The 255,109-nt window shown below is 45.0% G+C and overlaps 9 protein-coding genes and 1 pseudogene across 23 annotated transcripts; 5 read left to right on the forward strand and 5 right to left on the reverse strand.

The window, feature by feature from the left end:
• Positions 1-5,079: 5,079 nt before the first annotated feature.
• Positions 5,080-33,962, reverse strand: LOC133378910 (zinc finger protein 197-like). Its single transcript, XM_061613524.1, has 11 exons — positions 33,585-33,962; positions 29,796-30,219; positions 29,395-29,476; positions 28,992-29,071; positions 27,086-27,212; positions 22,382-24,102; positions 12,197-12,676; positions 10,336-10,417; positions 9,983-10,059; positions 9,424-9,550; positions 5,080-7,641 (listed from the first exon to the last, which is right to left on the reverse strand). The coding sequence occupies exons 2-11, from the start codon at positions 30,210-30,212 to the stop codon at positions 5,495-5,497; spliced, it is 5,340 nt and encodes a 1,779-aa protein (XP_061469508.1). The 5' UTR covers positions 30,213-30,219; positions 33,585-33,962; the 3' UTR covers positions 5,080-5,494.
• A 13,652-nt stretch (positions 33,963-47,614) lies between these two features.
• LOC133381363 (zinc finger protein 260-like) lies at positions 47,615-55,886 on the reverse strand. Of its 3 annotated transcripts, none has more exons than XM_061620392.1 (6): positions 55,802-55,886; positions 53,330-53,741; positions 53,011-53,092; positions 52,609-52,688; positions 52,219-52,345; positions 47,615-50,213 (listed from the first exon to the last, which is right to left on the reverse strand). In XM_061620392.1, the coding sequence occupies exons 2-6, from the start codon at positions 53,732-53,734 to the stop codon at positions 48,571-48,573; spliced, it is 2,337 nt and encodes a 778-aa protein (XP_061476376.1). In that variant the 5' UTR covers positions 53,735-53,741; positions 55,802-55,886; the 3' UTR covers positions 47,615-48,570. The 3 variants fall into 3 exon arrangements, with proteins under 3 accessions (XP_061476376.1, XP_061476377.1, XP_061476378.1); XM_061620393.1 differs by lacking the exon at positions 55,802-55,886 and adding an exon at positions 55,699-55,795; XM_061620394.1 differs by lacking the exon at positions 55,802-55,886 and adding an exon at positions 55,112-55,678.
• A 3,074-nt stretch (positions 55,887-58,960) lies between these two features.
• Positions 58,961-76,695, reverse strand: LOC133378911 (zinc finger protein with KRAB and SCAN domains 7-like). The gene is made up of 10 exons (XM_061613525.1): positions 76,049-76,695; positions 75,627-75,708; positions 75,224-75,306; positions 74,832-74,958; positions 72,225-73,109; positions 69,413-69,569; positions 64,835-65,147; positions 64,315-64,396; positions 61,677-61,799; positions 58,961-61,458 (listed from the first exon to the last, which is right to left on the reverse strand). The coding sequence occupies exons 1-10, from the start codon at positions 76,478-76,480 to the stop codon at positions 60,422-60,424; spliced, it is 3,321 nt and encodes a 1,106-aa protein (XP_061469509.1). The 5' UTR covers positions 76,481-76,695; the 3' UTR covers positions 58,961-60,421.
• Positions 76,696-79,304: 2,609 nt separating this feature from the next.
• KIAA1586 (KIAA1586 ortholog) lies at positions 79,305-95,290 on the forward strand. 9 transcript variants are annotated; one of them, XM_061620370.1, is made up of 8 exons: positions 79,305-79,402; positions 81,390-81,442; positions 83,892-84,315; positions 84,650-84,731; positions 85,052-85,131; positions 85,385-85,511; positions 88,328-88,470; positions 91,074-95,284. In XM_061620370.1, exons 3-8 carry the CDS (start codon positions 83,899-83,901, stop codon positions 93,228-93,230), a joined length of 3,006 nt encoding a protein of 1,001 aa, XP_061476354.1. In that variant the 5' UTR covers positions 79,305-79,402; positions 81,390-81,442; positions 83,892-83,898; the 3' UTR covers positions 93,231-95,284. The 9 variants fall into 9 exon arrangements, with proteins under 9 accessions (XP_061476354.1, XP_061476356.1, XP_061476355.1 ...); XM_061620373.1 differs by lacking the exon at positions 79,305-79,402 and adding an exon at positions 79,767-79,931 and having other exon boundaries at positions 91,074-95,285; XM_061620372.1 differs by lacking the exon at positions 88,328-88,470 and having other exon boundaries at positions 85,425-85,511; positions 91,074-95,287.
• A 1,192-nt stretch (positions 95,291-96,482) lies between these two features.
• Positions 96,483-119,516, forward strand: LOC133378912 (zinc finger protein 729-like). The gene is made up of 13 exons (XM_061613526.1): positions 96,483-96,633; positions 98,007-98,430; positions 98,769-98,850; positions 99,171-99,250; positions 99,504-99,630; positions 101,539-103,259; positions 104,288-104,318; positions 111,026-111,149; positions 114,415-114,838; positions 115,168-115,249; positions 115,559-115,641; positions 115,905-116,031; positions 117,819-119,516. The coding sequence occupies exons 1-13, from the start codon at positions 96,506-96,508 to the stop codon at positions 119,195-119,197; spliced, it is 4,812 nt and encodes a 1,603-aa protein (XP_061469510.1). The 5' UTR covers positions 96,483-96,505; the 3' UTR covers positions 119,198-119,516.
• A 7,178-nt stretch (positions 119,517-126,694) lies between these two features.
• LOC133381368 (zinc finger protein 883-like) lies at positions 126,695-143,737 on the forward strand. Of its 5 annotated transcripts, XM_061620408.1 has the most exons (8): positions 131,427-131,614; positions 132,370-132,672; positions 137,482-137,771; positions 138,200-138,599; positions 138,946-139,027; positions 139,347-139,426; positions 139,820-139,946; positions 141,828-143,737. In XM_061620408.1, the coding sequence occupies exons 3-8, from the start codon at positions 137,758-137,760 to the stop codon at positions 143,372-143,374; spliced, it is 2,250 nt and encodes a 749-aa protein (XP_061476392.1). In that variant the 5' UTR covers positions 131,427-131,614; positions 132,370-132,672; positions 137,482-137,757; the 3' UTR covers positions 143,375-143,737. The 5 variants fall into 5 exon arrangements, with proteins under 5 accessions (XP_061476395.1, XP_061476392.1, XP_061476394.1 ...); XM_061620407.1 differs by lacking the exons at positions 131,427-131,614; positions 132,370-132,672 and adding an exon at positions 136,244-136,370; XM_061620411.1 differs by lacking the exons at positions 131,427-131,614; positions 132,370-132,672; positions 137,482-137,771 and adding an exon at positions 126,695-126,853.
• A 5,069-nt stretch (positions 143,738-148,806) lies between these two features.
• On the forward strand, positions 148,807-159,423 carry LOC133381371 (zinc finger protein ZFP2-like). The gene is made up of 7 exons (XM_061620419.1): positions 148,807-148,883; positions 153,029-153,124; positions 156,065-156,464; positions 156,822-156,903; positions 157,223-157,302; positions 157,535-157,661; positions 157,766-159,423. The coding sequence occupies exons 2-7, from the start codon at positions 153,075-153,077 to the stop codon at positions 159,058-159,060; spliced, it is 2,034 nt and encodes a 677-aa protein (XP_061476403.1). The 5' UTR covers positions 148,807-148,883; positions 153,029-153,074; the 3' UTR covers positions 159,061-159,423.
• A 30,653-nt stretch (positions 159,424-190,076) lies between these two features.
• On the forward strand, positions 190,077-232,883 carry LOC133378913 (zinc finger protein 420-like). Its single transcript, XM_061613527.1, has 10 exons — positions 190,077-190,216; positions 190,504-190,763; positions 193,367-193,766; positions 194,108-194,189; positions 194,511-194,593; positions 194,847-194,973; positions 196,852-198,161; positions 198,231-198,351; positions 230,705-231,659; positions 232,856-232,883. Exons 2-10 carry the CDS (start codon positions 190,696-190,698, stop codon positions 232,881-232,883), a joined length of 3,174 nt encoding a protein of 1,057 aa, XP_061469511.1. The 5' UTR covers positions 190,077-190,216; positions 190,504-190,695.
• Positions 208,295-221,207, reverse strand: LOC133382432 (zinc finger protein 665-like). Its single transcript, XM_061622164.1, has 3 exons — positions 221,094-221,207; positions 217,704-217,812; positions 208,295-211,658 (listed from the first exon to the last, which is right to left on the reverse strand). Exons 2-3 carry the CDS (start codon positions 217,789-217,791, stop codon positions 209,953-209,955), a joined length of 1,794 nt encoding a protein of 597 aa, XP_061478148.1. The 5' UTR covers positions 217,792-217,812; positions 221,094-221,207; the 3' UTR covers positions 208,295-209,952.
• LOC133382589 (5S ribosomal RNA) lies at positions 220,592-220,704 on the reverse strand (annotated as a pseudogene).
• Positions 232,884-255,109: the final 22,226 nt, after the last annotated feature.

Consider the following 255,109-nt stretch of genomic DNA (forward strand, 5'->3'; position numbering starts at 1 on the left):
AAGGAGTTGCATGGTCAATTAAAAACATAGAGCACACCTAGAATTTTGCTAGAATATACTTCACCTACCACTGTTTTATCTTGTGCTGAGACACTCCTCATGTCCATTGGAGACTGTTCTGTAGACTAGTCAGTGCCATTAGTCCACAAGTGTTTTTGGAGTTTTTTTAGGGTAAATTATGCAGATTGTCGCTGTACTTCACATATTCACAGGAACAGAAGCAAAAGAAAATAATTTATTGTAGGAAACTTCACTAAAATTGCACAGTAAACCAACCCTATTTAAAGTGACTATCTGAACTATATCAGCTGTCTTAATATTGTTGCTTTCTCCCTGCTAAAAAATCAGCACGCACATGTCTTGTTTGTTATTTGGGCTGATTGCAGGTGTTGCCACAACTCACCATATGCTCAGAGGCACGTTACCAAATTCTTCCAAGCTACACAGGAAGTGGATTGGACTGTGAAAGACCAACCCAAATTGTGTTTGTATTTTTACCAATTTGTAGGGCAGTACAATATCTCAGACAGGAGGTCAGGTCTCCTGCTCCCCTGGTGCATTCACTGTAGCTGCCCAAGTTTGATAGAAATTATCTGTTGGCTATAGATACATTCTCAAACCGTAAGGTGTTTTTTTTTTTTTTTGCCTATTAGTGTATTATAACATTTGTTTATGGTTGATGTATTCTAGACACACACACCCCAGTTGTTACCTTGATAACCTTCAGCACCTCCAAGCCTCCAGTTTCAGCCATAAGACCCAGAAAGAGAAACTCATTCACACTCACACATCCCCTACATCTTATCATTACATAGACCACACTGTCATCAATGGCCTTGGGTAACTTAGCTGGTTCCATAGTACAAACAAGCAATGTAACACACCGTGTGCTTTGTTTTGCAAACAAGATGTAGAAAGTTGTAAAATTCCTGGCTTTATCTCAAACACTGTATTTATGACATTTTCAATACTAAGAGCATTTCTTATATATATATATATATTTAAAGACACAATTAGAAATGTGAATGCAATATAGTACATGCACAGCAGTGCAGAAGCATATAGAAATATCCCAGTAGCAGTATCAATAATAAATGGCATGAATATATGTGCATGGAGGTGTTCAGACATTGATACATAAAAGGAAGAAATATACAGCAAATATACCTTAATGCGTCAGTAACTGCCACTGGTGAAACACGGGAGAATAATCGGGAAGCAGGAATCATGACCCATCTTGCAAAAATGAGAACAGTTAAGAGAATGAAATCCCCACAGAAGAATGGAGATCCAGCAGAACTCAGGGAAAAGGAATTTCTCAAGCCTCAAATCATTTTAGGCACTCCCATCACTGAGCGGGTTCAGGGGTGCCAGCACATGCCTCTGCTTTCTTCTCAGTAGAGTGAGGACCACTGGAGACGACGGTGTCTTTGGGATACATGGTTTTAATTACACTTACGTACAGGCTCGGTAGATGGAAGGACTCACAGCATTCCCACCAGATCCTGCTCCCCATTAGGTTCCAAGGGGCCTTCAAAGTCAAAGCTTTGGACTCTACACAGAGAGCAAGTCAAGCCTCCCTCTCCCATCTCCAGCTCAAGGCAAGTCTGGTCCTTGGCCTATTGTTCTCCAATACTCAGGATGCCATTTCCTCCAGCCAGATGAGGAGGAAAGCCTGCCTTCTTCTGGAAGCATGACCAGGTAGTAATTTCTGTGGCAGCACACCCCTGGGCCAATTCTTTTTGTCATGGAAGTAAACGGTTAACAGACTTGGCTGGAGCCATTAATGAAGGGCCTGGAATCGAAGCTCTGTGAGGTGGGGGTCTCCTAACAGCTCTCATCAACCTGAACAAACTACAGTTCCCAGGATTCTTGGGGGGAAACCATGAGTGCTAAAGTGCTATATGAGTGCATCAAATGTATGCTGCGGGTGTGTCCCACGTTTGCAGGAAGTCAGAAGCGAGCACGCACTACTTTAATTTTATTTTTTGCTTAGCTCCAGGTTTTTCCTTGTTCCAAGGCCTTGTTCACCTTCTCTTTGAGAGAAGGGATATCTTGCCTTGAACTTGTCCCTTCTTGAATGTTGAAGGTTTTTGTCACAATTTCCCTCTAAACCAGTCCTCTAGGGATAAACTCTATCTCATCTGCAGTCCTGATATATACAATGTTCTTATTATATTTCTGCTTATTTCCAGGGGAGCTTCAAAGTTCAGTTTTATTATCTCTCTCTCTCTCTCTCTCTCTCTCACACACACACACACACACACACCAGAGTTTCAAAGAACTGGAAAAAGATTCAAAATTGACAACTACCCAAGCCTGTTGTACAGCACACCACACTGGCTGTTATGTGCCACAGCTTTCTCTGCATTTAGCAGGGCTGTGGAGTCAGAGTCATGGAAGCGGAAGCAATTCTGGGTGGAGTGGGAGTTGGAGAGTAGAAAAATAGAGGAGTTGGAGTCGGACAATAGAAAAATAGAGGAGTCAGAGTCGAACCGACTCCACAGCCCTGTGAAGCAGTTCTTTCACAGAGCAAACGTATGGGAGCTGTTCCTTCTAAAATCTTCCACAATATTACACAGGTTCACAGCTGGACCACTTGATCTGTTTGTTTAAGATACAAAGAAAATCCCAAAATCATCCCATTCCACAGTTGCTGTCCTCTTCCTATTTTTAATTGTTTCTCCACTATTGCTAACACTTTTATTTTTAAACACTTGCCTTTACCTGGACTGATTTCCTGTTTAGATTTGTCTGAACCTTGTACGAGACTAACCCCTACTAACATGCATCCAAAACCACCAGGGTCTGTCCCCTGGAATTCCATTCTGGATTGGGGGCCTTTTCCACTTTTAAACTAAAAGACCATGTACTTAGGACAGCTTTGGTAAGCGTTAGCCTCATGGGTTCTGTTTGACCACCAGTATTAGCCCAGTGGGGCACTTGTACAAGCATTTATACGGATGCTTCTTGGATGAGAAGTGAGCTGCATCTTCTTACTGATGCTAATATTTGTGTGCTGCTTTTCCAAGTTGAGCTCAAAAGATCTCACAATAATAGCAAACATGTACACATAAAAACAAATTAAAAAGTTCACAATAAAAGCATAATTACAACAAGTGGATTGAAACAATATTAACAAAGAAAAACCACAAAATATAAATGAGTCACGGACTTCCGGGAAGGGTGACTTAGCCTGTGCCTGCTTTTGAGACGGGCTCCTGCCTCAAAAGAAGCTTATTCAGATATATCAGTCAGTTTTTTCTTTTTTTTTGACTGATTAAACTTCTCCCGGGTAGGGAGAAACGAAGAGATTAACCTCAAAGCCTATTTTTGTTGGGACGACCAGATCTCATTAATTTATGGGACGAGGTCCAGCCGACGAAGGTGGGACGGATTTTCAACAGCAAGCTCTATCTGTTAAAGCGAACGTTCATCTTATCTTCTAAGAGAGAACGCATTAACAGGCAAGCACCCTTCTTTCTATATTTTTCTTTTACTTGACTTAAATTGTTGCTGTTTAAAAGAGATTTGCCAGATTGATCGGTTTTTGACATCTCACTGGGGAGCCGTAACTTCTCTCTGCTACGCACTAATTAATAGCTTATCTCTGTTTTTGTTGCAAAAAGCTGTCCTGGATTTGCATTCTAAAGATACACACAGAAGAGGGATTTCTATTCCAGATTTTTATTTTGAAAAATATTATACTGTTTTGAGACTACTCTCTTTTTGGTCTATTTTATTTTGACGAATCTGTTTCTTGACGATTGCCATTAATTGTTTCGATCCTGGGAACTGCATTTTGTTTACTTAACTATTGGAGAGATAAGGCTGTCTGCTCTGTTTATACTGTGATGTCACCAAGTCTGGAGTATTAACCCAATTGTTGCTGAAATAAGAAGTGGTTTTCCTATATTTTTCTTTTAAAATGGCAATTAAGAAAGTGGCTGAGAATCTGGAAATAACTATGTTTCAGAAAATAATGGATGAGATTGAGATAACGAAAATTGAATTGAGTAAAATGAAGCAGGAGATTAAAGATATAAGGGTCCCTGTGAGAGAGGTGACCCTGGAAGGGGTCCCTGTGAGAGAGGAGACCCCGGAGATTGGAACAGGGGTCCCTGTGAGAGAGGAGACCCTGGAGACTGGAATAGGGGTCCCTGTGAGAGAGAGGAGATCCCGGAGATTGGAACAAACGTGGAACAGGAACAAGATTTGGAGTCTATGGACTTTAGAAATAAAATCTATTGTTTGGAACTCAATGTTATCTCTGAAGAAATTAATGAAGATTCTAGAGATAAAGTTATCAATGGCATGGATTATCTTCTGGACTGGAATGATGTGATGGAGCCCAATATAGAGAAAATCTATGGAATTAACTGCAGCCATGTGACAATGGAAAAACTTTTAAGAGATGACCCAGTGTATTTTGAAAAAAAGAACAGAGATATGATTTTACAGCAGTATTTCAGCAACCTATTCAGAATGGATGGCAAGAAAATATTTGGGATAGAGGTAATTCCCATCAGACTCTTACTATATGACTATGGCTTTGACAGCAAGATTATTATGGAATACTGATAATGGAAGATTGGATATTGAAATTACTGGACTTAACAAGACTACTGAAGATGGAAGATGGAAAATGGAACTAATAGAGATAATAGAACAATGGCTACTGAAATTACTGAACCTAACAGATTCTGATGTGATGGATTAATTGAAATGTTTATTTTGACTATGGTTATGACAATAAGATTATCATAATTAGTAATGAGATGGATTAATCGATATGCTTATCTGGAAAAAAAAATTGATAGATATATTTCTTAAAGAATTGAAATCTCTCTTTGACTTTTTGTGGAAAGAATAAAGTAATGTTTATGAGATTTGATGATTAAGTAAGATAACTACTGGAGGAAAGTGATTTTATAATATGACTTAAGAGACAGGATTGCTATATATTATAGACTTATAACTGATTTGATCTTTGACAAATGGGAAGTCAATATTTTACTCTTTATTTTTTATTTTTGTTTTTGTTTTTTTTTTTTCTTTTTTTCTTTTTGTCTAACTATTTTTGATTTTGTTTTTTGTCTTTGAATGTTTTATGATTTTGTCTTGTATGTTTTATGAAAATTTGAATAAAAATTATTGAAAAATATAAATGAGTCACATTGGATATACATTAGGAGCACAAATAAAAGCCTAGGAAGGGCCTGCTGAATCAGGCGAACCAGAAGCCCCTGGGAAGCACGCAAGGAGGCCCTGAGTGCAAGAGCACTCTCCCCTTCTGAGGTTTCCAGTAATTGGTAGTCATATCAATATCATGTGAAGAAACAGAACAACCATTGATCAAGTCACCCTGTCTCTCAACTAGAACATCCCCTCCCATCTTTCACCTGGAAGACAAGTTTTCCTAACGTGACACATTAATACGGTTTTCCCACTTTGTGAATCACATTTCTGTTTCTTCTGAAGCTCTCTCAACAATTCAAGTATTATTTAACAATTTCTCTCTTGTGTGAATTCTCTGATGGGAAATGAAAGTTTTCTTGTAGCTCAAGCCCTTTCCACATTCTAAGCATTTGTATGGTTTCTCATGTGCATGAATTCCTTGATGGGAAGTGAGTTCTGAGCTCCAACAGAAGCTCTTTTCACATTCCAAACATTTATATGGTTTCTCCACGGTGTGAATTCTTTTGTGGGATGAAAGGTTAGAACTGGCTCTGAAGCCCATTCCACATTCTAAGCATTTATATGGCTTCTCCCCTGTATGAAGTCTTTCATGCAAAGCGAGAGATGTCTTCTGGATGAAGCTCTTTCCACATTCTAAGCATTTGTATGGTTTATCCCCTGTATGAAGCCTTTGATGATTAGTGAGACGTATCTTCTGACTGAGGCTCTTTCCACACTCCAAGCATTTATAAGGTTTCTCCCCAGTATGAACTCTTTGATGCAAAGTGAGAGATGTCTTGTGAATGAAGCTCTTTTCACACTCCAAACACTTATATGCTCTCTCCCCTGAATGAATTATTTGATGTTTAGTGAGAGATGTCTTGTAGCTGAAGCTCTTTCCACACTCCAAGCATATATATGGTTTGTCTCCAGTATGAGTTGTTTGATGATTAGCAAGAGATGTCTTTTGACTGAAGGTCTTTCCGCATTCCAAGCATGTATATGGTTTCTCCCCTGTATGAAGTCTTTGATGATTAGTGAGACATTTTTTCTGAGTGAAGCTCTTTCCACACTCCAGGCATTTATATGGTTTCTCCCCTGTATGAAGTCTTTGATGATTAGTGAGATTTATCTTCCGACTGAAGCTCTTTCCACATTCCAAGCATTTAAATGGTTTCTCCCCTGTATGAAGTTTTTGATGCAAAGTGAGAGATGTCTTGTGAATGAAGCTCTTTTCACACTCCAAGCACTTATATGGTTTCTCCCCGGTGTGATTTTCTTTATGGACAATAAGTTTAGAATTGGAAGGAAAGCCCTTTCCGCATTCCATGCATTTATATGGAGTCTCCCCAGTATGAGTTATTTGATGATTAGTGACAGATGCCTTGCGAATGAAGCTCTTTCCACATTCCAAGCATTTATATGGCTTCTCTCCTCTATGAAGTCTTTGATGAAATGTGAGAGATGACTTGTGACTGTAGCTCTTTTCACACTCCAAACATTTGTATGGTTTCTCCCCAGTGTGAATTCTTTTGTGGGAAGAAAGGTGAGAACTGGCTCGGAAGCCCATTCCACATTCTAAGCATTTATATGGCTTCTCCCCTGTATGAAGTCTTTCATGATTAGTGAGACGTATCTTCCGACTAAAGCTCTTTCCACACTCCAGGCATTCATATGGTTTCTTCCCTGTATGAAGTCTTTGATGCAAAGTGAGAGATGTCTTCTGGATGAAGCTCTTTCCACACTCCAAACATTTATATGGCTTCTCCCCTGTATGAAGTCTTTGATGATTAGTGAGACATATCTTCTGCCTGAAGCTCTTTCCACACTCCAAGCATTTATATGGTTTCTCCCCTGTATGAAGTCTTCGATGCAATGTGAGATATGTCTTGTGACTGAAACTCTTTCCACACTCCAAACATTTACATGGTTTCTGTCCTGTATGAATGCTTTGATGATAAGTGAGAGTCATCTTATGCCTGAAGCTTTTTCCGCACTCCAAATATTTAAATGGTTTCTCCCCTGTATGAATTCTTTGATGATTAGCGAGACTCATCTTCTGACTGAAGCTCTTTCCACACTCCAAACATTTACATGGTTTTTTCCCAGTATGAATTCTTGAGTGGATAGTAAGTTTATAACTGGAAGCAAAGTTCTTTCCACATTCCAAGCATTCGTACAGTTTCTCCCCTTTGTGGTTTTTGCTGTGGGCTTTGCAATTTATTTTAAGATTGAGGCTTTTCCAACAACCAAAAGAATTACTACTTTTGTTTCTTTCATCTGTTTTTTCTCGGACTGAAATCTCATGGCAGTCACTGCCCTGGGAAGCAGAGGATTCACTCCTCCTCTTCTCTTCGGCTTCAGTTTTCCTTCCCTGCTCTTCCGTCTTCTTAGATTGATCTTTTTCAGATATCTCTTTCCCGCCTAGTTCTCTCTTATGTTTGACTTCCCATTCGTCACCATCTGCAAGAAAGAGAGAAGCTAGTAAGACACTGAGGAAAAAGTGTCGGCACAAATCATTAAACAACTTCAACATTTATGATAAAGGATGAACTGAAAAGGCTTTAGATGGGTTTAACATGCGGTCTGGCATTCACCGATGACTGGACTGGTATAGATTGCTGGATTTGGACCATGGATATCTGGGTTCAGCTCCCACTCAGAGGTCAACCTCATTGGGTAATCTTGGGCCAATCATCCTCTCTCATCCTAGCCTACAAGGCTGTATGGTCAGTACCCCACAGCTGAAGGACCACGGAAAGAGCCCTGCTAGGCGTGGCAGCTTGGACAGATGCTGCCAGTGACAGCAGACAATCCTGGACCAGTTAGGCAAAGAGTTCCGCAGAGCTGTTAAGTCAGGTTTCTGGGATTCTAAGATGGCTCTCTGTGCATTTGTATTCATTGCAATTCTTAATGTTTCCTTGTGCTGATTGAAATATTGTTGTTTTGATTATGTCGTGGTTTTAACATTTTGCACTGATGTCTACCCATTTTATTTTTGCTCCTTGTGAAGTTTTGTTCAGTGGAGATTAGGGATATAAATCTTCTAAATTAATAAAAATGGATATATCCTACTTGTCTGAAAGAAGAGAGTTTGAAGTGCTGAAATTTAGGATATCTGAAGAAATGCTGCATGTGTGGGTATGGATAAAGGCGTGCACACACACACACACATCCACAGAAACAGAGATAAATTGCAGGAAGTACGTTCTGTATTGGCCAAATCCCTGTTCTGCAAGGGCTCCTCTCCCCCACTCCTCAATATGATAGGCTGCAAAACCTAGAGCTAGCCTGGAAGGAAGGAACATAAAGTATTGAAATGTGCAGATGTAGGGAGGGCTGTTCTTACTGGTCAACTCCCTTCTCCTATAACAAGGTAGCCAGAGTGGCACTCTCCAGAGCTTCCTGGACTCCCATTTCCATCAGCCCCATTCATCATGGACAATGGTCATGGATGACAGGAGCAATCTCTGGAGGGCACCATGTTGGCTACCACCATCCTGTAATGGTCCTTCCCCCCCAAAAAAGAACAATGTGCTGTCACCCTCCATTCCAGGTCTAGGAAAAAGGATAAATTAAGACGGAAACTTTGGGCTTCTCATTCCAAAACCCAAAATGTCAAATCTTAAATCTTGTGAGATATCTTATAAACCAAAATGGAGCTTAGCTATGCCGTGTTAGCATCTGGGGAAACATTTGAGTGAGAAATTTCAGAAAATTTTCTTTAAAAGGAAACGTGAAGCAAAATATCAAAGCATAAAAGAAATATTTTGTGTGAAGGAAAGGAGAAAAATGAAAAGCAGGTTCTGAAAGAGCATCTTTGAACTCCTGGGCAGATGTTTTCAGGATGGCGAAAGCCTCACATATTTGTGGAAATCTGAGACCAGTAAAAGCCAGCCTCTTTTTTGAGATTAATGGTTGTTGGGCCCAATCACACAATCCACGCCACCTCACATGTCAGTCACCTTGTTGGCCAGCCAGAAAATGACCAAGAGGCTAGTTCCACCTCCACAACAGCTTGAGACATGCCTCACAAATAAACTGACCAGTTTAAACCAGTTGGCCCATTGGTTAGAAGGGCATAACTGGCAGATGAGTGTTCAGAGAGATAATAGTAGATAACTGTCCATTCAAGGTAAGCGCAGAGCGGTAAGAATCCCAGATGAAGTAGGTGGTACTACATCAGAATATTTGGGTTCATTACATGAAGCAAAACAGATAGTACACTCCAACAGGGAGCCTTACCAAGACAGGCCAGAGTCCCACAATTCTCCTCCATGACTTCTTTGTGCAGAACTCTCTGGTCAGGATCCAGCAGGGCCCACTCCTCTTCTGTGAAATACACAGCCACGTCCTCAAAGACCACTGGACCCTAAACAGAAATAAATTACCTCCTCTTAGATAGCATGAAGATGATCTACAACTTCAATGCAAAAGTCAGTTAAGGTGAGATGGCTGGTCACATTTTTGGGGAAGAGCTGTAGGAGAGCATCAGCCTTCCATGCAGAGGTCCTGGGTTCAATCCCCAGCATCTCCAGGTAGGGCTGGGAGAGGCTGTCTTCCTGAAATCCTGGACAGCTGCTGCCACTCATTATAGACAATACTGAGCTAGACATAGCAATGGTTGGCCTCAGTATAGTCAGCTTCCTATGTTGTATTCTCAGGACTGATACCTTCTTAAATGACATTCACAGCTTTTGTTGTGGGGAGAAAAAGAGAGATTCACTGAGGCCCAGGGAAGGGAGCAGGGGACAGAGACACCCAGGCTGCCCCCAGCCTCTCCCCTATTGAATCTTCCCCCTACCCAATCTGGCGCGACTGCAGCAGCTTCCCCTCCACCACAAAGAGGTTTGGTAGGTCTTGCTGACATCATTCCATCACCTGTGAGAAACAAAATGTGCATGGAAGCCATTACTATATGCTTGTCTCAGCGGTTAAATGGGTCTTATCTGCTGAGTGAGTTTCACTTCTGTGATAACACATCTATCCCCACTTGAGATCTTGGCCACAAATCAAAGTGCTGGTTCCCATGTACGAAATCGTGATGTGATGTAAATAAGAGAATGTTTTCAGCTGTGGAAAAGACTGGAGACAAGATGAAAGGATTCCAAATCAACAGAGAGAGACCAAATGGTTATAAATCCCATCCATCCTTACCCAGCGGTCTCTGTCTGATGTCCGATGGGGTCCTCTCTGCCTCAGGGAAATCAGTTCCAATTTCTGCAAACAGACCCTTTTCCTGAAACAGCAATAATAATAAATAATAAATTTTATTTTTCAGCCGCCTATCTGTCCAGGTTAGGGACACTCTAGGCGACGAACAACAGAATAAAGCAATACATATACATCAACATAATCAAATTTTAAGCGAAAGAAACCATCCGTTAATTCAATTGTAACATAAGTTAATCTGTCCCAATCTTGTAGGCCTGCCTGAACAGCCAGGTCTTCAAGGCTCGGCGATAGCTGGACAGGGAGGGAGCATGTCTGAGATCGAAAGGGAGAGAGTTCCAGAGGGTGGGGGCCACAACAGAGAATGCCGTCTCTCTGGTCCATACCAGCCTAGCTGTTCTCACCGGTGGGACCGAGAGAAGGTCTTGCGAGGCTGATCTCGTCAGGTGGCACAATCGGTGATTCTGGAGGCGTTCCTTCAGATATACTGGGCCGAAACCGTATAGGGTTTTAAAGGTCAACACCAACACCTTGAATTGGGCCCGGTAGACAACTGGTAGCCAGTGAAGATCTAATAACACTGGGGTGATATGATCCCAGCGACAGCTATGCGTAATCAAGCGTGCCGCCGCGTTCTGTACCAGCTGTAATTTCCGGACCGTTTTCAAGGGTAACCCCATGTAGAGCGCATTGCAGTAGTCTAAGCGAGAGGAGACCAGGGCATGTATCACCTGAGGGAGCAGGTGAACAGGAAGATAGGGACGCAGTCTCCGTATCAGATGTAATTGATACCAAGCTGCCCGGCTCACTGCTGTAATCTGAGCCTCCATGGACAGCTGGGAGTCAAGTATGACCCCAAGACTGCGGACCTGGTCCTTCAGGGGTAAACTTACCCCATCAAGCATCAGGTCAGTAATTCCTAACCTCCTTTTATCTCTCACAAGTAATACCTCAGTCTTGTCGGGGTTCAGCTTCAGCCTATTCTCTCCCATCCATCTACTTACGGATTCTAGGCACTTGGACATGGTATTCACAGCCAACTCCGGTGAGGACTTAAAGGAGAGATAGAGCTGAGTGTCATCTGCGTACTGATGGCACTGCAACGCAAAACTCCTGATGATTGCTCCCAGCGGTTTCACATAGATGTTGAACAGCATGGGAGAGAGGATAGAACCCTGTGGCACTCCACAATGAAGAGGCCAAGGGTCTGAAACCTCATCTCCCAATGCCACCCGTTGCTGCCTATCCGAGAGATAGGAACGGAACCACTGCAAGACAGTGCCTCCTATTCCTAATCCCTCTAGGCGGTTTAAAAGGATACCGTGGTCAATGGTATCGAAAGCCGCTCAGAGGTCCAGGAGGACAAGGAAGGTGTATTCATCCCTATCCAATGCCCTCTGCATATCATCTACCAGAGCGACCAAGGCTGTTTCTGTACCATGACCAGTCCTAAAACCCGATTGGTATGGATCTAAATAATCCATTTCCTCCAAGTGTGTCCTCCAATAAGAACATAAGTACATAAGAAGAGCATGCTGGATCAGGCCAGTGGCTTATCTTGTACAGCGTCCGGTTCATACAGTGGCCAACGAGATGCCTTTGCAAAAATAAGAACTGAAGTCATCTAAAAGGGAGAAGGGATAGAAAATGACTGACATAAATAAAACCCTTTGGGGGTACTGGATATCAGGTGTAGCCAACATGGTGCCCTCCAGATCTTGGTGAACTCCAACTCACTTCAGCTACTGCCAAAATAATGAATGGTCTGCAATGATGGGAGTTTTACTACAACAACATCTGGAGGGCACCATGTAGGCTATCCATGATCTAGATGAAACCCTCTCACCTGCCGTTCTTCCTGCTTCTTCTCCTCTGCCTGGCTCAGGAGGAAACCTTCGGCCAGGGCCACCGCCTGGGAACTGGTCTCCGCTCCACATTCCCTCACCCAGCTCGCCATCTTTGGTGAAAGGATCCTCAGGAACTGCTCCAGGATCACCAGGTCCAGCATCTGGTTCTTTGTGTGTCGCTCTGGCTTGAGCCACTGATGGCAAAGAAGGTGGAGTTGACTGCAAGTCTCTCGGGGCCCCATGGCTTCCTCGTAGTGGAAATGCCTGAACTGGTGGCACTGAACATCTGAGATGTGGTTGTTCTCCCCCAAGAACTTTGGCACGTTTCCCCACTGGAAGTCCTCAGGGCCTCTTTCTGCTTCAGGGACAGCTGGGTCTTGCTGATCCATCTTTGATCTGTGGTTAAGAAGATGTAGCATCTGTCCTGCTGATCTGTCCCTCACAATTCTGCCTCCTCTGTTTGCTCTCCGTCTCTCAGCCTTTCACTGAGCCCTCATCCCTTTTGTTACTTATGTCCTTTTTGGAATTAGTTTCTGGGTTCTGAGGTGCTGCACCAAAGGAAGAGAATCACTTACTGTATGAGCCAAAGTTTGGTTTCAGGGAACTATGGGGATTATGTCTAGGTTGAAGGCTCTAAGAGCAGGAAGGGTGCTGGCGAAGCATCCTTGAATGTGAGGATTATTCTTCCTGCCGTGCAACCTTTGAGATAAACCCAATGATAGGGCCTAAATTTTCTTTTGCAGATGGGAGCTTGGATGGTTGACAGCTCTCTGATAGCTGCTCCAAAGGGCCCCTGACACAAGCTGTCTAAACCTATTTATCTTTTTATTACAGGAGGTTGTTTACTTTCCATTGGGTAACCAGGAGCGATAGTGAAGGATCAATATGTACATAAACCAGCAGCTTGAACTCGGCCCGGTAGCTAACGGGCAGCCAGTGTAATTCTTTCAGCAGCTGGGTAACATGCTGTTGTGCTGCCATATTTTGCACCAGCTGAAGCTTCCGGACCAACCTCAAAGGCAGCCTCACATGCAGCACATTCCAGTAATCCAGCCTGGAAGTTAACAGTGCACGCACAAAGGTGGTCAGTGGCTAACTCAGTCCAGAAACAGCTGCAGCTGTCCTACCACCAGAAGCTGATAAAAGGCACTCCTAGCCGCTGAGGTCCCCACCTGGGCCTCTAGTGATAAAGACGGATCCAGGGGCACCCCCAGACTACAGACCTGCTCTTTCAGAAAGAGTACGACCCCATCCAAAGCAGGCAACTGACCACTTTTCCCTGTCTATCTGCCCCCCCTCCTTTTCTTTGTCCATATATTATTACGGAGAGAAAAACACACCACATCTCTCCATCCAGCTGGTGTATGCCACCATTATATGCATGTCTCACTAGCTTGGATTGTTTTTAAGAGGAAGGGGGGAAGGAAGCTCTGCTCCCTGATAGTGGGTGTTATGGGAGATCCTGAAAGGGTCAGTCCAAGAAGCCACCCGCTTATGGGATGAGGGTCTCTCCCTTGTTATTGCCGGCCGCTCCAGCCTTTCCTCTTTCTTCGCCCGCTGGCGCTGCAATCTGGGCCTCTCCCACCCCTACACAGGGGTATCCCAGCCCCCTCTTCACTCCCCTGCCACACAGTTCCTCTTCTGCATTCTCCCCTTCTGCCCCGGGACACCCCTTCACCCAAATGGACAAGGCGGGAAAGGGGGCTCACCAGATCCCAGAAGGGGCGGCCGAGGCTGCAGATCTTGGGGGAGAGAGAGACACTTCCCCCTCAATGGAAGATCCAAGCAGGAAGTTACGTAGAGGGGAGGAGGCGCATTTCCTTTGCACATGCCTTCCTTCTCTATGCTTCCCATCTAGGAATCTCATTTCGTTTATTTTAACTCTTATAAAGCCAGGCAACCGGCTCATCTCTCAGAGAAGAAAGACGCATGGCACAGAACGCAGGAAGCTCCCCTATACGAAGTTGGACCATCTGGCTCAGTATTGTCCACACTGACTGGCAGCAGGTCTCAAGGATTTAAGACAGGGAGTCTCTCCCAGCCTTACCTGGAGATGCCCTTGGGGAATGATCCTGGGAGCTTCTGCACGTACCCTTTTAATACAATACGGTTGTTTGCTTTCAGTCAGGGTCTCCTGAAGTTTGATTCGTTTGATTAAAAGGTTGCCAGGTTTCCTATTCAAACTCAAAAAAACCCAGCGGTTTTATGTCTGGATGGGGATATGGGTGCCAGCTAGGGGACCTGATAACACAAGTCAGTGGGTGAGTAATGGGGGCATTAACAGACCTACTTGACCCCTCCAATTCAAAGTGGTGTCCTGTCACCTTGTAGTGGTGAGTGGGCTTGTGCATTCCAATGAACCCTATGAGTGATGCCGTCGGGAGTCATGTACTTCCAGCTGGGTCACCCATGGCGGTAAGGTCAAGGGAGAGGAACCAGACAAAGAACGATCCAAGAGTGTCCTCAATGGCAGAACAAGGTGGAGGATAATAATGTGTATGTTACAACAGCTGGCAGATGAAGGCTGCAGCGGATAAAAGACTTCCAATCGTCGTGGTATCCATGCCATTGGATCAAAGGCTTTTCCTGTCACGACTGTGTGTTGATCGTGGTGCACTGATCTCCCCACATAAAACAAATTCACGCACAGGCGTCTTCCCAAGAGGAGGTGGAATAAAAGAAGCTCTGCTCCCTGATTTGGAAGAGGCTGCCTATGCGCTCTCACCTGTGGCTCTGGGGAAACCCTTCAACCAAATGTGCAAAGGAGAAGGGGGCTCACCAGATTTCAGAGGGGTTTGGTCTTGCAGCAGCAATTCTCCCTGCTGGGGTGGGGGATCAGTTAGGATGGCCCAACCCCGGAGAATGACGGAATGTGATTCCTGGACACTCTGGGGGATTTTCCGGTGGATAGACTATGTGATCTTGTTGAGGCCCTGTCTCATTATGGGATGGTGGGACTCGTAGGGTCGTTGACACGATCTCTCCTGAGGGTCCCCTCTGGTGCTGTGCAGCCCGCTTTGCTCCTTGGTAAACTGAGGAGCTGCAGTCGATAAAATGGACTGGACGAGGACTAGAGCATAAGTGGCGTAGATCTCGCTCCAGAGCCAACTGAGCATGTGCTCGGGCTCACAGTTGGGCCTTCCACATGGTGATGGGGGCAGCAAAGAGATCCTACTTTGCTGCCTCCATTGTGTCCATGAGAAGCAGGCCAACTGAGTTGTTCTGTGTGGGCCAGAGGTACTCACTCCTGACCAGGGGGGCGGAACTCTGCAGCACACAGTGTCCAGCTGTAACCAATTGGCTAAACACTTTGAGGACAAAGTTGCTCAGCTCCACAGTGATTTAGATGCTGCTATTGTGGCAGTGCCAGCCAAGGTGTCCGATGCAACATCAAATCCAGTGTTGTGGGATCCATTCCAGTTAATGTGGCCTGATGATGCGGACAAGATGCTTGCAATGATGTGCCTGACCACCTGCTCATCCTTGTCCATCCTGGCTTATTAATGTTAGCTGGAGTGGGGTGACTGAATGGGTCACAGGTGTAACAAACACACCTTTGCATGACTGTGTGATGGTCACTGCCCTTAAAGAGGCAGTGGTGAGTCCACTTCTTAAAAAGCCCACACTGGACCCAACAGAGTGTAACAGCTATAGACCAGTCGCCAACACCCCTTTCTTGATAATGGTGGTTGTAGAGCAATTGCAGGTATTCCTGGATGAAACTGATTATTTAGATTCATCACAATCTGGATTCAGACCTGGTTTCGCAACAGTATCAGCCTTGGTTGCCCTGATGGTTGACCTCTATCATGACAGAGACAGGGGAAATGCAACCCTGTTACTTTTGCTCGACCTTTCAGCAGCATTTGATACCATTGACCATGGCATCTTCCTGGACTGCCTCAGTGGGATGGGCATTGGAGGCATTGTATTATGGTGGTTCTGCTTTTACCTTCAGGGTCGCATCCAGAGAGTAACACTATGAGTGTTCCTCGGCCCCCTGGCACTTGTGCTATGGGGTTCTGTAGGGTATTATTCTTTCCCAGTGCTATTCAACATCTGCATGAAGCTGTTGGGAGCAGTCATTAGGAGTTTTGGAGCAAGGTGTCAGCAATATGCTGATGACACGCAGCTCTATATCTCCATAACATCTGAATCAGGAGAGGCTGTGAATGCTCTGTATCGGTGTCTGAATGCTGTAGTGGACTGGATGAGGGCCACTAAACTGTGCTTGAATCCTGGGAAGATGGAGGGTCTTTGGGTAGGTGGTTCCCATGTCTGGGACAGAGGCAGGTTACCTGTTCTGGATGGGGTCACACTTCCTCTGAAGGACCAGATCCATAGCCTTGGGGTACTCCTGGGTTCATCTTTGTCTCTAGAGGCCCAAGTATCCTCTGTGGCTAGGAGTGCCTTTTGCCAGCTTTGTCTGGTTTGTCAGCTATGGCCATTCCTGGACATGGATATCCTGACCACTGTAGTCCATGCGTTGGTAATGTAGAGGTTGGATTACTGCAGTACTGTGTATGTGGGACTGCCCTTGGCCCTGGTTTGGAAGCTTCAGCTGGTGCAAAATGCGGCAGCCAGACTGATGGGAGCACTTGGCTGACTACATGTGGCACTACTCTTAAAATATCTGTACTGACTGCCCATCCATTACCAAGCCAAGTTCAAGGTCCTTGTACTAATTTACAAAGCTCTGAACAACATAGGTTCAGAGTATCTTAGGGACTGCCTGAACCCTTATATCTGCAGGAGTGGCTTTGGTGATCCCCCAAGTTGGTGATGCTCATTTAACATTGACACAAAATCAAGCCTTCAGTGTCATCGCCCCAGTTCTCTGGAATGCTTTGCCAACAGAGATTCAGCAGGCGCTTTTTTAATTTTCAAGAGCCTGCTGAAAACTCTTCTGTTCTGCCAGGCTTATGCAGGCAACTAAGAAGATGCTTTTCTTGCAGTGGTTGAGCTTTGTTTTTATCGTATTTTTAATGTATTTATTTATCAAATTTATATCCTGCCCTTCATTCTAGTTGGAGCCCAAGGTGGCAGACAAAAACACTAAAAATGTCTTAAAAACAAAAGACTATCAAAACAAAACATCTTTAAAAACATATTTTTGGAAAAGCTTAAAAACATCTTAAGCAATTCCAACACGGACCCAGACTGGGATGTCTCAATTTAAAAGGCTTGTTGAAAGAGGAAGGTCTTCAGTAGGCGCCGAAAAGATAACAGAGATGGCGCCTGTCTAGTATTTATGGGGAAGGAATTCCAAAGGGTAGGTGCCACTACACCAAAGACCCGCTTCCTATGTTGTGCAGAACAAACCTCCTGATAAGATGGTATCTGCAGGAAGCTCTCACCTGCACAGCATAGTGATTGACTGGATATATAAGGGGCAAGATGATCTTTCAGGTATCCTGGTCCCAATATCTATAGAGCTTTGTTTGCCAAAACCAGAACTTGACCTTGGCCCCGTAGCTAATGAGCAATCAGTGCAATTCTTTCAGCAGCAGGGTGACATGTTGGTGATACCCTGCCCCAGTGAGCAGTTGTGCTGCCACATTTTGCACTACTGCAGCTTCCAGATCAACCTCAATGGCAATGCATTACAGTGATCCAGTCTGGAGGTTACCAGTGCATGGACAACAATGGCCAGCCTATCCTAGTCCAAACACAGCCACAGCTGTCTTACCAGCCAAAACTGGTAAAAGGCACTCCTAGCCACTGAGGACACCTGGGACTCTAGCAACAAAGATGGATCCAGGAGCACCCCAGACTATGAACCTGCTCTTGCAGAGGGAGTACAACCCCATCCAAAGCAGGCAATTGACCAATTATCCGAACTCGGGAACCACCAGCCCACAGCATCTGTCTTACTAGGATTCAGAGTCAGTTTATTGGCCCTCATCCAGCCCACTACCGAGTCCAGGCACCAGACCAGGGTTTGCACGGCCTCTCCCGATCCAGATGTTACAGAGAAATAGATCTGGGTATCATCAGTGTATTGCTGACACCTCGCCCCAAATCTCCTGATGACCGCTCCCAAGGGCTTCATATAGATGTTAAACAGCATGGGGGACAAGATGGTATCCTGTGGCACCCCACAGCACAACTGCCAGGGGGCCAAAAGACAATCACCCAATGCTGTTCTCTGAAAATGACCTTGGAGATAGGATAGGAATCACTAAAATAGTGCCTCTGATACCGATCTCATCAAGTTGGCTCAGAAGGATACCTTGGGCAATGGTATCAAAAGTTGTCCAGATATCAAGTAAGGATAATAGGGTTGCACTCCCCCTACCCTTCTCCTTTATGGTCATCCATCAGGGCAACCAAGGTCGATTCAGTCCCATAATAAGGCCTGAACCCAGACTGAAATGGGTCAAGATAATCTGTTTCATCCAAGATTCCTGGCTGGGATTCCCTTTAGATCTCATATTCACCAATAGGCAAAAACGTGCTCAGAGGCACGTTCCCGAATTCTTCCAAGCTACACAGGAAGTGGATTGGACTGTGAAAGCACCCCAATTGTGTTTGCATTTTGACAAATTTGTAAGGCAGTACAATATCTCAGAGAGGTCAGGTCTCCTGCTCCCCTGGTGCATTCACTGTACCTGTCCAATTTCCCTGCTTTATAAAGTTTGATAGAAATCTCTGTGGGCCATAGGCATGTTCTTAAACCACAAGGCTATAGGTACGTTCTCAAACTGCAAGAGTTTTTTCGCCTATTAGTGAAGTTCTCTGCTTTTTCATCCAGGAGGTAAGAAATGGGATCCTGTGCAAGTTTGATGACAACAGACTGATGATTTGCATGCTGATTCAGTTTAGTGGGATCTACTCCCCTGCAATCATACTTCGGATAGGTGCCGCCCTGAGAGCCTACTAGGAGGAAGGGCGGCATAGAAATTTAATAAATAAATAAGTAAAATAAACAAACAGAACATGGGGGAAGAGGAGAGGTGGTTTGATCATTTGCATGCTTATTGAGTTTAGTGGGATTTATCCCCATACAATTACACTTAGGATAGGTGAAACTGACCACGGGGGGAGGAGAAGAAAGAGAGCGATGGATGGAGTGGGCAGGGGAGGGAGAGGACGAAGAGAGAGGGGAGGAGAGGGGAGGGAGAGGGACAGGAAAGACAAGTCTGATTATTTGCATGCTTATTGAATTCAGTGGGATTTATTTCCATGCAATCACGCTTAGGATAGATGAAAATTACTATGGAGGAGTGGAGGGAAGAGGGAGGAGGAGGGGAGGGGAAGGAGTCAGAGGGGAAAGGGGCAGTAAAAGGGGAAGGGAGAGGAAATGAGCATGAAGGAGGGGATAGGAGGGAGGAAAGGTTTGATCATTTCCATGCCTATTGAGTTCAATGGGATTTACTCCTGTACAATCATGTTTAGGATTGGTGAAACTGACCTGGGGGAGAGGAGGAGGGGAGAGGGGGAGGAGATTGGGTGGGTGGGCACTGGACAGAGGGGAAGCCCCTTTCCAAAAGGAAAACGTGAATAGTATCATTTTTCAGGGTTTCCCCCACCTTTTTATTCTATAGCAGGCACATGTAGTCTCACACCCAAATTCGAACCAAAGCTGTCTCTGGCCACACCCACACCAGACCTTTATTCCACTTTAGACAGTCATGGCTTCCCCCAAAGAATCCTGGGAAGTGTAGTTTATGAAGTGTGCTTAGAGTTGTTCGGAGACACCCTATCCCTGTCACAGAGCTACAATCACAAGAGGGGCTGACTGGTAAACCCCTCTGGCCACTGGAGCACTGCCAGGGGAATAGGAGTCTCCTAACAACTCTCAGTACCTTTCACAAACTACACTTCCCAAGATTCTTTGGGGGATGACTATCTAAATTGGAAAAAATGTCTGGCATGGATGTGGCCGATTACCAAAGCCAAACAGCTGTTTGTCTGGCTTTTATAACATTGACAGTTGGTTCTTACTGAGCATGCCCATGCTTTCATAGGCTCCAGTGTTAAATTTCTTAAATTAATTAAAAATCAGCCATGCATTTTTTAAAACCTTTACACTGCAGAAGGTGAAGGTCAGCGAATGGGGCAAGTTCAGTAATAGGATTACAAGTACTCTGTGAACGTGGCTGATTTTTTAATTAATTTCAACAAATTAGGAGACCACCGAGAGAAAAAAGTCCAACAGGGACTTTTCTCTGGTTTTACACTTTGAACTCTAGATTATCTCTGCGTGCTTTGTGTATTGGCATGAAAACTTGAGGATTGTTAAGCAAGCATTTCTGAGTTCAGGATTGTAAGTTTTGTTAAGATTTTGTTTTGGAATGAACTAGTGGGAAGCAGCAGAATGGCATGGGGGGATATTTTCAATTCAACATGGTGGAATGTGAAAAATCCATGCTGGCTATACTATAAAGCCACTCTTGTGGCTGTAGAATACCCCATTTGCAACAGCTGCATTGGCAATTGCTGAAGGTGCACCTCAATACCCTGGCCTTCGACACCTGTGTAGTTTGGAACCCACCCTATTTTGAAATTTGGGCTGATTTTTTTCTGTATTTTTTAAAAAATTGTTGTAATGTATCCCAGGTCCTCTGGGTGAAGGGTGGATAATACATGTTAATAATAAGCGTGACAATGTGTACCTGCCATTTATGAAACCCAGAGGAGAGTAATTGGGAAGCAGGAATAATGACCTATCTTGCAAAAATGAGAACAATTAAGGAAATGAAATCTCCACAGGAGAATGGAGATCCAGCAGAACTCAGAAATAAGTAATGTCTCAAGCCTCAAATCGTTGTTTTATGGGCACCTCCATCACCAAGCACTGATGACGTCAGGGGTGCCAGGACATGCCTCTGCTTCTTTTTCGGTAGAATGAAGGTCGCTGGAGGTGATGGTGTATTTGGGATAAATGGTTTTAATTACAGATATTATATATAGGCTCCCTAGGTGGGAGTGCTCATAGTATTCCCAACAGATCCTGCTCCCCCATTAGGTTTCAAGACGGCCCTCAAAGCCATAACTTTGGACTCAGCACTGAGAGCACGTCAAGCCTCCCTCTTCCATCTCCAGCTGAAGGCAAGTCTGGTTCTTGGCCTATAGTTCTCCAACACCCAGGATGCCATTTCTTCCAGTCAGATGAGGGCAAAAGGCCTGGTCTCTCCTCCTGGAAGCATCACCAGCTAGTCATTTCTGTGGCAATCCACCCTGGGCCAGCTCTTTTTGCCATACAAATAAGTGGTTAACAGATGTGGCTGGACCCATTAACAAAGGGCCTGGAACTGTAACTCTGTGAGGTGGTGTCCTAACAACTCCCAGCATGTGAACAAACTACAGTTACCAGGATTCTTGGGGGGAAACCATGACTGCTAAAGTGGTATAAGAGTGCACCAAAGGTATGCTGTGAATGTGTTCCATATTTGGAGGAAATGAATAGCCAGCACACACTACTTTAATTTTATTTTTTGCTTAGCTCCAAGTTTTCCTTGTTCTAAGGCCTTTGTTCATCTTCTCTTTGAGAGAAGGGATATCTTGCCTTGAACCTGTCCCTTCTTGAGTTTTGAAGCTTTTTGCCATAATTTCCCTCTAAACCAGTTCTCTAGGGATAAACTGCATCTCATCAATATTCTTATTTTATTTCTGCTTATTTCAAGGTAAGGCTCGGAGTTCATATTCTTATTATATTACACACGCACACAGACACAAACATCAGATTTTCAAAGAACTACAAAAAGAGGAAGAAGATTCAAACTTAACCGTACAACACCGTTGTACAGCACCCCACACTGGCTGCCATGTGCCATACCTTTCTCTGCATCTAGAAGTTCTTTCACAGAGCAAATGTATGGGTGGGTGTGTTCCTTCTAAGATCTTCCCTAATATTACACCTGATTAGAGTCAGACCAGTTGATCTGTTTGTCTGAGATACAAAAAAACAAGAATAAACAAAGATCCATCCCATTCCACAGTTGCTGTCCTCTTCCTATTTTTGTTTCTCCGCTATTGCTGACACTATTTTATTTTTTAACACTTGCCTTTACCTGGAGTAAAGGTATTTGTCTGAACCTTGTATCTGGCACACTAGACTGATCTCACTTAACGTGCATTCAAAACCACCAGGGCTTGTGCCCTGGAATTCCATGCTGGATTGGTGGCCATGTTCTGCTGTTAAACTAAAAGCCCATGTACATTTTTCTTGCAGCTCAAACTCTTTCCACATTCCAAACATTCGTATGGTTTCTCCTTTTGTGGGAAGAAAGGTGAGAACTCACTCTAAAGCCCATTCCACATTCTAAGCATTTATATGGCTTCTCCCCTGTATGAATTCTTTGATGCAGCATGAGATGTGTCTTCTGGATGAAGCTTTTTCCACATTCCAAACATTTATATGGTTTCTCCCCAGTATGAATTCTTTGATGATTAGTGAGATGTATCTTCTGACTGAAGCTCTTTCCACATTCCAGGCATTTATAGGGTTTTTCCCCTCTATGCAGTCTTTGATGCAAAGTGAAAGATGACTTATGCCTGAAGCTCTTTTCACACCCCAAGCATTTATATGGTTTCTCCCCAGTATGAATTCTTTGATGATTAGTGAGAGATGTCTTGTGACTGAAGCTCTTTCCACACTCCAAGCATTTATAGGGTTTCTCCCCAGTATGAGTTATTTGATGATTAGCGAGAGATGTCTTTCGACTGAAGCTCTTTCCACATTCCAAGCATGTATATGGTTTCTCCCCTGTATGAAATCTTTGATGATTAGACAGACATATCTTCCGAATGAAGTTCTTTCCACACTCCAAACATTTATATGGTTTCTCCCCTGTATGAAGTCTTTGATGCAAAGTGAGAAATGTCTTGTGACTGAAACTCTTTTCACACTCCAAGCATTTATATGGTTTCTCCCCTGTATGAATTCTTTGATGATTAGGGAGAGATGTCTTTTGACTGAAGCTCTTTCCACATTTCAAGCATGTATATGGTTTTTCCCCTGTATGAAGTCTTTGATGATTACTAAGACGTATCTTCTGACTGAAGGTCTTTTCACACTCCAAGCATTTATATGGTTTCTCTCCAGTATGAGTTATTTGATGTTTAGTGAGAGATGTCTTTTTATTGAAGCTCTTTCCGCATTCCAAGCATGTATATGGTTTCTCCCCCGTATGAAGTCTTTGATGATTACTAAGACGTATCTTCTGAGTATAGCTTTTTCCACACTCCAAGCATGTATATGGTTTCCCCTCAGTATGGGTCATTTGATGATTAGCAAGAGATGTCTTGTGACCGAAGCTCTTCCCACATTCCAAGCATTTATATGGTTTTTCCCCCGTGTGATTTTTTTTATGGAAAGTAAGCTTAGAATTGGAAGGAAAGCCTTTTCCACATTCCATGCATTTATATGGGGTCTCCCCAGTATGAATTCTTTGATGATTAGTGAGAGATGTCTTGTGAATGAAACTCTTTCCACACTCCAAGCATTTATATGGTTTCTCCCCAATGTGAATTCTTTTGTGGGAAGAAAACTCAGAACTGACTCTGAAACTTCTTCCACATTCTAAATATTTAGACCGTTTCCCCCCAGTATGAATTCTTGCATGGATAGTAAGTTTATAACTGGAAGGAAAGCTCTTTCCACAATCCAAGCATTGATACGGTTTCTTCCTTCTGGGGTTTTTGCTATTGGCTTTGCAATTTATTTCAGAATTAACACTTTTCCAATAACCAAAAGAATTGCTGCTTTCGTTTCTTTCATTTGTTCTTTCTCGGACTGAAATTTCATGGCAGTCACTGCCCTGAGAAACAGAGGATTTATTACTCTTCTCTTCTGCGTTGGTTTTCCTTCTCTGCTCTTCCCTCTTTTTAGATTTGTCTCTTTCAGGTATCTCTTTCCCGCCTGGTTCTCCCTCATTCTTGACTTCCCATTTGTCACCATCTGCAAGGAAGAGAGAAGCTCATAAGAGACTGAGGAAGAAATCACATCTCATATCATTAAACAACTTCAACATTTGTGATAAATGATGAACTGAAACGATTTATTTATTTATTTATTTATTTAATTTATATACCACCCTAAGCCCAAGGGCTCTCTGGGCGGTGTACATAACAATAAAACAATCAAAAATGTATAAATACAATAATACAATAAAGTGAAACCAAACAGACGTAAACAAAAATAATCAGAACAGCAGCAAAATACATCAATACATATAATAATACACATTAAAATGCCTGGGAATATAAAAAGGTTTTCACCTGGCGCCAAAAAGATAGCAGCGTCGGTGCCAGGCGCACCTCATCGGGGAGACCATTCCACAGTTCGGGAGCCACAACCGAAAAGGCCCTATTTCTAGTCACCACCCTCCGAGCTTCTCGATGGGATAGTACTCGGAGGAGGGCCTTAGATGTTGAACGTAGTGTACGGGTAGTTTCATATTTAGATGGATTTAACATTCTCTGTGGTCTGGCACTGACCAGCAACTGGAGTGCCACAGACTGTTGTATTTGGACCATGAAGATCTTGGTTCAACTCCCAATCATGGGTCAACCTCATTGGGTGATCTTGGGCCAATCACTCTGTTTCATCCTACCCTCCAAGGTTGTATGGTCAGTCCCCCACTTCAACATCTAAAGGACCATGGAAGGAGCCCTGCTAGGCATGGCAGCTTGGAGAGACCTTGCCAGTCAGAGCAGACAATCCTGGAACAGTTGGGCAATGACTATGGGAGGGACTTTGAGTCAGTCTCCTTGGATTCTAAGATGGCTGTCATCTGTATTTGTATTTATTGCAACTCTTAATGTTTCCTTGTGCTGAATGATATATTGTTATTTTGAATACCTGCTGGAACGCCTCTCCCGATATGAATCTGCCCGTACACTGCGTTCTACATCGAAGGCCCTCCTCCGAGTTCTGACTCATAGAGAAGCTCGGAGGGTGGTATCAAGAACTAGGGCCTTCTCAGTGGTGGCCCCCAAACTGTGGAATAGTCTTCCCGATGAGGTGTGCTTGGCGCCAACATTGCTATCTTTTCGGCGCCAAGTTAAAACCTTCCTCTTTTCTATGGCATTTTAATCTAATTCTAAATTAGTTTTTAAGTTTGTTTTAATTGATCTTCGAATTCTTATTCTTTTATATATGTTTGTTGTATTATATTATGGGATTTTATTGTATATATTTGTATTCTATGTTGTACACCGCCCAGAGAGCTATGCTAGTGGGGCGGTATAAAAATCTAACAAATAAATAAATAAATAATATGTTGTTATTGTTATTATTATTAATTATTATTATTATTATTTCCCACCCTTCCTTCCTGTAGGAGTCTAGGGTGGTAAACAAAAACATTAAAAACATCCTAAAAACAGACTTTAAAGTATACTAAAATGAAACGTCTTTAAGAACATATTAAGACAAAACAACTTTTAAATACAACTTTTTTTAAAAAAAACTTTAGAAACATCTTAAAAAGCAATTCCAACACAGATGCAGACTGTTGTGGCTTTAACATGTTGTATGGATGTCTAACCATTTTGTTTTTACTCCTTGTGAAGTTTTGTTCAATGGATAGGGATATAAATGTTTTAAATCAATAAAAATGGACAGATCCTACCTGTCTGAAAGAAGAGAGCTTGAAGACCTGAAACTTAGTGAATAAGTATTGCAGCCACAGTGGCCCTTTATGTCCCTTTACTGTCTGCTGTTGAACTGTGCTTGTTGAAATATGGCTTGTATTTTAATATGTATTTTAATACGTATTTCTTTTACATGTGATGAATTGTGGTAGCCTGTGGCTCTGACCAATAAAGATTCATTTCATTTCAAAAGAGCTAAAAATCAGGAGGTTTTTAAAAAATGCTGTGTGTGTGGATATGCGTAAACACATATATACACACACAAACTGCAGGAGGCGTGGTTCTGTACTGGACAAATTACTATCCTGTGAGAGCTGCTCTCCCCTAACCCACCCCATGATAGGCTGCCAAATCTTGAGCTAGCCTGGAAGGAAGGAACGTGGAGTGTTGAAAGAGAGGAAAAGTGCGGATGTAGGGAGGCCTCTTCTTACTGGCCAACTCCCTTCTCCTCTCACAAGGGTGGCCAGAGGGGCCCTCTCCAGAGCTGCTCAGATTCTCATTCCCATCAGCATGGACAACAGTCATGGATGATGGGCAATCTCTGGAGGGCACCACGATATATCCAGGTCCTCTAATGGTCCTTCCCCCCCCCCCAAAAAAGAACAATGTGCTGCTAACCTCCATTCCAGGTCTAGGAAAGAGCATAAATTAAGAGGGACGCTTTGGGCTTCTCTTTCCAAAGCCCAAAATGTCAAATGTTACATCTCGTGAGCTATCTTACAAACCAGAACGGAGCTTAGCTATGCTGTGTTAGCACACAGGGAAATGTTTTAGAGAGGAATTTCAGAGAATTGTCTTGAAAAGGAAATGTGGAGAGAAATATCAAAGCATAAAAGAAATATTTTATGGGGGGGGGGAGAAAAATGAAAAGCAGGTTCTGAAAGAGCATCTTTGAATGCCTGGGCAGATGTTTTCAGGATGGCGAAAGCCTCACATATTTGTGGAAATTTGGGAGCAGTAAAAGCCAGTCTCTTTTTTGAGATTGATGGTTTTTGGCCCCAATCATAATATCCATCGCATCTCTCATGTCAGTCAGCTTGATGGGCAACCAGAAAATGACCTCCCTAACTACTCTGAAACATACCTCTCAAATGATCTGGCCAGTGTAACCCAGTTGGGCCACTATTAGGAGGGCATAATTGGAAGATGCTCGCTCAGAGAAATAACATTAGGTAACTGTCCATTCAAGGTAACTGCAAAGGCGTAAGTATCCCAGATGAAGTATGCCGCACTACACATAATGTTGAATTTCAAAACAGATATCACGCTCCAACGTGGAGCCTTACCAAGACAGGCCAGAGTCCCACAATTCTCCTCCATGACTTCCTTATGCAGAGCTCTCTGGTCAGGATCCAGCAGGGCCCACTCCTCTTCCGTGAAATACACAGCCACATCCTCAAAGACCACTGGACCCTAAATGAGCAACAAAACATTTCCACCCCTAGATAATATAAAGATGATCTACGCCCAACATGCAATAGTTAATAGTTAATAATAATAATAAACTTTAATTTGTTAGTCGCCTATCTGTCCAATTTTGGACACTCTAGGTGACTTACAGCAGCAGCAAGTACAATATACAATACAATAAATACATTACACAATACAATAAATAACCATATTCATCAATTAAAACTAACATCAAGACATCAGTTAAAACATTACAACTAATCTAGCTCGAGTTCCTGTAGGCCTGCCTGAAGAGCCAGGTCTTTAACACTCGTCGAAAACTCATCAGGGAGGAGGCATGTCGAAGATCGTAGGGGAGGAAATTCCAGAGGGTGGGAGCCACTACTGAGAACGCCCTCTCTCTGGTCCACACCAGCCGAGCTGTTTTGGCCGGTGGGACCGAGAGGAGATTCTGCTGGGCTGATCTTGTAAGGCAGCTCAATTGGTGATACTGGAGGCGGTCCTTTAGATAAACCGGGCCGAAACCGTATAAGGTTTTAAAGGTCAATACCAACACCTTGAATTGGGCTCGGTAAACCACTGGTAGCCAGTGAAGGTCTCTCAACACTGGAGTGATGTGTTCCCTGCGATGGCTATGCGTAATCAAGCGTGCCGCCGCATTCTGCACCAGTTGGAGTTTCCGGACCGTCTTCAAGGGTAATCCCACGTAGAGCGCATTACAATAGTCTAAGCAAGAGGAGACCAGGGCATGTATCACTCGCGGGAGAAGCTGTACAGGAAGGTAGGGTCGCAGCCTCTGTATCAGATGTAATTGATACCAAGCTGCCCGGCTCACTGCCGAAACTTGAGCTTCCATGAACAGCTGGGAGTCAAGAATGACCCCAAGGCTGCGGACCTGATCCTTCAGGGGTAATCTTACCCCATTAAACACCAAGTCGATGTCTCCCAACCTTCTCTTATCACCCACAAGTAACACCTCAGTCTTATCAGGATTTAGCTTCAGCCTGTTCTCGCCCATCCATCCACTAACAGACTCCAGGCACTTGGACATGGTCTCCACAGCCACCTCTGGTGAGGACTTAAATGAGAGATAGAGCTGAGTGTCATCCGCATATTGGTGACACTGCAGCCCAAAACTCCTGATGATGGCTCCCAGCGGCTTCACATAGATGTTAAATAGCATGGGGGAGAGGATAGAACCCTGTGGCACTCCACAAGTGAGAGGCCAAGGGTCTGAAACCTCATCCCCCAATGCCACCCATTGGTAGCTGCCTGAGAGATAGGAACGGAACCACCGTAAAACAGTGCCCCCCATCCCCAATCCCTCTAGGCGGCTTAACAAGATACCGTGGTTGACGGTATCAAAAGCCGCTGAGAGATCCAGGAGGACGAGGAGGGTATATTCTCCCCTATCCAATGCCCTCCTCATATCATCTACCAGGGCGACCAAGGCTGTTTCAGTTCCATGTCCAGTCCTGAAGCCCGACTGGAATGGATCTAAATAATCCGCTTCATCCAAGTGCGTCTGTAGTTGTTTAGCCACCACTCGCTCTATCACCTTGCCTAAGAATGGTAAATTAGAAAGTTGAGTTAGTTAAGGTGAGATGGCTGGTCATTGTTCTCAGGACTGGAACCTTCTTAAATGGCATTCACAGCTTTTCTTATCTGAAACTTTAGGAGAAGCACAGAGAAGAAGAGAGATTCACTGAGGCCTGGGGGAGAGGAGGGGACAGTGGCACCCAGGCTGCCCCCAGCCTCTTCCCTATTGAATCTTCCCCCTACCTGATCACATGGAACAGCAGCAGCTTCCCCTCCACCAGAAAGAGAAGGTTTAGTAGGTCTTGCCAACATCATTCCAGCACCTGTGAGAAACAAAATGTGCCCAGAAGCCTTTAGTATATGCTTGTCTCAGAGGATAAACAATGTTTGTCTAACTACACTTGGGTCTTATCTGTTGAGTGGGCTTCCCCTGTTTATTCACAGTTTATACTGCGGTTGTGTGATAAAATATCTCTCCCCATGCGAGCTATTAGCCACAAATCAAAGTGCTGCTTCCCATGTAAAAAACTGTGATGTGATGTAAATAGGAACATTTTTTCAGCTGTGAAAAAGGCTAGAGACAAGATGAAAGGAGTCAAAATTAACAGAGAGAGACCATATGGAGTTACACTTCATTCATCCTTACCCAGCGGCCTCTGTCTTGTGTCTGATGGAGTCCTCTCTGCCTCAAGGAAATCAATTCCTATTTTTGCTAAGAGACCCTTTTCCTGAAACAGCAATAAGAACATAAAAATCAGTGGCCCATCTTGTCAAATATCATGTTCACACAGTGGCCAAGCAAATGCTCTTGCGAGAATAAGAACGGAAGTCATCTAACAGGGAGAAGAAATAGAAAAGGAGTGACAGAGGGAAAACCCTTAGAGGTATTTGCTATCAAGGGTAGTCAACACGGTGCTTTCCAAATGTTGCTGGACTCCCACTCACTTCAGTCCCAGCCAATATCATGGTCAACGATGATGGGAGTTTTACTTTAACATCTGGAGGGCACCACGTTGGCTTTCCCTGATCTAGATGAAACCCTCTCACCTGCTGCTCTTCCTGCTTCTTCTCCTCTGCCTGGCTCAGGAGGAAACCTTCAGCCAGGGCAACTGCTTGGGAACTGGTCTCCGCTCCACATTCCCTCACCCAGCTCTCCATCTCCGGTGGAAGGATCCTCAGGAACTGCTCCAGGATCACCTGATCTAGGATCTGGTTCTTTGTGTGTCGCTCTGGCTTGAGCCACTCACAGCAGAGATGGTGGTGTCGGCTGCAAGCCTCTCGGGGCCCCACGGCTTCCTCACAGAGCAAATGCCTGAACTGCTGGCACTGGACATCTGTGCTGAGGTTGTTCTCCCCTAAGACCTTCAGCAGGTTTCCCTCCTGGAATTCCTCCCCATGGGCCCCAGTCTTGATGGCTTCAGGGCCTCTTTCTGCTTCAGAGGCAGCTGGTTCTCGTTGATCCATCTTTGATCTGTGGGTAAGAAGATACAGCATCTGTCCTATTGATCTGTCCCTTACAACTCCATCTCCTCTGTTCACTCAACCTGTCTCAGCCTTTCACTGAGGCTTCATCCCTTCTGTTAGTTATGTCCTTTTGGAATTATTTTCTGGGGTCTGGGGTGTTGTAGAGAATGAGCTCAGCCATTTATTGTATGAGCCAAAGTTTGATTTCAGGAGGCTTTGGGGATCACTATGCCCAGGCTGAAAGCTGGAGGAGCAGGGAGAGTGCTGGCGAAGCATCCATGAATATGCGGATCATTCCTCCTACCAAATAACCTTTGAGATAAACCCAGTGTTTCGGCCAATATCTTGCTTTGAAGATGGATGTCTGGATGATTGACAACTCTCTGATAGAAGCTCCAAAGGGGACCTGAGGGGAGCATAATCCTGATGACCCCCAATGCTTATTTTTAAACACCCACAGAAACAAGATGAAAACCTTTTAGCGGAAGAGCCATAGCTCCGTTGAGCAGTTGCTTTGCATGCAGAAGGTCCCAGTTTGAATCCCCAGCATCTCCAGGTAGGGCTGGAAGAGATTCCCTGTTTATAATGCTGCCAGTCAGTGTAGAGACCATACTGAGCTAGATGGTCAATGATCTGACTCAGCAGAAGGTAACTTTCTGTATACCCCAATTTATCTCTTTAATCTGGTTCAAGCTTCTGCTGGAGCACTGAATTTTTTTGTAATTGTTTACGAGTACTCAGGCTAATCCCCACTTTGGTTCATTTGGAGTCGAAGGGCGGCAAGGCCCTGGAGTATTCTGGACTACATTTCCTACCCCAAACCCCCTGTTTTGTGACTCATTGTGCCTTCCTAAATACTGTGAAATGGGGACAAGAAGCAAGGACCATCTTTTGGCACTTTTGGAGGAACATGAAGACCCTGAATTAAATGTTATCTCATTTTTTGGCAGATATCCCTCATGCCCAACAGAACAGTCCCATTGCTCAAAGGCAGCATTAGAAAGCAGAACTAGTTTTTCTGAGTGTCAGAAAGAAACACACACACAACGTGAGATCACCTCATACCCAGAACTCTCCTTTTCATGTTGATTTGTACAAGGGAAAGTGTATTTAAGAGCAGGGTTTGAGACCCAAGATGGCGATCTGAGCTCCAACATGTGTAACTACGCTCTCAAGGAACGCAGCGCAGGACTAGACGCCACAGAACGAGAAGGGAGTCTGTGTCTCTGCGCAAACCTTGAGGCAAACAGATTCCTTCCTGCTTTTTGGTCAGAGCTCCTTTATATCCCTTCAGCTGTATTCCAGTGCCCACACCTGGGCCTAGGATAGGTAATCTCTCCTACCTGTCATTCCTTATAGCAACAGGGACCTTTGATCTCTTTAGTTTAAAGTTATGAATGGGTTAGGCCGGGTATTGATGATTAATGCTGCCACACACCCAGTAATTTTGTAACACTATTCTTCTCTTTTCTCTCAATAAAAGAAAGTTTTGCTTTAGTCTGGTTTGGACCTGCATTTCTTGGGTTATACACACACTATTTAGGCACATTTCAGGGCAAAGCACTTGGTTTATCCCTAGCAAAAGATCCCCCTCCTCTCAAGGAGGCGTGCTTAATGGGAGACGTGAGTGGCAGGTTCACACACTCAGGTTCTCAATAGACGTGTGTTAACAATTGGGAATGAAATCATGTATTACTTTGATATATCGATGTTTGAAAGGCCCCCATCAGAGTTCAGATCTACCAATGTCGCTGCTTTCCAATTACCGGTAAACTGGAACACCACACTTCCTGGAGTTTATGACCTCGTTGTGATCAGGAAGCTGATGGGTCTTAGGGTGTGATGTGGAGGAACAGCACCAAGTATCAAATATTTTGGGACTGTCATCATGAATTAATGAAGGGCTAACTTTACCTTTACCCCAGCCGGCGTGAGTGCTGGGGCTATGGAAACGGGGGTGGCTAAGTTGCCCTGTAGGCATTTGGATTGCTCTCTTCATCTATTTACCCTTTTAACACAATACAGTTGCTTGCTTTCAGTCAGGGTCTCCTGCAGTTTGATTTGTTTGATTAAAAGATTTCCAGGTCTCAGTAGCATTTTCTATTTAACCTCAAAAAATCCCTTCAGGCATGTCTGGATCGAGACATACATGTCAGCATGGGAGCCTGAGTAATGGGGACATTAACAAACCTACTTGCACCCCCGGCCACAATTCAAAGTGGTGTCCTGAGAGGAGGTGGAATAAAAGAATTTGGATGGATCACCCGAAGAGGCTGCCTATGCGCTCTCACCTGTGGCTCTGGGGAAACCCTTCAACCAAATGTACAAAGGAGAAGGGGGCTCACCAGATTTCAGAGGGGGCCCCCATGCAGCGCCTGGGAAACACAGAGGCTCATTGAACCCACTGAACTCTGGTATGCTGCTTCTACATACGGGCTCTCCATATCCCACCCAAAATTATCCATTCACATGTCATTCACAGCTTTTGTTGAGGGCAACTTTGAAATAAGCAAAGAGAAGAGAAATTCACTACATTTAAAATAAAATCAAATTTTAAAATGTATTGCACTTCTATTCTAACTTTCCTCCAAGGAGCTCAAGGAGATGTACATGGTTCTCCCCTCCCTGTTTTATCCGCACAACAACCCTGTGAGACAGGGTTAGTTTGAGAGGGACAACGATTGGTCCAAGGTGACCCAGGGAGCTTCATGGCTTGGTGAGGATGCACTAGCTACCTATTAGCTGCCGGGCTAAGTTTAAGGTTCTGGTTTTGGTGTACACAGTCCTATACAGTTTGGGACTAGGATACCTGAAAGACTGTCTAACCCCTTATATACCCAGTCGATCACTGCGCTCTGCAGAAACTATGTTGCGTGGAGGTCCATTCCACACAAGTTGAAATTTCCAAGTTGTCTTCAAGGGCAGCCTCACAAAAAGCACATTGCAATAATCCAGTCTGGAAGGAACCAGAACATGGACTACTGTGGCCAAGTCATCTCTGTCCAAAAGGGGCCAAAGCTGGCAAACCAGCCAGAGCTGCAAAACAGCACTCCTGGTCACGGAGGCCACCTGAGCCTCCAGTGACAATGTTGGATCCTGGAGTACCTCCAAGCTGTGGACCTGCTCCCTCCAGGAGAGTACAACCCCATCCAGAACACATCGATTTCAGTTAATGTGGCCTGATCACATGGACAACGTGCTTGTGACAATGCGGCCAGCAATGTGTCCTCTCAACCCTTTTCCTTATAAAAACTTGTTGAGGGAGTATGACTGAGCAGATCCAGGGTGTGGTTAACACATCATTGCGGGAGGCACCTTGAAAGAGGCAGTAATCTGACCCCTCCTGAAAAAATGGGGGAGAAACACACTCACCCTTCTGCCGGTTCCAGTGTGTCTCCACCTCTCTTTTTCGAAATGGGGGCACACGACACTAGTCAACCCCCAACTCTTTCCACTGCAAAGTCTGGCAGGAACAGCTTGAGTGGGTTTTTAAAAAAAAAAAAAAATTCCCTTCAAAGAGATTTTGGAACCCCTTCCAAGGTTCCAATCCAGCTGCCATCATGTGCACATCTCACTAACTAGGAATGCTTTTTAAGAGGATTGGGGGGAAAGGAAGCTCTGCTCCCTGATGGTGGGCGTTGTGATGGGGATCCCGAAAGGCTCAGCCCAAGAGGCCACCTCCTTATGGGCTAAGGATCACTCCCTTGCCATCTCCTCCCCCCGGCCGCAGGGGTCTCCCAGCCCCCTCCTCGCCCCCCTGCCTTGCAGCTCCTCCTCTGCACCCTCCCCAGCAGCCCTGGGACTCCCCTTCGCCCAATGCACAAGGGGGGAGAGGGGCTCACCAGACCCAGAAGGGGCCACCGGGGCTGCAGCCCTTGGGAGAGAGAGGGAGGCAGGAACCGCTTTACCCCCAGGGAAGATCCAGGCAGGAAATGACATGCAGAGAAGGGAAGGTGCATTTCCCTTGAAGAGCACAGATGGGCCCCTCCCCTTTCCCTCTAGGAATCTCACTTCGCTCGTTTTAACCCTTAGAAGACCATGCAGCTGGGTCAACTCTCAAAGCAAGCAGCCAAGGGGGAAGGATGCCTTGTACACAGAACATGGGATGCTAATGGATGGTCTACCACTGTCCCCAGCAGTCTGGTGGTTCTGCTGTTCAACGCGCGGTCGGTCCGTAATAAAACCATGCTGATTCATGTGGGCAGATCCAAGTCAGATCTGGGCTACCCAGCTCTCCCACCCAGGTCTCGGTACAATGTCAGCCCAGACTGGAGGGGCGCAGGGAGGGGAGGTGTTGCTGCAGTCCATAGGAGTTCACTCCCTATCACCCTGAAACCCCTCTCTCTTGGAGTGAGACTGGAGGACCTGCATCTGGTATTGGGCCAAAGGGGCAGATTAGGGATGCTGTTGGTGTATCACCCACCCCGCTACTCAACCGACTCCCTGACTGAGCTGGCTGAAGTTATCTCTGGTGTGGTGTTGGAGAAACCCAGAATGGTAGCTTGGGGTGACTTCAACATCCATCCTGAGGCCGCCTCAGGTCCAGCTCTGGAGTTCATGGTCTCCATGGCAACTATGGGCCTGTCTTAAATGGTCCAACACACAGAGCAAGGCATACCCTCGATCTAGTCTTTGCTCTAGGTGAGGTGGGTGGCGGTCTGGAACCTGGTGGGATGGCTGTCAGCCCATTGTAAGGGTCAGACCACTTCCTACTGAGGTTTGGTCTTGCAGCAGCAATTCCCCCATGCTGGTGTGGGGATCAGTTAGGATGCCCCCCCCAAGACTGATGGAATCTGATTCCTAGACGCTCTGGGGGATTTTCCAGTGGATAGACGATGTGATCTTGTTGAAGCCCCACCCCAGTCTCATTATGGGATGGTGGGACCTGTAGGGCCATTAACACGATTGCTCCTGAGGGTCCCCTCCGGTGCCATGTTGCCCGCTTTGCTCCTTGGTATACTGAGCAGCTGTGGTCCTTAAAATGGACCGGACAAGGGCTAGGGCGTGAGTGGCGTAGATCTCACTCTGGAGCTGACCGAGCACGTGTTTGCTGCCTCCATTGCCTACTTTGCTGCCTCCATTGCATCCTTGAGGAACCGTCTGGTTGAGTTGTTCCATGTGATGCTTGGCAAAGGTGGTGGAGAAGGTGGTTTTAGAGCAACTGCTGGTATTCCTGGATGAGACTGATTATCACAATCTGAATTCAGATGTTATTTTGGAACAGAATCAGCCTTGGTCACCCTGGTGGCTGACCTTTATAATGAGAGAGATGGAGGAATGTAACCCTGTCACTTCTGCTCGATCTCTCAGCGGCATTTGATACAATTGACCGTGGTATTTTCCCAGACTGCCTCAGTGGGATGGACATTGGAGGCATTGTATCATGGTGGTTCTGCTCTTACCTTCAGGGCCACATCCAGAGAGTAACACTCTATCAGTGTTCCTCGGCCCCCTGGCACTTGTGCTATGGGGTTTGGCACGGTACTATTATCTCCCCAGTGCTATTCAACATCTGCATGAAGCTGTTGGGAGTGGTCATTGGGAGTTTTGGAGCAAGGTGTCAGCAGTATGCTGATGACACTTAGCTCTGTTTCTCCATAACATTTGAATCAGGAGAAGCTGGTGAACACTGGATCGGTGTCTGAATGCTCTAGTGGACAAGGGTAGCCTGACCTCTGTAATCTATAAATTGGTAATCTCGAAGTTGTATTACTATAATGCGGTCTATGTGGGGCTGCCTTCGGCCTTGGTTTGGAAACTTTAGCTGGTGTAAAATGCAGTGGCCAGACTACTGATGGGGGCACATGGCTGACATGTCACACCATTCTTAAAACATATGCACTGGCTGCCGATCCACTACTGAGCCAGGTTCAAGGTGCTTGTATTAATTTACAAAGCCCTGAATAACATAGGTCCAGGGTATCTTAGGGACTGCCTGAACTCTTATATCCAGCTCAGGCACTGAGATCATCTGCAAGAGCGGCTTTGGTCATCCCCCAAGTTGGCGAGGTTCATTTAACATCGACATGAAATCAAGCCTTCAATGTCATCGCCCCAGTTTTCTGGAATGCTCTGCCAACAGAGATTTAGCAGGCGCCTTCTGTTTTAATTTTTAAGCACCTGCTGAAAACCTTTCTGTTCTGCCAGGCTTACGCAGGTAACTAAGAAAATGCTTTTCTCACAACAGTTGACTTTTGTTTTTACTGTATTTTTAATGTTATTTATTTATTAGATTTATATCCTGCCCCTCCTTCTAGCTGGAGCCCAGGGCATCAAACAAAGACACTAAAAACACTCTAAAACACCTTAAAGACAAAAGACTAAGACATATTAAAACAAAATATCTTTAAAAACGTATTTTCCAAAAAGCTTCAAAAACATGTTAAAAACCAATTCCAACACAGACGCAGACTGGGATACGGTTTCTGCTTGTTGAAAGAGGAAGGACTTCAGTAGGAGCTGAAAAGCTAACAGAGATGGCACCTGTCTAATATTTAAGAGGAGGGAATTCCAAAGGGTAGGTGCTTTCTATGTTGTGCTGAACGGACCTCCTGATAAGATGGTATCTGCAGGAGGCCCTCACCTGCAGAGCACAGTGATCCACGGGGTATATAAGGGATAAGATGGTCTTTCAGGTATCCTGGTCCCAAGCTGTGTAGGGCTTTGTACACCAAAACAAGAACCTTGAGCTTGAACTTGAACAGCCAGTGCAATTCATTCAGCAGCAGAGTGACATGTTGGCAATACCCTGCCCCAGTGAGCAGTTGTGCCAGGGCATTTTGCATCAGCTACAGCTTCTGGAGTAACCTGAAGGGCAGCCCCATATACAGTGTGTTACAATAATCCAGCCTGGAGGTTACCAGTGCATGGACAACAGTGGCCAGCCTATCCTGGTCCAGAAAGTGGGCCAGATGCAGTGGGGGAAGGAGAGCCTCCAATCCCTTCACCTGGGTGTGACACCACCCCAGTGCAGAGACTCTGATCAGACAGTCATTAACTGATCAGTGCCCCTCAAGGGCTGCTTTCTTAAACCACAAACTGAGATTTTCAGTTTGTTTGAATTAGCTGGGCTTGAAGAAGGGCTCTTTCCCAAGTTCCTGAAGCACCACTCTGTGGCTATCTGAGGACCATCTGGCTCCGAGAGGAGAAGAGAAAGAAAACAGAACAGCTTGGAGAACCGCCAAACACATAGCAGATGGCATATCTTGATCCGTTTCAATCCGGTTTTAGGCCTGGGTTTGGTACCGAAACAGCCGTCACCCTGTATGATGACCTTTGTCGGGAGAGGGACAGGGGGAGTGTGACCCTGTTGATTCTCCTTGATCTCTCAGCTGCTTTTGATACCATCGACCATGGTATCCTTCTGGGAAGGCTCACGGAGTTGGGAGTTGGGGGTATTGCTTGGCAGTGGCTCCGCTCCTACTTGGTGGGTTGTCAACAGAAGGTAGTGCTTGAGGAACACTGCTCGACACCCTGGACTCTCCATTGTGGAGTCCCACAGGGATCGGTACTGTCCCCCATGCTTTTTAACATCTATATGAAGCCGCTGGGTGCGGTCATCAGGAGTTTTGGAGTGCGTTGTCACCAGTACGCTGATGACACGCAACTCTATTTCTCCTTTGCATCTTCCTCAGATGAGGCTGTTAACGTACTAAACCGTTGCCTGGCCGCAATAATGGATTGGATGGGAGCTAACAGACTGAAACTTAATCCTGACAAGACCGAGACGCTGTTAGTGAGTGCCTTCTCTGCCCAGATGGTGGATGTTCACCCTGTTCTGGATGGGGTTACACTCCCCTTGAAAGAACAGGTTCGTAGCTTGGGAGTTCTTTTCGACCCTTCCCTGTCTCTTGAGGCTCAGGTAGCCTCAGTGGCACGGAATGCTTTCTACCATCTCCGATTGGTAGCCCAGCTACGTCCCTATCTGGACAGTGACGACCTCGCCTCAGTCGTTCATGCTCTGGTAACTTCTAGATTGGACTACTGCAATGCGCTCTACGTTGGGCTGCCCTTGAAGATAGTTCGGAAACTACAGTTAGTCCAGAATGCAGCGGCCAGATTGTTGACGTGGACCAGAAGGTCCGCTCATATAACACCTGTTTTGGCCCGTCTGCACTGGCTTCCTATTTGTTTCCCGGCTAAATTCAAAGTGCTGGTTTTGACCTATAAAGCCTTACACGGCATGGGACCGCAATACCTGGTGGAGCGCCTCTCCCAATATGAAACTACCCGTACACTGCGCTCAACATCTAAGGCCCTCCTCCGAGTACCATCCCATCAAGAAGCTCGGAGGATGGTGACTAGAAATAGGGCCTTTTCGGATGTGGCTCCCGAACTGTGGAACAGTCTCCCCGATGAGGTGCGCCTGGCACCGACGCTGCTATCTTTTCGGCACCAGGTGAAAACCTTTTTATACTCCCAGGCATTTTAAAGTGTATTTTTACAGTATTTTATTACTATGTTGTATTCTGGATGTTGTTTGGTTCTCGTATTGTTTGTGTGTTTTTGTTTTTTTGAGTTATTATATTTATTGTATTTATATATTGTGCCTGCTTTTACCTTTTATGTACACCGCCCAGAGAGCCCTCGGGCTTAGGGCGGTATATAAATTAAATTAAATAAATAAATAAATTAAATAAATAAATTCCAGGTGATGTGGCCTCCTCTTGCCCTAACTGCCACCATGAGGCTACTGAAGAACTAACTTCACCATTAGTTGAGGCTGCTGAGGAGAGTGGATATTCTGGAGCTTCAAGATGGCAGCCATCGGTAAGCAAATCTGAGATATCCCTGCAGCGTTTTTCTATTTTTAAACTACTTAACCTCAAACTAACCAACTGTTTGAACTCATCTTTCGAGTGAGTAATTGATGAGGTTTCTCCCGCTGCATTTGGATGCAATTTTTTCCATCTATCTCCCAGCTGCTTCTGTAAAAACTAAAGGCTAATGCTGCTCACTCAAGGCTGACGGAGAGTGAAAGATACACTGTGGAACTTTGATCTAGCGCCAGCTGTATAAACAAATAAGGAAAGACTCTAAAACATCTCCTTACAAACTCTCTGCTCTTAGCCTTCTTATCAACAGTAACAACAACGAAATAACTCTTCTACTTATGCGGCTCTGAATACTCTGCCCTTTTCTGTTTTAATTCCGGCATTTTTAAATTTTAAAACTTTTAACTGCTGGGTCTATGGTTTTTACCAGGAGGAATTACAAAACTCTGGGCTTGATCCCTACAGAACTCACCTTCCACTCCAAGAAACTTAAACAAACCAAGATAAAGTCCTTTTTTGGCCCCAGAACTGGGCAGGGGAGCTTAGAAGTCATGGGGGATGAGAAAAGCCCTGAGGGAAGTGAGGCAAGTGAGATTTCCAGCTCTAGAACCCCTATATCGGATGGGAACACAGTACCCACTCTGACAACACAAGCACAAATCCAAGAGACATCTCCCTTGACAAATACCCCCCTCGACTGGTCTTTGGACTTAAAAGGTGCTTTGCAACTAGCTGTTTAGCTGTTTTGCTTACTTGCTATTCAGCCATTTTATTTTGAGGGTTTTTAAAATTTGTTTGATACTTGCCTGTCGGTTGTAGGGTGTTGGTTTTAAGAGTATAGTCTTGCCTGCTGTTAAGGAAGGGTGTGTTTTCAATATAAGTGGGTAGGGGAGGGGAACCAGGGGGCTGCCATTCATGTTTTGGAGGGCAGAGGGAGGTACGGAGTGGGGAGACAGTTATGTCATCGGGGGAGATGGAAGCGTAATAGGGTGTTGGTTGCCCCCAAACTGTCTCCCCATTCAAATAGTCTGGACAGCTGTAGTGACAGTTCCCCTGGGTTGAAAATGCTGCTTGTAAATGCCAGGTCAGTGAATGGTAAAACAATGGCCATTCAGGATTTGATCCTGGATGAGCGCGCCGACCTGGCTTGTATCACGGAGACCTGGTTGGATGAAGCTGGGGGGGTTAATTTCTCCCAGCTTTGCCCACCAGGTTTCTCCGTGCAACAGCAGGCGAGACCTGTGTTATGAGGTATCAAATATTGGGAATTTTTAATCTTTGATTCATCTCAGTGAACCAGAGTTTGAAAAGGCCTGCAACAGCAAAGATTCCTGGGAAACAGCCCCTCTGTGACCTCCGAGTACATATCTTGCAATGCCTGAAGGTATAGACTTCCTGACTCATGGAAATTTGGGATTTGTCACCCAGTAAGAATAGGTGCTCCTTTCAAACAAAGGAAATGTTTATGATAATCTAGGCCATCACGAGGAGACAGAATAGCTCCTTTCAAACTAGGAGGTGTTGTGCATTTCTAAGCCTCTGGAGAAGACAGGATAAACTCCTGTCAAACAAAGAAACTGTTTTACACAAGGATTATGATAATCTTAACCTTGAGGAATCATCAGGAATCTAAAGCAGGAGATCACACCTATCATCCGGGAACTTATCAGGAAATGAGTGGGTTCCCACCTTCCTGATCACATTTACATTGGGTTTACTTTGGGGTCAGTTTTAGTTAGGAAAAGGTATAAAACATGAGGAGTGAGAAGGGCAGTTCAGTTCCTCTTCTGGGGGGCTGCAACAACTGCTTTTCTTATCAACGCATGCTAGCATCTTTGGGACAATTTCAGAGCTATGGATTTGGGTGAGAACTTTCAGATCTGGCGCTGGTTACAAAGGGTGGAGCTTTTGCTCATTGGGCTAGATACGAAAGTCTCTCTCTCTCAGCTTTAGGCTTGCAGCAACTCTCCAGGAAAGGTATATGCAACTATCTGGGCCTTTTTCCTTCCTTTTTCTTCTTTCTTTCTGTGTGGGTGAGTTTAATGAGAAAGTGTTTATAGGGCTAGTCTCTTTGCTTTAGTCTATCCAGTGTTGCTGAATGAATGAATGAATAAATAATAGTTAGAAAACTACTCATTGTTAACTGCAATTGTAAACTGCAATATTTTTCCTTGTTCCTTCTCTTAATAAAACCGCTCTTTATTTTACTTGCAGTGTATGTGTTATTGAGTTAAGGGTAAAATTATACATGTTCTGGGGGTGACGTGCGGGTAACTCCAGCAAAAGATCCTGCTGCTCTCTTTTGGGGAATTTGGATTTCTAGTGAGCTCTGCTCATGAGGAAGTTCAAGGTTCCTTTGTAACACCTGGGGGACGGGGAGGTGGAGTTGCAGTGATCTATCGTGATACCATCTCCCTGACCAGGTGCCCTCTCCCACAGTCTTCAAGGTTCGAATCTGTATATTTGAAGTTGGGTGGCCGGGACAGAATAGGGATTCTGTTGGTGTACCACCCACCCCGCTGCTCAACAGTCTCCCTTCCTGAGCTAGCCGGGGTGGTCTCGGGGTTGGTGTTGGAGTCCCCACGGCATGTGGTATTGGGTGACTTCAACATCCACGCTGAGACCACTCTGTCGGGAGTGGCTCAGGACTCCATGGCCTCCATGACAACCATGGGTCTGGCCCAAGTATTATCTGGCCCCACTCATGCCGCTGGCCACACTTTGGACCTTGTTTTCTGTGCAGGTTGGGATGATGGTGATCCTGGTGTGGAGGAACTCTCTGTAGTACTGCTGTCATGGACAGATCACTACCTGGTTGGGTTTAGACTCACTGGGACTCAGAACCTCTGCAGGGGTGGGGAACCGATTAGGATGGTCCGCCCCAGGAGACTGATGGATCTGGATGGTTTCCTGATGGCTCTTGGGGATTTTCCTGTCACCTCGGCAGACGATTCTGTCAAAGCCCTGGTTGACCTCTGGAATGGGGAAATGGCCAGGGCAGTGGACACGATTGCCCCGGAGCGTCCCCTCTCACGGAGTGGAGCCAAACCAGCTCCTTGGTTTACCAGGGAGCTGGCGGCGATGAAACGAATAAGATGGGGACTAGAGTGATGTTGGCGGAAGACTCGGAACGAATCTGACCGAACACGGGCTACAGCCTATTTGAAGGCCTACTCCATGGCAGTGCGGGCAAAGAAGAAACTTTTCTTTTCTGCCACCATTGCGTCTGCTGGGAGTCGTCCAGCGGAGCTGTTTCGAGTGGTCAGGGGTCTTTTACATTCAGGCCCCCGAGAGGGTAATATAGACCACTCAACAGCCCGCTGTCAAGAATTTGCATGGCACTTTGCAGATAAAGTCACTCAGATTCGCTCTGACTTGGATGCTAAAATTGATAATCTCAAGGGATGTAACCTTGGCTCCTTCTTGTCCAATAACAATGGATACTTTTCAATTTGTACAGCCCGAGGATGTGGACAAGATCCTTGGAGAGGTGAGAGCCACCACATGTTTGCTAGACCCTTGCCCTTCCTGGCTCATTAAGAGTGCCAGAGGCAGACTGGCTGACGGGAGTGGTAAATGTCTCGTTACAAGACAGAATTCCAATGTGCCTAAAAGAGGCAGTCGTAAGACCTTTGTTGAAAAAGCCCTCCCTGGATCCCTCTATAATGGGTTATTATCGGCCAGTCTCCAACATTCCGTTTCTGGGTAAGGTAATAGAGTGTGTGGTGGCTGCCCACCTCGAGATTCTTGGATGAAACGGATTATCTTGACCCATTTCAGTCTGGTTTCAGGCCCGGCTACAGGACAGAGACGGCTTTGGTCGCCTTGGTGGATGACCTACGCAGAGAGCTGGACAGGGGGAGTGTGTCCCTGTTGGTTCTACTGGACCTCTCAGTGGCTTTCGATACCATCGACCATGGTATCCTTCTGGGCCGCCTTGCTGGGATGGGACTTGGGGGCACTGTGTTGCGGTGGCTCGGCTCCTTTCTGGAGGGACGAACCCAAAAGGTGGTGCTGGGGGATTCCTGTTCAACTCCTTGGCCGTTGACATATGGGGTCCCTCAGGGCTCAGTTTTGTCCCCCATGTTATTTAACATCTACATGAAAACACGGGTGAGGTTCTCCGGGGCTTTGGGGTTCGGTGTCATCAGTATGCGGATGACACCCAACTCTATTTTTCCTTTCCACCTAAAGCCAACGAAGCTGTCCTGGTCCTGAACCGGTGCCTGGCATCAGTGATGGACTGGATGAGGGCGAACAAATTGAAATTAAATCCAGACAAGACAGAGGTGCTCCTGGTTAGTCGAAAGGCAAATCAGGGAATACGGATTCAGCCTGTGCTGGATGGGGTTGCACTCCCCCTGAAGACACAGGTTCGCAGTTTGGGTGTGCTCCTGGACTCAGCTTTGAACTTGGGAGGCCCAGGTCTCTGCAGTGGCCAGGAGTGCTTTTGCCCAGCTAAGACTGGTGCGCCAGCTGCACCCGTTCCTGGAGATGCCTGATTTGACTACAGTGATGCATGCCTTCGTTACATCCCGTTTAGATTACTGTAACGCGCTCTATGTGGGGCTGCCTTTGAAGACTGTTCAGAAACTTAAACTGGTACAAAGAGCTGCAGCCAGAGTGCTTACTGGGGCTGGTTACAGCGACCATACAACCCCCTTGTTACGACAGCTCCACTGCCTGCCAGTTTGTTTCCGGTCACAATTCAAAGTGCTGGTTTTGACCTATAAAGCTCTATACGGCCTAGGTCCAGGCTATTTGTCAGACCGTATCTCCCCATATGAGCCTGCCCGGGTGTTGAGATCCTCAGGACAGGCCCTTCTCTCAGTCCCAACACCTTTGCAAGTGCGATTGGTGGGGAAGCGAGATAGGGCCTTCTCGGTGGCTGCCCCCAGGTTCTGGAACTCTCTTCCTAGGGAAGCACGAATGGCCCCTTCCTTGCTATCCTTCCGTCGGCAGGCAAATACTTTTTTATTCTGACAGGCTTTTGGACTAGAAGATGTTTAAGATAGGGCCTCATAAGGTCTGTTGTATTCTATGGTCCTATTCTTAATGTTTTAAATTGTCTTAGTATCTTAAGTGTATGTTTCATGGTTTTAATGTTACAAATAGTTTAATTCTATTTTAATTGTACATTTTTGTATGTTTTTTACCTATGTGTAGTTTTTATTTGTAAGCCGCCCTGAGTTCCAGTCTTGGAAAAAGGGCAGGGTGAAAATAAAGATTGATTGATTGATTGATTGAAACGGCCACAGCTATCTTACCAGCTGAAGCTGGAAAAAGGCACTCCTAGCCACTGAGGTCACCTGGGCCTCTAGCAACAAAGATGGATCCAGGAGCACCCCAGACTATGAACCTGCTCTTGCAGAGGGAGTACGACCCCATCCAAAGCAGGCAATTGACCAATTATCCAAACTCTGAAAACACTCACACAGTGCTTTCATCTTGCTAGGAATCAGTCAGTTTATTGGCCCTCATCCAGCCCACCACCGAGTCCAGACAGCTGTCCAGGGCTTGCATGGCCTCTCCCGATTCAGATGTTACAGAGAAATAGAGATGATACACCTCACCCCAGATCTCCTGATGACCGCTCCCAAGGGCTTCATATAGATGTTAAACAGCATGGGGGACAAGATGGTACCCTGCGGCATCACACAGCACAACTGTCGGGGGGGGGGAAAGACAATCACCCAATGCTATTCTCTGAAAACGACCTTGGAGATAGGATCACAACAACTTTAAAACAGTGCCTCCAATACCCATCTCACCAAGTCAGCCCAGAAGGATACCATGGTCAATGGCATCAAAAGTTGCCAAGAGATCAAGTAAGAGTAACAGGGTCACACTCCCCCTGTCCTTCTCCCGATAAAGGTCATCCATCAGGGTGCCCAAGGCCAATTCAATCCCATAACAAGGCCTGAACCCAGACTGGGATGGGTCAAGTTAATCTGTTTCATCCAAGAGGACTTGCAATTGCTGTGCCACAACCCTCCCAAACACATTCCCTAAAAGGGAAGCCACATACCTGAACTTACAAGATCTGAACAGGGTGGTTCATGACAGATGCTGTTGGAGGTCGCTGATTCACAGGGTCGCCATAAGTTGTAGTCGACTTGAAGGCACATAACAACAAAAAGGGGGTATTTGCGACCAGACGGTAGTTGTCACAAACCAATGGGTCCATGGTGGGCTTTTTCAGGAGCGGTCGGATTACTGCCTCTTTCAAGGTGGCTGGGACCACTGCCTCCCGCAATGATGCATTAACCACACCCTGGATCCACTCACTCATACGCCCTCAGCAAGTTTCAATAAGGGCTGAAAGGGCACGTTGCTGGTCACATTGTCACATGTACTTTGTCCATGTGATCAGGCCGCATTAACTGAAATTGATGTGTTCTGGACGGGGTTGCACTCTCCTGGAGGGAGCAGGTCCACAGCTTGGAGGTACTCCAGGATCCAACATCGTCACTGGAGGCTCAGGTGGCCTCGGTGACTAGGAGTGCTGTTTTCCAGCTCTGGCTGGTTTGCCAGCTTTGGGCCCTTTTGGACAGAGATGACTTGGCCACAGTACTCTGTGTTCTGGTTCCTTCCAGACTGGATTATTGCAATGTGTTTTTTGTGGGGCTGCCCTTGAAAACAACTTGGAAACTTCAACTGGCCCCAAATGCAGCAGCCAGATTACTGGCTGGGGTTCCCTTTAATAATAATAATAATAATAAATTTTATTTTTCAGCCGCCTATCTGTCCGGGTTAGGGACACTCTAGGCGATGAACAACAAGAATAAAAACAATACATATACATCAACATAATTTTAAACTAAAAAATCATTCGTCAATTCAATTATAACATAAAATTAATCTATCCCTATCTTGTAGGCCTGCCTGAACAGCCAGGTCTTCAAGGCTCGGTGATAGCTGGACAAGGAGGGAGCATGTCTGAGATCGAAAGGGAGTTCCAGAGGGTGGGGGCCACAACAGAGAATGCCCTCTCTCTGGTCCGCACCAGCCTTGCTGTTCTCACCGGTGGGACCGAGAGAAGGTCCTGCAATGCTGATCTCGTCAGGCGGCACAATCGGTGATTCTGGAGGCGTTCCTTCAGATATACTGGGCCGAAACCGTATAGGGTTTTAAAGGTCAACACCAACACCTTGAATTGGGCCCGGTAGACAACTGGTAACCAGTGAAGATCTAATAACACTGGGGTGATATGATCCCAGCGACGGCTATGCGTAAGCAAACGCGCCGCCGCATTCTGTACCAGCTGTAATTTCCGGACCGTTTTCAAGGGTAACCCCATGTAGAGCGCATTGCAGTAGTCTAAGCGAGAGGAGACCAGGGCATGTAGCACCTGAGGGAGCAGGTGAACAGGAAGATAGGGACGCAGTCTCCCTATCAGATGTAATTGATACCAAGCTGCCCGGCTCACTTTAGATCTCATATCCACTAATATGAAAAAAAAACCTTGCGGTTTAAGAATGTGCCAATGGCCCACAGATATTTCTATCAAACTTTAAAAAGCAGGGAAATTGGGCAGCTATAGCGAATGCACCAGAGGAGCAGGAGACCTGACTTCCTCTCTGAGATATTGTACTGCCCTACAAATTTCTCAAAATGCAAACACAATTTGGGTTGGTCTTTCACAGTCCAATCCGCTTCCTGTGTAGCTTGGAAGAATTCGGTAACGTGCCTCTGAGGATATGGTGAGTGGTGGCAACACCTGCAATCAGCCCAAGTAACAGAAACAAGGCATGTGCTGTGCTGATCTTGTTTAAGCAGAGAGGAAGCAATAATATTAAGACAGTTGATATAGTTCGGATATTCACTTTAAATATGTTTGATTTACTTTGCTATTTTAGTGAAGTTTCCTATGGTAAATTATTATTTTTTTGCTTCTGTTTCTGGGAGGAAGAGTGGGATATATATAAATAAATAAATAAACAAACTGAACATGTGGAAGGATGAGGGCAGGTTTGATCATTTACATGCTTAATGAGTTCAGTGGGATTTATACCTGTGAAATCATGTTTAGGATAGATGAAATTGACCATGGGGGGAGGAGAAGAAAGTGGAAGGGGAGCGAGGAAGGGCTGGAGTGGGCAGGGGAGGGAGAATAAGTTTTTTGTCACAATTTCCCTCTAAACAAGTCCTCTAGGGATAAACTCTGTCTCATCAGCAATCTTGATATATATAATATTATTACTTTATTCCTGTTTATTTCCAGGTGAGGCTCAGAGTATTATTCTAATTTCACACACACACACACACACACACACACACACACACACACACACACACACACACACACACACACACACACACACACACACACACACACACACACACACACACACACACACACACACACACACACACACACACACACACACACACACACACACACACACACACACACACACACACACACACACACAGATTTTCAAGAAACTATAAAAAGAGGAAAAAGACTCAAAAATGACAACTGTACAATACTGTTGTACAGCACACTGCATTGGCTGTCATGTGCTATACCTTTCTCTGCATTTAAGGCTTCTATCACAGAGCAAATGTATGGGGGGGTTTGTTCCTTCTAAGATCTTCCACAATATCACACAGGTTAACAGCTGGACCATTTGATCTGTTTGTTTAATATACAAAAAACCCAGAAAATCATCCAGTTCCACAGTTGCTGTCCTCTTTTCTTCCTATTTTTAAGTGTTTCTCTGTTTTCTTTTTAAACCTGGAGTAATTTGCCACCCTGGGCTCCTACTGGGAAGAAGGGTGGGATATAATTATAATAATAATTTCCTGTTCAGATTGTTCTGAACCTTGTATCTGGGACACCAGACTGATCTCAGCTAACATGCATCCAAAACCAGGGCCTGTCCTCTGGAATTCCGTTCTGGATTGGTGGCCACGTTTCGCTTTTAAACTAAAAGACCATGTACTTAGGACAACTTTGGTAAGTGTTAGCCTCGTGGGTTCTGTTTGACCACCGCTTTTTGCCCATTGGGGCACTTAACGGACTTCACTTCCATGAGCATTTATACGGATTCTCCCCTCTGTGAATTCTTTGATGAGAAGTGAGCTGCATCTTCTTACTGACGCTAATATTTGTGTGCTGCTTTTCCAGGTTGAACTCAAAAGATCTCACAACAATAGTAAACAGGTACACATGAAAACTAATTAAACACACAATAAAGGCATAATAAATACAACAAATGAATCAAAACAATATTAAGAAAGAAAAATCACAGGATACAAATGAATCTCGTTGGATATAGACTAAGAATACAAATAAGAACGTAGAAAGAGCCTCTTGGGTCAGACCAACCAGAAGCCTCTGGAAGCCCAGAAGCAGGACGTGAGCACCCTCCCCTTCCGAGGTTTCCAGTAACTGATATTCATATCGATAATGTATCAAGACAAGGAAGAACCACTGATCCGATCACCCCATGTCTCAACTACAGCATATTCAGTCCCAACCCATCTTCACCTTGGAGACAAGTTTTCTACATGTGACACACTAACATGGAATTTTTGGAAGATGACATTTCTGTTTCTTCTGAAGCTCTCTAAACAATTCAAGCATTATTTAACAGTTTTTTCCTTGTGTGAATTCTCTGATGAGAAATGAAGGTTTTCTTGCAGCTCAAGCCCTTTCCACATTCTAAGCATTTGTATGGTTTCTCACGTGCGTGAATTCCTTGATGGGAAGTGAGTTCGGAGTTCCGACAGAAGCTCTTTCCACATTCCAAACATTTGTATGGTTTCTCCCCAGTGTGAATTCTTTTGTGGGAAGAAAGGTGAGAACTGGCTCTGAAGCCCATTCCACATTCTAAGCATTTATATGGCTTCTCCCCTGTATGATGTCTTTGATGCAATGTGAGATATGTCTTCTGGATGAAGCTTTTTCCACATTCCAAGCATGTATATGGTTTTTCCCCTGTATGAAGCCTTTGATGATTAGTGAGACATATCTTCTGAGTGAAGCTCTTTCCACACTCCAAGCATTTATATGGTCTCTCCCCTGTATGAAATCTTTGATGCAAAGTGAGAGATGTCTTGTGATTGAAACTCTTTTCACACTCCAAGCATTTATATGGTTTCTCCCCTGTATGGATTCTTTGATGATTAGTGAGACATATCTTCTGAGTGAAGCTCTTTCCACACTCCAAGCATTTATGTGGTTTCTCCCCAGTATGAGTTATTTGATGATTAGTGAGAGATGTCTTTTGACTGAAGCTCTTTCCACACTCCAAGCATGTATATGGCTTCTCCCCTGTGTGAATTATTTGATGGTGAGTGAGAGATATCTTCTGACTGAAACTCTTTCCACATTCCAAACATTTATATGGTTTTTCCCCAGTGTGATTTTTTTTATGGAAAGTAAGTTTAGAATTCGAAGAAAAGCCCTTTCCACATTCCATGCATTTATATGGGATCTCCCCAGTATGAGTTATTTGATGATTAGTGAGAGATGTCTTGTGAATAAAGCTCTTTCCACACTCCAAGCATTTATATGGTTTCTCCCCAGTGTGAATTCTTTGATGGAAAGTGTGATTTCTCTTATCACTGAAGCTCTTTCCACATTCCATGCATTTATATGGTTTCTCACCACTGTGCATTCTTTTGTGGTAAGAAAGCTCAGAACTGATTCTGAAGCTCTTTCCACATTCTAAGCATTTATATGGGGTCTCCCGAGTATGAGTTATTTGATGATTAGTGAGAGATGTCTTGTGAATGAAGCTCTTTCTACATTCCAAGCATTTATATGGTTTCTCCCCAGTGTGAATTCTTTCATGGATAGAAAGTTTAGAACTGGAAGGAAAGCCCTTTCCACATAGCATGCATTTATACGGTTTTTCCACTGTATGAATTCTTTGATATGTCGTAACTTTAGACCTTGAAGGAAAGTTCTTTCCACATTCCAAGCATTCATATGGTTTCTCCCCTTTGTGGTTTCTGCTGTGGGCTTTGCAATTTATTGTAAAATTAAGACTCTTCCAATCACCAAAAGAATTACTGCTTTTGTTTCTTTCATTTGTTTTTTCTCGGACTGAAATCTCATGGCAGTCACTGCCCTGAGAAGGAGAGGATTCACTCCTCCTCTTCTCTTCTTCAGTTTTCCTTCCCTGCTCTTCCCTCTTCTTAGATCTGTCTTTTTCTTGTTGCGTCTCTTTCTCAAGTAGTTCTCCCTCATTCTTGGCTTCCCATTTGTCACCATCTGCAATGAAGAAAGAAGCTGAAAAATGTCAGGCTTAGGTGGGCAACACAGCCATTTCCAGACAAGACTGTTAGGAGTTAAGGAAAGAGTTAAGCAGTTAATGGAGAGCACTTGGCAGAAACGCCCAAGGTCAGGCTGCAGCTGTGACGGATAACAGAAGCAGCAATAAAAAGGCTTCAATGAGCACACAGAGGTGTGGGGGTAATAGGACTGTATTGAGACGGAGCACGGTGTGTTAAACTGCCTATTGCAACAGTAAAAACGCTCTTACTGAAATCTTGGCTGGTGGTCTATTCTTTCGGTCGGCAGCAAGCACTAATAGGCAAGTTAACGACCTACTGGACTACTGGTTATGCTGGTTAATAGGTGCTGCACTCTACAAAAAATGCCTGAGGATAAAATGGTGCCACAAATCACGAAACAACTTCAACATTTGTGATAAAGGATGACCTGAAAGGACTTAGATGGGAGACTGATCTTACTACAGGTTTAACATTCTCTGTGGTCTGGCATTCACCAACAACTGGAGTGCCACAGACTGTTACATTTGGACAATGGAGATCTGGGTTCAACTCCCAGTCACTGGTCAACCTCATTGGGTGATCTTGGGCCAATCATTCTCTTTCAGCCTACCCTACAAGGCTGTACAGTCAGTCCTACACTTCAGCAGCTAAAGGACCATGGAAGGAGCCCTGCTAGGCATGACAGCTTGGAGAGACCTTGCCAGTCAGAGCAGCCAATCCTGGACTAGTTGGGCAATGACTATGGCAGGGCTGCTGAGTCAGGCTCCTGGGATCCTAATATGGCTGTCACCTGTATTTGTATTTATTGCAACTCTTAATGTTTTCATATGCTGATTGATATATGGTTGCTTTGATTATGTTCTAGTTTTAACATGTTGTACTGATATGTAACCATTTTGTTTTCACACCTTGAGTATTGTTGAATGGAAATTGGGGATATTAATGTTTTAAATCAGTTAAAATAGATAAATCCTACTAGAATGAAAGAAGAGAGCTTGAAGTGCTGAAAGTTAGGATGTTTAAAAAAATGCTGTGCATGTATGGGTATGCATAAACACAGAGAGAGAGACAAATTGCAGGAGGTGTGATTCTGTATTGGCCAATCCCTATCCTGTGAAGGGGCCTCTCTCCTCCCCCCCATGACAGGCTCCAAAATCTTGAGCTAGCCTGGAAGAACACAACGTGAAGTGTTGAAATACAGGAAAAGTGCGGATGTAGGGAGGGCTCTTCTTACTGGCCAACTCCCTTCTCCTATCACAAGGGTGGCCAGAGGGGCCCTCTCCAGAGCTGCTCAGATTCTCATTCCCATCAGCATAGACAACAGTCACGGATTGATGGGGCAATCTCTGGCAATCTTCTGAGCTACCTTAGAAACCAAAATGGAGCTTAGCTTTCCTGTGTTAGCACATGGGGAAATATTTTAGAGAGGAATTCCAGAGAAGCGTCTTTGAAAGTAAATGTGAAGCAAAATATCAAATCATAAAAGAAATATTTCGTGGGGAGGAAAGGAGAAAATGAAAAGCAGGTTCTGAAAGAGCATCTCTGAACTCCTCACCAGATGTTTCCAGGATGGCAAAAGCCTCACATATCTGTGGAAATCTGAGACCAGTAAAAGCCAGCCTCTTTTTTTGAGATTGATGGACACTGGGCCCAATCATAACACCCACCCCTTTTCTAATGACAGTCAGCTTGTTGGCCAACCAGAAAATGACCAAGAGGCTAACTCCGCCCCCTAATAACTCTGAAACACGACTCTCAAATGATCTGCCCAGTTTAAACCAGTTGGGCCATTGTTTAGAAAGGCATAACTGGAAGATGCTGGCTCAGAGAAACAACATTAGGTAACTGTCCATTCAAGGTAAGTGGAGAGAGATAAGAATCACCGATGAAGTAGGTGGCACTACATCAGAATAACCGGGTACATTACATGAAGAAATATTGGAATTTCAAAACAGATATTATGCTCCAACAGGGAGCCTTACCAAGACAGGCCAGAGTCCCACAATTCTCTTCCATGACTTCCTTATGCAGAGCTCTCTGGTCAGGATCCAGCAGGGCCCACTCCTCTTCCGTGAAATACACAGCCACATCCTCAAAGACCACTGGACCCTAAAAGAAAAGAAAACATTTCCTCATCCTAGATAGCGTGAAGATGATCTACGACCTACATGGAGAAGTGAGTTAAAGTGAGGTGGCTGGTGATTATTCTCAGGACTGAAACTTCCGTAAATGGCATTCACAGCTTTTGTTGCGGACAACTATGAAGGAAGCCAAGAGAAGGAGAGCGATTCACTGAGGCCCGGGGAGGGGAGCACGGGACAGAGGCACCCAGGCTGCCCCCAGTCCCTCCCTCTGCTGATTATCCCCCCTACCTGATCCAGTGTGACAGCAGCACCTTCCCTTCCACCACAAGAAGATGGTTTAGTAAGTCCTGCTGGCATCATTCCATCCCCTGTAAGAAACAAAATGCACCTAGAAGCCATTACTATATACTTGTCTCAGAGATTACACAATATATATCTAACAGTATATAGATCTCATCAGATGAGTTTCTGATTTTTATTCACAGTTTATATCTCAGTTGTGTGATAAAACATCTCCCCCCATTTCATCTCTTGGCCACAAATCAGATTGCTGGTGCCCAAGAACAAAACCATGATGTTATGAGAAGCATGTTTGAGCTGACTGAAAGTCAGGAGACAAGATTAAAGGAACCGACGGAGTCAAAATCAACAGAAAGAGACCACATGGAGATGCACCTTATTCATCCTTACCCAGCAGCCTCTGTCTCGTGTCCAATAGGGTCCTCTCTGCCTCAAGGAAATCAGTTCCTATTTCTGCAAAGAGACTCATTTCCTGAAACAGCAATAAGAACTGAAGTCATCTAATGGGGAGAAGAAATAGAAAAGGACTGACAGAGGCAAAACCCTTAGAGGTATGGGATATCAAGGGCAGCCAACGTGGTGCCCTCCACATGTTGCTGGACTCACTTCAGCTCCAGCCAATATGAATGGGCACTGATGGGAGTTTTCCTTCAACAACATCTGGAGAGCACCACATAGGATATCCATGATCTAGGTGAAACCCTCTCACCTGCCGCTGTTCCTGCTTCTTCTCCTCTGCCTGACTCAGGAGGAATCCTTCGGCCAGGGCCACCGCCTGGGAAGTGGTCTCCGCTCCACATTCCCTCACCCAGCTCGCCATCTCCAGTGGGAGGATCATCAGGAACTGCTCCAGGATCACCAGGTCCAGGATCTGTTTCTTAGTGTGTCGCTCTGGCTTCAGCCACTGACGGCAAAGAACGTGGAATCGGCTGCAAACCTTACGGGGGCCCACTGCCTTCTTGTAATGGAAATGCCTGAACTGTTGGCATTGGACATTCAAGCTGAGGGTGTTCTCCCCCAAAATCTTCTGCACCAATTCCAGCCCTTGGGTCCCAGTATTGATGGCATCCGGGCTTCTTTCTGCTTCAGAGGCAGCTGGTTCTTGCTGTTCCATTCTTGATCTGTGGATAAGAAGAGGCAGCATCTGTGTTGCTGGTCTGTCCCTTACAACTCTGTCTCCCCTCTCCCTCTCTCGGCCTTTCACTCAGGCCTCATGGCCTTTTGGAATTATTTTCTGTCTGAAGTGAGCTGAGCCATTTATTGCATGATCGAAAGTTTGGTTCCATGGAGCCGTGGGGATCATTATGCCTTGGGCAAGGGCTGAAGCAGCAGGAAGGATGTTCACTAAGCATCTTTGAATATGTGGATTATTCTTCCAACCATGCTGCCCTGGGTTCCTTCTGGGAGGAAGGGCGCGATATAAATGTAATAAAGAAAAAAAAAAGTAACCTGTGAGATAAACACAGTGATGGGGCCTATATCTTCCTTTGAAGATTAGTGTTTGGATAGCTGAGACCTCTCTGATAGCAGCTTCAAAGGGGCTCCTGAGAGGAGCATAATCCCGATTCCCAGCTAATCTTTTTTAAAACCCATACAAAAGGACACAACTTGTTAGGGGAAGGACCATGGCTCAGTTGTAGGACAGCTTCTTTGCACACAGAAAGTCCCAGGTTTAATCCCCAGCACCTCCAGATAAGCCTGGAAAAGACCCCCGGCCTGTAATCCAGGACAGATGCTGCCAGTCAGTGTAGACAATACTGAACTAATGGTCAGTGGTCTGACTCTGTATATAGCAGCTTTCTATATTCTCTGACTTATCTCTGTGACCTACTCAAGCTTCTGCTGGAACACTGAATTTTTGTTTAACTTTGATCCATTGATACCTTTAGTTATCTTTTGGGTTGAACTGCCTCCTTTCAGAGTTAAAGGGTTACCTATGGGTTTGTGTTTTAAGAAATTAAAATGAAATGCCATAGTTCCTGGGATTTATGACCTGGGTGTAATAAGGAAGTTCAAGGATCTTTTGGTATAATGAGGAGGAAGAGAAGAATTTAATTGTTGTAAACCACCCAGAGAGCTTCAGCTATGGGGCGGTATACAAATGTAATAAATAAATAATAATAATAACAAAAAATCTGAAATTTTGGGATTGTCATCCTAAATGAATGAAGGACTAAGTCTACCTTCACCCCAGCCAGCATGAGCGATGGGGCCGCCCTGTCGTGCACTGTAAATGACCACTGGGCATTTGGATTGCTCTCTTGGCCTATTTACCCTTCTAATACAACAGTTTTTTTCAATTTCAGTTGGCGTCTCCTGAGTTTGATTCCTTTGATTAAAAGATTGCCATTTTCAGTACCAATTTCTATTCAGTTTCAAAAGATCCTTTCTGCACCCAGGGTCTGCATGTCCAAATGGGCACATGTGTGTCAGCCAGGAACACTGACAACGCCGGTCAGTGTAGGACCAATGGGGGCATGGATACATCTACCTGGAGTGGCAGCGGTTGGCTCCATGTCAGTGGGGAGTGGAATCCACTTTGGGTTTTAGCTGGATCTGTCCAAGGTGCTATGCCATCACTGCCTACTGGAAATCCCCCTTCAATTCAAAGCGGTGTTCTGAATTTGCAGAAAGGAAGGAGGGAAGCTCTCCTCCCTGATTGGGGGAATCAGGCGAACACACCTCTCGTGCACCTCCTCCTCTGTGGCCTTTGGGAAACCCTTCAATCAAATGTGCAATGGGGAAGGGGGCTCACCAGATTTCAGAGGGGGCCACCAGTGCAGAGCCTGGGGGAAACAGCGGCTACTTCCCCCAAGTGTGAAGCCAGGCACAAAGGGGCTTTGGATGGGGGTACTTTTGCTTTGGGGAACACAGTCTCTTTCCCCCCCCCTACCCCACCAGTCCCTTCCTCTCTAGGAATCAAGTTCAGGTCACTTAACCCACTGAGGTCTGGTATACTGCTTCTGTATATGGAAGCTCCGCTTGCCACCCAAAACTACCATCCTCACGCACACCACCCCCTTTGGCAGTATGATCCCTGCCCCCATGTTTCCCTTGTTGTATCAAGGCCTTCCGCACCTTTTCTCTCCCTTCACCGGCTGGCGCTTGCCTACCAAACACCCTCCCCAGCGGCCCTCCCCTTCACCCCCAATCCACAAAGAGGGAAGGGGGTTCACCAGACCTCGAAAGGGCCACCGACGCTGCAGCCCTTGGGAGAGACAGAAACACAAGAGCCGCTTTCCCCCTAAGAAAGGACCAGGAAGGAAGTGACGTTTGGGGAAGAAACGCATATTTCCCTTGAAGGGCACGGATGTCCCCTTCCTTTCTAGGAATCCCGTCTCGTTCATTGTAACCCTTAGAAGGTCACGCAGCTTGTTCATCTCTCAAAGCAGCAGCCAAAGGGGGAAGGGTGCATCGCACAGAACAGAGGAACGCAGGAAGTTGCCGTATACCGATTGGTCCACCTAGCCCAGTATTCTAGACGCTGACTGGCAGCAGCTCTCCAGGATTTAAGACTGAGTCTCTCCCAGCCTTACCTGGATATGCCCTTGGGGACTGTACCTGGGAGCTTCCGCATGCAAGGCAGATGCTCTACCCACTGATCTGTGGCCTTTCCCAGTACTGTATTTCTTTGTTTATTCAGCTTTTTAAAATACAGCTAAATTCAAGGGCACCTCCTGGCTTTGGACTCAACTGGTCCAGCGCAGAGTGAGGAGGACTAATAGTCCGAGTCTGCATAAGGCAGCTTTCTTTGTTCCGATTTAAACAGCTCTTCATTTACAACCATGAGGACTGGCATCTTGCTTTATCTTTAAGGGAAGGGCCCGCAGCTCAGTTGGGAAAGCACCTGTTTTGGATGCAAAAGGTCCCTGGTTCAGTCCCCAACATCTCTGGGTAGAGCTTGGAACATCTTGCTTCTGAAACCCTGGAGAGTCGCTGAGCAGGGCTGCCAACAGATGGGTAAAATGAGGCTATTTCCAGGGGGCCTGGACTCTTAGCTTTCATATCTTGCACACTACAAGGAATAAAATGCATTCTAGGTGGCCTTAGCTATCACTGCAGAAACAGAAAACAGAAAAATAGAAATATATGTATCAGCATAAAATAAATTGCTGGATATCCATTTAACATCAAAGTATAAAACTCTCAAGGCACATCTTAATTAAAACAAGTTACAATAGTTGAAGGACTGAATTAAACTCTAAGTCATATCACAGAGCTAAAATACAAAGGGACTAGGAATACATGTCATACCTCAGCCATCAGTTGTTATGGATGAAACAGATGGATGTTTCTGCTTTCTTCGACCCACCACTCTAGCAGAGCTGAGGGCCCCTGAGTGCTATAAAACCTGGCTTTCTATACACATTGTTTTCTATGGGAAGGCATGTTCCCATGGCCTTATCTGCTTTTTGCTAGTTCTAATCAGTCAACTTAACCTCACCATATAGGGATTTCCTCTTACTTCATATTGACTGTTTACATGACACGCTGGCTGTCTGCCCAGACCTGTTACCTTGTATCATGCTCAACTTCATGAGAAAATATTCCAGTTGTTTCTCAGGAAAACAATAGCTTTAGTCAGAGGAGAAAAGGGAGGCAGTTTCACACCACTCCTATTCTACTGTTTGGCTCTTATACATGAAAATGTAAATGTACTGTCTTCAAGTCGATTCCGACTTATGGCGGCCCTATGAACAGGGCTTTCATGGTAAGCAGTATGCAGAGGGGGTTTACCATTGCCTTCCTTTGATGCTGAGAGGCAGTGACTGGCCCAAGATCACCCAGTGAGCTTCATGGTTGTGTGGGGATGTGAAACCTGGTCTCTAACCACTACGCCACACTGGCTCTTGCTCTTATACATACCCCAGACTTCATACACTATTTCAATAATTCTTAAGCATCTTCTAAGCAAATCTAAGCATATGTAAATGATTTCAGCACATTATATGCATACTTTAAGCCATTATCTGGACTTTCCCATTACAAGGCAGTGGCACGCCCCCACCTTAACGGGACCTCCCTAGCCCCAGCAAACTACTATCGCCCAGTGACAAATATTCTCTTGTTGGGCAAGGTGGCAATTCAGCTTCTGGCATGCTTGAAGGAAACAGATTACTTGGATCTGTTCCACTCTGGCGTCAGGCTTGCCTGTGGCACTGAAACTGCCTTGGTTGCCCTGGTTGATGGCATCCGTCTGGAGAGGGGAATGCAACCCTGATCATTCTTCTTGATCTGTCAGCGGCTTTTGAGACTGTTGACCACAGTATCGTTTTGGAGCCTCTCAGGGAGGTGAGGGTTGAGGGCACTGTGCTGCATTGGTCCTGCTCATACCCCCAGGGCCACTTCCAAAAAGGAGTTATGGGAGGCTACTGTTCAGGACCTTGGCAGGTGTCTGGTGGTGTTCTCCAGCATTCCATCTTGTCCCTGGGTGCAGAGTGGGTAATAGTTGATGATGACGATGATGATACGTACTGACAATGTAGTGTTGGGGAATTTGGTCTCACCAATGAACTCAAAGGCACTCCCGCGTGATGAAGCTAGGACATAGCGGGAATGAGCAGGAGTGCTGGGACCACACCAGGATAAAAGGTTTTAAAAGATTTATTGAAAGATGTCCAATTGACACAGCCAGAGGTGCTTTTGTGAGTCACCCATTGCAGGAATGGTAAAATGCAAAATTAGATATGCCCAATAGTCTTGACCTTTCATACCCACACACTCACGGCACTGGCTGAGGGGGACCTCAAAGCCATCGTTTTGGACTCCACAGGTCCAGCCTCCCTCTCCCACCTCCAGCTCAGGGCAAGACTGGTCCCCAGCCTATTGTTCTCCAACACTCAGGATGCCATTTCCTCCAGCCAGGGGAGGGGGAAAGGGCTGCCCTCTTCTCCTGGAAGCATCACCAGCTAGTCATTTCTATGGCAGCATGCCCCTGGGCCAATTCTTTTTGTCATGGAAGTAAACAGTTAACAGACTTGGCTGGGGCCATTAACAAAATTGCAGCTCTATAAGGGGGTCTCCCAACAGCTCTCAGCACCCTGAACAAGCTACACTTCCGGGGATACTTGGGGGGGAAACCCAGTTAAAGTGGTCTAAGAGTGCATCAAAGGTATGCTGTGGATGTGTCTCGTGTTTGGAGGAAGTCAGTAGCTAGCACACACTAATTTTATTGTTTGCTTAGCTCCAAGTTTGTCCTTGTTCCAAGGCCTTTGTTCATCTTCCCTTTGAGAGAGAAGGGATATCTTGCCTTGAACTTGTCCCTCCTGAATTGTGAAGCTTTTTGTCACAATTTCCCTCTAAACCAGTCCTCTAGGGATGAAATCCGTCTCATCAGGAATCTTGATATATGCGGTATTATTTTATTTCTGCTTATTTCCAGGTTTTATTCTAATTTTACACACACACATATTTATATATCAGATTTTCAAGAGGAAAATATAAAGAGGGAAAAGATTCAAAATAATCAACTGTGCAATCCTGTTGTACAGCACACCACACTGGCTGTCATGTTACTTTCTCTGCATTTAGAGGTTCTTTCACAGAGCAAATGTAAGGGGGGCTGTTTCTTCTAAGAACTTCCACACCATCACACAGGTTCATAGTTGGACCGCTTCATCTGTTTAAGATACAAAAAACCATCCTGTTCGACAGTTGCTGTCCACTTCCAGTTAAGTGTTTCTCCACTATGGCTAACACTATTTCATTTTTAAACACTTGCCTTTACCTGGACCAATTTCCTGCTTAAATGGGCCTGCACCTTGTATCTGGGACACCAGACTCATCATCATCATCACTTTATTGCAAGCCTTTGGCCATCGCAACATACATACAAAGTTAAAACACATACAATAGTAAAATAGGTGAGTTCAATATACAAAACATATAAAACCTTAAACCTATCTGCCTTAAGTTGTAAAAGAACCCTGGGTAATTAGGTGTTTGGCCCTCAATTTTTGGGCAGCATAGGCAAAACGAGCCATATAATAGGATATCCAATAAACATTATCTCCTAGGAGAAATGAAATTAGATAGTCATCGGATCCGGAACCTTGGCGGTTTATTAAAATATCAAGGAATTCGGTTCTTGGATTGGAGAAAATTGGACATTCAAATAGATAATGAGGTAGGTCTTCCACTTTCCCCATTTGACATATACATAGTCGCTGTTCAATAGGAGTTTGATGATAACGCCCAGTTAACATTGCTGTTGGCATAGTTTGAAATCTCAGAGCTGTAAATGAGTATCTTAAGTGTTCCGGGAGTTGATATTTTAAATAATTAGCCATATTATGGTCACATTTGAATAAATTATACCATCTAGAAAATTTGGAATTTGAGATTAACAAACCATCAAGCCAAACACAATGTTTCACTATATGATCATGTATGTTGTACCTGAGTAACGCAGATACTGAATAAATGGGGATATGATAGTGTGCGAGAACCATCCGAAATTTAGAATTCCAGTTATTATTTGCTACTGCCTCCTCAAAGCAAATCCTGGCCAATATCTTTACTGACGAGTTTGCCAAGGTTGTCCAATATCTGAGAAAGGACTCATGAATGCGAGCACTAACTGGGATTGAGCCAGTTTCGGCTCTCATAAACGCTGCCGGGGTCCCCGGAGGAAGGTGTAAAAGGCGTCTAAAAAAGGTGTTTTGGATGGTTTCTAGCGAAGAATAAGAGGATACTGACCAACCCCAAATTGCCGCTCCATAGGTAATCTGAGCTAAAATCTTGCTTTGAAAATTTTTTAGTGCAGGTGCTACCAAGTGTCCCCCCGCAGTCCTATAAAATTTTAATATTGAACCTGTCGCTTTAACAGCCGAGAGTTAATGGCTGCTATGTGGGTTTTCCAAGCTAAGGTATCTTGGAAATAGATTCCAAGATACTTGAAAGAGCGACATTGTTCTATTGGATGTTTTCCAATAGACCATTTGTGCTTTTGGTATCTGTTACCGAATACCATTATTTTTGTTTTCCTATAATTAATTTGTAGACCCTCATTCTTACAGTAGGAGTCTAACTTTGTCAATAGCCTTCTCAAACCTATGGGAGTAAGGGAAAGGAGGATCATGTCATCTGCATATAAAAGAGTAGAAATCTTTCTACTGCCTGCAGACGGTGGAAAAATTTTTAATCCTTCTAACTCACGTACTATATCATTCAAGTAGATGTTAAATAGAATAGGCGCCAAAAGGCACCCTTGCCTGACACCTCTTCTTACTGCTATTGGGTCGGTCAGATTATTACCAACTCTGATTTTAAGCGTGTTATTTGAATAGAGTTCTTTAATTAAAAAAAGTAGGCGTTTGTTGATATTAGTTCTCTGATGGGACGTGAAAGTCTTCTTGCAGCTCAAGGCCTTTCCACACTCTGAACATTTGTATGGTTTCTCCCTAGTGTGAATTCTTTTGTGGGAATAAAGGTGAGAACTGGCTCTGAAGCTCTTTCCACACTCCAAGCATTTATATGGTTTCTCCCCTGTATGTATCCTTTGATGCGAAGTGAAAGAGGTCTTGTGATTGAAGCTCTTTCCACATTCCAAACATTGATACGGTTTTTCCCCAGTATGAATTCTTTTATGGAAAGCAAGTTTAGAACTGGAAGGAAAGCCCTTTCTGCATTCCATGCATTTATATGGGGTCTCCCTAGTATGAGTTACTTGATGATTAGTGAGAGATACCTTTTGACTGAAGCCTTTCCCACATTCCAGGCATTTATATGGTTTCTCCCCAGTGTGAATTCTTTTGTGGGAAGAGAGGTGAGCACTGTCTCTGAAGCTTTTTTCACATTCTAAGCACTGAAATGATTTCTCCCCAGTATGACTTCTTCATACGTTGGAAGTTTAGAACGGGAAGGAAACTTCTTTCCACATTCCAAGCATTCATACGGTTTCTCCCCTTTGGGATTTCTGCTGTGGGCTTTGCAGTTTATTGTAAAATTGAGACTTTTCCAACCACCAAAAGAATTACTGGTTTTGTTTCTTTCGTTTGTTTTTTCTTGGACTGAAATCTCATGGCAGTCGCTGTCCTGGGAAGGAGAGGATTCACCCCTCCTCGTCTCTTCTGCTTCAGTTTTCCTCCTCTGCTCTTCCCTCTTTCGACATCTGTCTCTTTCCCGTGTCTCTTTCCCACATAATTCTCCTTTATTCTTGGCTTCCCATTTGTCACCTTCTGCAATGAAGAGAGGAGCAGATAAGAGCCTGAGGAAGAAATGGCATCTCAGATCATTAAACCACTTGAACACTTATGATAAAGGATGACCTGAAAGGACTTAGATGGGAGACTGATCTTACTACAGGTTTAACATTCTCTGTGGTCTGGCATTCACTGACAACTGCAGTGCTACAGACTGTTACATCTGGACAATGGAGATCTGGGTTCAGCTCCCAGTCACTGGTCAACCTCATTGCGTATCTTGGGCCAATCATTCTCTTTCAGACTACCCTACAAGGCTGTACAGTCAGTCCCTCCCTTCAGCAGCTAAAGGACTACAGAAGGAGCACTGCTAGGTCAGAGCACTGCAGTCAGAGCAGCCAATCCTGGACTAGTTGGGCAATGACTATGGCAGAGCTGCCAAGTCAGGCTCCTGGGATGCTAAAATGGCTCTCTTCTATATTTGTATTTATTTCAACTCTAAGTGTTTCCTTCTGCTGACAGATATATTGTTGTTTCGATTATGTTGTGGTTTTAACAAGTTGTATTGAAGTGTAACCATTTTGTTTATACTCCTTTTGAAGTTGTGTTCAATGAAAATTATGGATATAAATGTTGTAAATCAATTAAAATAGATAAACCCTACTACCCTGAAAGAAGAGAGCTTGAGGTGCTGAAATGTAGGATATTTGAAAAAAAATCCTGGGCGTGGATGGGTATGCACAAACACACATACAAAGAGGCAAACTGTGGGCGGTATGATTCTATAGTGGCCAAATCCCCATCCTGTGAAGGCTGCTCTCCCTCTCTACCCCTGCATATGACAGGCTGCAAAATCTTGAGCTAGCCTGGAAGGAAGGAACGTGAAGTATTGAAATGTGCAGATGTAGGGAGGCCTCTTCTTACTGGCCAACTCCCTTTTCCTATAACAAGGGCAGCCAGAGTGGCACTCTCCAGAGCTTCCTGGACTCCCGTTTCCATCAGCCCCAGGCAGCATGGACAACCGTCATGGATGATGGGAGTGGGCAGTCCTCCCCCCAAAAAAAGAACAATGTGCTGCCATCACCCTGCTCCAGGTCTACAGAAAAGGATAAACTAAGAGGGAAGCTTTGTCTTCTCAAAGCCCAAAATGTCAAATGTTACATCTCGTGAGCCATCTTAGAAACCAAAATGGAGCTTAGCTATGTTGTGTTAGCACGTGGGGAAACGTTTTAGTGAGAATTTTCAGAGGATTGTCTTTAAAAGGAAATGTGAAGCGAAATATCAAAGCATAAAATAAATACTTTGTGGAGAGGATAGGAGAAAAATGAAAAGCAGGTTATGAAAGAGCATCTTTGAACTCCTGATGAGATGTTTCCAGGACAGCGAAAGCCTCACATATTTGTGTAATTTGAGAGCAATAAAAGCCAGCCTCTTTTTGTGATAGATGGTTGTTGAGCCCAATCATCCACACCATCTCTCATGTCAGTTGGCTTGTTTGCCAACCAGAAAATGACCAAGAGGCTAGTGCCACCTCCCTAACAACTCTGAAACACGCCTCTCAAATGATCTAGTGAGTTTAAACCAGTTGGGCCATTGGTTAGAAGGGCTTATCAGGAAAATGAACACTCAGAGAAAAACGTGCAGAGGGGTAAGAATCCCAGATGAAGTAGGAGACACTACATCAGATTACTCAGGAGCATTACATGAAGAAATATTGGAATTTCAAAACAGATATTACGACTCAACAGGGAGCCTTACCAAGACAGGCCAGGTTCCCACAATTCTCCTCCATGACTTCCTTGTGCAGAGCTCTCTGGTCAGGAGCCAGCAGGGCCCACTCCTCTTCCGTGAAATACACAGCCACATCCTCAAAGACCACAAGACCCTAAACGGGAAAAAAGCACATTTTCCCCTCTAGATAGCATGAAGATGATCTATCACCTACATGCAAAAATCAGTAATGGTGACGTGGCTAGTCATTATTCTCAGGACTGAAACCTTCTTAAATGGCATTCACAGCATTTGTTGTGGGCAACTTTGAGAGAAGAACAGAGAAGGAGAGAGATTCACAGAGGCGCAGGGAGGAGTGCAGGAGACAGAGGCACCCAGGCTGCCCACAGCCACTACCCCAACGGATTCTTTTTCCTACCTGATCTGGTGCGACACCAGCCGCTTCCCCACCACCGCAAAGAGGAGAAGGTTTAGTAGGTCTTGCCGACATCATTCCATCACCTGTGAAAAACAAATGTGCCCAGAAGCCATTACTATATGCTTGTCTCAGAAGTCAAGCAGTATATGTCTAACTGCACATGGATCTCATCTATTGCGTTTCCAATTTTTGTTCACAGTTTGTATTTCAGTTTTGTGATAAAACATCTCTCCCCACTTGAGATCTTGGCTACAAATCAAAGGGTTGGTTCCCATGTATAAAATCGTGATGTGATGTAAATAAGAGCAGTGTTTTCAGCTGTGGAAAAGGCTGGAGACAAGAGGAAAGGATTCCAAATCATCAGAGAGAGACCAAATGGAGATACACCCCATTCATCCTTACCCAGCGGCCTCTGCATAGTGTCCAATGGAGTCCTCTCTGCCTCGGAGAAATTAGTTCCTTTTCCTCCAAACAGACCGTTTTCCTGAAACAGCAATAAGAACATGAAAAGAGCCTACTGGATCAGACCAGTGGCCCATCTTATCCAGCATCCTGTTCGCACAGTGGCCAAGCAGATGCCCTTGTGAAAATAAGAACTGAAGTCATCTAACAGGGAGAAGGAATAGAAAAGGATTGACAGAGGCAAAACTCTTTGGGGATACTGGATGTCAGGGTAGCCAACGTGGTGCCCTCCACATGTTGCTGGACTCCAGCTCACTTCAGCCCCAGCCAATATAGTGGATGGCCACTGATGATAGAGGAGTTTTACTACAACATCTGGAGGGCACCACATTGGCTTTCCCTGATCTGGACGAAACCCTCTCACCTGCTGCTCTTCCTGATTCTTCACTGCCTGGCTCAGGAGGAATCCTTCGGCCAGGGCCACTGCCTGGGAAGTGGTCTCCGCTCCACATTCCCTCACCCAGCTCGCCATTTCCAGTGGGAGGATCATCAGGAACTGCTCCAGGATCACCAGGTCCAGGATCTGTTTCTTAGTGTGTCGCTCTGGCTTCAGCCACTGACGGCAAAGAACGTGGAATCGGCTGCAAACCTTACGGGGGCCCACTGCCTTCTTGTAATGGAAATGCCTGAACTGCTGGCACTGGGCATCTGAGCTGAGAGTGTTCTCCCTCAACATCTTCTGCACCAATTCCAGCCCTTGGGTCCCAGTCTTGATGGCTTCAGGGCCTCTTCCTGCTTCAGAGGCAGCTGGTTCTTGCTGTTCCATTCTTGATCTGTGGATAAGAAGAGGCAGCATCTGTGTTGCTGGTCTGTCCCTTACAACTCTGTCTCCCCTCTCCCTCTCTCGGCCTTTCACTCAGGCCTCATGGCCTTTTGGAATTATTTTCTGTCTGAAGTGAGCTGAGCCATTTATTGCATGATCGAAAGTTTGGTTCCATGGAGCCGTGGGGATCATTATGCCTTGGGCAAGGGCTGAAGCAGCAGGAAGGATGTTGACTAAGCATCTTTGAATATGTGGATTATTCTTCCAACCATGCTGCCCTGGGTTCCTTCTGGGAGGAAGGGCACGATATAAATGTAATAAAGAAAAAAAAAACGTAACCTGTGAGATAAACACAGTGATGGGGCCTATATCTTCCTTTGAAGATTAGTGTTTGGATAGTTGAGACCTCTCTGATAGCAGCTTCAAAGGGGCCCCTGAGAGTAGCATAATCCCGATTCCCAGCTAATCTTTTTTAAAACCCATACAAAAGGACACAACTTGTTAGGGGAAGGACCATGGCTCAGTTGTAGGACAGCTTCTTTGCACACAGAAAGTCCCAGGTTTAATCCCCAGCACCTCCAGATAAGCCTGGAAAAGACCCCCGGCCTGTAATCCAGGACAGATGCTGCCAGTCAGTGTAGACAATACTGAACTAATGGTCAGTGGTCTGACTCTGTATATAGCAGCTTTCTATATTCTCTGACTTATCTCTGTGACCTATTCAAGCTTCTGCTGGAACACTGAATTTTTGTTTAACTTTGATCCATTGATACCTTTAGTTATCTTTTGGGTTGAACTGCCTCCTTTCAGAGTTAAAGGGTTACCTATGGGTTTGTGTTTTAGAAATTAAAATGAAATGCCATAGTTCCTGGGATTTATGACCTGGGTGTAATAAGGAAGTTCAAGGATCTTTTGGTATAATGAGGAGGAAGAGAAGAATTTAATTGTTGTAAACCACCCAGAGAGCTTCAGCTATGGGGCAGTATACAAATGTAATAAATAAATAATAATAATAACAAAAAATCTGAAATTTTGGGATTGTCATCCTAAATGAATGAAGGACTAAGTCTACCTTCACCCCAGCCAGCATGAGCGATGGGGCCGCCCTGTCGTGCACTGTGAATGACCACTGGGCATTTGGATTGCTCTCTTGGCCTATTTACCCTTCTAATACAACAGGTTTTTTCAATTTCAGTCGGCGTCTCCTGAGTTTGATTCCTTTGATTAAAAGATTGCCATTTTCAGTACCAATTTCTATTCAGTTTCAAAAGATCCTTTCTGCACCCAGGGTCTGCATGTCCAAATGGGCACATGTGTGTCAGCCAGGAACACTGACAACGCCGGTCAGTGTAGGACCAATGGGGGCATGGATACATCTACCTGGAGTGGCAGCGGTTGGCTCCATGTCAGTGGGTTGTGGAATCCACTTTGGGTTTTAGCTGGATCTGTCCAAGGTGCTATGCCATCACTGCCTACTGGAAATCCCCCTTCAATTCAAAGCGGTGTTCTGAATTTGCAGAAAGGAAGGAGGGAAGAAGCTCTCCTCCCTGATTGGGGGGATCAGGTGAACACACCTCTCGTGCACCTCCTCCTCTGTGGCCTTTGGGAAACCCTTCAGTCAAATGTGCAATGGGGAAGGGGGCTCACCAGATTTCAGAGGGGGCCACCAGTGCAGAGCCTGGGGGAAACAGCGGCTACTTCCCCCAAGTGTGAAGCCAGGCACAAAGGGGCTTTGGATGGGGGTACTTTTGCTTTGGGGAACACAGTCTCTTTCCCCCCCCCTTCCCCACCAGTCCCTTCCTCTCTAGGAATCAAGTTCAGGTCACTTAACCCACTGAGGTCTGGTATACTGCTTCTGTATATGGAAGCTCCGCTTGCCACCCAAAACTACCATCCTCACGCACACCACCCCCTTTGGCAGTATGATCCCTGCCCCCATGTTTCCCTTGTTGTATCAAGGCCTTCCGCACCTTTGCTCTCCCTTCACCGGCTGGCGCTTGCCTACCAAACACCCTCCCCAGCGGCCCTCCCCTTCACCCCCAATCCACAAAGAGGGAAGGGGGTTCACCAGACCCCGAAAGGGCCACCGACGCTGCAGCCCTTGAGAGAGACAGAAACACAAGAGCCGCTTTCCCCCTAAGAAAGGACCAGGAAGGAAGTGACGTTTGGGGAAGAAACGCATATTTCCCTTGAAGGGCACGGATGTCCCCTTCCTTTCTAGGAATCCCGTCTCGTTCATTGTAACCCTTAGAAGGTCACGCAGCTTGTTCATCTCTCAAAGCAGCAGCCAAAGGGGGAAGGGTGCATCGCACAGAACAGAGGAACGCAGGAAGTTGCCGTATACCGATTGGTCCACCTAGCCCAGTATTCTAGACGCTGACTGGCAGCAGCTCTCCAGGATTTAAGACTGAGTCTCTCCCAGCCTGACCTGGATATGCCCTTGGGGACTGTACCTGGGAGCTTCCGCATGCAAGGCAGATGCTCTACCCACTGATCTGTGGCCTTTCCCAGTACTGTATTTCTTTGTTTATTCAGCTTTTTAAAATACAGCTAAATTCAAGGGCACCTCCTGGCTTTGGACTCAACTGGTCCAGCGCAGAGTGAGGAGGACTAATAGTCCGAGTCTGCATAAGGCAGCTTTCTTTGTTCCGATTTAAACAGCTCTTCATTTACAACCATGAGGACTGGCATCTTGCTTTATCTTTAAGGGAAGGGCCCGCAGCTCAGTTGGGAAAGCACCTGTTTTGGATGCAAAAGGTCCCTGGTTCAGTCCCCAACATCTCTGGGTAGAGCTTGGAACATCTTGCTTCTGAAACCCTGGAGAGTCGCTGAGCAGGGCTGCCAACAGATGGGTAAAATGAGGCTATTTCCAGGGGGCCTGGACTCTTAGCTTTCATATCTTGCACACTACAAGGAATAAAATGCATTCTAGGTGGCCTTAGCTATCACTGCAGAAACAGAAAACAGAAAAATAGAAATATATGTATCAGCATAAAATAAATTGCTGGATATCCATTTAACATCAAAGTATAAAAACTCTCAAGGCACATCTTAATTAAAACAAGTTACAATAGTTGAAGGACTGAATTAAACTCTAAGTCATATCACAGAGCTAAAATACAAAGGGACTAGGAATACATGTCATACCTCAGCCATCAGTTGTTATGGATGAAACAGATGGATGTTTCTGCTTTCTTCGACCCACCACTCTAGCAGAGCTGAGGCCCCCTGAGTGCTATAAAACCTGGCTTTCTATACACATTGTTTTCTATGGGAAGGCATGTTCCCATGGCCTTATCTGCTTTTTGCTAGTTCTAATCAGTCAACTTAACCTCACCATATAGGGATTTCCTCTTACTTCATATTGACTGTTTACATGACACGCTGGCTGTCTGCCCAGACCTGTTACCTTGTATCATGCTCAACTTCATGAGAAAACATTCCAGTTGTTTCTCAGGAAAACAATAGCTTTAGTCAGAGGAGAAAAGGGAGGCAGTTTCACACCACTCCTATTCTACTGTTTGGCTCTTATACATGAAAATGTAAATGTACTGTCTTCAAGTCGATTCCGACTTATGGCGGCCCTATGAACAGGGCTTTCATGGTAAGCAGTATGCAGAGGGGGTTTACCATTGCCTTCCTCTGATGCTGAGAGGCAGTGACTGGCCCAAGATCACCCAGTGAGCTTCATGGTTGTGTGGGGATGTGAAACCTGGTCTCTAACCACTACGCCACACTGGCTCTTGCTCTTATACATACCCCAGACTTCATACACTATTTCAATAATTCTTAAGCATCTTCTAAGCAAATCTAAGCATATGTAAATGATTTCAGCACATTATATGCATACTTTAAGCCATTATCTGGACTTTCCCATTACAAGGCAGTGGCACGCCCCCACCTTAACGGGACCTCCCTGGCCCCAGCAAACTACTATCGCCCAGTGACAAATATTCTCTTGTTGGGCAAGGTGGCAATTCAGCTTCCGGTATGCTTGAAGGAAACAGATTACTTGGATCTGTTCCACTCTGGCGTCAGGCTTGCCTGTGGCACTGAAACTGCCTTGGTTGCCCTGGTTGATGGCATCCGTCTGGAGAGGGGAATGCAACCCTGCTCATTCTTCTGATCTGTCAGCGGCTTTTGAGACTGTTTACCACAGTATCCTTTTGGAGCCTCTCAGGGAGGTGAGGGTTGAGGGCACTGTGCTGCATTGGTCCTGCTCATACCCCCAGGGCCACTTCCAAAAAGGAGTTATGGGAGGCTACTGTTGAGCACCTTGGCAGGTGTCTGGTGGTGTTCTCCAGCATTCCATCTTGTCCCTGGGTGCAGAGTGGGTAATAGTTGATGATGACAATGATGATACGTACTGACAATGTAGTGTTGGGGAATTTGGTCTCACCAATGAACTCAAAGGCACTCCCGCGTGATGAAGCTAGGACATAGCGGGAATGAGCAGGAGTGCTGGGACCACACCAGGATAAAAGGTTTTAAAAGATTTATTGAAAGATGTCCAATTGACACAGCCAGAGGTGCTTTTGTGAGTCACCCATTGCAGGAATGGTAAAATGCAAAATTAGATATGCCCAATAGTCTTGACCTTTCATACCCACACACTCACGGCACTGGCTGAGGGGGACCTCAAAGCCATCGTTTTGGACTCCACACGTCCAGCCTCCCTCTCCCATCTCCAGCTCAGGGCAAGACTGGTCCCCAGCCTATTGTTCTCCAACACTCAGGATGCCATTTCCTCCAGCCAGGGGAGGGGGAAAGGGCTGCCCTCTTCTCCTGGAAGCATCACCAGCTAGTCATTTCTATGGCAGCATGCCCCTGGGCCAATTCTTTTTGTCATGGAAGTAAAGTTAACAGACTTGGCTGGGGCCATTAACAAAATTGCAGCTCTGTAAGGGGGTCTCCCAACAGCTCTCAGCACCCTGAACAAGCTACACTTCCGGGGATACTTGGGGGGGAAACCCAGTTAAAGTGGTCTAAGAGTGCATCAAAGGTATGCTGTGGATGTGTCTCGTGTTTGGAGGAAGTCAGTAGCTAGCACACACTAATTTTATTGTTTGCTTAGCTCCAAGTTTGTCCTTGTTCCAAGGCCTTTGTTCATCTTCCCTTTGAGAGAGAAGGGATATCTTGCCTTGAACTTGTCCCTCCTGAATTGTGAAGCTTTTTGTCACAATTTCCCTCTAAACCAGTCCTCTAGGGATGAAATCCGTCTCATCAGGAATCTTGATATATGCGGTATTATTTTATTTCTGCTTATTTCCAGGTTTTATTCTAATTTTACACACACATATTTATATATCAGATTTTGAAGAGGAAAATATAAAGAGGGAAAAGATTCAAAATAATCAGCTGTGCAATCCTGTTGTACAGCACACCACACTGGCTGTCATGTTCCACAACTTTCTCTACATTTAGAGGTTCTTTCACAGAGCAAATGTATGGGGGGCTGTTTCTTCTAAGAACTTCCACACCATCACACAGGTTCATAGTTGGACCGCTTCATCTGTTTAAGATACAAAAAACCATCCCGTTTGACAGTTGCTGTCCTCTTCCAGTTAAGTGTTTCTCCACTATGGCTAACACTATTTCATTTTTAAACACTTGCCTTTACCTGGACCAATTTCCTGCTTAAATAGGCCTGCACCTTGTATCTGGGACACCCGACTGATCTCAGCTAACGTGCATCCAAAACCACCAGGGCCTGTCCCCTAGAATTCCATTCTGGACCGGTGACCATGTTTTGCTTTTAAACTAAAAGTCATGTGCTTAGGACAACTTTGGTAAGCGTTAGCCTCATGGGTTCTGTTTGGCCTCCACCTTTTGCCCACTGGGACACTTAAAGCTGAGCCATTTATTGTATCATTGAAAGTTTGATTCCAGGGAGCCATGGCGATCATTATGCCTTGGGCAAAGGCTGAAGGAAGAAGGATGTTGGCAAAGCATCCCTGAATATGTGGATTTTTCCTACCACGTAACCCCAGTGATGGAGGCCTATATCTTCCTCTGAAGATGGGTGTCTGGATGGCTGGCAGCAACTTGATAGCAGCTCCAAAGGGGCCCTGATAGGAGCATGGTCCTGATTACCCCCATTCTTATTTTTAAAAACCCATGAAAAAGGACAAAATTCTTAGGGGATGAACCATAGCTGAGAAGTAGGACAGTATCTTGGCATGCAGAAAGTCCCAGTTCAATCCCCAGCATCTCCAGGTAAGGCTGGAAAAGACCCCCTGCCCATAATCCTGGAGAGACGCTGCCAGTCAGTGGAGACAATACTGAGCTAATGGGTCAATGGTCTCACTCTGTATAAGGCAGCTTTCTATATTCTCTGACTTATCTCTGTGACCTATTCTAGTCTCTGCTGGAACACAGACTTTTTGTCCAGTTGAGAATGAAGTATCTTATCACTTTGATCTATGGATACCTTTCGTTATCTTTTGGTTTGAACAGCCTCCTTTCAGAGTTAAGAGTTGCCTATGGGTTTGTGTTTTTAAAAACTGCACAAGCATTTATATGGATGTTCCCTTCTGTGAATTATTTGATGAGACGTGAGCTATGTCTTCTTACTGAAGCTAATTTCTTGTGTGCTGCTTTTCCAAGTTCAGCTCAAACGATCTCCCAACAGCAAACACGTACACATAAAAACTAATTTAAAAGCATACAAAAGCATAATATATAGAACAAATGAATCTAAACAATATTGAAATAGAAAAATCACAAAATACAACTGAGTCACACTGGATATATGCTAGGAACAGAAATAAGGAGAGCCTCTTGGATCAGGCCAAACAGAAGCCTCTAGGAAGAGTGTAAGCAGGACCTGAGTGCAAGAGCACTCTCCCCTCCTAAGGTTTTCCAGTAACTGGTATTCATATCAGTAACATATCAAGAAACAGAACCACCATCAATCAAATCACCCCATCTCTCAACTAGAACATATTCAGCCCCCTCCCATCCTTCAGCTGGGAGGCAAGTCTTCTATATTCCACACATTAATATGGTTTTCCCTCTTGGATGGTTGATGATCCATCATTCTTGGACGATGACATTTCTGTTTCTTCTGAAGCCCTCTCAACGATTCAAGCATTATTTAACAGTTTCTCTCTTGTGTGAATTCTCTGATGGGACGTGAAAGTCTTCTTGCAGCTCAAGGCCTTTCCACACTCTGAGCATTTGTATGGTTTCTCCCTAGTGTGAATTCTTTTGTGGGAATAAAGGTGAGAGCTGGCTCTGAAGCTCTTTCCACACTCCAAGCATTTATATGGTTTCTCCCCTGTATGTATCCTTTGATGCGAAGTGAAAGAGGTCTTGTGATTGAAGCTCTTTCCACATTCCAAACATTGATACGGTTTTTCCCCAGTATGAATTCTTTTATGGAAAGCAAGTTTAGAACTGGAAGGAAAGCCCTTTCCGCATTCCATGCATTTATATGGGGTCTCCCTAGTATGAGTTACTTGATGATTAGTGAGAGATACCTTTTGACTGAAGCCTTTCCCACATTCCAGGCATTTATATGGTTTCTCCCCAGTGTGAATTCTTTTGTGGGAAGAGAGGTGAGCACTGTCTCTGAAGCTCTTTTCACATTCTAAGCATTGAAATGATTTCTCCCCAGTATAATTTTTTTCATACGTTGGAAGTTTAGAACGGGAAGGAAACTTCTTTCCACATTCCAAGCATTCATACGGTTTCTCCCCTTTGGGATTTCTGCTGTGGGCTTTGCAGTTTATTGTAAAATTGAGACTTTTCCAACCACCAAAAGAATTTCCGGTTTTGTTTCTTTCGTTTGTTTTTTCTTGGACTGAAATCTCATGGCAGTCGCTGTCCTGGGAAGGAGAGGATTCACCCCTCCTCGTCTCTTCTGCTTCGGTTTTCCTCCTCTGCTCTTCCCTCTTTCGACATCGGTCTCTTTCCCATGTCTCTTTCCCACATAATTCTCCTTTATTCTTGGCTTCCCATTTGTCACCTTCTGCAATGAAGAGAGGAGCAGATAAGAGCCTGAGGAAAAAATGGCATCTCAGATCATTAAACTACTTGAACACTTATGATAAAGGATGACCTGAAAGGACTTGGATGGGAGACTGATCTTACTACAGGTTTAACATTCTCTGTGGTCTGGCATTCACTGACAACTGCAGTGCTACAGACTGTTACATCTGGACAATGGAGATCTGGGTTCAGCTCCCAGTCACTGGTCAACCTCATTGCGTATCTTGGGCCAATCATTCTCTTTCAGACTACCCTACAAGGCTGTACAGTCAGTCCCTCCCTTCAGCAGCTAAAGGACTACAGAAGGAGCACTGCTAGGTCAGAGCACTGCAGTCAGAGCAGCCAATCCTGGACTAGTTGGGCAATGACTATGGCAGAGCTGCCAAGTCAGGCTCCTGGGATGCTAAAATGGCTCTCTTCTATATTTGTATTTATTTCAACTCTAAGTGTTTCCTTCTGCTGACAGATATATTGTTGTTTCGATTATGTTGTGGTTTTAACAAGTTGTATTGAAGTGTAACCATTTTGTTTATACTCCTTTTGAAGTTGTGTTCAATGAAAATTATGGATATAAATGTTGTAAATCAATTAAAATAGATAAACCCTACTACCCTGAAAGAAGAGAGCTTGAGGTGCTGAAATGTAGGATATTTGAAAAAAAATCCTGGGCGTGGATGGGTATGCACAAACACACATACAAAGAGGCAAACTGTGGGCGGTATGATTCTATAGTGGCCAAATCCCCATCCTGTGAAGGCTGCTCTCCCTCTCTACCCCTGCATAAGACAGGCTGCAAAATCTTGAGCTAGCCTGGAAGGAAGGAACGTGAAGTATTGAAATGTGCAGATGTAGGGAGGCCTCTTCTTACTGGCCAACTCCCTTTTCCTATAACAAGGGCAGCCAGAGTGGCACTCTCCAGAGCTTCCTGGACTCCCGTTTCCATCAGCCCCAGGCAGCATGGACAACCGTCATGGATGATGGGAGTGGGCAGTCCTCCCCCCAAAAAAAGAACAATGTGCTGCCATCACCCTGCTCCAGGTCTACAGAAAAGGATAAACTAAGAGGGAAGCTTTGTCTTCTCAAAGCCCAAAATGTCAAATGTTACATCTCGTGAGCCATCTTAGAAACCAAAATGGAGCTTAGCTATGTTGTGTTAGCACGTGGGGAAACGTTTTAGTGAGAATTTTCAGAGGATTGTCTTTAAAAGGAAATGTGAAGCGAAATATCAAAGCATAAAATAAATACTTTGTGGAGAGGATAGGAGAAAAATGAAAAGCAGGTTATGAAAGAGCATCTTTGAACTCCTGATGAGATGTTTCCAGGACAGCGAAAGCCTCACATATTTGTGTAATTTGAGAGCAATAAAAGCCAGCCTCTTTTCGTGATAGATGGTTGTTGAGCCTAATCATCCACCCCATCTCTCATGTCAGTTGGCTTGTTTACCAACCAGAAAATGACCAAGAGGCTAGTGCCACCTCCCTAACAACTCTGAAACACGCCTCTCAAATGATCTAGTGAGTTTAAACCAGTTGGGCCATTGGTTAGAAGGGCTTATCAGGAAGATGAACACTCAGAGAAAAACGTGCAGAGGGGTAAGAATCCCAGATGAAGTAGGTGGCACTACATCAGATTACTCAGGAGCATTACATGAAGAAATATTGGAATTTCAAAACAGATATTACGACTCAACAGGGAGCCTTACCAAGACAGGCCAGGTTCCCACAATTCTCCTCCATGACTTCCTTGTGCAGAGCTCTCTGGTCAGGAGCCAGCAGGGCCCACTCCTCTTCCGTGAAATACACAGCCACATCCTCAAAGACCACTAGACCCTAAACGGGAAAAAAAGCACATTTTCCCCTCTAGATAGCATGAAGGTGATCTATCACCTACATGCAAAAATCAGTAATGGTGACGTGGCTAGTCATTATTCTCAGGACTGAAACCTTCTTAAATGGCATTCACAGCATTTGTTGTGGGCAACTCTGAGAGAAGAACAGAGAAGGAGAGAGATTCACAGAGGCCCAGGGAGGAGTGCAGGAGACAGAGGCACCCAGGCTGCCCACAGCCACTACCCCAACGGATTCTTTTTCCTACCTGATCTGGTGCGACACCAGCAGCTTCCCCACCACCGCAAAGAGGAGAAGGTTTAGTAGGTCTTGCCGACATCATTCCATCACCTGTGAGAAAACAAATGTGCCCAGAAGCCATTACTATATGCTTGTCTCAGAAGTCAAGCAGTATATGTCTAACTGCACATGGATCTCATCTATTGCGTTTCCAATTTTTGTTCACAGTTTATATTTCAGTTTTGTGATAAAACATCTCTCCCCACTTGAGATCTTGGCTACAAATCAAAGGGTTGGTTCCCATGTATAAAATCGTGATGTGATGTAAATAAGAGCAGTGTTTTCAGCTGTGGAAAAGGCTGGAGACAAGAGGAAAGGATTCCAAATCATCAGAGAGAGACCAAATGGAGATACACCCCATTCATCCTTACCCAGTGGCCTCTGCATAGTATCCAATGGAGTCCTCTCTGCCTCGGAGAAATTAGTTCCTTTTCCTCCAAACAGACCGTTTTCCTGAAACAGCAATAAGAACATGAAAAGAGCCTACTGGATCAGACCAGTGGCCCATCTTATCCAGCATCCTGTTCGCACAGTGGCCAAGCAGATGCCCTTGTGAAAATAAGAACTGAAGTCATCTAACAGGGAGAAGGAATAGAAAAGGATTGACAGAGGCAAAACCCTTTGGGGATACTGGATGTCAGGGTAGCCAACATGGTGCCCTCCACATGTTGCTGGACTCCAGCTCACTTCAGCCCCAGCCAATATAGTGGATGGCCACTGATGATAGGAGTTTTACTACAACATCTGGAGGGCACCACATTGGCTTTCCCTGATCTGGACGAAACCCTCTCACCTGCTGCTCTTCCTGATTCTTCACTGCCTGGCTCAGGAGGAAACCTTCGGCCAGGGCCACCGCCTGGGAAGTGGTCTCCACTCCACATTCCCTCACCCAGCTCGCCATTTCCAGTGGAAGGATCATCAGGAACTGCTCCAGGATCACCAGGTCTAGGATCTGGTTCTTTGTGTGTCGCTCTGGCTTGAGCCACTCACGGCAAAGAAGGTGGAATCGGCTGCAAACCTTTCGAGGGCCCACCGCCTCCTGGCAGCGGAAATGCCTGAACTGCTGGCACTGGGCATCTGTGCTGAAGGTGTTCTCCCCCAACATCTTCTGCACGAATTCCAACCCTTGGGTCCCAGTCTTGATGGCATCAGGGCCTCTTCCTGCTTCAGAGGCAGCTGGTTCTTGCTGATCCATCTTTGATCTGTAGGTAAGAAGATGCAGCATCTGTCCTATTCATCTATCCCTTACAACTCCATCTCCTCTGTTCACTCTCCCTCTTTCGGCCTTCCACTGAGGCCTCATCCCTTCTGTTAGTTATGTCCGTTTGGAATTATTTTCTGGGGTCTGGGGTGTTGTAGACAATGAGCTGAGCCATTCATTGTATGAGCCAAAGTTTGATTTCAGGAAGCCCTTGGGGTTCATTGTGCCCAGGCCGAAGGCTGGAAGAGCAGGGAGAGTGCTGGTGAAGCATCCTTGAATATGAGGATTATTCCTACTACTAAATAACGTTAAAGGAACCCAGTGAATAGGCCCATATCTTCCTTAATGGGGTGTATATCTTGCTTTGAGGATGGATTTCTGGCAGGGCTGTGGAGTCAGTCGTGGAGTCGGAAGCAATTTTGGGTGGAGTCAGAGTCAGTAGAAATGTACCAACTCCGACTTCAATATAAAATTAATATCTTAATTTGCCATTTATGAAGGAGTCGGAGTCAGACAGTAGAAAAATAGAGGAGTCAGAGTTGGAGTCGAAGGTTTGCTGTACCGACTCCACAGCCCTGATTTCTGGATGATTGACAGCTCTCTGACAGCCGCTCCAAAAGGGACCTGAGAGGAAGATAATCCTGATTACCCCCTACTTTTATTTTTAAAAACCCACAAAAAAGTCATAGCTTGTTAGGGTAAAGGCTATAGCTCAGTGATAGAGCAGCTGTCCCAAGTTCCATCCCCAGCATCTCCAGGTAAGGCTGGAAAAGACCCACTACCTGTAATCTTGGCGACGCGCCGCCAGTCAGTGCAAACAATACTGAGCTAGATGATCAATGGTCTGATGCAGTATAAAGCAGCTTTCTATATTCCCTAGTTAAACTCTGTGACCAATTCAAGCCTCTGCTTGAACACAGAACTTTTGTTTACTTGGGAATGAAATATCTTATCACTTTGATCCGTTGATACCTTTAGTTAACTTTTGATTTGAACTGTCTCCTAAAGTTACCTGTTGTTGTTGTTTTAATTAGATTGGAATGCCACAGTTCCTGGGATTTATGACCTGGTTGTTATAAGGATGTTCAAGGATATTATGGTACAATGTGAAGAGAAGAATGAATCCCAAATTTTGGAACTGTCATCCTAAATTAATGAATGACAAAGTTTACCTTCACTCCAGGCAGCACGAGCAATGGGGCTACCCTGTTGCTCACTGTCAATGACCATTAGGCATTTGGATTGCTCTCTTTGCCTATTTACTATTCGGGCCAAGTTCAAGGTTCTAGTTTTGGTGTACAAAGCCCTATACAGCTCAGGACCAGGTTACCTGAAAGACCATCTTATCCCTTACATACCGAGTCGATCACTGCACTCTGCAGGTGAGGGCCTCCTGCAGATACCATCTTATCAGGAGGTCCGTTCTGCACAATATAGGAAACGGACCTTTAGTGTGGCGGTGACTAGGTTTCATTTTGAGACTAGGTTTCAGTGCCTTGCACAGCTCCAGGAAAAACCCAGAGTCGATTCCACTGACATGCCTCCACTGCCTACTTGTAAGCCCCCCTCAATTCAATGTGGTGTCCTGGATTTGCAGGGAGGAGGAAGGGAAGAAGCCCACCCTGATTTGGGGAGGGATCAAGCCCTGTGGCCCTGAGAAAATCCTTCAACCAAATGTGCAAAGGGGGAGGGAATTCACTAAATTTCAGAGGAGGCCACTAATGATGTGCTTGGCAACAAGAGTAGCTACACTCCCCCAAGTTAGATGCCAGGCAGGAAGAGACTACAGAAGTGCTTTTGCTCTGGGGGACCCAGCCCCTCCATCCCTCAGATTCCCTTCCTCTCTAGGAATCAAGTTCAAGTCATTTAACGGACAGAGATCTGGGATACTGCTTGTACATATGGAAGCTCCACTTCCCACCCAAACCTACACACAACACACCCATTTGTGGCATGATCCCTGCCCCCCAATGTTTCTCTAACTGTACCAAGACCTTCTCTATCGTTTTTCTTCTCTTCTCTGTCCCTGTCCTATTACACAGGCTCATTGGCCAGAGAAAAACACACATCTACCCATCCAGCTGCAGTCTACCTTTAATTATATCCACGTCTCGCTAACTAGGATTGGTTTTTAAGGGGAGTGGGGGAAAAGAAGCTCTGCTCCCTGATAGTTGGTGTTGTGATGGGGATCCCGAGTCACTCCAAGAGGCCACCTCCTTATGGGCTAAGGATCTCTCCCTTGCCATTGTCGGCCACTCCAGCCTTTTCTCCACCTTCACTGGCTGCAGGTTCAATCAGGACATCTCCCGTTCCTTGCAGCTCCTCCTCTACACCCTCCCCAGCAGCCCTGGGACTCCCCTTCGCCCAATGCACAAGGGGGAGGGGGGCTCACCAGACCCGGAAGGGGCCACCGACGCTGCAGCCCTTATGTATGTGTGTGAGAAAGAGACGGGAGTGGCTTTCCTCCAAAGGAAGGACGGGGCAGGAAGTGACGTGTGGGAAAGTGCGTTTTCCTTGAAGCGCAGATGGCCCCTCTCCCTCTTCTTTTCTAGGAATCTAATCTCGTTGAGTTTAACCCTTAGAAGGTCGGACAGCCAGATCATTTCTCAACGCAGGATCCAAAGAAGAAAGATTGTACTGCGCAGAATACAGGAGGCAGGAAGCTGCCCCAACCTGAGTGGTCCTTCCTCTTCGACTGCTGCTTTGAGAGATGACCCGGCTGCCTGGCCATCTAAGGGTTAAAATGAGAGATATGAGATTCCCAGAGGGGAAGCGAAAGGGGAAGGGACCATTTGTGCCCTTTACAATAAATGCACCTCCCCTTCTCTGCACGCCACTTCCTGCCTGGATCTTCCCTGGGGACAACGCGGCTCCTCTCTCTCTCTCTCTCTCTCTCTCTCTCTCTCTCTCAAGGGCTGCAGCCTCGGTGGTCCCTTCTGGGGTCTGGTAAGCCCCCTCCCTCTTGTGCATTGGGCGAAGGGGAGTCACAGGGCTGCTGGGGAGGGTGCAGCTGCAAGGCAGGGGGGCGAGGAGGGGGCTGGGAGACCCCTGCAAAGGGGGATGGAGGGAGATGCCCGGATTGAAAAGGCTGGAATGGCCGACAGTGCAAGGGAGAGACTCTCACCCTATAAGGAGGTGGCCTCTTGGGCTGAGCCTTTCGGGATCCCCATCACCACCCACCACCATCAGGGAGCAGAGCTTCTTTTTCCCCACTCCCCTTAAAAACGAATCCTATTTAACGAGATGTGCACACGATGGCAGCTGGATGGAGGGGATCAGTCGCAAAATCTCCTTGAAGTGATTAAAAAAAAAAAAACCACTCAAGCTGCTCCCTCCAGGTTTTACAGTCCCTCCTAGAGTCCCTCTGTCTCTACAGCCAATCAGGTTTTGCAATTCCCATGTGACGAATGTGCGAGTTGAAAAGCTACCTCCTTCCCTGGTTGCCTTGGGAGAGATTGGCCTTGAATCCAGGAAGGTGAGCAGTCATGGCAGCCGAGAAGCAGTCAGCATGGATCCCCCTTGCACACTGATTGGCTCTCACCGCTGGGGGGGGGGAGTCAGCAGGACCTTCGACATAGAAGTTTGCAGAGGAGGGTGGACAGCCAAGCCCAGGTTCTGCCTTTCTTATGATCACTGCAAGCTCAGGCTGCCAGTCAGCAGCAAGGGTTAGGGAGTGATTGGGGCTTGCTTTTAAAAAAAGTTGTGAAGGGAAGTTTGGAGCAGTATATGGGTTCCTGCATGCCCCAGGGAGGAATCATAGAATCAGAGAGTTGGAAGGGGCCTATAAGGCCATTGAGTCCAACCCCCTGCTCAGTGCAGGAATCCAAAGTAAAGCATCCCTGAAAGGTGGCTGTCCAGCTGCCTCTTGAATGTCTCCAGTGTTGGAGAGCCCACTCCCTCCCTAGGGAACTGGTTCCATTGTCGAACCGCTCTAAAAGTTAGGAAGTTTTTCCAGATGTTTAGTTGAAATCTGGCTTCCTGTAACTTGTAATTATTCCATGACCTGAACTCTGGGATGATGGAGAAAAGATCCTGGTCCTCCTCTGTGTGACAACCTTTCAAGTACTTGAAGTGCTGTCATATCTCCAGGGCTGTGGAGTCGGAGTCAGTAGAAATGTACCGACTCCAACTTCAAAATAAATTTTGATTGACAAATTTTTAAAAATATAAATTCAAAATGTCAAAGAAGCTTCCCATGAAGTCAGCTGTAGTCGAGCATTTCACCACAACTCAAGGTGGAAAACATTTTGTGTGTCAGTGTATGACACAGGACCCAGATGAAGACAAATGCCGTGATGCCAAGATCAGCGCATATTCAGGCAGCGATAAAAATGCTCCTATAAGAGCTTCCAATTTAAAAAGACATTTACAGCCCTTTTGGAGTTGGAAGCAATTTTGGGCGGAGTCAGAGTCGGACAGTAGAAAAATAGAGGAGTCAGAGTCAAAGGTTTGGCGTACTGACTCCACAGCCCTGCATATCTCCCCTCAGTCTTCTCTTCTCAAGGCTAAACATGCCCAGTTCTTCCAGTCCGTCCTCATAGTGTTTTGCTTCTAGTCCACTGATTATCCTTGTTGCCCTTCTCTAAACCCGTTCCAGTTTGTCTGCATCCTTCTTAAACTGTGGTGTCCAAAACTGGATGTAATACTCAAGATGAGGCCTAACCAGTGCTGAATAGGGGGGAACCAATACTTCATGCAATTTGGAAACTATACTTCTGTTAATGCAGCCTAAAAGAGCATTTTCCTTTTTTGCGACCTCATCACATTGTTGGCCTTATATTCAGCTTGTGATCAACAACATTCCCAGGATCCTTCTCGCATGTCGTACTGCTGAGCCAAGGATCCCCTATCTTATAACTGTGCATTTCGTTTCTTTTTCCTAGGTGTAGAACTTTGCACTTATCCCTGTTAAATTTCATTCTGTTGTTTTCAGCCCAGTGCTCCAGCCTATCAAGATGCCTTTGAATTTTGTACCTGTCTTGGAAGGTATTAGCTATGCCCCCCACCAATTTTGTGTTGCAGAGGAGCAAAATTAGATATTTGAGCATCTGAGTGAGCTTTGTGTATTTGAATCTTTGCTAAAAATTACACCTTCCCTGTGAATTAGTCAGACAGAGACTTTAAGATTTAAAATAAGAAATAACTACTTTATTTGGAAGTACATACTTGATAGGAAAGAGTTCTACATCTAGCTAACTAACTATGTTGGAGCAGTCTGCACTGGTCCCAGTGCAGCACTCATGCTGGTTGAGAGGGAGAGACAAAGGAAAGATATCTGCTCCCCTCTTGAGAGAGAAGAAGGAACACTGAGAAGGCGGGAAGGAATTGGGATCAAACATCCTTTGCATATCAGTCTAGCAGGAAGGAGAGAGACAGCAGGAGATCAAACAATAGGTATTAGCCTACCCTTTTAACCCCATGCAGCCTCAACCCACAAGTTTGAGTTGAACCACATATTCCAACATTTTGTGACATCTGCAAATTTGATAAGCATTTCTGCACCTCCTTACCTAAGTCATTAATAAAAATGTTGAAGGGCAGTGGGCCCAGGACCCAGCCCTGTGGTACCCTGCTCCTACCCTCCCCCCCAGTTTGAGAAGGAAGCATTGATAAGCACTCTTTGAGTATGATTCTGTACCCAAATGCAGCATTCAGCTAGCTTGCTAATCAGAATATCATGGGGCACTTTGTCAAAAGCTTTGCTGAAGTCAAATTATATTATGTCTGCAGCATTCACACAGTCTACCAGGGAGGTTTCTGTAGTGTGTGTGTGTAGAGAGAGAGAGAGCTTTTGTTCAGCGGGGACTTACTCCTAAGTAAATGTGCCTTGGATTGCAGCCTTATAGCCTATTCCTATGCATGCTTACTCAAAAGTCTCAATAACAACTGTAGGAAGGTCATCAGAAAACACAGACAATGCAAATGAAATCCCATGTGACTGACGTGTGTATGTGCTCCACTCAAAAGCAGTAACTAGAAACCTCAGATTGGTACCTTACTCTTATGGAGCAGAGAGAGAGAATGTGTTTTGCTAATGCACTCTCTCTCTCATTTAAACAAAAACCAAAAAAGGGGGAGGAATGTGTGGTTTTGTTCCAGCCCAAAGCCAGGAGTTAGAGAGGGAAAGAGAGAAAAAAATATATTGGGAAAGGTATGTGTGTGGTTTCACCTGCATTCAATGCTACATTCAGTACGCAATCAGGCATTGTATTTCAGACGGAAGGGGCTGAAAGTGATTGAAGATTTATAGTAATTCTGTTCAGTTGCCCATGCTGGGATAAATTCAAGATTTAAATAGTTAAAAATTAAGCACTGATTCATTTGTTATGGCTATTTATTAATACTTCATAATAAATCCCCACTCAGCCATGAAGCTGCTTGGGTGCCCTTGTGCCCAGCCTACCTCTCAGGCTTGTTGTGAAGATCTAGAAGGAGGTGTAAAATGGCTGCAAAGGGGGACTTAGTGCTTGTGTCATAGCATCAGATTTTGCTTCCTTTAAGAAAAATGATGCACCTTTATCAAGGAAGGGGCATATTTTTTCCTCCACCCCCTAACCCCCTTAGTACACCTCCAGGCTTCAACCAATCTGGCACGATTACAGTAGGGCCCTGCTTTTCGGTGCCCCGCTTTACGGTGTCCCAGTAATACAGCGCCAGCAGGGCGATCAGCTGTAGCGCGGGGAACTCCAGCCACCACGCTACGCCTGACAGCGTTTGGCCCCTGAAGCTTCCCGCTCTCCAGCTGATTGCACGCTACAGTCAGCTGTGGGGAGCTTCAAGGGCCAAGCGCTGTCAGCTAGAGTGCAGCGGCTAGAGCTCCCCGTGCTACAGCTGATCTCTGGTGTGATCAGTGGGTTAGGTTCCAGACCCCCGCGCTACAGCTGATCTTTTCGGCGGTTTTTGCTTTTCAGCAGGGGTCTGGAACCTAACCCGCCATATGAGTGGGGCCCTACTGTATTGTGTATTTCCATGTATATATAAGTCCAGATTGTGTTCAAGTGTGCTTACTCCCAGATTGGTGTGTACAAGGGGCCCTCTCACCATGAACCCTCCTCTGCCCCTTCCTCACAAAAAATCCTAGGCTATAACCCAGTACCAACTCACTTGGAAATAAGTCTCATTAAACATCAAGAGACTTGCTGCTCTGAGTAGACATGTATACCACGGGATTTTTTAACATCCACTCACATTTACTGAATAGTGGATTCCTGGTGTCCAAACAACTCATCAATTGCAGAGTGAAAGCTTATTTTTATTGAATTAAATACAATTTTATTGTATTGCTACCCTGGGCTCCTTTGGGAGGAAGGGCAGGATATAAATATGCTACTGCACTCCTGCTCCTGAATGAATGAAACTAGATTCCTAGAGAGGAAGGGAAGGGGGAGAGGGTGTCTGTGCACTTCAGTGAAATGCGCCTCCTCTCCTCCCACAGCTCAAAGATGAATCAGCAAGACTCAGCTATCCCTGAAGCAAGAAAAGGCCCTGATGCCATCAAGTCTGGGACCTGCACAGAGAAATTCCTTGGGGGAAACATGCAGAAGATCTTGGGGGAGGACAACCTCCACTCAGATGTCCAGTCCCAGCAGTTCAGGTATTTCCGCTACCAGGAGGCTGTGGGGCCCCGAGAGGCTTGCAGTCGACTCCATCTTCTTTGCCATCAGTGGCTCAAGCCAGAGCGGCACACAAAGAACCAGATCCTGGACCTGGTGATCCTGGAACAGTTCCTGAGGATCCTTCCACCGGAGATGGAGAGCTGGGTGAGGGAATGTGGAGCGGAGACCAGTTCCCAGGCGGTGGCCCTGGCCGAAGGATTCCTCCTGAGCCAGGCAGAGGAGAAGCAGCAGCAAGAGCGGCAGGTGAGAGGGTTTCATGTAGATCAGGGAAAGCCAATGTGGTGCCCTCCATATGTTGTTTCAGTAAAACTCCCATCATCACTGACTATTCATCTTATTGGCTGCGGCTGATGTGAGTTGGAGTCTGATCTGGAGGGTACCATGTTGGCTACCCCAGATATCAAATACCTCTAAGGATTTTCCCTCTATCAATCCTTTTCTATTCTCCCTATAATATTATTTCAGTTCTTAGTTTTGCATGGGCATCTGGTTGGCCACTGTGTGAACAGGATGTTGGATAAGGTGGGCCACTGGCCTGATCCAGCAGGCTCTTTTCATGTTCTTATTGCTGTTTCAGGAAAAGGGTCTGTTTGGAGGAAAAAGAAATTATTTTTCCGAGGCAGAGAGGACTTCATTGGACACCAGACAGAGGCCGCTGGGTAAGGGTGAATGGGGTTTATCTCCAGGTGGTGTCTCTCTTGATTTTGAGTCTTTTCCTCTTGTCTCCAGCTTTTTCCACAGCTGAAAAATGCCCTTATTTACATCCCATCACGATTTTGTATATGGGAACCAGCACTTTGATTTGTGGCCAAGATCTCAAATGGGGAAAGATGTTTTATCAGACCACTGAAATATAAACTGTGAATAAACAGGGGAAGCTCATTCAACAGATAAGACCCAAGTGTAGTTAGACAAACATTGTTTATCCTCTGAGACAAGCATATACTAAAGGCTTCTGGGCACATTTTGTTTCTCACAGGTGCTGGAATGATGTCACCAAGACCTACTAAACCTTCTCTTTGTGGTGTATGGGAAGTTGCTGCTGTTCCATGTGATCAGGTAGGGGGAAGATTCAATAGGGAAGAGGCTGGGGGCAGCTGGGGTTCCTCTGTCCCCTGCTCCCCTCCCTGGGCCTCAGTGAATCTCTCTCCTTCTCTGTGCTTCTCTTAAAGTTGCCCACAACAAAAGCTGTGAATCCCACTTAAGTTCTAAGAGTAATGACCAGCCATCCCACCTTAACTTACTATTGCATGTTGGTTGTAGATCATCTTTATGTTATCTAGGGGGTGGAAATGTTTTGTTACTCATTTAGGGTCCAGTGGTCTTTGAGGATGTGGCTGTGTATTTCACAGAAGAGGAGTGGGCCCTGCTGGATCCTGACCAGAGAGCTCTGCATAAGGAAGTCATGGAGGAGAATTGTGGGACTCTGGCCTGTCTTGGTAAGGCTCCACATTGGAGCACGATATCTGTTTTGAAATTCAGTATTTCTTTTTGTAATGCACCCAAATATTCTAATATAGTACCACCTACTTCATCTGGGATTCTTACCCCTCTGCAGTTACCTTGAATGGACAGAATTATGCCCTTCTAAACAGTGGCCCAACTGGTTTAAACTGGGCAGATCATTTGAGAGGTATTTTTGGAGAAGTTAGGATGGTGTAACTAGCCTCTTGGTCATTTTCTGGTTGTCTGTCGAGATGACTGACATGAAAGTTGGGATGGATGTTATGATTGGGCCAAAAAACCATCAATCTCAACAAAGGGGCTGGCTTTTACTGCTCTCAAATTTCCACAAATATGAGAGGCTTTCACTGTCCTGGAAATATCTGATCAGGATTTTAAAGATGTTCTTGCATAACCTGCTTTTCATTTTTCTGCCCTCCGCCCTGGAAATATTTTTTTATGTTTTGATATTTCACTTCACATTTCCTTTTAAAGACAATTCTCTGAAATTTCTCTCTAAAATGTTTGCTAACACAGCATAGCTAAGCTCCATTTCGGTTTCTAAAATAGCTCACGAGATGTAACATTTGACATTTTGGGCTTTGGGAAGAGAAGCCAAAACTTCCCCCTTAATTCATCCTCTTTGCTAGACCTGGAGCGAAGGGTGGTATCACATCATTCCTTTTTTAGGGGAAAGGACCATTAGAGGACCTGGATATATCATGGTGCCCTCCAGCGATTGTGCCATCATCCGTGACCACTGTCCCTGCTGATGGGAATGAGAATCTGAGCAGCTCTGGAGAGGGCCCCTCTGGCTACCCTTGTGATAGAAGGGAGTTGGCCAGTAAGAAGAGGCCTCCCTTCATCCGCACTTTTCCTGTATTTCAACACTCCACATTCCCTTTTTCCAGGCTAGCTCAAGGTTTGGCAGCCTGTCATGGGGGGGAGGGGAGAGGCCCCTTCACAGGATAGGGATTTGGCCAATACAGAATCACACCTCCTGCAGTTTGCCTGTGTGTCTGTGTGTGTTTGTTTATGCACACCCACACACACAGCATTTTTTCAAACATCCTAAATTTCATCTCTTCAAGGTCTCTTCTTTCAGACAAGTAGGATATATCCATTAAATTGATTTAAATCATTTTTATCCCCAGTTTCCATTGAACAAGACCTGATAAGGAGTAAAAGCAAAATGGTTACACACAGTGGTGTGCTGGAGCCGGCTCGCACAGAATCGGGAGAGCCAATTGTTAAATTATCAGGAATTCTGCGAGCCGGTTGTTAAACACAGGCCAGCCTCCGAGCCTCTGCACCCCATTTGCTCGCCCGTGATCAGGTGCCTGCCTTCTTCACTACCTTCCCATGAGCCAGTATGGAAAGTTACCCGGGTGAAAAGCAGGAGCTGGCCGCTTTTATGTCTGCTCGGCACTTCCTTTCTCCCCCCTCTTTCCTTCAGCATGTAAAAGCAGGCAATCGAGAATGCACCACCGGGCACACGGCAGCTCCCGTTCTGCGAAAGCAGGTGTGAGCTTTTAGGTCCTCTGAGGGACGGACAATACTTTTTCTCACCCCTCCCAAGGGCTCGCGCCGGGAATGAACCTCACAGGAAGCCAGACCCTATGAGGGAGCGCCAGCAAAGCCCTTCCCCTCCCGAGTTCTCCGGCAGCAAACCCGCACGCTCCACGTGGACACAAGCCCCGAGAGGTGCAGTGGGCTGGAGCTGTGCATTTCCCGCTGAACCTGTTGTTAGTGCTGCTTCCACACTTTCAGCGCCGTGGCGTGGGCGGGGCTGGGAGGCTCAGCCCAGGCCATTGGCGCATGTTGAGAATGCGGCAAACTGCCTCCACGCGGCCCAGGTCGGGCCTTGCCTGTGGTCAGATTTGCTCCTGCCCAGTGTTTTGCAAATTCCCTGGGGAACGGCACCCTTCCTTGGGGGAATTTGCGCAACAGAACTGGCTAGTTGACGCACGAACTGGCTAGTTGACGCACGGGTCTTTTAAGCGACGGCATTCCTTCCAACCCCAAGTGTCAAAGGAGAAGTGCCTCGCTGTGGCCCTGCTGCTCTCTGCAGCCGCCCTCATATCGGGAAAGAGGAGCCACTGTTCCTGCAAATGGCGTGGTCAAAGTAGGCGAAGTAGTGGGTTCCTCCCCTGTAACTTGGAAGTGCAGCTGCCCCGTAGGCCTTAGAGTCAGTGAGATGACAACTTAGACCTCGTTCAGCCGACTTTGTGAGCGGCCGGGCTCATTTGTCTCTGGGCAGCAAGTGGCCAATAGGCACGAAACTGTTCGATTAAATATTAACCTCCCAAACGTAGCTCCCTGGTCTGTGTCTACAAAGTACAGCGGAATAAAATGGTGGCATGGACTGCCCCGCTTGGGGTGGGGAAATCCTACTATCTTAAATAAACAAACGTCTGTAAGGAGAAAACTAGCAGAGGAAGGAGGGAGCTGGGCTGAGCTAGGACCTCTTTCCCTTTTGAGCTAGTTTTCTCCTCGCTGAAAGTTGTGTGTAAATGTAAATAAAAATGGGAAGCAGTGGCACCGTCCACTGTACAACCTCAGGCCTCTGCCTGGCCGGCACTTGCACAATGCACCCTGGGCCAAGTCCTCGCACAACACAACAGTGATGCCATTTTCCCGCCGTCCTGTGCAGTTCCAAAGCTTTGTGGCTGACGCTGTCACAGCTTCAGTAAGACAAATTGCCCTGAAAGATCTTCCTTGAGGCGACTAGGCCAAGGGGACACTGAGTCCCCAAACTCTTGCCCTGAAAAGGCAGGCCAGTAGCATCTCACCTACCTACCTCTCTCCACAGGAAAAGCAAAGCCGCAGCAGCACATGTTAGCCACACAAGCAGTAAGCAGGTGCATGCAAAACACAGCACAAATCGCACAGGGAGCTCGCGCAAGTGACCAAATCAAACCTTGCATGCCAAAGAGAACCCACGCAGATTGCAAGGTAATTGTGTGCTTTTGAGCAGAATATGAACCACAAGTCGTGTAGTAGTAACCTGATACGTGGGAAGAGTGCCTTTCTGAATCCCACGAGTGGTGAAAATAAATGGAAGGGAGGGGAGTTGGGCCTGCACATATCCAAGAAAGGGAAAAGCAGGGAAGTGTCGTAAGGGCATCAGAAGAATCCTGCAGGATGAAGCCAAGGGCCCATATTTGCCTAATCTGGATGTCACGTTTGCACCATGGTATAAGAGTCGGAATTAAATAACATACCTCTATAGAATTTTCTATTTTTGTTTTTTTCTGGCCGTAAGGACCTACTCCTGCTTTAATCTGAGAGAACATGTAACGGCATTTTTTGTTTGAGAGTATTTGCCTTGCCACATTTAAATTGATTGGAGAATTAGTGGGTCTGACTTCTTTTAACTGAAGAACCAGTAATTTATTTTCTTCCTTGACATGGTTTATTGTTGAATTTTATTAGCTTGAGCGCTGTGTATTTTTTAGTCACTTACTGTTTTATTATGTTCCTACTGATTTTATTGGTCACTCGTTTGAGTGCCATGAGCTGTGAAGCAATTTAGAGATGGCTAGATAGTGCCAATGGCTCCTTCCTACACAGTAGTTCATCTACACTGGCTTCCAGTTGCTTTCCGGGCCCAATTCAAGGTGTTGGTATTAACCTTTAAAGCTCTATACGGTCTCGGCCCAGTTTACCTGAAGGAGCACCTCCAATACCACCAATTTAGCCGCCTGACTAGATCAGCCACGCAGGGCCTTCTCTCAGTACCACCAATGAAAACAGCTAGGTTGGTGGGAACTAGGGAGAGGGCATTTTCAGTGGCGGCCCCCACTCTCTGGAACTCCCTCCCGTTCGATCTTCGACATGCCCCTTCCCTGGATGCATTTCGCCGAGCATTAAAAACCTGGCTCTTTGGACAGGCCTTCGGGACCTCCGGGGTGGGCTAAGCTTTTATCACTATTACTGAATGCCCGTTGTTTACATACTGTTTTATGCTGTAACTTAATCCTTTATTGTCGACTGTATTGTATTGCTATGTATTTTAAATTGTATTTTAAATTGTATTTTACTGGAATTTAATTGTGTACGTCGCTTAGAGTGGCTTTGGCCAGATAGGCGACACAAAAATTAAATTATTATTATTAATTATTATTACACAAGTGGCGGTCCAGTTCCTGAGATGAGTTGATGCTGGTGTAGAAAAGAGCAATGGTGTTGACTACTGTCAGCTAACCACAGACTTCCAGCATTACTGTAACAGCTCGGGAGAGTACGCGTAGCAGTGGTTCTTAATCTATTGACAACAGAAATAATTCAGTCTCTCCTGATTCAGATGTTATGGAGAAGTAGAGCCAATCAACATCAATGTACAATAATGATGAATCATCATTTTTCATTCTTAATCTGGAAAAGTGAAATGCGTTGAACTTGAGGGTAATGCCTGTTTGCCATTCCTGACATTCAGCAGTCCAACCATCTTTACCAAGCAGAAGATGGGAAAGGAGGCCATGCACATCCTTGTTCTTCTGAAAGCCACTCCAGATCTGCAGTGAAGGGGAAATAGGTTTCAGATGTTCTTGCTGAATGTTTTTTGGGGGTGGGGGGAGGCAAAGAGCTCCCCCCACCTGCATGGGATGAACCAGAACTGGTCAGGGATGTTGTGGTCCAACATTTGGATGGCCACACGTTCCCCATCCCTACTTACAGTCTAGGCAGAATTTTTAACTGGCTGCATTTGATCTGAGTTTCTTTTTTTTTTTTTGGCTTGTTTAAAATAGGGTTAAGCCTGCAGAAATATTTCACTGTGGAATGTTTTTTAATTTTATTTTTAAAAAATACCTTTTATTATTAAGAAGTTCATTATAGGGATGCTATTTTATTGCACATAACATGGTTTAGAATTTCAAAATTCAATAGAAGAAATTTTTCACTGTCTGCGTTTCTTTTCTGGCCATTATTATTATTTGTTTCATTTCATGATTATTACTGAAAATAATTTTGTCGAATAGAGGAGGGGTTAAAAAATGATCCGCTCTGGGTGTCAAATACTCTAGGTACGCCACTGACCTTCCCTTTGTAATAAAACAACCAGCATGCTTCTTGAATCAATGACTCTACATCCTACCTGCAGTAATGGAGAACAGTTACCTTGAACATCACAGCAGCCCTTGAAAGGGATGGAGATGTGTCCCTCTTTCCTCCTCTCTCCCCTTCCAATAAAAGCTTACCCCATCCTTTCAGTATTCTTGAAATCTGTTGCTATCTTATTCACTGCCCCAGAGATTTTGGCCTCTTGTTTTTTGTATTACGCTGTGTCCGTAGAATGAAATATTAGCCACTCAAAGTTAAATGATAACTAGTCCTTAAAATAGATGTCTCCTGCATTGTTATTTTTAAATCTCCGGGTCACAAAGATGCTTTGTGACAGATGCATGCACAAAAAAGCTTTTTCAATAAAAACTACAAACATGTCACACAACTCAGAGATAATGGCAAATACTAGGTGTTCCCCTTGATTTAACACAAACATTAACCCTCAAGTGGTATTGTGAATTTTACTAACGTAACGTAAAATTATTTTTCAGATTCTGATCCCTAAAATGCCAAAACGACAGAGTGATCTATTAAGTTTTTTAAATGTGAAGAAGGTGAAAACAAACACAGAAAATAATGATAGGAACAAAAATCATTGTGGAGCGTCGAAGCCAATGGAACCCAGTTTAGAATCTGTTGAACAACCAGTCATCAAAGAAAAACCATCATGTTCGTCAAAGGAAGAAATAGATAATCTTGCACTTCCGGATTGTTGGAATGAAAAACAAGCATTTATGTTTACAGAACAGTACAAATGGCTTGAAATAAAAGAAGGTAAATTAGGATGTAAGGATTGTTCGACAGTTCAGCATTTAGGAGTCAGAGCAGAAAAGCATGTCCATGTGTCCAAGGAATGGAGCGCATATTTAGTAACCCCAAATGGCAGTAATAAAACTACTAGGCAAGCTTCTCTGCGAAAAAAAATGAGGGAACACGATGTTTCTAAAGCCCATACTAAAATTCAAGATTTGTTGAAAGAATCGGCTAATGACTCAATTTCCAATTTAGTGCATAAACTAAGTAATAAAAATATTGATGCTACCGTAAAAGTTTTCAATACTGTTTACAGTTTAGTAAAACGTAATAGGCCATTATCTGGTATTGAGGGGGCAATAGAATTACAAGAGAAAAATGGAGTGGATATAGGCAATTGTTTACAGACACGATACAGTGCAACAAGAATAGCAGAACATATCGCAAAAGAAATTAAGATGAAGATATTTAAGAATATCATAGAAGAGAATGCCAAAATCTGTATCATAATTGACGAGGCATCTACAATTTCAAAGAAAAGCACCCTAGTGATTTATCTCCAGTGCGCAGTTCAGTCAGCTCCTGCACCGGTAATGTTGTTTGTTGCTTTAAAAGAATTGGTGTCAACCACAGCAGAGTGTATTTTCAATACATTGTTGTCTACTTTAAATGATTGTGGCTTTAATAATGAATATTTGAAAGCAAACTTAATTGCATTTTGTTCTGATGGTGCTAATTCAATGCTGGGGAGAAAGTCTGGAGTAGCTACAAAGTTGTTAGAAAAATTTCCTAAAGTCATCATTTGGCACTGTTTAAATCATCGATTGCAATTATCACTTGACGATTCAATATCTGATATAAAACAAGTTAATCATTTTAAAATATTTCTGGATAAAATTTATTCTATTTATCACCAATCTAATAAAAATCAAACCGAGCTAGAAACCGTAGCTAAAGAACTTGAAATGGAAATTATTAAAATTGGTCGAGTACTGGGACCGAGATGGGCGGCATGTAGTTTACAAGCTGCTACTGCTGTATGGCACGCATATCCTGCATTATATATGCATTTTTCTCGTTCTTCATATTCTGGTTTGGCAAAGAGATTAGCAAACATTAATTTCTTGCAAGACCTTGCTTTAATGATTGACATTCTTGAAGAATTTTCATTGCTTTCAACTGCATTGCAGTCAAGATCAACTAACATTCAGAAAGCGCAAAAATTAATCGAACGCACCATAAGAGCTTTGGAAAATTTAAAGATTGGTACTGGAAAGCATGAATCTCAAGTTGAAGATTTGATTAAGTTAGATAAGTTTAAAGACATTCCATTTAATAAAAATAATAAATTTAATGCTCTTCCTAGGAATATGTTACTAGAAAATATAATTCAACACATGAACTTACGTCTTTTATTGGACAGAAACAACGATGAAAGCATTTTCAATTATTTTGATTTATTAGAACCATCTACCTGGCCTAATGAAGAACTAACTTCACCATGGATAGCTGGTGAAAAAAAATTGTATCATTTAAGTGAAATTTTAAAACATGTAATTGATTTGAACGATTTTCGGGATTTTGTAGATAATAATGTAGAATCAAACAATGTTCCAATCCCTGCAACTATACAAAAAGCTAAAAAGATAGTTAGCACTATTGCAATCAGTAGTGCTGAAGCTGAAAGAGGTTTCAGTTTAATGAATATAATTTGTACGAGGGTGAGAAATAGTTTAACAGTAGATCATATATCAGATTTAATGACGATAAATCTATTGGGAAAAGAGTTAGCGGATTGGGATGCAACTCCATTTGTCAAATCATGGTTGAATTGCAACCATAGGTTGGCTACGGATACAAGAGTTCGGCAAAAATCAACGAAAGCATTCTGTTAGAATCAATTGGCCATATGGAATTTACAATAAAGAGTACTGTGTATTTTATTATTATTATCCGAGCTGCACCTTGCCTGAACTCCCTGAAATATTGACCTTAGACTGCTGCCTGATTTTCTTTTTGGATCATGTTTGGACCTAGACTAGTTCTCAGTACTTGACATGTGTGTGTTTGGACTGTGCTATATCTGCCCCCATTGGTGTTGCAGCCATTGGTGTTCTGTCATATCCCCATGACAGCCATTTTATGACTGGCACCCATAACACTTTCTCCAAAATTCCATATGTGCCCACTGGCTCAAAAAAGTCTATGGTTACCGCCATGAACAGCATGGGCGAGGCCTACACGGAGATGAAGCGGGAGTAGGACCAGTGCTTCAACCGCTGGTTCGCCAAGAAGTTCCTGAAGGGAGAGGGCGGCGACAGCAGTGGAGGCAACCCCTGCACCCAGCTCTTCAAGCGCTACCAACTCTGCACCCAGAAAGCTGTTAAGGAGAAAGACATACCCATTAAACGGCTGGAATTCATGGGCCGCAGCAGAGGAAAATCTGAAAAATCTCCCTGACCATGATGGCAACAGAAAAATTATTTTGAACATTAAAAAAATTCTAAATCTTGTTGCTGTTGAACAAGGACTCTGCCATCTATGCAGATGGTGCAATTCAAGGCCTGTTTTCCACAGCAGCATCTGCCTTATGGAGCCAGGAGCCAGTTTCATATCTACTGTGTGGAAAGAGCTTCAGAGCCAGTTCTCACCTTTCTTCCCACCAAAGAATTCACACTGGGGAGAAACCATATAAATGTATGGAATGTGGAAAGAATTTGAGCTGCAAGAGATATCTCACTTCCCATCAGGGAATTCACACGAGAGAAATTGTTAATTAATGCTTGAATTGTTGAGCTTTTGTTGAAACAGAATTGTTGAAACAGCAATGTCATTATCCAAGAATTCACAAAAGAGGGAAAACCATGTTAACGTGCTGAGTGTAGAAAACTTGTCTCCCAGGTGAAAGATGGGAGGGGACTGAATATGTTTTTGTTGACTTCATCAGTGGTTGTTCTGTTTCTTGACACGATATCGATATGAATACCAGTTACTGGAAACCTCAGGAGGGGAGAGTGCTCTTGCACTCCGGAGCTCTTCTTATGTTCTTACTTGTGTTGCTAGTGTATATCCAGTGTGATTCATTTGTATCTTGTGATTTTTTAAATACTGTTTTGATTCATTTGTTGCATTTATTATGCTTTTATTGTGTGCTTTTTAATTAGTTTTCATGTGCACAGGTTTGCTATTGTTGTGAGATTTTTTTGAGCTCAACTTGGAAAAGCAGCACACAAATATTAGTGTGGCTAGTTTCTATGCTGCTGCCATCGCATGCCAGAAAACAATGATAAATGATCTTATGTAGGAAATTTATACTGATCGTAATCTTGTAATTTTTACTCGCTCATGATTTTATGTATTTTATATGATCTTAATTACTATCTACGCATTGGTCTTTGATCGCAATAAAATTTATTTATTTATTAAATATAAGCCTCAGTAAGAAGGTGCCGCTCACTGCTCATCCAGGAATTCACAGAGTGGAGCATCTGTATAAATGCTCGTGCAAGTGAAGTCCTTTAAGTGCCCCAATGGGCCAACACTGGTGGTCAAACAGAACCCATGAGGCTAACACTTACCAAAGCAGTCCGAAGTACATGGTCTATTAGTTTAAAAGCGGAACAGGCCACCAATCCAGAATGGAATTCCAGGGGACAGGCCCTGGTGGTTTGGGATGTATGTTAAGTGAGATACAATGTTCAGACACATCTAAACAGGAAATTAGTCCAAGTAAAGGCAAATGTTTAAAAATGAAATAGTGTCAGCAATAGTGGAGAAACAATTAGGAAGAGGACAGCAATTGTGGAATGGGATGGATCTTAGTTTATTGTGGGTTTTTTGCATCTTAAACAGATCAAGTGGTCTAACTAAATGTGTGTAATATTAGGGAAGATCTAAGAAGGAACACCCACCCATACATTTGCTCTGTGAAAGAACTTCTAGTATGGCACATGGCAGCCAGTGTGGTGTGCTGTACAACGGTGTTGTACGGTTAAGTTTGAATATTTTTCCTTTTTTTGTAGTTCTTTGAAAATCTGATGTGGCTGTGTGTGTGTAATATAAGAATAAAACTCTGAACTCCGAGCCTTAACTGAAAATAACCAGAAATAAAATAAGAATGAGAGAGAGTTTATCCCTAGAGAACTGGTTTAGAGGGAAATTATGACAAAAAGCTTCAAAATGCAAGAAGGGCCAAATTCAAGGCAAGATATCCCTTCTCTCAAAGAAAAGGTGAAAAAAGGCCTTAGAACAAGGGAAAACCTGGAGCTAAGCAAAAAATAAAATTAAAGTAGTGTGTGCTAGCTGTTCATTTCCTCCAAATATGGAACACATCCACAGATTACATTTTATGTACCACACCCGAGACCACCTCAGCCAGCTCAGTCAGGGAGGCATCCCTAATCTGCCTCTTTGGCCCAATACCAGATGCAGGCCCTCCAGTCCCGTGCCAAGAGGGAGGGGTTTCAGGGTGATAGGGAGCGAATTCCAATGGGCTGCAGCAACACATCCCCCCGCCTCTCCAGTCTGGTCTGATGTCATAGTCAGATCTGGGCCGCCCTGCTCCCCCACTCAGGTCTCGGTGATCAGTACTGAGTGGCAGATTCAGAAGTGCAGGTCCCTTCATGACAGTCACGCCTTGTCCCACACTCCCCAGTGCTTTCTTCCACACAACATCTCTATAGGAGCCAGTCAGCATGAAAGGGGAGTGTGTTAACTACTGAGAAGAGTCTTTACACTCTGATTGGCTCCAATCAGCTGGCAAGGGCAAGGACGCATGCTAGAAGATTCTTCTGTGGCTGATTGGCTCGTAGGACGCTGGAGACAAGGGACCTGCCTGGGACCGTGCTCTCAACAAAGGGGTCTAACACACACACCCCAGACACTGGACGACTACACCCCTGCCAGTGATACATGCCAGGCCGTCCCATTATTCCATGATCAAATCATGGTTTTATTATGGACCCACCTGGCGTTCAACAGTAGGACCACCAGACTGTTGGGCACACTGGTAGAGCATCCATTAGTGTCCCATGTTCTGTGTGCAACGAATCTTTCCTCCTTGGCTGCTGGTTTGAGAGATGACCTGGCCTTCTAAGGGTTAAAACGAGCGCAATCAGATTCCTAGAGAGGAAGGGAAAGTGGAGAGGTCCATCTGTGCCCTTCAAGGGACATGCACCGCCCCTTCTCTGCACGCCACTTCCTGCCTGGATCTTCTCTGGGGACAAAGCGGTTCCAGTCACTCTCTCTCCCCCTCTCTCTCCCAAGGGCTGCAGCCTCGGTGGCCCCTTCCAGGGTGTGGTGAGCCCCCCTCCCCCTTGTGCATTGGGCAAAGGGGAGTCCCAGGGCTGCAGGGGAGGGTGCAGAGGAGGAGCTGCAAGGCAGGGGGGCGAGGAGGGGGCTGGGAGACCCCTGCGGGGGGATGGAGGAGATGCCCAGATTGAAAAGTGCGAGCGTGCGTGCGCGCTCCACTCTAAAGCAGTAGCTAGAAACCTCGGATTGGTACTTACACTTATGGAGCAGGGAGAGAGAATGTGTTTTGCTAACATACACTTTCATTAAAAAGGGGGTGGGGAATGTGTGGTTTTATTCCAGCCCAAACACAGGAGTTAGGGAGGGAAAGAGAGAGAAAATATGTTGGGAAAGGGGAAAGTTTGTGTTTGTGTGTGTGTGTGTGTGTGTGTAGTTCCACATTACTGGGTGTGTGAGTCTGGCTGTTTCTGCTAGGGAGGTAGAGTTGTGTTACTGTATGTCTTTCATCTGCTGATCTTAGACTGACAATGCTACATTCAGTGCACAAACAGGCATTGTATTTCATATGGAGGGGCTGAAAGTGATTGAAGATTTCTAGTAATTCTGTATAGATGCTCATGCTAGGATAAACGCAAGATTTAAATAGTTAAAAGTCAAGCACTGATTCATTTGTTATGGTTATTTATTAATACTTTATAATAAATATACTCAGCCATGAAGCTCCTTTGGTGCCCTTCAGCCCAGCCTACCTCACAGGGTTGTTGTGAAGATATAGAAGGAGGTGTAAAATGGCTGCAAAGGGGGACTTAGTGCTTGTGTCATAGCATCAAATTTTGCTTCCTTTAACAAAAATGATGCACCTTTATCAAGGAAGGGACATGTTTTTCCCTTCACCCCCTACCCCCCCTAGTACACCTCCAGGCTTCAACCAATCTGGCATGATTGTTGTGTGTTGAGATGCATGCATAAATCCAGATTGTGTTCAGGTGTGTTTACTCCCAGGTTGGTGTGTACAAGGGGCCCTCTCACCATGAACCCTCCTCTGCCCATTCCTCACAAAAAATCCTAGGCTATAACCTGGTACCCACTCACTTGGAAATGTCCCATTAAACATCAAGAGTCTTGCTGCTCTGAGTAGACATGCATACCATGGGATTTTTTAACATCCACTCACATTTACTGAATAGTGGATTCCTGGTGTCCAAACAACTCATCAATTGCAGAGTGAAAGCTTATTTTTATTGAATTAAATACAATTTTATTGTATTACTACCCTGGGCTCCTTTGGGAGAAAGGGCAGGATATAAATATGCCACTGCACTCCTGCTCATGAATGAGTGAAACTAGATTCCTAGAGAGGAAGGGAAGGGGGAGAGGGTGTCTGTGCACTTCAGTGAAATGCGCCTCCTCTCCTCCCACAGCTCAGAAATGAATGAGCACGACCCAGCTATCCCTGAAGCAGGAAAAGGCCCTGATGCCATCAAGTCTGGGACCTGCACAGAGAAATTCCTTGGGGAAAACATGCAGAAGATCTTGGGGAACAGCAACCTCTTCTTAGATGTCCAGTCCCAGCAGTTCAGGTATTTCTGCTACAAGGAAGGCATGGGGCCCCGAGAGGCTTGCAGTCGACTCCATCTTCTTTGCCATCGGTGGCTCAAGCCAGAGCGGCACACAAAGAACCAGATCCTGGACCTGGTGATCCTGGAACAGTTCCTGAGGATCCTTCCGCCAGAGATGGAGAGCTGGGTGAGGGAATGTGGAGCAGAGACCAGTTCCCAGGCGGTGGCCCTGGCTGAAGGATTCCTCCTGAGCCAGGCAGAGGAGAAGAAGCAGGAAGAGTGGCAGGTGAGAGGGTTTCATGTAGATCAGGGAAAGCCAATGTGGTGCTCTCCATATGTTGTTTCAGTAAAACTCCCATCCTCACTGACCATTCATCATATTGGCTGCGGCTGATGTGAGTTGGAGTCTGATCTGGAGGGTACCATGTTGGCTACCCTTGATATCAAATACCTCTAAGGATTTTCCCTCTATCAATCCTTTTCTATTCCTTCTCCTTGTTAGGTGACTTCAGTTCTTATTTTTGCATGGGCATCTGGTTGGCCACTGTGTGAACAGGATGCTGGATAAGGTGGGCCACTGGCCTGATCCAGCAGGCTCTTTTCATGTTCTTATTGCTATTTCAGGAAAAGGGTCTGTTTGGAGGAAAAAGAAATTATTTTTCCGAGGCAGAGAGGACTTCATTGGACACCAGACAGAGGCCGCTGGGTAAGGGTGAATGGGGTTTATCTCCATGTGGTGTCTCTCTTGATTTTGAGTCTTTTCCTCTTGTCTCCAGCCTTCTCCACAGCTGAAAATATGCTCTTATTTGCATCCCATCACGATTTTGTACTTGGAACCAGCACTTTGATTTGTGGCCAAGATCTCAAATGGGGAAAGATGTTTTATCAGACCACTGAAATATAAACTGTGAATAAACAGGGGAAGCCCACTCAACAGATAAGACCCAAGTGTAGTTAGACAAACATTGTTTATCCTCTGAGACAAGCATATACTAAAGGCTTCTGGGCACATTTTGTTTCTCACAGGTGCTGGAACGATGTCACCAAGACCTACTAAACCTTCTCTTTGTGGTGTATGGGAAGCTGCTGCTGTTCCATGTGATCAGGTAGGGGGAAGATTCAATAGGGAAGAGGCTGGGGGCAGCTGGGGTTCCTCTGTCCCCTGCTCCCCTCCCTGGGCCTCAGTGAATCTCTCTCCTTCTCTGTGCTTCTCTTAAAGTTGCCCACAACAAAAGCTGTGAATGCCATTTAAGTCCTAAGAGCAATGACCAGCCATCCCACCTTAACTAACTATTGCATGTTGGTCGTAGATCATCTTTATGTTATCTAGGGGGTGGAAATGTTTTGTTACTCATTTAGGGTCCAGTGGTCTTTGAGGATGTGGCTGTGTATTTCACGGAAGAGGAGTGGGCCCTGCTGGATCCTGACCAGAGAGCTCTGCACAAGGAAGTCATGGAGGAGAATTGTGGGACTCTGGCCTGTCTTGGTAAGGCTCCATATTGGAGCGCAATATCTGTTTTGAAATTCAATATTTCTTTATGTAATGTCCCCAGATATTCTGATGTAGTACCACCTACGTCATCTGGGATTCTTACCCCTCTGCAGTTACCTTGAATGGACAGTTATCTACTGTTTTATCTCTGAGCACTCATCGTCCAATTATGCCCTTCTAAACAGTGGCCCAACTGGTTTAAACTGGGCAGATCATTTGAGAGGTATTTTTGGAGAAGTTAGGATGGTGTAACTAGCCTCTTGGTCATTTTCTGGTTGTCTGTCAAGATGACTGACGTGAAAGATGGGATGGATATTATGATTGGGTCAGAAAACCATCAATCTCAACAAAGGGGCTGGCTTTTACTGCTCTCAAATTTCCACAAATATGGGAAACATCCTGTCCTGGAAACATCTGCCCTGGAGTTCAAAAATGCCCTTTCAGAACTTCCTTTTTATTTTTCTCCTCCCGCCCCCCCCCCAAAATATTTCTTTTATGCTTTGCTAAAACACAATAACACAAAAACAGAAGGATGTAGAAAAAGAGGAAGGCCAAATGAGATGGATTGATTCCATAAAGGAAGCCACAGACCTGAACTTACAAGGTCTGAACAGGGTGGTTCATGACAGATGCTCTTGGAGGTCGCTGATTCATAGGGTTGCCATACGTCGTAATCAGCTTGAAGGCACATAACAAAATTTCCATTTCTTTTTAAAGACTATTCTCTGAACTTTCTCGCTAAAACATTACTCCACATGCTAACACAACATAGCTAAGCTCCAGTTTGGTTTCTAAGATAGCTCACAAGATGTAACATTTCACGTTTTGAGCTTTGGGAAGAGAAGCCCAAACTTCCCCCTTAATTCATCCTCTTTCTTAGACCTGGAGCGGAGGGTGGTATCACATCATTCCTTTTTTAGGGGAAAGGACCATTAGAGGACCTGGATATATCATGGTGCCCTCCAGCGATTGTCCCAGCATCTGTGACCATTGTCCATGCTGATGGAAATGAGAATCTGAGCAGCTCTGGAGGGGGCCCCTCTGGCCACCCTTGTGATAGGAGAAGGGAGTTGGCCAGTAAGAAGAGGCCTCCCTACATCTGCACTTTCCCTCTCTTTCAACACTCCACGTTCCCTTCTTCCAGGCTAGCTCAAGGTTTGGCAGCCTGTCATGGGCGGGGGTGGGGAGATGCCTTCACAGGATAGGGATTTGGCCAATACAGAATCATACCTCCTGCAGTTTGTCTCAGTTTCATCTCTTCAAGGTCTCTTGTTTCAGAGATGTAGGATATATCTATTTGTATTAATTTAAAACATTTATATCCCCAGTTTCCAGTGAACAAGACTTGATAAGGAGTAAAAACAAAATGGTTAGACATCAGTACAACATGTTAAAACTAGAACATAATCAAAGCAACAATATATTAATCAGCATATGAAAACATTAAGCATTGCAATAAATACAAATACAGGTGACAGCCATATTAGGATCCCAGGAGCCTGACTCAGCAGCCCTGCCATAGTCATTGCCCAACTAGTCCAGGATTGGCTGCTCTGACTGGCAAGGTCTCTCCAAGCTGCTATGCTTAGCAGGGCTCCTTCCGTGGTCCTTTAGCTGCTGAAGTGTGGGACTGACTGTACAGTCTTGTAGGGTAGGCTGAAAGAGAGTGATTGGCCCGAGATCACCCAATGAGATCGACCTCTGACTGGGAGCTGAACCCAGATCACCATGGTCCAAATCCAACAGTCTGGCACTCCAGTTGTTGGTCAGTGTCAAACCACAGAATGTTAAATGCTTCTAAGTCCTTTCAGTTCATCCTTCATCACAAGTGTTGAAGTTGTTTAATAATTTGTGGTGACATTTTTTTCCTCAGTGTCTTATCAGCTTCTCTCTTCCTTGCAGATGGTGACGAATGGGAAGTCAAGAATAAGAGAGAACTGGGCGGGAAAGAGATATCTGAAAAAGACAGATCTAAGAAGAAAGAAGAGCAGGGAAGGAAAACTGAAGCAGAAGAGAAGAGGAGGAGTGAATCCTCTCCTTCTCAGGGCAGTGACTGCCATGAGATTTCAGTCCGAGAAAAAACAGATGCAAGAAACAAAGGAAGTAATATTTTTGGTTATTGGAAAAGTCTCAATTATCAAATAGATTGCAAAGCCCACAGCAAAAAACCCAAAGTCCAGAAACTGTATGAATGCTTGGAATGTGGAAAGAACTTTCCTTCCAGTTATAAACTTACTATCCATGCTAGAATTCATACTGGGGAGAAACCGTATAAATGTTTAGAATGTGGAAAGAGCTTTAGAGTCAGTTTTGAGCTTTCTTCCCACAAAAGAATTCACACTGGGGAGAAACCATATAAATGCTTGGAGTGTGGAAAGAGCTTCAGTGATAAGAGAAACCTTACATTCCATCAAAGAATTCACACCGGGGAGAAACCATATAAATGCTTGGAGTGTGGAAAGAGCTTCAGTGATAAGAGAAACCTTACATTCCATCAAAGAAGTCACACTGGGGAGAAACCATATAAATGCTTGGAGTGTGGAAAAAGCTTCATTCGCAAGACATCTCTCACTAATCATCAAATAATTCATACTGGGGAGACCCCATATAAATGCATGGAATGCGGAAAGGGCTTTCCTTCCAATTCTAAACTTACTTTCCATAAAAAAATTCACACTGGGGAGAAACCATATAAATGCTTGGAATGTGGGAAGAGCTTCAATCAAAAGACATCTCTCACTAATCATCAAATAACTCATACTGGGGAGAAACCATATAAATGTTTGGAATGTGGAAAGAGCTTCAGTCAGAAGATATGTCTCATTAATCATCAAAGAATTCATACAGGGGAAAAACCATATAAATGCTTGGAGTGTGAAAAGAGCTTTAGTCACAAGACATCCCTCACTAATCATCAAAGAATTCATACAGGAGAGAAACCATATAAATGCCTGGGGTGTGGAAAAGGTTTCAGTCGCAAGATACGTCTCACTAATCATGAAAGACTTCATACAGGGGAGAAACCGTATAAATGTTCGGAATGTGGAAAGAGCTTCAGTCAAAAGACGTCTCTCACTAATCATCAAATAACCCATACAGGGAAGAAACCATATACATGCTTGGAGTGTGGAAAGAGCTTCAGTCAGAAAATATTTCTCACTAATCATCAAAGAATTCATAAAGGAGAGAAACCCTATAACTGCCTGGAGTGTGGAAAGAGCTTCAGTCACAAGACATCTCTCACTTTGCATCAAATACTTCATACAGGGGAGAAACCATATAAATGCTTGGAGTGCGGAAGGAGCTTCAGTCAGAAGATACGTCTCACTAATCATCAAAGAATTCATACAGGGGAGAAACCATATACATGCTCGGAATGTGGAAAGAGTTTCATCCAGAAGACATATCTCACTTTGCATCAAAGACTTCATACCGGGGAGAAGCCATATAAATGCTTAGAATGTGGAATGGGGTTCAGAGCCAGTTCTCACCTTTGTTCCCACAAAAGAATTCACACCGTGGAGAAACCATATAAATGTTTGGAATGTGGAAAGAGTTTGAGCTGCAAGAAACATCTCACTTCCCATCAGGGAATTCACACAAGAGACAAATTTTTAAATAATGCTTGAATTGTTGAGAGAGCTTCAGACAAAACAGAAATGTCATCCAAGAATTCTCAAAGAGGGAAGCCCATATTAATGTGCTTGAGTGTAGAAAACGTATCTCCCAGGTGAAAGATGGGAGGGGACGGAACATGTTTTTGTTGACTTCATCAGTGGTTGTTCTGTTTCTTGACACGATACTGATATGAATACCAGTTACTGGAAGCCTCAGGAGGGGAGAGTGCTCTTGCACTCGGGAGCTCTTCTTATGTTCTTGCTTGTGTTGCTAGTGTATATCCAGTGTATTTGTATCTTGTAATTTTTTAAATATTGTTTTGATTCATTTGTTGCATTTATTATGCTTTTACTGTGTGCTTTTTAATTAGTTTTCATGTGTACAGGTTTGCTATTGTGAGATCTTTTGAGCTCAACTTAGAAAACAGCACACAAATATTAGCATCAGTAAGAAGATGCAGCTCACTGCTCATCCAAGAATTCACAGAGCAGAGGATCCGTATAAATGTTTGTGTAAGTTAAGTTCTTTAAGTGCCCCAATGGGCTAATACTGGTGGTCAAACAGAACCCATGAGGCTAATGCTTACCAAAGCATTCCTAAGTACATGGTCTTTTTGTTTAAAAGCGGAACAGGCCCCCAATCCAGAATGGAATTCCCGAGGACAGGCCCTGGTGGTTTTGGAATCATGTTAGCAGGGGTTAGTCTCGTACAAGGTTCAGACCAATCTGAACAGGAAATCAGTCCAGGTAAACGCAAGCATTTAAAGATAAAATAGTTTATGCAGTAGTCGAGCAACTGTCAAATGGAAAGGTTTTGGGGGTTTTTTGGTTTTTGGATCTTAAACAGATCAAGTGGTGTAACTGTAAACCTGTGAAATATTAGGGAAGATCTTAACAGGAACAACCCCCGTACATTTACTTTGTGAAATAACCTCTAGCTGCAGAGAAATTTGTGGCACATGGCAGCTAGTGTGATGTGCTATACAACAGTATTGTACAGCTGATAATTTTGAATCTTTTTCCTCTTTTTGTAGTTCTTTGAAAATCTGATACATAACTCTCTGTGTGCGTGTGTGTAAGATAAGAATAAAACTCTGAACTCTGAGCCTCACCTGGGAATAAAATAAGAGTGATGATGAAACACAGTCTATCCCTACAGAACTGGTTTAGAGGGAAATTGTGAGAAAAAGCTTCAAAATTCAAAAAAGGACAAGTTCAAGGCAAGATAAACCCTTCTTTCAAAGAGAAGGTGAACAAAGGCATTGGAACAAGGAAAAACCTGGGAGCTAAGCAAAAAATAAAATTGAAGTAGTGTGTACTAGCTACTGACATCCTCCAAACATGGGACACATCCACAGCATATGTCTGATGCACTCTTATTCCACTTTAGCAGTCATGACTCTTTGTTCAGTAAATGGCCCCAGCCACTCATCCACTACAGCATTCAGACACTGATACAGAACATTCACAGCCTCTCCTGATTCAGATGTTATGGAGATATAGAGCTGCATGTCATCAGCATACTGCTGACTCCATGCTCAAAAACTCCTTGCTCCCAACGGCTTCATGTAGAGGTTGAATAGCACTGGGGAGAGAATAGTACCCTAGTGAACCTTGTAGCACAAGATGCTTGGGGGCAAAGGACCGCTCACCCGGTGTTACTATCTGAACGTGACCCTGAAGGTAAGAAAGGGGCCACTGTAATACAGTGCCTCCAATGCCCATCCACTGAGTCGGTCCAGGAGGATACCATGGTCAATGATAAAATGCCGCTGAGAGATTGAGCGCAAGTAACAGCGTTGCATTCCCCCTGTCTCTCTCACGGTAAAGGTCAACCATCAGGGTGACCAAGGCTGATTCTGTTCCAAAAACAGGTCTGAATCCAGATTGTGATGGATCTAGATAATCAGTCTCATCCAGGAATACCTGCAATTGCTCTACAACCACCATCTCCACCACCATTATCAAGAATGGGGTGCTGGCGACTGGTCTATAGCTGTTACACTCCGTTGGGTCCAGTGTGGGCTTTTTAAGAAGTGGACACACCGCCTCCTCTTTAAGGGCAGTGACCATCACACAGTCATGCAAAGAAGTGTTTGCTACACCTGTGACCCATTCAGTCACCCCACTCCAGCTAAATTCAATAAGCCAGGATGTACAAGGATCTATTGAGCAGGTGGTCAGAAGCATCATTGCAAGCATCTTGTCTGCATCATTGGGCCACATTAACTGGAACTGATCCCACAACATTGGATTTGATGTTGCATCTCTTTGCTGCCCCCACCGCCATGTGGAAGGCCCAATTGCAAGCCCAAACACGTGCTCAGTTGGCTCCAGAGCGAGAACTATGCCCCATATGCTCCAGTCCTCGTCCAGACCATTTAATCGACCACAGCTCCTCAGTATACCAAGGAGCAAAGCGGGCTCCACGGCACCAGAGAGGACCCTCGGGAGAGATCGTGTCAATGTCCTACGAGTCTCACCTTTCCATAGTGAGATTAGAGCCTCAACAGGATCACTGCCTATCCACTGGAAAATCCCCCACAGCTTCCAGGAATCAGATTCCGTCGGTGTCCGGGGTCGGGCCGTCCTAGCTGATCCTCCTCCCCAGCAGGGGAGAATTGCTGCTTCAAGACCAAACCTCACAAAGAAGTGGTCTGACCATGACAGTGGGGTGATAGCCATCCCACCAATTTCCAGACCACCACCCTCCCCACTTGGAGCAAAGACTAGTTCAAGGCAGAGCTTGGAGGTAACTAGTTACAAATAACGAGCTACTTGTAATTTATTACTTTTCTGAGTAACGACTGGGTAACTTTGTTACATTTTGCTGGTAATAGAACTAGTAGTAACTTCATTACTTTTAAGCTGTAACTTTAACGTTTCCAGTGTTACTTTTGGGTGTTACTTGGGGGGCAGGGGAAATCTTCTGTTCCTCTGATTTGTGGATAAAAATCATGTGCCTCACACTGGGCTTTTGTGCAGCGTTGGTCTTCCCTCATGCTCTGTGGGTGCTTAGGAGGCAAAGAGGGAAGAGGTGGAGAGCAAGACGGGGTGGAGAAAACAATTGTTTAAAAATTGACAGGAGTGGAGGGAGAAAAGAGCCGGAGGGCAAGGAGGCAGCAGAAAAATGGACATGAAGAACTGGCTGCAGAGGTGAGAGACGACAGTGTGTGTGTGTGTGTGTGTGTGTGTGTGTGTGTGTGTGTGTGTGTGTGTGTGTGTGTGTGTGTGTGTGTGTGTGTGTGTGTGTGTGTGTGTGTGTGTGTGTGTGTGTGTGTGTGTGTGTGTGTGTGTGTGTGTGTGTGTGTGTGTGTGTGTGTGTGTGTGTGTGTGTGTGTGTGTGTGTGTGTGTGTGTGTGTGTGTGTGTGTGTGTGTGTGTGTGTGTGTGTGTGTGTGTGTGTGTGTGTGTGTGTGTGTGTGTGTGTGTGTGTGTGTGTGTGTCGCGCAAAGCTCCAGCGATTCTGCCTCCCTTACCAGCAGAGAGACTTGACCAGAGCCAAAAGCAGGGCTTCAGGATGACCGAGGGACAGGCAGAAGTTGCAGCAGCAAGGGTCCTAAAAAGCTGCTGCTCCCAGTTTTCTTTCCTGCCCTTTCTTCCTAACAAGTGGGTTGCATCTTCGTCTTGTGAGGAAGATATTATCTGGAAGCTCTTTTGTGCAAATCCTCCCCCATGGCAAATGCAAAGAGTTTCAATTGGGCACTTGTCCAGGTACTTGTTAAAAATGATTGTATAGCTGACTTACAGTACAATATCTACAAGTCTCCTCAGGAGTAAGTCTTTATGTTTAATGGAGCTTACTCCCAGGTAAATCAAATTGGGTATAGGATTGCACTAATTAGGCAACATAGGGACTGTGAAGGTTGAAGCTGTACCAGTTTGCAGGGGGGGGGGAATATGACCCTTTATAGTACAAAGATGCATCAATCTGGTTAAGGCAAGTAAAATTTGATGCATGTAATACAAGGACTAACCTGCAATCCAGTACTTGTCTACACAGAAGTAAGTCCAATTGGGTTTAATGGGACTTACTCCCAGGCAAGTGTGTATTGAGTACACACCTGGGAGTAAGTCCTATTGAACCCAATACAGCTTACTTCTGAGTAGACATGTATTGGATTGCAGTCTTAGTTTCCTTTTTTCCCCATTTTAATTCTGCTTTCTGCATCTCCACAACAGCCCTATGAGGTAAGTTAGGGTGAGAGTTAGGGACTGGCCCAAGGCAATAAATAAACAAAACCAATGATGAGTAAAAATTTAAAATGTGAACATGCTCATGCTCAGTATTTTTGTCGCTCTTTGTCAAGGCTTTGTGTGTGGGTTTTTATGTCTACTGTCTCATAACTTCTTTTTGCTTGAGAATGTCGTATTTCATACTCTTACAGATGTTCATTTTTTTTAAAAAAATGCCCAAATTCTGTGGGTTTTTTTTTTTTAACTTGTTCTTTGCATGGTTTAGGGGTGGCATTGCAGGAGATCAGGCTCTTATGGACAGCTGTGGAGCAGGTAGAAATTAAATGGAGTAAGCCTTTTTTGTATGGAAATACAATTATGGAGAAAGCTTCACCTGTTAACATTCTATCTGTCAGACATCTTATTACTTGTGTGTGCCCCCCTTCCCAGATTTATTTTTGATTTGTGAATGCCATGACCATTGCCATTCCCTCCCCCTGTTTCTCTTTGCAATAACCCTGTGAGGTAACTTAGGGTGAGTCAATATATGTACATAAGCAGCAATTGGTAGTTGTAGTTGGTACAGCAATAATAACGTATAGCCCCTGAAATGCTGAAATGTATTCTGGTGGAGTCCAGTCTTATATATGTCTACTCCAAATTAAGCCTCATTGAGTTAAATGGATAAGTATATAGGATTGCAGATTAATTTCTACCTCTGAACGGAACACACTGTCAGACATAGAATTTAAGAGACATACTTTTCTGGATCTGTTTGAAACAGATGGGTAGGTGGGAAGGGAGTTGGGTCTTCCACATAGTGCCCTCCAGACGTTGTTGGACTACAACTCCCATCAGTCTCAGATAACATAACAACGCTGAAGTTGGTTCCTCGTTAGTTCCCAGTTCCTTATTTGCTTGAAAGTTAAAAACACTAAAAAAAGAAGTGCACAGCTACAGCAACTCCAAGCCAAAGTTAACATGTCTCTGAACCCCAAAATATATGTTGGGATACCTGTATTATATATCTCTGTGATCTGCAGACTCTCCCCGTCAAGAATAACAACAAATTTATTGCATCAAAATTATCAGGCTTCTGAAATGCTCATGAATGCATAATGATGGCATAAAATCATAAAAAATAAGTAACTGGGTGTGCCCACCCCACAATCTGTTCTGTGCCAGGACAACTCATAAACCCCATGGAAGGGGAGGATGTCCTCTATGAGATGCCAGTGTGTCCCATCTGGCACAGAGCTTTTGCTGGGTGCGGGGCAGGTATAAAGGCATCTATGCACAACCCAAAGCGACAAAAATATGCAGAACACAATAAGAAACTGAAGGTGCCCCCCAAAAAATCTACGCTGTGCCAGGCAGTAGTGTAGTGGCAAATTCAGAAGTGCAGGGTCCCTTCATGATAGTCTCAGCCACAGCCAGACCCCCCTCCCTCATTTTGTCCAGGGTTGAGAATGAGGTCCTTGTTCATTCCTTCTCCCACAACAACTGATGTCCCTAGAAGATTATCAGTATGAAAGGGGAGGGTATTAGCTACTGAAAAGAGTCTTCTCAGTGGGTGACTCACCTCCTTTCACTCTGTTTGGCTCCAATCAGGAGGAAAGGACAAGGAAGCATATTAGAAGACTTCTTAGTGGCTAACACACTCACCTTTCGTGCCGATCAGCTCATATGATGCTGGAGACATAGGAACCCTGCTCCCAAAAAAGTAAGGGGTCTAGGACTCCCTGAACCCCTGGACAACTACGCCCCTGGTGCCAGGACAAATCATACATCCCAGGGAGGGGAAGGCTGACCTCTACAAGATGCCGGTACTTCCCACCTGGCCTATAGTTTCTGCTGGGCACAGGGCACTCATAAGGTAATCTGTGCAGAACTAAAATAAGAGTAAGGAGAGAAAAATATGTGATTTGGGGTGACCACTCCAAAATCTGCTGTGGGCCATGAAGCAAAGGGGAGAGAGTCCTCAATGAGATGCCTCTGCATCCTTCCTGGAATGGATATTCTTGTGGACACAGAAAACAGATATGTGCATCTATGCACAACAAGCAATGTAGAACATATATAAGGGACTGTGGGTTCCCACCCCAAAACATGCTTTGGGCACTACAAGTCATACATCCATGCATGCAGGAGAGGGTTCCCACCCAGGTCAGAGCTTCTTTTGTATGTATGGTATAGACAAGAGCATAGATGTATTAGAAAAATAGCAAATATGTGAAAAATGGAAATGGACTGCCTTCAAGTCGATCCGACTTATGGCGACCCTATGAATAGAGTTTTCATGGTAAGCGGTATTCAGAGGTGGTTTACCATTGCCTTCCTCTGAGGCTGAGAGGCAGTGTCTGGTCCAAGGTCACCCAGTGCACTTCATGGCTGGGTGGGGATTTGAACCCTGGTCTCCCAGGTTAGGGTCCAACACTCTAACCACTACACCACGCTTAGAGGAAAGAAAATAAGAAACGAGTGCCCATCCTAAAAGATGATTTGGGGCACCACATATACTTCCATGCATCTGGGAGAATGTGTTCTGTGAGATGCCAGCCATGCATACTTGTTTAGAGTGTCATCTAGGAAATTACATCTTCTTCGAGAAATCATTGTTTGTTGACCCTGCGACAAGTCATTCTGTCACCAACATCAGTGTCTTTTAAAAATAATAATTGAGCTATAACAAAAGTAAGGAACAGGCCAACACAAAACTTTGTATTTGTAAAAGACACCCCTTTCCTCGAGTGTATGATTTGTCCTTGCCCAGAGCAGATTGTAAGGTGGGCATCCCCAGTTACTTATTTATTTTCTGTCTCTTTTTGTCCTTCTTGGCTGTGCATAGATGCCCTCATCCATGCCCTGCACACAGCAGGTACTCTGGGCCAGTCAGGAAGCAGTGGCATCTTGTAGAGGACACCCTTTCCTAGGGTGTATGATTTGTCCTAGCCTGGAGCAGATTTTGGGGTGCCCGTCCCCAGTTCCTAATTTTTCCTGTGTGTTTTTGTCTAATTTGATTGTGCAAAGATGCCCTCATCCGTGCCCTGCACCCAGCAGGTGCCCTGGGCCAGGTGGGAAGCAGTGGCATCTCGTAGAGGACACCCTCCCCTTTCCTGGGGTGTATGATTTGTCCTGGCCCAGAGCAGAGTTTGGGGTGGGTACCCTCCCTCACTTATTGTTTATGATTTTATGATAGCATTATGCATTTATGACCATTTTAGAAGCCTGATGATTTTGACTGAATAAATTTGTTGTTATTCTTCACAGGGAGAGTCCCAGATCACAGTGATATACCATCAGGGGTATCCCAACATATATTTTGGGGTTCCGAGACATGTTAACTTAGGCTTGACGCTGTTGTAGCTCTCAACCTTTCTTCTTTTTTAGTGTTTTGGACTTTCAAGCAAATAAGGAACTGGGAACCAACCTCAGCGTCGTCCTATGATCTCTGTGCAAGGCGTCCTTCCTCCTTGGCTGCTGCTTTGAGAGATGACCCGGCTGCCTGGCCCTCCAAGGGTTAATATGAATGGGCCGAGATTCCTAGAGAGAAAGGGAAGGTGGAGGGGACCATCTGTGCCCTTCAAGGGAAATGAGCCTTTCCTTTCCTGCATGTCACTTTCTGCCTGGATCCACTTTCTGCCTGGATCGTTTCTGGGAGGAAAGCAGCTCCTGTCTCTCTCCCAAGGGCTGCAGCCTCGGTGGCCCCTTCTGCAATCTGGTAAGCCCCCCTCCCCCTTGTGCTTTGGGCGAAGGGGAGTCACAGGGCTGCTGGGGAGAGTGCAGAGGAGGAGCTGCAAGGCAGGGGAGCGAGGAGGGGGCTGGGAGACCCCTGCAAAGGGGGATGGAGGAAGATGCCCAGATTGAAAAGGCTGGAGTGGCCGACAGTGCAAGGGAGAGACCCTCACCCCATAAGGAGGTGGCCTCTTGGGCTGACCCTTTCAGGATCCCCATCACAACGCCCACCATCCTGGAGCAGAGCTTCTTTTCCCCCACTCCCCTTGAAAACGAATCCTGGTTAGTGAGATGTGCACACGATGGCAGCTGGATGGAGGGGATCAGTCACAAAATTTTTTTTTTTATAAACAAAACACTCAAGCTGCTCCTTCCAGGTTTTACTGGCCCTCCTAGAGTCCCTCTGTCTCTACAGCCAATCTGTCTCTACAGCCAATCAAGTTGTGCAATTCCCAGGTGACGAATGTGCAAGTTGAAAAGCTACCCCTGGTTGCCTAGGGAGAGATTGGCCTTGAATCTAGCAAGGTGAGCAGTCATGACAGGCAAGAATCGGTCAGCATGGATCCCCCTTGCACACTGGTTGGCTCTCACCACTTGTTGTTTGGGGGGGAAGTGGGGGAGAGAGAGTCTCCAGGACCTGCGAGATAGAAGTTTGCAGAGGAGAGTGGACAGCCAAGCCCAGGTTCTGCCTTTCTTATGATCACTGCAAGCTCAGGCTGCCAGTCAGCAGCAAGGGTTAGGGAGTGATTGGGACTTGCTTTTAAAAAAAGTTGTGAAGGGAAGTTTGGAGCAGTATATGGGTCCCTGCATGCCCCAGGGAGGAATCATAGAATCAGAGAGTTGGAAGGGGCCTATAAGGCCATTGAGTCCAACCCCCTGCTCAGTGCAGGATTCCAAATTAAAGCATCCCTGAAAGGTGACTGTCCAGCTGCCTCTTGAATGTCTCCAGTATTGGAGAGCCCACTACCTCCCTAGGGAACTGGTTCCATTGTTGTACAGCTTTAACAGTTAGGACAATTTTCCTGAAGTTTAGTTGAAATCTGGCTTCCTGTAACTTCAGACCATTATTCCGTGTCCTGAACTCCGGGACGATGAAGAAGAGATACTGGCCCTCTTCTGTGTGACAACTTTTCAAGTACTTCAAGTGCTGTTGTATCTTCCCTCAGTCTTCTCTTCCCAAGGCTAAACATGCCCAGTTCCTTCAGTCTCTCCTCATAGGGCTTTGCTTGCAGTCTTTGCTTTGCCTTGCTACATCCTTCTTAAACTGTGGTGTCCCAAACTGGATGCAATACTCAAGATGAGGCCTAACCAGTGCCGAATAGAGGGGAACCAATACTTCATGCAATTTGGAAACTATACTTCTGTTAATGCAGCCTAAAATAGCATTTTCCTTTTTTGCAACCACATCACATTGTTGGCCTTATATTCATCTTGTGATAAGCAGCAATCCCAAGATCCTTCTCCCATGTCGTATTGCTGAGCCAAAGATCCCCCATCTTATAACTGTGCATTTCATCTCTTTTTCCTAAGTGTAGAACTTTGCACTTGTCCCTGTTAAATTTAATTCTGTTGTTTTCACAGCCTATCAAGATGCCTTTGAATTTTGTATCTGTCTTCCAAGGTATTAGCTATCCCCCCCCCCCAGTTTTGCATCATTGGCAAACTTGATAAGCATTCCTGCACCTCCTTATCTAAGTCATTAATAACAATGTTGAAGCGCACTGGGCGCAGGACTGAGCCCTGCCCTACCCCAGTCCTTACCTCCCCCCAGTCTGAGAAGGAACCATTGATAAGCACTCTTGAGTACGATTCTGGAGCGAACTGTGGATCCACCTGAAAGTTGTTCCATCCAGGTGGCATTCAGCTAGCTTTGCTGAAGTCAAATTATATTATGTCCACAGCATTCCCACAGTCTACCATGGAGGTTTCTGAAAGGGGGGTTGTGTATGTGTATAGTGTGTGTGTGTAGAGAGAGAGAGGGCTTTTGTTCAGTGGGGACTTACACCTAAGTAAATGTGCCTTGGATTGCAGCCTTACAGCCCATTCCTATGCATGCTTACTCAAAAGTCTCAATAACAACTGTAGGAAGGTCATCAGAAATCCCATGCAACAGATTTGTGTGTGTGAGAGAGAGGGGGGAGAGAGAAGAGAGTGCTCCGCTCTAAAGCATTAGCTAGAAACCTTCTAGGATTGGCTAACAGACACATTCTCATTTTAAAACCAAAAAGTGGCCAGGAGTTAGGGAGGGAAAGAGAGAAAAATATGTTGGGAGAGGGGGAAGTGTGTGTGTGTGTGTGGTTGCATATACCTAGTTGTGAGTCTGGCTGTTTCTGCTGGAGAGAGGGAGTTGTGTCACTATAGGTCTGTCACCTGCTGATCTTAGACTGACAATGCTACATTCAGTGCACAATCAGGCATTGTATTTCAGATGGAGGGAGTTGAAAGTGATTGAAGTTTTATAGTAATTCTGTTTAGATGCTCATGCTGGGATAAATTCAAGATTTAAATAGATCAAGCACTGATTCTTTTGTTATGGTTATTTATTAATACTTCATAATAAATCCCCACTCAGCCATGAAGCTGCTTTGGTGCCCTTGAGCCCAGCCTACCTCGCAGGCTTGTTGTGAAGATCTAGAAGGAGGTGTAAAATGGCTGCAAAGGGGGACTTAGTGTTTGTGTCATAGCATCAAATTTTGCTTCTTTTATTGAAAATGATGCACCTTTATCAAGGAAGGGGCATGTTTTTGCCTCCACCCCCTACCCCCGCTTAGTACACCTCCAGGCTTCAACCAATCTGGCATGATTGTTGTGTGTTGAGATGAATGCATAAATCCAGATTGTGTTCAAGTGTGTTTACTCCCAGGTTGGTGTGCACAAGGGGCCCTCTCACCATGAACCCTCCTCTGCCCCTTCCTCACAAAAAATCCTAGGCTATAACCCCACTCACAAGAGACTTGTTGCTCTGAGTAGACATGTATACCACGGGATTTTTTAACATCTACTCACATTTACTGAATAGTGGATTCCTGGTGTCCAAATAACTCATCAATTGCAGAGTGAAAGCTTATTTTTATTGAATTAAATACAATTTTATTGTATTGCTACCCTGAGCTCCTTTGGGAGAAAGGACAGGATAAAAATATGCCACTGCACTGCTGCTCCTGAATGAATGAAACTAGATTCCTAGAGAGGAAGGGAAGGGGGAGAGGGTGTCTGTGCACCAATGAAATGCGCCTCCTCTCCTCCCACAGCTCAAAGATGAATGAGCACGACTCAGCTATCCCTGAAGCAGGAAAAGGCCCTGATGCCATCAAGTCTGGGACCTGCACGGAGAAATTCCTTGGGGAAAACATGCAGAAGATCTTGGGGGACAACAGCCTCCTCTCAGATGTCCAGTCCCAGCAGTTCAGGCATTTCTGCTATGAGGAAGCCATGGGACCTCGAGAGGCTTGCAGTCGACTCCATCTTCTTTGCCGTTGGTGGCTCAAGCCAGAGCAGCACACAAAGAACCAGATCCTGGACCTGGTGATCCTGGAACAGTTCCTGAGGATCCTTCCACCGGAGATGGCGACCTGGGTGAGGGAATGTGGAGCGGAGACCAGTTCCCAGGCGGTGGCCCTGGCCGAAGGATTCCTCCTGAGCCAGGCAGAGGAGAAGAAGCAGGAAGAGCGGCAGGTGAGAGGGTTTCATCTAGATCAGGGAAAGCCAATGTGGTGTCCTCCATATGTTGTTATAGTAAAACTCCCATCCTCACTGACCATTCATCATATTGGCTGCGGCTGATGTGCGTTGGAGTCTGATCTGGAGGGTACCATGTTGGCTACCCTTGATACCAAATACCTCTAAGGATTTTCCCTCTATCAATCCTATTCTCCCTATAATATTATTTCAGTTCTTATTTTTGCATGGGCATCTGGTTGGCCACTGTGCGAACAGGATGCTGGATAAGGTGGGCCACTGGCCTGATCCAGCAGGCTCTTTTCATGTTCTTATTGCTGTTTCAGGAAAAGGGTCTGTTTGGAGGAAAACGAACTGATTTCTCCAAGGCAGAGAGGACTTCATCGGACACCAGACAGAGGCCGCTGGGTAAGGGTGAAGGGGGTTTATCTCCATGTGGTGTCTCTCTTGATTTTGAGTCTTTTGTCTCCAGCCTTCTCCACAGCTGAAAAAATGCTCTAATTTACATCACATCATGATTTCGTATATGGGAACCAGCACTTTGATTTGTGGCCAAGATCTCAAATGAGGAAAGATGTTTTATCAGACCACTAAAATATAAACTGTGAATAAACAGTGGAAACTCACTTAACAGATCAGACCCAACTAGACAAACATTGTTTATCCTCTGAGACAAGCATATACTAAAGGCTTCTGGGCACATTTTGTTTCTCACAGGTGCTGGAATGATGTTGGCAAGACCTACTAAACCTTCTTCTCTTTCTGGTGGAGGGGACGCTGCTGCTGTTCCACATGATCAGGTAGGGGGAAGACTCAATAGGGGAGAGGCTGGGGGCAGCTGGGGTGCCTCTGTCCCCTGCTCCCCTCCCCGGGCCTCAGTGAATCTCTCTCCTTCTCTGTGCTTCTCTTAAAGTTGCCCACAACAAAAGCTGTGAATGCCATTTAAGAAGGCTTCAGTCCTAAGAGCAATGACCAGCCATCTCACCTTAACTAACTATTGCATGTTGGTCGTAGATCATCTTTATGTTATCTAGGGGGTGGAAATGTTTTGTTGCTCATTTAGGGTCCAGTGGTCTTTGAGGATGTGGCTGTGTATTTCACGGAAGAGGAGTGGGCCCTGCTGGATCCTGACCAGAGAGCTCTGCATAAGGAAGTCATGGAGGAGAATTGTGGGACTCTGGCCTGTCTTGGTAAGGCTCCATGTTGGATATCTGTTTTGAAATTCAATATTTCTTTATGTAATGTCCCCAGATATTCTAATATAGTACCACCTACTTCATCTGGGATTCTTACCCCTCTGCAGTTACCGTGAATTGACAGTTACCTACTGTTTTATCTCTTGAGCGTTCATCTTCCAGTTATGCCCTTCTAAACAATTGAAGAGGGTGGTAAGCATCCAAGATAAAACAGGAGAAAAAAGAGAAGACCCCAAGATGCTGAAAAAAGGGGATTCTTGAAATGAATATCCAAATAAGTAACTTACTTGGGTTTTCATTTCAAGAATCCCCTTTTTTCAGTGTCTTGGGGTCTCCCCCCTCTTTTTTCTCCTCTTCTAAACAGTGGTCCAATTGGTTGAAACTGGGCAGATCATTTGAGAGGTATGGTTCAGAGTAGTTAGGGAGGTGGAATTAGCATCTTCTTGGTCATTTTCTGGTTGTCCGTCAAGACGACTGACATGAAAGAAGGGATGGGATGAATATTACGATTGGGCCAAAAAAACATCAATCTCAACAAAGGGGCTGGCTTTTACTCCTCTCAAATTTCCACAAATATGAGAGGCTTTCGCTGACGTGGAAACATCTGAACAGGAGGTTAAAGATGCTCTTGCATAACCTGCTTTTCATTTTTCTCCCCCCCCCCCGGTAAATATATGTTTATGTTTTGATATTTCCCTTCACATTTCCTTTTAAAGGCAACTCTCTGAAATTTACCTCTAAAACGTTTCACCATATGCTAACACAGCATAGCTAAGCTCCATTTCGGTTTCTAAGATAGCTCACGAGATGTAACATTTGACATTTTGGGCTTTGGGAAGAGAAGCCAGAAGCTTCACTTTTATCCTCTGTCCTAGACCTGGAGCGGAGGGTGGCAGCACATCGTTGTCCCTGCTGATGGGAATGAGAATCTGAGCAGCTCTGGAGAGGGCCCCTCTGGCCACCCTTGTGATAGGAGAAGGGAGTTGGCCAGTAGGAAGAGCCCTCCCTACATCCGCACTTTTCCTCTCTTTCAACACTCCACATTCCCTTTTTCCAGGCTAGCTCAAGGTTTGGAGCCTGTCATGGGGGGGAGGAGAGAGGCCCCTTCACAGGATAGGGATTTGGCCAATACAGAATCACACCTCCTGCAGTTTGTCTCTCTGTGTGTTTGTTTATGCACACGCACACACACAGCATTTTTTCAAACATCCTAAATTTCATCTCTTCAAGGTCTCTTGTTTCATAGATGTAGGATACATCCATTTGTGTTAATTTAAAACATTCATATCCCCAGTTTCCGTTGGAGTAAAAACAAAATGGTTACACATCAGTACAACATGTTAAAACTAGAACATAATCAATTAGGATCCCAGGAGCCTGACTCTACAGCCCTGCCATAGTTGTTGCCCAACTAGTCCAGGATTGGCTGCTCTGACTGGCAATGTCACTCCAAGCTGTCATGCGTAGCAGGGCTCCTTCCATGATCCTTTAGCTCCTGAAGAGTGGGACTGACTGTACAGCCTTGTAGGGTAGGCTGAAAGAGAGTGATTGGCCCAAGATCACCCAATGAGATTGACCTCTGACTGGGAGCTGAACCCAGATCACCATGGTTTAAGTCCAACAGTCTGGCACTCCAGTTGTTGGTCAGTGCCAGACCACAGAGAATGTTAAACCCATCTAAATCCTTTCAGTTCATCCTTTATCACAAATGTTGAAGTTATTTAATCATTTGTGGTCTCATTTTTTCCTCAGGGTCTTATCAGCTTCTCTCTTCCTTGCAGATGGTGACAAATGGGAAGTCAAGAATAAGAGAGAACTGGGTGGGAAAGAGATATCTGAAAAAGACAGATCTAAGAAGAAGGAAGAGCAGGGAAGGAAAACTGAAGCCGAAGAGAAGAGAAGGGATGAATCCTCTCCTTCTCAGGGCAGTGACTGCCATGAGATTTCAGTCCGAGAAAAAACACATGCAAGAAACAAAGGAAGTAATACTTTTGGTTACTGGAAAAGTCTCAATTTTAACAAAAATGGCAAACCCCATACCAAAAAGAAACTCTATGAATGCTTGGAATGTGGAAAGAACTTTCCTTCCCATTACAAACTTACTATCCATGCTAGAATTCATACTGGGGAAAAACTGTATCAATGTTTAGAATGTGGAAAGAGCTTCTTTGATAAGAGAAATCTTACATTCCATGAAAGAATTCACACTGGAGAGAAACCATATAAATGCTTGGAGTGTGGAAAGAGCTTCATTCGGAAGACATCTCTCACTAATCATCTAATATCCCATACTGGGGCAAAACCATATACATGCTTGGAGTGTGGAAAGAGCTTCATTCGGAAGACATCTCTCACTAATCATCAAATATCCCATACTGGGGCAAAACCATATAAATGCTTGGAGTGTGGAAAGAGCTTCATTAATAAGACAAATCTTACATTCCATGAAAGAATTCACACTGGGGAGAAACCATATAAATGCTTGGAATGTGGAAAGAGCTTCATTCGGAAAACATCTCTCACTAATCATCTAATATCCCATACTGGGGAGAAACCATATAAATGCTTGGAATGTGGAAAATGCTTTGGTAACAAGACATCTCTCACTAATCATCTAATATCCCATACTGGGGAGACCCCATATAAATGCATGGAATGCGGAAAGGGCTTTCCTTCCAATTCTGCACTTCATTTCCATAAAAACGTTCACACTGGAGAGAAACCATATAAATGCTTAGAGTGTGAAAAGAGGTTTAATCACAAGACATCTCTCACTAATCATCAAAGAATTCATACAGGGGAGAAACCATATAAATGCCTGGAGTGTGGAAAGAGCTTCAGTCAAAAGATCTCTCTCACTGATCATCAAAGACTTCATACAGGGGAGAAACCATATAAATGCCTGGAGTGTGGAAAGAGCTTCTGTCGGAAGATACATCTCACTAATCATCAAAGGCTTCATACAGGGGAGAAACCATATATATGCTTGGAATGCGGAAAGAGCTTCAGAACCAGTTCTCACCTTTCTTCCCACAAAAGAATTCACATTGGGGAGAAACCATATAAATGTTTGGAGTGTGGAAAGAATTTTAGCTGCAAGAGATATCTCACTTCCCATCAGGGAATTCATACAAGACAGAAATTGTTAAGTAATGCTTGAATTGTTGAGAGAGCTTCGGACAAAACAGCAATGTCATCATCCAAGAATTCACAAAAGAGGGAAAACCATGTTAATGTGCTGAGTGTACAAAACTTATGTCCCCGGTGAAAAATGGGAGGGGACTGAATATACTTTAGTTAACTTGATCAATGGTTGTTCTGTTTCTTGATACGATATTGATATGAATACCAGTTACTGGAAACCTCAGGAGGGGAGAGTGCTCTTGCACTCAGGTCCTGCTTGCGGGCTCCCCAGGGGTTCTGGTTAGCCTGATCCAAGAGTTTCTTCTTATGTTCTTACTTGTGTTGCTAGTGTATATCCAGTGTGATTCATTTGTATCTTGTGATTTTTTAAATATTGTTTTGATTCATTTGTTGTATTTATTTTACTTTTTTGTGTACTTTTTAATTAGTTTTCATGTGTACATGTTTGCTATTGTTGTGAAATCTTTTGAGCTCAACTTGGGAAGGCAGCACACAAGTATTAGCTTCAGTAAGAAGATGCAGCTCACTCCTCATCCAAGAATTCACAAAGCAGAGCATCCGTATAAATGCTTGTGCAAGTGAAGTCCTTTAAGTGCCCCAATGGGCAAAAGGTGGTTAAACAGAACCCAGGAGGCTAATGCTTACCAAAGCAGTCCTAAGTATATGGTCTTTTAGTTTAAAATCAGAACATGGCCAGAATGGAATTCTAGGGGACAGGACCTGGTGGTTTTGGACATGTTAGGTGAGATCAGTCTGGTATCCCAGATGCAAGGTTCAGACAAATCTAAACTGGAAATCGGTCCAGGTAAAGGCAAGTGCTTAAAAATAAAAGTGTTAGCAATAGTGGAGGAACTATTAAAATAGCAAGAGAAGAGGAGAGCAACTATGGAATGGAATGGATTTTTTTTTGTATCTTAAGAAAACATCTAGTGGTCTAACTGAAAACCTGCGTAATATTAGGGAAGATCTTAGAAGGACCCCCCCACACACACATATATTTTCTCTGTGAAAGACGCAGAGAAAGCTGTGGCACATGACAGCCAGAGTGGTGTGCTGTACAACAGGACTGAATCTTTTTCCTCTTTGAGGCTTGAGAAATTCCTTGTTTCTGAGTTCTGCTGGATCTCCATTCTTCTGTGGAGATTTCATTTTCTTAGCTGTTCTCATTTTTTTTTTGCAAGATGGGTCGTTCCTGCTTCAGGATTACTTTCTGTCCCTGTTGTTTCACAATTGGCAGGTACTGACACGAATTCAAGTATGTTCACTAATAGGCAAAAAACCTTGCGGTTTAAGAACATACCTATAGCCCACAGCTATTTCTATCAAACTAAAAGCAGGGAAATTGAGCAGCTATAGTGAATGCACCAGGGGAGCAGGAGACCTGACCTCCTCTCTGAGATATTGTCTGCCCTACAAATTGGTCTGAGCCTCTGAACATATGGTGAGTGTTGGCAACAGCTGCCATCTCCAAAGATAGAGAATTATATTTTTGTATGTTTGTTGGTGTTTCTCTTACTTTGCTTCTTTCCTGAGTTACTAATGTTTCTACAGAGAATCTAAATTAGAAAAGTTTATTTCCCTCATTACTCATCCTAGAAATCTGTGTCAAATTTATTTTTATTTATTTCAAAGCTTTTTTCTTGGTCAGTGTCATATGATGATGAAGACAGCATTTTTTTCTGTTTCAAATTGGAGGTTATGTTCTATTTCTGTTTTGGGTGCATTTACAGTGGAATCTGAAACTGCAGTTTGATGTAAAATCAGATTGATTCCAATACGTTGCTACTTCAGCAATGACTCTAGCTGTTGGAAAAAAGAGGATGCATGTTTTCAGCTTGCTATGTTTAAACCACTTCATTTAAGGTAAGGTGGGCGCGGTCAATTAAAAACATAGAGCACACCTTGCATTTTGCTAAAATATATTTCACCTCCCCCTGTTTTATCTTGTACAAATTGAGATGCTCCTGAGGTCCACTGGAGACTATTCTGCAGAAGCCAGTGCCATTATTCCACAATTAAGTTTGGAGTTTTTTTTAGTGTACATTTTGCAAAGTGTTGCTGTACTTCACATATTCACAGAAATAGAAACAAAAGAAAATGATTTCCTATAGGAAACTTCCCTAAAAGTGCAAAGGAAATCGGACATATTCAAAGTGACCATCTGAACTATATCAACTGTCTTAATAATGTTGCTTCCTCCCTGCTAAAACAAGATCAGCACAGCACATGTCTTCTTTCTATTATTTGGGCTGATTGCAGGTGTTGCCACCACTCACCATATCCTCAGAGGCACATGTTACCAAATTCTTCCAAGCTACACAGCAAGTGGATTGGACTGTGAAAGACCAACCCAAATTGTGTTTGCATTTTGACCAATTTGTAGGGCAGTCCAGTATCTCAGAGAGGAGTTCAGGCCTCCTGCTCCCCTGGTGCATTCACTATAGCTGCCTAATTTCCCTGCTTTTTAAAGTTTGATAGAAATATCTGTGGGCTATAGGTACGTTCTTAAACCGCAAGGTTTTTTGCCTATTAGTGAATTGCCCTGCTTTTTAATCCGGGAGGTAAGAAATGGGATCCTGTGCAAGTTTGCTGAGAACGGATTGATCATTTGCATGGTTATTGAGTTCAATGGGTTTTACTCCCCTGCAATCATGCTTAAGATAGGTGAAACTGACCCCAGAGGATGGGGAGGGGAGAAGGAGGGAGGGGACGAAACGCATAGGGGAGGACTGGGAGGGGAGCAGGCAGGAGGGGGAGGGGTGGAGGACAGGTTTGATCATTTGCATGTTTATTGAATTCAGTGCCATTTACTCCCATGCAATCATGCTTAGGATAGGTAAAACTGAGGGAGGGCTGGAGTGGGCAGGGGAGGAGGAAGAAGGAAGAGGGGAGGGGAGGAGGAAGGGAGAGGAGAGGGGAAGGAGGGGAAAAGCAAGTCTGATCATTTGCATGCTTATTGAGTTCAATGGGATTTACCCCTATGCAATCTTGGCTAGGATAGGAAAAGCTGACCATGGGAGAGGAGGAGCGGGAAGGGGAAGGAGTGTATTGTAGGGGGACAAAGGAAGTGGGAGTGGAGGGCAGGTTTGATTATTTGCATGCTTATAGAGTTCAATGGTATTTACTTCCGTGCAATCATACTTAAGATAGGTAAAACTGACCATGGGGAGGGGGAAGGCGAAGGGGATGGGGAGGGATGGGCAAAGGAAGGGGGAGGGAAGGGGCAAGAGGGAAGAGAAAGGAGGGTGGGTTTGATAATTTGCATACTTTTAGAGTTCAGTGGGATTTATTACTATACAATCATGTTTGAAAATGGAAATGGATTACCTTCAAGTTGATCCCCACCTATAGCGAACCTTTGAATAGGGTTTTCATGGTAAACGGTAGTCAGAGGTGGTTTCACCATTGCCTTCCTCTGAGGCTGAGAGGCAGCGCCTTGCCCAAGGTCACCCAGGGAGCTTCATGGCTGTGTGGGGATTCGAACCCTGGTCTCCCAGGTCATAATCCATCACTGACTCAGGGGAGGGGATTGGGTGGGTTAGCTCTGGGCAGAGAGGAAGCCCCTTTCCAAAAGGAAAACATTGTGAACAGTATCATTCTTTTTCAGGCTTTTCCCCACCTTTTTTATTCTACAGCAGGCACATGTAGCCTCCTACCCAAATTTAAACCAAAGCTTTCCCTGGCCACATCCGCACCAGGCCTTTATTTCACTTTGGACAGTCATGGCTTCTCTCAAAGAATCCTGGGAAGTGTAGTTAGTGAAGGGTGCTGAGAGTTGCTAGGAGACGCCCTATTCCCCTCACAGACCTTCAATCAGAGTGGCTGACTGTTAAACCAGTCTGGCCACTGAAGCTCTTTCAGTGGAATAGGAGTCTCCTCTCAGCACCCTTCACAAACTACACTTTGCAGGATTCTCTGAGGGAAGCCATGACTGTCTCAAGTGAAATCAAAGTCTGGTGTGGGTGTGGCCCCCTGATTAGGCAAGCCCAGCAGCTGCGATTCTGGCTTTTAGAATTCTGACAGTTGGTTCTTACTAAGCATGCCCAACGTTATCATGGGCTGCCAGCAAAAATTTATTAAATTAATTAAAAATCAGCCAGGCATTTTTTAAACTTTTAAACTGCAGAAGATGAAGGTCAGAGTATGTCAGGCCCAGGATGGGGTTCAAGAACGAGACTCGAGGGTGAAAGCAATTCTTTCTTTATTAAGAAGATTTCCACATTAAAAGTACGAAGCTTCATGCACACGACTACTCTAACTCACTCTCATCCCTAACTTACTTATCCTGCAGCGTTGTAAGAAAGTTGACAGAGCAAAGTTTTCCCGCCTCTTCCTTGCTTAAGTAGGAGGTAGGCGTTCTCTAAGCCGAGCGCTTCTCCTGAGCGATCCTCCTCCCGCCGTTGCTCGGCCCTCCTCTGCCTGCAGCGGGCGCGCGGAGAGAGCGGCTCCCCCCCTTCTTAAGAACATAAGAAGAGCCTGCTGGATCAGGCCAGTGGCCCATCTAGTCCAGCATCCTGTTCTCACAGTGGCCAACCAGGTGCCTGGGGGAAGCCCGCAAGCAGGACCCGAGTGCAAGAACACTCTCCCCTCCTGAGGCTTCCGGCAACTGGTTTTCAGAAGCATGCTGCCTCTGACTAGGGTGGCACAGCACAGCCATCATGGCTAGTAGCCATTGATAGCCCTGTCCTCCATGAATTTGTCTAATCTTCTTTTAAAGCCATCCAAGCTGGTGGCCATTACTGCATCTTGTGGGAGCAAATTCCATAGTTTAACTATGCGCTGAGTAAAGAAGTACTTCCTTTTGTCTGTCCTGAATCTTCCAACATTCAGCTTCTTTGAATGTCCACGAGTTCTAGTATTATGAGAGAGGGAGAAGAACTTTTCTCTATCCACTTTCTCAATGCCATGCATAATTTTATACACTTCTGTCATGTCTCCTCTGACCCGCCTTTTCTCTAAACTAAAAAGCCCCAAATGCTGCAACCTTTCCTCGTAAGGGAGTCGCTCCATCCCCTTGATCATTCTGGTTGCCCTCTTCTGAACCTTTTCCAACTCTATAATATCCTTTTTGAGATGAGGCGACCAGAACTGTACACAGTATTCCAAATGCGGCCGCACCATAGATTTATACAACGGCATTATGATATCGGCTGTTTTATTTTCAATACCTTTCCTAATTATTGCTAGCATGGAATTTGCCTTTTTCACAGCTGCCGCACACTGGGTCGACATTTTCATCGTGCTGTCCACTACAACCCCGAGGTCTCTCTCCTGGTCGGTCACCGCCAGTTCAGACCCCATCAACGTATATGTGAAATTCAGATTTTTTGCTCCAATATGCATAATTTTACACTTGTTTATATTGAATTGCATTTGCCATTTTTCCGCCCATTCACTCAGTTTGGAGAGTTCTTTTTGGAGCTCTTCGCAATCCCTTTTTGTTTTAACAACCCTGAACAATTTAGTGTCGTCAGCAAACTTGGCCACTTCACTGCTCACTCCTAATTCTAGGTCATTAATGAACAAGTTGAAAAGTACAGGTCCCAATACCGATCCTTGAGGGACTCCACTTTCTACAGCCCTCCATTGGGAGAACTGTCCGTTTATTCCTACTCTCTGCTTTCTGCTTCTTAACCAATTCCTTATCCACAAGAGGACCTCTCCTCTTATTCCATGACTGCTAAGCTTCCTCAGAAGCCTTTGGTGAGGTACCTTGTCAAACGCTTTTTGAAAGTCTAAGTACACTATGTCCACTGGATCACCTCTATCTATATGCTTGTTGACACTCTCAAAGAATTCTAATAGGTTACTGAGACAGGACTTTCCCTTGCAGAAGCCATGCTGGCTCTGCTTCAGCAAGGCTTGTTCTTCTATGTGCTTAGTTAATCTAGCTTTAATAATACTTTCTACCAGTTTTCCAGGGACAGAAGTTAAGCTAACTGGCCTGTAATTTCCGGGATCCCCTCTGGATCCCTTTTTGAAGATTGGCGTTACATTTGCCAGTTTCCAGTCCTCAGGCATGGAGGAGGACCTGAGGGACAAGTTACATATTTTAGTTAGCAGATCAGCAATTTCACCTTTGAGTTCTTTGAGAACTCTCGGGTGGATGCCATCCGGGCCCGGTGATTTGTCAGTTTTTATATTGTCCATTAAGCTTAGAACTTCCTCTCTCGTTACCACTATTTGTCTTAGTTCCTCAGAATCCCTTCCTGCAAATGTTAGTTCAGGTTCAGGGATCTGCCCTATATCTTCCACTGTGAAGACAGATGCAAAGAATTTATTTAGCTTCTCTGCAATCTCCTTATCGTTCTTTAGTACACCTTTGACTCCCTTATCATCCAAGGGTCCAATTGTCTCCCTAGATGGTCTCCTGCTTTGAATGTATTTATAGAATTTTTTGTTGTTGGTTTTTATGTTCTTAGCAATGTGCTCCTCAAATTCTTTTTTAGCATCCCTTATTGTCTTCTTGCATTTCTTTTGCCAGAGTTTGTGTTCTTTTTTATTTTCTTCATTCGGACAAGACTTCCATTTTCTGAAGGAAGACTTTTTGCCTCTAAGAGCTTCCTTGACTTTGCTCGTTAACCATGCTGGCATCTTCTTGGCCCTGGCGGTACCTTTTCTGATCTGCGGTATGCACTCCAGTTGAGCTTCTAATATAGTGTTTTTAAACAACTTCCAAGCATTTTCGAGTGATGTGACCCTCTGGACTTTGTTTTTCAGCTTTCTTTTTACCAATCCCCTCATTTTGGTGAAGTTTCCTCTTTTGAAGTTAAATGTGACCGTGTTGGATTTTCTTGGCAATTGGCCAGTTACATGTATGTTTAATTTAATAGCACTGTGGTCACTGCTCCCAATCGATTCAACAACACTTACATCTCGCACCAGGTCCCGGTCCCCACTGAGGATTAAGTCCAGGGTTGCCATCCCTCTGGTCGGTTCCATGACCAACTGGTCTAGGGAATAGTCATTTAGAATATCTAGAAACTTTGCTTCTTTGTCATGACTGGAACACATATGCAGCCAGTCTATGTCCGGGTAGTTGAAGTCACCCATTACTACCACATTTCCTAGTTTGGATGCTTCCTCAATTTCATATCTCATCTCAAGGTCTCCCTGAGCATTTTGATCAGGGGGACAATAGATCGTTCCCAGTATTAAGTCCCTCGTGGGGCACGGTATCACCACCCACAACGATTCTGTGGAGGAGTCTGCCTCTTTTGGGGTTTCGAGCTTGCTGGATTCAATGCCTTCTTTCACGTATAGAGCGACTCTGCCACCAATACGTCCTTCCCTGTCCTTCCGATATAGTTTATATCCAGGGATAACCGTATCCCACTGGTACTTCTTCACCCGAAGTACTGACATCTTTGAGCCGGCTGGGAGGAGGGAGGGGGGGGAGCTGGGCACTGACTTCTTTCCCGGACTACCATGTTGGGGTGGGGTTAGAGTGCCTCTTTCTCCCTCCCCCTCCTCTCTTTGCAGCGCGAAAGGAGGCGTGAGAATTGGATGGGCTGAGGGGCCATTGGAATCTCAAGGTCTCTTACAGGCCTCTCTCTCAAACTCCCTCCTCATCCCCGCTCTGTAACTCTTGAAATCCCGGATCCCTCTCCCCACACTCCGGTACATCCCATTCAAGGTCCTGATCCAGGGTCTCGACAGAGTATGGGGCAAGGTCAGTATTAGGATTACAGGTACTCTGTGAATATGGCTGATTTTTAATGAATTTCAACAGATTATGAGAACTCTCAGAACAAAAAGTCCAAAACGGCTCTGGGTTTTTCTCTCTTTTTTTTAGACTTTGAACTCTCTATTCTCTCTGACTGTTTTGTGTATTGCCATGAAAATTGAAAAGGTTGTTAAGCAAGTGTTTCTGAGTTGAGGACTATAAGTTTTGTAAGGTTTTGTTTTGAAATGAACTTATGGGAAGCATCAGAATGGCATGGGGGTATTTTCAATTTAACATTGCGGAATGTGAAAAACCCACGCTGGCTATAGTATGTATAATTTGCTGTATATTTCCTCTTATATGTATAAATGTCTGAAGCCCTCTATGCACATACATTCATGCCATTTATTATTGATACTGCTGTTGGAATGTTTCCATATGCTTCTGCACAACTGTGCATTTGCTATAAATATTATTCTAGCATTGTATTCATTCCTACTAGGAGGAAGCAGCTGGTTTTTCAAGGTTTTACATTGTAAGACATTGTTAAACATTGTAACAAAGCCACATGGTGGGGATGACTCTTGCCCTCCTGTGGAGGTCTGGTTTTTTCTTCTTTTTAAAGTGAGTTTAACCCTTTCTAAGTGAGAAAACTAGCTGCACTGACTTGGTCTTAAGATTCCAGTCATCTTCAAGATTATGATGAAGTCCAGTATCTTTTCCTTAGTGCCGACTGGATCTTTTCCCCTCCTCCTCCATTCCCACTCTCAGCCCACACTCTTGGCTTTGCAGGGCCTCATAGTGACTCCCCAGGGTTTCAGACAGAACATGCTTGAAACCCTCCCTGGAGATGCTGGATTGAACCAAGGACCTTTTGCATGCAAAACAGGTGGTTTCCCAACTGAGCTGTGGTGCCTTCCCTTACCGGTAAAGCAAGGTTCCAATCCTGTGGTTCTAAGTGAAGAGCTGTTTAAACAGCAACAGAGGTAGCCTCCTTGTATAGAGTCAAGACAATTGGACTGCCTGCTCTGCCCTGGACCTATTCGTTCTTTTTCTCTGCAAAGCCAGAAAAGTGGTGCCCTTGAATTGAATTTAGCTGTATTTAGACAACTTGAATTTAAAAAATCTTGGGGAAAGCCCATAGTTCTCTGAAGTGGTAGTTTAGAAGCCACTCCAACCTGGGACTTGAAGCAGCAGGCTCGCTCATTTCACAGGACTATATCTTTTCTCATAGACCATGCAGAAATTATTATTATTATTTAGTTGCATTTCTAAACCGCCCTATAGCTAGCAGCTCCCAGGGCGGTGTACAACATGATAAAACCACAATATTTAAAATACAACAAGTGTGTATTGCGCAAACAATATAAAACATTATATAAACAAAGTAAAAGAAAACTAGAAATAAAATAAGTAAGATTAAAAGCATAAAATACATTAAAATGCCTGGGTGAAGAGGTGGGTTTTTACCTGGCGCCGGAAAGATGACAGGGAAGGCGCCAGGCGTATCTCATCTGGGAGGGCATTCCATAATTCGGGGGCCACCACTGAAAAGGCCCTAGATCTTGTTACTGTTCTCCGGGCCTCTGTATGGGTTGGGACCCGGAGAAGGGCCTTAGACGTCAAGCGGAGTGAACGGGTAGGAACATAGCGAGAGAGGCGTTCCATCAGATATTGCGGTCCAGTGCCAGTAAGGGCTTTATAGGTAAGGACCAACACTTTGAATCTGGCCCGGAAACATATTGGAAGCCAGTGCAGTTGGGCCAGAATAGGTGTTATGTGGTCGAATTTCTTCGTCCCAGTAAGAACTCTGGCCGCAGCATTCTGCACTAGCTGAAGTTTCCGAATCATTTTCAAAGGTAACCCTACGTAGAGAGCATTACAGTAATCCAATCTAGAGGTTACCAGAGCATGAATAACTGAGGCTAGGTTCTCCCTGTCCAGATAGGGTCGTAGTTGGGCTACTAGCCGAAGCTGGTAAAACGCATTTCGTGCCACCGAGGCTACCTGAGCCTCAAGTGACAGAAGCGGATCTAATAAGATCCCCAAACTACGGACCTGTTCCTTTAGGGGGAGTGTAACCCCATCTAGGGCAGGTCTGACATCAACCATCTGAGCAGAGGGCCCTCCAACTAACAGCATCTCAGTCTTGTCAGGATTGAGTTTTAGTTTGTTCGCTCTCATCCAGTCCATTATCGCGGCCAGGCAGCGGTTCAGTACAGCAACAGCCTCACCTGAAGAAGATGAAAAGGAGAAATAGAGCTGCGTATCATCAGCATATTGCTGGAAACGCACTCCATAACTCCTGATGACCTCACCCAGCGGCTTCATATAGATATTAAAAAGCATGGGGGACAGAACTGAGCCCTGCGGGACCCCATACTGGAGCACCCAGGGACTCGAGTAATGTTCCCCAAGCATCACCTTCTGGAGACGATTCCCAAGATAGGAGCACAGCCACCGCCAAGCAGTGCCTCCAACTCCTAAATCCGCGAGTCGCCCCAGAAGGATACCATGGTCGATGGTATCAAAAGCCGCCGAGAGATCAAGGAGAACCAACAGAGTTACACTCCCTCTGTCTTTCTCCCGACACAGGTGACCAAGGCTGTTTCTGTACCAAACCCCGGCCGAAAGCCGGATTGAAATGGATCCAGATAATCAGTGTCATCCAAGAGAGCCTGGAGTTGGCGAGCGACCACGCGCTCTAGAACCTTGCCCAGAAATGGAACATTTGCTACCGGCCTATAGTTGTTAAAGTTATCAGGGTCCAAGGAGGGCTTTTTTAGGAGCGGTCTCACTATTTTTTTTTTATCTCATTTTTTTAAAATGAAAGCGAAGAGTCCAGGTCCCGTGGTGGCCCAGGGCCCACTGGAAACATGACTCCTTTTACCTGTCTGTTGGCAGCCCTGCTCAGTGACTCTCCAGGGTTCCAGAAGGAAGATACTCCAAGCTCTACCCAGAGATGTTGGGGACTGAACCAGGGGCCTTTTGCATCCAGAACAGGTGCTCTCCTGACAGGGAATATAGGGATCTGCTGGACCAGGGATCCTGAAGAAATTGATGACACAGGCTTGTAGCAAAAAGGTAGGCTTTTATTTAGTAAGGAAACGTACAGGAAGTTAGTTTCCCATGACATTCGATGGAGCTCTGCCACATGGCACTGATGTCTACATTTTTATATCCTCCAAGACAAAGAAATTAGCATCTTCCAATCTAAAAGTTACACATAGAATCATAGAATAGTAGAGTTGGAAGGGGCCTATTAGGCCATCAAGTCCTACCCCCTGCTCAATGCAGGAATCCAAATCAAAGCATTCCCGACAGATGGCTGTCCAGCTGCCTCTTGAATGCCTCCAGTGTCGGAGAGCCCACTACCTCTCTAGGTAATTGGTTCCATTGTTGTATGGCTCTAACAGTTAGGAAGTTTTCCCTGATGACCAGTCGAAACCTGGCTTCCTGCAACTTGAGCCCATTATTCTGTGTCCTGCACTCTGGGATGACCGAGAACAGATCCTAGCCCTCCTCTGTGTGACAACCTTTCATGTACTTGAAGAGTGCTATCATATCTCCCCTCAGTCTTCTCCAGGCTAAACATGCCAGTTCTTTCAGTCTCTCCTCATAGGGCTTGGTTTCTAGTCCCCTGATCAACCTTTTTGCCCTCCTTTGAACCTGTTCCAGTTTGTCTGCATTCTTCTTGAAGTGCAGAGACCAGAACTGGATGCAGTATTCAAGATTAGGCCTAACCAGTGCTGAATAGAGGGGAACTAATACTTCACACGATTTGGAAACTATACTTCTGTTAATGCAGCCTAATATAGCATTTGCCTTTTTTGCAGCCACATCACACTGTTGACCCATATTCAGCTTGTGATCAACGACAATTCCAAGATCCTTCTCACATGTCGTATGGCTGAGCCAAGTATCCCCCATCTTATAACTGTGCATTTGGTTTCTTTTTCCTAAGTGTAGAACTTTGCATTTGTCCCTATTGAATTTAATTCTGTTGTTTTCAGCCCAATGCTCCAGCCTATCAAGGTCCCTTTGAATTTTGTTTTTGTCTTCCACGGTATTAGCTATGCCCCCCAATTTTGTATCATCTGCAAATTTGATAAGCATGCTCTGTACTTCCTCATCCAAGTCGTTAATAAAAATGTTGAAGAGCACTGGGCCCAGGACCGAGCCCTGTGGTACCCCACTTATTACTTCCGCCCAGTTTGAGAAGGAACCATTGATAAGCACTCTTTGAGTACAATTCTGGAGCCAGCTGTGGATCCACCTGATAGTTGTTCCATCCAGCCCACATTTAGCTAGCTTGCTAATCAGAATATCATGGGGCACTTTGTCAAAAGCTTTGCTGAAATCAAGATATATTATGTCCACAGCATTCCCACAATCTACAAGGGAGGTTACCCGATCAAAAAATGAGATAAGATTTGTTTGGCAGGATTTGTTCTTCATAAATCCATGTTGGCTCCTAGTAATCACTGCATTGTTTTCAAGGTGCTTACAGATTGACTGCTTTATAATCTGCTCCAGAGTTTTTCCAGGGATTGATGTTAGGCTGACTGGTCTGTAGTTTCCCGGTTCCTCCTTTTTGCCCTTTTTGAACATAGGGACAACATTAGCTCTCCTCCAGTCATCCAGCACTGCGACGATGTCTCAAAGAATAGACAACGGTTCTGAGAGTTCTTCAGCCAGTTCCTTCAGTAGTACGCTAGGATGCAGTTTATCGGGCCCTGCCAATTTGAACTCATTCAAAGTGATAAGGTATTCCTTGACTGTTTGTCCGTCAAGCTCAAGCTCCAATCCTGCCCCATCTACTTGTTTCCCGGGAAGACTGAGCCAAAGTAGGAATTGAGCACTTCTGCCTTTTCTTTGTCAACTGTTATCATTTTACCTTCCTCATTGAGTAGCTGTGCCACCATTTCTTTTCTCTGTCTTTTACTATGGATGTACCTGAAAAATCTTTTTTTTTGCTTTTAGCATCCCCCCCTAACCTCAGCTCATTCTCAGCTTTAGCCTTCCTGACACCATCTCTGCAATTCCGTGATACCTGCCTGTACTCTTCCTTTGTGGCCTGGCCTTCTTTCCACTTCCTGTATGTGTCTTTTTTTTGTTTTCAGGTCATCTCTAAGCTTTTTGTGAAGCCACATTGGCTTCTTCTGCTGTTTCCCCCCTTTTTTCCTTGTTGGAATTGCTTGCCATTGCGCTTTTAGAATTTCCTTTTTTAGAAACTCCCACCCATCTTGGACTCCTTTTCTCATTAGGGTTGCTTGCCATGGAACCGTACTTACAATTGTTCTGAGTTTATTGAAATCAGCTATCCTGAAGTCCAGGGTGCGCATATGGCTACTCTCAGCTTTTGCTTCTGTTTAAATCACGAATTCAAGTATGTTGTGGTCAGTATTATCTAGACATTATGCTGCTTACATTAAAATCTAGCCAGCCAGATAATAGTCAGAAATTCGAATACCAACCCATCACTTCTATGACCTAATATATTCCTTCAAATCCCCACACAGCCATGAAGCTCACTGGGTGACCTTGGGCCAGTCACTGCCTCTCAGCCTCAGAGGAAGGCAATGGGAAACCCCCTCTGAATACCGCTTACCATGAAAACTCTATAGGATCGCCATAAGTCGGGATCAACTTGAAGGCAGTACACATTCCAATGCTGACCCTTCCTGACCCTTTGGAGACACTGAGGTTGCTGTACCAGGGTCTTACTCCCTTTATCTTATCTGGTCGACCCAGCTGTGCCAGCATACTGAACATTCCAAGAAGGGCCCCCAAAGAAACAGCATCAAGCAGAGAAAGAGAGATTTGTAGGTTTGCTTTACCTATTAAGATATTATAACCTCATTATTCCTAAAGAATATGTAGTTTATTTGTTTATTATAAGGATACCATATCACTCCCAACTGAGCTGTGGGCCCTTCCCTTAAAGATAAAGCAAGATTCCAGTCCTCATGGTTGTAAATGAAGAGCTGTTTAAGAGAAAGGAAGCTGCCTCATGCAGAGTCAGACTATTGTTTCACCTTGAACGGTGCCGGACCAGTTCAGTCCTTTCCTCTGCAAGGCAGGAAGTCCCCTTAAATTTAGCTGTATTAAAGAAGCTTGGGGGGGGAAATCTTGGGGAAAGGCCATAGCTCAGTGGCAGAGCATCTGCATTGCACACAGAAGGTCCCAGGTTCAACCCCCAAGGGCATCTCCTGCGCGCCCCCTCCGATGTAGAGCTCATACAGCTCCGTGGTATACCCCGGAGCTGAGAGTGATGAAGCAAGAGAGGAGGAGGCTGGAGGGCAGATGGAGGCGAACTCCCGACGAATGTAACCATGTTTTGGTAAGTGCCACCAACAAGTTGTATACGAAAGCGGTGAGGGCAGCGAAAAAATCTTATTTCGCTGCCTCTATTAGGTCATCTTTATGCCGCCCTGCAGAGCTTTTTAAAGTTGTGAGGGGGCTTTTACATTCTGGCCCTCACGATATTGGAGAAACATCTGAAGCCTGCTGCAATGAAATTGCTGGACACTTTCAGAATAAGATTGCTTGCATTCGTAGGGACTTAGACTCTGATGTTGTGACAGATGAATCCAGTGAATTGTCCGGAGCACGGTCTTGTCCTATATTATTGGATGAGTTTCAGTTGGTGCAGCTCGAGGAAGTGGACAAGGTGCTTGGAATGGTCCGGGCAACCACGTCTGCTCTGGACCCTTGCCCATTTGGCTAGTGAAAGCTAGCAGGGCTGGAACCACCGGCTGGGCCAGGGAAGTGATTAATGCCTCCTTGAGAGAGGGAGTAGTCCCTAGTAGCCTCAAGGAGGCAGTAGTGCAACCTCTTTTAAAGAAACCTTCCCTGGACCCAGATAATTTGAACAACTACAGACCAGTGGCGAATGTCCCTTTTTTGGGCAAGGTTTTGGAGCGGGTGGTTGCTAGCCAGCTCCAGGGGCTCTTGGATGAAACCGATTATCTAGATCCGTTTCAATCCGGTTTTAGGCCCGGTTTCGGCACTGAAACAGCTTTGGTCGCCCTGTATGATGACCTTTGTCGGGAGAGGGACAGGGGGAGTGTGACTCTGTTGATTCTCCTTGATCTCTCAGCGGCGTTTGATACCATCGACCATGGTATCCCTCTGGGGAGACTCGCGGAGTTGGGAGTTGGGGGTACTGCTTGGCAGTGGTTCCGCTCCTACTTCGCGGATCGTCGCCAGAAGGTAGTGCTTGGGAAACATTACTCGACACTCTGGACTCTCCATTGTGGAGTCCCTCAGGGGTCGGTTTTGTCCCCCATGCTTTTTAACATCTACATGAAGCCTCTGGGTGCGGTCATCAGGAGTTTTGGGGTGCGTTGTCATCAGTATGCTGATGACACGCAACTCTATTTCTCCTTTTCATCCTCTTCAGGTGAGTCTGTTGATGTGCTGAACCGTTGCCTGACCGCGATAATGGACTGGATGAGGGCTAATAAACTGAGACTTAATCCAGACAAGACTGAGACACTGTTGGTGAATGCCTTCCCTGCTCAGATGGTGGATGTACATCCTGTTCTGGATGGGGTCACACTCCCCCTGAAAGAACAGGTTCGTAGTTTGGGGGTTCTTCTTGACCCTTCCTTGTCTCTTGAGGCTCAAGTGGCCTCTGTGGCACGGAATGCGTTTTACCATCTTCGTTTGGTAGCCCAACTACGCCCCTATCTGGACGGTGACAGCCTCGCCTCAGTTGTCCATGCTCTGGTAACTTCAAGATTGGATTACTGTAATGCGCTCTACATAGGGCTGCCCTTGAAGACAGTTCGGAAGCTTCAGCTAGTGCAGAATGCGGCAGCCATTGACGCGGACCAGTCGGTCTTCGCACATAACTCCTGTTCTGGCTCGTCTGCACTGGCTACCTATCTGCTTCCGGGCGAGATTCAAGGTGCTGGTTATGACCTATAAAGCCTTACATGGCGTGGGACCGCAATACCTGGTGGAACGACTCTCCCGCTATGAACCTACCCGTTCACTTCGTTCGCAATCTAAGGCCCTCCTCCGGGTGCCAACTTACTGTGAAGCCTGGAGGGTGGTTACCAGATCTAGGGCCTTTTTGGTGGCGGCCCCCGAGTTGTGGAACAGCCTCCCCAAAGAGGTACGCCTGGCGCCAGGTAAAGACCTTTTTATGCTCCCAGGCATTTTAATCATTTTAAACACCTTAATCATTTTAACTTTTTTGTTTGATTAACTTTTGTAATAATGACTTTTTATTTTATATTTGTCTAACTGTATTGTGTTTGTTTATATATGTTTTGTGATTTTATTGTTACGATGTATGTATTTTATCTTTATTCTGTTCGCCGCCCTGAGAGCTACTTGCTAAGGGCGGTATATAAATGTAACAAAATAAAATAAATAAATAAATAAATAAAGCTGGGAGAGACAAGATGCCAGTGCATCCCTCCTGGCCCTGGGCATCTGCTGGGCTCAGGGCACAGATAAGGGCATTTACGCACAACCAAAATGGACAAAAAGCGGCAGAAAAAAATAAGTAACTGGTGGTGCCCACCCCACAAACTGCTCTGGGCCAGGGCAATTCATACACCCTCTATGAAATGCCAGTACATCCTGCCTGGCCTGCTTGGTGCAGGGCACTGATAACAGCATCTACGCAAACCAAAACAGCAAAAACCATCCAGAAAAAAATAAGTAACTGAGGGTGCCTCCGGGGACAGAGCCAAAGGGCGGCCAGGTTGGGCCCTGACTGAGGGCCCTGTGGCCCCAGGGACCCCTGAAGGCCCCCTCCTTATGGTCCCTGCTGCGGATCGCAGGGAGGGAGCTGCCTGCTTGCCCACTCGCTTGCTGCCCCACTTGCTCATCCGTGCCCTGCACCCAGCAGGTGCCCTGGGCCAGGTGGGAAGCAGTGGCATCTCGTAGAGGACACCCTCCCCTTTCCTGGGGTGTATGATTTGTCCTGGCCCAGAGCAGATTTTGGGGTGGGCACCCTCCCTCACTTATTGTTTATGATTTTATGATAGCATTATGCATTTATGACCATTTTAGAAGCCTGATGATTTTGACTGAATAAATTTGTTGTTATTCTTCACAGGGAGAGTCCCAGATCACAGTGATATACCATCAGGGGTATCCCAACATATATTTTGGGGTTCCAAGACATGTTAACTTAGGCTTGACACTGTTGTAGCTCTCAAGTTTTCTTCTTTTTTAGTGTTTTGAACTTTCAAGCAAATAAGGAACTGGGAACCAATTTCAGCGTCATCCTATGATCTCTGTGCAAGGCATCCTTCCTCCTTGGCTGCTGCTTTGAAAGATGGCCTGGTGCCTGGCCTCTTTAAGGGTTAAAATGAATGGGCCGAGATGCCTAGAGAGGAAGGGAAGGCGGAAGGGATCACGTGTGCCCTTCAAGGGAAATGAGCCTCCCCTTTCCTGCAGGTCACTTTCTGCCTGGATCTTGTCTGGGAGCAAAGCGGCTCCTGTCTCTCCCTCTCTCTCTCCCAAGGGATGCAGCCTCAGTGGCCCCTTCTGGGGTCTGGTAAGCCCCCCTTGTGCATTGGGGGAAGGGGAGTCCCAGGGCTGCTGGGGAGGGTGCAGAGGAGGAGCTGCAAGGCGAGGGGGCTGGGAGACCCCTGCGGGGGGAGGAGATGCCCAGATTGAAAAGGCTGGAGCGGTGGACAAGGGCCAGGGACAGACCCTCACCCCATAAGGAGGTGGCCTCTTGGAGTGACCCTTTCGGGATCCCCATCACAACATCCACCATCAGGGAGCAGACCACTCCCCTTAAAAACTAATCCTAGTTAACGAGATGTGCACACTAGGGTTGCCAGGTCAGAAGCATTCCAAAACCTGAGATTTTAGGGGCGGGGCCCCAGTGATGTCATGGGGCAGGGCAAAGTGATGTCACAGGGCGGGCCCCAGTGATGTCATTAAGCATGATACATTAAGCATCAATCACAGTTGCTTGGAGCGTACAATTAAAAAATATATCTGACTGGAAATTAAGCTAGACATCTTAGCTAAAAGATGGAGCCTGGGTAGGGAACATTTAATCTAGCCTACTTGCTTTCGGCAAGAAGTGTTTAAGTGCCCCAGGCCAGAAGGCCATTGCAGGAAGAAAGGAGCCTAGTGTTGTGGAGATGTTAGACTGGAGCATTCGAGAGTAAAGATGGATGCCCCCGAAGGCTGCAATTCTAAACACACTTACTAAGCACCATAGAAGTCAACAAGACTTACTTCTGAGTAGATATAGTATGTATTGTGCTGTTGGTAAAGCTTAACTAGGGATCCTCTGCGATGAAATCCATTTCCAAGCAGGGTTGGCAACCCCCTGCCTGGAATGCCATGCCCTACATATTAACATGGCTGCTCCAAATTTCTTTACATATTTGACCCTTCACTTCAGAAAGAGGTCTGAGAAATGAGTAAGAGTAAGAAGATTCTCTACCCTTTCTGTCTGCATAGATGTCCTTATCCTTCCCCTGCACCCAGCAGAAGCTCTGGGCCAGGCAGGACGCAGTGGCATCTCGTAGAGGACACTCTCCCCTTTCCTGGGGTATATTTGTGCTGTCCCAGAGCAAATTTTGGGGTGGGCACCCCCAGTTACTTATTTTTTCCTGTATGTTTTGGTCTGTTTTGATTTTGCATAGATGCCCTTCTCTGTGCCCTGCACCTAGCAGAAGCTCTGCGCCAGGTGGGATGCAGTGGCATCTTGAAAGCTCCTGTCCTCCAATCCGTGGCTCCTGTCCTGCTTCTCGAATCATGGAAGGGGAGCAGAGGGCCCTCGGGCCAGTGCCCCACCGTTAGAACCAGCCCTGCCATTAACATCAAGAGACTTGCTTCTCTGAGTAGAGACATATACCACAGGATTTTTACTACGTGGTGAAATGTGCAGAAAATAACTTGTAAGGAGTACCTGATCTCAAATGGAGACTACAAGGTGACAGAAGCCACCAGCTAAGTGGGGGAGGGGGAAACAGAAGCTCTTTAGGACCCCAGGGATTCCTGGTGTCCAAACAACTCACTTATCAATCACAGAGACGGAAAGCTTATCTTTATTGAATAAAACACAGTTTTATTGTATTGCTGCCCTGGGTTCTTTTGTAAGGATATAGACTTAATAAATAACATAATCTTGGAAGGTTGAACATGGCTGGGAAGGGTGGCAGGGGCCGTGCTGTGACTATCATGAATGGATCTTGCACTTCTAAGTCTGCTGCTGCACTCCGGCCCCTGCTTTGAGAGATGATCCAGCTCCCTGAGCTTCTAAGGGTTAAAATGAATGAAACTAGAATCCTAGAGAGGAAGAGAAGGGGAAGAGGGGCATCTGTGCCCTTCAAAGGAAATGAGCCTCATCTCCCCCTACAGATCAAAGATGGATCAGCAAGACTTTGCTGCCCTTGAAGCAGGAAAAGGCCCTGATGCCATCAAGACTGGGACCTGTGGGGAGAAATTCTGTGGGGAAAACAGCCTCCTCTCAGATGTCCAGTCCCAGCAGTTCAGGCATTTCCGCTACGAGGAAGGCATGGGGCCCCGAGAGGCTTGCAGTCAACTCCATCTTCTTTGCCATCGGTGGCTGAAGCCGGAGCGACACACAAAGAACCGGATGCTGGACCTGGTGATCCTGGAGCAGTTCCTGAGGATCCTTCCACCAAAGATGGCGAGCTGGGTGAGGGAATGTGGAGCGGAGACCACTTCCCAGGCGGTGGCCCTGGCCGAAGGATTCCTCCTGAGGCAGGCAGAGGAGAAGGAGCAGGAAGAGCGGCAGGTGAGAGGGTTTCATTTAGATCATGGATAGCCTCCATGATTTATATATATATATCCCCCTATATATGCTGTTATAGTAAAACTCCCAACATCACTGACCATTCATCATATTGGCTGTGGCTGATGTGAGTTGGAATTCACCAAGTTCTGGAGGGCACAATATTGGCTACCCCTGATATCAAATACCTCTAAGGATTTTGCCTTTGTTATTCCTTTTCTATTCCTTTTCCTTGTTAGATGATTTTTGCATGGGCATCTGGTTGGCCACTGTGTGAACAGGATGCTGGATAAGGTGGGCCACTGGCCTGATCCAGCAGGCTCTTTTCATGTTCTTATTGCTGTTTCAGGAAAAGGGTCTGTTTGGAGGAAAAGGAACTGATTTCTCCAAGGCAGAGAGGACTTCATCGGACACCAGACAGAGGCCGCTGGGTAAGGGTGAAGGGGGTATCTCCATGTGGTGTCTCTCTTGATTCTGAGTCTTTTCCTCTTGTCTTCAGCCTTCTCCACAGCTGAAAAAATGCTCTTATTTACATCACATCATGATTTTGTATATGGGAACCAGCACTTTGATTTGTGGCCAAGATCTCAAATGGGGAAAGATGTTTTATCACACCACTGAAATATAAACTGTGAATCAACAGTGGAAACTCACTCAACAGATCAGACCCAAGTGCAGCTAGACAAATATTGTTTATCCTCTGAGATGAGCATATACTAAAGGCTTCTGGGCACATTTTGTTTCTCACAGGTGATGGAATGATCTCATCAAGATCTACTAAACCTTCTCTTTGTGGTAGATGGGAAGCTGCGGCTGTCGTATGGAATCAGGTAGGGGGAAGACTCAATAGGGGAGAGGCTGTGGGCAGCCTGGGTGCCTTTGTCCCCTCCTCTCCCCCCAGGCCTCAGTGACTCTCCTTCTCTTAAAGTTGCCCACAACAAAAGCTGTGAATGCCATTTAATAATGCCATTATTACTACCATTGAGATTTTAATGTTTTAATGTATTTGTATGTTTTTATTCTGTATGTCGGCCAGAGTAGCTGGACAACCAGCTAGATGGGCAACTAATCAATCAATCAATCAATGTATGTATGTATGTATGTATGTATGTTCCAGTCCTGAGAACAATGACCAGCCATCTCACCTTAACTAACTATTGCATGTTGGTTGTAGATCATCTTTATGTTATCTAGGGGGTGGAAATGTTTTGTTGCTCATTTAGGGTCCAGTGGATTTTGAGGATGTGGCTGTGTATTTCACAGAAGAGGAGTGGGCCCTGCTGGCTCCTGACCAGAGAGCTCTGCACAAGGAAGTCATGGAGGAGAATTGTGGGACTCTGGCCTGTCTTGGTAAGGCTCCATATTGGAGCGCAATATCTGTTTTGAAATTCAATGTTTCTTTATGTAATGTCCCCAGATATTCTAATATAGTACCACCTACTTCATCTGGGATTCTTACCCCTCTGCAGTTACCGTGAATTGACAGTCACCTACTGTTTTATCTCTTGAGCGTTCGTCTTCCAATTATGCCCTAAACAATGGAAGAGGGTGGTAAGCATCCAAGATAAAACAGGAGAAAAAAGAGGGGGAAGACCCCAAGATGCTGAAGAAAGGGGATTCTTCAAATGAAAATCCAAATAACTTTTTCTTTTTAATAAAACTTATTTGTGTTTTCATTTCAACAATCCCCTTTCTTCAGTGTCTTGGGGTCTCCCCCCTCTTTTTTCTCCTCTTCTAAACAGTGGCCCAACTGGTTGAAACTGGGCAGATCATTTGAGAGGTATGGTTCAGAGTAGTTAGGGAGGTGGAACTAGCTTCTTCTTGGTCATTTTCTGGTTGGCCGTCAAGACGACTGACATGAAAGAAGGGATGGGATGGTTATCATGATTGGGCCAAAAAACCATCAGTCTCAACAAAGGGGCTGGCTTTTACCCTCCCAAATTTCCACAAATATGAGAGGCTTTCGCTGTCCTGGAAACATCTGATCAGGAGTTTAAAGATGTTCTTGCATAACCTGCTTTTCATTTTTCTGCCCTCCCCCCCAGAAATTTTTTTTTATGTTTTGACATTTCCTTTTAAAGACAATTCTGTGAAATTTCTCTCTAAAACATTTCCCCATTTGCTAACACAGCATAGCTAAGCCCCATTTCGGTTTCTAAGATAGCTCACGAGATGTAACATTTGACATTTTGGGCTTTGGGAAGAGAAGCCAGAAGCTTCACCTTTATCCTTTGTCCTAGACCTGGAGCGGAGGGTGGCAGCACATCGTTGTCCCTGCTGATGGGAATGAGAATCTGAGCAGCTCTGGAGAGGGCCCCTCTGGCCACCCTTGTGATAGGAGAAGGGAGTTGACCAGTAAGAAGAGCCCTCCCTACATCCGCACTTTTCCTCTCTTTCAACACTCCACGTTCCCTTCTTCCAGGCTAGCTCAAGATTTTGGAGCCTGTCATGGGGGGGAGGAGAGAGGCCCCTTCACAGGATAGGGATTGGCCAATACAGAATCACACCTCCTGCAGTTTGCCTGTGTGTGTTTGTTTATGCACACCCACACACACAGCATTTTTTCAAACATCCTAAATTTCATCTCTTCAAGGTCTCTTCTTTCAGACAAGTGGGATATATCCATTAAAATGATTTAAATCATCTATATCCCCAGTTTCCATTGAAGAAAACTTGATAAGGAGTAAAAACAAAATGGTTAGACATCAGTACAACATGTTAAAACTAGAACATAATCAAAGCAACAATATGTCAATCAGCATATGAAAACATTAAGAGTTGCAATAAATACAAATACAGGTGACAGCCATATTAGGATCCCAGGAGCCTGACTCAACAGCCCTGCCATAGTCATTGCCCAACTAGTCCAGGATTGGCTGCTCTGACTGGCAATGTCACTCCAAGCTGTCATGCGTAGCAGGGCTCCTTCCATGGTCCTTTAGCTGCTGAAGTTTGGGACTGACTGTACAGCCTTGTAGGGTAGGCTGAAAGAGAGTGATTGGCCCAAGATCACCCAATGAGATCGACCTCTGACTGGGAGCTGAACCCAGATCACCATGGTTTAAATCCAACAGTCTGGCACTCCAGTTGTTGGTCAGTGCCAGACCACAGAGAATGTTAAACGCTTCTAAGTCCTTTCAGTTCATCCTTTATCACAAATGTTGAAGTTATTTAATCATTTGTGGTCTCATTTTTTCCTCAGGGTCTTATCAGCTTCTCTCTTCCTTGCAGATGGTGACAAATGGGAAGTCAAGAGTAAGAGAGAACTGGGCGGGAAAGAGATATCTGAAAAAGACAGATCTAAGAAGAAGGAAGAGCAGGGAAGGAAAACTGAAGCTGAAGAGAAGAGAAGGGATGAATCCTCTCCTTCTCAGGGCAGTGACTGCCATGAGATTTCAGTCCGAGAAAAAACAGATGCAAGAAACAAAGGAAGTAATACTTTTGGTTATAGGAAAAGTCTCAATTTTAACAAAAGTGGCAAAGCCCATACCAAAAAGAAACTCTATGAATGCTTGGAATGTGGAAAGAACTTTCCTTCCCGTTACAAATGTACTATCCATGCTAGAATTCATACTGGGGGGAAACTGTATCAATGTTTAGATTGTGGAAAGAGCTTCATTGATAAGAGAAATCTTACATTCCATGAAAGAATTCACACTGGAGAGAAACCATATAAATGCTTGGAGTGTGGAAAGAGCTTCATTCGGAAGACATCTCTCACTAATCATCTAATATCCCATACTGGGGAGAAACCATATAAATGCTTGGAGTGTGGAAAGAGCTTCGTTCGGAAGACATCTCTCACTAATCATCAAATATCCCATACTGGAGAAAAACTATATAAATGCATGGAATGTGGAAAGAGCTTCAGTCAAAAGACATATCTCACTAATCATCAAATAACTCATACTGGGGAGACCCCATATAAATGCATGGAATGTGGAAAGGGCTTTCCTTCCAATTCTAAACTTAATTTCCATAAAAATATTCACACTGGGGAGAAACCATATAAATGCTTGGAATGTGGAAAGAGCTTCATTAATAAGACAAATCTTACATTCCATGAAAGAATTCACACTGGGGAGAAACCATATAAATGCTTGGAATGTGGAAAGAGCTTCATTCGGAAGACATCTCTCACTAATCATCTAATATCCCATACCGGGGAAAAACCATATAAATGCTTGGAATGTGAAAAATGCTTCAGTCACAAGACATCTCTCACTAATCATCAAAGAATTCATACTGGGGAGACCCCATATAAATGCATGGAATGCGGAAAGGGCTTTCCTTCCAATTCTGCACTTCATTTCCATAAAAACGTTCACACTGGAGAGAAACCATATAAATGCTTAGAGTGTGAAAAGAGCTTCAATCACAAGACATCTCTCACTAATCATCAAAGAATTCATACAGGGGAGAAACCATATAAATGCTTGGAGTGTGGAAAGAGCTTCAGTCAAAAGACATCTCTCACTGATCATCAAAGACTTCATACAGGGGAGAAACCATATAAATGCCTGGAGTGTGGAAACAGCTTCTGTCGGAAGATACATCTCACTAATCATCAAAGGCTTCATACAGGGGAGAAACCATATATATGCTTGGAATGTGGAAAGAGCTTCAGAACCAGTTCTCACCTTTCTTCCCACAAAAGAATTCACATTGGGGAGAAACCATATAAATGTTGGGAATGTGGAAAGAATTTTAGCTGCAAGAGATATCTCACTTCCCATCAGGGAATTCATACAAGACAGAAATTGTCAAATAATGGTTGAATTGTTGAGAGAGCAAAACAGCAATGTCATCATCCAAGAATTCACAAAAGAGGGAAAACCATGTTAATGTGCTGAGTGTACAAAACTTATCTCCCCGGTGAAAGATGGGAGGGGACCGAATATACTTTAGTTAACTTGATCAATGGTTGTTCTGTTTCTTGACATGATACTGATATGAATACCAGTTACTGGAAACCTCAGGAGGGGAGAGTGCTCTTGCACTCGGGTCCTGCTTGCGGGCTCCCCAGGGGTTCTGGTTAGCCTGATCCAAGAGTTTCTTCTTATGTTCTTACTTGTGTTGCTAGTGTATATCGAATGTAATTCATTTGTATCTTGTGAGTTTTTAAATATTGTTTTGATTCATTTGTTGTATTTATTTTGCTTTTATTGTGTGCTTTTTAATTAGTTTTCATGTGTACATGTTTGCTATTGTTGTGAGTTCTTTTGAGCTCAACTTGGAAAGGCAGCACACAAGTATTAGCTTCAGTAAGAAGATGCAGCTCACTTCTCATTCAAGAATTCACAGAGCGGAGCATCCGTATAAATGCTTGTGCAAGTGAAGTCCTTAAGTGCCCCAATGGGCAAAAGGTGGTTAAACAGAACCCAGGAGGCTAATGCTTACCAAAGCAGTCCTAAGTATATAGTCTTTTAGTTTAAAATCAGAACATGGCCAGAATGGAATTCTAGGGGACAGGACCTGGTGGTTTTGGACATGTTAGGAGAGATCAGTCTGGTATCCCAGATGCAAGGTTCAGACAAATCTAAACTGGAAATCGGTCCAGGTAAAGGCAAGTGCTTAAAAATAAAAGTGTTAGCAATAGTGGAGAAACTATCAAAATAGCAAGAGAAGAGGAGAGCAACTATGGAATGGGATGGATTGTTTTTTTGTATCTTAAACAAATCTAGTGGTCTAACTGAAAACCTGTGTAATATTAGGGAAGATCTTAGAAGGACCCACACACACACACATATATTTTCTCTGTGAAAGACGCAGAGAAAGCTGTGGCACGTGACAGCCAGTGTGGTGTGCTGTACAACAGGACTGTAGAGGTAATAATTTTGAATCTTTTTCCTGTTTGTAGTTTGTTGAAAGAGAGAGAGTGTGTGTGTGTGTTCGTTCGTCTTCAAGAAGGGACAGTTCAAGGCAAGACATCCCTTCTCTCAAAAAAAGATGCCTTGGAACAAGGAAACTTGGAGCTAAGCAATTAAAGTAGTGTGTACCAGCTACTGACTTCCTCCCAACATAAGACACATCCACAGGATACAGTTGATACACTCCTATACAGTACCACTTTAGCTGTCATGACTCTTTGTCCAGTTCATGGCCCCAGCCAAGTATGTTAACCAGGGGTGTGCTGCCGTAGACATGACTTCCAGGAGAAGAGCACAGGCCTTTCCCACTCCCCTGGCTGGAGGGAATGGCATCCTGAGTGTTGGAGAACAAGAGGCTGGGGACCAGTCTTGCCTACTCTGGCCTTGAGCTGGAGATGGGAGAGGGAGGCTGGACGTGTTCCCAGTGCTGAGTCCAAAGCGATGGCTTTGAGAGCCGTCTTGAAACCTAATGGGGGAGCAGGATCTGTTGGGAATGCTGTGAGTCCCTCCACCTACTGAGCCTGTATCTAATATCATGGTAATTAAAATCATGTATCCGAAAGACACCGTCGCCTCCAGCGACCTTTATTCTACCGAGAAGAAAACAGAGGCATCTGCTGGTACCCCTGATGCCTCTCAGTGCTCAGTGATGGGGGTGCCCATAAGAATGATTTGAGGCTCGAGAAATTCCTTGTTTCTGAGTTCTCCTGCTGGATCTCCATTCTTCTGTGGAGATTTCATTTTCTTAGCTGTTCTCATTTTTTTTTTGCAAGATGGGTCGTTCCTGCTTCAGGATTACTTTCTGTCCCTGTTGTTTCACAAGTGGCAGGTACTGACACGAATTCAAGTATGTTCACTAATAGGCAAAAAACCTTGCGGTTTAAGAACGTACCTATAGCCCACAGCTATTTCTATCAAACTAAAAGCAGGGAAATTGAGCAGCTATAGTGAATGCACCAGGGGAGCAGGAGACCTGACCTCCTCTCTGAGATATTGTCTGCCCTACAAATTGGTCTGAGCCTCTGAACATATGGTGAGTGTTGGCAACAGCTGCCATCTCCAAAGATAGAGAATTATATTTTTGTATGTTTGTTGGTGTTTCTCTTACTTTGCTTCTTTCCTGAGTTACTAATGTTTCTACAGAGAATCTAAATTAGAAAAGTTTATTTCCCTCATTATTCATCCTAGAAATCTGTGTCAAATTTATTTTTATTTATTTCAAAGCTTTTTTCTTGGTCAGTGTCATATGATGATGAAGACAGCATTTTTTTCTGTTTCAAATTGGAGGTTATGTTCTATTTCTATTTTGGGTGCATTAACAGTGGAATTTGGACCTGCAGTTTGATGTAAAATCAGATTGATTCCAATATGTTGCTACTTCAGCAATGACTCTAGCTGTTGGAAAAAAGAGGATGCATGTTTTCAGCCTGCTATGTTTAAACCACTTCATTTAAGGTAAGGTGGGCGCAGTCAATTAAAAACATAGAGCACACCTTGCATTTTGCTAAAATATATTTCACCTCCCCCTGTTTTATCTTGTACAAATTGAGATGCTCCTGAGGTCCACTGGAGACTATTCTGCAGAAGCCAGTGCCATTATTCCACAATTAAGTTTGGAGTTTTTTTTAGTGTACATTTTGCAAAGTGTTGCTGTACTTCACATATTCACAGAAATAGAAACAAAAGAAAATGATTTCCTATAGGAAACTTCCCTAAAAGTGCAAAGGAAATCGGACATATTCAAAGTGACCATCTGAACTATATCAACTGTCTTAATAATGTTGCTTCCTCCCTGCTAAAACAAGATCAGCACAGCACATGTCTTCTTTCTATTATTTGGGCTGATTGCAGGTGTTGCCACCACTCACCATATCCTCAGAGGCACATGTTACCAAATTCTTCGAAGCTACACAGCAAGTGGATTGGACTGTGAAAGACCAACCCAAATTGTGTTTGCATTTTGGCCAGTTTGTAGGGCAGTACAATATCTCAGAGAGGAAGGAGTTCAGGTCTCCTGTTCCCCTGGTGCATTCACTATAGCTGCCCAATTTCCCTGCTTTTTAAAGTTTGATAGAAATATCTGTGGGCTATAGGTACGTTTTTAAACCGCAAGGTTTTTTTGCCTATTAGTGAATTTCCCTGCTTTTTAATCTGGGAGGTAAGAAATGGGATCCTGTGCAAGTTTGCTGAGAACGGATTGATCATTTGCATGCTTATTGAGTTCAATGGGATTTACTCCCCTGCAATCATGCTTAAGATAGGTGAAACTGACCCCAGAGGATGGGGAGGGGAGAAGGAGGAGGAGGGAGGGAAGGAAACACATAGGGGAGGACTGGGAGGGGAGCAGGCAGGAGGGGGAGGGGTGGAGGACAGGTTTGATCATTTGCATGTTTATTGAATTCAGTGCCAATTACTGCCATGCAATCATGCTTAGGATAGGTAAAACTGAGGGAGGGCTGGAGTGGGCAGGGGAGGAGGAAGAAGGAAGAGGGGAGGGGAGGAGGAAGGGAGAGGAGAGGGGAAGGAGGGGAAAAGCAGGTCTGATCATTTGCATGCTTACTGAGTTCAATGGGATTTACCCCTATGCAATCTTGGCTAGGATAGGAAAAACTGACCATGGGGGGGGAGGGGGAGGGGAAGGAGCGTATTGTAGGGACAAAGGAAGTGGGAGTGGAGGGCAGTTTGATTATTTGCATGCTTATAGAGTTCAATGGTATTTACTTCCATGCAATCATGCTTAAGATAGGTAAAACTGACCATGGGGAGGGGGAAGGGGAAGAGGGGGATGGAGAGGGATGTGCAAAGGAAGGGGGAGGGAAGGAGCAAGAGGGAGGGGATAGGGGGGAAGAGAAGTGAGGGTGGGTTTGATCATTTGCATATTTTTTGAGTTCAGTGGGATTTATTTGTATGCAATCATGTTTGAAAATGGAAATGGACTGCCTTCAAGTCGATCCCCAACTATGGCGACCCTTTGAACTGAGCTGTAGGCCGTTCCCTTAAAGATAAAGCAAGATTCCAGTCCTCATGGTTGTAAATGAAGAGCTGTTTAAGAGAAAGAAAGCTGCCTCATGCAGAGGCAGACTACTGGTTCACCTTGAACGGTGCCGGACCAGTTCAGTCCTTTCCTCTGCAAGGCAGGAAGTCCCCTTAAATTTAGCTGTATTAAAGAAGCTGGGGGGGGAATATTGGGGAAAGGCCAAAGCTCAGTGGCAGAGCATCTGCATTGCACGCAGAAGGTCCCAGGTTCAACCCCCAAGGGCATCTCAAGGTAAAGCTGGGAGAGACAAGATGCCAGTGCATCCCTCCTGCCCCTGGGCATCTGCTGGGCTCAGGGCACAGATAAGGGCATTTACGCACAACCAAAATGGACAAAAAGCGGCAGAAAAAAATAAGTAACTGGTGGTGCCCACCCCACAAACTGCTCTGGGCCAGGGCAATTCATACACCCTAGGAAAGTGACGGTGTCCCCTATGAAATGCCAGTACATCCTGCCTGGCCTGCTTGGTGCAGGGCACTGATAAGAGCATCTACACAAACCAAAACAGCAAAAACCATCCAGAAAAAAATAAGTAACTGAGGGTGCCTCCGGGGACAGAGCCAAAGGGCGGCCAGGTTGGGCCCTGACTGAGGGCCCTGTGGCCCCAGGGACCCCTGAAGGCCCCCTCCTTATGGTCCCTGCTGCGGATCGCAGGGAGGGAGCTGCCTGCTTGCCCACTCGCTTGCTGCCCCACTTGCTCATCCGTGCCCTGCACCCAGCAGGTGCCCTGGGCCAGGTGGGAAGCAGTGGCATCTCGTAGAGGACACCCTCCCCTTTCCTGGGGTGTATGATTTGTCCTGGCCCAGAGCAGATTTTGGGGTGGGCACCCTCCCTCACTTATTGTTTATGATTTTATGATAGCATTATGCATTTATGACCATTTTAGAAGCCTGATGATTTTGACTGAATAAATTTGTTGTTATTCTTCACAGGGAGAGTCCCAGATCACAGTGATATACAAGGGGTATCCCAACATATATTTTGGGGTTCCAAGACATGTTAACTTAGGCTTGACACTGTTGTAGCTCTCAAGTTTTCTTCTTTTTTAGTGTTTTGAACTTTCAAGCAAATAAGGAACTGGTAACTGGGAACCAACTTCAGCGTCATCCTATGATCTCTGTACAAGGCATCCTTCCTCCTTAGCTGCTGCTTTGAAAGATGGCCTGGTGCCTGGCCTCTTTAAGGGTTAAAATGAATGGGCCGAGATGCCTAGAGAGGAAGGGAAGGCGGAAGGGATCATGTGTGCCCTTCAAGGGAAATGAGCCTCCCCTTTCCTGCACGTCACTTTCTGCCTGGATCTTGTCTGGGAGCAAAGCGGCTCCTGTCTCTCCCTCTCTCTCTCCCAAGGGATGCAGCCTCAGTGGCCCCTTCTGGGGTCTGGTAAGCCCCCCTTGTGCATTGGGGGAAGGGGAGTCCCAGGGCTGCTGGGGAGGGTGCAGAGGAGGAGCTGCAAGGCGAGGGGGCTGGGAGACCCCTGCGGGGGGAGGAGATGCCCAGATTGAAAAGGCTGGAGCGGTGGACAAGGGCCAGGGACAGACCCTCACCCCATGAGGTGGCCTCTTGGAGTGACCCTTTCGGGATCCCCATCACAACATCCACCATTAGGGAGCAGACCACTCCCCTTAAAAACTAATCCTAGTTAGCAAGATGTGCACACTAGGGTTGCCAGGTCAGAAGCATCCCAAAACCTGAGATTTTAGGGGCGGGGCCCCAGTGATGTCATGGGGCAGGCCAAAGTGATGTCACAGGGCGGGCCCCAGTGATGTCATTAAGCATGATACATTAAGCATCAATCACAGTTGCTTGGAGCGTACAATTAAAAAAAATATCTGACTGGAAATTAAGCTAGACATTTTAGCTAAAAGATGGAGCCTGGGTAGGGAACATTTAATCTAGCCTACTTGCTTTCGGCAAGAAGGGTTTAAGTGCCTTCAGGCCAGGCCATCACCAGAAGGCCACTGTAGGAAGAAAGGAGCCTAGTGTTGTGGAGATGTTAGACTGGAGCATTGAGAGTAAAGATGGATGCCCCCGAAGGCTGCAATTCTAAACACACTTACTAAGGGACTAAGCACCATAGAAGTCAACAGGACTTACCTCTGAGTAGATCTAGTATGGATTGTGCTGTTGGCAAACCTTGACTAGGGATCCTCTGCAAAGACATCCATATCCAAGCAGGGTTGGCAACCTCCTGCCTGCAGTGTCCTGCCCTGCCGCTATTTTTTAACATGGCTGCTCCAAAATTCTTAACAGATTTGACCCTTCAAAAAGACGTCTGAGAAATGAGTAAGAGTAAGAAGATTCTCTACCCTTTCTGTCTACCCTGTGGACTGCTATAAACTCACTTTGACAGCCAACCCAGTTCCAGTGAGCAATAATGGACAGAGAGAAAACACGCATGGTTTGGTCTACTTTCATAGGCAGCAGCTTGGGAACAACAGTTGTAGCCACACTTCCAAATATGCGAATTCTTTTTTACCACTATTGGGCAAGAAACAAACTGTCATGCAACCGACAAGGTGCATCATCAGTGGGTTTAAGGGGGTTGACTTGAGCACATGGAACCACTGCTGTTGCTTCTATGGCTGTAATGGAGTGAGGTTAAAGGTAAGTGAAATGTAAATAGAAAAAACAACACAAAAGGCAGTATCACTTTCCTAAATGCAATACCATACCAACCACAACAAGATTCTTATGAGTAAGGCAGAAAACTCAGCATCCCACAACCAGTCAGGATTCATAAGCAAAAACCCAAACTAAAAAAATCCTAGCAGCCAGTCAGCCAAGGTCACAGAAATCCCCATGCAGCGCAACCTGACCTGGGGACTGCAGTTAACGCAGAATGCTGCAGCACAATTGCTGACATGAGTGAGATCCTATCAGCACATCACACCTCTGTTCTGAAATCTGCATTGGTTGTTGATTTGCTACCAGGCCAAGTTCAAGCTGTGCTTCCCATGTTATGGGTGCCACATAGTGTTTGTTCTGCTCTTGTAAGAAATCAGTCCTGTAAAGTGGCAGCACCTACGCTTTGGAACTCCTTGCCTATTGACATTAGGCAGACACCTCTTTTCAGCACCTGCTAAAATCAGTTTTCTTGAGGCAAGCCTCTCCAGGCATGTGGAAGCTATTGTGTTTTTAAATCTGTTTTTAACTCATTGTTCGTTTTATTATTTTGAATGTTTTTAAATATCTGTCCTTAACACTTTTACCAATAATTTTATTGTTTTAATTCTTTCTGTAAACCGCTTTGAGATTTTTTACAATAAAGCGGTATATAAATGTTGTAAATAAAAATACATAAATAAATGTTGGAGTCACTGTGGCCCTTGAGTCTCTTCTCACTTTTAGGAACCAAGGAATCTGCCTTATTCTGACTCAGGCCATTTCGTACCATCTACCTCAGTACTCATGACATGGACTAGCATTGGCTCTCCAGGATTCCAGGCAATAGTATTTTCCAGGAATTGAATTTTGGACCTTGTATGCAAAGCATATGCCCTACCGATGAGCTACAACTCTCCCCGTTTAAAAAAGTATCTTTTAAAATTGTTCTTTGCAATTCATTCTTGAATGCACATCATACCTAGGGCAGATCCACACCATTCATTTATAGCACATTCAACACACATTTGAAGCACATGAATCCCACCACAGAATCAATTTTAGTTTGTTAAGGGTGTTGATAACTTTAACTGTGAGGGGGAAACTAAACTTCCCAGGATTCCTTAGGGAAAGTCATGAGCTTTAAATGTGAGTTGGATGTGCTTTAAATGTGTTGATCTACTTAATCAACTTTGCGTACATGTAAATCATTTTAATTAATTTTTCAAAATGGAAATGAGCTATAAAGTATACTGGGTGACCATGTGCTACTCACCATCTGTCAGCCAATCCTCCCCTCAGGATGAAAACAACAGAGAACCATGACTACCCCAAGGAAGAAGGGCACACTTAAAATGCAGAGGAAAAAATCAATTTTTTAAATTGTACACTCCAAGCAACTGTGATTGATGCTTAATGTATCATGTTTAATGACAGCACTAGGGCCCATCCCAGTGACATCACTCAGGCCCACCCATGAAATCTCAGGGTTTTGGATGCTTCTGACCTGGCAACCCTAATTTCTGCCTTCCATTGTTCTTAGCCAATGAGGGACACCACAGTTGTCCTGGAAAAATCAAGAATTTTAGTCTGCTTGCCTGCTGCATCTGCAGAATCTAGCAGTTTAGAAACCTGCACGTGCCCATTTGATGGACACATGCAGCTCCACCCCTTGCCCATAGACTTTCTGGTTTAGTCAGCAAGGAGAAGCAGCTTTCATCTCAGTTGCCTCTTTCTCAGGATACGTGTCTTAAGTGGTGAATGCAATGGGAGGGTCTGCCTGTCATCATGGAGGATGGAATAAAAGGGTTTGATTCCCCCAAACACTTCCTCCCCTGAACAGATACAAGATACAAAAGCAAACCTCTCTGTAGAAAAGGCAGTGATACTAGCATTTGCAATTTTCGGCCCTGCATCCACCTTGTTAAATGGTGCTTACTCCTAAGTAAAGTTGCATTGGAATGCTGCCTCACTCACCCTGTTGCCTGACAGGGCCTCTGTTCAGCAATTCAGAAAAGACTAAAAAGTAGTTTTTGATACATACCCTTCTTCAAAATGACTGGCAGGCATCTCTCCACCAAAGATCACCCTACTTCCATCTCCCCAGGGATGGAGATGTGTGTGTGTGTGTGTGTGTGTGTGTGTGTGTGTGTGTGCACGCACATATACCTACACACATGTATATATATACATACACACAGAGGCGCTCCCTCTCTCTGTGCATATATTCAATGCAGTGGGGGGTGTAACCTTCCCCCCCCTTAAGACTAATAGGAATGGAACAGCTACCCTGTCTAACGCTGCCACAGCTTGCCAGGTCTCTAGAATTCACTGCATTTTTATTTTCTTTTAAAAAAAAGAGGTGCCAGCACCCAGGTCTTCACCATGTTCCAGCCTTTATCATAGAAGGCTGCATTTCCCCTTTGTCTGATCGGATATGTGAGAATCAGTGTACTAAAGACACTTCTTACATGCTCAGACATGCTTCCTTCAGATAAGATGACTGACAGAACTGATGATATTGAAATCTTGGTTTATATCTGCAGTAAATGTACAATTTTTATAGTGCTGCATTGGCTTGTTTTATGTTTGTTGTGTTTGTATTGTTTTTACATTGATTGTGCATTTTTATTGTTTTTACTATGTTTGTAAGCTGCCCTGAACTCCGTTTTTAACAGTGGAAAGGCAGGATATCAATCCTCTTAATAAATAAATATTCCATAATAGGCATTTAAGGTTGAAAATGAAGGATTTTTAAAAAATCTTCACATCGTCCCCCACTTTTTGGTGGTAATTGCTAGGCACAAAAACAAAACAACTGGACAATGCAACCTTTAATATGATTAATTTGCCTAATTAGGACATGGTTTACATAATATGCAAATTATGCAAATAATCTATAGTTTGTATAACATGCAAATCAGTCTGCCCGGATTTGTGGAATTGGAATATGGCAACCTGATTTCTTGGATGAGTTTCAGTTGGTACAGCTTGAGGACTTTGACAAGGTGCTTGGACAGGTTCGTGCAACCACTTCTGTTTTTTCGGTTTTAATTGGCTTTTAAATATGTGTTTTTAAATTTGTATGTTTGTTTTAAATTTTTAATGTTCTAATTGTTGTAAATCACCCAGAGAGCTTTGGCTATGGGGCGGTATACAAATATAATCAATCAATCAATCAATAAACCCTACCCAGGGAGGAATCATAGAATCAGAGAGTTGGAAGGGGCCTATAAGGCCATCGAGTCCAACCCCCTGCTCAGTGCAGGAATCCAAAGTAAAGCATCCCAGAAACGTGGCTGTCCAGCTGCCCCTTGAATGCCTCCAGTGTTGGAGAGCCCACCTGCTCCCTAGGGAATTGGTTCCATTGTCCTACCGCTTTAACAGTTAGGATGTTTTTCCTGATGTTTAGTTGAAATCTGGCTTCCTGTAACTTGAGACCACTATTACCTGACCTGCACTCTGGGACGATGGAGAAGAGATCCTGGCCCTCCTCTGTGTGACAACCTTTCAAGTATTTGAAGTGCTGTCATCTCCCTTCAGTCTTCTCCAGGCTAAACATGCCCAGTTCTTTCAGTCTCTCCTCATAGAGCTTTGCTTCCAGTCCCCTGATCATCCTCGTTGCCTTTCTCTGAACCCGTTCCAGTTTGTCTGCAACCTTCTTAAAGTGTGGTGTCCCAAACTGGATGCAATACTCAAGATGAGGCCTAACCAGGGCCAAATAGAGGAGAACCAATACTTCTTGCAATTTGGAAACTATACTTCTGTTAATGCAGTGAAAAAGAGCATTTTCCTTTTTTGCAACTACATCACATTGTTGGCCTTATATTCATCTTGTGATCAACAACAACCCCAAGATCCTTCTCGCATGTCGTATTGCTGAGCCAAAGATCCCCCATCTTATAACTGTGCATTTCGTTTCTTTTTCCTAGGTGTAGAACTTTGCACTTGTCCCTGTTAAATTTAATTCTGTTGTTTTCACAGCCTATCAAAATCCCTTTGAATTTTGTATCTGTCTTCCAAGGTATTAGCTATCCCCCCCCCCCAGTTTTGCATCATTGGCAAACTTAATAAGCATTCCTGCACCTTCTTATGTAAGTCATTAATAACAATGTTGAAGAGCACTGGGCCCAGAACCAAGCCCTGCTGTACCCCGCTCCTTATCACCCCCCAGTCTGAGAAGGAACCATTGATAAGCACTCTTGAGTACGATTCTGGAGCGAACTGTGGATCCACCTGAAAGTTGTTCCATCCAGGCGGCATTCAGCTAGCTTTGCTGAAGTCAAATTATATTATGTCCACAGCATTCCCACAGTCTACCATGGAGGTTTCTGAAAGGGGGGTTGTGTATGTGTATAGTGTGTGTGTGTAGAGAGAGAGAGCGCTTTTGTTCAGTGGGGACTTACACCTAAGTAAATGTGCCTTGGATTGCAGCCTTACAGCCCATTCCTATGCATGCTTACTCAAAAGTCTCAATAACAACTGTAGGAAGGTCATCAGAAATCCCATGCAACAGATTTGTGTGTGTAAGAGAGAGGGGGGAGAGAGAAGAGAGCGCTCCGCTTTAAAGCATTAGCTAGAAACCTCCTCTAGAAACCTTACCCTTTTGGAGCAGCGAGAGATAATGTGTATTGCTAACAGACACATTATCTCTCATTTTAAAACCAAAAAGTGGCCAGGAGTTAGGGAGGGAAAGAGAGAAAAATATGTTGGGAGAGGGGGAAGTGTGTGTGTGTGTGTGGTTGCATATACCTGGTTGTGAGTCTGGCTGTTTCTGCTGGAGAGAGGGAGTTGTGTTACTGTAGGTCTGTCACCTGCTGATCTTAGACTGACAATGCTACATTCAGTGCACAATCAGGCATTGTATTTCAGATGGAGGGAGTTGAAAGTGATTGAAGTTTTATAGAAATTCTGTTTAGATGCTCATGCTGGGATAAATTCAAGATTTAAATAGTTAAATATCAAGCACTGATTCTTTTGTTATGGTTATTTATTAATACTTCATAATAAATCCCCACCCAGCCATGAAGCTCCTTTGGTGCCCTTGAGCCCAGCCTACCTCACAGGCTTGTTGTGAAGATCTAGAAGGAGATGTAAAATGGCTGCAAAGGAGGACTTAGTACTTGTGTCATAGCATCAAATTTTGCTTCTTTTATTGAAAATAATGCACCTTTATCAAGGAAGGGACATGTTTTTGCCTCCACCCCCTACCCCCCCTCAGTATACCTCCAGGCTTCAACCAATCTGGCATGACTGTTGTGTGTTGAGATGCATGCATAAATCCAGATTGTGTTCAAGTGTGTTTACTCCCAGGTTGGTGTGTACAAGGGGCCCTCTCACCTTGAACCCTCCTATGCCCCTTCCTCACAAAAAATCCTAGGCTATAGTCCTCTACCCACTCTCTTGGAAATAAGTCCCATTAAACATCAAGAGACTTGCTTCTCTGAGTAGAGACATATACCACAGGATTTGTTAACATTTTACTACATAGTGGAATGTGCAGAAAATAACTTGTAAGGAGTACCTGATCTCAAATGGAGACTACAAGGTGACAGAAGCCACCAGCTAAGTGGGGGAGGGGGAAACAGCTGGTGTCCAAACAACTCACTGATAAATCGCAGAGACTGAAAGCTTATCTTTATTGAATAAAACACAGTTTTATTGTATTGCTGCCCTGGGTTCCTTTGTGAGGAAGGGCAGGATATAAATTCAATAAATAACATAATCTTGGAAGGTTGAACATGGCTGTGAAGGGTGGCAGGGGCCGTGCTGTGACTATCATGAATGGATCTTGCACTTCTAAGTCTGCTGCTGCACTCCGGCCCCTGCTTTGAGAGATGATCCAGCTTCCTGAGCTTCTAAGGGTTAAAATGAATGAAACTAGAATCCTAGAGAGGAAGAGAAGGGGAAGAGGGGCATCTGTGCCCTTCAAAGGAAATGAGCCTCATCTCCCCCTACAGATCAAAGATGGATCAGCAAGACTCTGCTGCCCTTGAAGCAGGAAAAGGCCCTGATGCCATCAAGACTGGGACCTGTGGGGAGAAATTCTGTGGGGAAAACAGCCTCCTCTCAGATGTCCAGTCCCAGCAGTTCAGGCATTTCCGCTACGAGGAAGGCATGGGGCCCCGAGAGGCTTGCAGTCAACTCCATCTTCTTTGCCATCGGTGGCTGAAGCCGGAGCGACACACAAAGAACCGGATGCTGGACCTGGTGATCCTGGAGCAGTTCTTGAGGATCCTTTCACCAAAGACGGCGAGCTGGGTGAGGGAATGTGGAGCGGAGACCACTTCCCAGGCGGTGGCCCTGGCCGAAGGATTCCTCCTGAGCCAGGCAGAGGAGAAGAAGCAGGAAGAGCGGCAGGTGAGAGGGTTTCATTTAGATCATGGATAGCCTCCGTGGTGCCCTCCATATTTATATATATATATCCCCCTATATATGCTGTTATAGTAAAACTCCCAACATCACTGACCATTCATCATATTGGCTGTGGTTGATGTGAGTTGGAATTCACCAAGTTCTGGAGGGCACAATATTGGCTACCCCTGATATCAAATACCTCTAAGGATTTTGCCTTTGTTATTCCTTTTCTATTCCTTTTCCTTGTTAGATGATTTTTGCATGGGCATCTGGTTGGCCACTGTGTGAACAGGATGCTGGATAAGGTGGGCCACTGGCCTGATCCAGCAGGCTCTTTTCATGTTCTTATTGCTGTTTCAGGAAAAGGGTCTGTTTGGAGGAAAAGGAACTGATTTTTCCGAGGCAGAGAGGACTTCATCGGACACCAGACAGAGGCCGCTGGGTAAGGGTGAAGGGGGTATCTCCATGTGGTGTCTCTCTTGATTTTGAGTCTTTTCCTCTTGTCTCCAGCCTTCTCCACAGCTGAAAAAATGCTCTTATTTACATCCCATCACAATTTTGTATATGGGAACCAGCACTTTGATTTGTGGCCAAGATCTCAAATGGGGAAAGATGTTTTATCAGACCACTGAAATATAAACTGTGAATAAACAGTGGAAACTCACTCAACAGATCAGACCCAAGTGCAGCTAGACAAACATTGTTTCTCCTCTGAGATGAGCATATACTAAAGGCTTCCGGGCACATTTTGTTTCTCACAGGTGATGGAATGATGTCGGCAAGACCTACTAAACCTTCTCTTTGTGGTGTAGGAGAAGCTGCTGCTGTTCCACATGATCAGGTAGGGGGAAGACTCAATAGGGGAGAGGCTGGGGGCAGCCTGGGTGCCACTGTCCCCTCCTCTCCCCCAGGCCTCAGTGACTCTCTCTCCTTCTCTGTGCTTCTCTTAAATTTTCCCATAAGAAAAGCTGTGAATGCCATTTAAGAAGGTTCCAGTCCTGAGAACGGTGACCAGGCATCTCACCTTAACTTCATGTTATCTAGGGGGTGGAAATGTTTTGTTGCTCATTTAGGGTCCAGTGGTCTTTGAGGATGTGGCTGTGTATTTCACGGAAGAGGAGTGGGCCCTGCTGGCTCCTGACCAGAGAGCTCTGCACAAGGAAGTCATGGAGGAGAATTGTGGTACTCTGGCCTGTCTTGGTAAGGCTCCATATTGGAGCGCAATATCTGTTTTGAAATTCAATATTTCTTTATGTAATGTAATTTTTTCCTCAGTGTCTTATCAGCTTCACTCTTCCTTGCAGATGGTGACAAATGGAAAGTCAAGAGTAAGAGAGAACTGGGTGGGAAAGAGATATCTGAAAAAGACCAATCTAAGAAGACGGAAGAGCAGAGAAGGAAAACTGAAGCTGAAGAGAAGAGAAGGGATGAATCCTCTCCTTCTCAGGGCAGTGACTGCCATGAGATTTCAGTCCGAGAAAAAACAGATGCAAGAAACAAAAGAAGTAATACTTTTGGTTATTGGAAAAGTCTCAATTTTAACAAAAATGGCAAAGCCCATACCAAAAAGAAACTCTATGAATGCTTGGAATGTGGAAAGAACTTTCCTTCCTGTTACAAACTTACTATCCATGCTAGAATTCATACTGGGGAAAAACTGTATCAATGTTTAGAATGTGGAAAGAGCTTCATTGATAAGAGAAATCTTATATTCCATGAAAGAATTCACACTGGGGAGAAACCATATAAATGTTTGGAGTGTGGAAAGAGTTTCAGTCACAAGACATCTCTCACTAATCATCAAAGAATTCATACAGGGGAGAAACCATATATATGCTTAGAGTGTGGAAAGAGCTTCAGTCATAAGACATGTCTCATTTATCATCAAATAACTCATACTGGGGAGACCCCGTATAAATGCATGGAATGCGGAAAGGGCTTTCCTTCCAATTCTGCACTTAATGTCCATAAAAACATCCACACTGGAGAGAAACCATATAAATGCTTAGAGTGTGAAAAGAGCTTCAATCACAAGACATCTCTCACTAATCATCAAAGAATTCATACAGGGAAGAAACCATATAAATGCTTGGAGTGTGGAAAGAGCTTCAGTCAAAAGATCTCTCTCACTAATCATCAAAGACTTCATACTGGGGAGACCCCGTATAAATGCATGGAATGCGGAAAGGGCTTTGCTTCCAATTCTGCACTTCATTTCCATAAAAACATTCACACTGGAGAGAAATCATATAAATGCTTAGAGTGTGACAAGAGCTTCAATTACAAGACATGTCTAACTAATCATCAAAGAATTCATACAGGGGAGAAACCATATACATGCTTGGAATGTGGAAAGAGCTTCAGTCGCAAGACATCTCTCACTAATCATGAAAGACTTCATACAGGGGAGAAACCATATATATGCTTGGAGTGTGGAAAGAGCTTCAGAACCAGTTCTCACCTTTCTTCCCACCAAAGAATTCACACTGGGAAGAAACTATATAAATGTTTGGAATGTGGAAAGAATTTGAGCTGCAAGAGATATCTCACTTCCCATCAGGGAATTCATACAAGACAGAAATTGTCAAATAATGCTTGAATTGTTGAGAGAGCAAAACAGCAATGTCATCATCCAAGAATTCACAAAAGAGGGAAAACCATGTTAATGTGCTGAGTGTACAAAACTTATCTCCCCGGTGAAAGATGGGAGGGGACCGAATATACTTTAGTTAACTTGATCAATGGTTGTTCTGTTTCTTGACATGATACTGATATGAATACCAGTTACTGGAAACCTCAGGAGGGGGAAATGCTCTTGCACTTGGGTCCTGCTTGCGGGCTCCCCAGGGGTTCTGGTTAGCCTGATCCAAGAGTTTCTTCTTATGTTCTTACTTGTGTTGCTAGTGTATATCGAATGTAATTCATTTGTATCTTGTGAGTTTTTAAATATTGTTTTGATTCATTTGTTGTATTTATTTTGCTTTTATTGTGTGCTTTTTAATTAGTTTTCATGTGTACATGTTTGCTATTGTTGTGAGTTCTTTTGAGCTCAACTTGGAAAGGCAGCACACAAGTATTAGCTTCAGTAAGAAGATGCAGCTCACTTCTCATTCAAGAATTCACAGAGCGGAGCATCCGTATAAATGCTTGTGCAAGTGAAGTCCTTAAGTGCCCCAATGGGCAAAAGGTGGTTAAACAGAACCCAGGAGGCTAACGCTTACCAAAGCAGTCCTAAGTATATAGTCTTTTAGTTTAAAATCAGAACATGGCCAGAATGGAATTCTAGGGGACAGGACCTGGTGGTTTTGGACATGTTAGGAGAGATCAGTCTGGTATCCCAGATGCAAGGTTCAAACAAATCTAAACTGGAAATCGGTCCAGGTAAAGGCAAGTGCTTAAAAATAAAAGTGTTAGCAATAGTGGAGAAACTATCAAAATAGCAAGAGAAGAGGAGAGCAACTATGGAATGGGATGGATTGTTTTTTTGTATCTTAAACAAATCTAGTGGTCTAACTGAAAACCTGTGTAATATTAGGGAAGATCTTAGAAGGACCCACACACACACACATATATTTTCTCTGTGAAAGACGCAGAGAAAGTTGTGGCACATGACAGCCAGTGTGGTGTGCTGTACAACAGGACTGTAGAGGTGATAATTTTGAGTGTGTGTTTGTTCGTGTTGAAGAAGGGACAGTTCAAGGCCAGATATCCCTTCTCTCAAAAAAAAGATGCCTTGGAACAAGGAAACTTGGAGCTAAGCAATTAAAGTAGTGTGTACCAGCTACTGACTTCCTCCCAACATAAGACACATCCACAGGATACAGTTGATGCACTCCTATACAGTACCACTTTAGCTGTCATGACTCTTTGTTCAGTTCATGGCCCCAGCCAAGTCTGTTAACCAGGGGTGTGCTGCCGTAGACATGGACTGGTGCGGGTGACCACATCTGTGCTGGACCCTTGCCCCTCTTGGCTGGTGAAAGCTGGCAGGACTGGAACCGCCGGCTGGGCCAAGGAGATAACGCCTCTTTGAGAGAGGGAGTGGTCCCTGACTGCCTAAAAGAGGCGGTAGTGAGACCGCTCCTGAAGAAACCCTCTTTGGACCCAGATAACCTGAACAACTATAGACCTGTGGCGAATGTTCCGTTCTTGGGCAAGGTGCTGGAACGGGTGGTTGCCGGCCAGCTCCAGGGGCTCTTGGATGACACTGATTATCTTGATCCATTTCAATCCGGTTTTAGGCCCGGTTTTGGCACTGAAACAGCCTTGGTCGCCCTGTACGATGACCTTTGTTGGGAGAGGGACAGGGGGAGTGTGACTCTGTTGATTCTCCTTGATCTCTCAGCTGCTTTTGATACCATCGACCATGGTATCCTTCTGGGAAGACTCACGGAGTTGGGAGTTGGGGGTACTGCTTGGCAGTGGCTCCGCTCCTACTTGGTGGGTCGTCACCAGAAGGTAGTGCTTGGGGAACATTGCTCGATACCCTGGACTCTCCATTGTGGAGTCCCGCAGGGATCGGTACTGTCTCCCATGCTTTTTAACATCTACATGAAGCCGCTGGGTGTGGTCATCAGGAGTTTTGGGGTGCGTTGTCATCAGTACGCTGATGACACGCAGCTCTATTTCTCCTTTTCATCTTCTTCAGGTGAGGCTGTTAACGTGCTAAACCGTTGCCTGGCCGCGATAATGGACTGGATGGGAGCTAACAGACTGAAGCTCAATCCAGACAAGACTGAGACGCTGTTGGTGAGTGCCTTCTCTGCCCAGATGGTGGATGTTCATCCTGTTCTTGATGGGGTTACACTCCCCTTGAAGGAACAGGTTCGTAGCTTGGGAGTTCTTTTCGATCCTTCCTTGTCTCTTGAGGCCCAGGTGGCCTCGGTGGCACGGAATGCTTTTTACCATCTTTGATTGGTAGCCCAGCTACGTCCCTATCTGGACAGTGACGACCTCGCCTCAGTTGTTCATGCTCTGGTAACTTCTAGATTGGACTACTGCAATGCGCTCTATGTTGGGCTGCCCTTGAAGACTGTTCGGAAACTACAGCTAGTCCAGAATGCAGCGGCCAGATTGCTGACGCGGACCAGAAGGTCCGCTCATATAACACCTGTTCTGGCCCGTCTGCACTGGCTTTCTATTTGTTTCCGGGCTAGATTCAAAGTGCTGGTTTTGACCTATAAAGCCCTACACGGCATGGGACCGCAATACCTGGTGGAATGCCTCTCCCAATATGAACCTACCCGTACACTTCGCTCAACATCTAAGGCCCTCCTCCGAGTGTCATCCCATCGAGAAGCTCGGAGGGTGGTGACTAGAACTAGGGCCTTTTCAGTGGTGGCCCCCGAACTGTGGAACAGTTTCCTTGATGAGGTGCGCCTGGCACCGACGCTACTATCTTTTTGGCGCCAGGTGAAAACCTTTTTATACTCCCAGGAATTTTAAAGTGTATTTTAACAGTATTTCACTATTATCTTGTATTCTGGACGTTGTTTGGTTCTTTTATTGTTTGTTTGTTATTGGTTCTTGATTTATTGTATTTATTGTATTTATACACTGTGCTTGTTTTATCTTTTATGTACACCACCCAGAGAGCCTTCGGGCTTAGGGCGGTATATAAATTAAATTAAATAAATAAAATAAATAAATAGCTGGCGACACTTCCAGGAGAAGAGCACAGGCCTTTCCCGCTCCCCTGGCTGGAGGGAATGGCATCCTGAGTGTTGGAGAACAAGAGGCTGGGGACCAGTCTTGCCTACTCTTGCCTTGAGCTGGAGATGGGAGAGGGAGGCTGGACGTGTTCCCAGTGCTGAGTCCAAAGCAATGGCTTTGAGGGCCGTCTTGAAACCTAATGGAGCAGGATCTGGGAATGCTGTGAGCCCTTACACCTACTGAGCCTGTATCTAATATCATGGTAATTAAAATCATGTATCCCAAAGACACCGTCGCCTCCAGCGACCTTCATTCTACTGAGAAGAAAACAGAGGCATCTGCTGGTACCCCTGATGCCTCTCAGTGCTCAGTGATGGGGGTGCCCATAAGAATGATTTGAGGCTCGAGAAATTCCTTATTTCTGAGTTCTCCTGCTGGATCTCCATTCTTCTGTGGAGATTTCATTTTCTTAGCTGTTCTCATTTTTTGCAAGATGGGTCATTCTTGCTTCAGGATTACTTTCCCATCCCTTTTTCACAAGTGGCAGGTACTGACACGAATTAAAGCATTGTTGCGTTCCTCCCCAATCTCCAAGCGGTGAGATTTCAGGGGTCCCTGTGCTCATCCAGGGTTTGGTTTCCTTTGGGAAGAAGGTCAGCGGAGACTGCGGTGTCTTTTTGAAGTATGGTTTATTTATTTACACACATTCCAACCTGAGCTTAAGATGGGAGGGGGGATTCAAGGCATCAACAGTCCAATATCCAGCTTTTCCATCTGGGTTGCAGGAGGCATTCTAAAGTCATGGTGCAGAGAGATAGCCTCTCTGCCTGCAGCCCCAGCCATTCTCTAGACACAACTAAAAATGCAAACCTCTGCTAGTGGCCAGGAAGGGGGGGGGAGGCTCTCCTGAAGAGTTTCAATGACAAAAGGATCTTCCTGGCCTATTCCGCAGTTGCTGGGCAACTGATAGACCCATTATCCTACCTGGCTACTCTGTTTAACAAAGGAGAGACTCATCTGACCAGCACAGTGAGTCCCTCATTTCAAGGCACAGGAAATCAGGGGGTGGAAAGGTGACTCGCAGGGATCATCCATCCCAACCCCCCGAAAACTCATAACAGTATATTTGCTGTATATTTCCTCTTTCTCATACGTATAAATGTCTGAAGCCCTCTATGCACATACATTCATGCCATTTATTATTGATACTGCCTTCTCTCAGTCCCACCAACGAAAACAGCTAGGTTGGTGGGGACTAGAGAGAGGGCATTCTCAGTGGGAGCCCCCACTCTCTGGAACTCCCTCCTGTTCGATCTCCGTCATGCCCCTTCCCTGGATACATTTCGCAGAGCCTTAAAAACCTGGCTCTTTGAGATATATGTCCATCAATTTTTTTTCTAGATAAACCTGTCAAGGAATGGAAACTTCTCTTTGACTTTTTGTGGAAGAATAAAATGATATGATGTTAATGAGATTTGAAACCAATTAAGATAACCGTTGGAGGAAGGTGATTCTATAATCTATTAAGAGACAGGTTTGTTATATATTATAGATTTATAGCTGAACTATGATAAATCAGAAGTCAATACTTTATATGTTTTTTTCTTTTTTTATTGTATTAGTTATTGATTTGTGTTTTTTCTTTTTGTATTGTTTTGGTTTTGAAAATTTGAATAAAAATTAATTGAAAAAAAAAAAAACCTGGCTGTTTGGACAGACCTTCGGGATGCCTGGGGTAGGCTAATTTTTCTATGATTGTTTTAATTGTTTATTGATTGCCCTACATTGTTCTATACCGCTGCTATTTAAAATGGTTATGGTTGACTGCATTGTATTTTATTCTGTATTTATATTGTATTTTATCAATTTCAATGTGTACGTCGCCTAGAGTGGCTTCGGCCAGATAGGCGACACAAAAATTAAATTTTACTTTTACTTTACTTTTTGGAATGTTTCCATATGCTTCTGCACAACTGTGCGTTTGCTATAAATATTATTCTAGCATTGTATTCCTTCCTACTAGGAGGAAGCAGCTGGTTTTTCAGGCGTTCACAGCATCCTGTTAGGCATTGTAGCAAAGCCACATAGTGGGAATGACACTTGTCCTCCTGTGGAGGTCTGAGTTGTTGTTTTTAAAGTGAGTTTAACCCTTTCTAAGAGAAAACTAGCTGCACTGATTTGGTCTTAAGATTCCAGTCATCTTCAAGATTATGGTGAAGTCCAGTATCTTTTCCTTAGTGCCGATTGGATCTTTCCCCTCCTCCTCCATTCCCACTCTCAGCCCACACTCTTGGCTTTGCAGGGCCTCATAGTGACTCTCCAGGGTTTCATACAGAACATGCTTGAAACCCTCCCTGGAGATGCTGGATTGAACCAAGGACCTTTTGCATGCAAAACAGGTGGTTTCCCAACTGAGCTGTGGTGCCTTCCCTTACAGGTAAAGTAAGATTCCAATCCTGTGGTTCTAAATGAAGAGCTGTTTAAACAGCAACAGAGGTAGCTTCATGATTACTGGATCGCCTAGCTCTGCCCTGGATCTCTTCATTCCTTTTTTTTGCAAAACCAGAAAAGCGGTGCCCTTGAATTGATTTTAGCTGTATTTAGACAACAACCTGAATTAAAAAAAATCTCGGGGAAAGGCCTTATCTCTGCAGGTAGATCATCTGCCTTGAATGCAGAAAGTCCCAGGTTCAACCCCCACGGGCATCTCCAGGTAGGGCTGGGAGAGACTTCCTGCCTGAAACCCTGAAGAGCTGCTGCCAGTCAGAGTAGACCAAACTGAGCTAGATTGGCCAATGGTCCAACTCAGTACACAGGAGCTTGCTGTGTTCCTTTGCTCTGTGCAGCGCATCTTTTTTCTAATAGTTAAAATGAATGAAACTAGATTCGTAGAGAGGGAGGGGAACATCTGTGCCCTTCACAGGAAATGTCCTTCCCTGTCACATCACTTCCTGCCTGGGAGGAGAGTGGCTTCCGGCTGTCTCCCCCTCAAGGGCTGCAGCCTCGGTGGCTCCTTCTGGGGTCTGGTGAGCCCCCGGTGGCATCCCTGCTCCCTTTCAAAGACCAAATGTCCTGGCCTTGCAAGCCTCTGCCACCACGGGCAACACCTCCCAACACCCCCGTGCTTTGCTGCCGCCAGGACCTTCCCCTCGGAGGTCCAGATGTGAGTTTTTGGGTGGACTCTTGACGTGATGCTCTATTTTCCTCCCTCCCTGCTCAGGAACCGAGCGTGAGGCACGGGAGGACGGAAACAAAAGAGATCATCACTGATCCATTTGATCAGAATAGCCCAGGGAGGCGCCACAGTCCTAACTGGACCTGACCCTACGCCGGCTCCATCCATCTCTAAGCCAGACCCTGACAGCCTCTGACTGTCACTCAGCCCCATCTGTCTCCTGTCAGATGCTGAAGGTCACCCATGAAGGAATGGTTTCACCTCTGTTTTAGGATGTTTTAAACTGTGTTGTTTTGAATGTTTTTAATTAATTGCCTTTGGGCCTTGGAATATTTTGAACTGTTTTTAATACATTTTTCTCCTTTTGGTTAAATGGTTTTGTTTATGTTTGCTGCCCAGGGCTCCTTCGGGAGAAAGGGTGGGGTAGAAATACTACCACCACTACTACTACTAATAGTAATAATAATATCACTCCCCATCCCCCGTCCCTATGAAATCAATTCCCTGTCTCACTCAAGACCTGCACTCTCTTGACCAATCATCATTCATACGCAAATACTCCCTATCTCACTCACTCAGCCAAACCCTATTGACCTTAAGCAACATACATCTACGCATCAGTGCCGTCTCACACACACCTTGTTGTGGATTGGGGTGAAGGAGAGTCCCAGGGCCGCTGGGGAGGGTGCACAGGAGGAACTGCAAGGGAAGACAGTGAGGAGGGGGTTTGGGAGACCCCAATGGTGGGGAGAAGTCTAGATTGCAGTGCCAGCTATGAAGCGAGAGAAAAGGCTGGAGCGGCCGACAGTGCAAGGGAGAGACCCTCACCCCATAAGGAGGCGGCCTCTTGGACTGACCCTTTCAGGAGCTCTTACAACATACACCAACAGCAGTTTCCTTTTTGCCCTCCTCTTAAAAGCGAATCCTAGTTAGTGAGACATGCACATAATGGTGGTAGAGTGCAGCTGGATGGAGATGTGCTGTGTTTTTCTCTGCCCCATGAGACTGTGTAATAACATACAAAGAAAAGGGAAGAAAAAAGATAGACGAGTAATTGATCAATTGCCTGCTCTGTTAACTTCCAGGCTGGATTACTGTAATGTGTTCCATGTGGGGCTGCCCTTGAGGTTGGTCCGGAAGCTGCAGCTGGTGCAAAATGTGGTGGCAAGACTGCTCACTGGGTCAGGGTATTGCCAACATGTTACCCGGCTGCTGAAGAAATTACACTGGCTGCCTGTTAGCTACTGGACCAAGGTGCTGGTTTGTGTGACCATTGGGGCCTCCCTGCTTCTCCTGGTTGCCTGACTGAAAGTAAGCAACCTCTTGTATTAAAAGCATAAAAAGGTAAAGATAGCTTGTCTCAGGGCCCCTTTGGAACTGCTATCAGAGAGCTGTCAACCATCCAAGCTCCCATCTGCAAAAGAAAATTTAGGCCCCATCACTGGTTTATCTGAAAGGTTACATGGCAGGAAGAACAATCCTCCCTTTCAAGGATGCTTCGCCAGCGCCCTTCCTGCTCCTCCAGCATTCAACTAGGCATAATAATCTCCATGGCTCCCTGGAACCAAACTTTGGCTCGAACAGTAAGCGATTCTCCTCATTTGGTTCATCACCTCAGAACCCAAAAACTAATTCCAAAAAGGACATAAATAACAAAAGGGATGAGGGCTCAGTGATAGGCTGGGAGAGGGAGAGCGAACAGAGGAGAAAGAATTGTGAGGGATACATCAGCAGGACAGATGCTGCATCTTCTTACCCACAGATCAAAGATGGAAAAGCAAGACTAAGCTATCCCTGAAGCAGGAAAAGGCCCTGATGCCATCAAGACTGGGACCTGTGTGGAGAAATTCTGTGGGGGAAACATGCAGAAGATCTTGGGGGAGGACAACCTCTTCTTAGATGTCCAGTCCCAGCAGTTCAGGCATTTCTGCTACCAGGAGGCAGTGGGGCCCTGAGAGGCTTGCCGTCAACACCATCTACTTTGCCATTGGTGGCTCAGGCCAGAGTGACACACAAAGAACCAGATCCTGGAACTGGTGATCCTGGAGCAGTTCCTGGCTGTCCTTCCAGCAAAATCAGAGACCTGGGTGAGGAAATGTGGAGTGGAGACCAGTTCCCCAGCGGTGGCCCTGGCGGAAAGTTTCCTCCTGAGCTAGGCAGAGGAGAAGAAGCAGGAAGAGCAGCAGATGAGAGGGTTTCATCTAGATCAGGGAAAGCCAACGTGGTGACCTCTACATGTTGTTGAAGTAAAACTCCCATCATCACTGACCATTCACCATGTTGGCTGGGGCTGAAGTGAGTTGGGAGTCAGCAACTTCTGGATGGCACCGTGTTGGCTACCCTTGATATCAAACACCTGAGGGTTTTTATTTTGTCATTCCATTTCTGTTCCTTCTATCTAGATGACTTCAGTGTAATTAGACAAATATTGTTTATCCTCTGAGACAAGCATATACTAAAGGCTTCTGGGCACAGGTTATGGAATGATGTCAGCAAGGTCTACTAAACCTTCTCTTTGTGGTGGAGGGGAAGCTGCCGTTGTTGCATGGAATCAGGTAGGGGGAAGACTCAATAGGGGAGAGGCTGGAAGCAGCCTGGGTGCCTCTGTCCCCTGCTCTCCTCCCTGGGCCTCAGTGACTCTCCTTCTCTGTGCTTCTCTTAAATTTTCCCATAAGAAAAGCTGTGAATGCCATTTAAGAAGGTTCCAGTCCTGAGAACAATGACCAGCCATCTCACCTTAACTTCATGTTATCTAGGGGATGGAAATGTCTTGTTGCTCATTTGGGGTCCAGTGGTCTTTGAGGATGTGGCTGTGTATTTCAGGGAAGAGGAGTGGGCCCTGCTGGAGCCTGACCGGAGAGCTCTGCACAAGGAAGTCATGGAGGAGAATTGTGGGACTCTGGCCTGTCTTGGCTTGGCTGCACGTTGGAGCGCAATATCCATTTTGGAATTCAATATTTCTTCATGTAATACACCTGGTTATTCTGATGTAGTGCCACCTACTTCATCTGGGATTATTACCCTTCTACGCTTACCTTGAATGGGCAGTTACCTAAAGTTATTTCTCTGAGTGTGCATCTTCCAATTCTGCCCTTGTAAAGAGAGGCCCAACTAGGTTAAACTGGCCAGATCATTTGAGAGGTACATTTTAGAGTTGTTAGGAAGCTGGAACTAGCCTCTTGCTCATCGTCTGGTTGCCAGAAAACACATCAGTCTCAAAAGAAAGGCTGACTTTTACTGCTCTCAAATTTCCACAAATATGTGAGGCTTTTGCTGTCCTGGAAATATCTTATCTGGAGTTCAAAGATGCTCTTGCATAACCTGCTTTTTTGCCCCCCCCAAAATATTTTTTATGTTTTGATATTTTGCTTCACATTTCCTTTTAAAGACCATTCTCTGAAATTTCTCTCTAAAATGTTTCCCCATTTGCTAACACAGCGTAGCTAAGCTTCACTTTGGTTTCTACAATAGCTCACAAGACATAACATTTGACATTTTGGACTTTGGGAAGAGAAGCCCAAAGCTTCCCTCTTAATATATCCTCTTCCCCAGACCTGTGGGGGGTGGCAGCAAATCATTCTTTTTTGGGGGGAGGGGGGAAAGACCATTATAGGACAGGGATAGTCATCATGGTGCTCTCCAGAGATTGACTCATCATCTGTGACTGTTGTCCATGCTGATGGAAATGGGAGTTCAACAAGCTCTGGAGAGCACCACTTTGGCAACCCTTGTAACAGGAAAAGGGAGTAAGAAGAGACCTCCCTACATCTGCACATTTCCTATATTTCAACACTTCACATTCCTTCCTTCCTTCCAGGCTACAAGGTTTGGCAGCCTATCATGGGGGGGGGGGTGTTTACCCACACACAGAGCATTTTTTCAAACATCCTAAATTTCAGCACTTCAGTCTCTCTTCTTTCTGACAAGTAGGATATATCCATATGTATTTATTTGAAACATATCTCCCATTTCAGTCAAATAAAACTTTATTTATTTATTATTTGATTTATATCCCGCCCTTCCTCCCAGCAGGAGCCCAGGGCGGCAAACAGAAGCGCTAAAAACACATCAAAACAGACCTTAAAATACACCAAAACAAAACAACTTTAAAAACATTTTTTTAAAAAGCTTTTAAAACATCTTTTCAAAAGGGTTAAAAAACATATTGTTAAAAAAAACTTGACGAGTAGAAACAAAATGGTTAGACATCAATACAACATGTGAAAACCTCAACAGTCTACATATATGTTGGAATTGCTATTTAAGATTTTTTAAAGGTTTTTTAAAAATATGTTTTTAAAGGGGTTTCATTTTAATATGTTTTTAAATATGTTTTAATATATTTTATGATGTTTTAGAGGGTTTTTTCTAGTGTTTTTCTTTGCTGCCCTGGGCTTCTACTGGAAGGAAAGGTGGGATATAAAGTACATAAATAAATAATAACGTAATCAAAACAATATGTCAATCAGCAGAAGGAAACATTAAGAGTTGCAATAAATACAAATACAGATGACAGCCTTCTTAGGATCCCAAGAGCCTGACGTTGCCCAACTGCCCAATATTGAAGTTGTTTAATCATTTGTGGAGCCATGGTTTCCTCAGGCTCTTATCAACTTCTCTCTTCCTTGAAGGGGGCAATGTATGAGAACCAAGAATGAGGGAGAATTATGTGGGAAAGAGATATCTGAAAAAGACAGATCTAAGAAGAGGGAAGAGCAGAGGAGGACATTTTTTCCTCAGGCACTTAACTGCTTCTCTCTTCCTTGCAGATGGTAACGAATTGGAGTCAAGAATAAGAGAGAACTAGGCAGGAAAGAAATATCAGAAAAAGACAGATCTAGGAAGAGGGGAAACTGAAGCAGAAGAGAAGAGGAGGAAGGAATCATTTGCTTCTCGGGGCAGTGACTACCACGAAATTTCAGTCCGAGAAAAAACAGATGAAAGAAACAAAAGTAGTACTGTAATACTTTTGGTTATTGGAAAAGTCTCAATCTTAACAAAAATGGCAAAGCCCATACCAAAAAGAAACTGTATGAATGCTTGGAATGTAGAAAGAGCTTTGCTTCCTGTTATAAAGTGACTATCCATGCAAGAATTCATACTGGGGGGAAACCGTATAAATATTTAGAATGTGGAAAGAACTTCAGAGTCAGTTCTGAGCTTGCTTTCCACAAAATAATTCACACTGGGGAGAAATGCTTGGAGTGTGAAAAGAGCTTCAGTCACAAGACATCTCTCACTAATCATCAAAGAATTCATACAGGGGAGAAGCCATATAAATGCTTAGAATGTGGAAAGAGCTTTGGAGCCAGTTCTCACCTTTGTTCCCACAAAAGGATTCACACTAGCGAGAAACCGTACAAATGTTTGGAATATGGAAAGAGACTGAGCTGGAAGAAAAATGTACATAGTCTTTAAAATCAGAAATGGCCACCAATCCAGAATGGAATTCCAGGGCAACAGGCCCTGATGGTTCTGAAAGCATGTTAGCTGGAATCAGTCTGGTATCCTAGATACAAGGTTCAGGCCAGTCTAAACAGGCAATTAGCCCAGATAAAGGCAAGCGTTTAGAGTAAAATAGCTTTAGCAATAGTGGAGAAACAAATAGGAAGAGAAGAGAATGGGATCAATTTTGTTTAATTGTTTTTTAGTTTTTTTATATTAAAAAGATCAAGTGGTCTAACAGTAAACTTGGGGTTAGTAAAAAAAAACAGTAAAATTAGGGGTTAGAAGGAACAGCCCTGTATATTTGCTCTGTGAAAGAACCTCTACATGCGGAAAAAGAGTGTGTGTGTGTGCGTGTGTGTGTGTGTGTAAATAAGAATAAACTGAGTCTCACCTGAAAATAAGCAGAAATAAAATATTGATGAGATACAGGTTATCCTTAGAGAACTGGTTTAGAGGGAAATTGTGACAAAAAGCTTCAAAATGCAAGAAGGGACATGTTCAAGGCAAGACATCCTTTCTCTCAAACAGAAGATGAACAAAGGCCTTGGAACAAGGAAAAACCTGGAGCTAAGCAAAAAATAAAATTGAAGTAGTGTGTGCTAGTTATTTATTTCCTCCAAATATGGAAAACATCCACAGCATACATTTGATGCACCCTTACACCACTTTACCAGTCGAGGTTTCCTCCCCAAGTATCCCCAGAAGAGCAGTTTGTTCACATGCTGAAAGTAGTTAGGAGACCCTCCTCAGAGCTACAATTCCAGGCCCTTTGTTAATGGCCCCAGACAATCATTGACTACTGTTAATCATTTACTATGACAGAGTTGGCCCCGGTGTGCGTTGCCCATAGAAATGACTAGCTGGTGATGCTTCCAGTAGAAGACAGCAGTCCCTTTCCCCCTCCCCTGGCCAAGAACCAGGCTTGCCTTCAGCTGGAGATGGGAGAAGGAGGTTTGACTTGCTCTCAGTGCTATAATAAATAATAACAATAATAAAATTTTATTTATGAGTTGCCTATCTGGCCGAATTAACAGCCACTCTAGGCGACGTACATCAATACAATAAAATACAATATAAAACAATGAGGGCCATAATCATGGCTTTGAGGGCCCCCTGGAAACCTAATGGGGGAGCAGGATCTATTGAGAAGGCTATGAGCCTTTCCACCGACTGAGCCTGTATATCTGTGCAATTATAAAGACACCACCGTCTGCAGCAGCTATCATTCTACCGAGCAGAGGCATGTGCTGGCACCTCTGAAGTATCTTGGTGCTCAGTGATGGAGGTGCTCATAACAACAGTGATTTGAGGCTTGAGAAATTCCTCCTATCTGAGTTCTCCTGCTGGATCTCCATTCTTCTGTGGGGATTTCATTTCCTCAACTGTTCTCATTTTTGCAAGATGGGTCATTATTCCTGCTTCTGGATTACTCTCTCTCTGCTGTGGAAGTGGCAGGTACGTATAGTCATGATTATTAGTAACATGTATTAGCTACCCTTCACCCAGAGGACCTGGGGCGCGTTACAACAATAAAAAAATACAGCATAGAAAAAAAAGCAACCCCAAATCCCAGAATAGGGTGGGACTTCCAAACTACACACTCTCAGGTGTCGGAGGCCAGGGTATCGAGGTGCGCCTTCAGCATTCGCCTAAAACTGTACAGTGAAGTGCCCGACACACCTTGGTGGGGAGGGAGTTCCACAACTTAGGAGTTCCACAGAGAATGCCCTCTTCTGGGCCTCCACCTGCCTGAGCTTCTGAGGGTGGCAGAACTACCAAAAGGGCCCGGCGTTTGCTGATCTCAACACCCGAGAGGGTCTGTAGGGAAGGAGACAGTCTTTCAGATATTTGGGATGTAAGACGTTTGTGGCTATAAACACAAGCATGACCTGGCTACCAATGCAGCTGTTTTAAAATGGGGTATTATACAGACACAAGATGGCTGTATACTATAGCCAGCATGGATTTTTCACATTCCACCATGTTAAATTGAAAATATCCCCCCTTGCCATTCTGCTACTTTCCACTAGCTCATTTCCAAAGAAAATCTTACAAAACTTGTAGTCCTGAACTCAGAAATGCTTGCTTAGTAACCCTCAAGTTTTCATGCTGATACACAAAATACTCAGAAAGAATCTAAAATTCAAAGCAAAATGAGAAAAATAATCCAGACCCCAGTTGGATGTTGGTTTGTGGGTGGGTGGGTTGGTTTGTGGGTGGGTGGGTTGGTGGGTTTGTTTTGTTTTGTTTTGTTAGATGCCCATCTGGCAGAGGTTAATCTGCCACTCCGGGCAATTTACAACCAAACACAAGTACATTTCATATAAACATAATCAAAATCCTAAAAATTAAAAGCTTAAGCATTTAAACCCCCCAAGAACTGCAATCTGCCAGCCTAATCCCCTTCCCACGCCTGGGTAAAGAGCCAGGTTTTCAAGGTCCGCCAAAATCATAGCAGGGAGGGGGCCTGATGGAGGTCAGTTGGCAACAAATTCCAAAGCGTAGGAGCCACAATAGAAAAGGCTCAGCTCGACACACCAAGCGCCTATTGTCACCAAGCCACGGCCATCAAAAGGACCTTGGGATCCCCAGTGCACACCAGAAAAATTCCTGAACCATCTTGGATGAACTGAAGATTGCATTTCTTAATTGCAATGCAACTCTAAGACAGGAAGAATTCAGTTCTTCTTAAAACACATGTAGGTCTTCTGTAAAATGCTGCCTGTTCAGGCAGGAGCAATATAAAAACCCATAGATTTTGGCCCTGGTCTAACTAAAGTGATCTTCAGCCATATACACAGAGTACATGTAATCCTACTATTGACCTTGCCCCATACTCTGGCCTTCATCTTCTGTAGTTTAAAAGTAAAAAATGCATGGCTGATATTCATTCAGAAATTTAACACGAGTCTATAAAAGCGCAGGCATGCTCAGTAAGAACCAACTGTCATGAACCGATCCCAGCTCAATCCGAGGACTCAGTTCCCACACCCAGGACAATTGGTTGTGCTTCCCTTACCAGGGCTGTGCAAACCAACACCAACCCTGCAAGGTGGATAGACTGCCACCACCCCTTAATCCTGGTCACCCACTCTGGGCCAAGGAGGAACCCAAAGTGCCAGAAATAGATCTGCCAAGGATCCAAGAGCCAAGAGTGTACTCCTTATCTTGAAGACTTAGGCAAAATATCCAAATATACGGTAGTCCATGGCTAATTGGCCTTGATGCTGGATTTCAAGCAAAATCTCCCTGCAGTGAACACACACTGGTAAATACAACATAGCTTTATAAAATAAAAGTGCACAAATGTAGTAGCAAATAGTTCCTTAAAACCCACACCCCTGAGGGCCACATAAAATAGAGAGTTACAGTCACAAAACAGAACAACAAAACTGTGTAGCCTAATTTATACTTACAAAGAGGTAAACAGCAAAATAACTTCATGGTTCCATATCTCCCCAGAGATGTATAGCTTGGATAACAGAGAAAACATGGAGCCCCACACAAGTAACATCAGCAACCTAAAGGAACAAAAGCCTAAGCTCTACGTCCTATTCTTATGAGGAAAGGCCCAGCAACAGACAGAATTAATTAGCCAATCAGGGGTTTTTCTGATGATGAACTCTCCTGGAGCTTTCACAACCACCAGTCATGCACTCACCAACCTTCCCAGGCCTTGAAGTACTGTCTACGCTGATAAGCAGGTGTTCTTGCTTGTAGCTTAATTAACCAGCTTCAACTGTGAGAACTGCAATTTCATGGTCTCTCAAAGGTTCGTTTCAGACAAGATATATCCCCTCTCAAGGGTTCCATTTCAGACAGGATGTTTCACCCCACAATTCCTTGCTACAGACCCATTTTATTTATTTATTTATTATTTATTATTTGATTTATATCCCGCCCTTCCTCCCAGCAGGAGCCCAGGGCGGCAAACAGAAGTGCTAAAAATGCATCAAAACAGCATCAAAACAGACCCTAAAATACACCAAACCAAAACAACTTTAAAAACATTAAAAAAAAAAGCTTTTAAAACATATTTTAAAAGGGGTTAAAACACATATTGGTTTTTTAAAAAAACATATTACAAAGCAATTCCAACACAGATGCAGACTGGGATAGGTCTCAACTTAAAAGGTTTGTTGAAAGAGGAAATTTGTTTATTTATTGCATTTGTATACTGCCCCATAGCCGAAGCTCTCTTTTGAAAGTCTTCAAAAGGCGCCAAAAAGATAACAGAGATGATGCCTGCCTAATATTTAAGGGGAGGGAATTCCACAGGGTAGGTGCCACCACACTAAAGGCCCATTTCCTATGTTGTGTGGAACAGACCTCCTGATAAGATGGTATCTGCAGGAGGTCCTCACCTGCAGAGCGCAGTGATCGACTGGGTATATAAGGGGTAAGACGGTCTTTCAGGTGTCCTGGTCCCGAGCTGTATAGGGCTTTGTACACCGAAACTAGAACCTTGAACTTGGCCAGGTAGCAAATGGGCAGCCAGTGCAATTCTTTCAGTAGCAGGGTGACATGTTGGCAATACCCTGCCCAAGTGAGCAGTCTTGCCACTGTGTTTTGCACCAGCTTTTAGATTTTAACCTTTCAACCAGGCGTTCTTGACACCAACTGTCAGTGTTATAAATGCCAGACTAGCAGCTGTTTGGCTTGGCTACTGGGGGCCACACCCATGACAGACATTTTTTCCACTTTAAAGAATCCTGGGAAGTGCAGTTTGTGAAGGGTGCTGAGAGTTGTTAGGAGACCCCTATTCCCCTGACAGAGCTCCAGTGGCCAGAGGGGTTTAACAGTCAGCCGCTCTGATTGAAGCTCAGTGAGGGGAACAGGGTGTCTCCTAGCAACTCTCAGCACCCTTCACTAACTACACTTTCCAGGATTTTTGGGGGGAAGCCATGACTGCCGAAGGTAAAATAAAGATCTGGTGTGGATGCAGCCAGGGACAGATTTGGTTTAAATTTGTGTGGGAGGCTACATGTGCCTGCTGTAGAATAAAAAGGTGGGGGAAACCCTGAAAAGGAATGATAAGTTAACAATGTTTTGTTTGATATATAAATCAAATCATAAATAAATAAATAAATAAATGTTTTCCTTTTGGAAAGCAAAGGGGCTTCCCCTCTGCCCAGTGCCCACCCACCAATCTCCTCCCCTTTCCTCCCTGCCCCTCCCCGAGGTCAGTTTCACCTATCCTAAGTATGATTGCACAGGAGTAAATCCCACTGAACTCAAAAAGCATGCAAATGATCAAATCTGCCCTCTCCTCCTCCTCCCTCCTATCCCCTTCCTCTTGCCCCTTCCCTCCCCCTTCCTTCACCCTTCCCCTCTCCTCCCCCTCCCCTTCCAATCCCCAACTTCTCCTCCCCCTCCCCCATGGTGTTTTACCTATCCTAAGCATGATTGCACAGGAGTAAATCCCATTGAACTCAATAAGCATGCAAATGAACAAACCTGCCCTCCTCTCCTACTCCCTCCTATCCCATCCTCCATACCCCTTCTTTCCCCCTCCTTCCTTCCTTTCCAATTCCCTCCCCTGTCCTTCCCTCTCCTTCCCTCTTCTGCCCCTTCTTCCTCCTCCTCCATGGTCAGTTTTACTTATCCTAAGCATGATTGCATGAGAGTAAATCCCATTGAACTCAATAACCATGCAAACAGACTTACCTTTCCTGTTCCTCTCCCCTCCCATATTTTTTATATTTTTAAGTATTCCCTTATCTAAATTCATGCCCAAAGAGAAGCTCTCCAAATAGATGCCACTGAAGAAGACTTGTCTCAAGTCAAGATGCATCTGGCAAATTATTTGAGATATGTGGCATATTTTATCATCACGTTTTATACTTCTGTATTACAATACCTTTGTAATTTATTACTGTGTTGTCATTGGGAGTGCATGTATACCTTGTCAGCACAGCAAGCAATTTACATCACGATTTGTGGGAGTAAATTGCATGTACAGTAGAAATTGGTCGTTATTGCGCATTCTGTTGGCTATCAGCCATAGACCATATTTTCCACTATTTATTTCTGCATATTTTTCAGAATACATCATGTTTTATTTGACCTTGACTTTATGTGCTCATTTGTCCCTAGAACAGTTGGTCATGGAACCGACCAGAGGGACGACAACCCTGTTTTTTCTGCAAGGGAGTCGGCCACCAAAAGAGGGACTACCACAAGCTGGCTAAAAGGAATGCCAGTAACACAGGTGGAGCTCCAAACGTTGCTCCAATATGGTGTGTGTGAAATTCAGCGTAGCTTGAGTCTCCAGACATTTCTGACTGGTCATCTGAAGGAAGCACGTCTACTCAATGGACTTTTTCTGCACACAGTTCGTTGGATAATAGCCCTACTTCACCTTCAGTTGTTCCTGTGGTGCCCAGGAAGGTGACTTTGTCTCAATCTTTGCAAAGATGTAGAGCAGGGAAGGGGCGGAAAGGCAGCCCTGTCCCAAAGAAGTGTTGCTACGAATTCAATCGGCTGTGGGAGTTCAGACTCACCCCAGTGAAAGAATATTTGTGAACTCTGTACGGGTTGCAGGATGGGTGAATGACCCACTGCAGTTTGAGTCTGCTTCTAGAGAACTGAAAAGTTATGAGCAAACAGTTAATGCTAGAAATGAACAGAGGCTCGTTGCTTCTGAGGATTTACGAGCCAGAGATAACACTCTTAGCAACGCAGCTGTCAAGGCATCCCCCTTAACAACCGAAACCGGCACGGGAGGGGAAGAAGTTTGGCTGAGTGAAGGGGGAGAACTGAAAGGGACTCTTGGATTTCCTACTGCTACAGAGATCCCTGGTGGCGGGGATGTGAGAAGGAGATTTCGAACCCTGAACTTCGGACTGTGTTGCCCTGTGAAGCAGAGGAAGTATATGTTCCCGAGACCCTAAGTGATGTCTCATCCAAAGGTAGTCAGCCAAGGAGTAAGAGAGTAAATTACTGTTTGAGACTCAGCCAAGCACTGCTGATGTCTTACAGAAGAGCTGCTCCAGCTACGAGGGGAAGTGGGGGAAGACCAGCCCCTCCTTAACGGACAGGCTAGCAGTGTGCCTGCGTTAGAGACTGCAGCTCAGCCAGACTTTGCTTTGCCTGAAAAGTCGGCATCTGAACCAGATTTGTCTTGTGAGATGGTACCATCTGTGACTGAGCGGGCGGAGGTCTTAAAAGTCTGGGTTCCCGACAGGGTAGGGGAAGAAAGCCTAATGACTCTGTTGGATTTTGAACAGTTTCAAAAGTATCCTGAATGTGATACCTGTTGGAATGTATGAGGTTTAACTCCAACTTGTGGGTTGAGGCTGCATGGGGTTAAAAAGGGTAGCTAGAGAGGAGACCTCTTGGTTGCTAGGCTATACGTATCCCTTTGATCTCCTGCTGTCTCTCCCTTCCTGCTAGACTGATATGCAAAGGATGTTGATCCCAGTTCCTTCCCTCCTTCACAGTCATCTTCTTTCTCCAGAGGACAGCAGACATCTTTCCTTTGTCTCTCCTCTCCAACAAGCATGAGGGCAGACCCTGGGATCAGAGTCTGCTGCTCCAACATAGCTAGTTAGCTAGATCTAGAACTCTTTCCTATCAAGTATGTACTTCCAGAATAAAGTAGTTGTTTCTTATTTTAAAGCTTAAAGTCTCTCTCTGACTAATTTGCAGGGAAGGTAGAATCTTAGCAAAGATTCAAACACACACACATAAGCTCGCTCAAAACTCTCCGTTCCGCTACTCAACTCTGCAGGGTCCTACAAGACATTGGGCCCAGCCTCCTATAATACCCAGAGTCAGATCTGGGAGGAAGCTGATTGCTCTGATCCTGTGCCACAACCAGAAAGGCTTGTGCCTAGTTGCCTACCTGTTCAAGACCTGAGTGGCAGTGTGGCTCAGAATTCTATTCTGCAGACTATGGGGAAGACTGCTTTTCCTAGTCCAGGGCAAGGGTTGTTTGTGGTTCAACTCCTCGGCTGCATTAGGAGTGAGAATCTGGCACTTGTGTCAACTGAACATGTCACCGCTTTATCAACAGAGACTTCTATTGAGAAATTTTGGCAAGATCTCTGAAGTCTGCTCCTGATGCAACTTTGGGACTGTATTTCTTTCGGTCTGATATACGTAACAGACCTTGTGTTCCGCAGAAATTGAACCACGACTGTAATATCATTGTTGATGTGTTCTCCAATGCTGATGTCACCTGTAACTCCGATGGTAAACTGCTTTGTCTCCCCCCCCCCCCCCGGTCATCCCTAAGGTTAATTTCATCGAAGGAGGCGGGAAAGTTAAACATCCAGACACAAAAGGTTTCTGCACAAATTTTAAACGTTATCTTTTAGTGATGAGAAGGCCCAAATGGTGCACAAAACATTCTTTTTCAAGTTGGCTGTCCAAGAGAAATGGTTCCAGTTGTAACTTGTTGGTCTGGAGCCCTGTTTTACCTGACTTTGCTTCTGTTGCTGTTCACAGCAAGAGCCAGACAAACATTTGAGCTGCTCATCTATGGAGGATGTTTTGCTCTGGATTTCTCACCTGATCTGATCGGTTTTTCTTATGCTCCAGATTATTGATTTTAATAGTTATGCTGACCTATGCTGTGGATTTTGGGGTTGACCCACATTTTATCTTTTCTTAATTTTTGGTCATTTTTCTAAGTCTTTTTAGAATACTTTTTGAGCTGCATTTAATAGTCTCTTCTTTTTAAGTCATTTGATTCAATGCTTTTTATTAATTTAGGCTAAAGAGGTAGCCTGACATGCTTAGGATGCATAAAAATGTTTCTTTTAATTATGTTGTAAGTTTCTTGTAGTTAAAGAGGAAAGCACAAAAGCAGTACTACAGCTGAACATCAAAAAGATGAAAGTAATGACAACAGAAGATTTATGTAACTTTAAAGTTGACAATGAGGACATTAAACTTGTCAAGGATTATCAATACCTCGGCACAGTAATTAACCAAAACGGAGACAATAGTCAAGAAATCAGAAGAAGGCTAGGACTGGGGAGGGCAGCTATGAGAGAGCTGGAAAAGGTCCTCAAATGCAAAGATGTATCACTGAACACCAAAGTCAGGATTATTCAGACCATGGTATTCCTGATCTCTATGTATGGATGTGAAAGATGGACAGTGAAAAAAGCAGAGAGGAGAAAAATCAATTCATGTGAAATGTGATGTTGAAGGAGAGATTTGCGGATACCATGGTCTGCGAAAAAGACAAATAATTGGGTGTTAGAACAAATTAAACCAGAATAGGGTTGCCAGGTTCAAGGCCTGAGACTGATCCTGTATCTGTAGAAGGTCAGCCAAGTGCAGGTGTTCTTGCAACCCTGTAATGGGGAAAACCACAAGGTGGAATTCTCCCTTCCCCCTGCACAACTTTTAAAGATACAAAATACCTCTTGGAGGCTGGGCCTGGCAACCAAGAAGTCTTTTGTATCTTTAAAAGTTGTGCAGGGGAAATGGAGAATTCCACCTTGTGGTTTTTCCCATTACAGGGTTGAAAGAACATCTGCACTTGGCTGACTTTCTCTTCTCCTAAAGATACAGGATCAGTCTCAGGCCTTGAACCTGGCAACCCTAAACCAGAACTACCACTAGAAGCTAAAATGATGAAACTAAGGTTATCATACTTTGGACATGATTCACTAGAAAAGACAATAATGCTGGGGAAAACAGAAGGGAGTAGAAAAAGAGGAAGGCCAAACAAGAGATGGATTGATTCCATAAAGGAAGCTACAGACCTAAACTTACAAGATCTGAACAGGGTGGTTCACTGCAGATGCTGTTGGAGGTCACTGATTCATAGGGTCGCCATAATTCGTAATGGACTTGAAGGCACATAACAACAACAAAGTTGCTTGTTAGTTCATTTCTAACCTGTGTTTGGCCAACGATGAAACAGAGTATTAAACCTCTGATTTTGTCTTCTTAAAGGGGGAAACGTGTCAAGAATGCCTCGTTTGTTAATATTTGCTAATCAAAATGGTTCTGTGGCAAGGAATTGTGGGGGTAACATCTTGCCTGAATTAGGGCCTCTAGAAGGCTGTGAGACTGTCAGTTCCCACAGCTGAAGCCTTTTAATTAGGCAGTGAGCAAGAACACCTGCTTATCAGCTTGAGCCTGGTACCTCAAACCTTTAGGCATGAAAACTGTGGAAGATTTCATCATCAGAAAGCCCTCTGATTGGCTAATTAATTCCTGGCTGTTGCTGGACTTTCCCCCATAAAAGTAAAACTAAGATTCTGACAAGGAGTGTACCTTTGGCTCTTGTCTTTTGGCAGGTCTATTTTTGGCACTTTGGGTTTCCCCTTGGCCCAGAGTGGATGATCAGGTTTAAGTGGTGGTGGCAGTCTACCTACCTTGCAACGTTGGCATTAGTTTGACTCAGCCCTGGTAAGGTAGGCATGGGTTGTGCCTGGCTGGGATCAATTGACCTAGGCCTGGGAGTTGACCCCCCAGTGAGAGTTCTTACAGTATGCTTCTGAAAACCAGGAGCTGGAAGCTGCACAAGGGGAAAGTGTTCTTGCTGATGGGATTCCCAAGGCATCTGGTTGGCCCCTGTGAGAACGGGACGCTGGACTAGATGGGCCACTGGCCTTGTTACGCCAAAAGGCTCTTTACATCTGGAGGAAGCTTCAATAATCACCAGATGAGAAACCAGGGATATAAAACAACACCTTTATTGATTAATTACCAAACATCTTTTGCAAAAGAGAGACGAGAATTCGCCTAACGCCAGAATCCTGGTCTGAAAGCATAGCTACACAGATTACATTGATATATGGCTCCAAATCCTCCTCACACATAGCCCCTCCCTTATTGCTTGTTAGCAACAGTTTCAGTGAACTTCATTGTCTCGCGTTGGGCTAGCTTCCTAACCTTGAGCACTGTTCCGTTGTGTTCTTGCCTCCCTCTAGGCACAACACATTCCAGCTTGAATGTATCTTGCTACATGGGATGAACAAGCTTAACAGAACATCCTGCCTTCACAGCACTTTTAGAAATTCAGTTTTTCTGCTTGTATATGGATCAGGTTAATTCATTTTCTGCTGTGCCAAATCAACACTACATACTATAGTTCCCAAACCATAACTCATTCATCACAGCCTGATCCAGCAGGCTCTTCTTATGTTCTTAACTCTCCACTTAACCTACCTCACAGGGTTGTTGCAAAGGTAAAAATGGGGATAAAAGGTCCCCATCACTGAAACAGTTTAATGTGCATGCCTACTAAGTTCCTTAGTGCTCTGTGCGCTCCCTTGATCTGCTAGTCCTCATGCTTAGGGTTGCCAGGTCTCCGGTTTTCGGCCGGAGACTCAGGGAAAAAGGGGCCGTCTCCGGCCTCCGGCAATACCTGTTTTAAAAAGGTGGATCTCCAGTTTTCATTAGCCCCCTCAGCCACGCATGCGTGATTGACCACGCATACGTTGGGCTGCGGCTGGCCGACTTTCGCTCTTTATCATTCAGGCTGCTCAGGCAGGCAGGACTTGAGCAGCCGCCACAGTGAGGGAGAGGGACCTCTCCAGCAGCAGCAGCCCTTGCCCGCCACCACCCACCCACAGAACATACAGGTGAGGCGCGTGCGTGAGGGTGATGATCTGATGGCCCATAGGTGGGTGGAGGCGAGCGGTGGCAGCGGAGGCTAGGCTGGGCCAGCCTGGCTCTCTTAGCCCCGGCCCGGTCTCGGAGCCAGTTACCCTGGGGCTCAGGCTGCTGCAGTCTCTGGTTGGGGGCGGGGGGCCCATCGCGGCCGCTGCCGTGGGTGGAGGCGAGTGGTGGCAGTGGAGCCCAGGCTGGGCCGGCTCCCTCTTAGCCCCAGCCCGGTCCGGATTTGGAACCACAGCCAGTTCCCCTGGGGCTCAGGCAGGCTGCAGTCTCGGGTTGGGGGGGGCATCACACGGCCACTGCCGCGCCCAGCGTCTCAAGACGAGGCCCACGCCAGCGGGTGAAGCCGGCGGCCATCCTTTCCCAAGCCTCCTGCTGAGCCTGTAGGCCGCGTCGGCCCGTCTCGGCAGCGGTTGCTAGGAGAGGGGCGATGCGGCTTGTCAGCCTCAGCAGGAGCCGTGGAGGGCAGGCCAGGCCGGCTCCTTTTTAGCCCCGGAGCCGGTTCCCCTGCTCCAGAAAGGACGGCCGCCGGCTTCACCCCTCCTGCTGTGGGCGCCGCTGGGCAGCAGCGGCCACGATGGACCCCCCCCAGCGGCACCAAGCAGGAGGGGCGAAGTGGCCGGCCGTCCGGAGCAGGAGAACCGACTGGACTAAGGAGGAGCCGGCCCAGCCTGCCCTCCACGGCTCCTGCTGAGGCTGACAAGCCGCGTCGGACCCGTCTCCTAGCAACCGCTGCCGAGACGGGCCGACGCGGCCTACAGGCTCAGCAGAAGGCTTGGGAAAGGAGGACGGCCGCTGGCTTCACCCGCTGGCGTGGGCCTCGTCTTGAGACGCTGGGCGCGGCAGCGGCCGTGTGATGCCCCCCCCAACCAGAGACTGCAGCCTGCCTGAGCCCCAGGGGAACTGGCTCTGGTTCCGAATCCGGACCGGGCCGGGGCTAAGAGGGAGCCGGCCCAGCCTGGGATCCACTGCCACCACTCGCCTCCACCCACGGCAGCGGCCGCGATGGGGCCCCCCGCCCCCAACCAGAGACTGCAGCAGCCTGAGCCCCAGGGTAACTGGCTCCGAGTCCGGGCCGGGGCTAAGAGAGCCAGGCTGGCCCAGCCTAGCCTCCGCTGCCACCGCTCGCCTCCACCCACCCATGGGCCATCAGATCATCACCCTCACGCACGCGCCTCACCTGTATGTTTTGTGGGTGCCTTTTTTTGTAGTTTTATTTTTACTATTTAAGTTTGGAAATGATGCCAAATTTTTGTATCTCTTTAATCAATGTGTTATATTTGGTGATATATATTGCATTATATATTGATGTGTATATCAATATATACTGATATGTATTACACTTACACAAACACATTAAAAGGGTGAGAATTCTAGCCTTTTGCACACTACATAGCCTCTTCACAGAGCTCCCAAGCAGTGATATCTTGGTGTTGTGATGTACAGAAATGGAGAATATACCCTGGATTCCTGATTTTATTTTACTGGGGTGAGGTGGGGGTGATTTGCAGCACTGAATTTTTCTGAACAGAACACTTACAGATTTTCTGACAGTTGGCTGACTCCTGATACTAAACAATTGCACCAGCTTATCTGCCAATAGGTCAGTGGTGCCTTTAACCGCATCAATCCATCTCTTGTTTGGCCTTCCTCTTTTTGTACTCCCTTCTGTTTTTCCCAGCATTATTGTCTTTTCTAGTGAATCGTGTCTTCTCATTATGTGTCCAAAGTATGATAACCTCAGTTTCATCATTTTAGCTTCTAGTGATAGTTCTGGTTTAATTTGTTCGGACACCCAATTATTTGTCTGTTTTGCCTAGAATGTCCTCCCTTGTCCTTAACATGGCTGCTACCGTATCTACTCAGAAGTAAGTCCTATTGAGTTCTATGGGGCTTAGTTCCTTAATAAGCATGTTTATAATTGCTGCCTTCAGGAGCATCCATCTGTGCTCCCATCTAACATCTCTGCAACACTAGGCTCCTTTCTTCCAATAATGGCCTGGCCTGAGGGCACATAAACCCTTCTTGCCAGAAGCAAGGAAGCTAGATTAAATGTTCCCTAAAGGTGTTGAACTGTGACCTGGGAGACCAGGGTTCAAATCCCCACACAGCCATGAAGCTCACTGGGTGACCTTGGGCCAGTCACTGCCTCTCAGACTCAGAGGAAGGCAATAGTAAACCACCTCTGTCTGAATACTGCTTACCATGAAGACCCTATCTGGGACTAACTTGAAGGCAGTCCATTTCCATTTTGCATCACCCTAAGCTTGTGAGAAAGAATGACCTTGTCACTTCAGATGGACCTAGGAACACCCTATTTTAGGTAAGATTTCTATTTTAATCTCCAGAGAATTTTTTTTGAATGGCATGCTCCAAGCAACTGTGGTTGATACAATGTATCATGCTTAATGATATCACTAGGGCCCGCCCCATGATGTCACTAGGGCCTGCCCCATGACGTCACTAGGGCCCGCCCCATGACATCACTAGGGCCCGCCCTGTGACATCACTAGGGCCTGCCCCCATTTTCTCAGGTTTTTGGATGGCTCCGACCTGGCAACCCTACTCATGCTGGATCTGCACAGACAGACAGAGAGAGAGGAAGGTGGGCCGACAAGCATGCTGCAGTACTGCTGAAAGCCATAAGCTCCCTCAATTCCTGCAATGTGCCCCCCCCACCATTCCCCAATGTGCAGTTTTGGGGCTCCATGCAAGAGGACATCCAGGAAGAGCTCTGGTCAGACCACTCTCACGCCCTCTGAAGTGGTAGTTTAGTAGCCACTCCAAAGTGGGACTTGGAGCAGCAGGCTTGCTCATTTCACAGGTCTATATCTTTTCTCATAGACCACGTAGAAACTTATCATTAAAAAAAAATCAAAGCTAAGAGTCCAGACCCCCTGCTGGACCAGGGCCCTCTGGAAAGTCTCCTTTTACCTGCCTGTTGACAGCCCTGCTCAGTGACTCTCCAGGGTTTCAGAAGGAAGATGTTCCAAGCTCTACCCAGAGATGTTGGGAACTGAACCAGGGACCTTTTGCATCCAAATCAGGTGCTCTCCTGATGGGGAATTTAGGGGTCTGCTGGACCAGGGATCCTGAAGAAATTGATGACACAGGCTTGTAGCAAAAAGGTAGGCCTTTATTTAGTCAGGAAACATACAGGAAGTCGGTTTCCCATGATGTTCGATGGAGCTCTGCCACATGGCACTGATGTCTACATTTTTATATTCTTCAAGACAAAGAAATTAGCATCTTCCAATCTAAAAGTTACACATAAGTATTACCTAGACATTATGCTGCTTACATTCAAATCTAGCCAGCCTGATTATAGCCAGAAATTCTAATACCAACCCATCACTTCTATGACCTAATACATTCCAAAGCTGAACCTTCCTGACCCTTTGGAGACACTGAGGCTGCTGTACCAGGGTCTTACTCCCTTTATCTTATCTTGTGGACCTAGCTGTGCCACCATATGGAACATTCCAAGAAGGGCCCCCAAAGAAACAGCATCAAGCAGAGAAAGAGAGATTTGTAGGTTTGCTTTACCTATTAAGGTATTATAACCTCCTTATTTCTAAAGAAAATATAGTTCATTTGTTTATTATAAGGATACCATATCACTCCCAACTGAGCTGTGGGCCCTTCCCTTAAAGATAAAGCAAGATTCCAGTCCCCATGGTTATAAATGAAGAGCTGTTTAAGAGAAAGGAAGCTGCCTCATGCAGAGTCAGACTACTGGTTCACCTTGAACGGTGCCGGAACAGTTCAGTCCTTTTCTCTGCAAGGCAGGAGGTCCCCTTAAATTTACTGTATTAAAAATGCTGAATAAAAAAAAATCTTGGGGAAAGGCCATAGCTCAGTGGCAGAGCATCTGCATTGCACGCAGAAGGTCCCAGGTTCAACCCCCGAGGGCATCTCCAGGTAAGGCTGGGAGAGAAGTCCTGCCTGAAACCCTGAAGAGCTGCTGCCAGTGAGAGTAGACCATCCTGACCTACATGGGCCAATGGTCCGATTCAGTTTCCTGTGTTCCTATTTATAAAAATATTAGCATACCGCTATTTTGTTAAAAACATCAAAGCAGTTTACAACATGTTAAAAATCACCACCATAGAATAAAAAACATTAAAAATACCAAAAGAAACAAACGTCAACTGTTGCAAAAAAAGAGCATCTTTTAAAATGCATGCAAAACCCTGGCGCAACAGAAAGTTTTTCAGCAAGCGCTTAAAAATTAAAACAGAAGGCGCCTGCTGAATCTCTGTTGGGAGAGCATTCCAGAGAACTGGGGCGATGACATGGCAGGCTCAAATTTGTGTTGATGTTAGATGAGCCTCACCAGCTCGGGGGACAACCAACGCTGCTTTTGCAGATTATCTCAGTTATGGAGCCAGGATGTAAGGGTTCAAGCAGTCCTTAACATACCCTGGACCTAAGTTTTTGTAAATTAGCTCAAGGACCTTGAAACTGGCTCGGTAGTGGATGAGCAGCCAGTGGAGATGTTTTAAGAGTGGCATGACATGCTGTCGGCCAAGTGCTCCCATCAGTAGTCTGCCTGCTGCATTTTGCACCAGCTGGAGCTTCCAAACCAGGGGCAAGGGCAGCCCCATATAGACCGCATTGCAGTAATCCAACCTTGAGGTGACTAACGCATGGACGACAGAGGTCAGGCTATCCCTGTCCAGGAACGGCCATATCTGACAAACCAGAGAAAGCTGCCAAAAGGCACTCCTAGCCCCAGAGGATACTTGGGCCTCTAGTGGCAAAGATGAACCCAGGAGTACCCCAAGGCTATGGACCTGGTCCTTCAGAGGAAGCGTGACCCCGTCCAGAACAGGTAACCAGGACATGGGAACCACCTACCCAAAGAACCTCCATCTTCCCAGGATTCAAGCACAGTTTAGTGTCCCTCATCCAGTCCACTACTGCATTCAGACACCAATATAGAACATTCACAGCTGCTCCTGATTCAGATGTTATGGAGATATAGAGCTATGTGTCATCAGCATATTGCTGACACCTTGCTCCAAAACTCCTAATGACTGCTCCTAACAGCTTCATGTAGATGTTGAATAGCACTGGGAGAGGATAGTACCTTGCTGAACCCCATAGCACAGGATGCCAGGGGGCAAAGGACCATTCAGCCAGTGTTGCTATTTGGACGTGACCCTGAAGGTAAGAATGTGGCCATTGTAATACAGTGCCTCATCCACTGAGTCGGTTCAGGAGGATACCATGGTCATGTTAAAATGCTGCTGAGAGATCAAGCAGAAGCAACAGCATTGCATTCCCCCTGTCTCTCTCACAGTAAAGGTGAACCATCAGGATGGCCAAGGCTGATTCTGTTCCGAAAACAGGTCTGCATCTAGATTGTGATGGATCTAGACAATAGGTCTCATCCAGGAATACCTGCAATTGCTCTACAACCACCTTTGCCAAGAAAGAGGTGTTCGCAAGTGGTCTCTAGTTGTTTCACTCCATTGGGTCCAGTGTGGGCTTTTTAAGAAGTGGACACACCGCCGCCTCTTTAAGGGCAGTGACCATCACACAGTCATGCAAAGATGGGTTTGCTCCATCTGTGACCCATTCAGTGACCCCACTCCAGCTAACTTGAATAAGCCAGGATGGACGATGAGCAGGTGGTCAGGCGCATCATTGCAAGCATCTTGTCCACATCAGCAGCCTACATTAACTGGGTCCCACAACACTGGATTCGATGTTGCATCTCTTTGCTGCCCCCCCCACCATGTGGAAGGTCCAATTGCTAGCCGGAACACATGCTCAGTTGGCTCTGGAGCGAGATCTACGCCACTTACGCTCTAGTCCTCATCCAGTCCGTTTCATTGACCACAGCTCCTAAGTATACCAAGGAGCAAAGCGGGCTCCATGGAGCCGGAGAGGACCCTCAGGAGAGATTGTGTCAAAGGCCTTATGAGTCTTACCATTCCATAATGAGAGTAGGGCCTCAACAGGATCACCTTCTCTGGACTGCTTTCAAGTTGATCCCGACTTATGGCGACCTTACGAATAGGGTTTTCGTGGTAAGCGGTATTCAGAGGTGGTTTGCCTCTGAGGCTGAGAGGCAGCGACTCGCCTAAGGTCACCCAGCAAGCTTCATGGCTGTGTGGGGATTTGAACCCTGGTCTCCCAGGTTGGGGGTCCAACACTCTAACCACTACGCCACACTGGCTCTATCCCCACCTTGTCTATCCAGTGAAAAATCCCCCAGAGCGTTCAGGAATCAGATTCCATCAGTCTCGGGGGGGGGGCATTCTAACTGATCCCCTTCCCAGCAGGGAGGAATTGGTGCTGCAAGACCAAACCCCTCAAGGAAGTGGTCTGACCATGACAATGGGGTGATAGCCATCCCACCAGGTTCCAGACCGCTACTCTCCCCACCTGAAGCAAAGACTAGATCTAGGGGCATGCCCTGCTCTGTGCATTGGACCGATGACCGTTTGAGACAGGCCTACAGTTGCCATGGAGACGATGAACTCATGAGCTGGACCAGAGGCAGCCTCAGTATGGATGTTGAAGTCACCAAAAACTGCCATTCTAGGTTCCTCCAACACCACACCCGAGACCACCTCAGTCAGGGAGGCTGTAGAGCAGGAGGGTGGGCGGGACACCAACAGCATCCCTAATCTGCCCCTTTGGACCTGTACCAGATGCAGGCCCTCCAGTCCCGCTCCAAGAGAGAAGAGTTTCACGGTGTTAGGAAGTGAACCCCTATGGACTGCACCAACAACACCACCCCCATGAAAGGCCCAATTGCGAGCCCAAACACGTGCTCAGCCGGCTCCAGGCCTCAACAGGATCACCTGCTATATCCTCTGGAAAATCCCCCAGAGCGTTCAGGAATCAGATTCCATCAGTCTTGGCATGCCTGGCACCCGCCCAGAGTGCCCACCCCAAAACTTTGGGGTGTATTATTTGTCCTGGCACAGAGCAGACTGTGGGGGTGGGCACTCCCAGTTACTTATTCTTTTCTGCCTTTTTTGGTACATTTTGGTTGTGCATAGATGCCTTGATCTGTGCCCTGTGCCCAGCAGATGCCCTGGGCCTGGTGGGAAGCACCGGCATCTCGTAGAGGACACCCTCCTTTTTCCTGGGGTGTATGATTAGTCCTGGCTCAGAGCAGATTGTGGTGTGGGGACCCCCAGTTACTTATTTTTTAATTGGGTGCTTTTGTCTATATTAGTTGGGTGTAAATGCCCTCATCCATGCCCTGCGCCCGGCAGATGCCCTGGGCCAGGTGGGAAGCAAGGGCATCTTGTAGAGGACACGCTCCCCTTTCCTGGGGTGTATGATTTGTCCTGGCCTGGATTTTGGGGTGAGCACCCTCAGTTACTTATTTCTTTTAATGATTTTATGACATCATTATGCATTTATGACCATTTCAGAAGCCTGATTATTTTTGATTGAATAAATGTATTGTTATTCTTGACAGGGAGAGTCCCCGATCACAGCGCTATATCATAAGGGGTATGCCAACATATATTTTGGGGTTCCGAGACTTGTTAACTTTGGCTTAAAGTTGCTGTAGCTGTCAACTTTTCTTCTTTTTTTAGTGTTTTGACCTTTGAACTTTCAAGTAAATAAGGAACTGGGAACTAGGAACCACAGCATCGTCCAATGTTCTGTGTGCAAGGCATCCTTCCTCCTTGGCTGCTGCTGCGAGAGATGGCCCGGCTGCCTGGCCTTCTATGGGTTAAAATGAACGGGCGGAGATTCCTAGAGAGAAAGGGAAGGGGAAGGGGACCATCTGTGCCCTTCAAGGGAAATGGGCTTGTCTTTCTGCCTTCCTTCCCGCCTGGATCTTCTCTGGGAGCAAAGCGGCTCCTGTCTCTCCCTCTCTCCCAAGGGCTGCAGCCTCAGTGGCCTCTTCTGGGGTCTGGTAAGCCTCCCTCCCCCCCTTGTGCATTTGGGTGAAGGGGAGTCCCAGGGCTGCTGGGGAGGGTGCCGAGGAGAAGGTGCAAGGCAGGAGGGCGAGGCGGCGGCTGGGATACTTCATTTAAGAACTGGTGCCTGAGCTTACTTTTCCCCTTGTTCTTCCCTGTCCCTTTTCCCTCATATGTCTTGCACCTTACATTGTTAGCCTAAGAGCAGTTATTTAACTTTTGTAAATTGTATTTTGTAAATTGTATTATTTTATTGTATTTTTATATTTGTGTTTTTTCTAAGCCGCCTTGAGGGCTTTTGGCCAACAACAACAACAATAATAATAAAGATGTGCACACGATGGCAGCTGGATGGAGGGGATCAGTTGCAAAATCTCCTTGAAGTGAATTTTTTAAAAAGCACACTCAGCTGCAGTCCCTCCTAGAGTCCCTCTGTCTTTACAGCCAATCAAGTTGTGCAATTCCCACGTGACCAATGTGCGAGTTGAAAAGCTACCTCCTTCCCTGGTTGCCTTGGGAGAGATTGGCCTTGAATCCAGGAAGGTGAGCAGTCATGGCAGCCGAGAAGCAGTCAGCATGGATCCCCCTTGCACACTGATTGGCTCTCACCACTTGTTGTTTGGGGGGGGGGAGAGAGAGAGTCAGCAGGACCTGCGAGATAGAGGTTTGCAGAGGAGGGTGGACAGCCAAGCCCAGGTTCTGCCTTTCGTATGATCACTGCAAGCTCAGGCCACCAGTCAGCAGCAAGGTTTAGGGAGTGATTGGGGCTTGCTCTTAAAAAAGGTTCTGAAGGGAAGTTTGGAGCAGTATATGGGTCCCTGCATGTCCCAGGGAGGAATCGTAGAATCACAGAGTTGGAAGGGTCTTCTCTTCCCAAGGCTAAACATGCCCAGTTCTTTCAGTCTCTCCTCATAGGGCTTTGCTTCCAGTCTCAATCATCCTCGTTGTCCATTCCTGCACCTCCTTATGTAAGTCATTAAAAAAATGTTGAAGCGCACTGGGCGCAGGAGTGAGCCCTGCCCTACCCCAGTCCTTACCTCCCCCCAGTTTGAGAAGGAACTATTGATAAGTACTCTTTGAGTACGATTCGGTACCCAACTGTGGATCCACCTGAAAGTTGTTCCATCCAGGCGGCATTCAGCTAGCTTGCTAATCTGAATATCATGGGACACTTTGTTAAAAGCTTTGCTGAAGTCAAATTATATTATGTCCACAGCATTCCCACAGTCTACCAGGGATGTTTCTGAAGAGGGGGGGTTGTGTGTGTATGTAGTGTGTGTGTGTGGGAGAGAGAGAGAGAGAGAGAGAGAGAGTTTTTGTTCAGCTGGGACTTACTCCTAAGTAAATGTGCCTTGGATTGCAGCCTAAAAGCCCATTCCTATGCATGCTTACTCAGACGTCTCAATAACAACTGTAGGAAGGTCATCAGAAATCCCATGCAACTGATTTGTGTCTGTGTTTGTGTGTGTGCGAGAGAGAGCTCCATTCTAAAGCAGTAGCTAGAAACCTCGGATTGGTACCTCTGTTAGAGCAGAGGGAGAGAATGTGTCTTGCTAACACTCTCTCTCATTTAAAAAGAAATAAAAAAGCGGGGAGAAATGTGTGGTTTTGTTCCAGCCCAAAGCCAGGAGTTAGGGAGGGAAAGAGAGAGAGAAATATGTTGGGAGAGGGGGAAGTGTGTGTGTGTGTGGTTGCATATACCTGGTTGTGAGTCTGGCTGTTTCTGTGGGGAGGGGGAGTTGTGTCACTGTAGGTCTGTCACCTGCTGATCTTAGACTGACAATGCTACATTCAGTGCACACTCAGGAATAGTATTTCAGATGGAAGGGGCTGGAAGTGATTGACGATTTATAGTAATTCTGTTCAGATGCCCATGTTGGGATAAATTCAAGATTTAAATAGTTAAAAATCAAGCACTGATTTATTTGTCATGGTTATTTATTAATTCTTCATAATAAATCCATGAAGCTCCTTTGGTGCCCTTGGGCCCAGCCTACCTCACAGGCTTGTTGTGAAGATCTAGGAGGTGTAAAATGGCTGCAAAGGGGGACTTAGTGCTTGTGTCATAGGCATCAAATTTTGCTTCTTTTATTGAAAATGATGCACTATCAAGGAAGGGACATGCTTTTTCCTCCACCCCCTACCCCCCTTAGTACACCTCCAGGCTTCAACCAATCTGGCATGATTGTTGTGTGTTGAGATGCATGCATAAGTCCAGTTTGTGTTCAAGTGTGTTTACTCCCAGGTTGGTGTGCACAAGGGGCCCTCTCACCATGAACCCTCCTCTGCCCCTTCCTCACAAAAAATATCCTAGTCTATAACCCGGTACACACTCACTTGGAAATAAGTCCCATTGAACAGGGCCGGTCCCAGGCATGCCAGGGCCCTTGGGCACCAGCCTGCCCTGGGCCCCTCAGCTCCCCTACCATGATCCGCAGAAGCAGCGGAGAGAAAGATCAGAGAACTGGGGGAATGGCGGGTGGCTCGAAAGCTCCTGTCCTGTGATCCGTGGCTCCTGTCCTGCTTCTGCAAATCATGGAAGGTGAGCGGAGGGGCCCCTGTAACTCCAGGGGCCCTCGGGCCAGTGCCCCACCCTTAGAACCAGCCCTGCCATTAAACATCAAGAGACTTGCTTCTCTGAGTAGAGACGTATACCACAGGATTTTTACTACGTGGTGGAATGTGCAGAAAATAACTTGTAAGGAGTACCTGATCTCAAATGGAGACTACAAGGTGACAGAAGCCACCAGCTAAGTGGGGGAGGGGGAAACAGCTGGTGTCCAAACAACTCACTGATAAATCGCAGAGACTGAAAGCTTATCTTTATTGAATAAAACACAGTTTTATTGTATTGCTGCCCTGGGTTCCTTTGTGAGGAAGGGCAGGATATAGATTTAATAAATAAAATAATCTTGGAAGGTTTGAACATGGCTGGGAAGGGTAGCAGGGGCCGTGGTGTGACTATCATGAATGGATCTTGCACTTCTAAGTCTGCTGCTGCACTCCGGCCCCTGCTTTGAGAAATGATCCAGCTTCCTGAGCTTCTAAGGGTTAAAATGAATGAAACTAGAATCCTAGAGAGGAAGAGAAGGGGAAGAGGGGCATCTGTGCCCTTCAAAGGAAATGCGCCTCCTCTCCCCCAACAGATCAAAGATGGATCAGCAAGACTCTGCTGCCCTTGAAGCAGGAAAAGGCCCTGATGCCATCAAGACTGGGACCTGTGGGGAGAAATTCCATGGGGAAAACAGCCTCCTCTCAGATGTCCAGTCCCAGCAGTTCAGGCATTTCCGCTACGAGGAAGGCATGGGGCCCCGAGAGGCTTGCAGTCGACTCCATCTTCTTTGCCATCGGTGGCTGAAGCCAGAGCGGCACACAAAGAACCAAATCCTGGACCTGGTGATCCTGGAGCAGTTCCTGAGGATCCTTTCACCAAAGATGGCGAGCTGGGTGAGGGAATGTGGAGCGGAGACCAGTTCCCAGGCGGTGGCCCTGGCCGAAGGATTCCTCCTGAGCCAGGCAGAGGAGAAGGAGCAGGAAGAGCGGCAGGTGAGAGGGTTTCATTTAGATCATGGACAGCCTACATGGTGCCCTCCATATAGATATATCGTCCTATATATGTTGTTATAGTAAAACTCCCAAGATCACTGACCATTCATCATACTGATGTGAGTTGGAATTCACCAAGTTCTGGAGGGCACCATGTTGGCTACCCCTGATATCAAATACCTCTAAGGATTTTGCCTTTGTTATTCCTTTTCTATTCCTTCTCCTTGTTAGATGGTTTTTGCATGGCCATCTGCTTGGCCACTGTGTGAACAGGATGCTAGATAAGGTGGGCCACTGGCCTGATCCAGCAGGCTCTTTTCATGTTCTTATTGCTGTTTCAGGAAAAGGGTCTGTTTGGAGGAAAAGGAACTGATTTTTCCGAGGCAGAGAGGACTTCATCGGACACCAGACAGAGGCCGCTGGGTAAGGGTGAATGGGGTTTATCTCCAGGTGGTGTCTCCCTTGATTTTGAGTCTTTTCCTCTTGTCTCCAGCCTTTTCCACAGCTGAAAAAATTCTCTTATTTATATCCCATCACAATTTTGTACCTGGGAACCAGCACTTTCATTTGTGGCCAAGATCTCAAATAGGGAGAGATGTTTTATCATACAACCGCAGTATAAACTGTGAATAAACAGGGGAAGCTCACTCAACAGATCAGACCCAAGTGCAGCTAGACAAACATTGTTTATCCTCTGAGACAAGCATATACTAAAGGCTTCTGGGCACATTTTGTTTCTCACAGGTGATGGAATGATGTCGGCAAGACCTACTAAACCTTCTCCTCTTTCTGGTGGAAGGGAAGCTGCTGCTGTTCCACATGATCAGGTAGGGGGAAGACTCAATAGGGGAGAGGCTGGGGGCAGCCTGGGTGCCTCTGTCCCCTGCTCCCCTCCCCAGGCCTCAGTGAATCTCTCTCCTTCTCTGTGCTTCTTTTAAAGTTGCCCACAACAAAAGCTGTGAATGCCATTTAAGTCCTAAGAGCAATGACCAGCCATCCCACCTTAACTAACTATTGCATGTTGGTTGTAGATCATCTTTATGTTATCTAGGGGGTGGAAATGTTTTGTTGCTCATTTAGGGTCCAGTGGTCTTTGAGGATGTGGCTGTGTATTTCACAGAGGAGGAGTGGGCCCTACTGGCTCCTGACCAGAGAGCTCTGCACAAGGAAGTCATGGAGGAGAATTGTGGGACTCTGGCCTGTCTTGGTAAGGCTCCACAGTGGAGCGCGATGTCTGTTTTGAAATTCAATATTTCTTTATGTAATGCACCCAAATATTCTAATATAGTACCACCTACTTCATCTGGGATTCTTACCCTTCTGCAGTTACTTTGAATGGACAGATATCTACTGTTTTATCTCTTGAGTGTTCATCTTCCAATTATGCCCTTCTAAACAATGGAAGAGGGTGGTAAGCATCCAAGATAAAACAGGAAAAAAAAGAGAAGACCCCAAGATGCTGAAAAAAGGGGATTCTTGAAATGAAAATCCAAATAAGTAACTTACTTGGGTTTTCATTTCAAGAATCCCCTTTTTTCAGCGTCTTGGGGTCTCCCCCCTCTTTTTTCTCCTCTTCTAAACAGTGGCCCAACTGGTTGAAACTGGGCAGATCATTTGAGAGGTATGGTTCAGAGTAGTTAGGGAGGTGGAATTAGCATCTTCTTGGTCATTTTCTGGTTGTCCGTCAAGATGACTGACATGAAAGAAGGGATGGGATGAATATTACGATTGGGCCAAAAAAAATCAATCTCAACAAAGGGGCTGGCTTTTACTGCTCTCAAATTTCCACAAATATGAGAGGCTTTCGCTGACGTGGAAACATCTGAACAGGAGGTTAAAGATGCTCTTGCATAACCTGCTTTTCATTTTTCTGCCCCCCCCAGTAAATATATTTTTATGTTTTGATATTTCCCTTCACATTTCCTTTTAAAGGCAACTCTCTGAAATTTACCTCTAAAACGTTTCACCATTTGCTAACACAGCATAGCTAAGCTCCATTTCGGTTTCTAAGATAGCTCACGAGATGTAACATTTGACATTTTGGGCTTTGGGAAGAGAAGCCAGAAGCTTCACTTTTATCCTCTGTCCTAGACCTGGAGCGGAGGGTAGCAGCACATCGTTCTTTTTTTTTGGGGGGGGGAAGGACCATTAGAGGACCTGGATATATCGTGGTGCCCTCCAGAGATTGCCCATCATCCGTGACTGTTGTCCATGCTGATGGGAATGAGAATCTGAGCAGCTCTGGAGAGGCCCCCTCTGGCCACCCTTGTGATAGGAGAAGGGAGTTGGCCAGTAAGAAGAGCCCTCCCTACATCCGCACTTTTCCTCTCTTTCAACACTCCACGTTCCCTTTTTCCAGGCTAGCTCAAGGTTTGGCAGCCTGTCATGGGGGGGAGGAGAGAGGCCCCTTCACAGGATAGGGATTTGGCCAATACAGAATCACACCTCCTGCAGTTTGTCTCTCTGTGTGTTTGTTTATGCACACGCACACACACAGCATTTTTTCAAACATCCTAAATTTCATCTCTTCAAGGTCTCTTGTTTCATAGATGTAGGATACATCCATTTGTGTTAATTTAAAACATTTATATCCCCAGTTTCCGTTGGAGTAAAAACAAAATGGTTACACATCAGTACAACATGTTAAAACTAGAACATAATCAGTTAGGATCCCAGGAGCCTGACTCAACAGCCCTGCCATAGTCATTGCCCAACTAGTCCAGGATTGGCTGCTCTGACTGGCAACGTCACTCCAAGCTGTCATGCGTAGCAGAGCTCCTTCCATGATCCTTTAGCTCCTGAAGTGTGGGACTGACTGTACAGCCTTGTAGGGTAGGCTGAAAGAGAGTGATTGGCCCAAGATCACCCAATGAGATTGACCTCTGACTGGGAGCTGAACCCAGATCACCATGGTTTAAATCCAACAGTCTGGCACTCCAGTTGTTGGTCAGTGCCAGACCACAGAGAATGTTAAACCCATCTAAATCCTTTCAGTTCATCCTTTATCACAAATGTTGAAGTTATTTAATCATTTGTGGTCTCATTTTTTTCCTCAGTGTCTTATCAGCTTCTCTCTTCCTTGCAGATGGTGACAAATGGGAAGTCAAGAGTAAGAGAGAACTGGGCGGGAAAGAGATATCTGAAAAAGACAGATCTAAGAAGAAAGAAGAGCAGGGAAGGAAAACTGAAGCCGAAGAGAAGAGGAGGAGTGAATCCTCTCCTTCTCAGGGCAGTGACTGCCATGAGATTTCAGTCCGAGAAAAAACAGATGCAAGAAACAAAGGAAGTAATACTTTTGGTTACTGGAAAAGTCTCAATTTTAACAAAAATGGCAAAGCCCATATCAAAAAGAAACTCTATGAATGCTTGGAATGTGGAAAGAACTTTCCTTCCCGTTACAAACTTACTATCCATGCTAGAATTCATACTGGGGAAAAACTGTATCAATGTTTAGAATGTGGAAAGAGCTTCTTTGACAAGAGAAATCTTACATTCCATGAAATAATTCACACAGGAGAGAAACCATATAAATGTTTGGAGTGTGGAAAGAGTTTCAGTCACAAGACATCTCTCACTAATCATCAAAGAATTCATACAGGGGAGAAACCATATACATGCTTGGAGTGTGGAAATAGCTTCAGTCGGAAGACATCTCTCACTAATCATCAAAGAAATCATACAGGGGAGAAGCCATATAAATGCCTGGAGTGTGGAAATAGCTTCAGTCGGAAGACATCTCTCACTAATCATCAAAGAATTCATACAGGGGAGAAACCACATGCATGCTTAGAGTGTGGAAAGAGCTTCAGTCATAAGATATGTCTCATTTATCATCAAATAACTCATACTGGAGAGTCCCCATATAAATGCATGGAATGCGGAAAGGGCTTTCCTTGCAATTCTGCACTTAATGTCCATAAAAACATTCACACTGGAGAGAAACCATATAAATGCATGGAATGTGGAAAGAGCTTCAGTCACAAGACATCTCTCACTAATCATCAAAGAATTCATACAGGGGAGAAACCACATGCATGCTTAGAGTGTGGAAAGAGCTTCAGTCATAAGATACGTCTCATTTATCATCAAATAACTCATACTGGAGAGTCCCCATATAAATGCATGGAATGCGGAAAGGGCTTTCCTTCCAATTCTGCACTTAATGTCCATAAAAACATCCACACTGGAGAGAAACCATATAAATGCTTAGAGTGTGAAAAGAGCTTCAATCACAAGACATCTCTCACTAATCATCAAAGAATTCATACAGGGGAGAAACCATATAAATGCTTGGAGTGTGGAAAGAGCTTCAGTCGGAAGATACGTCTCACTAATCATCAAAGGCTTCATACAGGGGAGACCCCGTATAAATGCATGGAATGCGGAAAGGGCTTTGCTTCTAATTCTGCACTTCATTTCCATAAAAACATTCACACTGGAGAGAAAACATATAAATGCTTAGAGTGTGACAAGAGCTTCAATTACAAGACATGTCTCACTAATCATCAAAGAATTCATACAGGGGAGAAACCATATACATGCCTGGAATGCGGAAAGAGCTTCAGAACCAGTTCTCACCTTTCTTCCCACAAAAGAATTCACATTGGGGAGAAACCATATAAATGTTTGGAGTGTGGAAAGAGCTTCAGTCAAAAGATCTCTCTCACTGATCATCAAAGACTTCATACAGGGGAGAAACCTTATAAATGCCTGGAGTGTGGAAAGAATTTGAGCTGCAAGAGATATCTCACTTCCCATCAGGGAATTCATACAAGACAGAAATTGTCAAATAATGCTTGAATTGTTGAGAGAGCAAAACAGCAATGTCATCATGTAAGAATTCACAAAAGAGGGAAAACCATGTTAATGTGCTGAGTGTAGAAAACTTGTCTCCCCGGTGAAAAATGGGAGGGGACTGAATATACTTTAGTTAACTTGATCAATGGTTGTTCTTTTTCTTGATACGATATTGATATGAATAACAGTTACTGGAAACCTCAGGAGGGGAGAGTGCTCTTGCACTTGGGTCCTGCTTGCGGGCTCCCCAGGGGTTCTGGTTAGCCTGATCCAAGAGTTTCTTCTTATGTTCTTACTTGTGTTGCTAGTGTATATCGAATGTAATTCATTTGTACCTTGTGAGTTTTTAAATATTGTTTTGATTCATTTGTTGTATTTATTTTGCTTTTATTGTGTGCTTTTTAATTAGTTTTCATGTGTACATGTTTGCTATTGTTGTGAGTTCTTTTGAGCTCAACTTGGAAAGGCAGCACACAAGTATTAGCTTCAGTAAGAAGATGCAGCTCACTTCTCATCCAAGAATTCACAGAGCGGAGCATCCGTATAAATGCTTGTGCAAGTGAAGTCCTTAAGTGCCCCAATGGGCAAAAGGTGGTTAAACAGAACCCAGGAGGCTAACGCTTACCAAAGCAGTCCTAAGTATATGGTCTTTTAGTTTAAAATCAGAACATGGCCAGAATGGAATTCTAGGGGACAGGACCTGGTGGTTTTGGACATGTTAGGAGAGATCAGTCTGATATCCCAGATGCAATGTTCAGACAAATCTAAACTGGAAATCGGTCCAGGTAAAGGCAAGTGCTTAAAAATAAAAGTGTTAGCAATAGTGGAGAAACTACCAAAATAGCAAGAGAAGAGGAGAGCAACTATGGAATGGAATGGATTTTTTTTTTGTATCTTAAACAGATTTAGTGGTCTAACTGAAAACCTGTGTAATATTAGGGAAGATCTTAGAAGGACCCCCCACATATATTTTCTCTGTGAAAGACGCAGAGAAAGCTGTGGCACATGACAGCCAGTGTGGTGTGCTGTACAACAGGACTGTAGAGGTAATAATTTTGAATCTTTTTCCTGTTTGTAGTTTGTTGAAAGAGAGAGAGAGTGTTGATTCGTGTTCAAGAAGGGACAGTTCAAGGCAGATATCCCTTCTCTCAAAAAAGATGCCTTGGAACAAGGAAACTTGGAGCTAAGCAATTAAAGTAGTGTGTACCAGCTACTGACTTCCTCCAAACATAAGACACATCCACAGGATACAGTTGATGCACTCCTATACAGTACCACTTTAGCTGTCATGACTCTTTGTTCAGTTCATGGCCCCAGCCAAGTCTGTTAACCAGGGGTGTGCTGCCGTAGACATGACTAGCTGGTGACACTTCCAGGAGAAGAGCACAGGCCTTTCCTGCTCCCCTGGCTGGAGGGAATGGCATCCTGAGTGTTGGAGAACAAGAGGCTGGGGACCAGTCTTGCCTACTCTTGTCTTGAACTGGAGATGGGAGAGGGAGGCTGGACGTGTTCCCAGTGCTGAGTCCAAAGCGATGGCTTTGAGGGCCGTCTTGAAACCTAATGGGGGAGCAGGATCTGTTGGGAATGCTGTGAGCCCTTACACCTACTGAGCCTGTATCTAATATAACTGTAATTAAAACCATGTATCCCAAAGACACCGTCGCCTCCAGCGACCTTCATTCTACCGAGAAGAAAACAGAGGCATCTGCTGGTACCCCTGATGCCTCTCAGAGCTCAGTGATGGGGGTGCCCATAAGAATGATTTGAGGCTTGAGAAATTCCTTATTTCTGAGTTCTGCTGGATCTCCATTGTTCTGTGGAGATTTCATTTTCTTAGCTGTTCTCATTTTTTTTTGCAAGATGGGTTGTTCCTGCTTCAGGATTACTTTCTGTCCCTGTTGTTTCAGAAGTGGCAGGTACTGACACGAATTCAAGTATATTTGCTGTATATTTCCTCTTTCTTATATGTATAAATGCCTGAACACCTCTATGCACATACATTCATGCCATTTATTATTGATACTATTGGAATATTGCCACTATACATCTGCACCTCTGTGCATTTACTATATTATTCTAGCATTGTATTCCTTCCTACTAGGAGGAAGCAGCTGGTTTTTCAGGCTTTCACAGCACCCTGTTAGACATTGTAACAAAGCCACATGGTGGGGATGACTCTTGTCCTCCTGTGGAGGTCTGGTTTTTTCTTCTTTTTAAAGTGAGTTTAACCCTTTCTAAGTGAGAAAACTAGCTGCACTGACTTGGTCTTAAGATTCCAGTCATCTTCAAGATTATGATGAAGTCCAGTATCTTTTCCTTAGTGCCGACTGGATCTTTTCCCCTCCTCCTCCATTTCCACTCTTAGCCCACACTCTTGGCTTTGCAGGGCCTCATAGTGACTCCCCAGGGTTTCAGACAGAACATGCTTGAAACCCTCCCTGGAGATGCTGGATTGAACCAAGGACCTTTTGCATGCAAAACAGGTGGTTTCCCAACAGAGCTGTGGTCCCTTCCCTTAAAAGCAAAATTCCAATCCTGTGGTTCTAAATGAAGAGCTGTTTAAACAGCAACAGAGGTAGCTTCAAGACTATTGGACCACCTATCTCTGCGCTGGACCTCTTCATTCCTTTTCTCTACAAAGCCAGAAAAGAGGTGCCCTTGAATTGATTTTAGCTGTATTTAGACAACCTGAATTTAAAAAATCTTGGGGAGAGGCCTTATCTCTGCAGGTAGAGCATCTGCCTTGAATGCAGAAGGTCCCAGGTTCAACCCCTGCGGGCATCTCCAGGTAAGGCTGGGAGAGACTTCCTGCCTGAAACCCTGAAGAGCTGCTGCCAGTCAGAGTAGACCATACTCAGAGCTTGGAAAATAAATAAATGACAAAAGGGACGAGGGCTCAGTGATAGGCTGAGAGAGGGGAAGCAAACAGAGGAGAAAGAATTGTGAGGGATACATCAGCAGGACAGATGCTGCATCTTCTTACCCACAGATCAAAGATAGATCAGCAAGACTCGGCTGCCCCAGAAGCAGGAGAGGCCCTGATGCCATCAAGACTGGGACCTGTGTGGAGAAATTCCATGGGGGAAACATGCAGAAGATCTTGGGGGAGAACAACTTCCTCTCCGATGGCCAGTTCCAGCAGTTCAGGCATTTCCACTACCAGGCGGGAATGGGGCCCCGGGAGGCTTGCCGTCGACTCTGCCATCGGTGGCTCAGGCCAGAGTGACACACAAGGAAACAGATCCTAGACCTAGTGATCCTGGAGCAGTTCCTGGCTGTCCTCCCACTGGAGATGGCGAGCTGGGTGAGGGAATGTGGAGCAAAGACCAGTTGCCAGGTGATGGCCCTGGCTGAAGGTTTCCTCCTGAGCCAGGCAGAGGAGAAAAAGCAGGAAGAGCGGCAGGTGAGAGGGCTTAATCTGGATCAGGGAAAGCCAATGTGGTGCCCTCCGTACGTTGCTATAGTAAACACTAAGAATCAACTATGCAGCAGGATGTCTGCTGGCACCTTTTCTCCACCGTCCCTCTCCCCCCATGCAGCATTTATTGCAAATACAGAAGGAGATGTGCAGCTTCCACAATGCAGGGGTCACTGTTACATGCAGGTATCTATGCACAAACAGCCCCTTTCACATTTGTACTGAATGCTTGGGGTAGCACATACAATTCTGTTTCCCTTCCGTATATCCCTTATATTGAGGAATTGAGTGAAGTGGATTACATTTAAATTGTGTGCATCTCTCTTTCCCCCATGCCTTTGTAACAGTTGGGAAAGAAGAGACCCTGATTTCCATTACATTACTCTGCAAGCATCTGCACTGTTTCTGGTCACATTTCCTAACTGCTTGATGATCTCCCAAATAGAATCACCTTAAAGCTATCTGGCAAGGATTGTAGCCTCAGACACAAAGAAGTATATTAACGCCCCACGGCCTGGGAGAGTTCCAGTTGGACCAGGGAGGGAGAAGTACATCGGATCACAATTGCACCATCTGGAAATAATTTGTGAACACTCTGAGGCCCTTATAGTTTGGGCAAAAGAACAGACAATGATTGTCAGTTAAACCTCATTAAAGAAAATAACCCAAAAGTATAGTAACTGAAGTGTTTTTCAATCAAATTTTAGGTAGACAAAGCTTTTTAAAAAAATGTTTGCCAGTAGTTGAGAGTTTGCATTTAAAATAGTTATTGTCCAGTCATTTAGTAGTAAATGCAATCTTAAAACAGATTAATAGTTGATTAAATCACTTTATTACAATCCCTCTCTGTTTTATTGGAGAAATCAGCAAGAAAAAAAACCTATTTAAACCAAATTTTGGATTTTGATGCAGGAGTTCAAGTTCCACTTCCCATAAAGTTTTGCAGAAGGCTAAGTGGATCCAATTCTGCTCTGTCTCTGTTGGGAAGAAAAATATGTGCAGCAATCTTAAAAGTATGTGCAGGGATCACCCTTTGTGGTAGGGTGGGGGTACAGCATTCCATTGGTAACAGTAGCTTTGAATAAAAACTTGTGATCCTGTCCATCACAGGGGAGCTCTGTCTGTACTTCTAAACAGTCTTTGCCTTCAGGGAAAAAGTGTATATATTCTGTTTCCCACATGGTCTGCACAGGGAAAGTCAACATGGTGCCCTCTAGATGTTGAAGTAAAACTCCCATCATCACTGACCATCATATTGGCTGCGGCTGAAGTGAGTTGGGAGTCCAGCAACATCTGGAGGGCACCGTGTTGGCTACCCCTGATATCAAATACCTCTAAGGGTTTTGATTTTGTCATTCCTTTTCTGTTCCTTCTCCCTGTTAGATGACTTCAGTTCTTATTTTCACAAAGGCATCTGCTTGGCCACTGTGTGAACTGGATGCTGGACAAGATGGGCCACTGGCCCGATCCAGCAGGCTCTTCTCATGTTCTTATTGCTGTTTCAGGGAAAGGGTCTCTTTGCAGAAACAGGAATTTCCCTGAGGCAGAGAAGACTCCATCAGACACCAGTCAGAGGCCGCTGAGCAATGATGAATGGGGTGTATCTCCATTTGGTCTCTCTCTGCTGATTTTGACTCCTTTCATCTTGTCTCCAGCCTTTCCCAGAGCTGAAAAAATTCTCTTATTTACATCACATCACGATTTTGTACATGGGAACCAGCACTTTGATTTGTGGCCAAGAGCTCAAATGGGGAGAGATGTTTTATTACGCCACTGAAATATAAACTGTGAATAAACGGGAAACTCACTCAGTTGATAAGACCCAAGTGTAATTAGACAAACGTTGTTTATCCTCTGAGACAAGCATATACTAAAGGCTTCCAGGCACATATTGTTTCTCACAGGTGATGGAATGATGTCGGCAAGACCTACTAAAGCTTCTCCTCTTTGTGGTGTAGGGGAAGCTGCTGCTGTTCCACATGATCAGGTAGGGGGAAGATTCAATAGGGGAGAAGCTAGGGAGGAATTGCTGCTGCAAGACCAAACCCCTCAAGGAAGTGGTCTGACCATGACAATGGGGTGATAGCCATCCCGCCAGTTTCCAGACTGCTACCCTCCCCACCTGAAGCAAAGACTAGATCGAGGTATGCCCTGCTCTGTGTGTTGGACCGATGACCATTTGAGACAGGCCTATAGTTGCCATGGAGATAGAGTTACCAGGTCTCCGGTTTTTGGCTGGAGTCTCCATTCTTTGGGGGGGCCCGCCGGCTCTCCGGCTACCACCCCTTAATCTCCGGACTCTCAGCTTCAATTTAAAAAAACAATTAAGTTTCTAGGTGGTCTAGTTCCCGAGATATACACCAAAACATCAGCCCCCCGCAACTGTTTATTTAACTGACATGATGCTGAAGATGATTCCTAGTTCCCAGTTCCTTATTTGCTTGAAAGTTCAAAACACTAAAAAAGAAGAGTTGACAACTACAGCAACTTCAAACCAAACTTAACATGTCTCTGAACCCCAAAATATATGTTGGGTACCATGTATGATATATCACTGTGATCGGGGGACTCTCCCTGTCAAGAATAACAATACATTTATGCAATCAAAACCATCAGGCTTCTGATATTATCATGAATACATAATGATGTCATAAGATCATAAAAAATAAGTAACTGGGGTACCCACCCCAAAATCTGCTCTGGGACAGCACAAATCGTACACCCCAGGAAAGGGGAGGGTGTCCTTTACGATATGCCACTGCATCCTATGGGACTGAATCAGCCTTGGTCATCCTGATGACCTTTATTAGGAAAAGGACAGGGAGAGTGTGACTCTGTTATTCTTACTTGATCTTTCAGCAGCTTTTGATACCGTTGACCATGGTACAAATTTGGGTCGACTTGGTGAGCTGGGTATCGGAGGCACTGTTGTACAGTGGTTCTGATCCTATCTCCAGGGTCTGTTTCTGAGAATAGTATTGGGTGATTGTCTTTTGACCCCTGGCAGTTGTGTTGTGGGGTGCTGCAGGGTGTATCTTGTCCCCCATGCTGTTTAACATCTACATGAAGCCCTTGGGAGCAGTCATCAGGAGAATTGGGGCAAGGTGTCAGAAGTACACTGATGATACTCAGGTCTATTTTTCTGTAACATCTGAATCAGGAGAGGCCATGCAAGCTCTGGAGTGATGCCTGGACTCAGTTGTGGGCTGGATGAGGGCCAATAAACTGATTCTGAATCCTAGCAAGACAGAGACGTTGTGGGTTGGTGGTTCCCAAGTTCGGATAATTGGTCAGTTGTCTGCTTTGGATGGGGCCTTACTCCCTCTAAAAGAGCAAGTCCATAGTCTGGGGGTGCTCCTGGATCCATCTTTGTTGCTAGAGGCCCAGGTGACCTCCATGGCTAGGAGTGCCTTTCACCAGCTTTAGCTGGTAAGACAGCTGCAGCTGTTTCTGGACAGGGATAGGCTGACCACTGTTGCCCATGCACTGGTAACATCCAGGTTGGGTTACTGTAATGTGCTCTATGTGGGACTGCCCTTGAGATTGGTCCGGAAGCTGCAGCGGGTGCAAAATGCAGTGGCATGATTGCTCACTGGAGCAGGGTATTGCCAACATGTCCTCCGCCACTGAAAGAATTGCACTGGCTACTTATTAGCTCCCAGGCTAAGTTCAAGGTTCTAGTTTTGGTGTACAAAGCTCTATACAGCTTGGGACCAGGATACCTGAAAGACCATCTTATTCCTTATATACCCAGTTGATCACTGCGCCGTGCAGGTGAGGACCTCCTGCAGATACCTTCTTGTCAGGAGTTCAGTTCCACACAGCATAGGAAACAAACCATGAATGTAGGGGCACCAACCCTTTGGAATTTCCCTTAAATATTAGACAGGCACCATCTCTGTTATCTTTTCTACTGAAGACCAGAGCTTGGAAAAGTTACTTTTTTGAGCTACAGTTCCCATCAGCCCAATCCAGTGGCCATGCTGGCTGGGGCTGATGGGAGGGGTAGTTCAAAAATGTAACTTTTCCAAGCTCTGCTGAAGACCTTCCTCTTTCAACAAGCCTTTTAAGTAGAGACCTTATCCCAGTCTGCATCTGTGCTGGAATTGCTTTTTAATATATTTTAAAACCTGCTTTTTAATGTTTTTAAAGTTTTTAAAAAAATATTTTAAAGATGTTTTGTTTTAATATGTTTTTAATGGTTGTTGTGTTTTAATATATTTTAAAATCTGTTTTTATGATGTTTTAAAGTGTTTTTAGTGCTTCTGTTTGTTGCCCTGGGCTCCTGCCGGGAGAAAGGGCAGGATATAGATCAAATAAATTAAAAAATAGGGCACTCAGGCCAGCTCACAATAAAATAATACACAATAAAATAATACCCCCAAAAAACACAAAAAATTAAAATAGATAAAAATACATAAAATTCAGTTGAGAAATACATGATATTAAAGGAACTAAAGAGGTAAAACTAAAAAGGGGGGAAATTTCCATTTTCCAAGGCTCTCTGGAACAAGATGGTTTTCAGAAGTCTCTGGAAAAACATCTGACAGGGAGTAGAGTGGGCTTCTTGGCATAGGGTATTCCAAAGCTTGGGGACCATGGCTGAAAAGTCTCTCTCCCCTGTGCCTGCCAGTCCGATATCTTTCATTCCAGGCATGCAGAGGTGACCAGAGGCAGCTGATCTTAAATCATGGGCAGGTACATAAGTGGTCCCTCAGCTACATTGGTCCAAGGCCGTTTAGGGCTATAAAGGTCAGAATCCGCACTTGGAATTGGGCCCAGAAACAAATTGGGAGCCAGTGGAGTTGATAAAGCACAGGGGTGATATGATTGGTGTGCTGTGATCCAGTTAACATTCTGGCTGCCGCTTTCTGAACCAACTGCAATTTCTGAACCATTTTCAAAGGCAGCCCCATGTAGAGTGCATTACAGTAATCAAGCCTCAATGTCCCCAATACATGTGTCACTGTGGCCAAGTCAACCACTTGCAGGAATGCCTGGGACTGGTAGACCAGTCTGAGTTGGCCAAAAGCACTCCTGGCTACTGCAGCCACCTGGTATTCAAGCAGCAGGGCAGGATCCAGGAGCACTCCCAAACTGCGGACCTGCTCCTTCAAGGGAAACGCAACCCTGTCCAAAACAGGTTGCAGCCCTATTCCTGGTGCAGTTTTCCCCTTGACCAGCAACCCTTCCATCTTGCCTGGATTAAGTGTCAGTTTGTTAGCCCACATCCAGCCCTTCACAGCCTCCAGGCACCGGTTTAGGATGAGCACTCCCTCCCTGCAATCAGATGGTAGGGAGAGGTAGAGATATGTGCCATCAGCATATTGATAACATTGAACTCCAAATCTCTGGATGATGTCTCCCAGTGGTTTCATATAGATGTTAAAGAGCATAGGTGACAGAATGGAACCCTGTGGGACCCTGAAGGCCAGCGGTCAGGGGGTTAAGCAGTGGTCTCCCAGCACCACTTTCTGGGACCTGATCCACCAGATAGGACCTGATCCACCATAGAATGGTGCCTCCCAATCCCATCCCAGCTAGACAGTCCAGGATAGCATGGTCGATGGTATCGAAAGCCGCCGAGAGGTCCAGAAGCTCCAATAGGGATGCACTCTCCCTGTCTGATGCCCAACGTAGGTTATCAAGCAGGGCAATCAAGGAAGGCCTTCTGCTTGGATGGTCCTAAGTCCATTGGCAGGAAGAAGTGATGGGCCATGCCGGATCCCATGTCATCTTGTAGATGACACCCTCTTGGGTGCGGTGTATGACATATGGTGTCTTAAAGCATATTTGCAATGGGCACCCAGTTTCTTATTCTTGTACAATTTTTTCATGTCATCACACATTTATGAGCATTTTGCATGCTTAATCATTGTAATTGGAAACAAACAACAACATTATGCAGCTTGAATTCTCTCCGCATCACTCAGCGGCACACAGGCTACCTTGTTGGTTTCCAGACACAATGGAAAGAGTTAGTTATGACAGGGGGTGTGCATATCCCTCAACCCCACGGCAACACTAAAAACACTGGAAGGTGTACTGGGTGCAAAATTGATATTCCAGAGCATCTTAGCTTTCCTTTTTCAAAAGTAACAAGTTCCTAGTCCTCAAGGTAGAGAAGAAATTATGCAAAATGTATTTCTTTTGGAGAAATGAAGCTTTCCTCATCGTTACCACCCACCATTTTTTTTTTAAAAAAATCTAAATTAAAAATCCTTAGTTGGGCAATAACTTTATGAGGACTAAGCAAAAAGTCACAAAATATAAGTTTTCCAGAATTCTTCATCAGGCAAGGTGTGACACACAGCAGGAGGTACGGGATGAGGAAATAAAAAAGGATCTTAAAAGTAGCAAAATTAGGATGAATCATGTTAGAGCTTGTAAGCTTGGTTCCAGAGACCAAGTCTCTGCAAGGTGCTACAGATATCAGCTGGGATTAAGAAGTAGTGGCTGCTCCACATTTCTGACAACATAAAAGGCCAGCTGTAACAAATCTCCAACCATTAGGACATACTACACGATTTGGCTTCCTGCATTGAGCAGGGGGTTGGACTTGATGGTCTTATAGGCCCCTTCCAACTCCTATGATTCTGTGACTCCAAAATTAATCTCTGCTTTTGCTGACATAGAGGCTGCCATATTTGTCTCTACTCTGTTTTCTGCCTAACCAGGAACCTGGTACTGTTGCACTCTGGTTCTGCTTGCAGCCTTCCCACAGGCACCTGGTTGACCACTGTGAGAAGAGCATGCTGGATTAGATGGGCCTTAGGCCTGATCCAGCAGCAGGGCCCTTCTTCGGTTAACTTGTGTGTGTTCACCCATTTCCCACCATTCCCACACTTCTTCCGCTACTCCACTGACCTAATGCAAGGGGCTTGGGAGTGAGATAAAGTTCAAGTCTTCCTACTGGAATCATTTGGGTTATCCTCGCCAATATTTTTTGTTTTTTAATTTGAGGTAAATCATAACCTTCAAAAGATTAGAATGAGCCAACATCACCAGAAGTGGCTGTGACTGACAACTGTAACAGCAGTGAATGTCTCATGTGAGGAAAGCGAGGATGGAGTTGGAGGAACGTTATGGGCAAAGGGAAGGATTCTGTACCTTCCGCCTCTCTGAAACCAACAGTCAGTTGGCTAGGAATGAGTCTCTTCATACATTAGGGAATCTTGGAACAATGGTGGAAATGTGGAATAATTCCAGATAGAGTATGCTGCGGGCCGCCTTAAACCATAGTTAAAATAAACACTGGTATAACGTGAATGAGCAGTCTGCTGAGGCATGCTGTTAATACACTACTCATCTGGCTCCTGCTGTGCTATTCGGAAACAAGCTATTGTCTAGTTTATTATGATGTCTGAACCCAGGCTCGTGGTTTCTTTCCAAACAAAACACAAGCAATAACATTTTGTTCTTGGCTTACTGCTTGTTGTCCGTTTGCAGAGAAAAGAAATACCCATGAACTGGGTTCAGATATCATTTTATTTATTTATCTAATTCATTTATTGTATTTGTATACCGCCCCATAGCTGAACCTCTCTGGGCGGTTTACAGTATAAGCCAGACTATGGATTCTTTCTCAGCAGTGCAGCAGCAGAAGAGGGAGAGGACCCAAACAAGCTTTGTATTAGCTTCTTGTTCCCATTAAATCATAATTTTATTGTAACCATGGTTTACTGTGACATGGCTCCTCATTGACATTAAATCATAGTTTATTTTAACTATGGTTTTATGTGACATACGAACCCAGCCAATGTCAGTAATCACATTCTGTTGTATAATATGACTGAACATAAACTGAGAGCTGATGTTTCAGCTAAATATTTACAAGAACATATCTTTACCACTGGTTGGCCAACAGAAAGAGATTAAGAGATAACACATGATATAGGGTTTCTTCCATATGAAATATCTGATATGTGAGACTTCAGCTCAGATCAAGTTCTTTCCACGTTCCCAGCATTTCTATGATTCATCCTCTTCATGAGTTCTTTGATGCTTATTGAGGTATGAACTTCTCTTAAAGCTCTTTCCACACTCCAAGCATTTGTATGGTTTCTCCCCTGAGTGAGTTACTTGATGCTTACTAAGGTTTGAGCTCGAACTGAAGCACTTTCCACACGCCAAGCATTTATATGGTTTCTCCCCTGTATGAATTCTTTGATGACATGTGAGATGTGTGCTTCTACTGAAACTCTTTCCACACTCCAAACATTTATATGGTTTCTCCCCCGTATGAATTCTTTGATGAAATGTAAGATTAATTTTTTGATTGAAACTCTTTCCACATTCTTGGCATTTATATGGTTTCTCCTCTCTGTGAATTCTTTGATGAGAAGTTAGGTCTTTATTCAAACTGAAGCTCTTTCCACACTCTAAGCATTGATATGGTTCCTCCTCTGAATGAGTTGCTTGATGGTACATGAGGATTGTGCTTGAACAGAAACTCTTTCCACATTCCAAGCACTTATATGGTTTCTCCTCTGAGTGAGTTCTTTCATGCATACTGAGGGTTGTGCTATTATTGAAGCTCTTTCCACAATGCAAGCATTCATATGGTTTCTCCCCTGTGTGAATTCGATGATGATTACTGAGGCCTGTGCTCAAACGGAAGCTCTTTCCACACTCCAAGCATTTAAACGGCTTCTCCCCTGTGTGGATTCTTTGATGGGTGGTAAGGTCAGTGCTCTGACTGAAACTCTTTCCACACTCTGCACATTTATAGGGTTTCTCTGCCATGTGAATTCTTTGATGTGTAGTAAGGGCTGAGCTCTGACTAAAGTTCTTTCCACACTCTGAACATTTATATGGTTTCTCCCCTGTGTGAGTTCTTTCATGATAAGTTAGGCTTATTTTCACACTGAAGCTCTTTCCGCATTCCAAGCATTTATATGGTTTCTCTGACATGTGAGTTCTTTGATGCGTAGTGAGGCTAGAATTGTGACTGAAGCTCCTTCCACATTTTGCACATTTATAAGGTTTCTCCCCACTGTGAATTCTTTGATGAGAAGTGAGGCTTGTTCTCACAGTGAAGCTCTTACCACACTCAACACATTTGTATGGTTTCTCCCCAGTGTGAGTTCTTTGATGACGAGTGACATATATCTTCTGACTGAAGCTCTTTCCACACTCCAAGCATTTATACGGTTTCTCCCCTGTGTGGATACTTTGATGCATAATGAGGGTTGTACTCCGACTGAAGCTCTTTCCACATTCCAAACATTTATAGGGTTTCTCCCCGGTGTGGATTCTTAGATGCTTCCTAAGGTCTGAGTTTGAACTGAAGCTCTTTCCACATTCCACGCATGTATGTGGTTTCCCCACTGTATGAGTTCTCTGATGCTTCCTGAGGTTTGTGACCCAACTGAAGCTTTTTCCACACTCCAGGCATTTATATGGCTCCTCTCCTTTGTGGATTTTGCAATGAGCCCTGAGTTTAGATCTAGAAACGAAGCTTTTCTCACATACAAGGCATTGACTAGTTTTTTTTCTTTTATCTACTTTCTCTTGGGCTGTGATTTCAGGACAGTCACTGCCCTGAGAAGCAGAGGATTTTTCCCTCTTCTGATTTTCTGTAGTTTTCCTTGTCTGGTGCGTCCTCTTTTTACATTTGCCTCTTTCCAGAGATGCCCCTTGTAGTTCTTCCTTTTCCTCACTTTCCCATTTGTCACCTGTTGCAATGAAGATAAGAAACTGATCAGAGTCCATCTTAGAAATGGGAGCTTCACATTACTGATGGACCTTAAGTAAGGGTTAAATGGAATCTGCCATATAATGTTCATTCTGCACTTACAAGGAACCGATCCTTTAGTGTGGCAGTACCTACACTTTGGAACTCCCTCCCCATTGATACCAGGGAGGGGCCTTTGCTGTACAGTTTTAAATGCAAACTAAAAATATTTTTGTTTAAGGAAGCCTATATCGTTTTTAATATGTTGTTTTATTTTATAATGTGTATTTTTAAATTTTATTTTTAAAGTGTTTCGGCTAATTTGTTTTTCACATTTGATTTTAGTGGTAATTTTAATGTATATTTTTATGTTTATATTTTATGTAAACGGCTTAGACTGAATGGTATATACATCCTGTTAAATAAACACAGCTAAGCATTTTTTAAATAAATAAATGACCCAAAATAATTATTTAGTTATTTGCTTGTTGTTCCAGTTCTATCCTACCCTTCATCAATTCATGATTCCAGGGCGGGTTATATATAATTTAAAAGCTGCAAGAAAATGTACAAGCACCAAAATGTAACAATCACCACTTCAAATTTAACTCATATGTTAGCAGAGCAGCACACTGACCACAGATGCTTGGACTAATTCAAACCCCTGTAAATGCTGGACTATAGAGGTTCATCTTCAGCTGGCTCTAAAAAATCAACAATGATGGCACCTGCTGCACCTCAAAGGGGAGGACACCACCAAGAAGGCCCTCTCCCAGGTCCTGGCATTATGTACTTTACTCAGTGATGGGGCCATGAAACAGGTCTCCCCCACAGATCTTAAAACATGGGCTGGTAGGGAGAGCTGCTCCTTCAAGTCTTTGGGTCCTAAGACATTTAAAGCTTTATATTGTAGCATCAACACCCTAGATCAGGTTTGGTAGCATAAAGGCAACCAGGCCAGATTCTTCAGAATATTGTGGCAGCCATTCTGCACCAGGTGTAGATTCTGAACCATCTTCAAGGGTAGCCCCACACGAAATACACTACAGTAATTCATATGGGAAGTTACCCAGGATGGACTACCTCGGTATGGCTTGCTTTGTCTAGAAACTGACCACAGGCACTCTGTGTGACCAAAGTCACTTGGACCTCCAGTGGCAGAGCTGGATCCGAGAGTACCCACAAGCTATCGACCTGCCTCTTTAAGTGCAGTGCAACCCCATCTGGGACAGGCCATCCATTCAACTTCTAGACCTGAGAAGCAGCAACAGTCAGAGCCTTAGAGAAAACACCACCGGGACTGAGGGATGGAGGGAACCCCTGTGATTCATTTGCATGGATGAAACTGTTTCTGTATGTTCCAATTTTGATGCCAGGTTAATTACAAACTACAACTGGGATAAGCTGTCAGGTCTGCCTAACAGCTACACTGGCTACTAATTCCTTCCCCAGCTCAACTCAAAGAGCTGATGTTGAGCTTTCAAGCCGAGGAGTAGGGAAACTTCAGGCCCAGAGCCTGGATGTGGCTCTCCAGGCCTCTCTACCTGGCCCTCAGAATTCTGCCCATGCCATATGTCATTTCTGCAGGCCACATGCCTCCTGGACTGTTTTTGCCTGGCTGGAACTCTGATTATACAGCCACAACAGTGGCTGTATACTATAGCCAGCGTGGATTTTTCACATTCCACAATGTTAAATTGAAAATCCCTCCTCATGCCATTCTGATGCTTCCCATAAGCTCATTTCAGTACAAAACCTTACCAAACTTATAGTCCTGAACGCAGACACACTTGCTTAACAACCCTGTAAATTTTTGTGGTGATACACAAAACAGAGAGAATCGAGGGTTCAAAGTCTAAAAAGAGGGGGGGAAACCCAGACCTCTTTTGGACTTTTTTCTGTCAGAGTTCTCATAATCTGTTGAAATTCATTAAAAATCAGCCGTGTTCACTGAGTACGTGTAATCATGTTACTGACCTTGCCCCATACTCTGACCTTCATCTTCTGCAGTTTAAAAGTTAAAAAAATGCCTGGCTGATTTTTAATTAATTTAAGAAATTTTACATTGAACTCAGTGATAACATCCGGCATACTCAGTGTTCTAAAAGCCAGACTCACAGCTGCTTGGCTTGCCTAATCATGGGGCGACACCCATGCCAGATATTTATTCCACTTTAGACAGTCCTGGCTTCCCCCACAGAATCCTGGGAAGTGTAGTTTGTGAAGGGTGCTGAGAGGAGACTCCTATTCCCCTGACAGAGCTCCAGTGGCCAGACTGGTTTAACAGTCAGCCGCTCTGATTGAAGCTCTGGGAGGGAAACAGGACATCTCCTAGCAACTCTCAGCACCCTTCACTAACTACACTTCCCAGGATTCTTTGGGAGAAGCGATGACTGTCTAAAGTGAAATAAAGGCATGGTGTGGATGTGGCCAGGGACAGCTTTGGTTTAAATTTGGGTGGGAGGCTACATGTGCCTGCTGTAGAATAAAAAGGTGGGGGAAACCCTGAAAAGGAATGATACTGTTCACAATGTTTCCCTTTTGGAAAGGAAAGGGGCTTCCCCTCTGCCCAGTGCCCACCCACCCAATTTTCCCCTCCCCTCCCCCTTCCTCCCCTTTCCCCCTCCTCCCCGCCCCTCCCCCAGGTCTGTTTCACCTTTCCTAAACATAACTGTAAAGGAATAAATCCCACTGAACTCAAGAACCATGCAAATGATGAGACCTACCATCCCCATCTCTTCCCTCCTTTCCCTCCCTCTTGCCCCTTCCCTCCCCCTCCCTCCCTCTCCCCTTCCAATCCTCTCCTTCCCCCTCCCCATGGTCAGTTTTACCTATCTTAAACATGATTGCACGGGAGTAAATACCATTGAACTCAATAAGCATGCAGATGGTCAAACCTGCCCTCCCCTCTCCCTCCAATCCCCTTCTTTCCCTCCCCCTCGTTCTGCTCCCCTCCCTTTCTCCTTCCCTCTCCTCTCCCCTCCCACTCCTCCCCCCACATGGTCAGTTTTACCCATCCTAACCATAGTTGCATAGCAGTAAATCCTATTGAACTCAATAACAATGCAAATGGTCAGACCTGCCTTTCCCCTCCTTTCTCCCTTCCTCCTCCCCTCCCTTCTTCCTCCTCCCCTGTCCACTCCAGCCCTCCCTTGCTCCCCCCTGTCAGTTTTACCTGTCCTAAGCATGATTGCACGGTAGTAAAACCCACTGAACTCAATAAACATGCAAATGATCAAACCTGCCCTTCTCCCCTCCCCCTGCTGCCTGCTCCCATCCCTCTCCTCCCCTCTGCCCTTCCTCCCCTCACTCCTCCCTACGCTCCCCATCCCCTTTCACAGTCCACTTCCTGTGTAGCTTGAAAGAATTTGATAACGTGCCTCTGAGCATATGCTGAGTGATGGCAACACCTGCCATCTCCAAAGACAGAGAATTATATTTTTGTATGTTTGCTGGTGTTCTTCTTACTTTGCTTCTTTCCTGTGTTACTATTGCTTCTACAGAGAATCTAATCTAGAAAATTTTATTTCCCTCATTCATCCTGGAAACCTGTGTCAAATTAATTTTATTAATTTCAAAGCCTTTTTAATGATCAATGCCATATGATGGTGAAGACAGCCTTTTGTGTTTCAAATTGGAGGTTATGTTCTATTTCTGTTTTGGGTGCATTAACATTTGAATCTGAAACTGCAGTTTGATGTAAAATCAGACTGACTACAATATGTTGCTAGTTAAGCACAGTGGGGAGGAGGGTCTGGCTGGTAGTCCAGAGTCTGTGAGTTCAAATCCCTGCTCGTGTCTCCTGGGTGTCAAGGGCCAGCTAAAGATCACCCCCACAGGGAGTGGTTCAGGGGTTACGTGCCCTGCCACCTGTGCAGCTGTGGGCAAGCTGCATAGTCCCAAGGAGCCCAGTTGCTCCCCAGCTGGCAGTTGCAGACAAGGAAGGGGCTGGCTTGTGCAGCTGTGGCAAGCTGAGCAGGCCCTAGCCAGCTGGGGAGGACTAGCCTCAGAGGGAGGCAATGGTAAACCCCCTCTGAATACCGCTTACCATGAAAACCCTATTCATAGGGTAGCCATAAGTCAGGATCGACTTGAAGGCAGTGCATTTCCATTTTTCAAGCAATGACTCTAGCTGTTGGAAAAAACAAACTTGGCCTGCCCAAGATGCATGTTTTCAGCCTGCTATGTTTAAACCACTTCATTTAAGGAAAGGTGGACAGGGTCAATTAAAAACATAAAGCACACCTAGAATTTTGCTAGAATTATTTCACCTCCCACTGTTTATCTTGTGCAAACTGAGACACTCCTGATGTCCACTGGAGACTATTCTGAAGAATAATCAGTGTCATTATTCCACAATTATCTTTGGAGTTTTTTTAGTGTAAATTTTGCAAAGTGTTGCTATACTTCACATATTCACAGAAACTGTGAAAGGCAAATCCAAATTGTGTTTGCATTTTGACCAATTTGTAGGGCAGTACAATATCTCAAAGAGGAGGTCAGGTCTCATGCTCCCCTAGTGCATTCGTTATAGGTGCCCAATTTCCCTGCTTTTTAAAGTTTGATAGAAATATCTGTGGGCTATAGGTACGTTCTTACACCGCAAGGTTTTTTGCCTATTAGTAATTACTCTTCCTTGCCTTGATGGAGTATAGAAAGGCGTGTGTAGAAACAAGCCTACTGTAAAAAGGTAAAATTTCCTTTTTTTGCTCTGCTCGCTATTGCCTCTGGCCCCACCTATCACTTGCATTTGGCCCTTGGAAGGTTCCCCAGAAGGGAACGTGGCTCTTGAGCTGAAAAAAGGTTCCCCACCCATCTCTCAAATGATCATCATTCCCCATACATGAAGGACCACATTCTCCCATATGAGCCTGCCCACATGATCAGAACCTTCCTCTGAACACCAATTCTTGACAGGCACCACTAAGCGGTGGCACCACAATGCTGAGCAACACCAGCCTATGGGACATCCCTTCTTCGTCTCTTGGGTGTCTCTTAGGCGTTTTTGTTATGTGCCTTCAAGCCAATTACGACTTATGGCGCCCTATGAATCAGTGACCTCCAAAAGCATCTGTCATGAACCACCCTGTTCAGATCTTGTAAGTTCAGGTCTGTGACTTCCTTTATGGACTCAATCCATCTCTTGTTTGGCCTTCCTCTTTTTCTACTCTCTTCTGTTTTTCCCAGCATTATTGTCTTTTCTAGTGAACTTCTCATGATGTGTCCAAAGTATGATAACCTCAGTTTCATCATTTTAGCTTTATTGATTTATTTAGACTATTTCTATACTGCTTAATATATAAAAATATCTCTAAGCGGTGTACAAAAAACCACAGTAAGTATTATAAAAAGTACCCAATAAAGCCATAATACAAATAACTCATACTTAATACAAATTATTAACAAGTAAATATACCAACACAGCAAATTAACTTCTAGTGATAGTTCTGGTTTAATTTGTTCTAACACCCAATTATTTGTCTTTTTCGCAATCCATGGTATACGCAGAGCTCTCCTCCAACACCAAATTTCAAATGAGTTGATTTTTCTCTGATCCGCTTTTTTCACTGTCCAACTTTCACATCCATACATAGAGATCGGAAATACCATGGTCTGCATGATCCTGACTTTAGTGTTCAATGATATCTTAGGCTACAGCTGGGCTATTTCTGTCAGGATCCTGAGATTCTAGGATAACTCCAGTCTGCATTTGTTCTTTTTTACATTTCTTAATGTGTCCTGATATTTTGATGGCCTGCAGTCAAAAATGGCAGTTTTAATGAGGTTGTGGCTTTAACATTTTTGTTCTGATGCCTAACCACTGCTAGACCTCTTGTGGATTTTTGTTAATTGGAAAAGTGGGGTATGAACGTTTGTGATAAATGAAAATAGATAAATCCTACTGGAATGAAAGAATGGGACTTGAGGTGCTAAAATATAGGAACTGTGCAACAAATTCAGGTTTTTTTTCTTATTGTACTTATAAACAGATATTCTCATCCACTAGGGAAACAGGGAACCTTACTGAGAGAAGAATGGGACCCACCATATTCCTTCTTGACTTCTCCATGCAGGACTTTCTGGTCAAGATCGAGATGTGCCCACTCCTCTTCCTCTTTGCAATGCAATGCCATCTCCTCAAAAGTTACCAGACCCTGAAAGACAACATTTCCTCATCAATATATAACATAAAGATCATCTGCTCACAAAACCCAAGAGGCCAGTTAAGTAGAAGGAGCTGAAGCAAATCTAGGTCTGGGTGGCACCTGGAAGAACATCAGAAGAGCTTGCTGGATCAGGCCAAAGAAGGCCCATCTAGTCCAGCATCCTGTTCTCACAGTGGCCAACCAGATGCCCCAGTGGGAAAACAGCAAGCAGGACCTGAGAGCAACAGCAACTCTCCCCTCCTGAACTGGCATTCAGAAGCATGCTGCCTCTGACTAGGGTGGCAGAGCCCAGCCATCATGGCTAGTAGCCACTGGGAACCACTGGTACATCACCTTGGGTTTATTCCCAAGAGAACCAGGCCTTCACGAATTGGCATTCACAGCCCCTGGCCCTTCTTCACCCTTTGTCCTCCCTCAGAGCCCCCAGGCTATCCTGCTATCTTTCCACCTGACATCTGCTGCTCCCATGGCCTTCTCCAGATGACCTTTCATTGAGTAATCATCCTTATTTGCTTGCACAAAGCTTACGTGAAGGTTACACTATGCCCAAGTCTTACTGAGCGTTCGTTCTGATGTGTTTGCAGGGAGGCTATACCAATATGAACATCCATCCTGGGATTATTAATCATCATCACCCAGATTTGCTTGAGCAGGCAGTATGTCTTCCGGTGAATCAGTTATTGATCCCACGTGTTTTAGAATATTTCCCCAACACCTTCCTAACTGGAAAAGGCTTGTTTAAAAAGAGAAAGCCAATTTGTTGCAACAGCATTTCAATTCACTTTAATTGCACAAACCTATATTTCTGGTATGCGATTGACTGTCTCCTGCCACATAATGGCAGTCTGGGAGTAATCCTCGTTCTCCTCAACCAAACGTTACTTGGTGAATGACAACGGGGCAGGACTGTGAAATCCAGAAGCCCCTAGTCATGAACTGGTACATCGGTGGTGGATACATCCTTTGTTAAAGACTTTATTTTGGAAGACAATCTTACTCGGTCATGAGTGATCACCAAGAAGTAACGCATATGGAGGCCCGGAGAGTAATAACTAGAGCTAGGGCCTTCTCGGTGGTGGCCCCCGAGTTATGGAACGCCCTCCCTGACGAGATATGCCTGGCGCCTTCTTTGTTATCTTTTCGGCGCCAGGTAAAGACCTACCTCTTTGCCCAGGCATTTTAAATTTTAAACTCTAAATTTCAAAATTTTACTTTAATTTGATTTTGTTTTATCTTGTTTATATCTTTTTATACTGTATTGTTTTCATGTTTATTTGTGTTTTAACCTGTTTTTATCTTTTTGTACACCGCCCTGAGAGCTTGTTGCTATAGGGCGGTTTAAAAATGTAATTAATTAAATAAATAAATAAAAATAAATAACTCCAAAACTACCTTCATAATGGTTTAAGGTTACCACACTGTACCAGAAATGCTGGATAATTAAGTATCTGACTTCTATACCAGTGATTCCCAAACTTTTTTCCCCCATGGGCCAATTGAAAGTTGCTGATGGCCTTAGTAGACCACTGAATGATTTTTTTTCTGCCTTGTTGCAGCAGCTATCACGCACTGTGCAACGGACTGCATGGTTTTTATATAAAAATACAATTTAAAAAATCTACATGAATATTTAATGCAGACATGCCACAGACCACCTGAATAAAGCTCGCAGACCACTTGTGGTCCATGGACCACAACTTGGGAAGCCCTGTTCTAGACAGTGGGTGGTATTCAATGCTAGTCCTCCACAGAATAGATTTACTGAAGTTGACAGACCTGACTAACTTAGGTCCATTAATTTCAATGGGTCTATTTTGAGCAGGGCTTAGTTGAAGACCACCCATTCTACTGAATGCACGTAAACCATTTCTGGTGAAAACATAACTTTTCCCTATTTTAGACATTATTATTATTAAATGTAAAATGGGAACGTTTGTCTCCTGCATCTGAGGTTCAGTACACTGCCCCTACACATGGAGGCTTTATTCATCTCATAGATAAGAGCTGCTTTGCTGAGACAGATCAAAGATCCATATTGCACTGCCTCCTGTTCCCCAGCAGGGATCAGAGTTTGCTTTGGAGGAACCCACAAGCTTTGGCCCCATAGCAGCTCTCTCCCTGGGCTTTCCACTGTTTCTCTCTCCTGTAAATTCTGCCTTTCCTTCCAGAAAAATCCCAGGGCGGCAAACAAAAACACGAAAAGCAAAAATAAAAGACTTTAAAACACCTTCAAACAAAACATATTTATTAATATTAAATAAATAAATACATTGTTGTCGTTATATGCCTTCAAGTCGATTATGGCGACCCTATCAATCTTTTTTAGATACATTCATAGGGTTTTCATGGTAAGAGGTATTCAGAGGTGGTTTACCATAGCACAGTGGGGAGAAGAGCCTGGCTGGGAATCCAGAGTCTGGCAGTTCAAATCCCCGCTTGTGTCTCCTGGGTGTCAAGGGCCAGCTAAAGATCACCCCCACAGGGAGGTTACATGCCCTGCCACCTGTGCAGCCGTGGGCAAGCTGCAGAGTTCCAAGGAGCCCAGTTGTCCCTCAGCTGGCAGTTGCGGACAAGGAAGGGGCTGGCTTGTGCAGCTGTGGCAAGCTGAGCAGGCCCTAGCCAGCTGGGGAGGACTAGCCTCAGAGGGAGGCAATGGGAAACCCCCTCTGAATACCACTTACCATGAAAACCCTATTCATAGAGTCACCATAAGTTGGGATTCGACTTGGAGGCAGTCCATTTCCATTTTTATCATTGCCTTCCTCTAAGCCTACTACACCCGGTATTCCCATGCGGTCTCCCATCCAGGTACTAACCAGGCCTGACCCTGCTTAGCTTCCAAGATCAGATGGGTGTGTTCAGGGTAGTATGGCCAAATAAATAACAATTAATGATAATGATGATGATGATGTGCAATCAACTAAAACCAAGGAAAAGGGAACGGCCATAGCTCAGTAATAGAGCATCTGCCTGACATGCAGAAGGTCCCAGGTTCAATTCCTGGCACCTCCAGGTAGGACTGGGAGAGACCTTGAAGAGATGCTGCCAGTCAGTGCGGACAATACTGAGCTAGGTGGGCCAACAGTTTGACTCGGTATAAGGCAGCTACCTATGTCCCTCAAAGTAGGAGAAAAATCAGTGCAAAGCAGTATAAGATCCCCTTGGGGTGAAAAACGGGGTGGGTGATGGTCACGCAGCAACCCTTCCTTCCTTGCGGGAGATCTTCCTATGCACCTTCCTAGCACCCAACAGCACAAGCTGGATCTTACCAGGATCCCAGCAGAAGCCCCCGAAGTGCAGTGCTCGGGAGAGGCACAATCCGGAGAAGCCAGAGCAGGAAGCCCCTCGCAGGCTTTGCATTTGTTCTGGAGGACACAGCCCCCTCCTCTTCCTACCCCCCAAAGTGACATCCTCTCTAGGAACCGAGCTCAGTTCGTTAACCCTTAAAAAGCCAAGCCGCAGGAGCGCTTCTCTCTGCGCGGCTCTCACAGCAGGAGCCGAAGATCATTGCGTCCAACTCTGATCCCGCTTTTATTTATTGTTTGGTGAACATTTATTGAAAGTTTGAAAGCTATCATGTATACAAAAAGAAAAAACCTGACCCCCGAAGATCCAACTGGGCCTGCTTTTATTTATTTGTAGACACCATAGACTCATAGATTGGTAGAGCTGGAAGGGGCCTGTAAGGCCATCGAGTCCAACCCCCCTGCTCAGTGCAGGAATGTGACTTTGAAACATCCCTGACAGGAGGCTGTCCTGCTGCCTCTTGAAGGCCTCCAGTATTGGAGAGCCCACCACCTCCCTAGGTCTTTGGTTCCACTGTGGTACTGCTCTAACAGTTAGGAAGTTCTTCCTGATGTTCTGCCGAAATCTGGCTTCCTGTAACTTGAGCCCCATACGGTTATACACTGCTATTTCATTAAAAACATCAAAGCAGTTTACAAGTTAAAAACAACAACCGTACAATAAAAACACTAAAAACACAATAAAGACAAAGGCCAGCTATTTCCCCTGCGATGCATTTTCTTTTCCTCCTTGGCTGCTGCTGCTTTGACAGATGTACAGGTGGGGTAAGACAGGGGCTTGGCCTTCTAAGGGTTAAACTGAACTGCAGTGGGGAGGGGGGAGGAGAAAGTGGGGGGGCGGAGTCCTCCAGAGCGAATGCAAGCCTGCAAGGCGCTTCCTGTCTGCCTTGGAGAAAAGCGGCTTCTGACTCTCAAGCGCTGCAGGATCGGTGGCCTCTTCTGGGATCTGGTGAGCCTCGGCTTTTGCATTTGGGCGGAGGGAAGTCCCGGGGCACAGGGGAGGGTGCATAGGAGGAACTGCAAGGCAGGAAAGTGAGGAGAGGGGTTGTTGCTTCCCCCCTCTCCTTTTCGCCCCAGATAGGAACGGAGGACCTCCTCTGGGATGCACACCTTAACGTGGTGAGGGGGTTTGAGAGTGTCGAAGAAGCTGAGAGCAATACTGTCAGGAGTGTAGACCAAGAGGCTAGACTCCTAGCAGGGGCACCCAAGGCAGAATGGCCAAAGCTGAGACACCAGACTCAAAGGATGGAGATGGGGCTTGACAGACAAACAGTCAGGGAATACCTAATCACTTTGAATGAGTTCAAATCAGCAGGGCCCGATAAACTGCATCCTAGAGTATTGAAGGAACTGGCTGAAGAACTCTCAGAACCGCTGTCTATTATCTTTGCGAAATCGTGGAGGACTGGTGAAGTGCTGGATGACTGAAGGAGAGCTAATGTCCCTATCTTCAAAAAGGGCAAAAAGGAGGAACCAGGGAACTACAGACCAGTCAGCCTAACATCAATCCCTGGAAAAACTCTGGAGCAGATTATAAAGCAGTCAATCTGTAAGCACCTTGAAAACAATGCAGTGATTACTAGGAGCCAACACGGATTTATGAAGAACAAAACCTGCCAAACTAATCTTATTTCATTTTTTGATCAGGTAATCTCCCCTGTAGACTATGGGAATGCTGTGGATGTAATATATGTCGACTTCAGCAAAGCTTTTGACAAAGTGCCCCATGATATTCTGATTAGCAAGCTAGCTAAATGTGGGCTGGATGGAACTATCAGGTGGATCCACAGCTGGCTCCAGAATCATACTCAAAGAGTGCTTATCAATGGCTCCTTCTCAAACTGGGCAGAAGCAACGAGTGGGGTACCACAGGGCTCGGTCCTGGGCCCAGTGCTCTTCAACATTTTTATTAACGACTTGGATGAGGAGGTACAGCGCAAGTTTATCAAATTTGCAGATGATACAAAATGGGGGGGCATAGCTAATACCGTGGAAGACAGAAAGAAAATTCAAAGGGACCTTGATAGGCTGGAGCATTGGGCTGAAAACAACAGAATGAAATTCAACAGGGATCAATGCAAAGTTCTACACTTAGGAAAAAGAAACCAAATGCACAGATATAAGATGGGGGATACTTGGCTCAGCCATATGACATGTGAGAAGGATCTTGGAATTGTCGTTGATCACAAGCTGAATATGAGTCAACAGTGTGATGTGGCTGCAAAAAAGGCAAATGCTATATTAGGCTGCATTAACAGAAGTATAGTTTCCAAATCGTGTGAAGTATTAGTTCCCCTCTATTCAGCACTGGTTAGGCCTAATCTTGAATACTGCATCCAGTTCTGGTCTCTGCACTTCAAGAAGGATGCAGACAAACTGGAACAGGTTCAGAGGAGGGCAACAAGGATGATCAGGGGACTAGAAGCCAAGCCCTATGAGGAGAGACTGAAAGAACTGGCATGTTTAGCCTGGAGAAGAGAAGACTGAGGGGAGATATGATAGCACTCTTCAAGTACATGAAAGGTTGTCACACAGAGGAGGGCCGGGATCTCTTCTCAATCATCCCAGAGTGCAGGACACCGACTAATGGGCTCAAGTTGCAGGAAGCCAGATTTCGACTGGACATCAGGAAAAACTTCCTAACTGTTAGAGCCATACGGCAATGGAACCAATTACCTAGAGAGGTAGTGGGCTCTCTGACACTGGAGGCATTCAAGAGGCAGCTGTCGGGAATGCTTTGATTTGGATTCCTGCATTGAGCAGGGGGTTGGACTTGATGGCCTAATAGGCCCCTTCCAACTCTACTATTCTATGATTCTATGAAGGCAATGGTCATTTCACTGGCTATCACTTGTGGCCGAGTAAGATTGTCTTCCGAGATAAGTGCCACACTCACACTGTATATTTATTTCACTATTATTCTACTTTAAACAGTCATGTTTCCCCCCAAAGAACCCTGGGAAGCGTAGTTTGTGAAGAGCGCTGAGAGTTGCTAGAAGATCCCTTTTCTCACAGAGCTACAGTTCCCCGAGTGGTTTAACAGTCAGTCCTTTTCCCCAGAGAACTCTGGGAATTGTAGCTCTGCAAAGGGAATATGACTTTCCTAACAAATCCCAGCACCCTTTACAAACTACACTTCCCAGGATTCTTTGGGGAAAACAATGACTGTTTAAAGTGGAATAATAGTGGAATAAATGTACAGTATGAATGTGGCCAAGGTCTTTAACGGTAGGTCCGTAAGTGTCTGTAGAGGCCGATTCTGGATCCACACAGCCTCCTGCAGTGAGGACACAGGTTTCCAGATGGAAGATGATCGCGATGAGGATTTGTTTGACGTGCCATCCGCTTAGCTCGTTTGTCCCGTTCACCCTGTACTCATGCTTCTTCAAAGTCCACAACACCTTTAATAATAGCCCTCCATTTGGGACGTTCATGGGCCAAGACTTCCTAGTCTGGGAATACTTCTTACCAGGAAAAGCCTATGAACATAGTATCCAAAATGCATGCTCTTGGAGATCACTGATTCATAGGGTCGCCATAAGTGGTCATTGACTTGAAGGCACATAACAAAAACAACAACAGGAACAGAGGAAGCTGCCTTATGTCAAATCAGACCATCGGTCAATCTAACTTAGCACTGTCTGCAATGACTGGCAGCGGCTGTCCAGGGTTTCAGACAGGGAGCCTCTCCCAGCCTTATCCAGAGATGACTGACCCTGGGACCTTCTGCATGCAAAGTGGATGTTCTGCCACCAGGGCATTTTGCAAGTAATCGCTGTGTGTCCAAATGGATGCCCAGTCCTAGCTTTTGGACACTCAGCGGATACGAATGGATGCATAAAATTCAATTGACGAAACAAGAATACACATGCAGGTTGGAAACTGTTGGCAAGAAAAAAAGTTCCTATGAGTATTTTTCCATGGCAGAGTTACAAGGCCAAGTAGCTCACAAGGCTGGAGTGGTTGTGCACTCCTCAAGGACACGTTGCCAGGACAACCAGCTGTCTTATCAGTATATAGCTGGAAACTGAAAACTGGCAGAGTGGGGGGGGTCAAGGAGTTTGGTTGAGAGAGAGAGCTTGTAATGTATTCTATACCTCTATTGTCAGTAAAGTGACTCTTAAAAAAAACTTATTACTGGTCTGGCTCATTGCTTCAACTGGGATCTAGCCTGTCACTATTCTGTTCTGCATCCTGGGCATCTGCTTGTGCCCGATCCAACATCCAACAGAAACACTGACGAGAGAGATGGCATTTTAGGGGAAATGAAGCTGTAGAATGTAGGGGCATATTACCCAGTGGTTCTTAGGGTTCTTACAAACCATTGTCCTGTCTGGAAAATGTCTTAACAAAATCCCCCTGTACATCGGGATGTCTGCCACAGCAGGGTGTGAAGCATAAGCAGCAGTTTTTTAAAAAATTAATTTGATTTTTAATGCATGTATTTACTGGTGGGAGGGCAGGCTAGAAAGGATCTGAACAGGGCGGTTCACGACAGATGCTATTGGAGGTCGTGGATTCATAGGGTCGCCATAAGTCATAATCGACTTGAAGGCACATAACAACAAATGTACATGCATTTGCAAGGCTGTATTCCCTCTTTTTAAAAAAAAGTTTGAATCACTTTTGCCTCAATCCAAATGTCAGGGCTTGTCCGTGGTAGAGAGGCTTCCACGTACAAGCTATTTGAATGAAAAAATGGACTGCGCTATGTCCCGTATGTTGCTTTTACACTGATTTTTCTGCTAGATTTTATATTCTTGCATTGGCTGCTTTTAGCTGATTGTGTGCCTCTTGAATTGATGTTTGTTTGTGAACCGGCCTGCAGGCATGGTTCATTCTTCACAAAAGAATGAAAAGAGGAGATAGAAGGGGGGCGGGGAAGCAGGAGACAGGGAAAGGACCCTCAACAGAGCAGTTGCTGTGGATTCCAGAGCTTGCGGGTTCCTTAGATGCCAAAGGCCTGACCACTACTGGCAACAGGGTGCTGTCCGAAGATAGCTTGGTGAGAGCCATCTCACCAAGGCACCACTTAACTGTGAGAGGAATAAAGCCTCCATGTGTAGGGGCAGGATACCAAACTTCAGATGCAGCAGAGCAATATTCCTTACATTCAATGTCATGCAATGTAAACGTTCTTTACATTAGTTGATGTAAAAGGTGCCTAAATGAAAGGAAAATTATGAGTAGTATTCATTTTATTTATTTATTTATTTATTGCATTTATATACCGCCCCATAGCCGAAGCTCTCTGGGCAGTGTACAACAATTAAAAACATTAAAAACAAATATACAAATGTTTAAAAACACATTTTTAAAAAGCCATTTAAAAGCACATGCTAAAATGCCTGGGAAAAGAGGGAAGTTTTGACCTGGCACCGAAAAGAAAACAGTGTTGGTGCCAGGCGCACCTCGTCAGACAGATCATTCCATAATTTGGGGGCCACCACTGAGAAGGCCGTCTCCCTTGTTGCCATCCTTATTACCCACCTTTCACCCTGAGGTCCCAGGGCAGGTGGCACCAATTTAAAATACTTCCTTAAAAACAATTTAAAAACTTACAAAAAAGCAGCAGCAGCAGCTCTGTTTTTGTCAGAAATGGTTCATGTGCCTTCAGCAGATCAATACACTGTTTAGGTTGGATAAATAATCATCTCATATTTCTGGGATAGAGTGACAACCTTCATTTTCAACCTGTAATTTAATTTAAGGTAATTTAATGTAAGTGAGGCTTAGTTCAGGAAAACAAGGTAGCAGTAAGGGAAAAGATTGTTGTTGTCATCTGCAGGCAATGTGCTGGCAAAGCAGATCCTTCACCCCATCCCACCCCATGAGACTGCCCACCTATCAGTCACCTGATAAGAACATAAGAAGAGCCTGCTGGATCAGGCCAGTGGCCCATCTAGTCCAGCATCCTGTTCTCACAGTGGCCAACCAGGTGCCTGGGGGAAGCCCGCAAGCAGGACCCGAGTGCAAGGACACTCTCCCCTCCTGAGGCTTCCGGCAACTGGTTTTCAGAAGCATGCTGCCTCTGACTAGGGTGGCAGAGCACAGCCATCACAGCTAGTAGCCATGATTGTTGGGAGTAAAGCCCCAATGCATGTTACAAGTGACCTGAACTGGGGGGGGGGCCACGATGGAAAGGCAATCAATTCTTCCCTCTGCCGATTCCTCCTCTGAAGGGTTTTGTTGTTTTTGCAGGCTTTGCTCCTCCCCTCTCTCCCTTCTCTGTCTTTGCTCTCAGTTAGTTAGTAATGGTTCCCTGAGTGAAGCCACATGGCTGCTTCAGCATGTATGACTTTACCTCTTTGTAGCAATAAGCCTTGAATTCCTTTATTCTTTCAACTACCAGTCTTGACAGACCAGTTATTTCTGCACTTTGCTGCAATATATGTCTACCAAAAACTCTTAACAATCATGACATCAGATGACCAGAAACCTGTCAAAGTTGGCCTGAGCAGTGGGGGACCTAAAGATTTGCCCCCCACCTTGGACTAAAAAGGTTCCCCCACCCTTGCCCTAAACAACCTAGGCCCCAAATATCTGAAAGGCCATCTCCTTCCCTACAGACCCTCTCAGGTGTTTAAGATCAGTAGAAGGGTCCTCCTGGTAGTTCCTCCTTCTTTGGAAACTCGGGGGTGAGTGACCCAGGTGAGGGCATTCTTTGCAACAGCCATGAAGCTATGGAATTCCTTCCCCACAGAGCTGCATCTGGCACCTTCATTGTCTAGCTTTCGTCATATGGTATGCTGAAGATGCACCATTTTACCCTGGCCTTTGGTACCCAAGATACATATTTTAGGATTCACCCTGTTACTTGCAATAGTAATTTGTTTTACCATGATTATTGCAACCTGCCCTGAGACCGTATGAAGGGTAGGTAAAACATCCAATAAACAAATAAATAATGGAGAGGGGCTTATAATACCAGTTTATGAAGGGTTAAGTCTTGGAAATTAACCCAAAGGGATGTGCAAGTGGTTCCCTTCCAGGTATCAACCAGACGCAAATTTGCTTCAGCCTCCCTCTCCTTAACTAGCCTTTTGGATTTTGCTAGCAGATGATCTGTATGTTATAGCGCTAGCTGGTACCCATTGAGACTGGTGGGGCAGAAGGCAGGGAGCCCAACAGTAGGTGGAGCCCAGCAATGACAGGCAGAGCTAACTGATAATAGTTTTGTCCTCCTCTTCCTCCCTGCTGAGTCACTCAAGGGCTAAGACTAAGACTAAGGAGGAGGAAGCTAACAGGCAGCTGACAGACCCCCTGGACTGGTTGTAAGAAAGAAGGCAGGCAGGTGGGGGCTGGCTGAGGGCAGACTGAGGTTGATAGGGCAACACCACATTTGCCCTTACAGACCAGCCTCCACTGATATATTATGTGTAAAACGGAATTGTTGTGTTTCAGGATCTGGTGACCTTTGAGAAGATGGCTGTGCATTTCAAAGAAGAGGAAGAGGAGGAGGAGTGGGCACAGCTGGATCCTGACCAGGGACTCCAGCATGGAGAGGTCAAGAAGAAAAATGGTGGGACCCTGGCAACTCTCAGTAAGGCTCCCTGTTTCCCTAGTGGATGAAAATATCTGTTTACAGGTGCAGTAAAAAACCCCTGTTGCGCAGTTCTTGTATTTTAGCACCTCAAATCCCATTATAAGGACGTAAGAAAGAGTCTGTTGGCTCAGGCCAATGGCTCATCTAGTCCAGCATCCTGTTCTCACAGTTGCCCTCCAGATGCCTGTTGTGAAGTCCGCAAGCGGGACCTGAGTGCAAGACCATTCTCCGCTCCTGCCATTCCCAGCAATTGGTATTTAGAAGCATACTACCTCCAACCATGGAGGTAGAGCATAGCCATCATGGCTGGTAGCCATTGATAGCCTTATCCTCCATTTGTCTAATCCTCTTTTAAAGCCATCCAAGTTGGTGGCCATCACTGCCTCATGGGGGAGCAAATTCCATTGTTTAACTGTGCACTGTGTGAAGAAGTTTGTTTGTCCCGACTCATCCAACATTCAGCTTCGTTGGATCTCTAGTGTGAGAGGGAGAAACACTTTTTTCTATCCACTTTCTCCGTGCTATGCACATCTACCATGTCACCTCGTACTTGCCTTTTCTCTAAAGAGCTCCAAATTCTGGTTGCCCTGTTCTGAACCTTTTCCAACTCTACAGTATCTTTTTTGAGATAAGGTGACTGTACATAGACTGGACATAATGGTACATAGTATTCCAAATGTGTACAGCTCTGTTCTAGTAGGGTTTTTTCATTCTAGTAGGATTTAACTATTTTCATTGATTACAAGCATTCATATCCCACCTTTCCATTTAGCAAAATCCCACAAAACATGTAGCAGTGCTTAGGCATCAGTACAAAATGTTAAGACCACAACTTCATCAAAACAGCCACTTTCCACAAGCAGCCACAGGTCATCAAAACATCAGCTGCAAGAAATATAAATAAGAACAAATACAGACTGGGGTAATAAAATCTCAGGATCCTCACAAAATAGCCCTGCTGTAGTCTAAAAGACACCAGAGAGATGGAGAAGGGACACATATGCCCCTTGGGATGGAGTTGTTCAGCATTGTGGTGCCACTGCTTAGAACACCTTGCCCTATATACCTCAGACAGAATTGGTGTTCACAGCTGAGCACACAAGGTGGGTTTTGAATATGTGGGCAGGCTCATATGGGACAAGATGGTCCTTTATGTATGGGATACACTGATTGTTTAGGGCTTGAAAGATCAACCTCAGCACTTTCAGCTGACCCCAGAAAGGAATTAAGAACTAGTGCAGCGATTAGGCAGACCCAGAGCCAGAGCCTTATCCCAATCCAAGTTTGTGACTAATGTGACATTCAAACTGGAATGGATGTGGGTATTTTTATCTTAAAAAATAACCTTTACTTAACCCTTGCTTGAGTATTAACCCTTGTTTGAGATTCTTCAATGAGACTGAGACTCCCATTTCTAAATCAGGCTCTTATCCCTTTCTTGTCTTCATTAACACAGGTGACAAATGGGCAACTGAGGAAAAGGAAGAACCATGGGGGGTATCACTGGGAAGCCACAAATGTAGAAAGAGGAAACAACAGACAAGGAAAACTAAAGCAAATCAGAAGAGAGTGAATAAATCCTCTGTTTCTCCGGCAAGTGACAACCATGAAATCATAGCCAGAGATAAAAGAAAGAAAAGAAGTCAATGCCTTGTGTGTCAGGAAAGTTTCAATTCTAGATTGAAACTTAAAGCACATTGCAAAATCCACAAAGGAGAGGACCCATATAAATGCTTGGAATGTGGAAAGAGCTTTAGTTGGATCACAAACCTCAGCAGGCATCAAAGAACTCATATACAGGGGAAAACACATACATGCTTGGAGTGTGGAAAGAGCTTCAGTTCAAGCTCTGACCTCCATAGACATCAAAGAATCCACACTGGGGAGAAACCTTATAAATGCCTGGAATGTGGAAAGAGCTTTAATCTGAGCACAACCCTCATTATGCATCAAAGTATCCACACAGGGGAGAAACCATATAGATGCCTGCAGTGTGGAAAAAGCTTCAGTCAGAAGATATATGTCACTCGTCATCAAAGAACTCACACTGGGGAGAAACCGTTTAAATGCTTGGAGTGTGGAAAGGGCTTCAGTGTGAGGACAAGCCTCACTTCTCATCAAAGAATTCACACTGGGGAGAAACCATATAAATGTGCAGAGTGTGGAAAGAGCTTCAGACACAACTCCAGCCTCACTACTCATCAAACAACTCACATGACAGAGAAACCATATAAATGCTTAGAGTGTGGAAAGAGCTTCAGTAGAAACACAAGCCTTACTTCTCATCAAAGAACTCACATGGAGGAGAAACCGTATGAATGTGCAGAGTGTGGGCAGAGCTTCACTCACAACTCAAGCCTGATTACACATCAAAGAACTCACACAGGAGAGAAACCATATCCATGCTTGGAATGTGGTAAAAGCTTCAGTCGGAGCACTGACCTGACCACCCATCAAAGAATCCACACAGGGGAGAAGCCATATAAATGCTTGGAGTGCGGAAAGAGCTTCCGTTTGAGTACAAGCCTAAGTAATCATCACCGAATTCACACAGGGGAGAAACCATATGACTGCTTCCAGTGTGGAAAGAGCTTCAATAATCGCTATACCTTATGTCTACATCAAAGAACTCACTCAGAGGAGAAGCCATATAAATGCTTGGAGTGTGGAAAGAGCTTCTGTTCGAGCACTGAACTCATGTATCATCAAGCAATCCACTCAGAGGAGGAACCATATAAATGCTTGGAATGTGGAAAGAGCTTCAATTTGGTTAAAGACCTAACTTCTCATCAAAAAATTCACACAGGGGAGAAGTCATTTAAGTGCTTGGAATGTGGAAAGAACTTCAATCAGAAAATTCATCTCACTTCTCATCAAAGAATTCACACAGGAGAGAAACCATATAAATGCTTGGAGTGTGGAAAGAATTTCAGTAGAAGCACACACCTCAGGGGTCATCAAAGAATACACACAGGGGAGAAACCGTATAAATGCTTTGAGTGTGGAAAGAGCTTCAGTTCGAGCTCAGACCTCAATAAGCATCAAAGAACACACACAGGGGAGAAACCATATAAATGCTTAGAGTGTGGAAGGAGGTTTAACAGCAGCTCAAATCTTAGCAAGCATCAAAGGATTCATGAAGGGGAGGAACCATAGAAACATTTGTAATGTGGAAAGAACTTGCATCTGAGTGCCAGTCTCACTTCTCATCAGAGATTTCATACACAGGAGAAACTATGTATCATGTGTTGTCTTTCCATTTGCCAACCAGTCATAAAAGTATGTAAATATTCAAACTGAGATGGAACATCACCAAACATTTTTATGTTCAGTCATATTATATGGCAGAATGTGATGAGTGACACTGGTCAGGTTCACATGCCACATCAGTGGAGGAAATATTAAATAATTCCTATTTGCATAAGAAGATTGGCCTTGCCTATATTAAACCATACTTAAACCATAGTTTAACCATAGTAAAATAATAGTTTAATGCAAACAAACAGCATGCTGACAGTGGCACACACTGGTAATAATTCTTTTTTGGGTCCTCATGCCCTGCTACTGATGCTGCATTGCCAGGAGCCTGGTTTGACGTGGTGTCTGAACTTGATTATTGCTTGTGCTTAGTTTTGAGAGTAAGAAACCAAGGGTAAGGGTGGAGGGAAGAGAGCTACCCGCTGTTGCTGCTAGACTCTCCTTCATGTTCTTGAACAGACAGATGGGCTTGTGTTCAAGGTGCAGAGCTGGCCAGGCAGGAATCTCCCCCCAATTTTTTTTTAAAAGCTTTTTTAAGTTTGTATATTTGTTTTTAATGTTTTTAATTGTTGTAAATTGCCCAGAGAGCTTCGGCTATGGGGCGGTATACAGATGTAATAAATAATAATAAATAATAATAAAGCCTTGGTCTGCTTGTGATAAGCTGGACTCTGGCTTGCTTCCCAGTAGTGTGGCAGATCTTTCATATTTCCTATGGAATTATTTCTCCTTTCTCCCAAGATTCTCCATTATGTGAAAAGACTGATTCCTAGCCCACTGATTGCAGCACTTGGTTTCAGATAGCAGGAGTGGGAGGTACAGAATTCTTCCCTTTACCCATAACTTTCCTCCAACTCCTCTTCCTTTCCCCATGTGGAATACTCACTGCTGCATTCACTTCTGGTGATGTTGGCTCATTCAGATCTTTTGAGGATTACAAAAAGCAATGAACCAATAAATAAAATATTGATGCGAGTAAGCCAAATGCTGCTAGCAGGAAGAGTTAAATTTTATTTCACTTCAAGCTCCCTACATTAGGTCACTGGAGTAGTGGAAGAGGAGGTGTGGGAATCATTAGTTGAACACTGTGTTGAACGGTAGTGAATAAATTAATTGAACACACACGGGTTCCTGGTGAGGTAGAAAGCAGAAGTAGAGAGGAACATGGCAGCCTCTGTGTTAACAAATAAATTAATTTTGGATGACATACTAAGCAAAAGAGTTAACTGAAACCACATCAAGTAGTATTGCCTAGTGGTTGGAGGGAATGTATTAAAGTCAGCCTTTATGTTTTCAGCAATGTAGAGTAGTCAGTACTTCTTAATCCCACAATGGTAGGTATGGAACAAGCCAAGACTTGTTCTGCCTGCAGTCTCTATCTTGGAACCAATAGTGTAGTGGCAAATTCAGAAGTGCAGGGTCCCTTCATGATAGTCACATGACACCCCGTCACAGCCACTCTCCCCTTTCCACTTTCGCTCATTTCCCTCGCTTTCCCTGTCATGTGGCAAGTCCACACTCCAGTACAGCAGACATCCCTACGAGCATATCAACATGAAGGGAGAGTCTGTGTGTTAACTACTGAGAAGAGTCTTCTCAGTGGCTGACTCAGTTTCACTCTGATTGGCTCCAATCAGCATGATAGGACAAGGACTCTTCTCAGTGGCTAACACCCTTTTCATGCTGATTGGCTCAAACACAGGGACCTGGCTAGGACCCTGCTCCCAAAAAAGTAACAGGTCTACGACCCCCTGTGACGCTTGGAACTAAGGTCACATCTGTACCTTGCATTTAAAGCACTTTTAACAGTCATGCCTTTCCCTAAAGAATCCTGGAAATTGTAGTTGGTTAAGGCTGCTGAGAGTTGTTAGGAGATCCCTCTTCACAGAGTTCCAGTTCCCAGATTCCCTGGGAAAGATGGGCTGATTGTTAAACCACTCTGGAAACTGTAGCTCTGTGAGGGGAATGGAAATGGACTGCCTTGAAGTCGATCCCGACTTATGGCAACCCAATTAATAGGGTTTTCATTGTAAGTGGTATTCAGAGGTGGTTTTACCATTGCCTCCCTCTGAGGTTGAGAGGCAGTGACTGGCCCAAGATCACCCAGTGAGCTTCATGGCTGTGTGGGGATTTGAACCCCAGTCTCCCAGGTTGTAGTCCAACACACTAACCACTATGCCACACTGGCTCTCACACTGAGAGGAATAGGGGTCTCCAAACAACTCTGAGCACATTTAACAAACTATCCTTCCCAGGACTCTTTGGGGGAAGCCATGACTGTTTAAAGTGGTATAACATTGCTTTAAATGTAAGGTGTCACACACCCCGCTTTGTGTAACACCTTGCCTGATGAAGAGTTCTGGAGAGCCTGAACGGGTTACTACTACTCTGTGACATTTTGGCTGGTCCTAATAGAGGCATTGTCCAACTATAGGTTGAGGGGGTGGGGGTGAAGCTTCATTTCTCCAAAAGGAGCACATGTTGTGTAACTTCTGCTTCTGTAAGCCACAAGGAGGGACAGAGACCTATAGGGGGCCCTGAAGCCTCCCTCCACAATTGGATCTCTCATTCAGCCACCTCCCTGTCTGGCTGATCAACTTTCACAGTCTGCTCTGCCTTCAAAGGCTACTGAGGTTCATAGCAATATCAGAGAGGCCATGGCTGTGTTTGACCTCCACTGTTGGAGGCAGTATGCATCTGAACGCCAGTTGCTGGGAATCACAAGCGGGGGCAGTGCTGTTGCGCTCGGGTCCTACTTGTGGGCTACCCACTGGCGCATCTGGTTGGATGCTGGACTAGAGGGGCCACTGGCCTGATCCAGCAGGCTCTTCTTATGTCCTTATGCCTTGAGGACTGGAAACGTGTTACTTTTGAAGGAGGAAAGCTAAGATGCTCTGGAATCTTGACTATGCACCCTGCACACTTCCCAGGCCTGTCATGGGGGTGCGGCATATACACGGCTCCTGGTCTTAACTAGCCCTTTCCATTGTGTCTGGAAGCCAACAAGATAGCCTATGTGTCACTGAGTGAACTCAAGAGCCACCTGCTGTGTGCGGCTAGTTTATTTTCCAGTGGCTGAAGCATATGGGCTTTAGAGCAAGCCCGCAACTGTTAAATCTGTTTAACGGATCTGTTATAGCAGCTCCTAGCAAAGCTTGGAAAAGTTATTTTTTTAAACTACAACTCCCATCAGCCCCAGCCAGGATGGCCACTGGATTGGGCTGATGGGAGTTGTAGTTCAAAAAAATAACTTTCCCAAGCTCTGGCTCACCCCACCCTTTCAGGATTGTAGCCAATAAGTGAAGCCAGGGTTGTGATTTGTTGACCCAGGCAGTGCCCACACTTAATTGCAACGTCAGGAAATGGTGGCTTTGAGATCTTCAGTTTGAGTAAGTAAGAATATGCAGTGGCGTCACTAGCGGGAGTGCGGGGGTACGCGCACTCAAGGCCAGCCACCCTGTCTACGCCCCTGGGAGGACGCGCGCCGGAGGGGCACCCAGCTGCAGAAGGCCTGGGAACGCCGGCGCGCCTCCCTTGCCCCGCCGACGCTGCTCCCGCTCCCGCTCCCGCTCTCGTCCGCACGCCCGCCTGCACGCCCGCTGTGATGCGTCCTTCCCTGGCTCTCCCTGTCAGGTTCCTACCTGCGCGTGGTTACTGCCTGTCTCTAGGCACCACCAGGGACTCCACCAGTCTGGACCGCACTCTCTTCTGGTTTACCTATCCGCTCTAGCACAGATCTCAACAGATCCCCCTGCTAGGCAACCACCAGTAACGTCCCAATACTAGTATTCCCAGAGACTCTGAATACTGGTATTGTTATTCTCTTCACCGCTGCCACCATTTGTTACAGTTCCCCTTCAGCCTTGGTCATTACCTTACCCTCCCTTCTGGTCTGTGAAACCCCAGCCAAGGATCAGGCCTTTGGTAAACCAAATTAAGTATTTATTAAAGATAACAAAGCTAACAAGATTAACAAGATTTCTTCTTAAGGCACATAAGCATATGGTTTTACTCAATACTAATCCGAACTCCACCTCCCTCCTGGCAAACAACTCTCTCAAACCCCACCAAGCAATCCACTCTTTCTCTTCTCCCCCCCCCAGATTCTACAATTCACCACCTCACATTCACCCAGATTTACCTGTCATCCTTTCATTTATACTGTCAGCCATTTTAAACATTCAGCCAATCATCAAGCATTCTATTGCCCATTCACTCCCCCTCCTCTTTCACTACTTACCATGTATACTCTAAACAACCAGCACTTACCATATATACACTAATATATAGGAACATCACATTTCCCCCCCCTTAAACAACGGCAGAGTATTATTCCTGTTCCAGGATTTATACGTCGCGTTAACAAATAAAAGTCTCTATGGGGAAAATGTCTTTCTTTGTTCCTCTGTCTGGTCACGTCACTGCAGTCCCAGCCACTTGCCTGGAAAGTCCATCGGCCAGTACATTGTCCTTGCCTTTGATGAACTGGAAGTCCACTTGATAGTCCTGTAGGGCCCAGGACCACCTCTGCAGCATAGTGTTATGGTTTTTCATAGTCTGCAACCATAACAAGGCCCGATGATCCGTAGTCACTGTGAATCTTCATCCCCACACGTATGGGCGCAACTTGTTCAGTCCCCACACGACCGCTAGGCACTCCTTCTTGACCGACGAATAGTTTTTCTCCCTCGGCGTCAGCTTGCGACTCAGATACGCCACTGGATGTCTGGTGCCTTCTCTCTCCTGCAGCAAGACGACTCCCAGCGCGAGGTCTGACGCATCTGTAGCCACGATGAATGGTTGCTCATAGTCTGGTGCTATTAATATGGGTCCTTGGCACAAGGCTTGCTTCAGTAGATCAAAAGCCTTCTGACATTCATCCGTCCATACCACACGCTCAGAACACTTCTTCTTTGTTAATTCATGCAAGGGGGTTGCTATTTCCCCAAAATTTCTCACAAACTTCCTATAAAAACCAGCCACACCCAGAAATGCCCTTACTTGTTTTTTGGTTAAGGGGATCGGCCACGCTTGTATTGCCTCCACCTTGCTCCATAAGGGGGTGATTTTCCCACTCCCCACCTTATGTCCTAAATAGATTACTTCCTTTAGTCCAAACTGGCATTTCTTAGCTTTTATTGTGAGGCCTGCTTTTCTTAAGGCCTCCAATACTGTTGTCAGGTGTTGGACATGCTCAGGCACCGACTTGCTAAAAATGGCCACGTCATCGATATAGGCCACTGCAAAATCTGACATGCCTCGCAACACAGTATTGATTAGCCTCTGAAATGAACTTGGTGAGTTCCTTAGTCCCATGGGTAAGGTCACAAACTCATATAACCCATCTGGTGTACTGAAGGCAGTTTTGGCTCTGGATTGCTCGTCTAGTTCCATTTGCCAAAATCCTTTACAGAGATCTAGTGTAGAGATAATGGTTGCTGCCCCCAATAACTCTAACATAGCGTCTACCCTAGGCATAGGATACGCATCTGGGACAGTAATTTTATTGATTAGCCGATAATCAATGCAAAACCTTGTCGTTCCATCTTTTTTCGGAACCAGGACAATACTTGAGGCCCAGGGACTGATGGATTCCCTGATCACTCCTAATTCCAGCATATCTTCCACCTCCCTTTTGATCTCATTCAAAACTTCCCCATTCACACGGTACGGAACAGATCTGATTGGGGCATGATCTCCAGTATCAATGGAATGTATAACTATACTGGTTCGGCCAGGTTTGTTGCTAAAGAGATTCCTATAGGTTTTCAAAACTCTCAGAATCTCTTCTTTTACTTCCTCCTCTACCTCCTCTGACCATTCCACTTGATCTACCCCTCCTTTGTCTTTGCTTTCCTGTACCAAATCTGGAAGTTCAGGCCCACTTCCCTCAGGGAATAAGGTAACTTGCAACACCTTTGCATCCCTGGTATGGTAAGGCTTTAACATATTTACATGAACCACTTTGCTTTTGTTTAATTGGTCTGTGGTGATTACATACGTCACTGTGTCAAGCCTTTCTCTGATGGTATATGGTCCTTCCCAGTTAGCCTGTAATTTGTCATGTTTCCTGGGTATGAACGCCATAACCATATCTCCCACATCATACACACGTTCCCTGGCTGTTCTGTCATACCAGTAACTTTGCTTCTCCTGTGCTTGACTGAGATTCTTTTTCACCACCTCCATCATTTGTTTCACTGGTTCACATTCATCCTTTCTCTCAGCGGGCATCCACAGTCTATATAAAATCCCATTCTCACACACAACTTGATTCCTCAGTTTGTCAGTGAAAGGAATCTGTTGGGTCAGCGCTTGTTCCTTTATCTGCTTCAGACTTATATCTTTATGCAGCTCTTCCCTGAATTGATCTGCTTCTTCCCCAGAGACCACTTGATACAGTTTGTCTTCTTCAGCAGGCCTGCTAGTGGTTGCTATGGTGACCTGAGGCTGGTTAACAGATTCCACCCTGTTTGTTTCAGCCCCCCTTAATATGGCTTCTTTTTCTCTGCCAATTTGCTGTCTGGTCACTACATAGATCTTTCCTTGGGCGCCCATTGCATCCCTTCCCAGTATGACTGGTTCTTGTTGCTGGGCATTAATGCCTACTTTATATCGGCCCTCTCGGCCTCTCCAAGTCATTTCCACCAGGGCCACAGGCAAACTTTCTGGTTGACCCCTCACTCCTTGGATAGTCACAGTTTCCTGAGGTAATATTACCTCAGATTTTATTAAATCTGGCCTCAGTAATGTCTGAGCGGCACCAGTATCAAGCAATGCCCAATAATTTGCCTCTTGTACTCTCACTTCCTCTCTCAGACTTGAATCAAGGTCTGTTACTTCTGTCCAGTTTATCTGGCAAAACTGAACCTTTTTCGCTGTTTCTAAAGCCTTGGGCTCTGTTTTCACTGCCCTTGTCTGAGCAGGATTACTAATGGGGTTGGCAACCTCACATTGAAAACGTAGGTGCCCCGGTCTACCACATTTGTAGCATAATTTCTCCTCACTTTTAGGGTACACAGATCCACTCTGGGGTGTCCTGTGCCCTTCAGATTTTAATGGAGGACTCACTCGCTGTGGTACCACATCCCTTCTGCCAGCACTATATGGTCTGGGTTTAAACTCTCTTGATGTTTTCCCCACCCAGCCAGTTCTATTAGAGGCGAAGTGATCCGCCATCTCTGCGGCCTCCTGCACAGATGTAGGGGAACGGTCTTTGACCAGGAGCCTTATTTCTGGTGGTAACTGATGGTATAATTGATCCAGTATCATGAGGCTTTTCACCTCTTCCACTGACTGAGCTTTGGCACTACTCATCCACTTTCCAAATATATCCATCAACTTTGCTCCCAGTTCCACAAAAGACCTTCCTGTCTGTATCTGGCAATTTCTGAAAAGCTTTCTAAAATAATCAGGCCCGAGTCTGAATCTTTTAAACACTGCTTCTTTGAATTCAGCATAGGTGATGGGCTTGTCTGAGGGGAAATATTGGTATACCTCAGCCAATTCCCCTTTAATCAGGTTTGATAAATACTGCATGTATTTATCTTCAGGTAGCCCCCACAACTGAGCTGCTTTTTCAAAGGTGCTGAGGTAAATTTGAGGATCTTGACCAGGCTCATAGACAGCAAAGTCCTTTGGAGTAATTTTTATTTTTGCTCCATCTCTCTCTTTCCTTGTCTCCTCAGAGTGAAATTTCTCTCTATCAAATTTTAACTTTTCTACTTGTAATTCAGCATCCAATGCTCGTTGCTTCTCCCTCTCCTCAAACCCCAATCTCATTCTCTCAATTTCCAACTCCCTCTGTTTTTCCTTCTCTGCACCTTCCATCCTCAATCTCTCAGCTTCCAACTCCCGCTGTTTATCTTTTTCCTCAGCCTCCATCCTCAATCTCTCAGCTTCCAACTCTCTCTGCTTGTCTTTTTCCTCAGCCTCCATCCTCAATCTCTCAGCTTCCAACTCTCTCTGTTTTTCCTTCTCTGCACCTTCCATCCTCAACTTCTCTCTCAAGTACTCTATATAAGCGGGATTGCTTAAATATCCTTCTGGGGTCTCTTCTCTGACAGGTTGTTTTTGCTGGGCAGTTGCAAATCCTATAAGTGCTACCCTCAATTCATCTACCCCTTTACCCTCATGAGGTAAATTGAATGTTATGCACTTCTCCACCAGCTCCTCTCTTTTCATTTTTATGTATTCAGCCATGGTGTTTGAGTTCACTCACTCTTTGCCACACACTCTTTGCCAGTCACTCTCACAAGAAATCTTGTTTTGTTATTTCTGTTTGCCACACAACTATTAGGGATTGTCTAGTATTCGTATCTCACTGCTACAGCCAACACCTGTGACGTAGTCTCCTTTGTCACCACGTGTCTTTGGGACTCTCTTTGGTTCGTATCTGGATTCTCTGTTGTTCGTATCCCACCGCTACTGACACCACATGTGATGCGTCCTTCCCTGGCTCTCCCTGTCAGGTTCCTACCTGCTCGTGGTTACTGCCTGTCTCTAGGCACCACCAGGGACTCCACCAGTCCGGACCGCACTCTCTTCTGGTTTACCTATCCGCTCTAGCACAGATCTCAACAGATCCCCCTGCTAGGCAACCACCAGTAACGTCCCAATACTAGTATTCCCAGAGACTCTGAATACTGGTATTGTTATTCTCTTCACCGCTGCCACCATTTGTTACAGTTCCCCTTCAGCCTTGGTCATTACCTTACCCTCCCTTCTGGTCTGTGAAACCCCAGCCAAGGATCAGGCCTTTGGTAAACCAAATTAAGTATTTATTACAGATAACAAAGCTAACAAGATTAACAAGATTTCTTCTTAAGGCACATAAGCATATGGTTTTACTCAATACTAATCCGAACTCCACCTCCCTCCTTCTCCACTCTCTCCTGGCAAACAACTCTCTCAAACCCCACCAAGCAATCCACTCTTTCTCTTCTCCCCCCCCAGATTCCACAATTCACCACCTCACATTCACCCAGATTTACCTGTCATCCTTTCATTTATACTGTCAGCCATTTTAAACATTCAGCCAATCATCAAGCATTCTATTGCCCATTCACTCCCCCTCCTCTTTCACTACTTACCATGTATACTCTAAACAACCAGCACTTACCATATATACACTAATATATAGGAACATCACACCCGCCTCCGAGGAGTCGGCACAGCCTTGCCGGGCAACAGCGTGGGGCAGGGTGGCTCTGGGTGTCACCCCCCTCATGGTGACACCCGGGTGCGGGCCGCACCCTCCGCACCCCGGTAGGGATGCCCCTGAGAATATGGCTTAAAGTTTTTTTCCCTCTTGTGTGGAAGAGCAAGAGTCAGACCCTGGGCTGTTGGAGAGTGCAGTGCTTTGAAAACCTTGGCAATATGAAAGTATTTAATCCAATACTTGCTTCTCTGGGAGTAAAGCAATGCTAATCCCATGTACCTGGAGTAAACCCCATTGAATTCATTAGGACTGACTTTTGAGTAGACATGGTTAAGATTGTGTTGTAAATTAATGGGACTTTTGAGTAAACATAACAAAGAATTGTGTTTGTGTTCTAAATCTTTCCCTCTTTCTCCAATCCTATTTTAAAGCAATTAGGCAGGGTTTACCTAGGTATCACATTTTTTATTATGTAGGAAACTAATACTGATTTTTTAAAAAATGTTCTGCAATGACCAACTGGTTTGAAAATAAACTATTATATGGGGTGTATTTTTACAAGTGTGTGTGTGTGTGTGTGTGTGTGTGTGTAGTCTTTCCAACAACCATGGCAGTGGTGTGCTGGAGCCGGCTCGCACCGGCTCATGAGAGCCGATTGTTAAAGTTTTGAGAATTTTGTGAGCCATTTGTTAACAGAGGGAGCAGGGGAAGTCTTCTGCTCCTCTGATTGGTGGACGAAAGGCATGTGCCAGAAGCATGGGCTTCTGGGCAGAGCTTAGAAAAGTTACTTGTTTGAACTGCAACTCCCATCAGCCCAATCCAGTGGCCATGCTGGCTGGGGCTGATGGGAGTTGTAGTTAGGGTTGCCATATTGCCCAGTTAGCCGGGTTTTACCTGGATTCTTTGCATGCCACCTGGCGCCTGTTTAGCTCCTTAGGTGGCCCAGATTCTTAGCTTTAATTTTTTTAAAAAATTAAGTTTCTAGGTGGTCCGGTTCTTGAGATATACATAAAAACATCAGCCACCCCCCCACTGTTAAAACTTTTTTAAAAAACAAATCTGTACTTTATAGCACTTCGTAGCTCAGTATAACCCCGCCCGTTCAGGATTGCAGCCAATCAGTGTGAAGCCAGTTTGGTTGACCTGGGCAGTGTCTAGAAAACCTCATTGCAATGCCAGAAAATGGTGGTCGCCCCCCTCCCCCCGTTTATCTGAAAATCTCATAAATTGGGTAAGTATATACATTTCAGTTTTTTTTCCTCTTGTGTGCAGTAGTCAGATCCAAACCACGTGTGTTTTCTCTCTGGCAGTTATTACTCACTGGAATTGGGGTTGGCTGTCAAAGTGAGTTTATAGTAGCCCACAAGGTAGACAGAAAAAGGTAGAGAATCTTCTTACTCTTACTCATTTCTGAGCCCACTTTCTGAAGTGAAGGTTCAAATCTGTAAAGTTTAGAGATGCCATCTCAAAAGGTACGGGCAGGACATTCCAGGCAGGGGGTTGCCAACCCTGCTTAGATATGGACATCTTTGCAGAGCATCCCTAGTCAAACTTTATCAAAAACACAATCCAAACCATATCTATTCAGAAGTAAGTCCTATTGAGTTCTATGGGGCTTAGTATGTGCATTTAGAATTGCAGCCTTCAGGGGCATCCATCTTTACTCCTGAATGCTCCTATCTAACATTTCCACAACACTAGGCTCCTTTCTTCCTACTTCTGGGGCCTGGCCTGGCCTGAGGGCACTTAAACCCTTATTGCCAGAAGCAAATAGGTTAGATTAAATGTTCCCTACCCAGGCTCCATCTTTTAGCTAAGATTTCTATCTTAATTTCTGATCAGAGAAATGTTTTTGTTTGACTTGTATGCTCTAAGCACCTGTGGTTGATGCTTAAGATATCACGCTTAATGACATTCCTAGGGTCTGCCCCTGTGACACCATTAGGGCCCACCCCTGTGACATCACTTGGGCCCGCCCCCTTGACATCAGTACGGCTTGCCCCCATGATATCAGTACAACCTGCTGCCATAACTTCACTAGGACCTGCCCTTGAAATTTCAGGGTTTGGGATGCTTCTGACCTGGCAACCCTAGCCTAGGCCAAAGGCACACCTAGTCCAGAATCTGGTCCTCACAGACACCTCTGGGAAGCTCACAAGCAGGGCCTGAATGCACCAGCACTCTCTCCGTTTGCAATTCCCAGCAACAGATATTCAGAGGCATACTGCTTCCGACAGTGGAGGTTGAACATAGCCATTATCATGGCGAGTAGCTACTGATAGCCTTGTTTTCCATGAATCTGCCTCCCTATGAGCTCCTGGCCCCTCTTCACCCTCCTTCCTGCAGCCAAACCTCTCTCTGCTATTTCTCCTGCTATGCTGCCCTTCAGGCCTTTCTTCCACTGATTGACAGCGCAAGCCTAAGCATGTCTGCTCAAAAGCAAGTCCTTCTAAATTCAGTGGGGATGACTCCCAGGTGTGTGGCGTTTGGACTGAAGCTCAATCAGTTCCCCAAAGAATTTGTTTATATTAAGGCAGTCACTCAAGAAGAGAAATCTTAAGTGATGAACTATCTGACTTCCAGGCAAGTTTATTAATAAGCAGAACTCATATCCACATAAAACCTACTTATGGAAATGTGACTTTTCCTCTAATTTAGACATAATTGTAACTATTGACTGCAAAACCAAGTAGTCATTATTTCCTTGCTGCATTGGAGGGCTTGTATACATGGAGGATCCGTTCTGCTCCCAGCTAAGAGCAGATGAAAGGTCTGTGTTCATGAAATGCTGCATGTTGTTCACCTGCCCTTCCTCCCCACAACCTCTGTGCGTTCTTCGGAGGTCCCTTCCTCCCTCCAGCCTCTGTTCCCCTCCCTGTCATTTTTGATAGCACAGCTCAACCACATATGGAAAAAAAGTCCATCAGAGGGCACCCCTTGGACTTGGAGGCCTGTCGGGGCAGTGCCTGGTTAAATCAGGGCGGTGATTGATAGGCCTCTGGTGGACCCTCCCTCTCCCAACCGTGGTCTCGGCCTTGCAGCCTCTGACTCAAAGGGGCATCCTGATTTTGCAGAGAGAGAAGCATAGATGGGTGTGTGTGGAGATGCTAGATGCATCAGCTGCACAGGCCACCTCTCTATGGGGTGCAATAGGAAATGGGGGCATTCCTCTCACAGAGCTACAATCTTCAGAATTCTCTGGGAACGGGCTGATTTGTAAGCCGCTCTGGCCGCTGGAGCTTGGTCAGAGGAACAGGAGTCTCCTAACAACTCTCAGCACCTTTCACATACTACACTTTCCAGGATTGTTTGGGGGAAGCCATGACTGTCTAGTGTGTGATGTTGGTGTACCCCCCCAATTAACCAAGTCAAACAACTGCTAACTGGCTTTTAGAACACTGACAGTTGGTTCTTACTGAGCATGCACTATCATGGAATCCGATGTTAATTTTCTTAAATTAATTAAAAATCACCCATGCATTTTTTTTAACTTTTAACTTGCAGAAGATGGACATCAGAGTATAGGAGATTGGGTGTTTCACTTCAATCAATGCATTTTCTTGCTGTGAATCTATTGATGGGCAATAGATATAGTCAGTTGCAAGGGCCCCTGGTGGAATTCTCTCCTTGTTACTTTCCTCAAGTTTAAACATGCCTCTGATTAGTTAGACTGATATTCTCAGGGCTATCATCACTTCCAGTTCCTCCTCCTCCTTATTTATTATTGATTAGATTTATATCCCACCCTTCCTCCCAGTAGGTGCCCAGATTAGGATCCCAATTCTTCCCACAATTTTCTCTGTCTCCACCTTTGAATTTAGCTAATGTAGATGATTAGGCTTTCCTATCCACGTGTACTTTCTTAATAAAATGATGTTATTTTGTTGAAGATAAACATCACTCTCTTTCATATTCTTTTTTTTTATCTCCAGTGAACTCTCTTCATGGGGAAAGGTCAGTAACAGGATTACAGGTACTCTGTGAACATGGCTGAATTTTAATTAACTTCAACAAATTATGAGCCCACTGTCAGGAAAAAGGTCCAACAGGGTCTGGATTATTTTACTCACTATCTAGTCTGCAATGGTCTGAGGACCTTACCGCCTTTGTTGCATTTGAATAGATTTCTCACAACAGTCAATTTCATTTGGGTATCTATTAGTACAGTGGTTCTCAATCTTTTTCCCCCATGGACCGCTTGAAAATTGCTGAGGGTCTTGGCGGATGACTTAAATGATTTTTTCCCCTGCCGGTTGTACTACTTGTAATGTGGTGTGCTAGATGCTGTACGATTTTTCATTGCATTTTCATTACTTTCTATTTCTTTTAATATTGTGTTTTACGGTATTGCAATTTGGATTCAATAGAGTTCTACAGAATCAAATTGCAAGTATTCTTCCCAGACATGCCATGGGCCACCTGAAAAAGCCCGTGGACCACTGTTGGTTCACAGACTGAGGTGTGGGAGCCCACATATTAAGGCATTGGATGGTTTTTGTATTCTTGTGAGCTAATTCCCCCCCTCTCCGTTTTTGTCTTGTTTTTTTTTCTTTTTCCTTTCTTTTGTTGTTAGAACTTACTATAATTTTCTTTTTAAAAAATCCTGGTGTGTCCTGGTTGGGCTGGGAAAAGCTTCTGCCTAAAGATTTCTTACCTGCCCTTCACCGTAAGATCACAGGGCAAGTTATAACAAAAGAATATATGCTGTAAAAATAGATATAATGGTACAATAATAAAACAAAATTGTTCCAGATAGAAAAGAACAATAAGGAGGGTGTCCCACCAGGTTGAAAATCTGAAAGCCACTTTCTCTAGCAAATTGGCAAACTTGGCATATTTCTTACGGCAATTCAGAAGGAGCCAATGCATTTCAATTGCCGTATGTGGCCATCATATCCAGACATGTAATCTTACTATATTTTATAATTTTTGGTATCGTAGAATAGTAGAGTTGGAAGGGGCCTTATAAGGCCATCAAGTCATCATTGCTCAACGCAATATGTGTATTTGTTTCTAAAAAACTGTAGGTTTTATCTTTATTTTCATCATTGTATTATGTCTACTGTTTTTAAGGTGTTTTATCTTTTTTATGAAGATTTTATACTGTTTAAAGTTAAACCAGTTAGGTTTTTTCATTTTACTCAACGATATATATCTTGCTAAATACATTGAGTTATGTGAATCTTTTAACCTTCAAATTTTTTTATATATATTTAAAATTTTCAAGAAATTACATAAACAGAAACAAAACATCACAATTAACAATGATACAATACTGAGTTATGCACAGTCATGTAATATTTTAACTAATTAGGTTTTGCCATAACGAATTCCACCCTGAAATTGTAATCGCTTCCTGGCCCCTCCTTAAGAGTGAGATGTTACTAGGGGACAAATGAATGCTGCCTCTCAAATAAAAGTGTTTGTTTATGTCCTTAATACTTTTATCCTGCCTTTCCTTCCAATTGGAGCCTGGAGCTGCAAACAAGACAAATTACTGTCATCACAACTATAAAACTCGGGGCTCTCTCATGCCTCACCCCTTGTGCGATGTGTATGGTCTGCCTTTACTGCAGTAAATAATAAATGCCTTGAACTCGATCCTACCCGTGTATTGTTTTCTCCACCTGGAAGAACCCCTGGTTTTCCTACCACAACAACTAAAAACCACACTGAAAATATCAACAAAATATACAATCAAGTCACTGAAAAACATTACTTACATCCCCAGAAAACAGTTGCCATACCCGTGGTTGTGTGTATAACCAAAGAAACAAATGCGATTTTCCTTTCCCTAATCTAGGGTACTCCAAATGGTTAAATCAATAGAAATGTGACCCTTAGAGAGGAAGCAATTTGGAGAAATGCAGGTTTTGTGTGCGGAACCCAGACCTGAGTGTTAACCTGTAAAGCCCTAACTGGACAGAATGCGGCTGTTCTCCCAAGCAATTTATTGAAAGAAAAAAAAGTAGACATAACAAAACACCAAAATTTACTATTTACCCTAAAATCCACAAAAGACCAGAATCATTTGAAGACACAGAGATCAGGAGGAATATCTGCAATTAAAATATGAATTATTTCCTCTTTGTAAAATAGAGATTCTACAGATACTGTACCTATTTATTGTTTTTGGTTTAGCTAATTGCATATATGCATTATAACATTTCTGTATTTTTTTTCTTCATAAGCCTTTTACAAAAATAAAGAATATATTCCAGAGCTTTGCAATGCAGAAGCATTTAACTGGAAAAAACCTCCTCCTCCTTCACACTATCCTGACACTTTTTTCACCAGTATCCTGCGATTCCCAAACCTCCTCTCCTGCTCTTCCATTAATCTAATAGGCTTAAGAGTGAAATGAAGTTTGAATTCTCCTGCTTCAACCACCTGGGTCATCCACCTTTCAGACTTTTTTTCCCTTTGGTCCATATTTTATCATATTTTTTAAAAAAAGTGCCAGGAGTCACAAACATTGCAGGATTGGTTCTGGTAATGAGAAGAGTGATGAATGTCCCTTACAGGGAAAAAGAGAAAAAAATTAGAAGCAAGGGAAAGGAGTCTGTCCCTCTTCCACCACTCTCTGCAACCAATGGGCTCAGCATCAATATTTTCAAACATTTAGGCAACGCTGCAAAGCAGGAGAAAATATGACGCTGTATCCAATGCTGCACGTGCAGAGTTCTGCTCATACAACAGGACTTCCCTTTCTTTTACTCTTCCTGCATGTCCTCAAAATCTTCTCTGGAGGATCTTCCAAACTTCTGGAGCAGATTGTGAGTGTGCATGGGGGGGGCTGCAGGGGAAAGGAGGGGAAGTTCCAGTGCACAGGTGGATGTCTGCTGCGCTAGCAGAACAGCAGCGTTGGATACAACCCATGGAATATTGATCTGAAGATCTTACTACCCATCTATTCTATGGTTGCTCTAGGGCATTCTTTCACAGTATGTTCTAATGTACGAGAAAAAAATTAGGACCTGTACGTTTCTTTTCTTTTGACACATTGATATGGCTCCTTGCCTGGCATTCAGTTGTACAGTATGTTGCCCAAGGGGCTCCTCTGATCTAGAAAATGTGTTAAATAGGAACTATGTTCTGTGATAGCATTCCAAGTGTGGAACAGCCTCCCAAGGGAGGCCTGCCTGTCACTTACTCTGGAGTTCTTTTCAGCACATTTGTTTTTTTGTAAATTCTAGTTGGCTTTTTAATGGATTTTGGCAGTTTAAGGCCAGTTTGTGTTTTCATGTTATTGCTCTCACTTTTCTGTCCTGTGTTTTATACTCTAATTGCCTTTTCTTGTTCATAGTGTCTTTTACGCTGCAATTAAATTTTTTAAATTGTATTTATGTCCTCCACCCACAGAACTTCAGTTGTAGAGCGGCCTAGAAATACAGCAACTACTTCTACTTTCATCCCATACTCCAAGTGCATCTGCGGTTTCTCCACTATGTGAGTACATAGATGGATACAGACATTCTTCTGACTGAATGTCTTATTCGCAGGGGAAGTGGTAGCAAACCTGTTTTGGTAAGGTCACATCAGCTAGTCTGTTCTGATAAGGCAGGGATGGGGAACCTCTGGCCTATAGGCCTAATTAGGCCCACCAGGCCATTTGCCCAGTGCTTTCTAAGCACTGATAATCAGCTGACAATTAGTCGATTGTAGGGGCTTGCACTTCACCCCGCAAGCCCCAATGACCAGCTGATTCTCCGAGCAGGCAAAAATGGGTAACCTGATGGTGACTGACATGTGGAGGATCCCACCCGTCAAACTAGGCCCATTGGCCAGATCCAGTTAGCCATTCCTGTGCTGAGGTCACATCAGATAAAGGAGAAGGTAGCTTGACATGGCAAGATATATCCAGCTTCAGGCGGGCCTTATCAGGACCACGGAGAGCTCCCAATGGTCTCTGCTGACTATAGCTCTAGAACAGCCTTCCCCAACTGGTGTGCCTCCAGATGTTGTTGGACCACAACTCCCATCAGCCTCAGCCATTAGCAATGCTGGCTGAGGCTGATGGGAGTTGTGGTCCAACAACATCTGCAGGCACACTGGTTGGGAAAGGCTGCTCTAGAACCATGGAGGGTAATGGAGTAATGGAGGGATATTGCCTGAGGAAAGCACCAAAGCCATCTGAAAAGTGGTGAAGGCTGACAAGGCCTGTTCTGCAGCCACCCTGGCCTCTTGGAGGAGCTGCCTGCTGATTTCTATGAGGTAGGGAAGGTGATGCTACTGGGGACTGGAAGGCCCATGGAGAAACCCATGGCTCTCTAAGTGTTGCTAGACTACAATTCCCATCATCCCAGACCACCAGCCATGCTGACAGGAGTCCAACTATGTCTTGAAGGCCACACATTCCACATCCTCAGCACCAAAGGTGGTGCTGAAGGTTCCCCACTGAACTGGGCAGCTTGCATATCTTCCTCATCTTGGCCTTCTATGGTGCACACAAGGGAGATGGGTTTGGATCTCATGGCAGTGAAGCGTTTATTATAGCATTTGTTACAAGCATTTATTAGGTTTTCCTGCTGTGTAGTGTTCTAGTATGTTCAAGAGTGGTAGACATGAAGCATGACAGCAAGACAGGCAGGGCAGATAAAGCAGCAAGATGGCAAGATGGCAAGACAGCAAGTGTCCCGACTCCAATTCTGTTGGCTCCTACCCACTAGTTCCAGGATCTGTCTGCCACCCTCACTGTCAATGACAGACATTAACTAGCACCAATTCTTTGATACTTAAGTCCTGTCCTTAAATGGAAGTTATTTTCCACGCTCCAGGTATTTATTCATTCATTTATTATTTTACAGTCACAGACCCGGTATACAATACAAAATTAAAATAAACAATGTCAGTCAAAATACAGAGATAAAAATGGGGGCGCCAACCTAGACTTATTGGGCTTGGTTTTTACGTATAAATTGGGCTGCGTGAAGGAATTTGGCCACCCCAATGGTTAAAAGCTTGTCTGTGCCTGAAAGGAGAAGCTTCAGCTTCTTGGCTGTTGAACTTCCCGGCAGTTTCTCAACCATAGGGTTTAAGAACCTGGTACGTTCATTGGAATAAAATGGGCAAATAAAAAAAACATGAAACACAGATTCAATGTCCTTCTGACGGCAAGGGCAGAAACGGTTATCGTAGGGTACCCCGCGATAGCGGCCGTCAAGAAGGGCAGATGCAAGGCAATTAAATCTGGCCCTAGTAAAAACCAATCTATAGCATGGGAAATCTAAAAACTCCAAGTAGTGAGCTGGGAAAGGGGAATGAAACTTTAGGCCTAAGTGAAGTGGAGAACATATTTTGGCGGCATTTGCTACATCTCGTTGGAGGTCAATGTCCTTTATGCGCTTGACAATGATCCTTTTGGCTGAACAGTAGTCGAATAAGGCTAAGAAGTCCAAAGAAAGACCGAGAGGAGATAGTTTATGCTGAATGGCTTTAGCCCATGAACTGACGAAGCAGTCTTTCTGAATGGCATTGAGATAGCCAAAGGAGGGGGTTGCTTGAGCCACCTTGAGCCAAAAACATAAAGTTTGAGTCCAAGAAAGGCAGTCTAAGGATGGAACACCGGCTTCCAGCCGTAGTACTGCATTTGTAACACAACGAGGGACTCCAAAAATTAAGCGAAGAAAGCTGGAAAAAACAGCTTCAATTTTGGGGTCAAAGTCCTTTATTCAAATTGGGGCACCATAGAGAAGTTGTGCAGCAATTTTGGCGAGAAAGACTCTGGTGGCAGCGGGAATGTATTGCCTGCCTTTGGAAAAAAAAACAAGGAAGCGGTCCTTAGACATGGTCTTAGCGGAAGCCACAGCTGTACGGATATGGAATGACCATGATAGAGAGGAGTGGAATATGATCCCCAAATACTTATATTGTTTAACTTGGGAGATCCGATGGCCACTAATTACCCAATCGGACGTGGGAGAGCGAGAAGAGAAGGCTAGTATTTTGGTCTTAGTGAAATTAATGCATAGCATATTATCTGCACAATAGGCTATGTATGCACGGAATAATCTCTTCAGGCCTATTCTCGATAGAGACAGTAGGACCGTATCATCAGTGTACAACAAAAGAGGGCAGGCATGATCAGCTATTTTGGGAGGATGGAAAACAGGGGAGTGACAGATTTGACTCAGATCATTAAGATAAAGATTAAATAGGGTGGGAGCTAATATGCACCCTTGTCTCACTCCCCTGGCAACAGAAATAGGGTTGCTTAAAGAGCCATCTATGCCACATCTGACCCTAAAGGTAGAGGGTTGGTAGAGTTGATAGATGAGCAAAAGAAGCCTTTTGTTAATGCTGGAGTGAAAAAGCTTTGTCCAGAGTCTGTCTCTGGGGATGGAATCGAAAGCAGATTTCAGATCGATAAAGGCCACAAGTAGGCCGTTTCCAAGAGAGCCAGAGTATTTTTCCGACAGATGGTTTAGCAGGAAGCAATGGTCAAGTGTGGATCTATATTTTCTAAAGCCTGCCTGCTCCGGACCCAAAATATTTTCCTCCTCAATCCAAGTGGATATCTATCATTAAGATGAGCTGCGTATAATTTCCCAACTGTAGAGAGCAAGCCAATAGGTCTAAAATTTGGGGGATCATCTCGAGCCCCCTTTTTATAAATAGGGATCACTATGGCATCAAGCCAAGAGGCAGGAATGTGTCCAGAGTTATCAATCATGGTAAAAAGGTTGGCTAATAGAGGGGCCCACCAGTCCTGATGAGATTTTAGCAAGTTGGGGGGGATAGCGTCAGGGCCGGGGGCTTTGCCGGCCTTCAAACGTTTGATGAGGGATATTATCTCGCTTTGAGAGACCGGCGGCCATGTTGGAAGATCCACAAAATCGATTGTACCTGGCCAAACTGAAGGAAGAGAAGGAGATTCCTTAAAGAGGGCCGAAAAATGATGTTCCCAAACATGGGAGGGGATGTTACAGGCAATGGGGTTTGCGGACGATAGGGCATCAGTGACAAGAGCCCAGAACATTTTGGAATCACTCAATTTAGATGCATTAATTAGCGCCTTCCAACCTTCTTGTATGGCCTGGAGGCTAGGAGAAGTTTATAGGAGCATTTTGCGGAATAATATTCCGGTGATAGTTGGTTAAGATTATTGGTCCTGTAATTGCGATAAATTCTACTCAAATTTCTCTTCGCTTCCACGCAGGCATTATCAAACCAACAGGCATGATGGTAACGTGTACGGGTCTTATGGTGGGAAAGATTAGGTTTGAGGAAAGACTCCAAAGCAAGAGTCAGAGTGGAATAGCCCTCGAAGCAGGTTTGGACACCTAGGATGCGTCCTTTAAGGGCTTGACCCGATGGGGAAGCTAAAAAGGAGGCTATCCTATCCGAGATGTCCAATGACCATTTAATTCTCTTATATTGGGGGGAGAGCGAGTTATATGGGTAGATGTTTGTTGTCATCAAGTGACCACTCTCACACACTAAAAGTGTAAAAGTTAGAGGGAGATGGTCACTATCCAATCTGTTTCCCACTGTAAAATTAGAAATCCACCTAAGTAGTTGGGGAGAAATCAGAACATAATCTACCACACTGCTGCCTCGGCCCGAAACATAGGTGTATTCCGCTCGGTTATCAATCCAATGGAAGCCATTCAAAACCGTCAAATTATAGCAGCCCGCCAGAAGGGCCAGGCAAATCCCTCCAAAATTCACCTTCTGATCTTTGGATGATCTTTCATAAGTGAAAATTAAATTGTTAAGGTCTGTAGCGTCCGAAAGATTGGAGGAAAAGAGAGCGGAGTTATTAGGGCCAGTCCTAGCGTTAAAATCCCCCATAATAATCAGGGGGGCTCGGGGGTAAAGGGATTCTAAACCTAGAATATAGCTCTCCAAAGCTTCCCATGCTTGTTTAATATCCGCCCTAACCGAAAAAGGAGGGATATAAACATTAATCAATAGGATAGACACAGTACTAAATTCCAGTAAAACAGCCAGAGCCAGTGAACCGCATGATGGAAGTTTTGTTGATTTAACAGACAGGGAGGCTGAAAGAAGAATGGCCAGTCCAGCCTTAGGTCTGCCCTTACTCAAGGGGGGTACAGCTGGTAAATCAACGGTTAAAAAACCATTGAGATAAATTGAGTTCGTAAACCAGGTTTCCTATAAAAGGATTACGTCAAACTTGGAGAGATAGGAGACCAGATCTGGGGATTTCTGCTTTACAGCCCACCCAGCAATGTTCCATGATAAAAAGGTCATTTGATCCCTAAAGTCAACATGACTGGCCCCAGATGGGGGAGGATGAGTAAAAGGCAAATTCGTGGGTGATTCGGGGAAGGGACCAGGGGAAAGTCAGATGGGAACATTGATGAGGGAGTGGACTGGAGGTGAAAGCGCAGCAGATGAACAGCTGGGAAAAGAAGGGTTAATCAGATTATCTTGGATATCAGAGCGGAGTAGAGCCTTCCCAGTCGAGATAGCCTCTACAGACCTTACGGTGTTTACCCTGTTAAAAGGGGTGAGGGAGCATTTCCCAGTCTGTTCAATGCTCTCTCCAAGGACGAGGCTGCCACTGTCCAGTGGAGACTTTGAGACTGAATCAGCCTCTTCTGTGCTACAGACCATCTGTGCTTTCCCCTGTTTGAAAATATTTAATAGATGGACCTTAAGCTGATCGAGACTAAGCAGGACGTCGATTTGGTCCTGGGGGGATAGCGTGTCGAAGGAGTTGATAATCATTTTCTCTTCGTCATTATACTGGTCCACAAAGTTACTAAAAGGAGGACTGGCGTCACAGTTTCTGGCCGACCGGCTCTCTGCAAGATTAGATGAAGAAGAGGCATCAGTAATAAGTGAAAGTTCAACTGGGGTCCGATCCTCTGGGTCCTCCCGGTTCCTCTTCCTTTCCATCCGTGAAACAGTATTAGATCTGTGACTGAGGAGGCTGAATTGAGAAGTGGCGAAGGGGCAGAAACATTGATGAAATAATGTTGAACCCATATGCCAGAATTCTTCAACTTCTCCTTCGCGTTATAAATCTGGGAGGCAATGTTCACGGAGTGGAAGGAGACAATCAGTTGCCAGCGGGATGTATTTGATGACAGATTGACCATTTGCTTAGTATAGCTCATGCGATGCGTTGCAGAGAGAGTCTGACTAAAGCAGGAGTCCAGAAACGGAATGCTCGGGAAAGAGGGCCATCTGCCTGAGGGCCTCAGATAGCATGTGATTGCGAGCTTTTCAGGTTCCAATTTTAGATTCCAAGAGGTGGATTTGGAGAGACTTGCTGCTATAGATGAAAGAGCAGAGGTTTCTCGGCGTGTCGGAAGGAGAGAAAGGTTTATCCCCGGGACAACGTTGCTTTGTTCAGGAGATAGACGAAGGTTCCTGTCATATTGAAAAAGGCCCGACTTAAACCCCTCAAACTTGGGGGGCAGCTTTATGGGAGAATGATATGTGTCTGGATCTTTCTCTGCGGGGATAGACAATGTTCTCAGGACCTGGGGGCCAGACTTGCCGACGTCCTCTTGAAGATCTTTGCACAATGCGGCTTTCTTACGCCTGACAACAGCATGAGGCTGGGTGGCTGGAGAAGGGGTTGATAGGGAGTCCAATAATCTAAATAGCGGTTTAAAGTTCATTTTCCTATCTCCAGCTGGTTTTGCATTTTTGATGTTCTTTGACTTTTTGGCCCCTAGTAAAGAGCGTTCATGAGAAGAAGGTCTCTTAGATTTCCTCCTCGAAACCGTCTTTGGGCGGCAAGAGTTATTAGGTGAGCTAGGAGACGAGCCTGTGTTACTAGATTTATTTTCAAGGATCGAACCCATAGCCTGGACCAAGGTGGTTAGTAGGTTGTTTGTTTTGGCAAGGTATGCTTTTATCAGGCACAGTTCTTCCATCACAGGTTCTCCACTGCTCAGCGAAGGGGGCTTAAGGTTCGAGGGGTCCGAATAGGGGAACTGCTCATGCTTGGAGTGGTTGGACAATGGGGGGTCTGAGGGCTCCTGCGACTCATGCAGTGAGTCTAAAGTGAGCAGTTCATTAGGAATACTGCCATCA

This window comes from Rhineura floridana, chromosome 3, assembly GCF_030035675.1.
Source record: "Rhineura floridana isolate rRhiFlo1 chromosome 3, rRhiFlo1.hap2, whole genome shotgun sequence".
Lineage (NCBI taxonomy): Eukaryota > Metazoa > Chordata > Lepidosauria > Squamata > Rhineuridae > Rhineura > Rhineura floridana.

What these genes read in the sequence shown, in the direction of transcription:
- LOC133382432 (XM_061622164.1), bottom strand. Translation starts at nt 217,791, where the DNA reads ATGGCATTGCATTGCAAAGAGGAAGAGGAGTGGGCACATCTCGATCTT. An exon ending in AGAAGTCAAGAAGGAATATG is followed by an intron (nt 211,659 to 217,703) that starts GTGGGTCCCATT and finishes TCATTGCAACAG; the next exon opens with GTGACAAATGGGAAAGTGAG.
- LOC133378912 (XM_061613526.1), top strand. Translation starts at nt 96,506, where the DNA reads ATGCACCGCCCCTTCTCTGCACGCCACTTCCTGCCTGGATCTTCTCTG. An exon ending in CACCAGACAGAGGCCGCTGG is followed by an intron (nt 115,250 to 115,558) that starts GTAAGGGTGAAG and finishes TGTTTCTCACAG; the next exon opens with GTGCTGGAATGATGTTGGCA. An exon ending in CTGCTGTTCCACATGATCAG is followed by an intron (nt 115,642 to 115,904) that starts GTAGGGGGAAGA and finishes TTGCTCATTTAG; the next exon opens with GGTCCAGTGGTCTTTGAGGA.
- LOC133381363 (XM_061620392.1), bottom strand. Translation starts at nt 53,734, where the DNA reads ATGGAACAGCAAGAACCAGCTGCCTCTGAAGCAGAAAGAAGCCCGGAT. An exon ending in CACGAGACAGAGGCTGCTGG is followed by an intron (nt 52,689 to 53,010) that starts GTAAGGATGAAT and finishes TGTTTCTTACAG; the next exon opens with GGGATGGAATGATGCCAGCA. An exon ending in TGGGACTCTGGCCTGTCTTG is followed by an intron (nt 50,214 to 52,218) that starts GTAAGGCTCCCT and finishes TCTTCATTGCAG; the next exon opens with ATGGTGACAAATGGGAAGCC.
- LOC133378910 (XM_061613524.1), bottom strand. Translation starts at nt 30,212, where the DNA reads ATGGATCAACGAGAACCAGCTGCCTCTGAAGCAGAAAGAGGCCCTGAA. An exon ending in AGAAGCAGGAAGAACGGCAG is followed by an intron (nt 10,418 to 12,196) that starts GTGAGAGGGTTT and finishes TTGCTGTTTCAG; the next exon opens with GAAAAGGGTCTGTTTGCAGA. An exon ending in TGGGACTCTGGCCTGTCTTG is followed by an intron (nt 7,642 to 9,423) that starts GTAAGGCTCCCT and finishes TCTTTCTTGCAG; the next exon opens with ATGGTGACGAATGGGAAGTC.
- LOC133378913 (XM_061613527.1), top strand. Translation starts at nt 190,696, where the DNA reads ATGTGCGAGTTGAAAAGCTACCTCCTTCCCTGGTTGCCTTGGGAGAGA. An exon ending in CTGCTGTTCCACATGATCAG is followed by an intron (nt 194,594 to 194,846) that starts GTAGGGGGAAGA and finishes TTGCTCATTTAG; the next exon opens with GGTCCAGTGGTCTTTGAGGA. An exon ending in TGGAATGCGGAAAGGGCTTT is followed by an intron (nt 198,162 to 198,230) that starts GCTTCTAATTCT and finishes AAATGCTTAGAG; the next exon opens with TGTGACAAGAGCTTCAATTA.
- LOC133378911 (XM_061613525.1), bottom strand. Translation starts at nt 76,480, where the DNA reads ATGCTGCATCTTCTTACCTACAGATCAAAGATGGATCAGCAAGAACCA. An exon ending in TACTATGCAGAGGCCACTGG is followed by an intron (nt 75,307 to 75,626) that starts GTAAGGATGAAT and finishes GTTTTCTCACAG; the next exon opens with GTGATGGAATGATGTCGGCA. An exon ending in GAAACTGTTAAATAATGCTT is followed by an intron (nt 69,570 to 72,224) that starts GAATCGTTGAGA and finishes GCTATGTCCTAG; the next exon opens with CTTCATCACGCGGGAGTGCC.
- LOC133381371 (XM_061620419.1), top strand. Translation starts at nt 153,075, where the DNA reads ATGAGTTTCAGTTGGTACAGCTTGAGGACTTTGACAAGGTGCTTGGAC. An exon ending in CACCAGACAGAGGCCGCTGG is followed by an intron (nt 156,904 to 157,222) that starts GTAAGGGTGAAG and finishes TGTTTCTCACAG; the next exon opens with GTGATGGAATGATGTCGGCA. An exon ending in TGGTACTCTGGCCTGTCTTG is followed by an intron (nt 157,662 to 157,765) that starts GTAAGGCTCCAT and finishes TCTTCCTTGCAG; the next exon opens with ATGGTGACAAATGGAAAGTC.
- KIAA1586 (XM_061620371.1), top strand. Translation starts at nt 83,899, where the DNA reads ATGAATCAGCAAGACTCAGCTATCCCTGAAGCAAGAAAAGGCCCTGAT. An exon ending in TGGGACTCTGGCCTGTCTTG is followed by an intron (nt 85,512 to 88,327) that starts GTAAGGCTCCAC and finishes CTCTCTCCACAG; the next exon opens with GAAAAGCAAAGCCGCAGCAG. An exon ending in GAACCCACGCAGATTGCAAG is followed by an intron (nt 88,471 to 91,073) that starts GTAATTGTGTGC and finishes ATTATTTTTCAG; the next exon opens with ATTCTGATCCCTAAAATGCC.
- LOC133381368 (XM_061620408.1), top strand. An exon ending in CACCAGACAGAGGCCGCTGG is followed by an intron (nt 139,028 to 139,346) that starts GTAAGGGTGAAG and finishes TGTTTCTCACAG; the next exon opens with GTGATGGAATGATCTCATCA. An exon ending in TGGGACTCTGGCCTGTCTTG is followed by an intron (nt 139,947 to 141,827) that starts GTAAGGCTCCAT and finishes TCTTCCTTGCAG; the next exon opens with ATGGTGACAAATGGGAAGTC.